General features: G+C 40.8%; 5 protein-coding genes across 8 annotated transcripts; 1 reads left to right on the top strand and 4 right to left on the bottom strand.

The window, feature by feature from the left end:
* Positions 1-75,553: 75,553 nt before the first annotated feature.
* Positions 75,554-234,020, bottom strand: fbxw7 (F-box and WD repeat domain containing 7). Of its 2 annotated transcripts, XM_030044094.1 has the most exons (14): positions 233,516-234,020; positions 195,507-195,583; positions 163,694-163,942; positions 162,746-163,285; positions 97,622-97,704; positions 96,012-96,153; positions 92,567-92,701; positions 90,419-90,542; positions 90,117-90,256; positions 89,275-89,388; positions 83,583-83,764; positions 81,557-81,782; positions 80,092-80,302; positions 75,554-78,375 (listed from the first exon to the last, which is right to left on the bottom strand). In XM_030044094.1, exons 3-14 carry the CDS (start codon positions 163,871-163,873, stop codon positions 78,107-78,109), a joined length of 2,346 nt encoding a protein of 781 aa, XP_029899954.1. In that variant the 5' UTR covers positions 163,874-163,942; positions 195,507-195,583; positions 233,516-234,020; the 3' UTR covers positions 75,554-78,106. The 2 variants fall into 2 exon arrangements, with proteins under 2 accessions (XP_029899954.1, XP_029900023.1); XM_030044163.1 differs by lacking the exons at positions 162,746-163,285; positions 163,694-163,942; positions 195,507-195,583; positions 233,516-234,020 and adding an exon at positions 102,426-102,820.
* Positions 234,021-237,398: 3,378 nt separating this feature from the next.
* tmem154 (transmembrane protein 154) lies at positions 237,399-245,102 on the bottom strand. 2 transcript variants are annotated; one of them, XM_030044284.1, is made up of 9 exons: positions 244,952-245,102; positions 243,946-244,140; positions 243,743-243,802; positions 243,376-243,450; positions 242,110-242,280; positions 241,413-241,464; positions 239,850-239,926; positions 239,443-239,485; positions 237,399-237,967 (listed from the first exon to the last, which is right to left on the bottom strand). In XM_030044284.1, exons 1-8 carry the CDS (start codon positions 245,040-245,042, stop codon positions 239,454-239,456), a joined length of 753 nt encoding a protein of 250 aa, XP_029900144.1. In that variant the 5' UTR covers positions 245,043-245,102; the 3' UTR covers positions 237,399-237,967; positions 239,443-239,453. The 2 variants fall into 2 exon arrangements, with proteins under 2 accessions (XP_029900144.1, XP_029900218.1); XM_030044358.1 differs by lacking the exon at positions 243,376-243,450.
* Positions 245,103-248,678: 3,576 nt separating this feature from the next.
* On the bottom strand, positions 248,679-254,368 carry LOC115364535 (uncharacterized). The gene is made up of 2 exons (XM_030059118.1): positions 252,317-254,368; positions 248,679-248,809 (listed from the first exon to the last, which is right to left on the bottom strand). Exon 1 carries the CDS (start codon positions 253,343-253,345, stop codon positions 252,422-252,424), a length of 924 nt encoding a protein of 307 aa, XP_029914978.1. The 5' UTR covers positions 253,346-254,368; the 3' UTR covers positions 248,679-248,809; positions 252,317-252,421.
* A 452-nt stretch (positions 254,369-254,820) lies between these two features.
* Positions 254,821-258,634, top strand: tma16 (translation machinery associated 16 homolog). The gene is made up of 8 exons (XM_030052365.1): positions 254,821-254,838; positions 255,023-255,148; positions 255,266-255,369; positions 256,024-256,061; positions 256,145-256,229; positions 257,502-257,650; positions 257,747-257,789; positions 257,952-258,634. Exons 2-8 carry the CDS (start codon positions 255,146-255,148, stop codon positions 258,115-258,117), a joined length of 588 nt encoding a protein of 195 aa, XP_029908225.1. The 5' UTR covers positions 254,821-254,838; positions 255,023-255,145; the 3' UTR covers positions 258,118-258,634.
* marchf1 (membrane-associated ring finger (C3HC4) 1) lies at positions 258,432-273,576 on the bottom strand. Of its 2 annotated transcripts, XM_030052346.1 has the most exons (8): positions 273,056-273,576; positions 264,752-264,802; positions 264,174-264,247; positions 262,713-263,534; positions 262,444-262,624; positions 262,143-262,287; positions 259,972-260,016; positions 258,432-259,863 (listed from the first exon to the last, which is right to left on the bottom strand). In XM_030052346.1, exons 1-8 carry the CDS (start codon positions 273,140-273,142, stop codon positions 259,541-259,543), a joined length of 1,728 nt encoding a protein of 575 aa, XP_029908206.1. In that variant the 5' UTR covers positions 273,143-273,576; the 3' UTR covers positions 258,432-259,540. The 2 variants fall into 2 exon arrangements, with proteins under 2 accessions (XP_029908206.1, XP_029908215.1); XM_030052355.1 differs by lacking the exon at positions 259,972-260,016.
* Positions 273,577-288,358: the final 14,782 nt, after the last annotated feature.

Genomic DNA, 288,358 nt, shown 5'->3' with positions numbered 1-288,358 from the left:
GTGTGTGTGTGTGTGTGTGTGTGTGTGTGTGTGTGCATGTCTGCGTGGGTGGGTCTAGGCTATATGGGTGTGGGGGAGCAGCGGGAGGCTCATAATCATCTTTCCTGGAGATAGGAAATGTTCATGTTTGAAATGATGATTCACTGTCTTAGGCCTATAAAATGAGTATGCAATACATTCAGCTTGGAGCCGCCAGCTGCTCTGTCTCCAACATGCTGCAATGAACAGAAGATGAAATGATTCATCACAACAGAGACAGCGTCCGCAGAATGAGACGGAATGAGAGCTAGAACGCTGTCATTTCACATCTCCCAAAGAAACACATAAAGAGGAAATGGATCATGGCTGCTGGAGGCTGATGGAACACCAAACATGGCAGGTTTAATAATGCTACAGTATTTATCTGCCAAATGTAATTAAAATAGCCGTGCTCCCTGATGCTGTCCTCTCTTGAGTGCTGTACACAGCCTTTGCCCTGCATGGACATGACAAAGGTCAGCGGGACAGGCCCAGATGAGAGATGATCTAGATCTTAGCAGGTCACCCTGTCCCATGTGTGCTGCCCCATATCTCAGTATAAGCCAACTGAGCTCTAGTCCAATCTGGCAGTCACTTTTTATGTTTATTTTTTTAATCTTTGGAGCTTTTTAGTGATGAAAGACTGGCTGCAGCAATAATGAAACCAGATGATACAGTACAAACACACATGACAAAGATAGATAGATAGATAGATAGATAGATAGATAGATAGATAGATAGATAGATATGTGCATAATTATTACACTAAAGCTACAATTGGCATTTTATCTTTTGTTCAGTTGTGTTTCTGAAATGTTTCACAGGCTAAAGCTCCAGGCATAAACAACACATCAGACTGGTGTTCATGGCTTTACAGTGTTTGTTATCGATCTATTTGTGACTAATGAACCAATATCAGAAAATGAACAAGGCTGTCATAATGACTTGAGTGAGGGCTGTTATGTTTTGTTTTCATAATGTACTGCAGGAACAGGAGATAAATTTCACATGAATCAGACTGGATTGTAGAAGGTGCCCTCTGGTCTACTCCATTCACCAAGGCATTCTTAAAATCTTTAATTTCCATGCATGTCTTTGAGAGGATTGTGGTTAGCTGCATTTATAAAGCTAAAGCCATAATAATTACTTTATTAATTTGCCGCGTTTGTGCTAAACTGATAAGACGCCCTCTTTCATGGGATTCAGAAGCTGCCATCAATAATGTGACTGCGCTTGGGGGAAAAGTGATTTAAAGCCCATTTCACACTTGGCTTCAAAAAGAGAGCGATGGCTGGGCATTCCCAAGCCCACACTGCTATCATCATGCCCGCATCTTGTCCACATGCCTCATACTTAATGCCAGGAAACAAACTTGAGTTTGAGGGAAAAGTTCTCTCTCCTCTTTTGTCTCTCTCTCTCTCTCTGTCTCTCTCTCTCTCTCTATGTTTGTGTGCATGTGAGACCACAATCAAAGATCTTCACTGCATATTTAGCATATATGGATCTACAACCCAGACTGACTCATAGATTAGAAATGAATGAATGAGCAACTTAATGAAAGAATGAATGAGTGAGTCAGTGAAGGAAACAACAAATATGTACAGGCGCTTGCTGCCTTTAACCAACAACCCAGAGGGTCACTGACTTCATTAAAAGCCTGATGGCGCTCAGTGGACCGCAGAGCAAAGACGATCAACACAGAGCTGCACTGATTAAAGTCGTATTCCCTTTGTATAAGAGCTAATTATCCAGATTGACATGCCACTATAGCTTCTCTGTGTAAGCTGAGCAGTCTGCACACGCTCCCTGTCTTCTCTCGTCATGCACACCAGGAGCACAAAATGGATTTTCACAATGCAGTCAGCGCATGAGCCAAAACAGTAGTTTGACTTCCATACTGTCATTTCAGATAACACGTTACATGGTTGTTTGGACAGCTCTGCGCTTTGTATGCCAAGTTACTAAACATTATGGCACTAGTCCCCACCAGCTAGAGTATAGGACTTCATGTGTGGGATGAATGAATGGTTCGTTAAAGAGGGTTACTAAAACATTTAACCATTGTGACTGCATTGGTTTATGATCTACTCTCCATAGGAAATGGGATCATTTCTCTCTCTGCTGGATCATGTTGGTCTCTCAGAAAGATTTGTGTCAAGATTGTGCAGAAAATAAGACCAAAAACCAATTAAAGAAATGCATAAAATCAATTATAGTTACTCGTGTCCTGTCATATTTAATTCCAGCAATTAATATTTCTGTCTGAATATTGAAATACCAAATTCACAGCTGATTGGGCAGCACAGAAAAAATTGCATACCCAATATCTTTATTTTCCTCCCAGAAGCTAGGAGTGTCAGTCAACGGCAGACATCAATGTGGGATGTTAATTGAATGACCTTATGAATACAGTATACCCAGCCCATTAGTGCCTGTGCTGCCTTAAGCTCCATCAAGTGAATATGATATGTCATCCTCTGGCTACAGTGTGTTGAATCCCACAGAAAACATGCTCTTATTTGCTGGATTTATCTTAATTGGAAAGCAGCAATAACTATAAAACTGTAGATACATAAATACAATGACTATCTATGCATGGATCATCTAAACAATCACGTAGACCTGTGAGGGAGAGATAAATAGAAAGATATGGTCCAAACACTGCCTTTGCTAAATTTGATCATGTTCACTTGGACTGATTAATTTGGACTCCTTGAGGTATTAGATTAGTCAAACCTCTAGGAGCTGAGATATATTATTGTGCTATTATCACAAACCGTGCAGCACTGTACGCTGCACAATGTGGTCAGTGTTTGTAGAGGCACAGTTTCCTAATAATAGAAAGTTTCTTTTCATTTCCTTGAACCTGAGTTTCCACCAATGGAAAATACGAGAGCCTTTGAAGGCATATATTTCATCAGACAATGAGATGAAAGGGCTTCAGGCTCAATAAAAGAATTGGGGAACTGATTTTCTCAGACATCTCTGAGTCTGTGGCAGAGAGAAAGGACACTGAGCTAGTTCATAATCAGATTAGACATCCATTACTCCCCAGCAGGGAGGTAGCATGAGGATAGAGCAGGAAATCATGTTGTTAAGACAACAAATGCAGCATTCAGTCCATATGTTGTCCTGGGAAGCATATACAGTGCATCCTGGTGCATCCTTACAGGCTGCAGCAATTAAAATATACACCTTAATGTTTTATCATTGTGGACGGCTCTGCTGCATGCATTTATAAATGATAAATTAGAAATAAAATGTTAAAACGTCTCTAGGTGGGGCAGTGGTGGGGTGAGTCTGCAGTCAGCCTTACCCTCCAGTTAAAACGATCACACTGACAGGTACAACAGCACTGAAGTTTATCCCTGCAAACTTATGTTTACCAAGCCAGCCAGGCATATCTAATAATATGCTTCTGAATATTAAAGCATCTTGTTATATATTTTAAATGTGCTATTGATTTGAAGCCATCATGCAGTGAGAAATAACAGATTTTTACTGCACCAAGAGAGATAACACGAACAACCTCACTACATATCAATGTCTGACATTAATTGAGAATTCAATATTAAATATGAATTGCATAGCTGCTATTTGTACTGCAGTTTGGACTTGGACTAGACTGCATTTCCCTCTCCAAACGCTACCATTTCTTGCCAATTCTCATTCATCTGCTCTGATAACTTCTCTGCTTTCTAAAATAATTCTCACAGTGAGAAATAACAATCATTTCCCCTTTGTTTATCATTTGTATTCCTTTACACTGATAATAAAAGATAATGCATGTGAGGAGATTGTGCATTTGTGGATGGCAGTGAGTTCCCCTAATGCACAAGCAGAAGAAGAGGGATCACCACATATCCAAAGAAGAAGGGTGTAACATTGGAAACCACCCCTCCCCTTTGCACTCAGCAGCACGGAAGTGATAATGCAATGAGACTTTTACTTCTACCAGCTGGCATGAACTCAAATCAACTTCTGCAGTGTGCTACAACTCATTAAAAAGAGCGGTCGCTGCCATGTCATTTTATCAGCAAGTGTTTGGAAAGGTGACTCATCACCATTAATAAATTATCTTCAAAATATACCTCAAGACAAATGAAGGGAAGAGAATAAAGGGGGAGCATAATGAATAGGAGGCATGATAACATATCATCTACATGACTGCAAGGGCATCTGCACCATTACACCGTTAATTCCAAAATATGTGAGCGAGAGAAAAACGTGACTGGAATTTCCCCTGCTGCTATTTGTTTTCTTGGCACCTCTTGTGTTAAGTGCTCCACTGATGAGGATGACGATGAACCCTAAGGTGTAAGAATTTGAATGCCAGTAAGTTTTAATTTGTAATTTTATATTCTCAGGCTGAAGTTTGCAACTGCCTGTAGCCAAACAAACATGGACGCTGTCACCTGTGAAATTACACCATGCATTTTCAGGCAACTTTGTATTCAACAAAAAGTATAAATAATGAGCAGAATGTGTCATGTAACGCATAATAGCTTTAGTTATGTGAGCCCAGTTCAGAGTGCATACCTTATTCTTGTTAATGGAAAGGGAATTTGCACTGAATTTTTCCTGTCACAGCACTTCCTTTCACAGCACTTTTCCAGTGATTTCTACCTCTCTTTGGTTGCTGCTTGCTGATTATGGTGCCTTACTCGAGTAAAGTGAAGGTTGATCATCATAATAAAACAGAGAAGCAATTTTCCTGACTCTCAAGGAGACCACAGTCTGCATGAAAATATCGTAATACATTTTGTTTATGTGTCCAAAGTGTGTGTCTGATAGAGTACTGTATATTTCCTTGGTAGCCTATGCAGAATAAATCATAGCATATGTAAAATTACATAAACAAAAATTTTGATTTTTGTTCCCAGTTTCAAACTTGGCATGACCTGTGCTGCACATCTTTGGGGCTGTTTCAAATGAAAAGGAACGTGTTGATTGCCTTGTCTTTTGCTCGTCTTATTTCCTTTGCCCTGTCAAACACTTTCCAGTCAAGAATGGCGCTCGTCACTTGCAGCAGTGGACGTTGACATATTCATCTGTAACAAGGTGTTCTATTCATAAAAATGAAAGAGCGGAAATAGATTTTTCCCTTTTCGTTGAATAGGAATGCTGTGTACCTGGAGGCCTCGACCCACCCTCCTTTTCATTATGGGCTGCTTTTTTACGAAGCCCTCTGTGATCCACCCAGGCCAACATGCTCAGTGAGGGGGGCAATACATCAGTGGAGCAGGACTGCCTCTGTGGCTGCTTGCTCCGCTCCACCGATCATAACACAGTGAAATACACTGGCTCCAAGCCCAAGGGCTCGGAGAATTTGTTACCCATGATCATATCATTTATTCACCTGACACTGGAGAGTGTGTTCTTGGCTCTTTTTGTCCTCCTCCAATCCCTCTCTATTTTCCTTGTTCATTTGTGAGGAAATGCTTCTTCATTTGCTTGTGTGATTGAGGAGAGAGACACAAGCAAGTAAGGCCGTGGGTATGAGAGGGAATCCAGTCACAGCTGGTGTGTCAGTCTCCCATAATGAGCAAGCGTGACAAAATGAAAATATGTTGTGTCTGCCATGTGCCATGGCACAGTGACGCACTTTGCCTTTTCTTTGAGGGATGAAAAATTTAAGGACATTTATGTAGCTCAGTATTCGTTGATGAACACGGATAGAATACCCATTTTTAACAGTGGTACTGCTTTCGCGTCTGTTAAGCTGAGACCATGGACAATTACACAATTGCCACTCTCTCCCAAGGCTCTATTATCACTGTCTCCTACGAGTCATATGGGATAATGATTCACAGGTTATTATCCAAGATGGCTGACAGTCTTGTCAGCGGACCAAAAACGGTCAGGGGTGCTGCCAAATTGTGTCTGAGAAAACAGGAACTGAACCAATTTCCACCTACTACAAGGAGGAGTGATGAGGCCTAAATCCTCCTATAGCGAAGGACAGAATAGCTTCCTTAGTTAAGTGCAGGAATCCTGCAGCAAACAAAAATGTTTTCTCTGGCCATAAGTAGTGGTGCTCACATGAACATGAAGCTCTGAATCAACTGATGTTGTATTATGTACACATGCAACATACATATAATACAGCACTAGTGCACTAGTTACCTTGATAATAATTTTGTATAGCCACACCTCTGACAGAGGTCTGAGAACATTTAATGAGTTAGTCTTTAAATGTTTTCAAACTAATAGTAGGGAACTTGCTGCTGATGGTTAAAAAAAAAAAAAAAAAAAAAAAAAAACTGACATGGTACTGGATGTGTGTGAGCTATAGCTGTACAGTAGCCTATTTTGGCTTAAAAATGAAGACTCATGTCTTAATCCCAGTTGTAGACAGTTACTTCTCCAACAGTGGGACTGCAACAATAACAATTTACTCGGGGAAGATGCTAGCGTATTTAAACAAGCGCTGGAAACTGCTACCCAGGCAGCGAGATGTGCTGCTTCCATCGCCATGTACAGAAATCCAGTTTGGGCCAGTCAATGCTCAATCAGTGCTGGCTTTGGCTGAACAAGGTCATATTGCATGGCTTTTTATGACAAGAATTTCTCCTCACTTGCATTGTTTGAGTTGTAAGTGTGGCTGTGCAAAATTAACTTGATAAAAGCATTTGTTGAGATGCATGGTTATATGTATATTTTTGAAAAACCACTCAAAAATGAGAAACTGAGAAAGCTGTTTTTTTGGCTATATGGTACCACAACAAGTAACATTAACATATCTTTCTTACAGCAAGCTGGCCACCATACTCCCATACAGGTGTGAGGACCATCTGCCTGCCTCAGGGCTAACTTTGCACAGCAACGCTGAAACTTTTGGACTGTGGCTATGTGAAACTTTTTGACATTTTATTGTGCGTAGTCTTCTGTGGCATTCAAAGATCTGTTTGTATTAAGTAATACAACGGGTGATTACAGCGGGTGGTTGACTGAGTCATTATTAGCTCTGTTGTTTGCTAATTTTAAATGACTGCTGAGGTGTGAAAAGCCTCCCGTCACTGCTCATTGTTGCTGTGACTTAATTTTTCACCATTTTCTGGATCTACTATGAAATTTTTGTTTGATACTTACAGTAGCAGTTCCCCTTTAAGTCATTTGCACTCTAATCTTCGCAAAGAATCTAGACTCTGAGATCAAAGTCCCTCTTTAACTTATAAATGGAAAAGACGGAAAATATAATTCCCAACACTCCCACGCATAGCTCTCCATGAAAGCGGCTAACAGCATGTGCTGAAATGGCCATTGGAGAAATAATTGCTCAATTAGATTTCTGAATGTGTAAATTGGAATGAGATAACTTTATGCAGTCATTCAACTTTTCTTTTCTTTTCTTTTTTTTTTTTTTAAATAAACTTCTCAAAATTTCTGTTCAACACTAACCCCAGACTTCCTCTGCTAAAATGATGAAGCCAGAAGCACAGACATACTTTAGTCAATTAAAACCGCATATCTGAGCTCCGCTGTCACAAAGCTGAAAAGTGACTGTAGATCTAAATAGCACTTTGACTCTTTCCCAGAAAATGTCGTCCAGTGGTTCAACAAGTCTAACAATGAAGTTCTGGACTCACTCAAAATCTTGGCCATCTGCTTTCATCTTGTAAATAACTGAAAACAAGATTGGGCCAAGATGCAATGCTTCTCTCCTCGTGACCAATTATGAGTCCCATCCTGACACGATCTTGAGTTTATTCTTACAAGTTCTGATTAAAACCCATCTGAAGCAGCAGTGCTGTTGCCATCTTGCTCTGTTTCTCTCTGAGGGTTTCTCTCATCTCTGCAGGGCGTTACAGAAACACCATTCCTTCTCATCTACTCAATTCAAACAACTTCAGAGATGGGACACCGTGGATGTTGTAGGATACTGCAGTGACGCTTGTAATTCCCACTCTACTCCCCTCCTAAACACAGAGAGAGAGAGAGAGAGAGAGAGAGAGAGAGAGAGAGAGAGAGAGAGAGAGAGAGAGAGAGAGAGAGAGAAGCCTGATTCTGCATTTTTCTATTCCAGTCACACCCATTTTCAAACATCTCCAAGGAAATTAAAGTGAAAATACAATATTGATATTTTTGTCCATCTGTTCATGTATCAGAGTCTCTGTTCAGCTTCGGCTCCCTCTCTATAAATCACCGGAGGAAAGTTGTCTAGCTCACCTGTCACTGTCATGTACAACATGAGGGTTAGGGTTCAGTCATCACTTCTAGTGCATTACAGAGCACAGTGGCTCATGTTCAGCACCCCACTCCTCTCAAAAAACAGGAAAAACGGCAAAATTGAATCTCTCAAGTGTGGTAATAATAAGACATTTACAGGCCCTAATATTCATCACACTACAAAGCAGCGTGCATCAGTCGAATAAACCATAATCCATCTTTGATTTCCTGCTTAAAAACTGTAATCAGAGGGTTAAGTAATTGCGTGGATCTTTCCTTTCACTCGATGATTTGTTAGTTATTTTTATTTATTTATTTATTTATTTATTTATTTTTTAGCATTCATGCCGCCACAATCTATTGAGGATTATATTAAAATAGCAATTTATTCCATTTTTCCACTTGTAATGTGAACAGTTTATAATCTATGGCCACTAATTCAATTTGTAGGATATTTGAGATTGTAAATAATGCAATCAAAATCCCTTTTTTCCCTTAGATTCTACTTGGAGTGATCCAAGTATTTTTCCAGTGAATGTGAAGCAGTAGAACTCTTTCACAAATAGTAACGATTTTGAGTTTTTCTTTTCAGATTACATTAGTATGGCTATTATAGACATTGATCCTGAACTTTGGCCAATTTATGGATGGAGCTTAAAGTGAAATGATTGGCAATTCAGCAAAGTTGCATTTGCTTTTGTTGCCTTGGAAACCACAACATCGTGTTCTGTGCAACACTTGGTCTTGTGGACTGGATGGATTGTCATGTGAAGGATGACCATGATCGATTGTCTGTGCTGACGTCAGTGGGACTCGCTTTCCTTCATGCAGAATGTATGCAGAATGTACAAAAAGGTCAAAAGGTTCCTGGTGGAAGTTCAACATCCTGGTTAGTAACAACACATCCAAACAGAAACTGTATTAGACGTCTGTACTGCATTGCAAACTGAAAAAGAATAAATCTGACGCACTGCAGATTTTCTGGTTACCTTATTAGGACTAGTTGAATTTGAGCATTACATTAGATTACACTCCCTGCCCCTCTTAGTTGAGGTTTAAGTATCATATTCCAACAAGTGTGTCAGTGGTTTTTCGGTGCTTGAGGGGGTGGAGCGGAGGGGGTGCGGGTGGGTGGAGGTGAAGAGGTGTACATGAGTGGAATGAGTGAAACCACACTGTTTTTTAAAAACCCCTGAAAGTGCTGTGGTAGCACAGTCCTGTTGTAACTCAGAGATTCCTGTGACTCCTCCAAATCCCTGAGGTCATCCGGCCGAGATCTTAGTCACTTTGCAAAGGTGACCGTGCTTTTGCAGACTCAGCCAAACTGAGGAATTCTCTCCGCATTTACACCAGGTCAGACTCCTCACCTATTTTTACAGATATGATAACACTTTTTGCTCTCATTTCTTTGTTTCTTTGTTTTGTCTTTACCCTTTTTCTTAATCTTATGTTTTACACTTTATGTTTGTTTGTCATACTGTCTCTGTACAGTTACAACTGTGTTTTTTTTAAGTGCTGCATTACAAAAATGGATTTGATTGATTAATTGATTAATTTATCTGTCAACACTGTATCCCTTTCCTGCACATGTGACACTCCTGGGATGGTTGAGGTGAAGAGTTGGGGTGGGACAGCTGGATGGATGGGTGGGGTTAGTCTGAATTGTAATCATTTTGCTTTCAGTGCAACTGTTTTACATTTGTATGTATTTTTCTACAAATAAATGTATATAGGGTGTAGTTTAAAATGAATGACAACTGTAAAAACTTTACTTGATGTGATGTAACCTCATTCCCAAAGCCTGGAAAAAGGTCCTCCATTATTGTGGTAAATGGGAGGGAGACAATAAGACCCACCCACTGTCCTCTCATTGGTCTCTCCAGTGGTCCGTCTGTGTTTCTGAATTTGAACACGAAGGTGCAACTTGTTAATGGTCCCAATAATTTGTACCAGTCTCTTCAATAACAAGACTGAATATTATATCTGAGAGCTCCATAATTCGCCAGTCACTTGTGTTTTGCCTTTATGGAATTCTTGGGGAAATAGATTCTGCTGGCCAGGTGGAGATAGAAACCCCCAAATCCTTTCCATCTCCATCAGGGGAGATTCATCAAGGCAAAATTTGGTTTATCATCTGATATGCCCTTTCTGATCCTCTGGTAAGAACTGTTCCTACAGCTCCAATAATGCACAGTTCAGGAGTTGAGCTCATTTGAACACAAATATTACAGTAAGAAACTATTTTTCCCCATCAAGATATGAATGTTTGTCTGCCCGTGAAGAAAGGGAATTTGACCATCCATGTACGTGTGTTCCTCTTCCCAGGGGCCCGTGGGATCTTATCTAGCTCCGTGTCTGTCGCTCAGATAGCAGCTCTCCCAGCGGTGTCCCCAGATAGCAGCTGTCAGAGAGCACGTGCCCTCGCAGACATGGAGCAACACCGGCATCACTGTGTGCGTTAGCTGTGGTTCAAGCTGGAAGGTACGAGGGAGATGAAAACACTACGGCAGTTTGTTCCATTGAACAGACTATAATGTGAACACTTGTTTCATATACGGCCACATATATAATTTATAGGATATGTATGCTTGTAATTCCACAATCCCTTTGTTGCCTTTGATGCTGAGTAATAAATAAAAGCATTTTATTTCAGTACCACTTTACAACAAGCCTACCCTTGTAAAGAATTTATGAGTGGTTTATTATTAGGTGGTTAATTTGGTTGTAAACACTTTATAAATCATTCATTAACAATTATTATCAAGTTAGATCATAGTTTTCATACATGGATGCAGGCTCACTATTTGGCAAGATAAAGTTATTGATCCTCTGCATCTAATCTCAGATCTTGCGAGTTGCATAGCTTACTTTGTCTTGTCCCTTGATCAGCCATCCTTGGTTGCCTGTATCAGCCTGTTGAGAAAATATACACATGCATGAAATTAAACACAAAGTTTGTCATATAAATATTGAACCCTGTGGTGTGAGAGTAAGCTTACATAAACTTTGGTCTGTAAGAGACAGTATTAGACAAAGGCCGACACAATGAATCAACATGGCTGATCAATTTTCCTCATAGTTCTCCTGCTGCAATTTCAAGGCTAGAGTTATTCTTTCCATTATATAAGGAGTGTATATTACATCAGTCCATCCAGTCATCTTCTGAAAGTGGCTTTCACCACTTTTTGGTGACAGCTTTCTTACTTGCAGCAGACAGAACTAACTCTAGTATATAATTAGCTGTCTTCAAATCCTTTCATTTTCAAAGTTAGGGCTCCCATATAGAAGACTGGAACTTCAAACACTTTTTTCATTACTTTGTGAACTTTTCACCAGTAAAATCTCAGTAGTGGGCAATTCCAAAATATGTGACAGTGCTTAGCTTCTGAAGACCCATACTGTGTCCAGCAATTAGAGACACTGTATGGTTCCTTCTTTGTATGGGAGTGTTGAAAAACCTCTAAGGTTTATCCATCCAAACTCTCTCCGTAATGCAACACTTGTTGCCTATAGACGTATGGGAGGAAATCACCAGTTTTGTGCTGCTGTGATGTGTGAAAGGTGAGATGAGTGTTGGTATCTGGTGTCTGTGCGATGTCCTTTAGTCCATGGCAGCCATTCTGCAGTTTACAGTGTATACAGTACATACAGTATAATGTGGGTCAAAAATGTTGCATTGACAGAAAACACCTATCTTGAAGTTATCAGTCTAAAACACACCAATAAAAATAGCATTTTGGGTCATTATCAGGCCAAACATAGTCTTGGCTTATTGCACGAAATCTAAACTGTTAACTATAATGAGTCCATTTTGTTTTTATTATGAAACTGCTGGATCAGCAGAGTCAGAGCTTGCTCCACTGGTCAGACACTAGCCAAGATTCACAATCACCCCTCTTGGTGATTCATCTGGGCAGAGGCCGGGCTCCAGAGCTGTGTCATCATTTCACTCTCAACGAACCTGACAGTGATTGGCAGGCAAGTCCAATTACTGCAGCAATTGGCTGACACAAACCCAGGTCCTCGAATTCCCATTTGGACTACCAGTTGTCAAATAGTCCCATTGATTCGTGGGCTGAGGTATCTATTGAAGGCTGACGAAGAACCGTTACTGTCTAGGTCAGGGAAGACAAGTCTGCATGGCTTCAATTAATGATGCATCAAGGGAGATTGACGTGGTTAGTTGTGGTAGAGAGGAAAGCTCTGCGGTTTTGTTATTGCACGCACGCACAAATCTACATGGGAAGTGCTCTGTGTGTGTGTGTGTGTGTGTGTGTCTGTGAGGAAAAGGATGGGGGGAAGAGAGAACAAGGGAGGGATAGAGAAACAGAGAGAATTCTGAGTCTTGATTTAATGCCATCTTATTTTTAGGTTTGTATTAAATATTTCAAACAAAAATGCATTAAGTTGTTGGCAATCTGAAATAAAATGTATATTTTTTTTGCAATGCAAGAAATGGAGTGCTATGGGCTATATGAATGCTATGCTATATGAATATTACTATGTTTATTGCCTCATCTAATCAGCCTTGATTACACAACATTCATTAAAACAGACGGATATTACTCATGGGCCTACGAAGAAATGAATACAATAATCCTGAAAATTCAGTTTGCCTAAATGGCCCGGTTGCTAGTGGAATGCCAGTGGTGATGATGGCCCAGCTGCACCAACTGCTTACATGCTACATCTACAGGACAACACGTGCAAACTTGCCAATACTGTGAACAATAATAATAATAATAATAAATATAACACAGGCAATTAAAATATATGGTAAATCCTAACATCTTTCCAAAAAGCATACAAATGTTCCTCCTAACCTATATTCATTAAGGAGAAAAATCACTGAAGCTAAGCTATTAACATTTTCATGAGGGAAGTGTTGTACCAAACCCCCAAAGGAGGACATCAAATCACTAGAAACTGTTCAGACAGTTAGTCAAATGAACCCAGGAATACCCAAAAGTACCAAAGTTTCCACTAGGTTTTGACTAACTCTCTGAGCACTTTGGAGTTCTTTGGGGTGTCACAATCGATCAAACTGCTTCCACCCACATAAGCCTAAATTCACTCTTTTTTCCCTTGACCCAATGGAGTTCTTATGGGAATACTATAGCACCTCCTCTAATAAATAAATAAATAAATAAAAATGCTCCCTCAAAAGCCATTGCATAATTCACACACTGATTACAAGACATACTACTAAGACACATAAAAACAGGATATAAAAACGTGAGCAGAGGTGAAATGTGCAGGGCTTAATAAAGTGCATTCACTGGAAGATTAAAATTATTCAGGCAGCAGGTTACTCCATTAACTGGGTGCAGTGGTAACACAAAAGAAAAACCAAAAAAAAAAAAAAAAAATTCTAAATTAATTTTGACATCATTTGGCACAGCTACCAAATGCAGCCTCAAGAAACACATACCAACACTAACCAACATTAAATGTTGTCTTTCCTCACCTGGGAGGGAATCAAATGAGCCTTGCGCTCAGCAAATTCATCCACGCTGCACCTCAGGCTCAGTTCCCTTGCTCTACAGTCTTTCCTGTCCCACCATGTTCCTAAGATGATCGATTTCAGCTTGCAGAACAACTGTGCAGCAGCTAGTTACATGGCAGCCTGGCTTACCACCAGGCTCTTATTACCTGCGGGACCAGGTGCACCACCTTGCCTACACCTTTGGGATTTCTGCCACGGGCCATGAGCCAGTTCTAGCCCCGTCCCACATGACCGGTCACAGGATGAGTCCCTTGGAGAGGGATATCCCAGCAACTGGATCACTTTCTCACTGGTCTTCATAGTGTGTTTATAGTGTGTTTGTCACCTGATCAAGAAGAATCTCAGTGTGCGTCCCAAGTGTACTGCAAACGTTCAGCGCATTTTGCAGCTGGCCAGCCGAACTCATCTTGTGTCTGCACCACCGGGGTTGGTATCAAAACCAGATAAAGTGAGAGCAGTTAGTTAAGTGCAGCCTCACTTTGTGGGCAGTTTTAACACTCCTGGCTATCTAAAAAACTTCTTTAAAAAACACTTCCCTCCATTGTAATTTCAGTCCTTTAGTGAGTGAAAATTTTTTTTAAGAAAAAGATTTTCAAATAAGCACATGCATAGTCTAAGGTTTTCTCTGAATTTTGGCCAATACAGCTTCACAGTACATTGACTTGATGAGGATTAACCCTTTGTTTCATGTTAATTGCTGATACGAGTGCTTTTTGCTAATCATATTTATTCTTCATTAGCTGCAGCCTCATCATAAAAACAATTAGTCAGACGTGTGTTCTGAAATCATCAGTGCAATTTTTCTGTCTGTGCGTGCGTGTGTGTGTGTGTGTGTGTGTGTGTGTGTGTGTGTGTGTGTGGCATATGTGGCTTTGCTTCATTAACTTGATACTCCCTGCTTTCCAGGTCTGCACAGCCTCGAAGAAGCAGTTGCTTTATCACCCTGATTTCAAGCTTAATGAAATTAATAACCCAATTTGATGTATTCCACAAAAAATAAGATTTGCAGGCTGTTTAATTTTGTGAAATTACAGTTTCTGAAATGATGGAAGCAACAAATGTTAACTCACTAGATTGGCATTGGTAAGGATTTTCAGTTTTCATTAACATCATCAATAAGATATTCAGAAAAATACATATTTTACTATTTGTGTTAATCATTTCTAAGTTCGAAAGCAACCTGCATCCAGTAATTAGCAGTGCCTCGTCAGCTCAAAATATGCTGATCATACAAGAAGTCGATCATCAGCTATACTTCAACATGAGGCACTAATATAAACGACTTAGTCAAAGTGTGTGTACTGCATAATACAGCCCAATAAAGCATACAGTATAGCTCAGTTAAGCTCAGTAAAGAGCTTCAGTAAATCATTGCAATCACAAGACACAAAACATCTGAAAGATTTTTAGATTTCAGGGGAGGGGGGAGTGCTCCGAGGTAAAGAACAATATAAAAGATGTACATGCAAAATAACAAAACAGAAAATGGGAATAAAAGGAGGGAATGAGACAACAAATTAAAAGGGGAACACTGATTTGGTGGTTGGGCATTTTCAAAGCTTTGGCACTCAGATGGCTGAAGCACAGTTAGCTTTAATAATTCATCGGGAGTCTGGAGGACAGGACAGACCTGCCTGAAGACCTCGGAGGCAGTGGAGCGGCCCATGAGGAGCTGGTGATGTAGCCGGGGGCTCGACCGATAAGCCTCAAAAACTATCAGCAGAATCTTAAATTCTAAAAAACTAACCAGATTAAAATAGAAGTAATAACGCCACTTTTTTAGCCTAACTGTTGCCTTTTGCACTCCCTGGAATCGGAAGAAAGCACCCAAGATTAGCCTTAGTTTATAGTTTACTGGAGCAAAAAGAACAGATGTGGATTTGTTTCGGGATATCCAGTTGTGTATATGTGACAGACAGGCCTTGACTCAGGTTAAGCTACTAGAGTTATTGATTTGATGATGTGTCTATACACGCAAGGTAAATAAATATAAGTTTTGCTACTCTGTATCACTTTTTGCTATCAGATAATAGTGATGTGATGTGGAGTGATGTCGATGTGACTCTTTCTTTTAGTATTGCTATTGTTTATTAGCTGCAGTCTACACTGAATAACATTATTAAACAAAAAAAAAACATAATTTACATAGCACTTTTTATACAGTAAATAAATAAATAAATAAATAAGGTGTTAAAATACAGCAACTGTGCATAGTTTCTACAATGCAGCGTCAGTATGATACATAGGTAAAAACAAAATACAAAATGGAAGAGGGCAAGGACTAAGCACAATATGAAAAATGGATAAAATGTATAAGAACTTGTAAAAACAAAAACAGTACTTAGAAAACAACACATGAAACTACTTGGCTCAACATTCGAGAAGTAAAAGGAAAACCCCAAGGGAAGAGGATGAGATTTAAAGTTGTTGTTTTTTTTTCCTTTGGTAAGCTAAGCAGACAGAAGTTGGTAAACAATTCTACAAGCTGGGAGTGAAAACCAAGAATGTGCAGTCTCCTCTTGAACGTTTAGTTTCGAAACAGGGAACAGCAGGAAAGCCTTGCTCAGTGGACCTGAGACACTGTGATGGGATACTGGGCCACTGTGATGGGCTTTGCATGGCCAGCCCTCCCTTCCAAAAGAGGGAGGACTGGCCATGCAAAGCCTTACAGGTTATTAAAAGTATCTTAAACTCAATTCTAAAGTTGACAGTTTACCAGTGCAGGGAGGCTGAAAGGGCATTAATGTAGACTGTCCTGAAGGTATAAGTCAGTAACCTTGCAGCAGTGCTCTGGACCATCTGCAACCAGGTAACACTAGTCTGACTGGGGCAAATAAAAACAGCACTTAAAATAATAAAGATAGGACAACATAAAAAATGTGACTTAGTTTTCCCAGATCCTTGAGAAAACACTGCTGACTGAGAGTAGGAAATACTGTATTGTTTGATGAAAGAATGAGGATTAGATCCCACAGGAGGCTCAATGGTCACACCCACTGTGAGTTTTAGCTGTCTCCACAGGTGTTTGTCACTGTTGTGTGGCCGAGAGTTGTTCAAACCCACATCAGTTTATTTTAAATTCTGGCGGAGATCCCAAGGTTTCCAAAGATACCAAATACGCCCTGCTGAATCACAGTGAAATGTGGATAAAATGATTCACAAGATCTAGATATTTTCTATCTGGTGTAGTGGAACAGTAGCCAGTTACGGACACTGTGTCTAGCCAAACAGACACTCACACAACTTACAGCTGTTTTTGTAAATTCATTTTCAGCGGTTGCAATTACAACTTTAGTAATGTTTAGTTACATTTATTTGAGACGATATATGGGTAATTCTTCAATTTGGGTAACTTTTCAGTCCCTGGCCTAAAATTTCATGAAAAAAATTAAAATCATATTAGGTTTTGTCACATTTGCTAAGTAGCAATAAAATTAACCCTGAACTTTTTTTATTGTCTCTTTGTCATGTATTTTTATACTTTTTTAAATGTGTTTTATGTCAAATTTTCAGTGCTTTGGCCATGTCCCCAGCCCAGAGTGTGGTACTTCAACTATGTTATAAAGTGAAAAAAAGTTTAAAAATAACTAAATTTTTACATTATACTTCTTCAAAACAAGTTGAATAAATAAATTTCACATAGATATTTCATTTTAATGTGCCATATGTGGGTTTTCTCAAACAAAATATGGCTGTCCCTAAGTACTGTGGTCATTACCATCACTTTGAACAAATCACAGAATAATAAAGTTTTTCCAAAATCAGTTCACTTCACTCATCTGCATATGTGAAGAGGCAGATGAGCACATGGCTGTCAAGAGGAAAGTTTGAGATTTTGATCATCAGAAATGTAAGTAAATTCAAGATTTATATAGGGTGACAGGAGAGTATGTTTATTACACGTCATTACCAAATAAGCTTCAATGTTGTTATTTTAGTGTAGTTTTATGAAAATTTGCTCTGTTTGTGTGTAACTAGAGTGCATTTTATGCTAGCTGTTGGGTTAGCCTTGCCAAGTCATACAATGAGCTATTTTTTACCAGGAAAGTAAGAAATGTCATTACCATCACACGTCATTACCACCACACAATAAGCTGTGATGGTAAAGACAAACTGTGGTGGTAATGACATTTCTTTTTTTTTCTTGCCTCATACTCAATGATTTTTCCTTATTTAATGGAGATAACTGAGTAAAGATAAAATTCACAGATATACAGTACAGGCCAAAAGTTTGGACACACCTCATTCAATGCGTTTTCTTTATTTTCATGACTATTTACATTGTAGATTCTCACTGAAGGAATCAAAACTATGAATGAACACGTGGAGTTATGTACTTAACAAAAAAAGGTGAAATAACTGAAAACATGTTTTATATTTTAGTTTCTTCAAAATAGCCACCCTTTGCTCTGATTACTGCTTTGCACACTCTTGGCATTCTCTCAATGAGCTTCAAGAGCTAGTCACCTGAAATGGTTCAATTTTGAATAAATCCCCAACAGTGTCACCAGCAAAACACCCCCACACCATCACACCTCCTCCTCCATGCTTCACAGTGGGAACCAGGCATGTGGAATCCATCCGTTCACCTTTTCTGCGTCTCACAAAGACACGGCGGTTGGAACCAAAGATCTCAAATTTGGACTCATCAGACCAAAACACAGATTTCCACTGGTCTAATGTCCATTCCTTGTGTTTCTTGGCCCAAACAAATCTCTTCTACTTGTTGCCTCTCCTTAGCAGTGGTTTCCTAGCAGCTATTTGACCATGAAGGCCTGATTGGCGCAGTCTCCTCTTAACAGTTGTTCTAGAGATGGGTCTGCTGCTAGAACTCTGTGTGGCATTTATCTGGTCTCTGATCTGAGCTGCTGTTAACTTGCGATTTCTGAGGCTGGTGACTCGGATGAACTTGTCCTCAGAAGCAGAGGTGACTCTTGCTCTTCCTTTCCTGGGTCGGTTCTCATGTGTGCCAGTTTCGTTGTAGCGCTTGATGGTTTTTGCGACTCCACTTGGGGACACATTTAAAGTTTTTGCAATTTTCCGGACTGACTGACCTTCATTTCTTAAAGTAATGATGGCCACTTGTTTTTCTTTAGTTAGCTGATTGGTTCTTGCCATAATATGAATTTTAACAGTTGTCCAATAGGGCTGTCGGCTCTGTAGCAACCTGACTTCTGCACAACACAACTGATGGTCCCAACCCGATTGATAAAGCAAGAAATTCCACTAATTAACCCTGATAAGGCACACCTGTGAAGTGAAAACCATTTCAGGTGACTACCTCTTGAAGCTCATCGAGAGAATGCCAAGAGTGCAAAGCAGTAGCCTAATCAGAGCAAAGGGTGGCTATTTTGAAGAAACTAGAATATAATACATGTTTTCAGTTATTTCACCTTTTTTTGTTAAGTACATAACTCCACATGTGTTCATTCATAGTTTTGATGCCTTCAGTTAGAATCTACAATGTAAATAGTCATGAAAATAAAGAAAACGCATTGAATGAGAAGGTGTGTCCAAACTTTTGGCCTGTACTGTATTATCAATGTCTAGTACACATTTTGACTATTTTGACACTGGGGTTTTAGATGCGGTCAATTTGGGCCCTGGCTTCTATAAAACATATGTGTCTGTCTTTGTGTGTGTGTGTGTGTGTGTGTGTGTGTGTGTGTGTGTGTGATTTTCTGGAGGTTTAACCCCAAGGATAATATGTGTTAACATTTTAAAATAACAGCTGTGTTAAATAACATTATTGAATAACATTTTTCTGCACCAATTCATAAATATTATGTCTGAATATTTTATAAAGGCCTCACGTGTCATTTAAAATAAATTCATACATTTTCTCTTAATAGGCTACAGTTAATTCAACATGGCACCAAAAACAACTGCGCAAAGGTCAAAAACATTAATGTTAACTGTTTTGTAACAAGGTAATAAACATTTTCTATTTCAAAAGATGGATTTGATTCATTTTTACATTAGCTGTTTGTATCAAATGTCATTACCAAAACATTTTGTCATTACCGCAACACACAGTCATTACCACCACAGCGCATATTTTTTGAGAAAAAACAAATTTATTAAATAATTTCTATATATTTATTTTGTATTTGTGAGAATTTAACATTTTTTCTTAACATTTTATCCAAAAAATACATAAATTATTAATGTTCTGAAAGCATAAATTTAATTGTCAGAGTAGCATCTAACATAATATTGAAATATCAGAACAAACAACTCCTATAAATATGTTTAAAATGAAATAAAAATCATTCTCAGCACAGCTTAGTCAAAATTAATGTTTGAAATTACATGCAATGTTTTAAAAACACCATATTTTCATGTTGTTTTGAAAAATAATTCATTATTTGATGATGTGATGGTAATGACGTTTTGTCCTGACATCTTGGAAAAACCTATAAATATATTCATATATCTGAAATAAATGGTCACAACCATCCACAAGAATGAATTCCTGAGAAAATAAAAGCAATATTCAGATGGATAAAAATATGTTTCTACAAGTTGTATTTTCTTACAATTTAAGAAGTCAAAAGTTCCCTCAATTGAAGAATTACCCATATACAAAGTTTTATTAAGATATACTGATATTTGGGCATATAGATCATTAGCTTATTACCTCAGGTAGGAAAAAGCTGCCAGACTCCAGGCACTTTCCACTTTGGGTGACGGTTATTTTATGTTCAGTTTCGCTCCTTTCTCTGTCGCCTGATCTCCAGTCAGTCTATAGTGTTGCCAGCTAAACTGCCCAGTGAAAAGCTAAAGCCATGCACTTCCTTGAGCAGTTGACACTGTGAAGTTACAGAAAGGGTTAATCTCAGCGCTGACATGACCCCTATTTCATGCTTCACGGTCCAGAATAGGATGTATCATTATTAATCCTGAAGCCAAAAAACAACGGCATCTTAGGTTTGAGTAGTTAAATCAATGTAGGTTTAATGTAGCCTCAATGAGGCATCGCAAACAGCAGATACAGAATATGTATGTGATGTTGTTGTACAGTGTGGAAAAAATGGTTGCATTCTTTCTTTCTTTTTTTTTTTTCCTCTTCTCTAGCTTTGAAGCTAGAGAAGGAGACCTCTAAGGGGCAATCAGAGTTCAAGGGATTAGTCTGGAGGTCCAAGTGGATCAAGACACTGAAACTTTGTTGAGTCTGTTTGGGTCAGTCCCAACAGTACACTGACATAAAGCTTATTAGGTGCATTTCTAAATATTAACATATGTTGCTATCATATTACTGTAAGCACTCAGTCTTTTCTCAGCATGAAATTTTTATTGGCTGAGTTTTTACCTACTTGTTGTAATAGACGTACAATAATGATAGATCATATAATTTCATTAAACGTCCTTGATATATTTATGTGTAAATATGGTCATATTTGACATGGTTGCTGTCAGTCACTGGCTTTAATTTTGCATTTTTTCATTATAGTCACTTCAGTGGGCAGTGGATCAGCCCACTCTTGTTTTGTCGAGGGTTTCAGAGCTGCTGTGAGGCCGCTGAGGTCAAAGCGCAGGTGAAAACACTACAGAGTCACTGCTGGTTGGGAAGTGCAGGGCAAAACACGAGCAATTACTGGTTCACACCAAAAATATCACCACAGGAAAAAATGAAGTAAAAAGAAAAGCTTCCTGTCTAAATACATTGGCTATTTAGACTCGGTCTAAAACATTGGCAAAGTGCTGTTTTATTGTCAGGTGCAAAACAAGTGGATATCACATTTAACCAATGTTTTCTGTACTGACATGAGCTGAGTTTCACTATGAACTTCACTCTGCTTTGACACCTGTACACATGCTTGCACTGCCACAGAAATATATGAATCATATCACAATCACCATGTTTGCACTGAGGCTGCTTTTCAGTCAATGCAGCTTGAAATGCGCAACAAATCTCAGAAATGTGAATTAGAAATTGTATTAGTACATTAGGCACGCTGATGTCCAAAATAAAGAGCCTCATGTACACAGTGCTGTATTTCGATACAGTAATCTCTGTCACCGAAATGAGTTTACCTTGCAATAGTGTATTGATGTTTCAGGAATATTTTCTCATTTCAACTGTGCACCAACAAGACCGGGAAAAGTTTAAACACAGCTCCTCGATGCTGATGGATGACTGCAATAAATAAGCTCATTTGAAATAATCACCTCTCTCTCTCTTGTCGCCTCCAACACCTCGTTGGACAGATAAATTGCTTGTTTGTTTGTCCTGTTCACCATGGCTCTTTATTTTCTGCTAATTATAGCAGCTATTCCTTTTATTTTTCCCTCCTCAGTGTCAGGGTGCTTGTTGAGAACATGGGCAGCGTTTTCCCAAAATACACCTTGTTCCTGTTAGAGTGGGGACTTAAAATTCTATTAGCTGTGTTTAAGAGTTAAAAGCACCTTGCCTGGAGAGTTACATGGACTACCTTGGTTCAGGCAGATACATTTTGTAAGACAGAAAACGAGAGAAGAGAGATTAAGAGATGTGCTCAAAAATACATTATACCAGCACTGCATGGGTTTGAATTCAAATTTATACTTTTGCAAATCTTTCTCATTTCATGTTTCTCCACAAACTGAACTATAAAAATGAAATGAAGCTCTTGGTTACTTTTCTGTTGGTTGGGCAAGCAACTGGATTTACATACTGATTAGCATTTTGCCCAAAGTTATTTTTGTGGAATATCCAACAAGGCAGGGATGGGCGGGGGAAGCAGAGAGAACGAGAGAGAGGTGAGGTAGAGAAGCAGACAACAATACTGGTCTACCATCTACATATTCCACCTTACACCACTTCAGAAGACCCCTCTCTCTCTCTCTCTCTCTCTCTCTCTCTCTCTTTCTCTGTGTGTGTGTGTGTGTGTGTTTGTTTGTGCGAAGCCCCTATTTTCGTGCAGATCAAGCGCAGTGACCTTGCTCCAGTGAAGCTGTAATTTCGTTGGCAACAAGCAGATTTTTCCCCACAGGTAATTTTGTGGCTTGCCACAACATCACATGCGCTCAATTGGCAGGGGAAGGCACCAGAGAGGCATGTCAATACAAACCAGGCAGCGCAGTGCAAGTCTGTGCTCTGCTTACTCAGACCACATCTCAGTGCTGGACCTCTGTAACTACTTTCATGGCTTTAGTTATCAAAGGTGCATCCACATAAACCTCTTGGAAATCAAGTGCCTCATTTATGTATGTTATGCATGCCTGTTTCACTGTGTGATTGTTATCATGGGGGCTGCCCCCTGAAAGCTGATGTAAGCTGAATCGTTGGCCATAGACCTCTGCTGTCAACTCAGAATATTATTTTTCACAGTCATGAGTCTTTTTTGTTTAGACAGTTACTGGCCATCACAATATCACAGTAAAACAAGACACATTCTCTTAAAAATGCACTGGGAGTTTTTCTAACCTTTTAGAACTGGTAGATGTGCAATTAATTGGATTAATTAACTGGAGAATTATGGCAGACAGCACTAAAGCTTTGCTGCCCATAATCAACATGAAAACATGCCACATGCAAGCCTGCGAAATCAAGATATGCCTACAGTACCAAACAAAAGCTGACGCTGCCCACTGAGCTGCTGGAGGAAAAATAAGGGCTGCTATCCATGGCTGGTGAAAGCAGCCAAACGGACACCGTGCACCGTCGGAGTGAGGAGGGCAAGGGATAGTCCATTTGTCGTATTGAATGGCCAGGTACAGCCCTCGTGATTATACTGTAATCAAGGTAATAATGTGAGTAAGGCAGTCTGTAGTGTACTGTACCAGATTAAAGTCACAACAGCATTTTGAAAGCCTCTTGCTTACTTAACTTGATGCATTCTCTGTTGAAACAGGTTGTAACACAGAGAGGCATCATTCAAAGGTGTGAACCAAAGGGTGATCAGTGAGGGAGAGAAAGGCAGTGTAATCACGGGAAGGGAGTGTTTGTTCAAAAAAAATATGTTTTCGTTGGTTAAAATAGCTGTTCATGGCGAGTGGTTCAGCGTGACATCACCACTGCAGATCGGCTACACTCTTTACCAAGCTGCAAAAGTAAGGGGATTTTTTATATTAAAAGTGCATTCATCAATGCATGAAATGTTGAATAAATAAAATGATGTATAGTGCAGATAGTGTACTGGAGTGTAACCTTACTATTTGCAAATTTCTGCCGTTCTCCCAGCACTTGTTATTCAGGTGAAGAATCATTGAATCATTTGCTGTATTCTGTTGGAAAAAAAAAAAAAAAAAAAAAAAAAAACGAATACCAAATACCAAAATGACTGGGTTTTTTTGTTAAACCGCCCAATATTCTGGCATGTAAAATAATAATTTAATTTCATTGTGACTTTAGTGGGTGATTATTACCAGTATTTCTCACAGCTGTTTGGGGATAGGCTAGGTTAGGGTTGAAGGAATCCCTATAGCCATATTAAGGCAGCAGCAGCAGCAGCAGTATGCATGGCTTCCATCTGCAGGCTGTAATTTGAGGGGTGTGGTGCACATTGTCAAAGCACAGGACAATTGTGCATGCCTCATCCAATCTGGGTAGCTCGTTTTGAGTCACCAGCATTGTATACTCTTGCAAAAAAGATACACAAACAAAATGTCATGGCCAAACAAACTGGCTGATTATAAGTGGTCTTCTGCACAGACTCCGTATTTATACAGTGCCATTGCTTCTGCCATCACCGGGGTGCAGGGGCATGGACAGCGACATCCTGGAGATACATTGGAAACAGCAGTTCACTCAGCTCATTTCTAAAGTTTTCTCTCTGCTCTACATCACTTGTCTCCCTTGGGACCACCTGTTCCCTGCAATCCTCTCTCGGTATCCTCATCCAAAAAATGCTGGGTCGTCTCCTTCTTTCCTACAGGTTTTTCAAAGTACAGCCTGAGGCATCGTATTGTGTAATTGCAACAGAGAAAGGCCTGTGGCTGCAATGATTATTAAATTTTAATAATGGCAAGCTGAGAAACAGCTTGTTTTCGAGCAAAAAAAAAAAAAAAAAAAAAAAACTATTTCCTCAGTTCAACAATTCATTGTTAAGTGCAATGAGATTTCGTTTATGAATTCATGTAAATTACTTAGTTGCAGTATTGGCAGTGGTGGCATTGTAGTGTACATGTAAACACAATAGCTAAGGTGCATTTTAAAGTTGAACATCAACTAAACATAATGTAAAGTGCAGATGTAAAAAAAAAATACAACAGTCCCTACACTGAGGCTTTCATACTTCCATTCTGATATGCATTTCACTGAATTTACGCATGCAAATATCCTCCTACGATCAACCAATCAGAGGGCAGGACCTCACACAGACTTAAGGTGAAGTTGAGATTCTGGACAGGAGCACAACGCCCACATCGAGACCCTTTTCCACCAGATATTTCAACCTCAGATAGTGTCAGTTTATGTGCAGATGCAGATGTTATTTTTTTTTCATTGTTTTCCTCTTTTTTAGAGGAGCCACTTTCACTGAAGTATAAAATACGCTTTATGGCTGCTACGAGCTTCAAGAGGTAGTCACCTGAAATGGTTTTCACTTCACAGGTGTGCCTTATCAGGGTTAATTAGTGGAATTTCTTGCTTTATCAATGGGGTTGGGACCATCAGTTGTGTTGTGCAGAAGTCAGGTTACTACACAGCCGACAGCCCTATTGGACAACTGTTAAAATTCATATTATGGCAAGAACCAATCAGCTAACTAATGAAAAACGAGTCGCAAAAACCATCAAGCGCTACAACAAAACTGGCACACATGAGGACCGACCCAGGAAAGGAAGACCAAGAGTCACCTCTGCTTCTGAGGACAAGTTCATCCGAGTCACCAGCCTCAGAAATCGCAAGTTAACAGCAGCTCAGATCAGAGACCAGATAAATGCCACACAGAGTTCTAGCAGCAGACCCATCTCTAGAACAACTGTTAAGAGGAGACTGCGCCAATCAGGCCTTCATGGTCAAATAGCTGCTAGGAAACCACTGCTAAGGAGAGGCAACAAGCAGAAGAGATTTGTTTGGGCCATGAAACACAAGGAATGGACATTAGACCAGTGGAAATCTGTGCTTTGGTCTGATGAGTCCAAATTTGAGATCTTTGGTTCCAGCCGCCGTGTCTTTGTGAGACGCAGAAAAGGTGAACGGATGGATTCCACATGCCTGGTTCCCACTGTGAAGCATGGAGGAGGAGGTGTGATGGTGTGGGGGTGTTTTGCTGGTGACACTGTTGGGGATTTATTCAAAATTGAAGGCACACTGAACCAGCATGGCTACCACAGCATCCTGCAGCGTCATGCCATCCCATCCTGTTTGCGTTTAGTTGGACCATCATTTATTTTTCAACAGGACAATGAACCTAAACACACCTCCATGCTGTGTAAGGGCTATTTGACCAAGAAGGAGAGTGATGGAGTGCTGCGGCAGATGACCTGGCCTCCACAGTCACCGGACCTGAACCCAATCGAGATGGTTTGGGGTGAGCTGGACCGCAGAGTGAAGGCAAAGGGGCCAACAAGTGCTAAACACCTTTGGGAACTCCTTCAAGACTGTTGGAAAACCATTTCAGGTGACTACCTCTTGAAGCTCATGGAGAGAATGCCAAGAGTGTGCAAAGCAGTAATCAGAGCAAAGGGTGGCTATTTTGAAGAAACTACAATATAAAACATGTTTTCAGCTATTTGACCTTTTTTTGTTAAGTACATAACTCCACATGTGTTCATTCATAGTTTTGATTCCTTCAGTTAGAATCTACAATGTAAATAGTCATGAAAATAAAGAAAACGCATTGAATGAGAGGGTGTGCCCAAACTTTTGGCCTGTACTGTATGTCACTGTGTGAATGATTGTCTTCCAGTCTAAAACTGTAGGTGCACAATATTATGCACAAGAAAACATCTCTCACAAAACTTGAATTCGGCTCTAAAACAGGCATTATCTACTCTTGGTGACATATTTGGGGTGCTACATATTTGTATGTGGGATGCTGCAAATCCACACCTTGTGATTCTGCACCTCCCAGACAAGGATATCAGTTTCTTCTTGGGAGATGAAACTGACTGGACTCCCTTCTTCATTACAAAACTGTCAGTTTGATTAAGTGTTGAGCACACGAATGAGAAGAGCTAATTTGATTGAGACTGATTGACACCATGCCACACCTATTGATAATTTAATCCCTCATAATTTAATCCCTTTTACAACTGCGTTTCAGGTGTGCCACCGCTGCGTCAGCACCTCTGGTCACTGAAGCTTTTGTCCAAGCTTGCGTCTTGATTCATGAGAGAAGCATCATCCAGTCTGTCTGCCTCCTCCTCAGTGGTATTTTATGCACACAGTCTCATTTCAGAGGCAACACTTGTCTGCCTGCCAAAGAAAAAAAAAAAAAAAAAAAACTTATTTGGGAATAGAATCCAAAAGTTTGAGGTGAACTTCTACACTGTTGAACAGTGCAGCCGCACAGGATCACAAAGGGTTATGAGACTTCCATCGTTATTCTTAGCTTCACCACAGAGCTTCATTCACTGTCGAAGCCATTCATTTTTCTGTCTGTGCACTGACCTACAAAACCACTCCGTTTGGTTGAAGGCTGCATTGCCTCTTGATACACCCATCTTAAAAGGCAAGAGATAACAGTAATTGAAATTGAGCGGTGTTGCCAGGCTCTCCTACCATAATTGACTCACTACACCTTACAGCAAACACTGCTCATTGAATTCGCAGCAGGCTTCCTGGATCACAGCTTAGAATCCATCTCATTCCCAAGCCACTCAGGAATCAAACCAGTCGAGTGTATTATGCTTATACTTACTGCATACGTAATTCTCTCCCTGGCTGTCTAGACTCTTCAGAGGTGAAAGAGAAAGAACCCTGCATGAAGGCTGTTATTAATAAGTTTACACTGTGGGGGGAAAATACATCAGCAACAACCTTTAGAGAGAATTACAAAATTATGTACCTAAAATTCTTGCCATTTATGTTATAGCCAAAGACTTAGATAAGCGTGTAATTTATGTTCATAATAGCCCATAAAAACATTCAAACAGTTATGCAAAGGCTCCCCTCATGTTCTCCATGACTGCCTCCCCAAGTATGATTTTCAAAAGACGCTTGGGCCCTTACCTTATCAGACATATTAAAAGTTAGCATTTAAAGTGTTTTGAGAGAAAAAAAAAAAAAGTAATTTAACTCGGTCAATTTACAGGCGGCTGTTCTGGAGATAGATCTTTTGAAAAAGAGCTGATTAAAACTTTTAAGTGGGAGTCACAATGACAAAAAAGTTGAGTGGATTTTTTTAGTGGCATCTGAATATGTTACACTTCAGTTATTAATAACAACTGTACCTTAATAACAAATGCTGACAATAGTCCATCATATATAATTAAAGCTATGGTTTATGAGAAAACTGATCCAATTAAAGAATCATATTCTAACTTCTTTAGGTGTTCAAATGTACCTTGGATTATCATCATTTTTACCATTAGTTAGTGTCTCCTGAATATTTCAACTGTATCTTGCTACACTGCATCTTATTAATTAACAGTTATATACGCCTACTGATGCTGTGGTTTGAAAATATAGTCCCTCTTTGCTTTTGTGTATTTTCATACTTCCCTGCCTCTGGTAAATGGCACATTTTCTGACACACACGCACATGATGGATGTATTGAAATCTGCTGATGACTTGCTTGCCAATCTAATTAGTGGTGGGTTGAAGTAGTTTGTCTTGGATTTGACAGCCTTCATTTTGCTTGCATAAGAGTCATTCCTCCAAATCAGGGCATTTCAAGTCCATGTAACATACTGTAGTGTGATTTGTGTAAAATATTTACCAACACTACATTCAAATTGCTCGATATAAGCTATTATATACACATTTCCTGTAATTAGGTACAGTTTGTAGTATGTGAGAGGTTTTGTTGTTTGCTATAGCCATTTTTTTTTACACAAAAGCACAGAAATGTCACATTAATCTACCACAAACTCGATGATGTGACAACAGCACAAATTTGACAATCCATTTTCACCTGTTCATCAAGTGAAAGATCTCCGCTGACAGTTCCGTTTATGCAAGCAGAAAAACTTTTGTGGTGGGAAAATGTGTTTCTTATATTTTTCATGCACAGAAAACACATTTGCATTTTAGGACTTTGTGCTCATTTCATGTAATTTCAGGATCCAAGCTGTTCATTGTGTCCAAAAGGCAAGTAATGACTCAAAAACCAACCACAGTGGTAGAGTGTACCAACCAATTGCTTTGACTTTTGATGAATTCTCACAGCACATGCTAGAAACAAAAAATAATAATGCTTTAATACCTTGAGAATAACCTTTCATTGGATTTCTGTCACTTCCTTGGAGGTGTTGGCTCTTGAGCTACATCTTTCACTTTTCTGTGTGCTCACCCGTACAGTATGTGTGTATGTGTGTGTGTGTGTGTGTGTGTGTGTGTGTGTGTGTGTGTGTGTGTGTGTACGTGCGTGCATATATATGTGTGTGTGTGTGCATGTGTGTGTACCTAATATGTGTACATAAAACTTGAAAGCATATTTAACACTATGTATAATTGGATTGTTTAATTCTGTAATTTGCTCAGAAAATGGGGACAAATCCATCGATATCTGATGATACAGATTTATTCTTTGCCATTTGGAGTGCTCTACTGTATAGAATTAAATAAACTGAATTAGTCATTTTACCAACTCTATTTCCTCCTTTTCCGTTTCAGGCCTATTATGTTGCCGATTTCCACTTCACCGGAGACCTCTAAATGAAATTTTATAAATGAATAATTACCAAAAGGGCTGAGTGAACTCAATCCCATGGCAGGACATCCCGTGCTCAGCTTGTGTACCTCAGACAGCTCTGGAATTGGCAAACTAAACATCAGAAAAATGAAATTAATCGGCACACAATGTAACAGCATGATAATGCATCATAATTTATATTTACATGCTCATACAGCTGTGCCCAGTTATGTTTAGTCACTCACATTTAGAGTGGGCTGAACAACCTTTAGTGTCCTTCCCCTCTACTGTCACCAGCAGAAGGTGCAAGGCATGCTGTTGTTGTGTCAGAGGCCTTAGAGACCACACAGACAAACATGCACACACGCACACACACACACACACACACACACACACACACACACACACACACACACACACACACACACACACACACACACACACACACACAGTGTGTGTGCAGCTAGAGAGAAACACTGATCTTCTGCATGAGCAGCAATGGTTATGCAATGGTCTCATCACAGCAGGTGCAGCACACTGACAGTGGCGTGTTGCGAGAAGCGAGGAGGGAGAGGCGGACAGCCAGGGCTATTTTTAAAGTCACTATCACAGCCATCACTAAGGTAGGCTTGGCTTCAGCATTATCCTGCCTGCCTGCTGACTTCTAGCTGGGTTCTCACCTTTTCTTTGTACCACGGTAGTGTCAGTGAAAAGTCTGGATTATAAAAATAAAATGCGTGAATATGAATATTTGAAAACACTTCCAATAACATGGACATGCAGGGCTGGTATAGCTGCCAGAGTACAAGGCCATGAGTAAAGTCTTTCAGTCCAGCTGGAAGTACAACAAGAAAACACTTTTAAGTTTCGAGCGGGGCTCTGAATAGAAGGACGAGATGAAATATGTGAACAAGTGAGAATAACAGCGGCATTATTTGCCAAAGACGACAAACATTAGGCAGTAATGGACATTTTTTCCCTGTCGTATTTTCCCCCCAGGCCTCCATCATTTAGATGCAGTGTATCAAGGCCATCTGCATCTGTGCTCGCTGCATTTATCCATCCTGTCTCACTTTAACCAAAGGCAATTCAAACATCCCACTGAGTTATGAGAATCAAACTTTCCTCTTGTACAACAGTGCAGATGATTTACCCCAGTATCTATGCAAACAGCTATTAGTGATGCTGAACATCCAGCATCTAATGACATCGTCAGTTACTCTGTGGGTGTATCCACGCACCACTGACTCCTCTATCTGGGCCCAGCTCTAGTTAATCTAACCTTGGTTGCCTCATGTACCGCGGGCAGGCAACTGTGGCTAAGGACCCTCTACTTTACACTCAGCACTGAATTCAATTAACTCCCCAACTGGAAAATGAGCATTTCAGAAAATAAAGCATAGAAGATGGAAGCAAAGAAAGGGAGGCGCTACCATAGATGGTGTGGTGTTGTACATTAGTTATGATTTGCTCAGGCAAACCAATGATGTAAGGAGTAGATGTTTTGTAGATGTATTGAATACATTGTGTTATGATGTGAGAACAGAGGAGAATGGATCTCAATGAGAGCCAAAAAAATACCTGATCTAATTACGGCATGAATACTAAAACATGTCCCAAATTACCAAATAAGAGGAGATGAAAACAAAGGGATGATAAAATATGTTTGTGTCTCCAGGCAACATTATTTTTTGTGAGGTTAAACTGCTTAATAAGATTGTTGCATCTCGTTAAGCTATTCCATCATGGAAAATTGTAAGAAAATTTAAAAAAAAAGAAAAGAAAAGAAAAGAAAAGAAAAGAAAAGAAAAGAAAAGAAAAAAACAGGTGAAGGATATTCTCAGTAAAGTAAATGAATGGGCAATTGAGCAATTTTGTAGCTACTTTTCCGATACGAGGTGCTTTATCTGGTATCTGCAGGGTTTGAAACTGTCCTGTAATTGTCCAGTTGTAAAAACTCCATTGAAGACAGTTATGGTCAGGGTTGTAAATACCCCCGGAGCAATTAATTAAACAACTGTGAGATACAGTATACTGGCTCTGTCCTGGCAGTGCACAGTGAAGATAATGTGCTTGTACTTCTGTAAGACAGCAGGAGTGAAGTGAATGCCTGCAGACTTGTTTCTTCTTTCAGCAGGTTGTGTCTTTTAGAGTTGTAGTCATGAAAGCAGGTTCTAATCTTTGGGACAAAATCTGTTATAAAAGACAACAACTAAACTGAAACTACAGTGTGATTGCTCTAAGTGTCCCGGCAGAACTCATTACAACTGAGGACAAACGGTAGTAAAGAACGCTGGCAAACAGGGATGGACTCACAAAAAAAAAATAAAACCCTTTTCCTTTCTCTCATCCAATCTTCTATGTTTTTTCCTCTTTTAACCCTCGGATTGTTGGAGGGGCAACCAACTGTGTGCTTTTCATTGCAACCTCATGAGACGATAATGCCTCTATTTCTTCTGGACACTTAAAAAAGACCCTCCCTCTCTCTCTCTCTCTCTCTCTCTCTCTCTCTCTCTCTCTCTCCCTCTCTCTCTCTTCTTATCTGTCCTATTGCTCTCATGACTGACCAAAAGAAAAACTCCCATTTCCAGAGGAACTGTCCTACTTTGTCCCAAAGCAATTACAAACCCTGTTATTTCACCCATACTGTGGTGAAATGCTCTGGGGAGCTTCCCAAAGACTTTGTGTCTCAAGCTAAGCCTCTCGAAGCCCTCCTTCTGATTGCAGTTTGAAATTAAGAGCCTATACTTGAAGCCGGTGTGGACAATAAAAGAAAGATCATATTGCACTAGGTGATGGGAAAGGTAATGGGATTACAGCGATTACTGTTTCACTGTTAAAATGTTGAGATATGTGGTGAAACATCAGTGACCCTGTTTATGACACACTTACTCTACCAGCTGCATACTGAAATTCAAATTCCAGTCAGCTGACACCACTCTTTCAGTTTCTCTGTGACTGAGTAAATCCACAAGCATTCCCTCTGTTTCTCGCTACCAGGTGCTAACTTGTTGTTCAGGGGAGACTTTTCCCCGGGGCGACTGGGTCAGACAGTGTGCCAAAGCTGAGAGTATGAAAATGGAGGTGACAGGATGTTGATGAGTAGGCCAGGAGCATTACTCCAACCGCTGTGCCCCAGAGCGCTCTACTCTGCCAGCTAGTAATGAACCTGTGAGGCTCCTCTCCACTCACCTGTCACCCAGTCACCCAGTCATTCTTTACAGACCGAATAATCACCCGACACTCTCCCTCTAGACAGGAGAGAGAGAAGGAGAGCGACAGACAGAGGGAGAGAGAGAAAAAAGAGACAGACAGAAAGGTAGAGAGAGAGAGAGAGAGAAAAGAGACAGACAGACAGACTTTTTTCACCACCTTTATTTAAGGATTTCCAAAGCTACAGGCTCGCCTGCTCGACTAACAAATATATGTAAAATAAAGAGAAAAATATTGCGCTTGTCTAGTCTATTGACCACACAAAGTGCTTTACAAGGTTTGCCTCAGACTCACCTACTTACACACACATTCTCATGTTAATGGAAGAGGCTACCATGCAAGGTGTGGAAACATAGGACCCCGAGAGAGCACATATGTAGAACTGGGGAACACAGGACCCTGGGAACATAGGACTTCGGGAACATAGTACCTTGGGAACATAAGACCCTGGGGACATAGGACCTCAGGAACATAGGACCCTGGGAACGTAGGACCCTAGAAACATAGGACCTTGTGAGTGAACATACATAGAACTGTGGAACATAGGACCCAGGAAACATAGGACTTTGTGAACAAGGACCCCTGGGAACATAGGACCGTAGGACCATAGGACCCTGGGAACATAAGACCCTGGGAACATAGGATGCTCAGAACAAAGGACCTTGGGGACATAGGATCCTGGGAGAGCACACATATAGAAATGGGGAACATAGGACCTTGGGAATACCTATATAGCACATATATAGAACTGTGGCGTGTACTAACCTTTGCCATGTTCCCATTACATGCCATATAAACCAGAGGACCTTGTGAGAAGACCCTGGGAACATAAGAATGACTCCAACTAAATTGCCATTATGCACACACATCACACTGCATAAGACAGCACACACCATGACATACACGGATACACAACATTACAGCTACACTCTGTGAATCACCCCCCCTCCACACACACACACACACGCACACAACAAATATAAACACGCATAAAAAATAATACCTACAAAAACAATACTACAGTTCTTCACAGCAGAACAGATTACCCCAGCCACAGGCAAATCTACAATTATCCATCCCAAAACATTCTGACAGCCACACATACACACCAAACACCTCCTTATTGTTTACAAAGCTGTAACGTTCATCTTCAGCCCTGAGGCAGACCAACCCATTTAACACTGACACTCTGTGCACCGTGCCCAGGCCCCAGGTTGCATAGACCAAAAAAAGAAAAGACCGCCTCCATTTTTCCACCGATCTCAGACAACAATGCAAACACGTCCATCCACATTCACTCAAATTGTTGTTGAATTGTCACAGCTAACTGCAATACAAATACTGAAGATAATGCTAGCCTAGTCATACAAACGAACTGAGTAAATGTGTATTAAAGTGTAGACAAGCTTATATAGACAGTCTAGGGACCTATAATGGGTTTTATGACTGATGCTGCTTCCATGCACTCTATGCCTTCTAAATCCTCTGTGTTGATGCCGTCGTGGGACAAAAGTGTGTGGAAGTAACAAGATATGAATTTCCAAGTGGTAAATATGACTTTGGAGAAGACGTGTCCACAAAGTTTGCTGGTGTTGTGGGCAATGTAGAGCTAATGTTTAAAACTGTTATGTTATGATGAGCATAAAGAGCTTAGATGTTTACTTGTTTTTATGATACAATATGGGAATGTTATGGGGAGCTTTGGCTTTGGGACACCTCAGAAAATGCCCTACTCCCTGGCATCATCACTCACAGAACAAGGGTGCTGTTTAAAACACATCCAATGAAAGAAGTGACTGTAGAAATTAAAGTATTTCTTTACATTATTACTTGTTCATTACTGAATCTGATCCATAATATGACTTGAGAATTATTTTACAGATTTTTTAATGATTGTTAACTTCCTCTACATTGTTCATTATACTTTGGCAATACTGTGTCTCACTATGGTCATGTCAATAAATCGTTGTTGAATTTGAATTTAAGAGAAGGAGAGATAGAGATGGTGAATATTCACTGTTAGCAATTAGACGCATTGCTTTTTTTTTCAACAAAATGAAGCAGCTTGGCACCCTGCTCATCTTGTCATACTGATACTGAAGCATGTGAATTTAATGCAGCAATGGGGAAATAAAGAACGAGGAAACAGGGCAAAGCAGAGGAGCTGAATGAGTGAGGAGTAAAGTGCAGAGAGGAGGCAATAAACAAGGCAGTAGAGAAAAAGGAGGCAGTGGAAAAGTCATAACAAACAGAAGTACAAGTAAGACTTAAGTTGGTAGAAGCAGATGAGGTGTGTGCGTGTGTGTGTGTGTGTGTGTGTGTGTGTGTGTGTGTGTGTGTGTGTGTGTGTGTGTGTGGGTGTGTGTGTGTGTGTGTGTGTTTGTGTGTGTGTGTGGGTGTGTGTTAGGTATTCTCTTCCATGTCACCACTCTGAGCTCCTGTGCCCAGTAGACTGGATCTCCCTCTCTCCTTCCTCAATCCCTCAAACCCACTGATGGAGAACACACCCTCGATATGTAAGCTGGCAGGGGATTTTCACCCTCTCTCCCCATCACTTCCTCCAAACTCTCTCGCTCTACACCTTTCCACTTTTTGGTAAGCCACATATCACAAACACCTTGAATAATGTGTTTCTTCCTTACTTCTCTATCCTTATGCCATAGATAAGGTATAATCAGTCAGCTAGATAGCTTAGATTGTAGAATATTTGTGATTCTGCAACTAACCTTTTCCATTTTCTGGCATAGTAAGGTCAGACTCTCAGATTGGTTACCTTTAGTGTCAAGGTCTGCTTGAGGCCACATTATTTTATCAATATATCTGTTACAGACAACACTGCAAGGGCGTATGGTAGAGGTTTCACTAGTCAAACAGTGTTTCATGAAGGATCGTGCACAGGAGGCAACTTTTGGCTTCAGCGGAAATATTTGCTGAGCTATAAAACATTTTGTCCAGACCAAGTGAAATGGAATATAAATTAATGACCATTCCAAAATGCAAATATGACTGGAAGGTGATTTAGTTCAGTCTCAAGCACAGTCCAATTAAACTTCTTCGTGATTTACCACAGCACTATACCCGCACTTCATCATGCTGGGATAATTGAAACATATTTTTATTAAAACATTAGCCATCAATCAAAGGCAATGCAGCCAACAGAAAAAAAACTGATAAAATGCCATTGTGGTACATTAGTGCCTTTCACTGCAGTAAATTTACTTTTGAGTTGCATATTGTAAAAACACTATTTGGACAAAAAATTAAAACTACCTACCCAAAAGCACATATATGGCATGATAATGGAACAGGCTGGACTCTGCAGTACAAAGGTGCTGTCATGAATGACTTCTTTATTAATCATAAATGCAACAGCTCTTGCAGCAGCATGCATTGACAGGGACTCCAGGTCAGGGCCAGTATGTCTCCCTATGGCAATATCTGGCAGCATAATGGAAAACAATACATGAATTGGGAACCATGCCAGGCACTGGTCTCTGCTGAACCAATAGCCGTTGTCTTTCAATAAATCAGCAGAGGCAATAGCAGGGATAATTGTATAGGCTTGTGGCCACAGCAGAGCTATTACTTATCCCCCTGTCACTGTCGTACGTCCAGTTATTGTGCTAAGGCCGGCAGCGGGTCACATATAGAGCAGCAAGAGTCGAGCCAATCAGAAACAAACACATGCACACACACGCACACAGCACACACACACACACACACACACACACACACACACACACACACACACACAGTATAGACGCATATATGTGCAAGTGTGCATCCACATATGCACATGCATGCTCACGTATAAGCCCAAATGCTGTAAAACTGCCTCTGTTTATCATATGAATGTGCACTTGTCACTGTGTGAATGCGTGTCTGAAATTTGCTGCAGTTCCTCCTACCCTTATATGGTGGGAGCTAATCTGCAGTCGGCTTGTAATGCCATTAGCTCTTTCATTTGTCACTCTCCTATTAGGCAGACCAGTCAATTAAACCTACCCCAACAATCTCTTCGATGACTGTCCAACAATGGTGTGCAGTAGGTGGCTTGCAATCATAATGCCATCATGAGGCTGTGTGAGCATGATTTCATTTTAATAATCCATCAGAGGTCACAGCTGCAATTTAAGAAGCTCTCCAAGAAGCTGTTTTAAAATGTTCACAGGTTAAAGAAGACTTCTTTTGCACAGAAATAAGTGTGGAGATAATGTTGCCTCACCATAGTGCCACTACTTTATATATATATATATATATATATATATATATATATATATATATATATATATATATATATATATACATACATATATACATATATATACATATATATAAAAACAGGAAAAAACAAACAGGAAGTCGGGAACTCACAAGAGAGGAGTAGCTGATGAAGGGGGAGACATAGAAAAGACAGGGTTTTAACCTACAAATAAGGCAGTTGTCTTCCACCATCTTGGCTGCCCATTTTCCTGCCCACTCTGTGTAAATTGCCCTTCAGAAGGATGTGCACCATGTGGCTATGAAGCCACAGTCATATATACTAGGCTACATCAGAGTGATTCAGGACCAATAAAACCAAACACCCAAGTGCTTTAGTGCCACACTGAGAGGGAAAACATCCCACCTGCTGCTTTTCAAGCCCATTCAAAGCCCATTGGACACTAGAAACACAATAGACAATAGCACTTTACTGCTGGCATCCAGGATCTGCACTCACTGTCACACACTCAGCTCCGTTTGGCCGCATAGTCATATATATATACCAATTAAGGACCCAGTGCAATATTGTCCAGACCTGCATACAGGCTACTTCTGTTTATTGTTGTTTATTTTTCTCTATTAAGGGAGCCTGTTTATTAGTTGAAGCTCAAGAGTGGAGAACATGAAAACGAGGTTCCCTGAGCTGCCAAGCACTTGCCAGCTCACCTGTGCTCAGTTACCTTGATCACCTACGCACAGCAAAAGCCTGGCTAACCAGCAGCCTTTATTTCACAGCAGATGCTTTGCCTTGCTATTTGCCGTGCTCTGTCTCTTTTCCATTTTCAGGGTCAGCACAGATTTCCCAGAGGCCAGTCGTCTCGACATGGGTATTCCCACAGAGACTGGTTTCATCCAGACTCTGAGCCAAATATCCAGTCTGCTCTGGTATCCTAACCCCCTTCATCCCACTATCTCTCTTTTTTTTTATTATATATAAACTTCTATTAAAATCCCTGCAGTGTTTTCAGCCTCACAAAGTCAGAATGCAACAGAGAACCATGAGTACACTGTATAGATATCAGAGATAGTCTATACTGGGACATACTCCACCTACAAGAATATCTGAGGTCACCTCTACAGGGTGATGCAGAGCTCCAGAAGTGGGCTAAAAAGAGGAGAATGACCAGCAGTCAGGGGACTTTTCCAGAAAATCAGCTCTCTAAATTATAATTATTTCTTTATTGTGCACTGATGAAAATTACCAGACGATGGTTAAGAAGATTCACATTTCAATGTGCTTGGATGAATGAAATCTGAAACCCTTTCACAAATACAATGTTTTTTTCTCTCTGGTTATGAAACCAGTCAACTTCACAGAGCTGCTTTATATTCTACTCTGTTTTGCAAGTGCTCAGCAGTGCCCCCGATGCCCAGAAGATTGTACTGCACTCTTTTTTTTTTCCCGAAAGGCTCAAAGGCTTGGTTTTCTCTCTCTACAGTCTTTGTGGATACTGTAAGAGTCCCATAAGTTGTTTCTGGCTATTAGGTGCTCAGCAGGTGCACCTCTTTGAGAGCTGCTTTCTCAGTGTGTCCCCATGTTCTGTGTTAAATATTTTAGCTACAACAAAACTGTGCTACCACAGCAGAGTTTTAACAGGTGAAGTTTTGCAGTCAACATAACATCGCTCTCTCCAGTCATTCATAACCAATGGAGCATGTAAAAAGCATTAGCGCATTTGTATTTCTTATACTTATTCATTAATTTCATCTTATATTTGCCTCAAAAAGAGACATATTGCCTAATTTCAACATTTTATACACTCCTTAATCATTTTAAATTGTTTGATGTTCAGTGTGGCATATAAGACCACACTGTGCCACCAAATCCAGCCCCTTAAATGTGCAATTTGTTTGGCCAGTAAAACTGACACAGATGTCAAATGCAAAGATACACATGTTAGTTCTTAACATTTTAACATGTATGACAAATACGCCTCATGGTGAAAATACAATGGATTTAATGACTGAGGACGGCAATACTAAATATGTGATTTCCTGATCCAAGCTAATACAAAAATGAATGCAGCAACAGATTCGTATAAATGACCAATTTATCTTGATTCTGGATGAACATCTGACTTTGAAACAGGATGTTACACCAGTCACATGATGTCCTGTTGCAGCTGTTTTGGGGTTTAAAAGAGATACAAACTGTAATACTGCTCACTATCCTGTAGGTTTACTCACTCACCGTTGGGCATCATAAACTGTCACTCTGTATTGCTATTTGTGGTGATATAGAGTGAGAATGCTATGACACCAGTGTGAGATGCTTCATCTTTGGAATAGACTTGTAAATATGCCCAGCAGCAGTGTCCGTAAAGGAATTCTCCACTGGGAAATTTCTAATAACCATCAACCAGTGAAGCTACGGTCTGCCTCTGTTCTTTGTGAGTGCTGAATGAATCATTTAGAGTGTGTGTGATGTTATCAGCAGCAAATAGTTGTTTATTATTATTTCAACAGGAAAAAATGCATGATTGTATTTGTATATAGCTAAATCAAAATCTTTTGTCAAATTACAATAAAAACAGCAATAGCCAGAGTTGTATGTCACATTAAACTTTCTGTGTGGCATGTTACTATTATTATAAACGCAGATAATTTTGTCAGTCTCTTCAGGAGAGGACTGACTTTGGGAGAAACTGAAAGTGAAAATATTTCATGTTTTATTCATTTATTTGATGAGGTAAAATACACTTTATATCAGAGGTGCACAAATTGTTTCCAATAAAGGGCCAAAAATTTATCTGGATGGGGGAAATTACATTACATTGAAATATATTACAATCTGTAAAGAAAAAATATCAGATTATGTTCTTTTAGCTGCACAAAACTAACATTTTGCAGTTGTTAGAGTTAAGAAAATAAGAGGAGAATAAGCCTCACCTCGTGAAATGCCATGGCGGGCCAAAACAAAGGGAGCGGGGGCCAAATGTTGCCCGTGGGCCCCAACTTGGGCCACTGTGCTTTATTTTAATAGGACTTCTATTCCAGCTTATTTGCTGTGATTAGATGATTATGAAAGGCGTGACTTACACTTGAAGAAAGGTGAGGCACTGTATGTGGTGCAGTTCATCTGCAATTCTTTGGGAACGACCGATGCAGTTTGTGTGATATCTGAGGTTATTTAGGAGCATGATTTTATTAACAAGCACAAATTAAAATGTGACTTATGCCTATGTGGGATGGGCGCATATAGTGCATCACACTGAAATCAAACCAAACATTTAGTGACATATTTTTGAGAAGCACAGTGACACTGATATTCATTGTGATGGTGAGTCATGTATACACACAGGTTTTCTGTGAATGATCACACAAAAATTGGGCAAATTTCAAATCACTGCCTTTCTGAAACTAACTCAGAGTCACCCACGGCTGAACCATAACACATTTCATAAAATCAAAAAGGAAATCTTTATCTTTAATTCCAGTGTAGAGGATACATTGTACTATAGTGGAAAGCTGAGATTCATCAAGTACCTAAACACGCTCCTTTTTACCTGACAAGCTATGGGTTGAAATAGAGGTCATTTTTTGAAACTGAGGTGCAGTGAGTGGTGAATTAACATTCAAAAACGGGGGCAGAATGACTTCTACTGTGCTCAATGACAAACCAGGATCGCCCTTTCTTCTCCGACTATTGAGTGAATCTTTCCTATCTCAAGCAGCTCTCTCAGGGGACACAGGATTGAACTGCGAGCACTGGCATGCTTTACCTCTGCTGTCAGAGGCAGTTCTAAGATACAGGCTCCGTGGTCTGTGGTGCGTTCCCTTCCCACACAAGGCATCAGCGCCTCACCTTGACTTTTAAAGCGGGCATTTCAGTGCCAGCCTTGACAGCAGACAGTCGTCAGGCCTTGACTGCAGTGAGTACTGAGATCAATGATGAGATTAATGATGCTGCAAAAGATGCACCATGCTGTGTATTGACCAGCTCTTTGAAATGTTCTGTATGAGACATTCCCATTTGTTTTTAACACAGTTTCACTTGTTTGAAGAGTTTTTCTGGGAATAAGTATCAACACGCAATACGAGTATAACAAGGCAGAAATATGGTGCCCACAGACTACAAGATTTTAGCAGTCGTATTCATTGCAAGCCACACTGCATAATAATGAACTTGGGTGCAACATCAAGTTTGATTGACGTCGATTGTACGGTGATCACACCAACTAAATGTCATAGGCCACAACGCAGGACAATACACAAGAAAACATCATCAGCATGTGTCATTTGTCTGTGCCACTGGTAAACAATGAAGCTAAGCAAGAGTGGAGCCGTTGCAATTGTGGTGTTAACGTGTCCGGACAAAACATCCAATCCATTTCATTTTGCTCATTTTACCTTCATCATTGGGTTTGTGCCAGTGTCATATTGATCAGTGTGTCATTTTATGCTGTGTTCCCATTGGTTGGTTAGGAGACATAGGGGCCTTAGCTGCAGTCACATTGTGAGATGGTTCTCCTTAATTTCTGACACTGTATCTTTGGTTGCAAGACCGTAACAGCACTTCAATTATCCCACTGGCACATTATTTCACTTATTTTTTTATTTTTTTTATTTTTTTAAAAGATTTTAATACTGAATAGGAAACTTGTTAAATAGAGATTTTTTGTTGTTTGCTGTGTAACAATGTAACAATGATTTGAACACTTCTTGAATACTTCTAAAAGTGTAAAAAAAAAAAAAAAAGAAAGAAAGAAAGAAAGAAAGAAAGAAAGAAAGAAAGAAAGAAAGAAAGAAAGAAAGAAAAAGAAAAACTGAAACCAGTTTTTCTTTTCTGTGTGGGGCTGTAGAAGGCCAGCTACGTTTTGCCTCCAGAAGACTTGACCCCACCACATCATTCAAGCTGTTCTGCAATGAGGAGGTGAGGATTGACAAACAAGACAGACATGCTGTTGCATGCTCACCCACCCACACATCCACAGACAGTCACATATAGACAGACAGGTGAGATCAAAGCTGCAGCAGCTGGTGGTCTCCCTCCACTGGAGGCAGACAGATGGCATGCCATTAATTAAGCAGAAACCACAGTGGACTCAGCCCACCTGAGATTGCCCGTCTCCCTGCCATCCTTAAATAGAGACTTCTGGGAGGAAACTCTTGCGGTGTCACTCTCGCTGTCACATGGAAACACCCACCCACCTACCCACACACATACACAAACACACACACTCTCTCACTTCCAGGACACATAAGAAAACAGGGCACCCGAGAGCACAAAACAGCATTAAGTGTTATAAATGAATGTTTTATCCAATTGCACAGCACATTAGCCACTTACAATTCAGACAGCATTACTGAAAATAATGCTAGAAAATTCCAACACCCTTGCCAAGAATGAATTAAATGACATCACTTTTGTTAATGCTGTGACACAGTTTAAGTGTGAAATATTAAATATGCTTGATTGCAATCCAAGCCCCAAAGTAATGATTATTTTGGAATCTAAGTGAATGTTCCAGTATCCATCTTAGAAATTATGTGCACTTAAAATTTTATAGTCAACACCCACACAGTGTATAATGTTCTGTTTTACCCAATGAGGTGTGAATAGTAGTGTGTTAATTTATTGGATGAATGTATTTCCAGTCACTGGTAGTAAGAGAAAACTGAGGGGTAAAATGTCACTGTTAGTGTGAACTTCCAAATAATTTTAATTTTAAGCATAAAAACTGATATAAGGCATACTGGGTTGTTGCATGCAAATATTTCAAAAGCCGTGCTGTTGACTCAGTTGACTGTAATTCATTTCTTATTGCCATTAAGCAGAAATTAAAACGGCAGGGAGCTTCACAGGTTGGCAGCAAGAGATAACTTTTTGAATTTTGAGGATTTCAATACCCACAAATTATGTAACGTCAGCAAACTGCACACTCCTCAGATATAAATTTTCTTCGTCTTGGCTTCTTGTGGGGGTGGTGGTGGTGAAGAAAGTCTTTTCACAGCAGATTCAGCCATTGTTGGCGAGTCCAGCTTCCTGTAGACAGAGAACTTGCACGCTGCTGTTTAGTTTGTATTTCAGGGTGCTGCAGCCCCGCTTCATGATTTAGGCTGATAAAAACAGGTTTACATAAAAATCTTGCCTAGAGCAGCTTAATGCATGGCAGCTGTGATGTCACTCCACTTAAAGCCCCCCTCCAGTGGTTTGATGACTCTCCTCCTCAGTCCACACTTCACTCATCTCAGTCAAAATGAGTCTCACCTGTGCAACAGGTGTAGCCACGCCCATTCTAATGGAAATAACACTTAATTACAGATAGTGCCAGACCTCTGCACTCGTGAGGCTGTCCACATGTACACAGGAATTTTTAAAAATGTAGCTTTTTCTGTGTGTTTTGGCCTTTATTTTAGGTCACCAAAACCAAACTTTTTGGAAAACTCCTTCCAGGGTGAAGATTTTCAGAAACTCCATATGCAGTGTCGATGTGTGGACAGGACAAAACTGAGCATTGTTATCTCCTTTGTTTACATGGTGGACATGGCCAAAATAGTGCTTGTTGTAATATATTGAGGAGCAGGTTCCAGAATGCACTATGGAGGTCACTGCTGCATAATCCAACAGTCCCAGGACACGGAGGTCCATTGTAACTAGGTTTCTCGAGACCCAGTCGGACCTCTAGTTGGTGGGAATGAAGTGTTGCTGCTGCAGGATGGAGAGAACGTCCATATGTCAAGGGCATCACTGCTGTCTTTGAGTGAGCTGCTTCACCGGGACATTAAAATTTTTCGCATTTCGCATTTTCATAAGGATAGACAGTTTTTTTTTAACAAACTGCTTTTGTGAATGGTATTTTTTTTTTTTTTTTTTTTTTTTGAAACCAAAGGAAAAAAAAACTCTTTTCAAAAATTCCCATATTTGAGGACTAGGCCTGAGAGTCACTGTGATTGGTGGAATAATGATACATCACATTCGGAGATTAACTGTTTCAGGAAGTTTGAAAATGGTTTGAAATCAGAGCTGGAAAAGGAAGTGAGATGGCTGATTGATTTTTGGGGAAAAAAAAAAAAAAAAAAAAAGACACCTCAGCACCAAAATTTTATTGGGTTGAACATTTATTTTTGCTACCAATAAAAGTCCATGAGGCTTATTTATGCGAGCAATATTTTTGAAACCCGCATCTCAGCAACCCTGCCATTCTGTTCATTTTTTTAGAAAACAATTTTAAATATCTTTCTGGGCGTGATTTGGTGACGTAGGTCTGTTGTGTGTGAATGGTCAAGTTATAAAACATCTTAGTGTAAAACCGTCCTCTGTGTCATGTGAAAGGGATGGATTTTCTTGTCATAACAACAGTGTACAGTGTGTAACAATTCAACAAGCTGAATTTATATGAGATAAGAGAGCTTTGCCCTCACTATGAATAGCCATCATTAGCTTCATACATGGTTCACTATGGGCAGCAGCAAACTTGTGAAGGATGTCGTCTCTCATTCGAGTTACACCTCCTCCCTCTGAATCATCTGAAGAAAGCCCTAGAGGTCGGCTTTAATACTTACACACACCACTTTAAGTTATTTGAGGGAAAGAGGGTCAAAACGGGAGTATCCTCGGCATTATTAAGTTGACCAGTGATTGACCCATCTCAGTCGCAGGGATCCATTGTAATCATGTTTGCTGAAGTACCACAAAAGTAATAAATCCAGTAATACTTTGCTCCCTCCACAGAAAGTTTTCCTGTGATGAAATGATACTTTGAAAGGAAACAAATTAGTTTTTGAAGTAACAGTTGGCCAGATGCACCTACATTCTCTTACATTTCTCTTATATTTTCTGTTATTTTTTTGTTAGGAGAAAAAATAAGAGAAGTCAACTTGAGATTCACCAAATCTGTCCTTACCCAGGTGTGCAGAATGATGAATACCACCTGTTCAGAAACTGGAGGAGTGTGTTGGGGCATTTGTTACTGGGATGAAGTAACACCCCCTAAGTCCTATGTAAAGGTTGTTGTGCCATGTGCAAAATACTCTGGCACATGCACAAGAATTGGAGGTGCCATCAAACAACAAAGACGTAAGAGGAAGAAGAACCTCAGCAGCCGAAATTAGAGTTGAATGTGCTGTGGTTTGTGAGTACTAAGCCAGGTCAAATTTCCCTTCTTGGGACAGTAAAGGTCTGAACTGAACTTAAGTACTATTAAATGAACTTTAAAAAAAAAAGAAAAAAGAAAAGAAAAAAGAAAAAGAAAAAAATGTGATTTTCCAGAGCATCAGTACTGGTATTACAAGTCTGTGATACCATGAATAAAGTGAAAATGGTTCAGTATTACAATGCAGACTCAAAAACGCATTGTCTTACATTACGACGACTGCAGGAGGACAGGACAGTCTCTGAAGCTGCAACACCAACAGAGACGCAGTTCCTCTGTATAAACAAATTAATTTATGCATGTAACAATTTTTCCTAGCTGTCGAAGTCTATAGTCTTTTTTTTTCCCTGTTATTTCAACAAATTCTCAAACGTCTGGATTCAGATATGCTTATTTTAATCTAATCCGTAGGCTATTTACTCTAAAACATGTAATAATGTAAATTACTGATTTCTTATGTTCTTCAGTTTTAAAATGCATGTTTCCAGCTGATTGTGGACTGTGACAATGAGAAAGCTTTTTCTTATCTTGATAAATGTGCTCTGACAACTCATGTGTTGACTAAAATTAAAATGTTTCTTCCCTAAGAGGAAAGCAAAAAAAAGAAAACCCTGGTGAATCCCAGAAATCTGTGGCTATTAACAAAATAAGAACGAACCGTGGACACAAACACAAATAGGAAGAAATTTGTTTGTACATCTCTTCCTGCACCTGGCCCGGTGCGAGGCTGGGTCATATTTTTCAAGGCTCTGCTATATTTGGTGTCCTGTGACTACCACTTACCACTGGCCTGCATCTTGCGTCAGTGTGTGTTGCAATCCATCAGCTGCCCTGCTGGACCAGAGTGTTGCAGAAAGCCCCCTACCTGGCTGGGAGCTCCTGCTGAGGATTCCCCACAGACCAAACCAATCAATGCCCCATCATCTGCCCGCCTAGATCAGCCTGTCCCCCGGCGTCGTGTCAGAGCTGTGCTGCCCAGCTTGAAGGCTTCACCCCTGGATCCTCAGTACCTGGAGGGCTGTGTGAGCACATCTATCAGCTTGGTTTACAGCCTCCTGTCAGGCACAAAAAAATAATGCCATGTGGCAGCAGTGGTGGAGAGAATTTGGATACTCTTTGTGGATACATGTTGTGATGAGACCAAAGCCCCTGACTTAAATTGTCAACTATATTGTCATATTTGAATAACTGAAATAGCTATTATATATCAAAGTAACTTATTCTTTATATTGTTGGTCGAACACACCGAGGAATCATTTAAAAATACTGATAATGATAATAATAAACATGTTATTAAGTGCTGTAAAAAAAAAACAGAAACATAGATATAAAACAGTATTCAATCACGTATTACTTACAAAATGGCCAAATCACAGCACACTGTTAAATACCCAGTAAGCAACCTCTAACCAAATGTGAATTTTCAAAAAAGTTGAGACTTGTTTTTGCCCATGTAAAGACCCTTCTCACCGCTTTAAACTTAACCTGCTGTATAACCGCCAATTACTACCAGTCTGTCGTTTGCCCCGGCTCGACTTCCCTCTCTGGATCACATCAAGTCATGCCAATAATTTGAGATGTCTGGTAGCGCTTTGATTTCCCACACTAAATGAAACATTACAAAATAACTGGCACTCCTCAATGAGCCGACACGGGGAAGAGAAATACAGGAGCGTCCCAGAAGCAAATGAACTTCTAAAACGAACAGTAATTAGTTCTGCTGAACTAGACATCCTATGGCCTCGGCGGGGCCAGCCGCAGACATTGATTCTGTCAGAAGATGTGGCGAGGGCTCCCACAGGCTGCATAACTCTGAACGCCACACTTCTTGTCATCACCGTCACATCACAAGTGTCCCCGTAGTCCCCGTCCAATTAGAGGCCATTGTGGCCCAGGACCTTGATAACTGTTGGTGTTGTGGAAGCGGGAACTGAAGAGATTAAAGATAGTTTAGACGGGAAAATATTTTATTTATAGGAACAATTTCTTAAGCCACACATGTCTAGGACACAATCAGGGATTAAATTAGCATTGATAATCATATAAACTTTGAGTCCCAATTTAAAAAAAAAAAAAAAAAATGCACAACTGCACATGGTGACTCAAGGGGTAGAAGATCAATCAGACATAGCAAGAGGGATCCAAAATAATCCCCAGCTGTATTCTGAACACAAATACAAAAGTGTAGACATAAGTCAGATCTAGTGGGCAAACTCTCCCGCATGGCATGACCTTTCAGATTAAGACTCAGTCATTCACATTCTGGTGCTAAATGTCACCAAATGTCACATCAAGGCCTCAGTGTTACATCTAGCCAAGTCACAGGCAAAGATGTACGGCATGATTAAAAAAAAATGGTCCCATATAATGTCGTCTGTCTCTTTGTAGTAGAAAACGGTCAGGACATTTTTTTTTTTTTTTAACCTTTATTTAGCCAGGGTCGTACGCTGAGCACGTATGACCCTTTCCAGCGGCGCCGTGCTCGTTCACACCTGGGAGCTGCCCAGTACAACCACACGCTGCCCTGCTGGCCGCTGAGCTGCTCCATCGGGGTTGGTTTGGGGTTAAGTGCCTTGCTCAAGGGCACAACAGCTGTGGGGACAGAGGGAGGGGAGAGCGCTGTTCATCCACTCCCCCCACTCATATACTGTACATCCCAGTCACAAGCCTGTTTCTCTAATCTGTAGGCCATGGCTGCCCTGTAAATGCCCCGTTGATTGTGCTTACCTAAAACTGCGGTTTAGCCAATTAGGGCTCTGCTGCACTGAGAACTGTGGGGAGATATTTAAAGAATCAATAGCTAGCTAATTTTATGCTGGGCACAGAGCACTGAGCTAAGCTTGGTGTTTACGTCTGAGAACACAGAGGTAAATAAGAGTGTTTACCCATGTATTTTTACATCTCAAACACCAAATTCCTGGCTAAGAATACAGTCACGTACACCCTAATTTAAAGACTTGACAAATAGGCCATTCGCATTCACAGTCTTTGCATTGATTTAGAAACACCACTTTATATAGAAACCACGAAACCAAAAAAAAAAAAGAGAAAGAAAGAAAAAAAAAAAAAGAAGTCTTCAGTTGAGAGAGAGTGACAGGCTTGTGGTCCATTCACAGTCAGGTCAGGTTTGCTGTTCAGTCTCTCGATGAGACGTTGGCTTCAGAGTCTCAGAAGTTTTCACACTCTCACACCAGCCAGGAATCTCAAGTGGTCATGAAAAACAATTTGACTGAAGTTCTTTTGTCACTCCATCACTTTGCTTTTAAATCTCAAGACAAGGAGGAGAAACATGCCGGGGTGGCTGAAAAGAACCTGGGTGTTGACATGTAGGACAAGCACTTTCTAAAGAGTACAAATGGTGAGAGAGTGACAGGAATAACACAGAAGGCCATCACTTCATTGCTCTTTAACACTGTCAAGCAGTTGCAAATGAACCTGCCACAAATCCCTCACTCTTCATCAATGTTAACCAAAGGACATGCCAAGACATAAAAAAAGTTTCATGTGTTCATACTCCCAGTAGAAGTACACCCTTAGTTAAAGAAGTTGACTAATAAGTGAATATTTTTTGTTCCATTTTCCAAGGAGAAACACTGGATTGACTAAATAAAAGAAGCACCAAAGTAACTAAACTAAGTAAATTAGAAAGGCAGCTACACAGGTGAGTCATGCTGAGTTAAATGCCCATTAGCTGTTTGTCGGCTTTAAAAGAGGCCCGACAGTCATCACTTTAGCTCTCAAAGCAACACGGAGCAACAAACAAGCTCCAAACAGGACACATATATGCAAATCAACTGGAGTTGCATGTGTCACGAAAACTGATTGCAAAACTACTGAAAAAGGCAAGGAGCACATTGTTGAAGAAGAACAACAGCATATGGCAGGCACAAACAAACTGTACTGGCAAAGGGTAACAGTGCTCACGAGTCAAAGTTTGCTGTCAGGAATAGACAGATAACGTAACAGGATAGGTGCCAAATACCGCAAAACCTTGGCCTCAAAACTTTTCACAGAATTCAATCAAAACTGCTCCAGCACAGTCACAACAGAAACTGCTGTAAGCCTCATAAACCGGTATTATGGCAGGGCTGTCATTCAGAAACTGATTGTGTTCAAGGCCAGTGCACAATGACAAGACCTGCAACACACAGACCCCTGGAGGGAAAAAAAAGGGTCTTTTTTTGTATCTGGGCAGAGTTTTGTTTGGAGAAAACCAAAGCATGCCTTCAGTGCACAATGTAAAAGCCAGCAGTTAAACATTGTGGCTGATCTGTAATGATATAGGCAGCCATCTAAGGAGTCATCAAGTCCACAGAAGACTGCGTTTGTTTAGCTGTGTTGCGTAACGATCGAGCAACAAGGTGCATCTGGACTGGAGGGGAAGGGGTGTTTCCATAAGGCTGGATCCCAGTCGGGTTCTGTCACTTGGTCTCATGGTTTCACGCTAACTCTGAACCTCCCTTGTTTATAGTTTTATATTGCTTGCTGCTATTTATTATCTGTTTATACTGTAAATTTTCTTCATATTTTGCTATCCACTTTGCTGCTGTAATGCTTGAAATTTCCCCACTGTGGGACTTGATTTGACCAGGACTCCGTGGAAGAAGAGACATTGTGTCTCAATGGGACCTTCCTGGTAAAATAAAGGATAAATAAAAGAGGAATATCTTATTTTATCTTATCTTATCTTAAACACGTGCGTTTCCTCACGTGCTCCACATGTCAGTGCAACCAAACACACTGCTAAACAAATTCAAGAACAGTTTCATGAACAACAGGATGAAGTCAAAGTGCAAACAACCGGAGTCTCTCCTTCTTGTAGGATGGTCCAGTGTCCCACCACATATTTCTTGTATGAACTTGTATGTTCACATTCGAATGACTGAAGCTGGACAAAGAATTCAACAACTTCTACTGTCTAACATCGAGGACAGTGTTTATTATTGCATGTTTGATATCCAATTATCTTTTGGTGTTCTTGTTATTTTGTCCATCTCCCACATCTACAACAATACCCACACAATAACGCTTTTGATAAACATATTATCTAAAGAGGTCACATTGCACAAATTTACTCATGTGTGGGATAACAATACAGTGTGAGAAAAACAGACTTGTTGATTGAATGGATTATTCAGCCAGATAATAATGAGCTGACAAAGAACTTTTTTCTTTACATTTCTAAAGCAATAAACCTGAGGCAAAACAATGCCACTGACTGATATTACCTTAAACTGTGTCTTGATAAACCCTCAACTAATCTGTATTATAATTCTCCATTTGCTGCATGTCATCCTCTCTCTCTCCCCTGACTTTCCTGTCTCTCTCTACTGTGACTGTCAAATAAAGCAGAAATACTAAAAAAAAAAAAAAAAGTTCTGTCACCAGTACAATGTCAATAAAATGCAATATTGAAACATTTAGTAAATACTAATACAGTATAATAATCATCTGCTCTGGTAGACAATCAGGCATTATCGTATTCATCTTCGTACCTACCCACTAGGGTACCTACCCTTGTTGTACTGATGAAATCATTAATATGCATCAGCTCACTCACTGCTTTTAATTGCTGCCCCGAGCATCTCTATAATAAAAGTGTTTCGGAGATTGAAGTGTTAACTTGGGAAGGTGAATTCATTTTTTGTGTTCTTTTTTTCATGCTCCATCCTTGCTCAGCCTCGAATGGTCATGGCCGTGTGTGTTCAAGAAGCTTCGACCACGAGGAAAATCAAATCCGGCTGTAATTATGAAAAATGACAGCGGGTGCATACTCATCTCTGAAAAGAGGTGCCATCACAGGCTTGAGTCTGTAAGACAGAGCCACAGCCACAGAGCGAGAGAGAGAGAGAGAGAGAGAGAGAGAGAGGTAAGTGTGTATGTATTATATGGAGAGTGTGGAATAAGCTGCTGTGGCATAAGCACACCGCCATTATGTGTGTAACCACCTGGGAAATATAGAGCTAAACATGACCAGAATGGAACTGCAATACATGCTGCCGTGCTTACAACACAAACTGGTGTAGAAGACATACAATGAGCAAAAACAGAAGCTGCTGTTTTCCGCCCTCAGCATCCTTTCTTCACCACCAGAAAGTGATGAACAGGTGGAAGATTTGTGGGATGAAAAGAGCTACCAGAGTAGACAGAGTTTCACCAGGGTCATCAGTCTTGTGGGAGAAAGTCTCACTGGTGCGTTCTGAATGCTGAATTGGTTTGATTGCCTCTGTACATCAGCACAGTCGGTTCAAGTTTTACCTTTGTCTAGTTTTATGGGTCTGACCGCACCCAGGAAACTTAATGAATATTACTTGTGCAATTTAAAGAAAGGCAGAAACAGTGGGAGAGAGAGAAGGAATGTCATATCATGGAGTGCCTGGGGCAAATGGGGCAAAATAATCAGAGGCGAGGCAGTAGAAATGAGAACCAGTTTAAATTTAGGTCTGCCTTTGATGTTACAGACCAATCAACATGCAGAAATGCATCCCCATCCATTTCAGATATCACTACTTCATTTGCCACCTGCCAAAGAAAACTGCTCTCATATTATTAGCCCGCCATCAGTTTCTCTTTTAGGAAAATTTGTCATATTGAATTTATGCTCATTTTTCAATGTGCCTATTATTTTCTTAATACCTAATTAGATTAATAACTTCCCATTAACCAGGGAGAATGAATCACCCGGGGGGAACTGCCACATGCAAGAGATTTGTCAAGTACGGAAACGCTGCAGACCCCAGGTATCCCTCCTAAAGTTTGAGATCAAATATGTACAAAAGTGTGCATGTACATGAAGCCCCACTGAATCTATTTGAATCACAAATAACATCATAAATTTGCAGAGCACCAGGAAGCCAGGGATACACAATGAACCATTGACTGGGAAGTAAAATCCCCGTGGTTACATTTGCATCTCAATAAAAATCCCTTATGTTGCAGGTTAGGACCTCTTTCTGTCTCAATATGCAAGACTGCAAACGATAACAAATTGTAGACAAATAATTTGTTGACTACCACTGTAATCTTCTTGACACAATTATAGAAACGTATGTTAATATATGCAACACATTTAATGCTGTGAGACATTGCTTTAGTTTTAATGTGACTTTACTTTTGACTTTGGGAAACATTCGGGCATCAAGAATCTATTTGGACTAAAAGGGCATTCTTGGCTTTTTGGCATTAGAATAAAACCAAGAAGATAGAAAATATAACCTTGATAATATTAGCATATTCGGATCAACTTGAGATTACAAGGAATGGAGAGGAACAGAGAACCCATCCAGCCTTTGACCAATCAGATCTCCCACCATCAGTCCAGCCAATGAAACTCAGACATGATTGATCATAAAGAAACCCCACTAGGTTTGATCACACTTTGGCTCATAGCAACAATATTTTCTCATAACCACAGTGTGCTGATGGTAAAATATTAATGTGTGGAGAGGAATAGCAGCCTCTTCCTGCGCTCTTGAAGGAAACTGTGAGCACATGCTGCAGGGGCTTCATTTCAACGCCTGCCACAGCCATTGATTTAAGGCCCGGTGTCAGCAGAGGCCTCATTTAGGAAAGTCATCCGTCTCGCTTGCCTAGACCCTCTAAAAGGTTATTTAGCTGCCCGGTGCTTAGGTAGCAATAGATAGAGGCTACGCAAGAACACTGTTGTTATGTGTTTGTCTTGGCTATTGATTGCTCAGGCTTGTTTGTGCAGAGCCATTTTGCCTGTGCGTCCACTTGTGGTGTCAGGAGGGGACCGGGACGCAAGCTGAGATGGCACAGCCTGATTGGATGATCAACACTTGATGGTAAACACAGCGATGATAGCGGCCATTTGCAGGGATCACTTCTTGATGAGGACCGCTGTGAAAACACAGCATTCTTGTGGAAGCTTGTTACCATTGCAATCTACAGGCCAGCTCCATTATTTAAAATGCAAGCGGAGGAGCATCGTGGGCCACTGAGAGAATCATATCGAATTCAGCAGGAAGTAGCTACTACAGAGAATCCAGAGCCAAAACAAAGCCACATAAGTGTTATGGTAGTACTAGGAGTCCATTTTTCTCTCTGCTAACGAAGAAGTGTGTGCTGGCTGTGCGTACTGCGTGCTTAATGGATTAAGTGAGAAGTTTTTAAGTCCATAAAAATATATATTCTCTCAAAAGGCCAAAATGCGAGAGGAAAACATCCACCCATTTATCCCTCAGTGATTACAGCTTCAGTTTGCAATGTTTTGATTACCAAGTTAAAAGACAAAATTGATAAACACTTTAAACATTAAGCAGGCGATGGTAAGTGAGTGATTTCTGCTGCTGTTTGTTTATGGTTGATTTTACATTAACAAAAAATAAAAAATATTTTGGATGTGGGTGTATCAGTGATTTGATTTTGTGAAGTCTTCCAAGCTGCAGCAGAGAGATGTCACCCCTTTCTGCAAATTAAAGTAACAATAAAGCTGGGTGGTGATTATAAAACCTCTTAACTGTGGTTTTCCATTCGGTGCTGCACACACCCATTTTTTGAGTCATTCAATATCTGTTCAGTTCAATAAAAGATGGATCACAGATAGCAGACATTTTAACTTGAACTCTCTCCACAAGCCTGTAGGAATACTTTCTCAGTACCTCACAGGAATATGATAGAGATCAGTTTATGCTCCATTAAAGAATATATGTGTGCTATGAGATTTTTCTGCAAATTAAAAAATATTTTGTTATTTTGATTAGTGGTATGATATACCATATAAGCTCTTAACCGCCATCAGTTCTTTGAAAGTGTCTGGCAGCCTGTATCAGGTTCAAAGTCTCTGAAGGAACCCGAGCTCTGCAAAATAATTGCTGGAGCCACTTATATTACCACAGCAAAGCTTTGCCAAAAGTATAGGCACTTAGATACAAAGTACCTCTTTTAATGTAATAGCTATTTTGAAGAGGTATGATTGGCTGTTTTGAAGAGTTATGATTCAGAGAGCTGTCTGTGGCACGGAGCAGAACAACTAGCATTAGTTTAATTAGTGGCAGTGTTAAATAACTGGTGCTCTTTCTTTTGTCCCATTTTTACAGTAAGAGAGGTCTTTTGCTAAATCTGAAATGGAAATATGGATGTGTTTTCTCTTATCGGAAACTTACTGCACATGTTCAACACATAACAGATGATTTGGACACATGGTCTGTTTTTCTTGCATATAAATGGAATAAAACTATCTTGGAAGGTTGGAATAAATGAATGTATGACTGTATGGATATGCATATTCAGCAACGCCATGTTGGTCTTTTGACTGTAACACTATCACTTAATTGAGGCATATTTATAAACCTGCAAGACATTTGAAAAAATCATGAACAGTTCGTCTTTCTAATTAGTCAGGTAAACATAACAGTGTGAACACCGCAACTTTGTTTAAAACAGAATAGGAAGTCCATACAAACAAAACAAAATAATTTTGTCATCCATGAGAACAAGAGCGAGCAAACACAACAAGAGTCACAGAGACTAATTAGATTCCCATGAGTCAATAATAATCAGTCAGTCAATTATTGTTAGCCTTGGATCTTAACAATAATTATACCCACACTGTGCATTCCCATCACAAATAAAAAAGTGAGGTTTTTGTTTCTGTGAGCAATTTTTCAATTACAGCTAATTACTTGTTGGTTCATTTTTAGTTATTACATTCACTGGACTTTAAACGGTGTTTAAAAGGCAGTAATGGTAGGAGACAAGTTTCGGCTGTACATTAAAATATTTCATAAAAAGTCTCCCTGTTATTTTAGATATTTGGTATCAAGACGTGGGCTATATGCTCACGCTGTGCAGAGCTGTTTGAGCATCCTGTGGTAAAAACCTTTTTTGCTGTGTCCCATCAACTATAGAATCTAATCAAGGACTAATCCTTTCCCTAGCATCCTGAAGGAGCAGGTGTACATTAATCTGCTGGTGAAATTAAGCCCCTTGTTAAACCCATGGCAGCACATGCCGTGTTTATCTTTTAATTAAAACCTGGTTGATAGTTCACTACATTAATATCACACATACAATACATGCATGATTTGATTACTGAACCTGCTTGCCCTTGTTTAATAAGGATAAAAGGTGTTCCATTATGGCTCAGTTCCCACGAAGCCGGGCAGCAACAGGCCTCCTCTCGGTGCCAGGGTCCCTGTTTGTGAAAACTCAACGTGTTTGCATGTGATGTGTAACAGACGCTTTTTCTTAGTGTCTCAATTTGGCAAGATTACTGCCTGACTGCTGCGCATAAATATACAGTAAATGTTGATATACAGAAGGCACAACACTCTCTAGATGGGAAACAATGCTAAAACGTTTGATCAGATTGTCACTTAAAGGAACAGTTCACAAAAAATCGCCCCCAAAATACACAAGCAATCTGTATTAATCTGCCTCGAACAGTGGTGGACAGATACAGTTTTCCGGTGTTCTTTGGCAGGAAATAGTTCCCAACTAAACCTTCCACCCCTGAGGGCGGTGGATTACATCAGGTGTCTGTGTCAGTGTTTTTGGAAGGAACTGTTGCTCTTGAATTTTTCATGTATAAAATTTTTGCCCAGATAGTACTCATCCTGCCCCATGCCACTGTGATGGGGGGAGAAACCTCACCACATCACAACTCAACTTTATCTGGATGTATCGATTATGCTAGGGGTAAGCACGAAAATATCTCTTTTTTGTATTTTGGTTGAGCTGTTCTGTTATCTTTACCATGGCAAAAAGACAAATAGGAACAAACATGCCGTAATGCATAAATGCAGCTTAAGCGAGGACTGTGAATACCACCGGCAACAAACCTATTACCTGATTTCCAAAACGTCAGGGAAATGATCAAATGAAGCTTGACTACATTTCAAACCCTCCGAAAAATATGCTTCATATTTACATTTAATCCCATTTCATGCTGAGCACGACACAGCAGAGGGAGGCTGACTTTGTTTTATTGCGGCTCGGCTATGGAAGTGGATGTGGTTTGTGGTGGATGAAACATGATTCGAGACTGGGTCCTCCACTGATGGATCACAGGACGATGGTTTAATGCGGAGTAAACCGGCAGTTATGGGGTTAGGATGAGAGCGATGAGAGAGAGCAGGAAGTGACAGTTCTGGGCTGAGGGCTTTGATTGGTGGGTGGAGGCTGGTATTCCAGGGGTGGACTTAAAGCAGTGGGAGACGAGGTTGGATGACAAGTGATGAAGAACTGTCTATGACTCTTGTTTTTGTGTGTGTGTGTGTGTGTATGTGTGTGTTCCCCCCTCAAAATCTGGAAGCTATAAATCAACTTGTAGGTTCTATATTAAATCACTTACAATGCCAAAAACCTCCCAGTGTCAATCACAGCGCCACACTGGCTCATCCTTTTTATACGGGGTTATACAAGGATATAAGTCTGGCCCAGGCTCATTAGTTTATAGAGTCACAATGTTTTACAAATCTATGAATGTTTTATACTCACAGTGATTGCTCCGTAACACAAAGTGTAAATTGAACATCTCTAATTAAGGCTATGTATTGAAGTACACTGAGAGCGTGGAGTTCAGAGCCGCACACAGTAAACTTTTAAAGGAAATGGTGCCTCTACTCTGACGATATTAGACGATATGAGATTTACAGTTGCTCCAGAAATAGTTCACAATTAAAGTACTGAGGGAATAAATGAATTGGGCATGAAATTGTTCCGCAGTATATCAAGAGAATCGCTTTCAACTTGGAAGGAAGCCTTGATTTTTTTTTTTTTTTTTTTATTAGATATACTCCCAGAAATGAAATAGTGGCATTTTTTTTTTTTTAGCTGCAACAGGGAGGAAGTGGAGAGAGAGAGAGAGAGAGGAGGGAGGAGGAATGAGTACAAAGAAAAGAGTGAAGGGAATAAGGGAGGGGAAGTTTACGGTTAAGGGAGAGAGGGCGTCTTCTGTGCACCATACGGAGCAGGGGAGGAAGGAGAAAGCATTTGGAAGAAAAGGTGTTTTCGTCATTAAAAACTGATGCATGTCCATATTAGAAATGGCTTGGCCGTCTTTATGAATTGCTGGACAGATTTTTCTCTTGCTCACTCTCTCTTCTGAGGAACGCTTAGCATCAGCCATCTGCTGCTACAACACAGAACACTTCCTCCTGCAAACAAAGATGTGTGGAGATGTGTGTGTGTGTGTGTGTGTGCTTGTCCCTGTACAACATGCATACAAGTGTGCATGCATGCGTGTGTGTGTTTCTGTGTGTGAGTGAGAGGTGGCTGGGGGACGGCGTTACACATGCACACATGTTACGTGGCGTGTGTCTGTGCTCGCCTCTACATACTTAATGAAATTAGTGTATGCTGGACCTCATACCAGGACCTCATGTCTGTGCAACGGCCACCACTGCGCCGGTGGAAATGGGCTTTTGTCACCAGATGGTTCAAGGAGGGGCGCAGAGGGATTCAATTGTGTCCCTGAACAAAGTTGTCATCATCACCTGCCACAGTAGTGACACCAGACCCCATTAGCGAAGTTTAGCAGGAGACTGAACTTGAACTCCTACAGCAAAATGACTGAAAGAACACCCATCTGTTCAGCTTTGCCTTTGCCTTTCAATGTGCCTATCCATCCGTCCTTTCATCCATCCACCCTACCATCCATTATTTACGAGACATTAGTTCAGTATGTAATTAATTGGTGCTGTTAATAGCGAATACATCAAGTTAATGATTTTTAATTAAGGCGATGTTTTGTGTTGTTGATTAGGCCTACAGGGCACATATCAGCTGTGGTTTATGTAAACTGTCAAGTCCTGTTCTGTCTCCATTTAATGAGCTCAGACATGGTTTGGGGTGCCATAGGTAATGCGGCATGAGGGTTGAAGGCTGTACAAGCTGGCAGCAACAGTTTGTGTTTGTGTGAGAGAGAGAGAGAGGGAGAGAGAGTGAAAGAGAGAGAGTTAGACACAGAGATAGATGGCAGATAAATGAATATGGACACATGGACTAGGACGATGACAATTCACTTTTGGTCACACTTCTATCAAGCAAATAAAACAAACCATTAATGCAGCTGTTAATTTGACCAAGATGTTAGGAGCCCTGTGATCACTTGCTGTGGCGTACGTCTCTATTTCGGTACAGCTCAGCAGGAACACCCTGACCTTTAGCAACAGACAACCAAATAAAGGCTTGCAGAAACAACTCACAATGAGTGAATTTCTCTTTCTTGCATCTCGAGGGATAAATTCTCATTCTTTTGTCACAGATCAAAGACCGCTGTCAAATACCATCACATCCGGAGATGATCCTTTTAACCTTTGAAAACCATCGCACGAGCAGATATAAAACAATACAAGGACAGACTTAAATCACTACCGGCAGTAAAGCATCAATTAGGCAGGTTTACATCAGATTAGCCGTTTCACATCCGAAGGTCTTTTTAGTGTGGAGTGCAGCTCTGCTGTGTTTTCCTAAGGCTCAACAGAGAACCTCGATTATAGAGCTTGCTGGGCTTTTCATCTCTGTGTCTCTATGTAGTAGCTCTGTGCATTCCTTTTCTCTCCAATGCAGCAGAAAGCAGCAGCCTATATGAGGACATTTGGTGCATATCAATCAGGAGCAGGGTGCTTTCTGATGAAGCACACGTCCATCTATCCCTTGCTGTCCTCTACACAAGCAGTTGCAGTAGCGTATTGTTGCCAGTTGCACTCGATTTTACAAACGGAATGAACAGCAGCATGTGTGATGTTTGAAATAATAGCGCTGTCAGCATGTGTGGGAGTAGGCATTAAGGTTTAGCTGGTGTAAAAAGGCACCGTCTTGTTGGTAAAGTGATGGATCTGGCAGTGTGGTTTAGGTCTGGAGCAGACAGTCAGCAATTTCCAGATCGTTCTGTGGTGTTGGTTTTGTGGAAACGGATGCCTTGGCTCTCACCACACCCTGATGTGTCTCCATGTCTGCAGGACACACCACTGAGAAACAAGGAGAGGGAAGGGAAGCTCGCAGTCGCCTATTTATCTCAACATCAGATTGAAATAAAATGGGCAAGTGTTCAACATACTGCAGCTCTGTTTATCTTTTTAGTGGCTAGCATTTGTGGAGCATCAATGTTTAACTCATAATGGGACTCAGCTCACCAAAACACTCTCTCTCTCTCTCTCTCTCTCTCTCTCTCTCTCTCTCTCTCTCTCTCTCTCTCTCCCTCTCTCTCTCTCTCTCAGCACTGCTGAACACTTGCATGTATTCCTGAATTATGCACCCAAGCTGATCTGGTTTGGTTACTCTAAAATAACAGCTTACTTCCATCTACATGCCCCTAGGACTGAGTCCAGCAGTAGATTTTAGGGAGAGGTGCAGACGTCATACATGTGGTCCAGTCCATGACTCAGCCATGTTGCCAGCATGATGGGGACTGTGTATGCCCAAGTGGCGGTCGCGGTGGAAAACCGTTCCACTGCTTTTGTGTCTACGTGCGTCATTCAAGGCCCTGCATCATTTATGCTGCACCTCAAATGAGAGCCTTCTGAGGCTAAATAAAGGCTACTGGGTGTTGCGTAACTCCAACTGTGCAATAACAGTGTGCCGAGGAGAAAGAAAAGACACAACTTGTTCATATGGCTCTGAAAATATCACAAGGGAAGTACCCAGTGAAGTTCCACGGTGGCGATTTCATGTCACCCCTGACAATCTGACAGCAAAACCTCTCTTGTCTTGATATATTTACTGCTTGTAGATGTACACCCTGACCAAAAATATATATAAAATTCATAGTATAAAATAGAAATCTTGTGGTAAACTGGATGACACTGCAGTCTGCAGTGCAAATTTGGCCATTTTGACTATTTCTTAACTGAGTAAAGTATAAACTTTATGCCATTTTTTCTAGTTTGTTTCCTCTTTTATTCAGGATCTGTGTCTCAATTAGAGCTGGGAAGCTAGTGTTAAGTAGGGAGCTAATGAACCTTTGAACAGCAAATGTAGCTGCAGGATGCTGTTTTAATGTGTTAATTCTGTGAATGAGACAAATGAGGGGTAGCGGTCAACAGGGGACAGCCAACAAAAACCTAACCGAGTCTCCTGGATCACAGACAGAAAACTTATGCCAGTCAGCTCAGCAGAACGCCAGGAAGCAGACGCTGATGAGAAACAGGGCCTGTTTGGGTTTTTCAAATCAGGACATCAAGGATATTAAGGCTTCTTTCTGTCTAAATTTCTGATCACTTTGTGTCATGTGTTTGAGGAAAGAAAAACTCGTAACTCAGTTCCTTTCCAGCACAGTTTTACATTGTATACTGGCTAAAATCACATTGAAATGAAGAAATTAATACTTTTTCACTGTGTTTGCTAATTCTCCAGATAATATTGGTCATCTCTTTAATGATAAATGTCATACATATATGTGCTCTCAGGTTTTTATATCAAAATTTTTATAACTGTTACTTCCTGGGGAGGAAAAAAAACACTTTAGTGGTGGTTTCATGGCGTGCCAGTCGCTGCACATAAAATTCCAACCAATAAAACCTTCACAGATTTTTTTTTAATGTACCCCCTCTCCCCTTTCTTTGTGCCTTTAAACTGTCAGTTTTATTCAGTCTCATTGCTGAGATGCTTTGACTACCAGCTTTGTTTCATCGTCCTTCTCTTTCCTGCATAAACTCATATGCCACTTCAATCTAAGTAGCTACTTGGCTGTCTGTCTGTAATAACAGCGGTTAAGACAGAAAACAAGCTCTGCCTTTCAGTCACAGTATCAAAGATGGCTGGCGAGCGCTGACAATGTCGACTGAACCAACAGCACCAGTCTGTCAGTGTCTGGTGCTGCCGCACAAGAAGAAGAGGAGCGGACCAAAGGAGGAGAAGTACCCAGCTCCGCGCACCATAAACATCTGTGGCAGTGATTTGGCCTGATGACCTCTCAACTTTTGGAATGGGTTGCTGTCGCCTAGCTGGTAATTACCTGCCAATCTGAACATGAGATGGACCTGGCAAGAAAAGAGGAGGGTGGGAGGCAGTCAAAGAGCAGTCACTGGGTGTTTGAGGGAGAGAGAGAAGCAGAGAGAGCGAGAGAGAGAGAGAGAGAGAGAGAAAGAGAGAGAAAGAGAGAGATGAGACAGAGAGGCACTTAATGAGGTCTCTGAAACAGACACAGCTGTCAATGCAGTGGAGGGAGGCTGAGCCAGTCGGGCACGAAACAGAGACCCTTGTTTCTCATTTATGCTTACCAATTTGGGGGCTTTTAGCTGGGAATGCCATTGTGCTCCATTTACGAGCTCTGATACTGTACACTTGCCATTGTGCAGGACAAATTGCACGGGATGCAACAGCGCTCGCTATTGTCGAGCCGAGTGATTAGAAAGGAAAAGAGAACATGATGATGACTGCTGGACAAAGGCAAGAGAAAAACTGGGCTAAGTCCTACAACTGATTATGTTTTGTCATTAGATTAAGACTTTGCTGAATCAAATCTCTCACTTGCGTGGGAAAAAAAGCTCCTATGTAAAGAAATGGAAATGGGACAACATTAAAAAATTTGTACAGAGGAAAGAATAAATTATTTGAAATTGAACAAATACTCGTTTTGTTTCTACCATCTACCTGTTTCCAACCCATCAGTTTCCCTTTTTCAGTTTTTACCCAACATCTGACAGTTCATTTACTAAATTAGGGTCAGCAGGTCATTGGCTGCTACAGTTTTAATTCCAGCTTGCCACCTTTGCTATTCTTTAATAATTTGCTTATATGAGGCAGCACCACATTCTGTTGTTGTGTTGGATTCATTATTTACATCCAACCATTAATATTGCATTGCGTGTAGTTCCTGGAGTGTTGCTCCTGACAGCTACACGTCAACTTGACTTTCAGACACTGTAGCTGGGTTTGTGCTGCCTTCATGCTGCAGAAAACGGGAGTTCTCTGCAGAATATTTTAAAATCAAGTTTTATTTGTTTTGTGAGTGTGGCTACAGGCAATGAATTCAAATGTCAATATGCCATTGAAAGAAAGAATGCGAACCTGAGCGTTGCATTTTACAAACTAAAGAATATATAAACAGAAATACCAACCAGAGCTTCCGGGCTCCAAATATCAATTGTTACTCTGTGGATTTCCCTATACAAGTCAAACAAAGAGAACGAGGAGGAGCAGCCATCCGTCTTCCACATCCAACATGTTATGAAATTAGCAGGCGCTGGCCTTGCTCTGTCCCTGTCCTGTCTCCTGTGACAGACTGCTCTCTGTTCCTTAGGGCACGGTGGACTGCAGATTTGGGGAAGGGAGGGGCGGCCGTTGCCCTCTGACCTCCCAGCCTGGCAGAATGAGCAGCTCCCTGTTTGTCGCCGTGAAAGGGGACAGATTTGTTGCTGAACCCTGGGACCAGGTGGACAGACTGAGGATCTGCGACCTGCAGCGGACTGTGGGTCCACCTGCTGAAGCCGCAGGCAAAACAGACTGCACCACTTACTAATCTACAGACTAGGAATACAACGATAATCAGTTTTACTACAAACTGTGGTAACATACCTAATGATTAGTTACCCTTTAAGATTCCAATCATCACAATTTTTGATTATTGCGTTTTTAAAAAGTCAAATGTCAGCCAAACTAGGCATCTACCAGTCAGTTCATCTTATTAATGCACTATAATTTCCTATGGTTTTTATGATATAACTACTGTTTTACTACAGTATCTCATGGTAACTATGATTACTGTACTTCTAAGCAAGGTAGGCAGCTACCATGGCTTTATTATGGTACTTTATGGGAACAATGTTTTTTCTTTTTAAGGTATTTTGTGGCACCTATGCTAACTATGTGAAGTGGTAGTTCAATTTAAAAAAAAAAAAAAAAAAAAAAAAAAAAAAAAAACATACTAAAAACATGGCTAGGAAACCATGGTTTTACTTTCAGCCAAAAACTGTAGTGACCCGTTTTCTTGCCATAGTAAAATAATTGTTAATTTTTGTGAGCTTTATGTAAACAGAAGCATTTTGTAAATACTGCCTGTGTGTCAATATGCTTTATGTGATTGATCTCACATGACACCATCACAAAAACAATGGGGACTAATTACGTGTCACGACCACAGCTTAAAATTACATGCCACCTGTAATGAACGTTAGCAAGCTAATGGATTTAGATTTAGGCACCATAACTACGTGGTTATGGTTAGGAAAAGGTCATGGTTGACATTAGTAAGCTGATGTTGTAAACAAAAACTTGATATACTGACCTTGCCTCAAACTGGATTTGAGCCCCGACTGTCTAGGTGTCGTGTTGTATTTCTCTAAGACCAGGCGGACATTTTTAATCACCCACCAAATGTATCTCCTACATTTAAATCCACTTGTCATCAGAGTAGCTGCTCCAGTTGGACAAAAAGTACTGGTATCGCACACTGGCTTTTCAATATGACCCATCTGTGTTCATGTAAATCTACACTTGTATAATTCAGATGTTAACATAATTATGGCATTGCTGGTGTTATTAATTCAGCACCAACCATTCATAGTGCTGATAAATTGTGATTTTCAATCCAAAGCACAGTGAATTGATTTGATTGCATATTAGAAATTAACTTTCTCAGTCTCAGTGATCATTTACAGTTACAGTAATCATGACTTTAAATTTCCACATCATCCCATCTCTGCTACAGACAAAGCTAAAGACTAGACTCAGTATATTGTCCAAGCCAAAAAAGAGGGGAGATGAGATGAGATATATCTGATTTCTGTGTAATAACCATTATGCCCGAAGCATATTGAAAGTTTCATTTTATTCCAGTGCTACAAAGGAATCATTTCCATCCAGTGTTACAAAACCCAAAGGCAATAACATGGTTGGTTCAGTACTCTGGAGAAAATTAACTACGACGACGAGGTACATCACTAACATGCTGCAGTTAATCACTCATCATTTCAAATCCATCCATGTTTGGTTCAGTTACTTTAATTATATAATTAGTAAAACAAGTGTCAGTAATCTTTTTGGGATTTAATATCTTTACTAATCTAATGATTAAGTGCCCTGCCCATGTTTAATTCATACTTCTCTGTAAATTATGTACACTGCAGAGCTCAGTATTGCTGTGGACAAAGACATCCTTGCAATGATAGATTCCTGGACATTTTGTCTGAGTGTAGCTCGGTGGCGGCTCTAGGAGGTGGCAGCTTCCCTCAAAAAAGGCCTTGCCACCACAGCTGCCACAACAGTTTTTGGCAGTCTAGTTTTCTTTCTTTCTTTTTTTTTAAATGTTGTTGCTGGTTGGAAATTCACAACACCAAAACTGTGATGTCCGAGTTCAAGTGAACGCCACATGGTGTGTGGAAACCAGTCAGTCCACAGACATGAACTGGTACATTGTACATGCACTGAAACAGTTCATGTCTGCTCTGAGCTCCATTCTAATGATACAATGCAAAGCCTTTGCACAGAGAAACCCCGACCGAGGCCAGCGACTGCTGTAAGACAGAAAAAAAGAGTGCAGGATGGTCTTTTGGGCATTAGGGCTTTAAGCAGAGTAGACTATTTGTCCATCAGTGGGGCTAAATGCTGTAAAATCATCACTACATTTGAGTAACTGGACTATTACTGTTATTGTTACACAGCCCGATATTTATAATGAGGACATAATTATACGCTGATGTGAAATTAATGGTTGTTAAATTATGGTAGTTCCAGAGGATTTCCATGAGCATTAAGGATATGTGTTGTTGACCAGTCATGACCGCAGGAAAAAAGGTATATTTTAAATTTTTTTTCTCCGACTGGTGCAGCTCCCTCAGATACACTCACAATTTCTCACCAAAGCCCATGCTTGTGAGAAATGATGGCACTTCATTTCAGGCCCATTCAGGCTGTTTAAATTTTCTCCAACGAGAGCGGCCGCTCTCACCACCTTACTTCATCAATGCTGTCCCTCCGTCCCCTCATTCCTTATCACATATCTTATTATGGTGGCCGCTCTTCCTCTCTTTTTCTGCTCGGCTTGCCAGCTGACAAGTTAAGTGTAATGGAGATGGGTAGGACAGAAGGCCATACTCTAGCTGTGAGCAGGGACCCAGAGCCCAAAGATATGAAAAAAAAAAAAAGAAAAGCAGTGAGAATTCTGGTCATGGATTCATTTGGACACGTGATAGTTTGGATGAGAATTTGCTGCTTCTGTGTGATTTTTTCCTCCCTCTTTGGGCGCACGCCAACAGGATATTGGAGATGGGTTGCTCTGGAAATCAGCAATGGACAACACTGACTCACCACAATTTGGAAGCGGTACAAGAAAACATTATGAATACATTTTGCCAGCATTCTGGGGCGCTCTCTTTGTTAAAAAAAGAAAAAGAAAAAAGAAAAAAAAGAAAGACCAGAGAGCTAATGGGCACTGAAGCATGAAATAATATTTTAACTATTCATCTAAGGTGAATACACCGTAATGGGTTTTACAGCTGAGGTTACATACACACAGAACATGTTGCAGGTGTCAAAGAAGTGTGTGTATTGATCACACAGCGGGACTGTCACTCACAATCCTCTTCAAGATTGACTGGTGCTCTTATCAGGCCCTTCACATTTTGGCACTCCTCTGATATTTACCCTCCTTATGTCTCCTTTGTCCAAGAAAAGTTGTTCTCGGTCTCTGCGTACGTGCACTCACTCACACACACACACACACGCATGCGTGAACATGCACGCACACAAACTCACAGTCAATCCAACACACAGAGCTCTCTCTCTCTCCTTGTTTTTCCCCCATCAGCCCTTTCCCCCTCACTCTTTCTCCCTCAGCGCCCAGGGGTGCTCATTTTTCAACAAGCTATAGTTTGTTGTGGCCAGCTTGTGGGTCTTTCTGTCTGTCTCTCTCTCTCTCACACACACACACACACACACACACACAAGCACATACACATGTGCATACCCCACATACACACACGTGCACAGCCACACACACGTGCACAGCCACACACACACACACACACACACAGTGCTTGCAAAGTGTTTGCGTTATAGATCTTCAGAGGAAAAACAGCAGTGCCGGATACCTGGAGGTAATCATTGGGAAATTAATTTGAGGCGATACAGGCGAGTGGCGATTGATTGTCTGCCTCCTGTCGGTGTGATGCCCACAGGAAGGCAGTCAGCCTTAATTTGAAGCACCTCTACAATAAAAACATAGATCCACACACACACATATACCTCCGAGCCAAAGCACTGAGATGGGACATATGATGAATACTAATGTTGCCACGCTGGGGCCTTAGGTGGAAAAACTGCAGGCAACTGGACATGCTACTCTCATTACATCAGGTATAATTCAACTCATGCTTTGTATTCCAGTGTGGACGCAAAATGGCAGATACAGTGAGGGAGTGGCTACTCTTCATTTGCAGTTTTTTAATCACTAATGGGTAATTTCACACTCCCATTCTGGGTTTGCATCACTGTCTCTACTCTGTAGAAATACGTTACTCATTACAAGTGTCCATAGCTTAAAATAAGCATTAGATAAACAGAATGAGCTATGTTTATCCTGCTTATGGATCTTTGATTAATGATGCTCCTCCCCAGCCTTCTGTTGCCTAATGCAATATTTATGCATTGTTTTTCTCTATTTCCTCTGTGACTCTGAATGGATGGCAACTAATTACACACACGGCAAAATGAAAAATATAAACTGCTTTCGCACATTGAATTTCCATCAAATCTGGCTTAATGTCACTTCATTGTGAGCTTGATAAAAATCCATAAAAAAAGGGCCTCTTGTAAGGATCTCTCGATGTGGGTTGTTTGGGAGGAAATTTGAATGGCTGCTGCATTTCCTTTGTTCGAGAGACAAGTCAAAATGGGAAGTGGAGTCGGGGTCTAGTTCTTTAGCCGAGCTCTGCTGAACCTCATTATAACCTTTCAATTAGGTGCTGATTGAAGTCTCGGGCAACAGCAGAATGAACTATCCAACCAATCACAGCCTTTTTAATCATTCACTTTGGTTCAAAGGGAAACTGTGAATGAGGAGAGAGTAATGAATGACCCCGTGAACTGCGGTGCCCACTGGAGCTGGTGCACCGATGAAGGATTTGAAATTTGGTGACAAATGGAAATTATCCATGTTTGAAGCAGCAACAGATGAAACAGTGCCATTTACACCTACATAGAAAACTCTCTCTCCCTCCCTGTGGATGTCGGGAATAGTGGTAACACATGCTGCTCTCTATTAGTTTGGGAGACGCCTCCAGCAGCATCTATACACTTCATTCCATCTGCTCGGCGCCTGTCTCATCTCTGTCAAAATAATTTGACAAAGGGTTGGACAAAGTTCAGTCTCAAACAAAGGATGTAAGTGTTTGTGTGTGTGTGTAAGAGAGAGAGAGAGAGAGAGAGAGAGAGAGAGAGAGAGAGAGAGGGATAAAGACAGAGAGGGAGAGAGAGGCACAGAAAAAGTGCCAAAACCAGGACACTGTTATGTTTCTTCTCTGATATAGACAAGATACAGTATGTTTGGCGATGTCAACCCATCTCATCTGCTGGCAGATCGTCTCATCCCACTCGCTGTCTGACTGACTGACACCCTCTATAGTGTTTCCTGTCTCTTTGGTAGCAGACCACTTGGGGAAATACACCACATTTTAGGGCCGAATGTGTGGCGTTATATGTGGGTGTTTTCTGCCTTTCTTCCTTTCTTTCTTCCTTTCTCTCATATGTACGCACGCACACACGCACAGACCCTCCTCCACTATCTCTCATCCTCCCCTGTCTGAAAGAGCTCCTCTTCCAATGCAGTTGGTGTAAGAGCCCAGCTCAGACAACGCAAGCCTGCCAACAGTCTGCTGCAGATTCTCCAATCCCTCTTCACAGTCTTATCCCAGGCCTCATTATCCCAAGGCACTGGCAGTCACCAGCTCGAGTCTGCGATCCTCAGCGAACTTCCACTGAATCCTCTCTGAACAGGCCCAGAGCGTCTTCATTATGTGTTGAGCAAACTGATAGTATATATCACGGTCCACAGGGGAGGCCCTTATGCATGCCTTTCTTCGGCGGGGTTTGAGGGAGTCTTCCCCGGGAGAAAGGAATCTATTTCTGTAATATGTTTGATATGTATTCATTTGCCCATCTGCTGTTTCTATGGTGAAATGAGCTTCATTCTTGGAGAGAGTGAGGTGCTTGTCGGCGTCCAGACTCTCTCTCTCTCTCTCTCTCTCTCTCTCTCTCTCTCTCACTCTCTCTCTCTCTCTCACGTTTGTGCCATTTCAAATATTAATCGTCACTCTTCATATTGAGACCCTTTGATCAGATTTGCGCAGCACACATTATCATGCAAGTCATTTTACACAGCCGGAGGCTACCGTCATTATTATCAATCATATGTAGTCCAGGGCTTGGCTGATAAGGTGTGGTTGCAGATTGTCCGGCCACAGCTGTAATTACACATCACAAACACACACAAGGTCTCGCAGCTTCAAAGCTTTTAGCGCCCAGGTTCTGGCCGGTGCCCCTTATTTTGCGAGTGTACTTGAGCGCCCAGGTGTTTCCTTGACAGTGTGTAAGTGCAGGAGTCCTTTCTCCTTTCTGTTTCAATGTAAATCCTGAGTCTTTATGTTCTGCCTCCTCAGACGCCCTCAGACTGCTCTCTGTTCTGACATGTTATGCCGCTTGTGTTTGCCATCTTTCTCCCCTCTCTCTCTCTCTCTCTCCTTTGAAGTCAGGCTTTTCAACAGTCTGAGTTCCTACACTTGTCATTAAGAGCAGCACACCCCACCCCCCAAACCCACCTCCCTTCTCCCCTGCCTCATCTCACCAAGGGGTTTAAAGCCTCTCTCACCAACTCACTGATCAAATCCCTGGGGGTAAAAAGTGAGATACTGATGTGACGCAAGCCTCCAGTGACACTGTGGTGGAATGAAAGCATTGCAGTCTTCCTCATTAGTGCCTAATTACATCTTCTGTTATAAAGTGAGACTGCTCCTTTGATTCAACACTAATTAATTGAGATTTCAAAAAAAAAAAAAAAAAAAAAAAAAAAAGAAGAAGAAGAAGAAGAAGAAACCCTGATCTAGCTTTGGAGTGGGATTACCAAAACCATCAGTATTGTAATTATCTGCTCTTTAAAGTAGAGCATTTTAAGGTGGGCAGGCTCCCTGAAAAAAATGAGAATGAGAAGAATCAATAGCGATTACACAACATTTCAGGGTAAATTGCTTGTCTTGGGAGATTTATAACAGTGTTGGAGGGAAATATCACATGTTACAGAATGACAGAAAGCCATTTCGTAACAGGGATAATGTGGCATGGCCCTAGACTGTAATGACTGAAAGCGACAATGGGGTTCAAGAGAAGGTCAAGCTAATTTATTGTTCTGGTGAAGCTCCTCTCTCATCCTTGATCGTCGCTTTTAGTCCTCAGGTGTCGTCATTCCCTGCCCTGAGATCAGCTGTTATCAAGTTATATAAATCCTGCTATAAAGCCTGATTAAATCTTTGATAACCTGTGCCACGATGGTTTAATTTTAGCCTGCCTACTCTCTGCCAATTGCCTTGGAGGGGTGTTCTTCCATATCACATTTGTGTAATTAAAAGCACCAGTGTGATCACTCACTCCTTTACCAATATTTCACATTGTAATTCATCTGCATGTGTGTGCAAGAGTCCAGATTGGGGACAGAGGGACTGACAATAGAAGGTTATCACAATGTTGTTACACTACATTTGCACAAAACTAATTCAATGATAGTGTCACCTCAAATAGAATAACAATCATACCGTTACAGTGGCACACTTGACAGGAGTCACTGCAATTTTGCACCGAACCCAAGTTGGATAGTTTTTTTTCCCCCCAGGGAATGGTATGATCATAATGAAAGCATAATAACATAGCAGTCTTGGGAATGACTGTGAAATATTTTGCAGATGGTGGGTATAATTAGTGTCCTGGTATTACAGGCGCTTCTTCTGATAATTGCTGCAATGCCTCCTCTCTCAGACAGCAATATTTAGCCTTTATAAGGTAAAACATTTTTCAATTATTTCATTTATACACTTGAATGATTTTTGAATCATTCTTCATAGGAGGTGGAATTGTGAACTATCCCCTTCGGTTTTGTTGGCAAGATTTGTCGACTTAAAAGGGCTGAGAGAAAAATTTCTTTGAATGCACCACAAAGTTTGAAAGGAATGGAGGAGGTCAAGGCATTAGGCATACAAGCGATGTCTCTCTCTTGGCTCTGTTGAGTCATAAGCGTGCTCCAGAAGGGTTTGTTATGTCGCAGCTCTGCCTGCGGCACTCCCCTGCTCAGGAGCTGTCAGCGTCAGTGTCTCCCTGCCAAGCCACAGCGGGCAAAGGCAGGCACATGAACGTACCAGCAACAACCACCCAGCCACCCACCCACGCAAACACACACACGTACACACAAACAAGACAGCAAACAACTGCTTTGCCATGAAAAGGTGTAAATACACCTGCAATGGCCTAGAAACACTCCCATAAAAACTTCAGCTTTATATTCATCTATACACCCTCTTCTCTATCAAATGCAGGCGCACACAGGCCTCTTAGTTACAGAGTATTGACTGCATAATTAAAACTTGACAAGGGTGACAATGCAGACAAATTTGCTTGCTCAGCTCCTGCACAAATAAATGAGCACACACACACATTCTCTTGCACACCTAATGTTCATCAGTTACCCAAGTGAGACAGGTGGTGCTGGATAGTCGGTGTGTGTGCCCTCTCCATAGCGGTATGTTCTGGCATTCTCCCCTGCCATACTTTGCCGCCTACGCACAGTAGTGTTGCAGATGGGCTCTGTTGTAGCGTGCAGTTCTACACACTCAGAGAACACACATCCACTTCACGCCCTTTTCCACCCTCAAATCCTTCACTCCCAAGGTCACTGAGGCAAAGGGAAGGGGGGCGGGGCCGCCACGGTACACTATGCTCAATTGAGGCATCAGCGTAAAGCGGTGCAGTTGACCTTGGTAAGGTACTGGATCTACATACATCTAAATTTAACCATACAGAAACTCACAATGACATGATCAGAGACTCACACACCTTTGACCGGCATTACAAGAACAAGAAACATATATATACAGCATATTATGCACAATCAACATCAAACAATCAAATTTCATGCTTATTTTGTCTGGTCAGCTGACTTCGCAGCAACTTTGCATAATGCACCTTTAATGGCATGCAAGCTTTCATTCGTTACTTCTGGCTATGCCCTTTTGTTATATATGTATCTGTGTATTGTCTTGTTCTTGTTATGATCATTTCACCTTAGATTATCCTATTTTACATACTGCACTGCCAGAATTTATTCATGTGTGCAAGAGATGTCATGCTCATATACAAACTTAGACAATGGATCTGACAACAGAAGTAGGTAACCAAATGAAGGCCCTGGAGCAGTGTGTGTTTATTTAAAAAGCATGCCACTATGAAAGAGACTGCCTCATGGCTGCGTGTCATCCATTCACCCCCTCTCTTGCTCCGAGTGCTACATCACTGGAGGGAGTTTGGATGATGCCACTACAATGATAAATCCCATTTTACCCTCTTCAGCCAAGGGTTGTCGGGTTCTTGATGCTAAAGAGGTGCCCTCGTGTGCGGCTCTGAGGCCTGAATCCCATCAGATCAATCAAAGATAATCAGCCGAGCTGGAGATGGGTAAGTCTGCCGTGATTACTGCCTGATATTCATTTGGGTGTGATTAACAATACCTGCCATAAAGAGTGTTGTGAACGGCAGTGGGAGGGTGAGGATTATGGTTTTTAGCTTTCAGGTAGCGTTTATTGAGCTCTGGAATGGCCCTGACGTGTTTCATTGTGAAATCTTCAATCAGATGTGACATGGTGCTCTATTTTGCTGCGATCAAATCCAAGAACTCATTCAAATAGCCAATTTGGGCAATGACAGCCTGGCATTTCACTTGGTTTCCAATAACTGTGGCTCTGTGGTGGAGAAAAAGGTCAGGCTTGTCAAATTCGGACTCTCTCACACCACACCGCACACTTTCAGGCCACAAGGGGGGAGTGAGGTGATCCCGCTAACCTCACAGCCTTAAATGTATGTGCTTAGCCACGGGGTAACCTTGAAGATAAATGGCCAACATCAGCATCGGCTCCCAAAGGAAACAAAGCCATTAAGACCTACCTACAGAATGTTTGTGCATGCTACAATACTGTATCTCCATTTAGCATCACCCAATCTACAGCAAGTTGTATCCATTAGGGTCTACTTTGCCAATTTTTGGGCTACAACAAAGGCCCAAAATAGGATTATGCTGAGATGTGGAACGCTAGCCCTGCTAATGCTGCAGCCCTTTGAGAATCTCCTAGCAATGACAAGAGCTACATCGCTCCAAGGCAGGATTACTGAACAAAGAGGTATAGGGATATGGAAAGAGGTGTGGGAGTCCCCCCCCCTTTATCTTGCCATCCAAACCCTTCAACATTAATCCCTTCATCCTTCCCCTCCACCCCCTGAACAAAGGTTCCCCATCTCATCAAATGGTGTTTTCATCGTTGGTGAACAAGCAATATCCCTTCTCTCTCTCACCATTTAGCCCTTCCACCTCTCGTGGCTGTGGTTTGTTTGTGACTGGTTGACTTTGGCGCTGAGGGCAACAGCAGACTTGGTTCGTTTGAGCGGGGGGATAGGGACATTTATCATGAGGAACCGCAATGCAATCGAGGCAGTAAGTGTAAGGTAGATAAATGGCTAATAACCTCAAGGAAGAGGATGATTCATCACCTCCTAAAATTAAGTTCATTAAAAGGCTGCCTATAGACATATATCAGTGTCTTTTCCTCAAGTTGTCTTTGTTTGCTACAGTATATGCTCCACTCAAGACTGGAATGCCATAACCTTTGGTTCTACCAAGAAAATAGCGTAATAGGAAGATTTGTTGTTTATTTATGTATATTTAGAGGTTTGTTCCTCTACTGGAGTTGGTTCAATCACATGGGAGGTAACCCATATAAGCACAGAGGGTTGTTTCTATGATGGGTTACAATTCATCTTATAAATTTAGAGGTTTGTTCCTATACTTGTCAAAAGGAATATTCCAGTGTTTTGGGCAAAATTCCCCTTTTCGGACTCACCCAGACTGAGACAAGATGTTGGATACCATTTTCACCTCTGTACGTCCAGTGGTTCGGTTCCTATGGGTAGCATTTTCTGTTAGCTTAGCATAAAGACTTGAAGTCTTTGGGGGTCGTTAGCGTAGTTCAGTCAAAGTGAAAAAGTAAACCGTACAGCAACTCTGAAGCTGCCTTATTTACACAATGTATCGTGTGTATTTGCAATGTCTTGGAGTTGTTTTTCTGAAAAACTTGAGATGTTTAGAAGTATATAAGTGTTGAACATCCCTCCATAGTGCAGTAAAGGCAGACTGTTCAAAAGGCCATTTTTCCCAAAACATTGGAATAATTATTTTTTCTCTGGTGCTCTGTTTTGTAAAATTTTATAAACTGTAAATGACACTGCATTGCATTTGACTGTTTAATATGCACTATATCAACAGTATGACTGACCATTATTTATGTATCACACCCAATAACGTCCTGGCATTTTTTTGTCGGTCGATAATGAGGCGTTCCTTGTTGTGAAATCACGATCGTCTCTTTTTACTAATCTCCTGTTGCCGCTACAACAAAATATGATGTGAATCACTAACGCTCGTTCTTCCACGACCGGTCTGACAGGCAGAGCTGCTGCTGGGAGCCTGGGAACAAACAGGCGTAGAGAGTAACCTTGCCAACCAAAGTGGAAACTCCCCAATGCGTCCATTCATGTAAGGATGTACAGCCTTCACTGCTTCTTCACAATACTATTATAGTGTGCACATTCTGTTCTGTCTGGGCGCGAGAGCAGCCATCGCTAGGCAACAGGCAGGAGAGAATCCAGAGCACAGTAGCCGCTGTGTTTGTGGATGTTACAGCCTCTGCAGTACGCTGCACACGGAGAGGTTCACCACAGATAAAGGTCTGGATATAATCAACCCGTTAGAAACACAGGGTCACAGTCAAATTACTGCCTAACAGCCTTAACAGCTCTTAAGATACAGGTGTAACTGGCTAATTACATCCTCGGCTATAAAGTGAGTGCAACGACGTCTCTGTCAGGGTGAAACTGTATAAACTGCTAGACTACACCTCAAACGAAAGGCAATATATGAAGGTCTGGTCAAAACGGCAAAGCAGCACTTGTTAATGTTTTTCATTGTGTAACAATATTTGACGGTACTTAATTTTTCAAGGAAAATTAGAGAAAAGTATACCACATAGTGCTCTAAGTCACAAAAGGTTCTCTCCAAGAGGCAAAGTGTTAGTGTTTACGAGACAGGTATGGCTCAATAAGGCCTGCACTTTGTCATCGGTCCGTCTGTCGTATGATTTTATGATTTTTAGTGTTTAAGCTCAATGGAAAAAAAACAAAAACAAACTGGTTTTGCAACTGCAGAAAAATTCCAGTTGGAATAAAATGTGAGTACTCGGCTGATTAGAAATGTTTGTTGCTGCAAGCTCCACCCCTTAAGTCCCTGTACGTTTGGTACGCTCTACGCCCCGAGCAGGGTATTTTTATGGGGGTAAGAGGAAAAAAAAAAAAAAGTCCCCAGAACTTCCTTTAGACCCTAGTCCTTGCGGTGGAAACATGACTTATTTCAGACCTCTTAATGCAGTTATCACCCCTAAAACAGTGAATAAACTGTTAATTTCAAGCACAAAATGCAACTGATCTCTAAAAACCATGGAGGACATGTCTCCATTGATCTGAATTAGTGCATTGAAACACCTGATGCTGTTATGTGTTGAGTGGAGTGTCTGGTCAGGTATTACAAACTGAGGCAGAAAGGAAACACTGTGTTTATTCTGCACTTTGGTTGACTGTATAAAATGTGATTAGGAAATCTGCCTATTTTACTTACTTGCAAAACAAGACAGGAGCTGTTGTTTTACAATGTGCTACAAGGAGACTCATAAAAATAAAGGCGTTTTACACAATAGAAATATGGCAGAAAATGCTTCAGTTTTTTACTTTTTCATGTGACATTTACGCTTAGTCTCTTTTATTAACACTTTTTATACTTAGCACACTGCTGTCACCTTTACATTTGTATATTGGATTTTTTGGAAAACTGCAAAAATGTAAATTTAAGTTTTGAAGACAGTGTAAAGTTCCACAAAGTGGCAGATATGCACAGTTTTGCTGGTTTTGATTTTGAGAGAATTGTATTTGTAGATTTGGAAAATTTTGCACACTGAATGCATTGAAAGCAATAAAAAAAAGTCATTCACTTTTGGAAACTGTTGTGTTAACTGCATGGAGTGCTTTGAAAAACTGAGTTCTGTATTAAGAAAGGCTTTTAAGTATTTGTGAAAAATGACAGCGGTACTGTAAAAATTCATGCTTATTACTAGTTCTTCACCTGGCTCAAACTGGATCGCATAATGTTTCTGTGAAATGGTGGATACGCACCTCAACACAGAAAACAAAACCTGACAGCAGTGATGGTTTCAGCTCAGCCTGGAGGTGAATCGATGGTGTGGCTGTGCAAAGCTTGGCCTTGACAACTTGTACCGGGAGATAAATGTTCAAAGTATTCCCTCATGGATGTAATAAACCAAATAATTAGCTTTATTGAACATAAGATGCCTTCACACAGGTAACAAAAACAGACAACTGAAATGCTTGAAATGAAAAAAGAAAAACCCACATTTTATTGCACTTAAGTTATAAGAAAATAAAAATTCTAAGTGAATCAAACAAATACACAATCCCTTTAAGGTTTTTTCTGTCTGTTTTCTTTTTGCCAGGCAGTTTACATGAACTGAAAAAATAAAACACCTGCAACATATCTGATTTCTCAAACCAGATCATAAATTAAAACAGAGGGAGAAAACAACGAGAGAGGAGATAGAGCAAGATTGTTTTCTTTTTTCTTTTTTTAATATACAGTGTTATACCACTTTCACAGTTCAGCTTGAGTTGTGACTCTTGGAGATTGAGACGATTCATTTGGCTACAATGTTTCTGTTCACTTTGTTGCCTTGTGTAGATATTTTTCCCATTCACAATCTAGGAGACCGCTACTGCCGAGGGTAGCCGCCCCAGTGATTTTAACTGCAACACATGTAATACTCATAACACTAAGACTCCTGGCAGTCTACCTGTCAGTTTATGCTTGTGATGGTGTCCACTGTTGCTTCAGACATCTTTGAATGGAACAACAATCACACATGGATATGGACAGTTCTTTCATTCACTTGTTAAAATCAATACATTTGCTAGTTTTTCCTTTTTTTCTTTGCCAGTCCACACAGCATTTGTACATTTCCCCAAAGAACAGGCTGAAAGAGCTTTGTCCCAAGGAATGTGTTTACAATTTGCCCATTAACACGCTAACACACGCACTCATGCACGCACACACGCACACCAACAGTGTACATCCCCTTGTTTTCCTTTCTGCAGGCAAACCCGTCAGTATCTGTCGGACACTCTCCCTCCTCTCAGCCTCGTAGAGGCACGTTTGGCTCAAGTTTCAGTGGCAAAAACAAACAAACAAAACAAAACAAAAAAAAACAAAAAACAAAAAACAAAAAAACAAAAACGTTGGATGTTATCTTTTGTCATGTTTTGTCATGTGTTGTTTTTCTGTGTGTCTTTTAAAAAGTCCAAACTTATTGAGTTCAATTTGGAATTTCGTCTGGGACTAAAACGTCACAGCAAGTAAAAGTTCCATCTGTTTTTTTTTTCTTTTTTCTTTTTTTTTTCCATTCATCTAGCAGCATAAATACAGTTTGGCCACTGGGGAAAACAGTACTGGGGAAGGAGCAGGGGAGGGGCGGGGGGGCAGGGGCCTTATTCCACAGCGCTTAGAGCAAAGAGCGTTTACTTCCTCTCATCACAGCACCGTCATTGAGGAACCGCCCCAACCGGACTCTGAAAAATTCTGGACAGCATTTACGTTTATGAGGAGGCAGTGCTCCAAACCCAGTTATGTAGAAAACAGAAAGGAAAAATAAACAGCTCAAAAAAAAAAAAAAAAAAAAAACCCTTTGTGGTAAGATAATGACAGCAAACCTAAACAGAGCAGGTTCTAATACTGGGATTTGTTGCTGCTGGCAACAGTGATGAAAAAAAAAAAAAAAAAAAAAAGAACAGCATCAACAACAAAAAAAGCAAAAAAAAAAAAAAAAAAAAACCCTTCCTTATGATAAACTGAACGTTCAAAAGGAACTGAAATTCACAGTTGTGTTTGTGTGTGATAGAGTGAAGAAATCAAACTACAGAAACCAAGTTTGGATAAGAACAATAAGAACGGAACTGGAGTGACAAGAACAAGAGCCTGATTATAGGCTGAAGCCTCCCGGTTTGGAAGCCAATCGTCTTTCCCCATTTCCTCTCCTCTACATCAAGCAGCTCTTTGTCTAGGTAAAACTATGTGTGTGGAAATTCACCTTTAACATCTCTCCATTTTACTCATATAACGTCCCTCCCCTCAATCTTTTCCTTACGTACTATGGTCAACGTTCTCCATTTAACGGTTGGCCATTTGAGTGACTGTGTGTGTGTATGTGTGTGTGTCTGTGTGTGTATGTGTGTGCAAGGGTTGAGGAGGGTGGGTTTAAAAAATAATATCTCTCTATACATCTCAACATCTGACTGTCAGGCTTGACTGAACAAGTCTCTGTGCGAAGCTGCCCCTAACTGCGAGGGTAGAGAGTCACTTCAAAAGAGTTCAGTCTTCTCTTTTGCGGATGAGTCGGAGCTTCCACTCTTTCTCCTCTTCCTTCTCCCAGCGGATCGAGGGGCAGACCAGTCATGCCCCACAACGACAACACTCCCACCCATATTTTCAGCCCTTCCTTAACCGGCTCCACCTCATCTAGGGAGGGCAGGGTCAAAAGCAGGGGCTGAACAGATGCGTGGACCTGTGGCTTTGTCAGTAACATTTGCCCAAAGGGGACGGGGGAAGGATACTGATGGTAGAGGACGGGATAGCCCGTTGTAGCGGTGGTGGTTTTAGGGTATTGGCGAAAGGAGCTCTTGTTGGTGTTTGGGTGAAGAGTTCTGGGCCTCGGCCCTCTGGTTCCTCGGTGCCTCATCTCCCATTTCCCTCTTCGTTCCTTCCTCTCCGCTGCTTGCTCTCTCATGTCTCCGCCTCTCACTTCATGTCCACGTCAAAGTCCAACACCAGCAGCTTGGTCTCCTCCGTGCCGTTGCGGCTGCCCACCGCGCACACTAGTTTGGTGTTGGAGGCCCGGATGCGCCACACGACGCCGCCGCTGCCGCCGCTCTCCAGAGTCACCAGGTTGCGGATGAACTCACCCGTCTTCAGGTCCCACAGTTTGACTGTGCCGTCATCCGAGCTGGTGATGACAAAGTTCTTGTTGAATTGCAGGCACGTCACGGCGCTCTGGTGCTTGTGGGGACCTGGAGGTGACAAACAGGGGAGTCAGTGGGATTTCATGTGAGGGGTATATAGGTGTGTCTATGTCTTTTCTCTCAGATATAAAAGAGGTTGTTCTCCAACTCATTTTTAAAAAGATTTTAAATATTTTTTTGCGGTATCTCATGTTTTTTATTTTGCATTTACAGCATTCTCTTGGTTCATTTTGTCGATTCAAACAGTTTTCTTCCCACAAACACTTTGTTTATTTCCTAAAGGTATGAGATATATTGAGCGAGGTAGAGGGCAGAAACGTGTGTGTGAATTCTGAGCTGAAGAAGAGCAGTGGCAAGATGGGAGGGTAGCACGTAGAAATCAAAAACAAAAAGAAAAGCCGTGAGTTTGTGAGATGAGATGGCAAAGCCTCGCTCTGTTAGCTCTGGAGAAATTGAGACTGTATGTTTTTAAAGCTCGTCTGCTATAGGAAAGCTTGCGGTGGGTGGCAGTGAGATGCTAGGGCTAAGGCCTGTCACTGTCACTGTGGCAAAGTAGTGACAGTAGACCTCCGGCTGGCACCGCGGAGGTGTGTTGGTGTTTTTGTATGTGTGCTGGCAACTGACAGAAGCCTGCGTTTAGAGCGGAGACAGCGGCCGTTACTGCCTTCACTGAGATGCCTTTATTTGTAACTGTATGTGTGGAGTGACTAAAGATTTCCCTAAGGGCATGAAAATGATATCTTAATTAAATCAATTAGGCCTATGCAAACACAAACAAGCACAGAATCAAGTGCTGGTAAATGAACTGCTTTTACTAAGGTTGCTATAGCAGCTATTTTACTCAGACTTATTTAATTTCTTTGCACTTTTACGATCCATTTGCAGAGAAAGATTGGCTTTTTGCTGGAATCTTAACATCAGTGTTCAAACAAGCTTTCATGTCTTCGCCGTCTCTCGCTCTGGTTAGTTCAAAGGCTATGCATTTCCACAAGCATATAACACTGTGCTGCACCAACCCCCAACATATCCACAACTCTCCTCCCTCCCCTCCCTCCTTCCTCCCTGCATTTCCACAACAAAGCAGTCTGCTCCATCATTACCTATACGCTGAGTACCTCAGCTGACAGTGAGGGCCCTGTTGTTGGCCTATTGTCTTATCAAAACACACTAATGACTGGCAGAAATTGCCCACTGACCTCATTATCTGACCTACAAAATATCCCAACCCTCATCCCTTCACTGTGCACCAGCCATACCCCCTAGTCATACCCCCTCTTCAAAAGACAGACACACCACCCTCCCCCCAATCTGATCCCTCCCTTTCCATCCTCCACCTCCCTCCCTTTCTGTCTTCATGCTCTCGCTGGGGCATCCCTTTGTTCCACTGGGTGTGTGTTGTGATTGTAGAACCAGCACACAGGGTTGTAGTTTGCTAATGAGGGTATTTTGGGGAGGGGCATTAGGGGCTGCTGTTGCTGCTGGTTTTCAGCATTGGATTTCCACTTTCCTATGATGCACCAGACTTGCTAATGGAGTTAAACACAGACAAAGGAAATGAGACCTTCTGTACTGGTCGGCCAGCAAGGTGTTAGCTCCACTTTGCCACGAAGATCATTAAGACATTTTGCTTGCGTGTTTCCAGTGGACCATTTCAAATGTTTTGTTGCCAGTTTTCATGCCATCTGATGACGCTGCCCTTTTATATACCGTTATTCTATTTTTGAGCCCGTATTTTCAACTGGGGATGCGGTTTGGTGGACTCACCTTGCAGTGTCTGCAGGCACTGGCCCGTCTTGATGTCCCAAATCTTGACGGTGGAGTCGGCATTGCCCGAGACCAGGATGTTGTCCTTGAGCTCCATGCCACTGGTGAGCGACTGATGCCCCGTTAGCGTGTGGATGCAGTTGCCCGTTTCCACGTCCCAGACCCTTATAGACGTGTCCAGAGAACCACTCACCACATGAATCCCATCAAACTACAGAGAGCAGAGAGCGCAGAGAGTTCAGACCATGAGCCTCTTTTTTTCCATTCAGTTTCTAAATGAACTGAATACTGTTGAAATAGATCTCTATTGACCAGTTGTAAAGCAAGTTGCTGACTGATGATGATAGCAAATCTTGGCTTATTTCAGACTTGTACATTGGATGCTTCGAATGCTGTCATTTTTATCCACACAGCACAATGCAATCATATTGTTTCTATTCATAGGCTTTAGCCTGAACTCATTGAAAATAATGAATTTTATTGATCTGTGAAACCATTTTCCCATATCCATGTCCATGTCCAATATGGGAACACCAATACTTAAAAAGCCTCACTGTGCAATACTGCAATACAGAACTCATCTATCTGTGCAGCAAACAGTCTCCTCGCTGAGGATGATGGCACTTGCTAAAGTGCACTGTCATCACAGCGTGGGTGAGGGGACATCTTAAAGGACACACAGCAATTCATTAATTCCTTTGCTCCTTGATTTTATACGCACATAAAACACAAAACATATGTCTGTCTGTACGATAGGACACTGCTATATACATACAAGACGATATAAAAACAGAAAAAACAAACACCTTAGTCCAATCAGTGTAGATTGACTTGTTTATGGCATTTTGCCCATGAGGTTGGCAAGGCAACAGCCTCCGCACAAGGAGTGGCATTTCAAGTCACAAAGCGAGAATGCTTTAATAGCTGTTCATGTCCAAGAGAGCTCACTTTCCTAGATTTACAGGCACACTATACTGTACAGAATTGAGACTCTTGCTGTACAAAATAATGCAGACTGTAAGTACTCTTCCATTTTTCCAGTATTTTTGTCTAAATTAATGTAAGCAAACGGATGTCCTGCAGTGTGGACAATGTTAGTGTCCATAAGGGTCTGAAGCCAGTGGTGCAGGGTAAGCTAGGCCACGTAGGATAAGTTGACTTGCTATGTCGTTCTAGAAGTTGCCATAGTTCAACTTGTGCTGTGTTTTGCTTCTTTGTATTACTATTTCATATTTCTATTCTATAATCAATTACTGATTAAACAGACCCAGTTAAGCGCATTCTTTTGTGGGGGTCTTTTGAGAAATGCTTGTGATAAAAGGCTATATAAATAAATGAAGCTGAACAACAGATCCAGCCTTTAATTTAATCTTGTCGGGCCCTGTTGGGGTTCATTAGTAAATCACCAGATAGACTCAGTGGGTGTACAAATGCAGAATCCAATATCCAGCATGAAATTACTCACCTGTAATGAGTAGACTCTGTTGGTGTGGCCCTGCAGCGTGTGGAGGCAGGTCTCTGTCTCAGGGTCCCAGACTTTTACCATGAAGTCGTAGGCACCGCTGACCACCCGTCGTCCATCGTACTGGACACAGCGCACTGCGGCCACATGGCCCATGAGGACATGTAAACACTGGCCTGTCTCAATGTCCCACACACGCAGTGTGGCATCACGAGAGCCACTGACCACCCTGACAGAGACAAAAAACAAACAAACAAACAAATAAACAAACAAACAAAAAACAACACAGACAGAGAGTCAGGAGCCTCTACTTGAGCCCTGTGATAGCTGAGTGTATGATGCTGGGTGTGGCACTTGACATAATTATATTTACTGAGGCAGATGGTTCAAACGATTGTCACAAAGCTCAACAGAACTCTTATGTGCAGGAATACTTTCCCATGAAAGAATGTCTCCCTCAAGGCATCCATTTCAAAAGATTAAATTCAACAGTCTGCACTAACTCTCATTCATACTATGACAGCTGCAATGAAAGAATAATAAGGCAGGTATAAACATACGTTACCGCCTGTCTTTGACAGTGAGTATCCTACAGTGTCAGATTCATTCTAGAATGAAGAAAAACTCTGGGAAACAGAGCACCTCTATTCCTTAACCTGTGGCCCTCGAGCAGTGTCTTCAACCAGAAATGTTGTGAGAAGTCATATATACATATCTCTTAAAAAAATAAAGAGAAAAAAGGACAAACTCTTTATTTATGAAATGCCTTGTGGCACTACACAGATAGAAACCATCAGCATGTTATTCACCGTCAGTCTGCAGCTCGTTGTGTTTCCACTGAGTGAGTAATCAAATGCTACACAAAACCTTGGTGGGCCCTAAGGCGAAAAGAGCACTAGAGTCTCCAGAGTGTAGTACTGAGTGAATGAGTGAGCAGCGGTTCACTTAAGTCTGGCTCACAGGGTCTATTCAGTCACTGTAAGGCCATATGCACACTTCATAAGAGCTGCTCTTTTGCTTGTTAGGATCACCCTGAAGCCAGGTGTTATGATTCTAATAATAGTACAGAACATGGAACATGAAGATGTTAGCATTTCTGCAAGAACTCCCTTTGATCAGCTTCATGCTGTGCTATGTAATTGTTGGTGGCAGTTTCACCTGTGTGTGTCCACTAGCTTGCAAACGCTCATACAGGGTTCCTACACATTTTCCATTTCAAAATTCCTGACAGTGGATTGTTTCAGGAAATGTTTAACACCTCAGACTACTGTTGGCTACATGTTTGTCATGCATGTAAATACTCCAACTGTTGCATGTGCTGGTGGCTTGAACACTCATCAGCCTCGCGTTGGTGGACTGAGATGAGACACTGGGCGCTGACGATGCTCTCACAAAAATCACCATGCTTTTTTCCCTTTCATATGACTAGTGGCAGCTGCCCTGCCCATGTTATGGATGCCATATTATTTAAAAAACACAGTTTGCACCATGTTCTTTTCAACGTTTTAGCATCTTTTACAAAGCATTTTTTTTTTTATATATATATATTTTGGATGGATAAGCCATTCTCAAAAAACATGCATTTTTCCATCTTTGAGCCTTGGATGGAATGGTGCAGCAAATGCCTCCATTGATTTGTGAGTTGTAACATGGACAGAGTGTTTGACTCACTCGAGCCTGTCGTCTGACTGGAAAATATATTCAGCTGTTTGCTCTAAATGTGAACAAAATCAAAACACACTGCTGGTATGATTAATTTATTCCAGCAATTTTTGCATTACAATTCTGAGAAACTTTTAAACACGAGCAATAGTCTGGAAACGCAAATACTTTACTTTTCCCCTACTTATCCAGACCTGGAAATCATCAAAATCATGTTTCATACTTCTTCATGCTTCTCCAGACAGTGTAGGAACCCAGGAACTGGCTCGGTATGCATGTTGAGTGGATGATACTAGCTTTCCATCAGGCCAAAAGCACCATGATTTACTCAGCCCTCCAAAACAAATGTGATGAGACTTCCCCATACCTTTTCTCGTGTAGGTGCATGCAGCGCACTGTTGAGGTATGCCCATAGAGGGTGTGGATACATTCTCCCGTCTCTGCGTTCCAGACCTTGAGTGTGCGGTCAGTGGAGCCGCTGATGATAATGTTGTCCCGCATCTGGGATGACCACACGCCCCCTGTGTGGCCCACCAACGTCCGCAGACACTGCCAAAGTGACAAGAAAGCAGTTTTTCATCAGTATGTACCCCACAATGTGATATGAATGTTATTGAAAACTGCTTAATTAGTGTCGAAGACATCTGGAGTGATGTTATTCATACATCTCGAAATGGAGTTGAAAAAACAAAACTGAAAAGAGTGTGGCAGCTTTACTGCATGACCTCCTGTTCACCTCAGGAAAAAAAAAAGACAAAATTAAATTGATGTGACCTTTTGGGAGAAGGAATACTCAGTCAATCCATACCCTCTGCTGCTGTACGAGGACAAAATATCTTTCTGACCTTTCCGCGGCTTTTATTATTGTTTTTACTTATCTGTGGAAAAAGAGTGGCTTATTCATTCTGTTTGCAAAGAGGGCGGGCAACTGTCCTCAATAAAGAAACCGACCCATTCCTCCTCATTAGGCATGGTAGATTAGGTATTGATCACTGCAGTTATGGAAATCGTTCTGATCAATTGAATTTGCACCACCGCAGTTTGTCTCATTTGTCTGTCAATTTAATTATCCTTAACACATTGAATTAATTTTTTTTTTGGCCTGGGGGCAAATTGGGCAAGTGGCTTGTGGTGACTGCAGCGGGGATGTTGGGTTCAGAATGGAGCGTGTTGCCGAGGTGTTCAACATGTGACCCCCTGACTGCAGCTGATAAGCCGTTGAGCGGTGAACGGCAGAACAGGGCAAGAGGCTTTATTGTGGCGAGTGAGTAAGGAGGATAAAGCTGCTGCCTCTCTTCCCCCTTTCTCTCCTGTGATAACGAGAATAACTTCATTAAACGTGGGCCAATGTGACATGACCTTACTGTCAACCTCACTGCAGCGTTGAAGTGTTGTTTGTTTTATCAGGCTGCTCCTTTTTCACAGCTTTGTTACAGTTGTATTAAGAATGGGAAACATCATGCGACAGCTTGGCTATAGCATCACATTAAATTGTACATTTGCTCAATACACATGGAACGACCCAGTCTCAAAATATGGCCCAAAAAATTATTTGTTCGGTGGACGGGTGGAATAACATGTTATATCAACATTTTAAAGATGTTTTCTGACACTGTCAAACATATATTTTCATTCACAATATATCACTATAAATATTTGTCACACTTGCATACTGCTCAGATACAGACATGCAGCATTACTGTAATCTTATTCTTAGGATGCAAGATTTTTCCAGTGAAGCGAGGCCAGTGGTTTATGTTCCAAGAATGAGAATAACAGTATGTGATTAGAGCCTACTCTAACATTGCGTGGGAGGAGAGAATATCTGAAATGAAGGGCTTAGGAGTCTTTATCTGTCTGTGAAACAAATATAAAATGAGGCCGTCCTTCGCACTGAAAGAAGATTAGCCTTCTTCCATGGACCTGTGAAGGACTTTTTCCCCCCCAAACACATGAGGGTTTGATATGACGCTTTATATTTTCATTATATTTTTCTGTTTATTTGAAGATTTCATTTAAAATGTGTGGACACTACTAGTCATGGTGCCGTACTAGCCCCGGAGCTGTACACCATGAAAGGAGGTATTACCACATTCTTGGAGTCACAATGCATGATTACAAAGTGGACAATTACAAGTTGGCTACCTTAGATATCATTAGTCAGATGTAAACCAGACTGCATGACTCTGAGCCTTGATTATCCAGCCTACACTCCCATCTACATTAGGCATGCATAAGAGAGTGCTCAAGCAACTGTGGAAAAAAAAAAGGGGGTGACATGTAGTAGAGCTCCTAAGCCAGATATGATATGACCTCTGAATGTAGATAAACAATAGGTACCTTGACAACTCAGCCACCAGTTGTTATTTTATAAGAATGTTTTTTTTCTGCAATTTGAAAAGTTGGAAATTAGCCAAGGTCTCTGCACGGCAAATAAACAAAAAGTTGCATCTCAAGGTGGAATAAGAGAGATAAATTAAATTAGGTAAGGCTAAACATATCTCTAACTCCATTCAAGTTACTGACCCATGACAGCAGAATGTTAATGTGTTTGCCCTCTTCCCCTCCTGATGTCTCAGGGCTTGTCATATTACTATATATGCACAAATACCTACCCAATGCAAGCATCCACACCACAGTAAAAGGGATCACAATAGAAATACAATAATTCAGCCACGAGTGGATAAAGATCTAAACAAATGAGCATGTACATCCACCCACACACAAATAACAGCACAGCAATTAGCATTTATCTACTAACAATTAGGATAATATCTCATCAACATCATCAACATAATTTCTCTGATAGCCACTCTCTGATCAGCTGGCCAATATTCATTTTCTGTTGACTATTCCATGAGTAAGCTCTGATGCCCAGAGCTCCCCAAAGCCAAAAAGAGAAGGTGAACTTGATATCCATGCAGCTAAAGCATCTGGCAGAGGACACCCTTCTCTAGATGTGACAGCAGGAGTCCACAGTCCTGCCATCTTAGATCTGTCTGACAGCCGAGATGACTGTTGACTGGCACCACCAAGGACATGTACTGCTCTGTTAAGCAGCAGGCAGTTGCCTTGGATGCATGAGTTGAATGTGTGTGTGTGTATGTGTGTGGAAGCTTGACATCCTTCACTGAAGCTGGGGGGCATGTAAAGACAAAGGTCCACCAGATAAAGACAGAGCTGGGAAGTATGCGCCAAGCAACAGCTGCTGCAGCAGGAAAACTAACCCCGTGGAATTTCTCCAATCTGAACTCTGCAGAGGGGCTTCAACAGACGGTCTTATGTCACTTTCATTTCAAACTTTTCAGTGTCTCCTCAACCTCTAACACAGCAATTTTTAATACAATCCAATTCCCGATATCTTTGTTCAAAAGTCAAAGTCCAGCTCTTTGGCGGTAGGTGAATGTAGCATTTACAAATCATGTGACCACACAATCATCAATTGTGTCAAAGCAATGGTTCAATTCATCATACGTTTGTATAACAAAGTAATAAGCAAGTACAGAGGAGAAACGAATGATAAACTGGTAGCACAAGTGGAAAAATAACGATACCCTGTTGTAGCATTTGCTGAACTGAGTGTGCAAACACTGGGCTGTAGTCTAAGGCTTAATATCTTAATGATATGACAAATGAAAACAGGCCTAAAAATCCAGATATGCCTTTGTTGACATAATGGACTATTTTGTTCTCAGGGATAAAAATGCCCAATGATTCTGAAAAATGTATCACTCCAACAAATCCTCTTAGACAGAAAAAGGGAAATTGGACAGATTCATAAAACATTTCATACAAACAACATCTGTTATGTTCTTGTTAGCATAATCATTTTAGCACCATTTAGAAACGCTTGCTTTGGGTGGGGGATAATCAAGTGAGAACATCACTAAACTGCATAGTGACACTTGACTCAGTCTACACTGCCTCAGTGGGTGACAATATCGTTGAATGCTGCAAATTGAGGAGGCTGAACACTCGGTTTCTGAGGGAGGAGAGAACATGTGGGCTAGCACAAGTTCCTAACTACTCCCTTTGGCACAATCTGTCTGCTCTGTGACCATTCTCCATTTCAGTCCCAACCATTTCATCATTTCATTCTTCAACCTGTAGTGCAAGCAAACCAAACAGCATTTCAAATCTTTCCTCTGCACAGAGGAACAAAATTAACTGCTGATTAAGAGCATGAGCTGGAATAAAAGATGGACTATGAGCTAATCTCCCCTAGTATTATCTTTTCTCAACTCATTACTGAAGTACTTCTTTGTTCCATGACTGAGAAATGACCCAAATCCAAACAGACAATGTTTTCAGACATTGCGGGTAATGGAGGACAGACAAAGGAAAACCAAAACATCACAGTTCTGGGGGGAGAGGAAGATGAAAAATGACAAAATATTGTTCTTTTGTTACTGTGTAAAGCCCTTTGGTCAACCACTGGTTGTTTTTAAACTGGGCTATAGAAATAAAATGACTTAAATGTTAGGGTTAACGTCAGAAACATGTATCCAAGGGTCATTAGAAAATATTTGTGTGATTACCACTGTAACCGTTTACCACACAGATGAGCAGCAAGAAAGGAAAAGGTAGTAATCAAGTCCCCTACTTCGGTGAAAACTATGAAGAATGTTGACAGCAAAGAGGAAAAATAAATGCCGCCGTTGGTAATCCAATTGTATTCTGCTTTACAGCTGTACTGGAATCAACAGCCACTTCAAACGAAATGGTCGACTAGACTTAATTGGCAATTCCTCTCCAGTGAGGAATTCTCTCTAGTGTTCAGAGCTAAGGGAGCACAGAGCGAGATGTGATCCATGGAGGGATGTGCTCTGAATAAAGTCCTCATACAGAAACTGATTTAGGCTCATCTCTTCCCCCAGTCAAGACTTCACCTATTTGTAAACAAACAGTTTTATAGCAGATTTAGTGCTGTGGAAGGTATACATACACTATGTCTCTGTGATGCCAGCCTCAACGCAGCATGGCAGCTGAACAGCAGTTCAGCCTGCTGGTGATGTGACTCATCACAGATGTTCTGACCTACACAACCCAATATGGAGCCACTGCAGCTTTAACTCAACGACTTGTCATCCAGATATTAGCCTTACCGTGAAGGAGAGCCAATCCGTGTTCCATGCCTATCAGATGACCTTGGCAAGATCTGTTCAGATCAGCAAAGGCTGTGACTGATATGCGTGTAATCACCACTTGGCTGTATGCCAGCTTTACTATCTATAAGGGGGGGCTTTGCAGCAATGAAAAGCAAGCTCATCTATTCTGTCTTTAGTCTATCATGTTCAATAGAAACAGAAACTTACTGATGCGTGATCATAAATTTCTCTCAGGGTTTTTCTTTCAATCTATACTTACTTTTGCCAAATGAAGAAGCATGATCATAGCTGTGTTGCAAGAACTGTGCTAAAAAATTTTCAGTAAGTGCTCCAGTGAAAATGTAGTCCAACACAGAGGCAAACAGTGATTTACGAGGATGTGTGAAGCTCTCTTGAACACCACACAACAACCAACACCTTACTTTCCAACACACACTACAAAGCTGCAGCTAAAGCTTTGTGTCACTGCATCAGCCTCAGCTATGAATACTAACAGTGCTTGTGGACCTGCGCTGTGTAGCAAGTCATGGCACTGCGAAATGGCTAAATGTGGGGTTAAGAATAAAGGACAAAATGGAGTCTTGGGACGATGGTTTTATGCAGCAGGGCTAATATCAGCAATCAATAACCTTCAGGTCAGGAGGTCTGAACAGTTAGGTGCTGGGAGGCAGCTGTGCCTCATGTCTGTATATATTCATGAATGCAATATGCTACAAATTTCAATCAATGGAATACTTTAGAACAAATCTAGGCTACTGCAAAGCATACAGTAATCTGGACAACAACTTCTTAATTTCCTGATCAACGAGACTGAAAAATTCATGAAGTTTAATGAACCTCTTACAAATTGAACAGTGTGCCTGACTGTACTGCAACTCCATAGCTGTGATGGCAACATGAGACATTAAGGCTAAGGGAGAAAGCAGTGGTTATAAAACAGTTAGCACTTACCTTTCCTGTGACGGCTGACCAGACCTTGAGCGTGTTGTCGTCAGAGCCGCTGACAATGCGGTTGCCACAGAATTGGAGGCAGGTGATCACATGGTCATCATGACCTTTCAGCACCTTTGAGAGGGGACACATAAAGAGATGCCGTAAGACGAACACAGACCAGGGGGAAATAGAAAGGTAGATGACGAATGACAAAATAAATGTCAAGAACTGAGGTGGACAATGAGTCTGCACTGCTTTATACATGAAAGCAAAAAGGGAGATGAGAGGCAAATGTCATCAAGTGCTGCAGGTGTGCATAGATCTTTCAACAGAGCTGTATGTGTGTGAGGGTGTGTGTTTAATCTCTGCTGCTTAATACTGGGCCACAGCACTGCTAACTCAGCAAATGAGGGCTCGCGCAGCATGTGCAAAGGCATATAAGGAGCACAGTAACCAAATTTACATCTGTGGTAGTCCAGATGGACCGGTGGACGTTTTAAAATGAGCAAAGGCGTACAAGGCCCATTAAGAATTCACTCTGCCATGCTAGTCATGCTTCATGGAAAAGTTTTCAACTGTGTGTTCAAGGAGGAAGACAGATGGAGTCCTCATTTAAAAAGAGCAAGGGAGAGGTTGTCCTGTGCTCCAGCTCCTGAATGATTCCAAAACCACACTGAGGAGCATGAAACTGACCCATTGCTAGCTTCACTTAAATGCCATTTCAGCCTTTCTCCATTTAAGTGCCATTTGATATCAAATCTATAATAGCTTACTGGTAAGTGGGCTGATGACATGTATTGTGGTCTACGTGTATTGAGGCCTACTTAATGGGCTTAATTGAAGTCTGAGGACAAGCCTACCTTGGGTGATTTGAGGTCCCCTCTCCTCCAGTTAGTGTCTATTCGGTGTTGCCTGATGTAGGCACTCTTCCAGGGGCTGTGAGTGAAGCCAGGCTTGAAGCCGGGCTTCTTCCTCTTGGCAGGTAGAGGCTCATCGATGCCTGTTGACGGAAGGAAGATGATATGTTGGGGACAGCACACGTCGACAATATATTGAGAATGTCCTTATTCTAAAAGTGTATTGTAAAACTGGTTTAATCATCACTGTATGCAAAGTATTGAGCAGAGTGGTAGTTCATCTGCTGCAGGGGCTTAGGACTCACCCTCTTCCCTGCATTTCTCCCTCCACAGCAGGTTGTCTTCTGCTAGGATGCGCCAGTAGCGACACGTCTGGGCTGCTTGGAGGAGGTCCTTCGGTTCCAGGAATGACAGCACATACAAAGCCAGCTGGTGAAAGACAAGGAACAAGAATGCAAATGATGTAAATGCTGAATATAAGGGAATGAGACTTCTTTATTCACTACAGGAGGTGGACAAAATAACAGAAATACCACATGAAAAAAAGGACTAATTTTGAAGTGACAAAGCTTTGAAAGTATAACAGCATTTTCTAAGCACAGACAAAATTCACAGGCAAAGAGAAGTGTTCATAAGTTAAATTTCACTGACAAAGATAGATGAACATTTAACTAGACTTTTATATTACATTGACATGGCTTAAAAGGTTTCCAATGAACTGAATCAACACATCTGTGATACTATTTAAAAAAAAAAAAAACAAAAAAAAAACAAACAAAAAAAAAAAAACATTCATTTGTGAGCCTGTAAAAGCTGGTATTCATTGCAGGGTTGCCACTTGGAAACCCAAAATCAGAACAAAGACGAATAACCTGGTGTAAGGAGCACAAAACCTGGAACCCTGAGCAATGTAATATGGTCCCCGAGTTGTTTTTTTCTTTATCGTTTTTCTTATATGTGGGCAGAGAAAGCCAAAAGATCTCTAATGGTATGACCAACCATCACAGAGGAGTTTTTAGGTCTGGTGGTTGCCATGCGTCACTGTGCAATGGAGGATTATGAGGCCATATTACAGGACAAGGTGCATCCTATGGCGCAAATGGTGTTCCTTTATAATAGTCTTTTAATCCCAGATTATAATGTCCTATTACACACTACTTAAATTCAAGAGTGGTTTCATGGACACCAGGAGGAATGGTTAAACTCCTTCGAAGGCCTCCTTAGTCACCAAATCTAAAAAAAAAAATTTAAAAAAATCATTGAACCTTAGTGGGAATTTCTGGAGCACTGACTGAAAAGTAAATTTCCACCTCCTCCATACCTCAAACACCTGGAGGCTTTTTCTTGTCCAATATCCATTTTACACAGTTGAGGACTTGTATGACAGCATTCCAAGGAGCTGAAGCTGTTTTGAGGACTAAAGGTGGGCCTACCGCTTTTTAGGTAGTTCATGGGCATATTTACGTTTTTGCATTATATTGTCCACCTAGTTTATGTTTATATGCTTTATTGGTTGGTTTAAGTTGTATTACAATTCACGCCCTATATAAGACCCATCTCAAACCCTGACACTTTTCAATAAAAAGGAAGCCTGTCTGAGCTAGTGATCATTAGTGGGACTGTGTGGACATTTCAGGAGTTTTGTAAATGAACCAGAGTCAATGAGTCAGAGACAGCTACACAACCTAGTGCACAATCTCTTCGGGAGTCGGCATTTCAACCATATCTGTACTATGGCCCTGAGGATTGTATTGTTGAAATTACTTTACCCCAGCAACCCCTACCAATATATCTCCAGGAGCTCAGTTAAAAATGGAGGAGGTGGGATTATCAAAAGAAAGAAGGCAGGCCGAACAAAACAGAAAAAGGAAAAAATAGCAAAGGCAAAACAAAATGAAAGAAGAGAGCTTAGGCTTCTCTCATATCCTAGTCTGAACTCACATTATCTCAAATGTTATAGGGATTTGGCACTGGAGCAAGCGGTGCTACTGACACCATTAAATCTCACAACTAAGCGCATAACTTGCCCCCTCCACGCCTGTCTACGTCCTCTTGTCCTCACATCACCCAGAGGCAAGATGTTAAGAGATTAAGAATTTGATCAGATGGTGTTACGGTGGATCGAGGCTGTTTTGGAAGAATACCACACGTGATGTTACTGAATTGTTGTGGCACACCGACACCACTGAATATATTTGCAGGGGAAAAAAAACACACCTGGTAAAGATGTTTTTTTCCTCTGAATGCTGTGTGGACTGACAGGGACAGGAATAAAGCTGGAGAGAACACCAAGCCTCTATGGGCCATGTTCATTCAGAAACAAAACCAACCATGAGGATTTGCTCCCATGGGACTTTAGGGTGGAGGAAGAAGAAAAGTATGAAGGACGAAGAGGAGAAGGTAGAGAGAGGAGAGGGTGTTTGGAAAAAAGAAAAGGGGATTCACAAACTCACCTCTTTGGGCAGCAGGGAGATAAAGTCTCGCTGAAACTGTGGCTCGATCACCTGCATCATGTGCTTGACTTGTGTGGGCTCGCAGCTGTCAATCAACTCGTCCAGTGCCAGCAGCTTCTCTGGGCCACTCCAGCTCTGCAACACACAGGACAGAGGGAAGGTTAAGAAGAAGTAGTGCAGAACTTTAAGTGTGCTTGTGTAAGCTTTTTTTTTTTGTCAAGTTTGATCTATACACAAGCTTTGATGGAGTGCCTTGGAAAGATACTGCTTTGAATTCTAACATGCAAAGCGGGTGTCACTGCATCTGTAGCAAGTTAATGTGCCTGTGTGCGTGTACTATGTTCCTTCCACAGCAGTGAGTTGCCTCAGGCACCTGCCCTTCTCTGGCAGCCAACACATTAAAGGGTCATTTACACATCAAGAAACAGCCTCTATCAAGTATGTTACTACAGTTCTGTAGGAGGATTTCTTCTGGATGAATATTCTGTTGCTGCTTAAAACAGGCTGTGGGATGACGCTTGATGTTGGACCAAGCAGCATGGCCAGAGTTGTTTTGCTCTGGAGGAGCACTGAAATCTAACAATGATTACAGGCTGTGAGGCTGGATGGAAAATGTGGCGCATACAAGCCACCTGTAATTTGGCAGCTAAAAGCTCTTGCCAGAAGTGCTGGCTCTGGAGGTAATCAGGGGGTGCAAAGAACTCCCTGCTCCCTACCATAACTAGGATCAGTAAATAACTACGTATGTGTTGCATTATGGTATGCGCACTTTGTATCTGCACCTTGATTCAAACAACAAAACAAGAATGACAGGTTAACAACAGCCAATCAGGAGTGGGATTGTTTATTTGATTACATTACTAGTTTCTAGCTGGCCAGTCTGATAAACTAAACATGAATAGTTGCCAATTCTAGATATTTGAAATGTCTTTCTGTCCTCTCTCTCTCTCATTTCGGACAGGTTTACAGTGTTTATAGCATTTGTTGTGCTGATGCATGGACAACATGCTGAATTACTGATGTACAATTGTTACACTGCTGTGCCTCTAAACATTATGATAGGCTGTTGATTTTTGCTTGGCAAACATGCTAATTCAAACATTCACAGAAAAGGGTGAGCTCTATGTATGTAGCAACTGCAAAAAGGAAGTTGAATTGTATGCTTTTGAAAATGCATTTTCTCAGAATTCAAAAAGGCTAAGGCCCTGAACACATATCAGAGAAGTATTATAGTCAGACTGAAAAAAAAATCTGTCATAATGTATTCCTGCTCCGGAATCAAGTTACCTGCAACAAGTATAGTTAAGCTGAACAACAAAGCCACTGAGGAAGCAATGGCCAAATCCCTCAGTGGCTGTGCATCATACAGTGGGGGTTGACTGCCTCTTGCTTTGCTGTTTACTTCAGGCTTAGTGGTAAATATGTACTTTTAACTGCAAGTATGCATACATTCAAATCAATAAATGCATTCACATTGTAAGGCTCCATGATGGGCAAGGATTTCTTCCAGGACTGACGAGATTATCACTATTAACCATTTGGTAACCAGTGGCCTACAGTTAGGTCTGTGTACGGGTTCTCTATAGCCAGAGTAACAGGCTGTAAGTGCATCAGTGGTGATTGTTGAAATCCGAATCCCTGAATTCAAATCAGTCAAAACTTGGAGAGCTGTTGCAGACATGCTTCTTTGGAGCTGCTTTTACTTTTCAAATGCTTCAAGTCTATGCAAAAGCCTAAAGGCTACGACAGGATTGGGGAATGTATAGAATGTATGTTTGAGGTTTAGCTGCCTGTAGCCTGGGTTCTTGGATTAAAGACAGTAGGCTGTGGCATGTTAGAGTTTCAGCCTAGTTGAAAACTCTCATTCACAGTTGTTACAGGCAGACCCAGCTATTCCACGATAATGACTCTGGTCTCCTTAAAGCAATTAAATCACTGTGGCTACTTATTACGTAAGAAATCGACGGAAGCTGTAGAAACTAAGATGCGTCAGATGGCATGCAATCTCCATGAGCTGCTTCTACTGCTGCAACCATTTCAACCACATCCTTAAAACAAAGCCTTATTACTTTTTGTCATGACAGCAACTGTTCTTCTGATCATAAGCACCATAATTCCATAAGATCAGAAAGCCGCTTCATTCACCAAATTAGAGATGCAAAGAAATCTAGCCAGGCAAACAAGAGAAATCTTGCTGACTAAGCCCCTTGAGAAAGCTGCCAATGTAGAAACACCAGAGTCTTGACATTTTGTTGCATTTAAGAAGCTATTATCTTGTACACAATGCTTTTAAGCAAAAGAGCAAAGTAGTAATTTTTCCCCATTTATATTCCAAAAGATTACATTTATGACTGGTAAAAAGGCTGCAGACACAAAGCTCCAGATACACATACACAGCAAAAAAAAAAAAAAAAAAAAAAAACCCTGTATAAATATGGCATCTTTAGAACAGAGTGGACAGACTCAGTTAAAAACAACTCTTTCCTTAAGACTGAAAAGGATTTACTTAAGAACATGGAATTCTCAATTTCATGACAGATCCAGGTCTTTAAATGCCACACACTCAGACAAACATAAGTGGCTTTTTTGCCTCATCACAACTCACTACAGAAAACTTTTTGGGTTCAAGATGAACACTTTTTGGAACATAGGTAAGATTCTGAATTATATACATTATAACATAGATTATTGTACAGACAGGATATCACTCATGGGTTCAGTTAATGGACCATCATTCTGGTTTTTACTACTCAAAACATTCAAGACCTCTTTGTTCTTGTGATGTAAGACCTTAAGTTTGATATCTAGGCTTGAACCAATGGTCACTGAAGTGGTTTGCTTGTAGCCTATACTGAGCTAATGAGAACTTCCCAAAATATTACATGAGGATCAAAGTAATGACGATGCCTTGTAAAAGCGACTGGACTGTGTCAGTTCCAATTATGCATGGTCCTTTCCAAAACACTTAACACACCAGAAGCATTGCTATTCTCAGACAATGCATTAAAAATACAAAGCAGAGTGGAGCTCGGCATCTAGTATAGGCTTAAATCATACTGCAGCACCTTTTGATGTGAAAAACAACTGTTGTCATAAACTTTCTACTTAAAAACTCTACTAGGTTTTAGAGGATCACAGAGGACAACATCTGTTCGACTAAAGCCTACAGAATATAGTCCACAAGGCTGTGGTAGAAAAATGCAATCTGGTAACTCTACTTTACAGTCTGAACAGGTAGGGCTAATTTCAATTCCATGCTACGGTGCTTATGGTAATGTGGTGGGCCAGAACAACAAGGCAGCAATTATCTCTGAGACTAAGTGAACATTGATTGGGCACAACATCTGCTTTTTGATGAGCTTTTGCTTGAGGGCTCAGAGCTGCCCATGGGAGAAGGGAGATGGACAGTGTAGGAAGAAACACCGCTGTGTTGTGGAGAACTCACCTGAAATGTTCGGAGCCATTCTTGGAGACCAGTGGGTGGCTGAATTGAGGTGATGCGCCGTCTCTGTTGCCCCTGACCATTGGCTGTTCTGATGTGACCAAATGTGGTGGGTGTGGCTGGGCATGGAACAATTCCTGTTGGGCTGCAATTTATAGGGGAAAAGACATATAAGACACAACAGGGGCATTATAACAGCAAAGGAAATTACACAACATCTGGCTTGCAGAGTCATAGGAAATGCAAATCCTGCTAACCTGGATAATTAAAGCTGAACTTGTTTGATACCAGACTTTTCTCTAAAACTTGAAGCATTTTTAGCCCATTACTCATTCAACAGTAAGCACTCCAGCTGAAGGCAAATTTATTCTGTGAAGCAAATTAAAACACAATTACTGGTGTTTTTAAATTTCTGGGTCATCTTCATCTTCGCCTCTATTTTTTTCATTGGACACAGGCTATGTCCAATTATATGGTAATATTGTTATAATTTAGGCCAAGATCCCTTTAATTCAGATAATCAAAGTTATGTCTTGCTATCAGCTCAAACAGCATCTACGTTGTTCTTACTTCATTCAAAAACCTATGTTCTGTGGACTTACCCTTTACAGCCTAATGAAACAAGGCATGTAATGATTACAAATAGGACAGAAATTAATAGAAATTTAATTTTTCATTGATGTATTGTGGCTTCTGGCTGACAAGGATATCTTTTACTGTCATATTTAAGGCTGAAACTGACTGGCATCTTGTGAGTAGGAAGAGGAAGAGCGAATTTGAATTATATATCAAGATGTGTGGTACACACTGAAATGACAGAGATAAGGGGGAAAAAAGCTCCACAACAGATATTTCCTTTAGGGTGGTCTCAAATGTAGGCTTTTCACTCAGAGACTTCAAAGTACGCAAAATGCCAAGGATCTCTGTTCAGTTTCAATCACTCCTGTTGCAAGAAACAGGATCTTAAAGGCAGCACAGGGCTTCAAAGGGCACCTGTGTGCCCTTGTAATGTAGTGGCAGCAAGAAAAAACATCCAGTGGGCAATCTCAGTATTACTTATTCTGCTTGTTGACAGCAGAATGGGGAGCTGGGGTCTATTTCATAATGGATTCATCTTTAATGGGATAGGAAGCTGAGACAGGGCCAATTACACGCCACCACTGCCCGTGAAGTGTGTGTGTTCAGCCTGAATCTCTGGGAATATTTTCATGTGTGTTCATGGGAGCGTGAGTTTTCATGTGAATACATGCATTAAATATTCAGGGCCTGAAAAACATCTGGGACTGCTGACTGGGTGGTGCTGATATAATACCATAGTGTGCAGAATCATTACTATTCTGTTTTATTTTTTGTCTGAAAATCGCAGATATAGCATCTTTGTTCATACACCTTGATTTCCTTTTTTGATACGCTCATCCATATGAATAATCCAATTACAGCAAGGAAATACATCTCTTTAAAGGTAAATTTCAAAATTACTCAATTCTGGCCCTACAGGAAAAAAGGTGGACATTGCAGAACAGGCAAAATGAAGATTTGTAAGTAGGCATGTCTTCTTTGTGCAGTTGGAGGATCCAATGGGTGGAGTTTTTTTTTTTTTTTTTTTTTTTTACCTTGGATACTCTGGGCCTTTGCAGGGCTTTTTTCCAGAAGGGAAAGATCGGACCTCGGGGCCATGGTCCAACTTTCTCTTCATCTGCAAGTCAAAGGGAGAGGAGACAAAAGAGAAAACATTAAAGACCATCACAGCAAAACCCTACAGAAAACCAAATTTAGACCCAGCACAGAGCTCTTACTGTTATTCCGCATCCCTCTGAAAAGTAAATACAAGCGTGCAGATGTATGACACGCAGAATTTGGTTACAGATGGCACTTCTGGCATTTGCTTTATTCGTCAGAACTCATTGTATTTCCTAACTCTTACCTGATTGCTTTCCTTCAGAAACAGTGAACATGATTCACTTCACTCTTTAGTGAAAAACCAGCCCCTGAGAAGCAAATCAGGCAGTCTACCAGTTTGAAAATGCGCATAGGAACGGAGCTTTTCAAATGAGCACCTTAAATCTTTAAAGTATTTGACAACAAACCAATCATGTACCACCGCTGTGACATTACTATGAAATATATATTGTGGCATAAGAATTTTTAGATCAAGGTCTTTAAAATATAAGAAATATAAATTATGGTCTCTTTAGCTTCCATAGCTTTTTTATATTTTAGGCGATGCTTGCCTAATGTACAAGATAACTCATAAATTTGCCAGAGCAGAGTTTGATTTACAATGATGCTTGAAGAGGAACAACGGAGCAACTCCATTCGTCACTGTTCTCTCTTCCACCCCCTTCAACATTGATGCAAAGCCAGAGCCATGTTACTGACTACCCAATTGTGTAAACAAAGGACTCTGTGTAGGGGTCTATGCGAGCCGGATTTCTTCATCCCATGCCTGCTAATCTGGCCAGAGTTCTTCCTGCACATGCAAGTGATCATCATCACCAGTCCCTCATGGGTAAAAAGGCTGACTTACCCCTGATTTAAAGTGTCAGGTCCAAAAAAAAAACCATATATGGCAGTCTGGCCTTTTTTTCTCTGGTTAAATGAAATATGCTTTACATGAAACTGAAAACTAAACTAGACTTGATAGTGGTCACGTAGTTTTGGTCTGAAGTGAGGCTGCTGAATATACACACAGAGACAGCCTGTCCGCTCAGTGCTCCATCTGTGCCTCACTCCAAAACAGCTGCAGGAACATCGCTAGTACAAATATTAACCCCAGAAAAAAATCTGAAATGGAGGGGTGTTATTTGATACCCTGCAGTAGGGATTTGTCTCCAGTCAAATGCCCTGTTTCACTGGTAAATATTGATGAGCTGCCAACAAGAAACAAAAGACCAGACCAAGGCAGTACGCTCCTGAAGTACAGGCTAGGCTGTTTTGATAAACAACTAGATGTTATTATGCACTGTGCACACTGATGATTCATTCATACACTCTAGCATTTATCAAACTTTCTGCAGGGCTATTTTGTGTTAATTCTAGCACAGACCAATCAAAATCCACCCTTCAACACTTCTTACTTCAAGATCTTTGCCCAAACTGCCTGGCAGCCCTTCCACAACCTGCTGTGGCATCAGACAAACTGTATTAGAAATCTCAGGCAGGACTGGCTTCTGTGCCACTAAGATGGTCTGTTAATGCCTTGCCCCTAAGGTCCCCAAACCACATTTAATTGAAACCCTTTCTGACACCAAAAAATATACAGTAATGCACTTACTGAATTGTGTAAGCAGGGGGATAAGTACTGGCGACATAACTCTGAAGGTCATTTTATTTTGCATTTACTGTGTGGTTCATGTCTCTCCTCAAGATATATGTTTATTGCTGTGTTTTGTTGTACATGGATGGCCTCAGCATCATATTTGTCCTCTCCGTATTTTTGTCCTCAAGACCACATAGGGTGTCCAAAATAGCATTCAATGTGGCAAGCCAATTCTGGCCCAAGAACAATAGCTCAGATTGTGAAATGTTTTATTTTGTTGCCAGCTACCGAAAACCTAAATGATGAATGCAATGTTAGGTCAACTGCAACTAGATCTGTGATAGCAAATAAAGGCCACCTGCCACTTAATCTAACATGGACAAGAAAAATCAATGTACTGAACAACTGGCTGAGTAAGAATCAAAGCTTACTTGATGCACGTGTGTTAACATGCCTGTGCTGCGGGCTTATCAGAGTGTTTAAGTTATGCCCTAGACATTATACTGTAATATGACAAAGGACTCATCTATGCCAGAGAAATGAATGAAACCATGTCAGCTCTGCACAGGACTTGCAATGGTACATGCAGAGAGCTTCATCAGAAGAGGCCAGATCATGAAAAACCTTGAATGAATCAGCATTAGAGATGAGAAATCCAACACACAAAGCCAGAGTTGTGTAAATGTCGTCAAAATGTTATCAAGAGCTGCACAAACATGTAGTGTATACTCCATCAAGTCTAAATCTAAAACACTGGGGTGACAGAGCTTTGTAGATTGATAAAGGAGATGCGGGTATACAGGATATTCCAGCTTGTTGAAATCCCATTCTTCAACCAGCTTCCCTTGTTCTCAAAGCAATGATCTCACTGCAATGGCAGTTCAATAGCCAAGGAGAGTCTGGGTGTGTGTGCATGAATGTATGGGTGTGTGTGCATTTGTGTGTATCTAAGAGAGAGAGAGGGGGAGAGAGAGACAGAGACAGAGGCAGAGTGAGAGAGAAGAAAAAGAGTGGGAGTGCTCTCTGTGAGTGTGTGCCTGAATGTGTGTTTAAGCGGCAGAGAGGAAACCTCCAACTAAGCACAGGCGTCAAAAAACAGAGTGCCACCAGCCTCTTGTGCTTAAGCCTGGGAAAAGGTAACCAAAGACAAAAGGAGAATATTGTCTTTGTAAGCCACTACCTATCAGTCAAACTGTGTCCAACTTCTTCTGGTTTCCCTATCTGGCTGAGAAGAGAGGGCAGATGGATGCAGAGAGTTAATGATATTTTAAAGGCAGCAATCACTCCAACGTAATGTGTGGACTCACTGAAATAGAGAGTACATCCTTCAGCATCAGTCATTTCAACAGTGTTGCTAATCGTGGTCCCATTATTCAAATAATGCATCAAGGAAGTAAGGAATAATTGCCATTATACTAATCAGCATTTCTAATGAGGCGGAAGGCAGCTGAATTAAAACACTGGGTGTTGTGTAGAATAAGAGTTAACCAGATATTAAATTCACAGGATGATAGGAACCCTACCCTTAATTTCAGAAATTAAACATGTAAAATGGATTATAATGTGGATTTGAAATCATGATGGGTTTTCAATTTCTGCCTGTATAAGCTAAGAGTAGCACAAAAAAAATAAAAATCCCAAAAATATAAGCTCTGGGGGCTGATTTCAAAAGATAGAGATGCTACTGTATGAGTACAAACCCAAAATGGTCAGAGAGCGCAAATAAGGGCCAATTTAACTCCCTAGACAAAATAAACATTAACCAAGGGCAACATTTTCACTCAGGGAATAGTGACTGCTTGAATAAGGTCTAACACTACAGAGGCTACTATCCAATACACATAGCATATCAAAACTTCACCTGAGGGTATGGAATTTTTTTCCCATGCAAGGTTTTGTTTATTCTATCAGATGCAGGAAAATGAATACCGAGTGATTAATCTGTTTACATTTTGTGCTCCATGTAATGGATTTCCTTTCACACGTCCGTTTGTAAATACCGGAATTGAAATTGTACAACTGTGGACATGGGAGGGGAAAGCTCACCATCGCAGACTTTAATTGAAATTTCTAGTGGGATACTTAGATGATAAACCATTCATCCAACTTGCTTCAGCCAGATGATTCACCCCTTCTAATTTGATCCATCTGCACAGATAAAAAATCTTTCTCAAAAATGCCAATTCAGGTTTTCTCGGTCTACTCCGTACCATTAATTTCTGGCTGGCATTCGACATTATACATCCAACATCCTTGAGGATATTCTACCTCACACAGTCTGACACAGTGACCCATTATCTGTGGTTCAAGCCTCAGGCAACTGCGCAATGTCAGGAATAGGCTACTCCAACAGGCAATGCACAAGATCACATACATGAATCTTAGCAGCCACTTGGTCAGTACAAGATAACCACTGCATAATGTAGGAGCATAATAGCGCTGCAAACTGAGAGAGATTGCAGGGGACGTGCTGTTCTTGCCCTTAGTTATGTAGAATAGTGAAGTCTGCATTAATATTAACATTATGACCCGCCTTTAGTGATCTGAAATCAATCTATATGTGTACTTATAATGATATAAAGCCGGTATAGCGTCAACTAGCAGGTTATGTCAATGGGAGGACCGCACTGATCGTTTTGATGTACAGGTGCACTGGGCACATCGAGCCAAAGCTGAGTCAGAATGGGATGTTAACATGAAAAATTCACAAACCCAGCGCCAAAATATAAACACAGTACAAAATCAAATGGCAGCACAACTGTCACGGCAGAGCTTCTGTTTTGTAGTAAGGTGGTGTAACCCATTTAAAAAATATATAATAAATCAAAATTCACTGATAAGACTTGAAACCTGGCGGTCGGATTTATTTCCACCGCTAAAGTTACTGCGAAAGAAAGGACGGCAAATCACGTCCTGACATTGTAACATCTAACACAGAACTAACATAAAGGCCTAGGCAATTAAATCCGCATCTCTAGGGGTCTGCTACACGGCTGTTCATCCTCTGCAGTGGCCGTACAATCTGCTGTGAGAGAGGCGCGTCAAAAATAATGAGGGCGGCAGAACGAGTAAAAACATTAAATAAAAAAGGCACGGCTGTGTTTGCGGTGACAAGGCGCTGTCGATAACGGGCGTATTACAGCAGAAATCCTACTCACTTTATAGAAAATCATCTTTAAAGTGCCGTAGAACCCCATCCTTGTAATCCGGTGTGTTTTTTTCCTCTTCAGTGAAAATCGGTGAAGTCCAAATCTCTCTGCGTGCTGGGGAGATTTCTCTGACAGCGCGAGGGCAGTGTACACTCAGGTAAATCCGACGCTATCTCTGATGTGAACATGCTCGGGCACGTCACCGGACTGCTGTGCACGTAGTAGATTCCCCCAGTTAAAGGAGAGCTCCGTCGTGTCACGCTGACTTGAATGGGGCTCGGTGAACAATGCCGATGCAACGAATCCTGGAGGGCTTGTGTGTGTGGCACCCGACCAGCCTCGCCGAGCGGGGAGGAATAGATGCGGGAGAAGGAAGGGGGACAGCAGCAGTGGCACTCGGGAGAAAGGGGGAGGAGTGGAGAGGAGCGTCAGAGCGCAGAGCCGTGCCCTCTTCCTCTTCAGAGGCAGCACGACGGCTTCTCTACACGGGATCGGATTACAGTCTCCCCGATGGAGAGGAAGGGAATGGTGCAGTCCAGCATTCAACACTATGAGCAGCGCATCTTATATGAGCAGGGTACCGGGGGAACATATGCAAAGCAGACGAGCAGGGGAGAGAGGGAAGGAGACAGAGCGGGATGGGTGCGCACTCGTCTCTCTCTCTCTCTCTCTCTCTCTCTCTCTCTCTCTCTCTCTCTCTCTCTCTCTCTCTCTCTCTCTCTCTCTCTCTCTCTCGTGTGTGTTTTGAGTGTGTACACAAGTGGACCCCCCACTTGTTGCGGAACCCAAACACCACCACCACCATCGACCCCGCCTCGTGCACGCGCCCCGCCCTGGGACTACACCACCTCTCATTATTTCTCCACAGATGGCACCTTCATTTATAAACTGCTTGTGCATTGGGCAGTAATTGCAGCCTGGGTAACTATAGATGACTGGTGTAATTCAAAGCATGGGAAATTCTGTTCCTTATATGTTTTGGAGAAAAAACAAAAAGGTTGGAAACATAATGCACCTAAGCAATACAATGAACAATTTTAGCATTCAAGACAAAACACTTAATGACGCAAGAAAGTAGTCTGCCATTATGATCTATTTGGCAACAGTGTAAAGAATCCATGTCTGGTGCACCTGCTTATTTACAGAAACTGAACAAGCCACTATTTACATTTCAACATGGCAGGCAATTACACATGCACTGCCGATGGCATAACAACTGGAAGTTATTTTGCAGCTGCTAACAAATCACAACTTAAAAATGGTCCATTCAGTAAAACAAATTTCATAAATCAATACAAAGTGCAGGTGAATGGAAGTTAGTCAGTGAAAGGCATTGTTTGAACTGTTAAAATTTCTGTCACAGCTGCAGAAACTGCCACTCAAAGCAACATACAGCCATCAGATAAATAAACCAGGTGGTGGGAGGTTATGGGGATATGACTGCAGCAGAATTATTTGCAAATGTGTGTGGAGAGTTGTGTAACTGTATCTCAATCCATGTGTCTTTAAATGTGTGCTGGAATTTGTTAATGTGTTCAAAAGTCTGCAAATGTGTACTAGGAATACATGTGTGCATAATTGGCTTTGTAAATGTGTAAGAGAATTTCCAAATCTAAGTGTAGAGATTTGTTAATGTGTAGACAAACTGACGCATGAATTAACAAAATCTCTCCGTCATAAAATCTTACGCCAACATCAGCACTTAATGTCATTTTCATTCTTGGGATACACTTAAATATATAGTTAGTACTGTCATTTTTGCTGCAATTTTATCCCTTTTAATTCACAATTCAATTATTATCTGCTGATCAGCAGATAATAATTGAACATTAGCTGTCAGTCATTAAGGATCAATCCTTAATGACTGACATCAATATCAGTATTGGAGACTGTGCAGAACGCATGGTGGGGAAATCTGGAGATGTAGAGGCACGGACATCTCTTCCCATAACTTTCCAGAAATTTCTGGGGCATGTACACTCATTTTTGTTTTCCCCTGCCAGAGGTGCCATAATCTGCTCCTCTCATTACAACTACAGGTTTAGCTGCAATAATTAATATTATAAATACTATGAGAAGTCACATGATAACCATCTACGACACACTAACAATTATAAACTAAATTTGCCAACTAAAATGACTGGTGAACAAGCAAGCTAGCCTCCAAAAACACACGCAATGTTAGGCTAACATTAACTTAACATATTTCTGTACACATTAACAGGCACAATCTCAAATTTCCACATCCCCATCAGTCCATTTACCTTTGGAAAGTAGTTCAAAGAACAGTCCTTAGTTGAGGAACGAGCCAGCTAGAGTGAGGAGGGCTAAAATCAAGGTCAAGAGTTGCTTTGTGGATCCTAGCTACTGTCTCTTGAAATGACGTTACGCAGTTGTCAATCATCCCCGCCTGCATATATTTTTTTCATAGGCGAGTGTGAGGCAAGTGGAACGAATCTGATGTTGTGATTGGTAAACCTCTTCTTTTTCTTTTTGGCAGGCTAGACACTCGCTGTTGCCTTTTGCTGTTAGACCTCAGTACTGCACAATTGGTCAAACTCACAAGGTGTTCCCTTGCTTACTTTAGAGTGACAAATTGTGCCAACATACTTTGATGTCAAAATGTGTAGCTGCTACACAAAGCTATGTACAGGTTGGCAGGTCCACACACACTTGCAAATACCTTTTCTACAATAATATCCTCATATGAGGTCACTAAGCTTTTCCTTTTTAGCAGGCCATGTAAAAAATACAATAGGAGTTTTTTTTTTTTAAATAATCGACGAACAGAACAGAAAATATTGAAGGTGTCCTGCACAACGGTATTATGCCACAGTGCTGAAATACATTTCTCAATAAAATTCACCTGCTACTATTTTTAATTTGTTATTTAGTGTAATGTATAATGTATGTTAAACGCTGAATGTGCGGTTTCTGGCAGCCAGACATGTCATGGTGTTAATCTCTACAACATCAATTTGGATGATGTTATTAATTTCAACAGGTCCTCAACATTTACCAGTGTTGACCTCACAGGGAATCCTGAATTAGCAAATGGAGGTTCTCCAAACCAAAACAGGGGATGCAATGAAGCCTCAGGTCATAGGACAGCTACGTCCTTGCAGACACCCTGAACCTATGGCACTCAGGAGAAAGCCCCTTTCGTCCCTACACCTGCACTTATTAAATCAAGAGTGAAGAGACAAACCGATGGCTGTTAGAGCTAAACAAAACAGAAATAAAACACTTGGCAAAAGAGCACTGGCACATCTGCCTCACTTCTGAAACAAAATTGTGTGCTGGACAAAACAGAGAACTAATGATGTCCTGTGAACTGCAGGGATTATCTCCATGTCAGTTTACCTGAGCAAATAAAATCACAAAGACAGGGACATGGCTTTTGCTGCTTTATGAAAAGACCTCTGGATGAATGCAGCTAATGAAACCAATCATGATCATTCAGTGAGAGTCCACATGCTTGTCGTGCACATTCATTTGAGAAGACAGCAGGTGTAGAGGGACATGGGTAATCTGGACATTGCGGACACACAGGGATTCTCTCCTTTGTTACTATGCTAACACCAAAGAAAGCATTCAAAGCAAGGGAGGCGGGGTGTGTCAGACAGGTTGGTTTGAGTTTTGTCTGTGTGATCGAGGCGGCACTCAGGAGAAAGCCCCTCTGGTCCCTCACTGCTGGCCCAACCTTTACACAGCACATTGGAATGCTTGGCATGCAAGAGGGGTTGCACTGTGGCCTTTGAATAGGCCGTAGCCTCCTTTGTCGTTCCCCTCCTGCCACTTTGTAAAGCATTAACACGCCTCCCCCCGATACTGACCTTCTGCTTATCAAAACCAAAATCCTGCTAGCCAGACACAAAGCTTCACAAAACAGGTGTCGGTGAGAGCAAACTCATTTAGACTCTATTTTGTCACCTCGTTGTCATCCAAACAAAATTACTTCAAGTGATGGGGATACACTATTTAATAATAATATCAAATAGTAGCCTACTATTTGGAACAGTAGCAAATGTATGAAGATGGATAAAAAAATCTCTCATTGCATTGCAGTGCAGTTTGCAGCTAGTGGGAAAATGCTAGTACTCATTTGACACTGCATAAACAAAAGGCAAAATGGATATTCAAGTCAAGTTTATTTATATAGTCAGTCATCACAAGCGCGCCTACCTAGATCTAGGCTAAGTGATGAATCAAATACAAATCAAAATATGTAACACAGAAAGCAAGAAATAAAACACGAGGAGATAAAAAAAAAAATGGAGCGATGCAACGTGACCTAACCTGATGTGCTGTTGCCAGTGTTTCAATAGGTGACTCAACAGATACTGCACTACTATACAGGCATAAAGTTTAGTTGAGCATTTTGCGAAAGCTGAAGAGGCAGTGAGGGAAAGGAGGGGGTGATAATGAGCGAAATACAGATTTAACATCTATCTAATAAGACTGGATGGACTCAACTGTGACAAAACTTTCTATAGGCGAATAGGTCCTTCTTGAGCAAATGTTTAATGTGAGGTGCTGAACTTGAAGGAGGCAAATACTTCTTGGGCAGTGATGCATCACTAAACAGAGCCATGTCATTGTGTGATTGTCCTCCCTCTGACAAAATGAGGGACTAGGGGGTCTCTTCTCAATGGATTTTCAGCAATGGTGACGTGTGAGCCACATTCCAGATTGGACAGATGCAACGCATGCGGGGGAGGCTTGATGAATAAGGAAACCATGGATCATGGCACACAGCAAAGCACAATATCATCATCAATAATAGCATGGGGTTGAATTAATTTATCCTTTAGCCTCCCACATGACTAAAACAGGTTTAAAGGGGTTGGGTCAAGAGTAAAAATCAATCAATCAACAGGCACTGGTATCTTGTTTGTGAAATCAATGAGGTCCATGCGAAATAAATGGAGAACAGAGATCAGTATTTGCAACTACCAGCAATTTTAAAATGTGTATGATCATCTAAAGTCTAGTAGACATGGAAGCGGAGTGTAGTAATACTTTTAGCACTGATGAAAATGAGCTGAAATCCAAGACAGACATTGTCCCGTGTTGTTGCCATGCAATAATACATGCATGTGCTCTGAAAGGCCACAGACATCGAGAGAGTGGGGTTGCGGGTTGTATAGTAATGCCATAAATTACTGGGGAACACTAATATTGAATTTTATTTGTTGCTTATCACACTGCAGAATCTAAATGGGAGTTTTCTGCAATTGAAAAGCAGTGAAGGTCACATTTTATGACAACACAACAATACATTTGGAGCTGGATTATATGCCTCCCTGGTGTGGTGAAAGGAAAATAAAGCCTAATGTAAAGTGGTTAACAAAAACCCTTTTTTTCTTTTTCGCTGAGGGGAAAAAGCCTAACAATGTTTTCATTTTATTGGCATTTATCTCAAAACACAAACAAACAAAAAATTCTATTTCATTTCTCACAAGACAGAATATTTTAGGGAGAAAAATATTCTGGAGAAAACAGTAAGCAGGAAAAAACACAATATTGAAGCAATGCAGAAAATTGTGACAATTTGTTGTATGTACAGCTCCAAAGTTTCAAAGAAATTGAAGAGGCTAGGCCTGTTGAAATTAGATTTATAACTGTTATTGAAGTCTTATCTACCCCACATTGCTGCTGAAACCTGTGACTTTTAAGATTTGAAATGTTTATCTAAATCGACATAACAAAAAAAAAAAAAAAAAACAACTCTGTAAATCAAACAACTGACACGTTGCTTGAACTTAAGAAAATATTGGCTTGCCATACAATTCCATTCTACCATGAAAGCTGCAGAACGGCTTGCTCTACAATATGGAACTTGTATTTGGGCTACATATAGCTTCTCACCAAACAACAAGCCTAAGAATGACAACCATCTTGTCTCATATTTTATTAATGACTACTGCTAAAGCTGATCACTGATCTAGGACCTGGGTGATAGGATAAACGACCAAGAAGCGGAAGCTGTTGATCTCCCCAGGGAGAATGAATGAATCAGTGCAGCACGAGTGCTGAGGGAAAATGATATTAACCCTTTGGCCTCAGGATCTACAATGAACCAAGGAAAAAAGGATCTGACTTTTTACACAGAAAACCAAACATTTGCTTCACTTGTCTAAACCCTTGTGCTGTCCAATGAATTAACAGTACAATGTGCAGAATTTAAACTGAGTTGAAGACAGAAATAGTTGTGTATGATTTTTATTTAGTGGTCTATTCTGTGGGACATAAAATATGACAAGGATATATTTTATCTCTGAGTAATGATAATACCATGGGGATCTTGCCGAAATGAAAAGTTGTTGAAAAAGGTTTTGTTTCTTTGATGCAAAATTCGTCATCTTGACTGTGTCAGCTACTGCAAAAAACATTTCCCATATTGATGTTCAAAAATCTCGAATAGTTACAAACAGTAAGTTTAGATGTATGTGCATCAAAAACAATATGCTAGCATTACATCAATATGTGGATACGCAAGGGTATCATACTACCACAACTAACACTAATATTTTGATCTTATGCGTAAGTTGTGATGTAGCATTGTGCGGTCCAAATAACTTAACAATAATAATCCTGATCCTTTAATGCATTCTTCAAAGTAAAGCTGCTCTTTGGCCATGTGTAATTCATATCAACTCTATACAGCTATAATGAAGAACTGCAACAAGGAAACAGATTTCCATTCTCACATATAAATAAAACATTAATGACTGCCTACAGTTTTAAAAGTGGCTTTTTCTTCATCTTTCAGTGTTGTAAAGGAATTATAGTGAAATAAACTGAGTTTCAGTAAGTCGAAAACCTCTTGTAAAAATCCCCTATCCCGTTCTAATACGCAATCAATACCTCAAAAGGACATCACATACTCGTAATGCTGAATTCTGCAGGCAAAATTTCACCATAGGTGTGTTAACATTTTCCTCCACTTCCAATCCTCTACCCATTATAAGCCTATCTGTTTTTGCATTTGGATGCACACTGAGCTGTCATATCTCATTCAGAAATGAAAGAGGGTTATGGAAATGTGTGTGATGAGCCAGGTGAAACTTGGCTGGTGCTGGCATAAACATTTACACAGAAACGGATAAACCCCTTTAATCATCCAGAATTACCACTCCACATCCCAGATGAAGCAGAGCGAGCCAAATTGTACCTGCTGGGTGTTGGCTGTCATCTGTAGGCGCCTGAGTTTGCTTGAGAAGTTGCGGAAAACCGTTAAGGATATTCTGTATGTCGCATTTGATGGCCTGACCTGAACTATTAAATAATTTCACACGTCACACAGCCTTTGGTATTCTGCACTTATTGTGTCCTTCTCAAACTACCATCCATTTCTAGGACAGGGCAGTAATTTGCATATTTGCTGCTCCACCAAATGGTATCAAGAGGAAATAGGTCTAACCTCTCATGGGAGATTTTAGCTTCCTCTAATTGGATCAGATTGTGCTATTCAATCTGTAAATGAAAGATATTGAGGAAAAAATAAACTTCATTGCACACAGTGTGTTGTAGACACCGCAATAAGCAAAAACACTGGTCATACACCCTTCAGTTAAGTATTCATCTGATTCTTAAAGATTTTTTTATGCTGACATTTAAAAAAATACAGAAAATGCAACAGTAAAATACAGCTATGGATGTTCTGGATATCTTCATGTTCAAAAAGAACAAAAGTGATAAATGAACAATAATACAGAATAGTGTTTGTTTAGCATTTTGCTGAGATAAGAGTTCACGGATTTATGTAGGCTTCTCTGCTGTGCTGTATACTGAAAAATGGTCAACCTCAAACAAGTGCACACACACCCAGAGGAGCATGATGCACACATGCAAGACACAACACGCATGCACACACACACAACACCACATTTTTCCTCTACCCAAGCTTGTGTTGTGATGGGAGAGAAACTCTACATTTAAAAATAGCTCCAATTTACAGGCCAAGCTCTCTGCTGATAATGCTAATATGAATTTTCACTGAGGCTGTACTGGAAAGGTTGAGGAAGTGGAGGAAAGTTACAAGAGAAACGGTGCCATAGCCTTGACGGTGTTCATCAAAAAGTTTCCCTGAAGTACAGAACACCAAATTGATCTATTATAAACCACACTGCAAAACTGCAGTAGGCTAGACTTCATCACAGGACAAACTGTAGCATCTTCCTCAATATGACAAAGAAGAGTTGGACTGCAGGGGAACATAAAGTTGTACCAACTTCTGTGGTAAGATAAATAGCAGGGTAGTTTAACAACTTACAGAACAATGAACTGCAGGAAAGAGAAGAAAAGAAGAAAATCAGAAGAAAATAAGCAGATAAGGCTGGTAAAGCAATTTGGTATTGAGTATGAGATAGCCATGGTATCTCTTTTGCTGTTTTCTGAAGATTAAACAGAGATGAATCATATCGACAGGTACGCCTGAACAATGAGGTTATGTGGAAAGAATGCGGGTGGAACATCTTCACCACTGCTGAGCTGAAACTTCAAATCAGAGGTCTTGTTTTGTTTCCCTAGTCTTGACTGCCAAGCTGAGTAGAAAAGTGGCACAAAAAAGTGACAAGAAAACAACCCAAAACATTTGGTAATGATAAAGTGAAACACGTGACTCCCATCTTGGATCACAATCCAATTTCCAGAAAGTGAAGGGCACATTTGATCTTGTTTGCATGTGTCCAATGGCAATGCCTTTGAAAGCCCAGGCTCTTGTCTAAAGTGTCTACTGGGGATTATTGTTATCTGTGATGGGCCACCAGCGAGAGTGTGATAGCAACCTTTTTAGTGACTCAACTAGTCTGCTATCAACAGCCATGTCTGCCTGCACAGAGTGAGTCTTAAATGATGGCTGTATTTTGAAGAGAGATCAAAGAGGCAGAACATGAAAGCATATAAGTCTTTGTTTTGGTGGTTTTCTTGGGAAATATGACTGATCTGATGCATCAGTGATGTAAATCTGCATGCATACTGGAAGTGAGCAAATTTCTCCTAAAGCAAGTTTTATCTTGACGACTGGTCATGATAATAAAATAGGATATAAGTGATGGTTTAAGTGTATATCTATGTCTTATGGTGAAATAATGGCTGGCTATGCATCAGTGGCATAGAAAGGTGCAGCAGAGAATGGGCGAGGTTTGAAAATGAAGACTTGCCACTGTCCCGGGGCCAGTAAGATGTCACTGGCCCAACTGAATCAGTGCCTTGAGGGGATTTTTGGGTTTACTTATTATTATGACCAAGTGATTGCCTCTGCTTTGCCAAAGCCCACTTTGTTTTGCGTTTAATGATGAATTTCTTTGGACATGGACATTGCAAAAGGTATTTTCAATCATAACGAGTGAAGAAAAAGTCTCTTTGCTTCAGAAACCCCACAACACTTCACTGTACAGTTACAAAATAGCTGTTTGATTGCTTCATCGAACAGAAGCTTCAGTTTACATTCATATTAAAACTGAATTATGAAATTACTACAAGAATAACAGTGTTGAAGAGCTCTGTATGAGATTTCTGTATCTTAATTTGTAGCTGCATGCTTGGATTGATCTTGGCACATTGCCACTCTATACCATTTTTTTTTCATAAAAATGGTAGAAAACTGGTAGGATATCACAGGAATAACATTGATAAAGAGTCCTGTATAATATTTCTTGCACTTAATTTGTTATCGCATACTTACTTGGATTGATCCTGGCAAAGTGCCATTTTATAAACGATTTACTTCTCCAAATGAAATTGTACAGCAACTTACACTATGAAAAATGAAAGAAATCAGACTAGAGAATCTTAGTGATCAATTTACTTTAGTGGGAGTTTAAGCAACTTCTTTCTCAGTTCATTTTCTTTCTCTTCCCCTTGAGCTCAACTAACACTTTTTTTTTTTTACACAATACAATCACTCTCATATTCTAGTTTGCAGAGTCTTGGACTGTTGCGTACTTCATTAGCTGACTTTTATGGGTTGGGGTGTTGCCTGGTTGGACTTAGAATTGGCATTAACATTCTCTAGCATGTCGTATCATTCAGATGGATGAAGCAGTCTTATTTCAAAAAGCAACTACATCTACCACAAAGCAAACATGTAAAATTTTCATAGCAACAGCTGGCAGCACCTAGCCAGTATGTTGGCAAAGCAGGCAGCTGGAAATCCCTCATGTGGTCTGATTAAAATATTGGCAAGACAAATGAAAAGGGGGACCAAAAGCCCCATAACTCTCCCCTCTTGCTTTTTTATTTCTATTTGTGGTTACAAATGATGGTTACATTTAAAGAAAAGCTTCTGTCAGTGGGTTGAGAAGAGCTCATTCATGAACACAATGATTATTAATTTATTTGGGCCAATTGCTACTTTTGAATTTTGTAGTCATCGATGATTTAGTATTTTTGCAAATTGCCCTTTGGGTTATTGCTTTAGCAGCACAGCCTCTAAGATATAATCAAGCTCAGCAGTTTTTAGGACCACTACAAAAGCTGATAATTTGGGAAAACATTACCACGGTGACTTTTTTGTATAATTGTGTGGAGAACAAATTTAGTTAACTTCAGCTCCTAAGCCTAATTGAGATGAATGGGGGTGGTGGCTGGCAAAACTTGGAAGAATGATGTATTTGACCACTGTTTTACAGTATTTCCACCTAAGACTATACTTACAGGTCAACACAAAGTGATTTAACGGTTACCAACTGGCCCAGAGGGTGATTTCACCATTAGTCTGTAGCCCTAACTGTTTGAGATATATGCAAAGCACTCCATCAGTGTGAAAATGTCACTGGCAAATACTTGTTCGACAATTTATACTACTTCCCAAAATCAAATCAAAACTGCCTTCTTTAAGCTTTTTCTTTTTTGCCAACTAAGCCAATGGCATGTCCCAATAATACAGGGGTTAGAGTTAGCTAACTTTAACTTGTATTGTGCAGATTCTGAATTTCGTGGAGGAGTGGGGGTGGGTGGCACCATTGACCACTTTGTCCTCAGGTTGACAATTTACTTGTGGCAGTGGTTGCTGTCTTTGCTGTCTTTAACAGTTAGAGCAGTGGGTCCATTGTAAAACAACTGCAGGGTAAATACTGCTGTCGTGACGTGGGACTCATGTTAACTGAGTGTTCAGCAGTTTTACACATCTTAAATAGGGTCAAAATTCTGTGGATGTGTAGAATTTTAAGTTTCACTTTCATTTTTTACAAGAGGCTCTGTCAGATTGAGTGGAATGCTACTGTCTACTTTTCTGTGCATTGCTAAGTAACACATAATATGATGTGCACATTAGGCACAGTATTAGGCACCCAGATGAGACAATAAACAAGAAACACTGCTGCATGAACCAAGAATGTACAAGCACATGATCATAAGCAATGCACTGTATCAAACATATCAGTGAAGTTGATATGGTTCATTAAATGTGGCACAGGACGTTAACATGTTTAACCTTTGACACTGAAGTAGAAGTGAGCATCAAGTAGCCATTTTGCTGATTAAATACGAGTACATAAGTAATTGTACACTATGGGGAAAATGGTTGCGCCTTTACTGTCTGAAAAATCTGGTGCTACAACAAACAAATGAAATACTACTCAATGAACTGAGCTACATTACCTGCTGGGTGGGTGAGACTGATGCTTGGAAAAATGTCTCTCTTAGGATTTTAAGTGCTTGATGTAATGGCAAGGGTCAGGGATCATAAACGTTTAATTTCAGAAAGGGCAAAGGAGTGGTGAACCCTGCAGCGCTCGAAAGCATGTTTGTTTCTCCATCTCTTTTCTCTCACTCACACACCTCACCTGCACTCACACATACACACACCTAATAATATTGCCAGCAGTAGTACCAGACAGACGAGAAGTATGAATTAATGGAGAGGGGACATCCACAACAGGTGAAAATAGAGCATGGGCCTCATATACTCTCTCCAACAGCACATCCTGATTTGATGACAAAAAAAAAAAAAGAAAAAGAAAAAGGAAACACAGCCACTTCAGCAAAGAGAAAGTTCAAACTTGGGTGGGGCTAACATGAGGACTATTTACTAAATATAAGAAGTCACCACAGATACAGAGGTACAGCCCTTACAATTGTATATAGCAAAATCGTTGTCCTCTACACATCATGGAGTAAGTATCTTTTTCAGAACTGTAACAGTAGTCGTCGTACCAATTAAAGGGTCAGTAATAATACTTGGGTTAGGCTGTCTGAGGTGCTTGTCATATGTGCTCAGTATCCTATGGCTGAAATCAGTCAGGCTGAGATGGTTGGCGGCATGGGGTCTCTGATGAGCTCTGTCCCATGCTGCGGACCAGGAGACAGAGGCAGTACAGAGGAAGACCCCAGCTGCTGTTAAAAGGAAAAATCTCAAATGCCTCGGTGCGGTCTGAAATTAAGATCTCTGGTTTATGTAAAGAGGGCAGTAATATGGTATACCTTGCCTGTCTTGTGATCCTCAAGCTTGCCTTTGCCAAGACAGCATTCAGACCTCTACCTTAAGTTTCCCTGATATATCTACTGCTATTGAGAATTACTTTTAACACAGCTCATTGATTTGCTGGAATGTCTCTTAGAGGTCAAACTTTGATAAATGTCAGTATGAAAAGAAATTGACCACAGTTAGATCATGGTCCCATTGGTGACGGTGGTGGGGTACGGTCTGAAGGATTTTATCGAAGCAGGGTGCAGACAGCTAAAACGCAGAAAGCCCCATTATACATGTCAGCAATCTGCTGTTTTTGCTAATATATGGGGGTGGACAGATATGGAAAGTTAAGTGCTCATGTGTTCAAGAGAACAGGGGGTAAAAAGTATAAAGAGTAGAAAGACCTCAATCATTCTCCAAATGGGCATCCTCTGGGGGGCTTGGTGATGTACCGCCGTTACCATGCATGGTTTGATTCTGGCATTGCAGTTCCCTTTACCTGCTCCCTGCCTCCAACTCACACTGCTTCTGTCACACACTGCTCTTAGATGACTGTGGAGGGTAAGAGCACTCCTACACACTCTACAACACAGAAAACACTACACTCCTTTCTGTTTTGAAGAGAAGGGAGAGGGAGAGAAGAGCTTATTAGGTGCTTGGGAGGAGCACCCCTATAAACACCAGGCTCTGTTGTGAGTGTGTGTGTGTGTGTGTGTGTGTGTGTTTGTGTGTTTAGATCATTATTTGTTCATGTGCAATGCTTTTTGCCAGGTGCAGTGTTTATAAGAATTATGGTATGCACCATTTAGGCAGCGTCGAGTCCAGCTTGAAGAGCTGTGTGGTAGATGCAGTATGGTAGAAGTCTAAAGAATTGGCTGGGTCCTTGCCGCAGCCTACCAGGATGTGATGGCTGAGTCCAGGCATGAATTAAATATTTTGCTCAGCGATTACTTTCATTACAACGCTGTGCTACTACAGCACTGTGGTGATAACAGGTGCAGCATTTTCAGCCAGCTCTGTTTCAAACACCGTACTCGTGCATTACCCTCAAGCACCTAAAAACCACAAGTGTATTTGTTTAAAACATCACCTGATACACACACCCCTGACGTTCTTTCAAAAAGGTTGCTTAGCTTTTCTTTTCATTCTCTGACACGTTTTAACGCTATAATAAAACAAACAAACAAAAAATAGCTTGATTCTAAATTATGTATAAAGCCACAGACAGCACATTCCCCACCCAAATTCAACATTTTAATCTGTTATTCTGAAAGAAACTGCTACATGATGATGATGTTTACAGTAAAACGTGGCCATTAATGTGGTTGGTTAAAGAATTCATTCAAGGAAAGCTGACCAACTCTGAGACATACAGTAGGTGTGACAGCCTGTCTAGTTTCAGAAGGAATTACCCTGTAGTGATCAGTGTGAACACCAAAACACTGACAATATGAGTCATCCCTCCAAATTTCATCTGAATTTAAGTCGTGATGTCTGAGATATTACGTTTGAGTTTAAAAGTTTTAACAAATGTTGACTTTTAATTACAACACGCCATTTTGGAAAATTAATGTAATTTTTATATGCTGGAAAACTGCAAACTACATCTGTCAAAGTTTCAAACTAAAAAAAGTGGTGTCTGAGATAACACCTGAGATATATGTGGCTAATGGATAACTGGACACAGTCCAATTTTGGCTTTTTTCCCCCCTTCCTATTAGAGAGCTTTCCCCTCTCAAAAAATGCCACTTGAATTTATCCCGTCAACATTGTGGGTGGTTATAAATCAATTCCAATTTAGAATCAATCTAAAAAACTGACTATAATTTGACAGTTTGTTCTCATAAGTAGACTGCAACATAAACTTTTCACCTGCTTTTGGGGAGGTATAGATGGAAGGTTGTCACTTCTACCATTTATGCAGTGCCACTTTACAAGGCTCACTGACAGTAATCCCCCTTCTCTTTCCAAACTTTCCCAACAAAGGAAGTGTAAGATCACTCTGCACCTCAGCAGCTAGATACTCAGTCTGTGAAATGAGCATAAGAGCACTGGAAAATGGAAGTGAGGTTGGAACAACTTCCCAAAAATAGACTTTCCTCAGCAGACACAGTGTCTTGCTCTCATACCGCAACAGCATTCTTCATGGAAGGATTTAGATGTTTTCCGCTAAGAAACCATTCTGCCTTCTTTAGGGGATCTTGGGCTGCATTTCAAAAGTGGTGCAACACGCCTTGGGGGTCAGTTCTTCTCAGGTAGAGGGAAGAACAGTGAACAGAACCAGCACAGCTACCAGTGTATTGTATCTCACTCTGGACTTTCCTCCTGTCTTTTGTTTCTATACATCTCTATACAGTGCTTGAACTCCGTTCTGGAACAGACATTTGAGTGGGCATTAACAAGACTTTAACTCCACAAATGTCAGGGTTCACTCTCTGCATTAATGTGTGGACACATTTTCATGTCAGAGGGTGTGATCCTGTAATTCTGTGGGAGTGACTGTGTCTGGTTATTGTTATTTTGTCAATAAGAAAGAGATTACCTGTCTAACTGCTCAACACCTACATAAGTAGCATATGTCACACATCAAAGACATTTCTTTTGCTTTGCTTGTCTCTGACAGTAAACTGAAATTTCACTGAAAGCCTTATGTAGAGTGTGTGGGATGGCCTGCTGACTGCAAGGAAAAAATAATATTCCATTCTCAATATTTCTAAATTAATTTTCTTCAGAATAGCAAAAACTTCTATTTTGTGAAAGTCATTGTAACAAATTTGTTACAATTACAATTAATTATCAGTTCACCATGAATCAACGCTTAATGCTATTTTTGGGGTGCACTGAGCTTTTAAAAACCCTCACTAATCTCAGACAGAGCGCGATGAAGTCACCAGGTATCATCAGAATCATTTTACATTTACTTTGGCATGTTTTTTGACCTTTACGTCAAATACCGTCCCATAATTAAATACTGCAAAAGTCAATTGTTTCATGGAGCAGTCTTTATGGTTTGCTCCCCAATTCATCAACATTTTCTCTATGGGATGGTATCACATGATGGAAGATGCTTGCGCTGCTTCTCACTCACCAGTTCTGCAGTTGATAGCTAAACTATTTCCATATGATTAAGATTGTGTGACCATATTCATGGTTGCTGTCACTGCTGTTTTTCCTCCCTTGCCTGTTCATTTTTACATCTTGCTAATGTAGATCCACTGATCACCAGTTATCTTCTCCATAACTCAACAAGCCTTGTCACTATGTCCTGTCAACTTGAGTGGGTGTGTGTGCCTCAGTAATGTGAAAACTTATTTTTGCCTTGCCTTTGACGAGCTGTCGGTGTTATGTTACCCCAGGATATTTCTGCTAACTGATTGGCTGTCGCTGTTGTTTATCTATGCCCCAAGCCTGTCTCTGTTGAGTGACTGGTTGATTTAAAAAAAAAAAAAAAAAAAAAAAAAAAAAAAAAAAAGATGCTGTAAATTATTTTATCATTTTGTCAACCAGCTTTACTATTGACCCAAAAGACTGACAACAGGCACCAAGTGCATTCCATCATCTTACTGTCAGAACACAGGTTCAATATTTTCCCACTCCACATTAAAAAACTCAAACCAGCAGACCCACCAACTGTGCGATTCATATACTCCAAGCCCTCAACACTCAGTGTGTAGGCTCAGATACTACTGTTGCAGTTACAGATAACATTCCTCCTGCCAGTCTAACGTCATCAAATAACACACAACAGTGACTGAAAGCTTTTACAGTTGCTGCTCTAAACACCCAGTGTCAGGTAGTTCTTTCCTGGGGAAAGACACGTGCTGCACAGTACGTGTTTTATGTTTCCTGCAAGCAGCAAACAGAAGTTTGTTTGTTTGTCACCATGGCTGAACACAAAAGAAAAGACCGGCGCTTACAGAAAGTCATACATCACCCACAAAAAAAAAAAAAAAAAAAGAAACAGATTAGTCACTTTAGAGTAGGAAGGAAAGTGCTCTAAACAGAGAAGTGACCATCTTGAAGACAAAAGGAAAGTCAACATTGGAATTGCCTTCCAAAGATGAAAAGCATTTCAGTATGACTTCAGTGTACGTGACTGGGATATAGAGATGAAGGAGAAATGTATTTTATGTCTCTTGTTTTTGTTCCAAACTAAGATACATTGCAATAATGAACTGTTTAGTCAGTACTGGCGATGTTGTTGCCTTTGTTTAATCTCCCACCCTCTACTTCTTGGATGCATGCAGACATGATCTTCTGCAGTGGCTGGTGCCTGATGCCTCATGAGCAGGGACCTTTATGCTTTCAAGTGATGCCAACAAAAAAACTTCCATGAAAACCTCAATAATCAAAGCACTCAAAAATGAGAAGAGTTAGTGAAGAACAATATAGATATGCCTCTTTTTCATGGGATGGTTTGCTAGAGTCTGCTAATTTGGGTCTGTACCTATACGGAGTGCACAACACAAAGGGAATGAATGCTTATCACTCAAACTGTCAAACTCAACAAACAGTAACAGCTACAATACTAGATGTTAGGTTCTCTGGCTTTCAAAAAAAAAAAAAAAAAAAAAAGACTAGGTACTGAGTATTTCAGTATTTCAGTATAGAGCAAAGGGTGTAGAACAACAAAATCAAAAATACTCAATCATTCATTCTGGAGTGCAAAAGCATCTGTGAAAGTCCTTTGTGAAAGGTGTTTTGGGCATGGCTACGTAAGGGTCTGGCACCATATAGTGTCTCTCTCTCTTTTTTTAATCTGTGCACCCTGATGTTTACATGTTTACTGAGCAGCACTGGATGTGTGAACTACTTAAATTCTTCTGCCACTGGATGCTGCTTTCATACCAACTGGATAAGAGAGATTTTCAGAGATTTTCAAATCCCTTGTAAAACATCTGCTCAGCCATAGGAATCCATAGGATTTTTTTAAAAAACACTGAGACATACAGTAACTTCAGCTTGAAGGGGAAATCTTTCAGTTATTCATCATGAGCAACCGGGGTGGGGGTGGGGGTGGATACAGTGTCTTAGTACATAACTATAACACATAGTAGCTTAACCAAAAAGAAACAATTACAAGTAAGCTATGCTATCTGCTCAAGTGTGCAGACACTGCTGGCTTCTGACAAATCTTTTTTTCTCTCTATTTAAGCTCTATAATTTAATACTGTTGGCCTGCTAACTTTTATTCTGGAGGACACCGTCAAATTAAAGTTTCCTTTTGCTGGAAATAAAGCTGCCATACTTTTGTTTTACATTAATCATAAAGCATTAAATCAAACCCCATATAACATCAATACAGCTGATGAAATAGAATATTGCAGTATTCACCCATGTGCTCCTGCAGAGCAAGTCTATAACTAGCACTCTGATAGCTTTCACTTGTTTCTTTTTAACCACACATTGTCTGCAGATCAATATTCTTGACAAGTCCAAGAGCTATCATTAGCCACAGCTCAGCCTACTCGGTCCAGGAATGGCAGGCAGGTTCACTGCTCCAATTCAGTCTCGACCCTATACCTCCTGCAGATGACCTTTTAATTCACAATAGGCAGCCCACAATGGCCGCCATGTGCCTAATGGTTTTAGCCCCACAGCCCATCTGCTGTGGCTGCAGCCTGTGAGTTGGTTCTAGGAGAGAAGAGGGAGTACCCTGCCTCCCTCTGAAGCTCATGGGTCTCTATCTCACTACATCCTCTGGGACAGCTGTATGTTAATGAGCACTAGAGGCTGGGGACAGGGAGTAGTCACAAGGATTGCCAGGCAGCTATAGAACAAGGACCCCCTTCTCAGTGGCTACCCAAAGGCACGAACTTGGCAGATTAGACATTCAGGAAACAAATAAGGCCCCAGCACAGACGGGCGACCCAAATCAACAAAAACAACCTAATGCGCAGTGCTGGAGACAAGAAAAAGCCTGGAAAGAAACGGCTTCTTTTTCTAAAACTGATTATGTGATGGGAGTGAAAAACTCTCTGCCTGCCACCTTGTGGTTCTCCCTCCTCTCACACAGAATATGTGCTGTAGCTATAGTAGATAACAACCGGCACAGACATCTTTGTGAAGTTAGCTGATCAGAAAAAAGAAGTCTGATTAACACACATGCACAAAAAGCCATAACTACACAAAATATGAAACTGTTAGGTTTCTTAGGACTAAAATCAAGAGGAATGAATGTTTTCACATAAGTTTAAGTGCCATTGTTGTGAAAGTTCCATTTTGTCACTATTCAAAAAGGGTAGAATAGAGGTCAATAATAGATTAAATCAAGACATCTCATGTATGGCCAATAAACAGCAAAATGTTTGTGCCTGAGCAATATCAAATCAACAATTCAAGGCCAGGCAAGTGGCAGGTTTAATCCTGATGTGACTATGACGAAGGACAGGCAGGGGCGTGGGCGGCAATGGAGGACCCTGCTGCTAGCCCTCCCTCTATCTGTAAACCGTTGCCTGGCAACAAGAATTGCTCTCGCTGGCCTCCAGGCTGCAGTGTGCTGCCTCTGGCCTCATCTAGGGATAAGGCTCTTGTTTGCTATTAGAGTCAACCAATCCTGGCGATGGATGCAGGGCCTGCCATTCAGTAATGAATTCTGCAGAGGTCGCTAATGAAGGCTTCCATTTCAGGTGCATAAGAACTATTTTATTTCAAAATGTACAACGAAAAAGTAAAGCAGGAAAGGATATGCTCCAGCAATTTGAGTGAGTGAGCTACATTATTGCCATGCGTATAACAACCCATCATTCATTTCCCCAGCTAACAATGTCAAGAACATCCCGCCATAGGCCCAACAGCCTAGAAATGATCATCTTTAAAGGCAACAACCAAACCTCTAGAGTTTCTCTTTTTCCCTCCTGTAATGGGCATGCCATCTGTCTCTGATTCAGCTAGTGGCTTAATTGTTATGCAGGGGAGACATGCTTACAACAATTGGATTGTTACCAAGCATTCAGCTAGCCTCTGAAGTAGCCACATCATCTGCCTCGGTTATGTATTTTGCTCATGGTCCTACAAAGTGCATCAGCATGTTGAATGGATCCAGCGCAGTACCAAATGGTAAATATACCCTGGGTGGTTAAAGAGAAGACTCTGCAACACTGATTGATAGGTTAGTGCTAGAAGGAGGGGCTGAAACACATAATGGCAGTATAAAGGGAGAAAGGAGGAGTGGTCAGGATATCAAGGAAATGCATCCTTATTACAGTTAAGAGACAGGTGACCTCTTGTCAGGAATTTCTCTTTGGAACATGCAGCAATCTGTGGGCAGAGGAGCTACATTTCAGGATATATGAGTGGCAGGTTGCCTTCACAAACTACAATTCTACATCACAAATCCCTTGACATGTGGTCCACAGGGCATCAAAAACACAAAAAGCACAGGCTGTTTTAATAAAATAGTGCCCTATTTTTACTACAATGCCAGAAAAACTGAAAGCTTTATGTTGAATCATTTGGGATATCACCTATTCCCATTTGTGTTGCAGGAAGGTTCGTTTTGCAGCAAGTGTATTCATATTGCGCCAAAAATGGCACCATGTGAATACACTTGGTATAACTACACCAAATTAACTAAGGAGTGAAGGTTTTTTTGTGGTAGAAACAGCTTTGAGCCAGCATTTGCCTTGACCAGTTACTAATGAGTTTTAGAGGAAGAGATGTGCACTTTCTCTCAATAAGGGGAAGCCAAGAGTTTTCCCAGAAGCCTGAACAATTCCAAAGCATTTTAATGGATGAGCTGGGAGGTCTCTGGAGGACATATATGGAAACCCCACTTTTAATTAAAACACACTCCATAATCTTCAGCATTGTCAGCTAACACTTTCATGTACCAAACTCCTCTCTGAAGAGCTATATATTAATTAGTCTTTAAACCATTTCAAGGGGGCACTTTAGTCTAGACCCCGTTATGACCCATTGGTTTGGCACACCTGTACTTCTCACCTCTCCTAAAATTTATGAAGACCATACTGACAAAGGGGGCCCTTTTCATGAGCAGAGTCAACTTAAGGCTGCATGCTACAGCAGTGTAGTGTGTTGACATTTAAACCAGAAATTGTTGATGCTGAGGGACACTTACAATGTTCAGTAAGCAAGTTAACAAAGTTAACAAAGGTCTTGTTTATAAACATGTCATCATTAATCAAATGCTTGCAACTCAGAAATTCTAATGGGTATCAGTGAAACAGAACAGAGAACAGTAAGGTCTTTGTATCCGATGACTTCTTAGTGTAAGTCATCATCTTCAGGGTCCAGGGTACTGATAGTTTTCCGTTCAAACAACTAGTTTGTTACAATCACTTTGTATCGGTCCTTGATTAAATGGTGAGAGTGAAAACTAGCAGAGCTCTGGGCCTCAATGATCACCACTGAGAACCACTCGCTTAGCTCAAGGTCTTCATTGTTCTGATGAGCAGATGCTGTTTTTCTGTTACTGTACTGAGTATGTCTCAAGCATCAGAAACAAAAGTAGTTCACCACCAAAGAGTAAGAGCTGGGAGGTTCTCCCTGGGCATGCCCTGTAACTCCAAAATAATGTAACAATACCCGGATAAGTTTGTTAAAAACAAACAGACCATGTGCATTTGTGCAGTGACAATAGGTGGAAGGAGACTCACATTAACCCAGGGGTGGATGGAAGTTTTTGATTAAGAACATTTTAATTAAAAAAAAAAGGCCATTTTAGCATCAAAGTGGCAAAAACTGGAAATAATTTAAAATCAACGGGAAGGATGATTTCACCTAAAGCGCTCAAAGAAGACTTTTCCTACTCCTCGTATGACCTGCACTTAGTGTCCTATACAATGCATCATGTGTATGTAAAAAAAAAAAAGACACAGTTGACTTGTTCTGCCAGTGGTAAATTTTAAGCTTATGAATTGTACTTTGCCTAGCAGTGTTGACCTGAAGAACGGGCGCTGACTTGGCAGGTGCGCTCTACAGCTGGCTAGGGGGACTGAGCTGCAGCACAACCTGGCCTCAAGGCTCTCCGGCAGCCCCCTGGGGTCCCACTCTCCCACGCTCATCACAAATTAAAGAGGCCAGTCAGACCACATCAGCACTTTTGCTCATCTTCGGTAGCAAGCTGATGTTGCAGGGAGGTGTATGAGAGGGCCTGAGAAAATCTGGGGAGATGAAGCATGAAGTGCACATGCGGGTAGTGTGAGCCTTAAGCAGTTCTACAACATCCAGGATGACTTCATCTCTACCAACTTTGCTCTCAGTGGAGAACGAAAAGTCACCTATAGGGCTGAAGATATAATTAATTTAATAGTGCTCTAGTAACTGATTTGCAATCCTGTCACTCCTCAGCTTTGTTTACACCCTTTTAAGTAATCCTTAGGAAACACAGGAGGCGAAATTAAGTTTAAGAGGCAAAATTGAATTTGGCAAATCCCCCTGAAGGAATAAGTGTCGTTCCTTATCAGACCTTGTAACTGCTAGATAGCCAAAGTCCAGGAACCTTTGGATGGGGCATCATGTTCACAAGTCGGGGAGGAAATTAGAAGGATAATTTTCATTTCAAAAGTAAGTTTAAATCACACAGTCAATAATATATGTGGTTTCTACTAATTCTAAATTAAATCCACACTGTCCTTTTCAGATGAAATGTAAACACACTATAATATATAAATATCAAGTATTTAAAAAGGAGTAGGACCACCCTTTGACATTATAATGGCTTTAATCCTCCTTGGAATACTGTCATCCAAGATGTGCGCCATGTTTTGTGGGACACTGGACCTTTACTCAAGAGGGCAGTGTTCCAGTTCTTTGAGGGATGAAGCAGGTGGGAATCTAATTCACACACTCCGCTCAATAACATCCTATAAATATTCCATGATTTACATCTAGTGATCGAGGAGGCCATGGAAGACATTTGACTTCTTCCTGATGTCCTAGAAACCACTAGAAAAGCAGTATGCATGGGGATATCATCTTGGAGTATTGGCTCTTCATGTGCAGGCAGTAATAGAGGGCATATATGGACCTGTAAAATAATGTCACATTTGTTGGCCCTTATACTACCAAAGAGAAATAACTGGCCCTTTGGATTAACATGACATGGCTGCCCTTATCATTACAAATCTACTGCAATCTTTAACAGCTGGCGACAGAGATGGCGGCTTGAAGTCATCCTTGGCTTGAGCACTTTACACCACTGGCCTTGCATTGGCTTTGGATAAAAAATACCGCTAAAAATGGTTAAAATACCAAACTTTCTACACTTTCTTGAGATTAGTTTAGCTTAACAACTCTTCCTGTCTGCTATCTTTGACTTTCAACTGAACTAATATTTGTAGTGATACCATTTCACTTTTATTTTATTTTGTGTAGTAGTAGTAGTAGTAGTAGTAGTAGTAGTAGTACCTAACATTGACTACTGGCTCAGTCTTCCGTCAGTGCAAATGCTGTTCTTAATCTAGGCGGGGACCTCATCCACATTGTACATGACAAGAAAACCTAACTGGGGTATTTAGAATCAGTAATGAAGTACGAGTGGTAGAGATCCTAGTAACAATGTAGTGGTAACTATGTTAGTAATACTATTAACAGAATAACAGTACCATTAGTACTAATGTGCTACATGGTTGCTAGGAAGCGGCTAAGTATACACAAAGTATACAGAGTGAGAAGCAATAGAAGTGGTCGGGGAGAGGCTTAATAAACTGAAAATACATTTCAACCAAAATCTGAAGTACTGATTATGCTTTTAAATGCCAGTTAAGAGTAAACAGTAAAATTAGCATAGTAATGAGAAAGAAAATTACAGAAAGGGAGTTAAAAAAAGAAACTAAACACATGAGCTGAACACTCATCCTGACCAAAACCAAAAAACAAATGCCAAACTTCCAAGTGTTAGATCTGTTACCAAGACTTTTACACAGGAGCTAGTGTTTCCTGACTGAGTGAGGCTTGTTGTATGGACCTATTATCTGGGGTGTGTGATGGGGTAATACTGCTGAAACTCCATGAGCCAATCAAATGCAGATCCTGTGAAGGTGACAGCCAGTAGGAGAGAGTGATTGTCCTACACTATTGCTGATAAAAGCCTGTTCATGTTTAGTATATACTGGTGTGACTATAGAAACTCTTGTGTCTTGCTAATGTAAATAATTTTGCAGTTTTTGTGCAACACAAGCACCATCTATTGGGCTTCTCTGGAACTTGGTTAGTTCTCTCATGTTGCGTTAGAAGGTCACATTTCATTGTGTTGACTATCAGACCTCTTTCAGGCATTCATACAGCAAGAAACCTAAATGTTGCTTTGCTCTGAGTGTATCTATGTAGTGCTTTCATGCAGCTGCAGTTATGAAACATGTATTTTGTGACTGCGTTGCATTAATTTAACAATTTAACATTACTAGCTGGCAAGTGCTAATTAAGTAGCATTAATCAAATAAATAAATTAACAAACAAAGTTACTTTCAGGCTGACTGCTGATGGATGCAACTTCTCCGAGCTTTGTTTTGGAGCCTGAAGCCTTTCAAATAAAAATTGCAGAGAGCTGTGAAGCTGTGAATGGTCATAATAAATTTCTCACTCATTTTGCATCTGCTAGGCAAAAGTATTCAGAACAAAATCACACTGTTGTGAAGACAAAGAAGCCTACATGATGAATTTTAATGGATGATGAAAAAAAAAAAACAGCTATGGTCAACAACCTAATTGTCCATGTACTGGATGAATTTCCCTGGTCCCTGGTCAGCTCCAAAAGAAATGAAAGTTCTACTGCTGACTTGCTGACTAAGTTGCTTGCAGTCTGAACATGCAGTTAAAAGGTGACATACAATTGCTCTTGGTATTCTGATTATGATTTAGTTACTTACTGTAACTTACTTACTGTTTGCACTACTTGTTGCACGGGCATCTTATGCCCTCCTAAGCTGTTACCTTACAGTTCCCACACGATCATGCCAGCTGATCAGCCTTTCAGTGGACCAATTAAGCAGTGCCTACCTCTTCTCTCTGCTGTACTTTGTTTGACTAATTAGGTTCAACAACACCTCAGAGTTATAGGGCTGTACGGAGTAGACGTGGCAGCAATTACTTCAACCTACAATGCAAACAGTAAAAGGCTGTTTCTTTTGGTTTCGAATCAATAGGTTCCATGGGTAGAAAATGTTGAATTAATCTTGTACAGTCTGTACAACAGTCTGTCAGTGATTTCCAATTAAGGTGGATTGAGCTGGCTTATGTTTCTGAAAGCACCAACCCTTGCCACAAACACAGACACACAATACCTGTGTCAAGAGCAGGCAACACAGTCTACAGTCTTAGGAACTGTCAATACCACGCTTCATAGCAACAGATTACTTAAATGTATGAACAAGTGTTTATTTTCATTTTTGTCCGCAGGGTGAGTGAAAATTAACTAACATTTACCTTTTGCAATGAGCACAGACTACATATGAGTTCTGCAGGAATGTTTTCTTCAGATCTTTCCAGTGTGATGCAAAACCCATGCCATTAGCCCTTCTCTCTCTGATCTCTCCTCTCACTCAAACCACTTGGTACATCAAAACTGATGGAGGACACATCCAAATGTATGCTGCGCAGCCTAATAATAAAACAGCAATTCCCCCAGGACTTTCAGACAGCCTACTTAGGCAATAGTTTGGATTCATTGTAACATAATCATTCAGATGCTCTTGCACTGAAGAAATTGGAGTGAAGATTCTTTTCCTTGCTTGCTGTACTGCCATTTAGGAAGGCGTGACCAAAGACTTGTGTGCATAACAATTCGGTGAAAATCCGAACCACAACACTGCTGCTTTTAGTCTGCATCATAGCCTGAAATGCTAAAAGACAACTTTGAGTGCAACTGAGGAGCGACTTCACCTTGGCTAAATTTGAAATCTGTCCTGAACATTGTTGTCTTTTTTCTGCTAGACTAATGGTAAATAAGTGGGAGGGGTAATGAGCGGAGTAATGAGGCCTGGCTAATCACATCAGGGTTCTGTTTAACTGGAAAGTCTTTGGAGATTGCTGCCAGGCTAGCAGGCGAGGCAAGGAAATCTAATGTAGCCATGGAATCCCTCTCTTTGTCATCCATCACAGTAACACAATACAACGTGCTACTGACACCACCATGCGGTGTGACTCCCTCATATTGAGAGCAATGCCACCCGTCACCAGGCTATGTGCAGCTGAGAGGAAAAACAAGAGCAGAGATTCACCCAGTCTGTGTTTGTGTACATGCTTGCGTGCGTGCGCGTGTGAGGAGGCGATGATTGATTTTCCATTTTGTATTAGTAAACTGATCACTACAACATGCTCCCTTTATCCTCATCAGAGGAGAGGATATTGATTGCTTTGTTATGCTGCTTTAAGGAGGCCATGATTGGCTAATCAAAATCAAAATTCTGCAGGGAATTGTGTCAGCATAAATATTCAACACAGGGCTAAAGTTGGGGACTAGAGCAGAATGTGGTAGAATCAAAACCAGTGACCTTGCATTTTGTTTGGGTTTATTCAGAACTATCAAGGAATGGCAGGATGATTTTTCAAAGGCATAATGTAGACAAATACATGCCATAAACCTTACTCTGAGGTTAAGGTCTGTCTTGATATTTTAGATGCCGTCACAAAAAAATGACTTTTTTCCCCAAAACTGAATTTTAAAATCATGATACAGTCCCTGGATGCTCAAACAAAACAAGGTCTTGTATTGTTTCATATTTCAGTGTCTCTCAGCTGCTTTGTCTCATGTTTTAATGATCAGTGATGAACACCATGTGCTGAATGTGAATATGAATAGGCTTTTTGCCCCAGTTCAGTCAGGTAACTTCACTACATTAAGGAAGTCCATACACTTTATTGGAAACTGCACAACAGAAGGCATGGAATAAAAAAAAAGTTACAAGTGCAACTTAACTGCCAAATTGAGAAGGCCTGTGAGAAGGATAAAGAGCAGCTAATGAAAACCTCCTGCGACTGTGTGGGTTATGAGTCCAGGAGCAATAGATTTAGAGTCAAACCAGGACACAATGGAAAGAACTTTGCCACAGCTGGAGATGGTAAACACGACCAAAATATAATTTTCTTATGTCTGATTTCAAAAAGATAATCCAAGTATTTTTTCCCCACATTGCAAATTACACTGTGATATGATTCTGTTTTCATCTTTTTTGCCAGCGTGAGAAAAATCAGTCCATAAATTTTATTTTCCATCTAATTCTTATCACAAATTACTGAAAAAAATTACATGAAATACTGAAATGGCCATCATTTGTAACTAGTATGAACTTAAGAAAAGTCATGCAAATGGCGCTGGTGTACATACACACAATAAAGTAAGGTTGGAAATTGGTATAAAGTTAGCATTCTTTGACTGTTGTCTTTGTTAAAATTATAAGTGACACGCTTTGTCTGGTTTGTCACTTTCTACCTTAGATGTCATCTTTGAATGTCTATGCACTCTCAGATCGTGATAACACCCTAGGGAAAACGGGAACGTTTGAAGTGCTGCCGTCTGTTTCCCCAGTGGAACAGCATTCCTGCATTTCTCCCCCTCAGCTACAAAATAATTTTCCTTCACGTTGAGAACAAGTGTGCATACTCTAATGTCGCTCTTAACAATTGTCTGAATATAAGCCCCGAAACAAGACAGTAAACTAAAATTATTACTTTTTTTTGGTGCTCCACTGAAACTGAGGCCAAAGCTGTCTTAAGCAATAATAATAAATGTGGAGATAAACATCACATGAAGGTGGTGAAGGATCTGTGGTAAGCCTCAGGAGGACACCTGTGCACAACTGGAGGGAGCCTGATGTGACAACAGCGTTTCAAGCATTACCCTGGCTCATGCTCTCTCTGTGCCTCGATTTGAGCTCCACCAAAAGACTAGTCATTTGCAATATAACTACGTTATTTAGTGCACAACACCGCATTTCATTCTGCATGAAGCATGACTGTGGCTTGAGTCTGTTTGAAGGCTGACTGCACACTAAAAGCAGACAAACATCATAGAGTGGTCTTCAGAGAAAAAACAAGTGCTGGCGTCTGCAGTAGCCTTGACCATATGTTTCATCAAATTTTATCAAAAAGAGTGAACAAGAGACAGAATATGCTGTTAACTTACTTAAAGCGTCACTTATTTTTTTTTACTGTTTAATAAAGTACGTTTTGCTGCTAGAGCCTCAGATGCTCTGGTGTAACCAGCTTTCTTGCACAAGACTACAGTTTCTCCGCACATCCAAAATGATGCGAAATACATAGCAGACATACCAAGAGTACAAGTTATTGATTCATTCACAAGAATGTCAGAAAAAGATGCAGCTACCTCATCCACTAAGCCTGCAAATATTCGCTCTGCAGAAAGTCTGAAGGTAAAAACGGGAAGCGGCACATGTAAAACTGCGCAACACTTGGTTAACGAATGACTCTGAAAAGGAGTGCAGTACAAATTCAAGCTTATTATCATTTTGAGCCATTTGCTTCCACTAGACACACTGCTGTCACTGTAGATAGGGACAATTAATTAATTCATAGCCACGATGGGCATGATACTGACAACAGTAATTGAAAGTTGACCGCTCACAGCCAACAAGCACTACTACTTTCACTCACACTTCCTGTACTTAACTCATGTAACAATCCGTTCAGCAATCCGTTGCTGACTACTAACTAACCTCAAAACTCAAACCTACATAAAGCCTTACATCTAATGGTAAAAGGCATGATACTGGAATTGCGATCTGTTATAAATTGATCTTTGGTGCCAGGTGATGCTGCATTCTATTGAGTACAACAGGCAACATCACTCTCAGTGAACATGGACAGTGCTCTTCTAGTCTTAACAAAGCTGCTTTTTCCTAGCTACACCAAATACATCTCTATAGTGATGATGCCCTCAAGCTAATCAAAAGTGCACAAAAGTCGCATACAGTACTTCTTGGTGACAGAAACCCTAAAGCTGTCTGCAAATGTGCTGCTTAATTTCTCAGTTAAAATAACCTTAATATAAATTGTTTAATTGTCCTTGTCACAGGAGTAATTAACCATTGTTTGCTTGTCTTATCAGTGCGGTCCTGAGCACAATTTAATTTATATAACCACGTCTAAAATATCTTCAAAACTGAGGCTGAGGCTCAGCACTGGCGAAATGCTTGACTCTGCTCCAGAATCATCTCCTTCCCAGAAAATAAGCCACAACATAAAAAGCACTGCAGCTTTTAAAAAGTTTACAAAGCCATTTAATTTGGCTGTGGTTGATCAGAGTCTATTTAGACGACGCTTTAAACAAGGTGTTCTCATCTTGTACTAATCTCCATGGAAACAGAGGTAAGTACTGTTTGAATGACCTCTGTGTAATAGAGGGGGCCTGTAACCCACCGGCAGTCTGCTCAGTGACAAGACATGGATTGCCTGCAGTGAGTCAGAAGCACAGACTAAACAGAGATGTGGCTCTGGACCTTGTGTTGCCATGGAAAGCTCATAGTGCACTGATGCTGTGCCAGGATCTCTCTCCCCTTGCCAGCCCATGCTGTGCCCAGTTGTGATGCTGGCAGTCACTCTGCGTCCGGTGACTTGTGCCCCGTCAAACTCCTCCTACCACACCCAGGGCTGAAATTACCATATCCTCTGTCTGTCTGTCTACAATATATTTTAACTGTGGCTGACCAATTTAATTATATGACCACTTCCCAACCCAGCTCTGTAATTGAAAGGTGTATGTAAAGGTAACATTTCATCAACAACAGAAAGCCAAGCCCTTGTGGGAAAATACTGCTATTGGTTTGCACGATTGAAATCCACTATGGGGTATAGCACTGCCAACCACTTTACAGTGACTAAAGTTGTTAAATGGGCTAGTTGTGTTGCAAATGTAATGAGTCAACAGGGCTCAGCTAGTGGTCTTTTCCTTCACACCTTATGATAAATACACTGAATGACTTAAGTTTTGGCAGTCATATAAATGCAAGCTAATTTATCCTTTCTGGTTATTCTTTGAAGAAATATTACAAAAATTCTATAAAAAACTGATAGTAGTTATTAAAATATTTCCCAAATATCAGTTCCAAATACATATTTAATTCATATGTCAATGTTGCTGCATTTATTTTTTCATTTATTTTGTCCTCTCCCTCTCCAAAAGGAGCTTTCACAAAAATCTATTCATCTGATAGGACTGACCTTCATGGAAACAGCCTCCCAAGAATTTTCTGTACATTTACCATCCCATTAAACCAACAGAGTGAGAGCTTATCTAAACTCTTAATGCAGTATTGAGTGCTGCACTCATAGTCGTCATAACAACCTGAATATTCACCAACGCTCTTAGCAGGGAGTGCCTGTGTCTGTGGAAAAAGAGTTAAGATGAACAAGAGTTGGTGGTTGAAAGACAATGAATGTGTGTGTTGGAGATGGACAAGAATAGCCTGCACATGCAATTTACCAGTAAAATGGAAAGAGCGATAGCTGGTAAAGAGCAAGAGTGATACAGTGTGAGGGCACAAAAGTGGTTGTTGGAAAGGGTCCATGACTTGACAAAACTAAGCTATGACCAGAAAGGCCTCCTTAAGGCCATTGCTGACCTAATCCCCTCAACTGCAGCCAACTAATCAACTTGCAGGATTCTTATCAGACTCCGCTTAAAAGGTAGAGACAAAGCACCTCTTATTGTGAATGTCAGTGAATTGAGCAAGGAAAGCTAATTATGCACATAGCTAATACAGAACAGGCTGAAATGCAGAAAGGTGAGTAGCAGTGCATTGCCATGGGGAAAGTCTGGACTGACACCAGGCCTTCAAAGGCCAGATTCACAGTGCACATGTAACTTTTAGTTTATGTTGCCACCTAGAGGTATAAAAACGCCACTTCATTTGAGTTCTTCACACACAGCACTGCAAGATCGCAGGATAGCACTACGGCATGGTGATGATATGAAATGATTCATGAGTGATTCAAAAATAATCTTGCAAAACATGAACATGTCAAAATTTAAGTGATACACAGCAAAAATATAAAGTTTTGCTTACCTGTGTGTTCAGAGGATCCCAATGTAGAGAAGCACATCATTGGAGAAAAATTGGAGAAAAAGAACAAAAAATCATTAGTGAGAAGCTCTTATAAAAGGCAAATTACATAAGCAAATAAGTTTTTAATAGGCAGATTCAGCAGGCTACAGAGTACTGCATTCACTCTCCTTTCCTGAGTAGGATAAAAAGAACATAATATTATCATCCATGAAATCTAATCCAATCCAATCAAATCTAAGGCAGTAGTAACTAAAAACAAATATGTAAAAATATGTGAAAGAAAAGAAGTGTTTCATTTTTTGTGTTACTTTGTCATCCAAAAGGCCTGGTATTCAACAGTTGTGCTACCACTTTCTGGTTGTTTATTGGATCATAGAGGGAGTTGCACATAATTGAACTGACTTTGAAAACTCCACTCCGACTCTGTTAACACCAAAGAGCTGGTTGCACAGTCACGCTTTAACCAAGAGAAAGTTTCAACAAGACTCACAGTATTTGTTATGAAGGGTTCTTGCACCCCTGTGTGCTCAACATTACAACATGTATTCCAAAAACAGTGAGCACAACAAAAAGCAGTGTTTCTGCTGTATTCATTTAGCAGTGGTGTGACACCGCGACAAGGATATTACCACCACTGTGAGAGAAAATGTGAAATTAAAACAAACATTTAGCCTTGCTATTTTCTAAAACTAAAGTGCAGTCAGACTTTTTTTGAAAAGGAATGATTATATTGTGATTAAAAAAAAAAAAAAATTTAGCACCAGAACCTCAGGTTTAAACCTAACTTATTACGCAAACAGTAACAGACATGGGACAAAACTCAAATAATCGCCCAAAGCTCCCCAGCTGCATAAAATTACAGAGGAAACACTGACAATACAGTGGAAACACTGGCAAAAAGTATTTTGCACAAACAAGCCAACAAACACACAGCTATCACACAGCAGCAAAACCAGAAATATTTACATTGGTAACAACTAGGTTTAACAATATACCCCAAAATTCTAATGAATGAATATTAACACAATATTTCTTGTACAGAACTATGCGACTGCTGTTGTTTCAAAATATTTCTTGTGTTCCATCCACTGTGGAGAGACTGCATGTAAATGATGAAGGATGAGAAAGGGCAGGAAATCAACAGGGTAGATACCGATAAACAAGAGCAAGTTCTTTCCATACTAATTACCAAATTTGAATGCATGGAGGGACGCACAAATGTGCCTGTGTCTAGCAGACACTGAGAGAAAGCAAGCCCTCTTGAGCATGAGCACTCAAGGATATGTTGAAAGCACTGTGACTAACAGAGAGAGACCTAAACATGAGGCTTTGAATATACTAGAAGGTGTGAAGTATGAGAAGATTTGGCTCTTGAACACATTCACTGGAGCTTGCCCATTACAAAAGAAATAAAACAAAAGCATTTTTGTTTCATTCAACATAAAATATGCACAATTCTGGAGGGGGTACTAGGAAGGTCATTTTCAATATCAAGCTCCAAACACTCCACACACTGTAGTGCTCAAGCCATTGAAGAGTCACACTGGTAGATACAGCTGCTACACAGTTTACATTAGGATTGTCATAATACTTAAATATTGCCCCATAATACTGCACCAAACCGACATATCATGACGCCAGGCATTTTCACAGTAGCACACTGAATAGCCCACAAGCAGGCATTTCTGAAAATTAACTGACTAGCTCTCCTAAAACTGCCACACTGGGACAAAGTTTGTCATACTAATACACTCAAAACAATGTAGTATCACATACATAAAACACTACAACACTTGAAAAATGTTTGATATCACTGGTATCAATATGCTTTGGCATCTCAATGCTACAATAAAATGGCCTTTTTATAGCCCCATGGATGTTTCTGGCTAAATCAGGAAAAATGTACTGAACTACTGATAGATCAGTCACTGGAAATATTATGTACAAGAATAGTAATACTGATCATGTTAATCAAGAATACTTCTACCATAATCAAATCCTGTTGAGCTATAGAAATGTGTAGAGATATGCCCAAGAGGTTTGACACAGGAAGCTCTAAGGACCAGCGGGTTACCTGTAAGGACTGGCCATGCTGTTGCTAAGTGGCAACTTATCTGCTTAGCGAGTTCTGGCAAGAACAGCAGAATCCAATGACCTTGTAAACTGATCTTTCAAATTTCTGCAACTGTCTGTGTAACTTAGAGGATAAAAAGAACACTGACAAAGGAATAACATGGTGCATGGTATCGGTATAGAAACAGAAAAGGATGTTACTTCAATTATAATAAAAAAAAGAAGAATTATGACTGATTGTTTGGGCCACTGTGAGGTGGACTTCAAAGAGCACAACAAGGCAGAAAGTTCAGCAAGAAGTATTGATAGTGGGTTGGGATGAATCAGTTTCACTTTTTTCAAAGCCAATAATGATACAGAGATGAAACTTTAACTTTGACTGATACCAAGTAAAAAACCATTACCTTCACTGAACAGTGTAGGCTTGGATAATGTCTTTGGGCTCAGTGGACAAAATGATTGATGGAGAAATAGAGACTTCTTGCTTTTTTCTGACATGTTACTTGGGGTTTCTGGTATCAGATGTCAGCCTTGGGTAGAACCTCTGCTATGGAAACTCCATTTTAGCCCGGTACAGACGCATCCTTAGTGATGGATGACTACATGATTTAATCTCTGGATGGTGACAAAGTGGTGATGAAGAAATCTTCTTTTGGGACTTATGTCTCAAATTCAGTTCTTTACATACTCTACAGGCTCTACAGACCAGAGTCCTAAAGACTAAGCCGTAATTTAGTCTTAATGCAGGACTGTCTATACACTCAGTTGGAAAGTACTTCAGAGTTTAAAGGCGCAAACCAGAGCTAAAGCAGAGAAGACACTAGAGACAACATGCAGTGGTTAATGTGAAAGCACAGTTAATCTATGCTCTTAGGAGAGCTATGTGAAAGCTACAGCCCTTACGAATTAGGTTAAGTCACAAACAACAAAACAGATAGAGCATGCACATCCACTATAGATAATCAGGGGCATTCATTCATCAGGATAGACTCTATCCTCATGAAGATCCTTAAGGGCCTGAAATGATCAGTTTCACTTTAAATTTTTGGAGTAATTTATAATTCAGTAAGCTAGAGAATTCCTCTTGCTTTGTGGAGACAGATGCATCTAGCCATGGGAATCAAACTGTGCTGTAAACTACGTAATTGCTGTTCATTTTTACACTCTATGAATTGGCCACAGGCTCAGACCCAAATGTCCCATTATAAACAGAAAATATGTGCTCCAATCAGTCCCAACAGTTTTTCAAAGGCAGCTGTCAGAATGGTTTCTTTAAGTCGCTCATCAGGGGCACTATTATTGACAGCAACTTCATCTTGAACTAGGCACGGGAAGATATGAAAATTTCATGTCACGATTACACTGGACAAAATAGCTGTCATTCACAATATTATCAAACTCTTAAACTCTTAAACTGGCTCTAAAACATAGCGAACTTGCTTTACCTTACATTTTGTTAAGAAACAAATATTTTTATTGTATCACAGGTTGGACACATGGTGGTGAACATCCTTTTTAGTGAAAAACAAACAAGGTCATATCTTTTATCATTTTTTATCGTGATCTGTGATGAGATGCTATATAGTCCAATCTCTATCACCGACTTGCAGTGACAGTAAAAATCTATGACAGTATTTTAATTTGAGTGAATGACATTTTTTAATTTGGGTATTTTGTTGCTTATGTCAGCAGTCCAAGCTTTTGTTTTTTTTGATAAGACTGAGATTTCATGAGCCTTTTGTGTAGTGGTAAATAAATAAATGCCTGAATTATTTCTCTGCTAGTCATCCATGAAAATCCGCAAACATAATTTGAGCAACTGCTTTTGCTGTTCTGTAACATAGCAGGCCTTACTGTGTTTTGAGTTTTCAAACTGACTGCCTTCAAACACATAGCCTACATGTAATGTATACATGACTACATGCATATTCTGTTACTTTGTCACTTATTTCTTCAAGCTAAAGGCCAATTTATTTTAAATCAAGTTTTTTGGAACACCAAATGGACAATTTCACTTATGACACTTGCACAAAGCTACTGAGACTATTGATTTTTTTTTTTTAGAAAAAAAATAAAGAAGTAGCAGACATCAATTAAAATAGCTTGCATTATCACCTCTAAAGGAAGACAAAATGTTATTTACTCTTTTACATACTTTTATTCAAACAGTTCTGACAAAAAGTAGGCTAGGCAATTCGGGGCTCATCTATACTGCACAGGCGAGCATTTACATGCTCCCATCATTCAAGTTTTAGCTCTGACATTCCTCAGTAACAATGAAGGAACCATGTCAGTCTTAATCATCATCAGTACAGAGCAGTAAAATTAAAAGTACTTTTGGGTGTGTGTCAGTATTAATGATTTTAATGTCTTATCTTTTCGCTATGAAAATCAAAACTCCACTGAAGTTCACGTCTGAGCTAAAATTATGGCTTGGAGTGATAGTCATTCAGAGGAAGTCAATGTCATCTACACTGAGACTGAATGAGTCCATTTAGGTGGGATAATAACAAGCCCATCCACTCCACAGGAAGTGTGAGGAGGGGGGGTGTTGATTCTGCTCGTTGGAGATAAGACCAGAGTCACCCATCCAGACAGAAAGAAAAATTGAATCAGTGAATTGAGAGTGAGGTAAAAGGGTGAGAAGATTAAAAAAAAAAAAAAATAGGGTAGAGAGAGTTGGAACTTTTGAACATCAACTCGGTACTTTGTTCGGTATGTACCCTTCCTCCCTCTGTTCTATGTCCACAGGGGCCAACTGAAAGGGAGCTATATTTTCCATGTCACTGTAGTGTTCTCATAATGCTAATGACACAAAGGAAATGGCATGTCCTTCCAGCTGGTGATGTGAAAGAACAGAACAATTGATATTACGGTGTAGCAGAGAGGGGGTGCTTTCTAATCCTACTGTCTTGATGGAGATGAAATTCTTGGAAAAACTGTGTGAGCTCTGCAAGAAAGGCGGCTTAAACAATTTGAGCTACTGCAGCAAGTTTTTCAGCAAGCAAATTCACCTAGAATTAATTAGAATATGAAGTAGTATTAGGTATGGCAGAGAGTATTAGGTACGATGCTGGTGAGGCAGTCATTCATATAGCGTTCTTAGATTCTTGCATCCTTTCTCTGGCATCCCGGTAAAAGCTGAGATATCCTTTGGTCATGTATATTTTGGTCTGGAGCTTGTCTCCTGACTCTGAAGAGGATGATATTGTACTGTATCCCAGCACAGGGAGACCTGAGGGGGCTCAGCAACTGTCATGACACTATTAATAGCTGTCTGAGTCACCGCAGCTACAGCGTTAGTGCTGCTACATGGCCAATGCATCCATCTCCTTCCTGCCTCAACGCCTTGATGTTTTGCATAATAAAATTCACATAGTCAGGAGGGTACACAGGACACCACTTTAACTGGGCAGTGTACTTAAGCAACAGTCTTTAAGGTGTGCTGGGTGGTCATGAGTAACAAGTTCCGGGTGTTAAAAAGTGATGCAGCAATTTGGAGATGATGTGTTTTACTGAAGATGTTTTCCTAACGATGGAGGGCGTTTGGTTTCCCTTTGAGACGTGGAGGTGGACAACAGCCCCAGGTCATTTATAAACTGTGCAGTTTTAATTAGGGGAAAGTTGAGGCCTAAAGTTGGCATTCAATGCTCAATTCTCCCGTGATACATGACACAAAAGGATACAAAAACTTAATATTTTTCCATTCCCTATTGCAATATATTCCCAGTGCAGTTTTAAGAGAAATATGTCTTATTTTATTATAATATTGCAACACCCAGCAACATCTAAAAAAACAAACAGAAAAACAAGACTCTTCAACTCAAGGTTCTGAGTTGACTAAGGAGGCCTATGGCTGATGATTCGACTCGCTGATTTCCAGAGGGCAGCCCTACTTAACATGGTATGTGGATACATATGTACACAGAGACACAGACACATAACAAACTATAGCCGGAAAAAAGATTGAAAACCTTCCTCTCCTCTTTCTGGCTGCGGCTGTGATGAAGTGGTACTTGATACTGCATCATCTGCTAATGAAAATTGAGGGGAGACAAGCTCAAGGTTTCTTGTGTTCACACGCCTCAGTATTGAAAACTTAAGGGTATATAACGCATATCAATAGAATAAAAAAGCTATGAAGTCAAACCTAACCTTTTGTTTTCTATTTGATAAAGGCAATCTGACTGGGAAGCTGTTCAACATGGATCTCTTCCGTCAAAAAAGACAGGAACCCCAGTCTTCTGCAATATATGGTTAAGGTTTTGTGGTTCCAAGGACAGGTAAGGCCGAAAAGTGGGTGCCAAGTTACACAACATTTTTCAAATGACCTTGTGTACTTTAAAGATTAGTAAGGTGCAACATGAGAGAAGAATGAAACCAAGGCCTCTGGACAAATTCAGTTTTATGCATAAAGATAAGCAGTATTGTTAATGGTTAGCCTATCAAAGGTTTGACTGTTAGGTTAGTTTAACTGTTTAAAGGTTTTGGCAACACTTGCACTGTGTTAATTTGTAATCAACCACTACAGTATCACCCAAAGTATCAAAAATCTGATTAAATTAGATGTGTCCATCTGCTAAAAGGTGTTTAGTAACCAGAAAGAAACATTTATATTTTATAGCACAAGCCAACTATCACCTTTTAAAACATGCATTCTGGCTTTGAATAGTCAGTTAAAAGGATTTTACTGAGCGTAAGTAACCTCTATTCACACTTTGGGCCTGCATTCAGCTGTGCACTTTTGTCTCACACAGGATGTTCATACAAGAGAAGGCTAGCACTGGAGAGTAGTTTAAAGTGTCCTATGCGCCTTACAGTATTTTGAATCCAAATGCTTGTCTCTTTAACCTTCCCTGAAATGAACATCACAGGTGCAGGAGGCCCAGCACACATCAGAGGCCGAAAGTCCACACACTGGGACTGAGACAGCGGAGTTCAAGCACAGATTAGACAAACTATGCAGACAGCAGCATTAATTACAGCCAGTCAACTATCCATTCACTGTCTGCCTTCACCGATGACCCGATTATGGTAAGGCAAACAGGACCTTGTGAAAGGCAGAGGTGGTTTATTGAAAGCGAGCTGCAACTAATACTAAGATAGGAGAATAGCACTAGACCCAGTGTTAAAGCAGCTCATATTTCTAGAGAGGGGCAAAGCCAAGTCAGGTGAAGCGGCTCCATGTGCAGGCATAATTACTCCAATGAGCATCAACATTGAAAGTCAATTTGCTCAATCTAAATAAATAAATAAAGTTGTTGCAAGGTTTGTGACCATCAAAATCTGGGTACTTCTGGTCAATATGCATTGTGCATGACAGAGCTGTATAATTTCAACATGAAGAGTTCAGTAGGCAGTAAAATGTGTCTTAAATTGAGTCTTAAAAAGTGCACTGGTTCCCTGGAAGCCATTGATTTATAAATAAATGATCCTTTTTGGGGGACTGAAATGACAAGCAGCTTAGTAGCTCATGGTTATCAAGCTGGCAGCTTAGAGACTCCTTCAAACCCAACACAGAATACCACAAACCTGTCAGAGCAGCTCAGACAAAGTGTGGCCACTGACACAGGTGGGTTTGCACTTTGCAATTAAAGAATGCTGCTTGGGTTTTTACGAAGAGTAAGTGTAGGAGGTAAGAAATAAACAAGTCGACCAACAAACATGATTATTCAAGTGTACTCACAAGTGTCCAATGGTGATGATTAATACAGGCAAACGTGTGTGCCTTAAATCACAACTGAGAGGAATAATTTAACTGAAGAGCAATATAGGCATAATATAGGTGTGTGTATGTGAGAGAAAAGCTTAGAGTGTTCAAGGGGTTTCATACTGCTGCCCATCTTCATTTACATGGCGATGTTTAGGAGCTGTGACACATTCCTGAGGGAGGAGAGTGTTCTCAGTCCCCATCAAGCAGTGTGGGAAATGTCAGGGTCTTCAAGCAGCCCTGTGGCAGGTGGGGTGGCCCTGAGCCCATCGCTATTGAGCATGCTCTGTCCGCAATGCACCACACCAGTACACGATTATGCTGTACACCCCACACGTAGAATCAAACAGTGTTTAGATGCAAGGACTGCTGGGTCATCAATTACATGGCGACATACATGTCGACATTATTTACCACTTGAGTGAAAAGAGTGAAACTATAAAGCCAGGAGGAACACATGTTGCACATAATGTCTATATTCAAAAAGCTGATCTAATTTAATTTAACTGGATTTCAACCACAAAAGTGTCTTTTTTAGTGTATATATAATAAGAACATACGATAAAGCAACAATCCCAGGCTTGGCCGCCACAGGTCTGTGTCTGCATTTAAATAGGGGGTTTAGAGAAGAGCTTGGCTGATCTCAATGCTGGCTAGCTAGCTGACTGGATCTGTATGCCGCTCCCTGGAATGGGCGTGCTTCTCAGAATAGCCAGTGGCAGATGCCTTCCTCTCCGCTTGTTATTTGGAGCCCAAGGGCAATGGAATCCCACCTCACTCAGCGTAGTGTGGGGTGGTTCTTCGCTTCAGGACAGGAGGAGGGGTAGGAAGTTGGACAGACTAAATCAGCTGTCCCTCAATCACTAAGTCATGGTTGTGACAACTTGGCAGTCTGTCCGTCCATGACAGATGCAGTCAAATACATCAAGTGTGACTGTGTGGGATGGTCTGCTGTTTCAAGCCCAGAAGGTGGGAAAAAAGCTCATATTGTAGTAAATATAAGCTGATTGTTTACAAAACCATCTCTATGGAGTATGGAAATAAGTTAGGGTTAGGTGAAAAATCACTAACTTCAGCTTGTCTGGCCAAACCATGACCATGACAGCCTGTAAACTCCAATCTCTGTGATTATTTAAAGAAATTAAGTAAAAACAAGTGCTCTTTACTGTTAAAACCCACATGACGATTTTACATATTTCCTGTTACAACAAGACATCGGGGTGGGACATGAAGTGCGGAGGCATTGCTCAATAGTTTATACCAAAAGGATATCAGTAAGGGAGAGCAAGAGCTTGATGGGATAGATGGAAGAGCAGGATTGTAGAATTTTTTATTGATTGGTTGAAATTTATATTTACTCCCACTTGTACAGCATGTGGTCACCCTTAATGATACACTGTTTTCCAGGAAGTAAAAGTAATAGGAGTTAATTTCATAGGAATTTGAATGGCTCTACAATGAAATGATTATTTGTTTATGGACCAGCAGACTGTTATTTTACTTTGTCTGGGAGAACACTACCAGAAAGAAAAAGACAATGCAAATTTTACACGAAACAAAATATAGCCAAATAAAAACAACAAAGCCAAAGGGTTTCATAAGAAGACTGATGCATGCAACTTCACTCCAGTGTGTTACAATGTATTGCATCAGTAAGGAGAGGAGACAAAAAATAAAAAAATAAAACATTCACAGAGTCATTAGAGAGCATCTTGTCCTCCCTTAGACACCTCACCGTCAACCACGATATTGTGCGTTAGGCAGCCAAAGCAGGAGGGAACTGTTTCAAGGCCTCAGTGACGGTGGAGTCTAGCAAAGCTTCACTTCTTTAGCACATTTATCTGCAAATTAGTGGAGGGTGCTGCTCCTCCAGCCCAAGCCATCTTATCTAAGGTGATATGCTGCATGCTACTTTATACTATGCTGGCAGAAGGCAGGCAGAAGCAGCAAAATTGTGTGTAGCACATAATAAGGTTTAAGAAATAATCCACTGTACTGACTGCAGACGGTAAGGAGATTAAGTTAGGTTACTTGAATTCACTCTTGTGTAATGATTTTAATTCTTGCCAGAAGGGCAAGCATCTAACATTGCTGATGTTGCTAAGAGACCAGGGTCTTCATTCGGTCAATGCTGAACTGCACATATATGTATGTGGTCAGTAGATGGCTAGTAAGTTACTTCTTCAGTACAATTACACTGTAAGATCGCTTTTCTATTTCACATATATAATATACCTATAATTTTAATTGCTAATTGAAGGATTTTGCCAGCTAGAAGAATACTGATTAGTTAAGTTGTGTCATCTTGCAGCATGTAAGGACAGTATAGGAGGATAGTAAGTCCTCCTAAATATTAGCAGCTAATTAGTGGAGAAGTAACTTGGAGAAATTTGGAGAAGTCGTGATGTGTTTTCTGTGCTTGTATTTGTAAAGGTTACGCATTGTTACTATTAATTATAACTTGTCGCTACTGCCAGCCGCCTTGGCTTGGCTGTAATTTAGATTGCTTAATATTCACCCAGACACTCACAGCCAACAAGTAAGGTACATGTGGCAAAAGCTAGATCAGGGCTTTGAAGGCGGCCAAAACCTCATGACCTTGAAATTAAATATGGGTGTGCCAAAAATAAGCAAATAAATTCTATAAATAAACTATAAATAACTGTTTTGGTGCAAGTTTGTTTCTAGTCGCTTCTTTGGGGTAAACATGGCAACCGCTCTCCTTTTACCTGTTCCAGTCAATCCAATGTCACTTTGACACCTACTTGAAAGTTGTTGTTGTTTTTTTTTTCCCCATTGGCTAAAATGAAGTCGCATGTCAGACAGATAGCTGACACTTTTGCACCCACTTTTTTTCTAAATGGTATTTTTGCTTTTAATATAGGTAATGCCTCTAAATCCAACACAGCGTCCTTATGAAAATGTGAAATTTATGATTGTGAGCACCATAGTACTTGGGTGTATTGCTCGACAATAACCTGATAATAATGCAAACATGGGTGCAATGACACTGACGGACACAAGCATGTCCCCACTTGCCAGTTTGATTCAACTCAATAATTTCTATAATAGTCAGGTTGTGGATGTGTGACATTTAGAGGGTGGACAGCATGTAAACTTAGTCATAAACAGACAACATTTTTAGGTTTAACATTTTAAAGTATAACCTTCCTGGAGATGTAAGCTCAGGGCCTTTGCAATGCTCACAACCACAGAGCAGCAAATACTCAGAATGATGAATAATAACAATAGTACAGATTTTAAAAAAAGGCTTAACAGTCACCATTAACAGAGCCAACATAATCTTTGTGGTAGAACTTTTCTCTACTTATGATAATTTGATTTTTTTTTTGTTTGTTTTAAACTGTGAACCATCTAATTCAGAATTCATAACACTCTAATTCACTAAAATTCAATAAACTTCTTCTTATGGGTATGAGCACTTATCCATGAATAATCTAAAAATCACTGCTACAAAATGAAATTAAATACTGGAATCTTAAAATAAGCTGTATTTTTTCAAGTACATTTAAAAACCACAGAAGTTGGCCAAAGTGCTGTGACCACATTAGATGATGACTGAGCTCTACATTATAAGCAGTTTTGCCCAACCTTGGCTTAAATGATCCTGTGTCCGATTGTGATTAAAAAAATATATATCTTTATTTTGTGTTTTACTTATTATTACATAGCGCTATCATAATGCCACATAAGACCAGCGGGTAGGTGTGACCTGTCAAAATGCAGGTGGGGAAATTAAATAAGACAGGACAGCCTCTGCATTTATCTGTGTATTTGTTCCCATACCAACATGTGGAGCCACTCTCTTTCCATTTTGGCTTCTCTTTGTAATGCCGGACAAGCTGAATGAACACAGGGATACTTCATTCTAAACTAATATATTTGAGCATAATTAATTAGTTGGTTTAAAGAAAATCATTACAATATTTTAGAGATTAATAAAGAGACATATGTACTGACAAACAGTACAGGCTGGGGATGGAACCAAAATTCTTACACTGATTTTAACACAAAAATTCAAAGCTGGAGAAACAAAGGTAAGGCCATATGGATTCAACGAATGATGGCAGGCCTTTTAAAGCTTTTCTCCACAAAAAAAGATGACAGCTAATAATTCTATACAGCTTAACCAAAAGTGCAAATGGAGATCAAACAAGAAATGTCCCGTGGTTGTGTGAGTCTACTTAATGTGTATGTGGACATACAACACCAGGCAGCCTGAGGCTGTACACAAGGAATGGGTGTCAGTCTCACCAATCAAAGTTGCAACATACCCGAGCCAACTGTTCAAGCAGCAAATGCATCTTGCTGATAGTGGCTGATACAGACATAGCTGCTTTGGGCAAGTCCAGATCACCTTACTCAAGGGGCATGGCAGTGTGGGGTGCGGTGGGTGAGAAAAGTAATACCACAACTAAAATGCCCTGCTGTTAATGTTCTTTATCTTTATAGCTATCTACTGCAACAGCTGGATGCCCATTCTGGTTCTGGGAAATAGGGTGGTCTCTCCTGGGTACCTTTTAATTGGAAATTTAACCCATGTCTCATGGCTATATGTGTGTGTGTGTGTGTGTGTGTATATATATATATATATATATATATTTATATATTTTATCAGTACAGCGCAAGCTAAGGAGTGTGGATCTCAAAGTGTCCCACAAGATATTAAGATACAAGACAGGGGACTCACTCATGAAAGGACCCCGTGTTCCCACAGTCAAGTGAACACTTTTTCAGATAAGTAGAAAAACAGAAAATGTTAGAGGTATGATAAAAGTCGTTAAATTCACAGTAGCTCATGTGACAGTCTCAAAAAACGAAATCATCCCAACAAGGATTTTAAACTATGGGGCAACTACAAGCATAGAAAAAAAATGTATGTTAATGCCTCATCTGTTCTTTCTGAAGCAATGGTTCCAGGAGACTTAAGTTGCACTGTACGGCAAAGACCCTGAGACATTCCAGATATGCCATTCACTGGAGACAGCTGCCAAAGCCATGACAGAGCCCACGTGGCAGAGCAGAAGGAGCAACAACTCCATGAACTGGCCATGTGAGACCCTCCAATCTCCACTCTGCATAAAAAGGCCTTGTAAACACCAAAGCTAAAGATTCTTTAGCTCAGCTGGGAGCCGTGTCGCTCGTTTGTCTTTTCGCTACGTTAAAGCAAATACTCAAAATACAGAAAAAACCTTGCCACAGGTTGCCATAAGAAGACCATAAATCATTCCATGCAACGGTAATCTTACCCAGGGGGTTTGCGCATCTTGCTAATTGATGGACGTTTTGACATTTCAGTCAGGGTGTGAAAGCTAGAGGATGACGTCCCTCCACATGGTGCGGATGCTAGCATAGACATGAGTGAGTTTGATATTTTTGCTCCAAGAAGTTGGGGATTAGAGCCTGCCTGGCCACCACAGCATGCTCCTAAATGTGTGCGAGTGCCCTCTCCGCCCCCAAACAGTCAAACCAAATGCCATCTTGCGGCTGGCAGAAAGAGGCTAATCCAACCATCTCTCTGTTTCTGATGCCAAGAGTACACAGTTTGATGCAACTCTTGAGACCCAGGTCTGGAACCCACCAGGGCATTTGAAATTTCATTCAAGATATGAAAACCTTATTAGGGTCTCAGCTACTGTATGTTCACCTTCAAAATCACAAGTATTATTAAATCCTGAAACACAAGAGGAATAAGCTTGACATTGTATAATATCAAAATATAAAAAGCATATGCCAGAGAGACACATTTTAAAGTCATAATCCATAACGCAAAATTTGAAGGTCTACAGCAACGAAACAGTACAACTACAATGGCAAATTAACACCAACTAAATCTAAATTTTACCTTTTCTTTCACTGAGCATTGCATCTCTTATATGTTTGCAAGGCAAGACAAATAACAGATCAAAAGCTGACTAATACTTCAGCGCCTCAGCAATTTTGAAGCCTGTGGCTTGGTAGACGAAAAGAATGGCAATTAGCCCTCCACCCCCTGCTGCAATCCATCTCATCCTAGCCTTTGAACCTCTAACTAGTGTATAAACAGCACCAATTAAGACTAAATTATCATTCTGATCCCAAACTCTTGAAGCTGGTCAAAACAGTATATAGCTTTGATCTGAAAAAAGGCCTAGAGACAAGGAAAACAAAAGCAGGCAGGCGCACCCTGGTTGGTCAAGCATTAGGCTCTTAATGCACAAAGTTCACCAATGAAGCACCTAACAGATCAACAGAGAGCTTGACCGAGTGTCCCAACACTGGGTAAACAATTTGAGATCTTAAAAAAGAAACCTGTAAAAAAAAAAAAAAAAAAAAAAAAACTGGAACGCCAATTTGTTTACAGTCTCATTCAGTTGTCCTGGACATCAGACCTTGATCACTTTTCATTAGACTGAATATCTAATAAAAAGTAATTTTACTGTCCAACAAAAAAAGTTATCTACAGTAAAACAAGATTAACAAGAATCTTTCCAACATGATCGATTTTAACTTAACTGAAATTTAGCTTCACTGAATAAAAGGATATGGATTTGTAAATTCTGAACAAAAAAAAAAAAAAAAAACAGTGAGAATTTACACAAAGAATTATTTGGACTATAATGAACAAACATACAAGGAGTGAAATGTGATAATATATAAATATATGTACTCCAGTCAATGTGAAAGCAAACATTTGCACTAGGTGCCACAGGTTAAATGTTTGCATCAGCGATTAATTCAACTTATTTCAACATAATTCAACTCAGCCACCGATTAAAATTTAGTACCAGTTTCAATGTACCCACCACCTACGCGCTGTAGGTACACGCCACTGCACACGCCACATCTTGTGATACAAACAGATGAAGATTATTCATTTAATCTGTCTTTATATTTAATTATGAATATAACAACACAGATTTGTGATAGCATGTCTTTGCTTAGCTGTTTTTCGCTTCCAATCAATGAATTTATGCCTCTATTTCAAAATCTTGACCTAAAAATAGGCTCATCGCTGACAGCCTTTTTAAGGTCACAGGTTGAGGTCCATGGTCCGCCATGGGCGGAGGAACCGAAAGCAAAGTTTGTATCTATGCGTGTGTGGACAAAAATATCTGTTTTCAACAAAGTGTAGCCCAGGTTATGAGAAGATATTATGAAATAACCAATTAATTATACATCATACACTGAATGTATTCTTGGAAAGATTATTCAACCACTGACTGCTGAAAAAAAAAGAAGTTTAAATTTAATTTAAATCAATAAATTTACAAAAAAAATAATAATATAAGCAATGCAAGTTCCAATAAGTGTTCATAGTATGTGAAATGTTCTATGAAAAATATTTTAACAGAATAGACTCTAACAATCAAAAACCAGTTGCTTGGGGCTTTAATTTTTCAATAATAATCAACTGATTTTTTAACCACAACAGAATAAGAACAACGTGATTTTTGTGCTGAGGCAAGGAAAGTAAAATTTGGTAAAAATCTAGTGAGAAGGGGAGAAAACTGGGAAAAAATGACCAAAACAGAGGTTATTGTCACATTAACTCCGGCCTCAAAGATTCTTCAAGTTGACTTAAAAAAAGGACAAACAACAAATTGTGGGCAAATGAGGAACGTATTTACTGGAACAGAAGTCAAAGATGCTAAGTAGATCAAAAAATATTTCATTTGGTATTTTAATAAAGCAGCATTAAGACAAAGCCCAGAGAAAATGTAAAAATGTGACGGTTAAAGTAACAGAACTAATTTTAAAATTGTTATCACTACTGAAGCGCAAACACCAACAACAACCAAGGTGAGCAGGGGTGAGAGAGTGGGGAATGACCTTTGACATTTTCAACCCATGTCTGGCCTAATAGGTACAATACTTACCCGCCTGCGACAGAAAGGCAAACCCTGAGTAATGATGTTGATGCTAAATATCTTGAGTACTTTCTGAGGGGGAAAGGGTTCCTTGGCAACATCCTTTGGGTCTACCAGGTTGAGAGCTTGGCACTCCAGTGGGACTTGAGGGGTCTTCTCCTTTCCAGAGGCAACCTTCGGCATCTTCTTCCGAGCACCAGCAGACGAGAAACGGGGGATAGGGCAATGCCGCAGCATTGCAAGTGAGACCATCTAGTTGATCATATCTCAGAAGGAGTTCAGAATGCTGGTGAATTACTGTCGCAAGCAGATGATCGTTCTTTCCTACATCAATTTTATATCTTCCCTGGACCTAAGTACCACTACATACACTGGTCAATACAGCACTTGCTCATACTCTCCACTTATCCACTCAGAACTCGCTCCCTTGCTGACTGGCACCCTTTAAAATATCTCTGGGGTGTGAGGTCACTGTTGTGATCCTGCCAGGCGGAGCAGCTGCAGTCAGGGCCTGAAAAGAGGATGGACCTGCCCAGTCTCTCCCCCCTCAGCCAGGAGCTGTGGAATCTGCTCTCGTGACCCCATGGTGGTGGAATGTATACCACCAGCCATCCCATATGACACATGTCCATGGAGCTTCCTCGTTGCGGTCATTCTTTGGCCCTGGTCCTTCCAACTTGTCCAAGAAAATGCCAATTGTACACAGTGGCCAACAACATCATCAGAAAGCCTGAAGTAAACGTTTTCCCTGAAAACTATCAGCAGAACACACACATTGAAATATACGATCACCACTAGCCCAACTATGATTTGTTTGATGCAAACCTTCTCCAGCTCTTCCGTGCACCAATGTGAGACGGAATCTCAATAACCTTTTCTATGTCAGCAAAGCGGCTGAGGATATTTCAGGAGACCAATCGCACAGTTGCCAAATGTGAGTATGTGCGACACATGCATTTCAGCAAGGCTTTACTTGACCATTTGTCAAGGATAGACTTTTATAATTTACAAAGAGGAACTGTGAGGTTGAACCTCTTTGAACCTTTCTACCCATCTGTGCTTAAGAAAGTTTAGAGTATGGGAATGGCAATCGATATAACTATGCACTTCTTTCCTCCAGAACAATGCCTTTGAAAGGTCTTTCAAATTCACACTGTCAAGAGTTTCAAAGTCACACAGGGACAGGTAGAGCTAAGAGTATTTCCTTACAACTCTCTATCTGTCTGACTACAGGCAGTGTTGATTATCCCAGCACATTGCCCTTTCACATTCATTCAACTAAGCCTGCAACAACTAATCAACAAATTCAATAAAAATCAACAATTAACTTAGCTGGAAACAAACTCGGATTAATTGGGATTGGGACTGTGGAATTTTAGCAAATGTGTACACAAGGTAGTGTTGGCATGATCATGATAAGGACTTAATAAATTAAAATTTAACAAAAAATAATTTATCAATTAAACTTGTAAATTCATTGCTCTATTTTTAAAGTAGAACAAACTGCATGACCGAGCAGTGCCATAACGCATGATTTTATTGAGAGATGCAATTAAATCTTAAATGACATTCGTCGCTTTTATTAATTTCATTTGTATGTTTTAGCTGTAGGCATATTTGTATTTTGAATGTAAATAATATTGTCTTTCTGATATAACTAAAAGGCAGGACCTCATAGATAGTGCAGCCATCTGTTCAATGTTAAAAAAAAAAAAAATTCTAAGGTAATGAGGAAAGCACTCTTACAGTTAAACAAATGCATTGTCTGTTAGCCTCAAATGACTAATGAAACTAATAAATAAAAAAGACACAAACAGTGTGATTTTTAACCTGGAAATGAAGATAGTCTTTGATTTTCTGTGTATGTTAGAAGTGCAGCAGGTCTACTCTTTTAATGACACAGTCTAGTCATTTTCTGTTAAAAAATGTGCTGGCAATTCTTTGTTTTTGAACAAAATGACCTGTTTGTTGTAGAAAATAGCTTTAAACCCTTTTAACCTTTTTTTTTTTTAATGCTTTTTATCAGATTACTTGAAAAACTACATCCAACATTTAAGGTAAAACAAGGCCCTATTAAAGAAAAGGTTTATTTCTTTTTTTTCCCCCTTCTCAAACAAGCAAAGATTTGACTAATTTATCTGAACGGCTTAGTTATCTAAACTATGGACAATATCATTTTCCCTTACAATTGACGAACTGAGCAAAGCATGAATGATCATCTTCCACATATGAGAAGCAACCAAAGGGACACCTGTGAGGGCGTGCTTGTTTTCCACATGTCCGAGACCTTCATAAAGCTCCCGTTTCTACGTAGAGGTTATATGAGCTTTCAAGCTAATCTCAGGCTACCAAGCTATGTGACACAGACACACTGCTGTGCTCCAGTCTGCTACAACATGATCACCCAAAGGTAATTAGTAGAATTCCAGGCACGCAAGCAGATTCAACCTTGGGTCTTCTGAAACACTTGCCCCCGCTCTGTACGAGGGAACCTTTGCTCAACCTCAACCTTTGCCACCTATTCTCATGTACTTCCGTTATAAGGCTCTAGTTTTGTGAGCAACTTAGATATGGCACTATAAAATTTGTTTTATTTTTTCCAAAACTCCATTTTTTTTCCATTTTTATTTTTTGGGGACTTGAATTGTATGCATTTTACCCATTTTTAATGCAGCTTAATTTTGTGTATCAAGCACAATGATAAAAACATTAGCAAAATGGAATTTTCAAATAGCAACATGTACATATACATATACGTACACACACACACACACACACACACATACACACACTCAGTGGCCACTTTATTAGGTCCACCCATACAATGTAATGCAGTTCAGTGCAACAGCTCTGCCATAAATTCTACCTTTTGAGAAACTTTAGGATGTTCAGTTTTTGTTGACAACGTAGAAACTTTGTAAATTTTATTATTTGTTAAGAGCACACGACAGCATTTGGTTGATGAATAGTTCCCCATGATTAGCAAATAGCAGTTTTGCCTGAAATGCCCATCCCTAGTTTTGAAATTCCTTTAATCACTGCTTTGAAAAGAGCAGCTTAGAAATAGTGCATGAAGTAAAGTGCAGATAAACAATAAATGAGAAGTAGAACTATAAGTGCAATTTCAAAAATAATTCACAGTATTCAAATCCTTAAAAATTGCAGTATACATTATTTTTGACAGCTATGCTTCTGAATTTTCAATTTCTTAAAAAGACTGCAATAAGAACAGCTCACTTTATGTTTGCTGGCTTACTTAACTTCTGAGATGCATTTTGGATTTGACATGGTCGATGCACGTATCTTTACATGTCGAGTAATGTTGACAGTACAGGAGCAAAAAAGAGTAAAAAAATCAATAGGAAACTGTTCTACTCCAAAGTCAGCTGGTAGTGCTGGGTTTATAAGCTTTATCTTTCTGTATTTCTAGGTTGTATGTAGGCGTAAAGGATTGACAATGACCTGATGTTCAGATTACCATATGTTTGAATTTTACCTTTTTTTCTGGATCTGTGAAGACTGCGAGGATAAAAAGGTGAACACAGGGTCATACTGTTGAGCCTGACCATTAACAAAGACCCAAAAGAGGGAGGAATAACTATTTCAGATGCCAGATGACACCACTGTCTCATCCCTGTAATTTAAACTTCTTTTTCATCCTCACATCAATTTTTATTGCACTACCCAAGATGTGTTTGATATTATGCTCAAAAAACACATCAGCAAAACTCCAGCAGGAGCAAATCATTTTTATGCATGATTTCATCTAATACTGTTTCCTATTATTACTGGCAGGTTGACGTTGGGTCACTGGTGAGAAACGTCAAAGCTGTGTCCCAATGCAGGAGCTGCCTCTTTTGAAAGTTGCATTTCCACGCCACATACATCACACTCGCTCATCAAGGCTGTCCCAATCCAAAGTGTCCCTCCCAAACATGGCCCAAGTATGCAACCCTCTTTTTGCAGACCTCAGAAGACACCTTTGCCATCCTCCATATCCCATAATCCATTTTGCACAGGTGTCATCTTTAAACTACTGTAGCAGCAAGTAAAATGGAAAGTGAAAACTACAAATGTAAGTTATTACACATGTAAGTGCAAATACAATAAAGACAAAATTTTAAAAATTAATTACAACCTGTCCTTCTTTTCATTAGTCACCTAGGTTAATTGGTATAACTAAGAGTAAATTAGTGATTTAAAATGAGGATTAAAAGCTTTGCAATTTTGGTTAGATACATTTTTTGAATGTCAACATACTTTCTCTTGGAGTAATGTTTAACATGTAATGAGTAACAGCTGCTGAGGCTATGCTAAGGGAAACCTCGATGACACAGGGGAATCCTCAGCAGACCATCCCAATTAGCAACTGTTAGCTAGCAAGAAGGTCTTAGCCTTCACTCGTCTAAACACCACACCTTCATAGACCATGTCCTGCGAAGGAGGCCGCCCCTGAAATCAGACTGACAGCAAAACTACTGAGGTGCCAGAGGTCAAACATATTTGAATCTCAGTTTCTTAGTCTGACTGAGACTGACAGGGTATGACTGGACATGTAAACCCTGTGTAGTACATGGTAATCAAGAGAAAAGAAAAAAAAAAGAAACATGAGAGAAATCTAACCACAAACAGCCCAAGAAACAAAGCTATTACTGTACAAATTGGGAGTGTGACAAGCACAAACGTGCGGTATTGTGGTGAAGATGATAATGATGATGGTGATAGTGTGTGGGGCCCTGTCTATGACTAAAATACAGCCTCTTTGTTTCTTGTACCTTACTTGATGTCACACCTACCTAAAAACACTGGCAGCTTGCTGTATTGCCATACGCATGCAAACGCTGACAGCACATGAAAACCTTAGCAAATCAGTGGTCAAATCCACCACTGTACTGGCCACAAACCATGACATAGGCCTACAGACTCTAAATAATAGATGATAACATGAGGGCTCAGTTCCACTGTGTATGCAACCAGAAAATTAGCATGCCATTGGGGCACAACAGGTTTAGATAGATAGATAGATTTACTTTATTGATCCCAAACAGGGTTTGATCAATTACCTGTAATCTGGAAGTACTTCTGAAGAAAAATGTGCCTGGCTATAAACCAGGTCTACATATTTTATAAACTGTTCAATTAAACATTGTTTGAGAACTAATCTCTGTTTTTAATGCAGGTTTTCAATCAACATTAGAATGAAAGGGACTATAAATGAGGGCTAAGGCAGCACATTTGTTCACATGGGTTGAATGTCACGTCTAACTACAATAATAAACCTGTGCTCCAGGCTTTGAAGATTCATTTGCAATGCCTACTTAAAAACACAATGACTTTATTCATGTTTTCACCAAGTAGGGCTATTCTGGAGACAGGAATTTTTGCTCAAAAATCACATGTGTTTGACACCCTCTGGCCAGCCTTAAATATATTTAAGCATGTAGCACCAGAGAGTTCAATGAGAGTGCCTTATAATAATAGTGCCCAACATCTTTGACACCTTCTATTTGCACTCATTCAAATATTGGAGGAAGAGTACAGTGACAGAGAGCTATCCCAGCTTAATCCCTGTGGAGCTGTGCCAGGATGAGCAGGGTGAAATGCAGGCTTTACCACAGGGTAAGGAAAACATTTTGTTCAAAAACATACAGGAAATGCCAACGTTAACGTGCATGCGTGTTTGTGTTATGTGAGATTGTAAAGCTGAAGAAGAATGTTTATCATTTGTCAATCAACCCAACCCAGGATTACTTGAAAATTTGTTTGAGCTAACACTTGAGAAAAGGGTGAGGCATGGCAATGACTGATCACATCTGAACCTTTGACTGATTAAAATATTCTATATAAGTCTTAATTAGGTGTTCAAGTAAGACATATAACACTTAAGTAAGTTTATGGCCCCAAAACTTGCTTAAGATAAAGACAATGAACTACTAAGGTTACTCTGTAAATTACTTGCTTGACAGGAACAAAAAGGGTAGCTATTTAGCATTTAAAATTGTTCATCCTTATTACGTTCAAAAACGATACATATGATGCAATATTCTATATTCGGAGAGTCACGGTTATCAGTTGAAACAACAGTATCTCATTGTCATCCAATCCATCCTCACCCTGTCGCTACATAATCCATCACAGAGGCTACAAAACCTCTGCCAGACACAAGAAGCATTACAGAGTAAAACCCCCAAGCAAACACATGCATGCTCATCCACTTGCACAGGGCTAGACAGCCAAGCCTGTGATGTAGTCTGGGCACAGCTGCAAAAAGCAGCCTGTGAGCCATATATTACAAACATCACTTTAAGACCACTGCCTCCCTCTGCTGTCCACGACTGGAACAGTTCTGCACCGCAAATGTCTTAAGTACATTATCAGTCAGAGCCTGGTTTCAATCCTGTTGTTATATAACACTGTTACATGTGATAGAACCTAAACATTTCTCTGATGCTGTTTTTCTTATCAATTTGCGACAAAACAGAGAAGAGGGAGACAAAGAAAGAGATATATGCCATGGGGGCTGTTACCTACAAATACAATTATCCTTAAAAAGACAAACCTTTCAAAACAGCCAATCACCAACGCAGTAAGGAAGTGGAGGTTTATCAGTTTGTATCTGATGCAAACTGATTCACCTGAAGTGATATGCAACCATTTTGTTAAGGTGTTCATTCTCAAAGCCTACTGTTTATTACCTGGAAGTCCAGCTGAGTTTAAATTTCAATAAAAACAAGTTTTCAGTACGTGGTGGTAGTGAGTCAAACTGCCTTCCTGTGGGTGGATGTGAAACAGTGGTCCTTTGTGGCTAAGCTCTGCCATATCTCCTATGTGGCAAGGCCAGTGTGTGGGAGATGCCACCTACAATAAGCAGGCTGCCTCTTGTTTGGAAGCAGCTTTAATTAGTGGTAATGACTGGTAATGCGTATGTGCAGACGCACTCAGAATGACTGGAGCAATGGCTGTACCTCAAACTGCCCTTATATTTAATTGTCCTCTTATCGCAGCTCACAAAATGAAAGCCATATTCACCTGGGTGTTTTGGACAGAGATATCCAACTCCGACAGATGGCCAAAAGGGGAGAAACAACAAGTGAGGGTGTCTGAGTGACTCATGGCTGGAAAGAAAGATCACAGAAAGAGACACACTTGCACTGCAGACTCAATACTACTCAAACTTCAGGTGTTTCCACATATACTTCAAATTAATGACATCCATTCCTTTTAAAGTAAAGTTAACCAGCAGCGAATAACCCCCTTTGTGTCCACATCTGTAAGTGGACTTCAGAGATGACCCAGTTCTGTGTTCTGCTCTACAAGTGCATGAGATCTCAGACCATTTGTTCACACCAGAACTAGACTCAAACTAATGAAATAAATTAGTATTCAGACCCATACCAGGGTTCCTCATTTTTTTTTATCAGTTTGTTGAAAATAAAAGAAAGGGAAAATGACATTTAACTGAATTGACACAAATGTGTGAAAAACTGAACACAGCAATCTCTTAAAGTCCACAGGACCCTTTGCTCTCCACAGTATGTACGGTATTTTTTTGTATTTTTTTTTTTTTCTTGTGTGGTTACCGCTTACCGTGGTCATAGTATGTGTTCACAATGAATTAATAAATCGCAGCTCGAGACAAAATATAAATTAACCATAATCAGACTACTTCCCTGGTCTCAGTATGGTTGACTTTTTGGCAGGTTGAGGTCTGAGCAAACTTGAGAGGCTGGATTGAACCAAGAGTGAAAACATCCATACTGACCAGCAAACACATCTAAGCAAACATTACGTGACAATCTTCCCATCCAAATGGCTGCAGTGTATGGAAACTCAAAGGTGTGCCTCAGAATCAAAGTCTATAGTGTAGCTACTCAAACTGTATAGAATCTGGCCTAGGCAGGATATCAACAGGCAAGACAGAGCCTCATTAGCCAATCGACAACCCTACTTAGCCTTAAAGACAGGGAGCTAGGCTCAGGAGAATAGTAGAACATCTTCCAGAAAGGGCATACATAAATAGGCAGGGATGAAATATTCATGCCCATGTCTATGATAGCTCTAGGGATGGAGTTACCAGATGGGACAGGGAGTTGATGTCGTGTTCTCAGGATGGTCCGAGAAAGGCTAAAAGACCAGGATGGTGGAGGATAAGAACCTTGTCTCTCAACAAGTAGTCTTATCTGAGCATAAGCAATTAGCTGACATCAAAATATTTTTAAGATCATGCTATACTTAGCCTCATGCCGGCTGAAACATTCAAGCTGGAGAAGCCCCAAGTCTCCTTTAGCTATTGCTTCACCAAGCTGACTAAATCTAAATCATATTTCTGCAGCCTTCTCACAATGTAATCAGCTGCAGCAATATTCTGACAACCAGGGTGTGAAAAGTCAGGACTCATCACTATGAAATTACATGATACCATTATCAGGTAGTCTACATGTTGCAGCAACTTAATAGGGCAGCTCGTCTAAAGATAAATTAAAAAATCATATTCATTGATGAATTTTGCATATTTCATTAATTTCAAGACCTTAAATTACAGTACATTTTTTAACTGAATACGTGCTGTAACTGCCAATTCAATAACTGATAAATACTTAAAATGATTTGCACCATAAGTTATATTATCATCAAATGCCTACTGGCTAAGATAAGGTATGTTAAAGTTTTGTCATTCACCAGTGGTAACAGGTAGATGCATCCCTAAACAGAGGTCTACTAGACAAGTAGCTGCGTGCAAATAATGGCCTATTAACAGGCCTTGGAAAAGAGAGATACCTATAAATGATAGTCATGGGAGAGTAATGGTCTCACACATAAGATTTGTTTCCAACTTAAGGTTGCTGTGACTCAGACTTGTCACATTCTTGTCAATGCTTAATAGCAGTCAGCCTTAACAGTTCTTTGACAACAACTGGATGTCTAGCTAAACTCTACCCCTTAACAACAATGTGCTGTGGTAGAACTGTTACACTGTTACTGAGAATCACTAAGCCTAATATTAAATCTATATGTGGATATCTTCAGCATTGCCTGAAAAATTCTTGAATTCTTGAATACCATTCTACCAGGTATATAACTACAAATGCACACTGCATAGACAGGACTCCAAAAGCTCTGTGAAGTCTAAACTAATACATCGTGCACAACAAAATTTTGTACACCCAAGACCAAGCAAATCAGTTAACTTTTACAGCTGGCTCTTATGGGCCAGGGACACACCAAGTCAGCCTAAAAGACCTAGCAACCAAGGCCGATGGTCAGATTGCTTTGTGTTGCCTCACTACAACACACCTTGCCTCCTTAAAGTTGTTTCTGAACACAACACCAACAACAACACCAAGACCCCGACTGACACGACAGCATGCATTTTCAGTGCCTGAGTGAGAGGAAAATCATTTTCCATAGGAAGTGGCAGTAGTTTTTATTTGCAATTCAAAAAAAGTAAAACAGAAGCCTCAGGACTGGAAGACAGAGAAATGAACTAGTGTCAGCCCATCATTTCCACACCACTCTGAATCTGAACGGTTTCATTATACTAATTGAGTGTGGTTGGAACAAACAAAATCTGCAAACAAAGTGAAGCTGAAAACTGCAGTGCCTTCGCTGTGTGCCATGAACAGTGTTGTTTGCTGTCTTTGCTCATTTCCATTTACCTTTTCAAGCCAAGATTTGCTTAGACTAAACAGCCAATCAGAAAGATCTCTCTCACTAACAGCCCCATCACTGGTTCGACAGGCTGAAATGGCCAGGTGTCTGGCCGCTGATATGGGCAGATGAATATGACACGAAAGTGACACTGCAAATAGTATGGGAGATCACTGGTCACAGGCGTTCAATGATGGCCCAACAAAAGCCAACTGCTGTGTCAGGGTACACTGAGGTGCTCCTGAGCACCTTAAAAAACCTGCCTTACCGCTATAGGATAGTCTCTCTCTATCTAACAGCAGATCAAATGATGCGGTGTGGTTTATCATAAAAGTCAATGGAGCAAAAAGGTCTATGCGGAAGCCTTAGAATGCGAGGAGGGCATTTAAGGACACAGTACTGTGAGTACAGTCACATGCTGATATGATAATAGATCAGATTGCGCAGAGAAGCAAATATGGCATTTATTTTATTTCTTAGTAGCTTTATCATGATGTTCTGTTATCGTGTTTCAAATGTGTTGCGACTGTGACAATCTATTTTCCCTCTGAGTGTCTTTCTACCTCATACACACAGCCCACACCATATCCAAGCACTATTTCAAACTAAGGTTGCCAGATCTCGGTTGCTGGCTACAGCCCAGCTTCTTTTCATCCCACTAAGTCAAAGCTTTATCCAGCCGGTGGTGGTGTCAATGTAACACCCATGCAGTCTGCCCTCTCACTGCTCTCCCTCTCTGCCTTATCATAACTCTGCAGCTCCGTCTGCCACCAAAGGCCTATGCCTCCGATGATTCACAGTGACGTATTTAATTATGCTTTCATTCATATGACCCACTCAAAGACAGAGAAGCTGTCCCACTGAGACCGGTAGTATATTCACTCTCTAATTCAATGTTAACCTTTACTGTACTTTCAGTCTCTGACGTCCTTAGGTCTACAGCTGCATCCAGTAAGTTCATGGAGTAATGTATCAACATGCTGTGCCAAGCTGACTGACATAAACAGGAGCCAGCCCATCTAAATCAGGAGGCACCCTGCTGCCAGAGAGAACTTTGCACTGATGACCAGTAACATTGTGTGAAGCGCACCCATGTTCAAAATGGACCTAAAAAATGCTGGGGGCATGCTAATCATATCACAAACATACCCACCCACCCATATACAAATACCCTTACTCGCCATAAACACACTGCTCCTCTCATATACAGCAGAGGCGGGCTGACAAAGACAAAAAGAGTTTGCACAATACACTCTATTAACCATTTATGCACTAATGCTGTTCAGACATGTTTCCAATAGTGAAATACATATTCTAAACATTTAGCAAATTCCCCACAGGCTATATATTTATTTATAGGAATATTGACAACAAAACTAGGCTAAAGAGCAAATAAACACAGAGAAAGATAGACTAATATCCTAAAAACACCAGGCACAATAAATACATGAATGAATGTAGTAAGTAGTTTATGTATTCCTATAGTTCAATTATAGGTATTTGGCTTATCTATGGTACTTAATAGTCAGTTTATAGTAAGTGGGTATCATTCATTCATTGGTTTTAGTTGAGAAACTTTGGCACAATAAATAAACAGATCATATATTATTTTCCTATTGTTTTACTGTGTATAGACACAACTACAAAAACACTCACAGGGCAAAACTCATAATTTTAAATTCTTTAAATAACTGGAAAAGCAAACATTACATACCTCTAAATAGATAGCTACCTGATATTATTTAGCACTATCAGGGTCAAGATGCCTAGGAAGTCGCATTCCTGCAGCAATAACGTTCAATGATTTGTTTCATTCATGTATGGAATGAAAATGCTGTCCTAAATACCACTTCTTCTCCAATGGGTCTCATTTTAACAACTAGTCCAAAAAGTATTTTCCAGGATTTGCTGAAAGGATGAAACTGTTTACAAAGTAAACAAATCAAGTTTTGTTTTAAGTGACAATAACCAGTGCAGGCCCCAACACATAAAAATATTAATCAAAATATGTATCATATGCTTGATGTTGAACTAATCTTTCGGCACCACTCCTAATTCTGCCTTCTTAGTGCAGCTGCACAGAATGTGTACATTCAACATCAAAGGCAGCTGGCCTGCAATGGTGCCGGTCTGAAACCTTAACAATCTATTGGGCAGCTGGTGAGAGGCACAGAAAGGCATGTTGCTATATTTAGGTTAGTGTTCATAAGGGCAATATCTGAATCAAAAGAATCAAAAGCTCACTAGATACAGAGACAACAGACATGGCACACTCAATTACATGAACATTAATGTGTCAATTAGCATACAAAGAACACACAAGGTACACCAAAGGCAATGCACGCTTCCTCATACTGTGAAGTTTCCCATTGTCAGAGGGGTTTGAAGACAGTCATGACTACAGAGCAATCATGATGGCTGTGAAGAGTACTGGTCATCAAACGCCGCTGCTGATGACATCCTTGTCACAGCTCCAGCACTCAGTGACTGTTGAGATGGGCACAGTATCTAACCATATGCCCTCTGTCACTTCCTCTGGTGGTTTAAAAAACCTCAGTCAAAAGGCTGCTTCTACCCACTAACAAAAAATTTAGTGAGACGGCCACAAAGAAAACAAGTGGCACATTTCAACACCAGAGGCCATTATAGGAAAAGCCACATGGCTCAGCATAGAAGACATTCCATGACCGCCTGTATGGGGACACCAGACAGGCCGACTATACCAAAGTCCAGTCAAAAGGACACCAAAGCCTGTTCAATAATACAATGTCAAGAGTCAGATAATACATACGACACTCGTCACAAGTGCTAACTGAAAATGCTCACTTCTTTCTGTGTCAAAAACTCCAAAGAAACAATAACTGGCTTGTGAATCAGCATATGAATATATACAGTATGTGATTATATTCTGAATTTTTCTTATAATCAGTGAAACTGCACAGTCAAAGTGTTTTCTGTTGTTACTGGACTAACTATTGGAAAGACTATTCTTGTTACTACTGCTATTTCTGCTACCACTCAGTATCACTTTTTTTTGCACACAAGTCAAAATGAGGATATTAAAAGTACAGCAATGGCATTATCAAGGCCTTCTCTGCCCATCTGGCAATGATTTTCATTCAAGACACAACTATCTAGTTCCATCTACTGCCTTGGTGCAAATTTTGAATAGAAATGGACTTATATAATAGACTGCAGTGCCTACAATATGCATTATAATCTCCCTCAAAAGAGATAACCTTTCATCTGCATAGGTTATCTGCTATTGTTACAAGCTAGGCTGAATATTCCCTTGGAATGTTTTTTCTTGTAAAAGTAATTCAGAGAGATGGGTAAAACTCAAAAATTTAATATGAGGCTTTTAAAAATTTTTAACAAGGAAATGTGGCAAGTGAAGGCATCTTAAACTGTAAAAATGCATGATTTTATGTAAGCCATGAGGCAAAAGGTATAGAAAATATATGTCCCCAAACTTGGGACATAAACATTTTGGCCAACTTTCACACACCGGTGGTGTGGAGGTCACTGGAACATACTCATTAGACCTGTGTCGTCAGTCATAAGTGACACAAGACACCAGCATTAAAATGACAGAAGTAGTAACAGAAATCAGTGTCTTTAGAACCCAGCATATTTGTGCAATTACTAATGCACCCTGTTACAGGTGTCTTTTGAATGTCACATACACTAGATAGTTGTCACAATTTCTAGCCACAGTTGTCACTCATAATGTCAACACTCCAACTGAAAGGCATGAATATGCTTTGATATCTCAGATCCTACACAATGTACATATAATCTAAAGATAAGATAAGATAAGAATCCACTAGAGGCCTGCTAAGCTCACTCCTGTATTAAAAAGTAGTCAAACACTGCATGACAAATGGCTCTGGAACACAGGAGATATTGCTGGTAAAAAAAAAAAAAGAAAGAAAATGTGCAGAGCAACACCATATTATTATATAATTACATAATTCTCCAACAATTCTGCAGTTGTGACCAAACACTGCTGGTGCTTTACTAAAAGCAGAGAAAAATGCTGCATCAAACACCGGTCCACAACCCCTTGCTCTGGTGATGGAGACAGCCACATAATATGCTTTCTGTAATTTCCCTGCTTATCAAACCGTTCAGTTAGCACTGGTGCCCTATGGATGGAGACGCTGTTCTCTAAGAAGAGACAAATCGCATTTAAACAATCAAAATTGCCCCCATATGTCTTTTCATATTGGCCTATGAGGGCTTTAGTGAAGCCACCCTAAGACAGGAAAAGGCACCCTGCAAAATTCGAATCCAGCCACTAGGTGGGATTGATTACTGTATTATTTTAAAAAGGTGCACAGGATGAAATCACAGTGTGGTTACATATTTTTGTCAAAAGAGGGCACTATGGACTTAAATATGCAGCACACCAGGTTAGCGCCAACAATAACCCCTTTATCTCCAAACCACATGTATTTTCTGGGAAATTTACAGTGATTTGACAATAACCAAGACAATACTGCTTGTGAGTGAGACGCCTCTGAATCATCTGCACCTGCTGTGAGAGGATTTGATTATCATTTATTTATCTTATAAAACATCAGAGAAAAAGAGTACACACAGCTGAGCTCATGGGTGCTTACCTTCTTGTTGGATGAGCTTTGGTGTGTGCAACCAGAGTCCAGGTTGTTATTGGGGGCAGACACATTGTTCCTGAGAGAGGGAGACCGCAGCCCTTCCTCCCCCTCTGCTTCCTCTTCCTCCTCCTCTTCCTCCCTCCCGCTCTCCACTGAATGTTCAAAGTCATCACTGTCCTGGTCCATCTCTTCCTCATCCTCATCCTCCTCTTCTTCATCTTCACCCTCTTCCCTCTCCTCATCCTCCCTCCTCTGCTCCTCCCCACCCTCTGTCCTCTCCTCCCCCTCCTCCTCCTCTTGCTGGCTGCTGCTGTTGTTGTTCTCCTCCTCCTCCTCCTCTTCCTCCTCTCCCAGCTGCTGGCCTCGTAACCGCCTCTGCTCGGCCCCCCACATCCATCGGGCCCCCTTCTCTCCCCCGTTCACTTCGTTTGGTTGGCCCTCCTCTTCTTCTTCCACTTCCTCTTCTCCCCGAGGGCCATTGCTGGCTCCCGACTCACTAGGCGCCCATGGTTGTTCTCTCTCACCGTCGACCTGTGCCGCCTCGGGCTGAGAAGAGCCAGACAAAATACACAATGCCTCTAAGGTATACTCTAATGAAAACATCCATCTGTAGAGCTCTTACTGGCCTAAAATTTCCTGCTTGGTTAAGATCATTAGGGAAAGGCAAACTCTGGCACAGTGTACAGCTTTTCAAAAACATTTTTTTTACAAATTAGCATTTAGTGTCTAATTAGTATCTAATTAATAAAATATATTTTCACAATTACAGCGCTTTTCACCCAACCTGTAACTCTTTGCCCCTTAGTTGTGAGTTTTAATTCCCACAATCCTTTTAACATATTCAGAAAGGACTTATTTCATTGCCACAAATGTACTGTGGGGATGTACAAAGTTTGCTCTTGTTTATATTCTCTCATGTGAATATCATGCATGTTGTTCAACTGGTGGAATTACCCTGTGCTGCAGCTGCTCTTCCTCCTCGACAACCCGGTTCCTGTGCTCATCTTCATCACCCTCCTCAGCTGCCTGCTGGGGTGTCCGGGCTGTGGAGGAGGCGTTACCTCGCGCTGCCGGCCCCCCCGGCCCCCGCCTCCGCCTGCTGCTGCTGCCCCCCGACAGCAGATCCTGGTTCATTTCCAAAAGCCAGCTTGCTACCTCCTGGACCTTCGCTAGGCTGTCTGAGGAGGAGAAGGGCTTGACATGCTGGAGAGACACATAGGAGTGAGAGAGGGGGAAAAAGGAGAAAACAAATATATATCAGTGGTCTATATTAATGGAAAAACAACACTTTTAATAAAGATAAAGAATTTAGCTATTAATGCTATTTGAGTTTTTTCTTTTTTTTTGTTATATAGACAGAAACAAACCTCAGTTGCTAACCTGCTGAAAAAACAAAGTGGGACTAACCTTCATCTTTTATTCAAGCCTCAGAACTAAAACAATGGACATTAGCATTTGCTGTAGGAGCCACATAATTGCTTTTCAGCGAAGCAGACACGCGAAGGTAGGAGTGAGTGTTTGGCTTCAGATCACACAGCCTTGGATGCCCTACCTCAAATGCAGGCAGGCAGGCTAGCCTTGACTGCTACTGGTGTTCCAGGTCCTAGTATAGACAATAAACAAAGACTAATCTGTCTAATACAAAGGCAAAAATATGGCTCATCAGAATCCATTTCAGCCAACGTTATTAAGTTACGTGTAGTCTAAAAGCTTTGGAAAATAAAAGATCTGGAGCTGTTTTTGCTTTCTATTAAGATCAGTTGTTTATCTTCCAGATCCACTGTGCTGCTGATGATGCATTTGCTGGCTTATCACAGCAAACCCACTAAATACACGAGCTACTAAATGGCTTGCTTCTGAAAAATCTCTCAGAATTATCTGCAGAAATCAAACCAGCCCAAGAGAATTATCTACAATGAGTCAGCTTCTCCCTCTGATGCAGTCACACACACATTTGTGCAGATATGCATCTAATTCAAACAACAGCATCTGTCTTTCTTACAATAACAAATCACAAATTCTAATAAAGCTATTATAATTGATGATTTTATGACTGGAGCTTGTTCCAACTCCGTATGTGCTTAGGCTTACAGGCACTGAACAGTATAAGTGCATATGGCTGCAGAGCATTAATAGATAGTTAAACCATTACAAGTAGTGGGTGATGGCCAAGGGTTGACAAAGAAGGGCAGCAGTGAAGGAAGAGCAGACTGAAGATCAGAGAAGCTGGACTATAACATTCAGCCTTTCTAATCTGCAGTGTATTCACTGCAACAAACTACACTTAACTGCACACAGACTAGACTGTGCAGTTTGCTTTGCTTACACAAAAGTTTCATGCACATTTCCATTTCAAAAATTGGCTATTTACCCAACCTGAATTCCTGTCTAGATTTAAATGATCACTGCTCACAATCTTGTATGCTAAAAGTGTTACTATGAGTCTCTACTAGGCTACAGCACAATGGCTGAAAATTACTCTTCACAACATCAAATTTCACAATATGTAAAGCAACGGTGGTTTTACAACTACATGTTCAATCATATCCTAGTTTGCATCAGCGATGCAAACACATCAGAGGTCAAAAAGGTGACAAAAACACAGAGAGGCGGCCAATACTTGCTCCCTCAGAAAACCAAAATAAAACAAGCACATCATTTGTGATGAGCTGCAACCAACTCCGCATTTGGGGAAGCCAGCATGCATGAATAAAAGTGGTGGGGCCTGACTGACTCACTGAGGATTAGAAACCAGGATCCCTGGTGTGGCAAAGCAATGCATTACCCATCTGAGCTCAACTCACAGTGATGTAGCAATTGGCTCCAAGTCTTAAAAGTTGATGGTCGTGGCTAAAAAGCAGTGGTTTAAAGTATATTTGTAGTCAAGTTATGATTCATACAGGGCATGAGGTAGACATAGCCAAAGTTAGGCAGGACAAAAGGAGCCTTTGTCTGGGCCGTGTCGAATGTGCTGCAAAGAAAACAAAAACAAAACAATGGTAAACTGAATATTGCTGGTCGGTGTTTGAGGAGTCAGCTTTAACAGAGTTACTGCTGATCATCCACTTTCTTCCTGTCTCAGGACTCTGTGCTTACACCTTGAATTTGCTCTTTTCCCAGTCTCTAACAAGATGCAATGTCTGTCTGGAGCTTGGTAATGTGGAGAAAACTACAACCATTTATAACTACGGCCCTTGTAATTCCACCCCTTAGAATGTAGCTTCTTATACAACACTATGCTGAGTCAGCTGTATTTTTATTGACCACGGACACTTCATTTAAGAGAACACTGGATTGACTGATGGCAAAATAGTCTCAATTTCAGTTTTATTTATCAGGTAGAGGCCACCTCTGGGGAGGACACTGGCAACTTGGCTTGACTCGCTGTACCCCTCCATCATCTCCATTGAGCCCAGAACAGTGTGCCCTATGCAGCTGCAACAGCTTCATCAAAATACTGTCACTAGTGCTCCCTTTCAGATGTTTAAAAGAAAGATCCACACTAAAACACTCCAACATTGTTTAAAAAAAAGCAAATGTGGTGTATTTCTTAACAGTCTTATGGATAACTGGTCAAACGTAAATGATGTGATGTCACATTGAGATATTAGAAGAACAGCTAAACTACAATGGAGTTTGACAGCAGGAAATTTGTCATCTATCTAAAAAGATCAAATCAAACGAGTAAAGATCAGGTTTGGTGTCGCGCCCCTAGAAACAAAGAGCAAAGACTTTTGTCTAGACACAACATTTTGCACCAAAATAACAATTAGCCTTTTCCAGTACAGATTGATCGTACTGGAAAGCAGAGGGAAATTTCTCCACTAAGAGAAACCTCAATAGACCAGAATACAATGCAATGCAGGCAATGCTGGCTGAGGGGAAGCGACTTAGTTTTTCTTCACCAGAAAAACTCATGCACTCTATTTTATTATGTTATTGCTTTCTTCAACTACACATACAAGACACGCGCAGCAGAAGTTCATGTACATTCTCCTGGGACAGTCGACAAACATTCAATGCAGGAAATCATGAACCGAAGTAGAAGACAACAGGTAAATTGAGGGGAAGTGGGTGAATCAAACAAATTAAAACACTTCATCACACAACTCCTGGAACGCAGTGAACCTCACACACTGATGATGATACATAAAACGTTCAAAAGCCTCATCTGCACCAGAGATGTTTGTCATCCATCTCAGACAACAGTAATCAGTGCTGTTGTATACCCTGGGTCCACATGTTTCACAACATCATTGCAACCTGCTTTTAACTCTTCAGGGTTTTTTTCTATCTTTGTACATCAATATAGTTAAATTTAACCCACGGCACATGTTTTAATCGATTCCAATATTAATATTTTAGTATGTCTTTTGCTATTAATACTAGGAAGGTCAACTGCTAACATAACAAACTTCTCTAACACTGGAAATGCTATAGTCTCTACCCCACAATGAATTTTACCAGTGTTTTGGTCTTGTCAGAATTAAGTAATTTAAATAAAGTTTCCGCAGTCTTCACCCCACAACATATTCTCACCTTCACCAGAACAACAAGCTACAGGATGTGGGACAGCAGTATGACTGGCACAATTTTGCTTTGCAAGTGAGCACCATCAAAATTTCATAGAAACAAATACGATTACTTAAATACTGTTCGTACAACAGTGTGGTGAGGCACACAGAGTGCCCCCTTTCACTGACATAGCCCACAAACATGGGTTATGTCAGCAAAATGGATGCTGAAAGCACTCATCGCACTCCTGTATTTCCTTACGATAATGGATATTGACAATGACTGGTCTAAAACATTGAACCGGCTTTTTCTTGCCAGGCAGACAAAATGCCAAGGAACTGCTTATTACAATGCTGCCTGTAGACTGGAGTAGAGGAGATAAGAGAGTGTGTGTGAATACATGCACACCGCATCTTATCCATACTGCCTATTTCCTGTTATATACTATAAACTACTCTAAGGTACAAAAAATGTGTGTGTGTGTGTGTGTGTGTGTGTGTGTGTGAGTGCGTGCCTGTAAAAGTGCATTCCAAGAATTAAATGCAGTAAACTCAAGATGACTGAAGAAATCTGCCATGTTTTTTAATACTTTACACTTCATTGCCGTTCATCATTTAACTACTTAGTTCTTTTTGGCATTTTGCTTACTCAAGCACTTCTGGAAATGTGCCTGTGCGTCTTATATAATCAAGTAATGGCTCTGCCTCCATTTTCCCCTCTGTATGGATTGTTATATTTTAGAGATAAATGTGCAGACACTGATTCAGTTCTGTTGTTTATATTCCAAAGATGAAGTTTAATAGTAGGACATTTTATTTCCTTTGTGCATTAGGTTATTAGATTGCTGTGCATGCAGACCTAAGCTGTAATGCTGTGCCGTTTAGTGGCGTCATTTCTTGGCTGAAGAGAGGTTCAAAAGTCCATAGCTGAAATTGATCCCATCTCTCCATGGTTGCCATCTGAAAAATTGCTTCTTTCCCTATTCCTTTTGTTGTCAGTTAGAAACATCCATCATGGCCTGATGAGTGAAGATCCCTATTATGTTTGTTTTTTCATGTTTAATTACAATTAAACATGAAAAAACTTATTTGAAAACAACAACAACAACAACAACAGTAAAATAGTGATTCCCTAATGAATGAATGGCATGAAACTATGTGAATTGTTGATGTGATTTTTGTTAAGTAAGCTATTCAATGATATTAGTGTCAGACATTATGATATTTGATGGGACGAAGGTTTACACTAGACACAACTACCCATATCACAAATACATTTAGGTTTCTGCCTAGGCTTTGTGCTATATTTCACACTTTTGAATGTATGTTGTTCACCTAAAATAAAACCACTGAACAGAACTGTAAGTTTGCATAAACACCCGAGTATTTAAGTGATGATTTGCAAATTTTTAAGCTGTTTAAGTAGAGTATCAGATTAAAAAGCTACACTGTAAACTGTATTTTTATTTGAGTAATGACGTGCTTTTCTTTAAATGCTAAAGTCTAATGTCTACAGATTGCTGACTCATCTTATGGCCCTTTTCCATTAGTATCTAGTCGGCTCGACTCGGCTCGACTCTACTCGCCTCGACACGGTTTAGGTGGTTTTCCATTACAATTGAGTAACACCTCGCCGTGGGTGGAGTCGTCATAGCAAGGCGGCGCACCGTCCAGCTCACTCTGGATTCTTTGGGCCGCCACCAAGCTCAGAAAAGTCTCCACGTCTTTATTTGACCGCGGTAGCGGTTTGCTTGCCATTTTCCGACTTTGACAACTTCACTGACGATCAATGCGCACGGCCGCTGTTGCCGTTTTTTTTTTTTTTTTTTTTTTTTTAAATGTCGGGTTTTGTTTTCGTGCGGGAGTCGCTCTCGTCACTCCCTGTCCAATCAGTTGCCTGCACGGCGTTTACGTCACATTTTCAGCTCGACTCAGCTCGACTCAGCTCGCTTGGAACCCCGGCTGAGTAGGTGGTAGTACCTGCTACCAGGTACTACCACCTAATGGAAAAGCTCTTAAACCGAGTAGAGTCGAGCCGAGTCGAGCTAAGTAGGTACTAGTGGAAAAGGGGCATTATAATGATTCTCACGGGTTCATTATTAATTGTCAAATGTCTGACCCTGTGCCGTGAGTTGTACACTCAGGTAGGCTGTCCTGCTCTCACCATCGACAGGCCTTTCCTGTATCTCACTGGACAATGCTGTCTGTGGGTTCGTAAGACGTCTCACTGCTCTCTCTCTCTTAGTCATTATACAAAGTTGGGAAAAGCACCATAATTTGCTCTGCACCACCTAACCCTCACACACAATACTGGGTTACATCAAGGTGTTTGTTTCAGGCTATGCAGAGCAGGAGTACCTCACCATATTAAAAAAAAAAAAAAAAATGCAGAAAATTACTTTAGTTTTCCCTGCAAAGAGATTGTTGACTTTTTTTTTTTAGGGCTGATTAATTGATCTACACAGGTAGCTAGATGCTAAGGTCTCTGAGAGTCAACAACAAAAAAAATGTCACTGATTGATTAATTAGGTCTCTGAATGGGTTTGTTCCGAATTTCATTAAAAAGGAAGTTGCAATGTGGCTGAAAAGGCACAAACCTATATTAAGTTGTTTCAGGTCGGGAAATGTTAGATAAAAGCCACAGCCAGTCACAATCAGCTGATGATGTGACAGCTGAACTAACAGATGGACACTACCTGGCTGCTCTTCCCGCTGCTGCAGTGACAATGGAAGTGCCACTTAATGGAAGAGTACTTGAAGCTCATCCAAGATGCATGTTATTGCCAGGTGTAAACAGGCTATGCGGCCTCTCGTGACCCCCAGCACTCCAAGATGCTTCTGATCTTGAGTGAGTGACGGAAACACTGGTTGGCTGGTTTGACTTGTTAGTGAACTGCTGTACCACTGCCAATAGATTAGTTTCAGCTCTTTGGATGCTGCAATGAGCGGCAAAACATAGATTTATTCTTTCCATTTAGATTAAAATTTAGATTTATTCAATTTAGATTTACTGACAGCACCAGCTTGTGAAGTACACTGAGACAGTATTATTTGGGTGCTGGATTTTTCCATAATAAAAGTGGCTCTTTGTCAATGAATGTCTGAACCACTGACTCTTTGTTGAGTGGTTAATTTAAAAATAAAAGGAAAACTGATTAGGTGTATTCCTTCATATGATGTTAAATGTTAATTTGTTCTTAGAGGGAAAAAAAAAGAGCAAAAAATTGTAAAATTGATCTTTGGTGATCAAAAGTCTCAGTGGTGGGGGGGTGTTTACAGAAAGCCTGAATGCATAAACTTAACCTGAATATACACTATATTACCAAAAGTATTCGCTCACCTGCCTTTACTCATACTATGAACTGAAGTGCCATCCCATTCCTAACCCATAGAGTTCAATATGATGTCGGTCCACCTTTTGCAGCTATTACAGCTTCAACTCTTCTGGGAAGACTGTCCACAAGGTTGAGGAGAGTGTTTATAGGAATTTTTGACCATTCTTCCAAAAGCGCATTGGTGAGGTCACACACTGATGTTGGTCGAGAAGGCCTGGCTCTCAGTCTCCGCTCTAATTCATCCCAAAGGTGTTCTATCGGGTTCAGGTCAGGACTCTGTGCAGGCCAGTCAAGTTCATCCACACCAGACTCTGTCATCCATGTCTTTATGGACCTTGCTTTGTGCACTGGTGCACAGTCATGTTGGAAGAGGAAGGGGCCCGCTCCAAACTGTTCCCACAAGGTTGGGAGCATGGAATTGTCCAAAATGTTTTGGTATCCTGAAGCATTCAAAGTTCCTTTCACTGGAACTAAGGGGCCAAGCCCAGCTCCTGAAAAACAACCCCACACCATAATTCCTCCTCCACCAAATTTCACAGTCGGCACAATGCAGTCTGAAATGTACCGTCCTCCTGGCAACCTCCAAACCCAGACTCGTCCATCAGATTGCCAGATGGAAAAGCGTGATTCATCACTCCAGAGAACGCGTCTCCACTGCTCTAGAGGCCAGTGGCGGCGTGCTTTACACCATTGCATCCGACGCTTTGCATTGCACTTGGTGATGTGTGGCTTGGCTGCAGCTGCTCGGCCATGGAAACCCATTCCATGAAGCTCTCTGTGTACTGTACTTGGGCTAATCTGAAGGTCACATGAAGTTTGTAGCTCTGTAGCAATTGACTGTGCAGAAAGTCGGCGACCTCTTTGCACTATGCGCTTCAGCATCTGCTGACCCCTCTCCGTCACTTTACGTGGCCTACCACTTCGTGACTGAGTTGCTGTTGTTCCCAAACGCTTCCATTTTGTTATAATAGAGCTGACAGTTGACTGTGGAATATTTAGGAGCGAGGAAATTTCACGACTGGATTTGTTGCACAGGTGGCATCCTATGACAGTTCCACGCTGGAATTCACTGAGCTCCTGAGAGCGGCCCATTCTTTCACAAATGTCTTGTTTCACAGTCTGCATGCCTGAGTGCTTGATTTTATACACCCGTGGCCAGGCCAAGTGATTAGGACACCTGATTCTGATCATTTGAATGGGTGAGCGAATACTTTTGGTAATATAGTGTAGCTGCTGACTATAAAAAAACATATCTATATATATATCTATATATCTCTATCTATCTATCTATATCTAGATATCTATATATCTATAGATATATAGATATCTATATCTATAGATATATATCTTTATATCTATATATATATATCTATCTATAGATATAGATATAGATATATATATATATATATATATATATATATATATATAAAAAATTTTTTTTACATGAGTTTTATTACAAACTAATACGGAAAATGTTAGAATCTATCATTTTAATTAATAACTGTTTATTAATGTATTAGTATAGTGGTGTGTATCTGAGAGACAACCACACCACCACTTAACACACATACGTACATAACTACATTTCTGGGGGGATATGCACACAGTGTGCATAAAATATGCATAGTATGAGTAAAAAAATTTAAACTGAATATTAAACTGTTGATCATAACTATTGGTTTGACAATTGTCAGCTAAAATAGCCCTAGACAGCAAAATTTAATTTAGACAAACAGAGCAAACCAACAGCATATCAGTTCCTGAGGATGTGATCCTTTTCTCTAGTGCAGATCCATTCCTGTAATTTAGGCTGAAATGAAGGGTATATATTTACATGGAAATCTTAAGCAAAGAACTCCACTCATCAAGTGAAATAAAAAGGCCAAAAACATTTTGAAAAATCCTTTATCGTGAGCCCCACAGGGAAAGACGATTTAGTATCGACATTGCGGCCTCATTTACCATCATTCATCAGTCTACAACATTTAAGAATTCCGTTTCAGCCTTTTTTCTCTTGGTGTCCAGATTGCTCAAATAAAGTAGTTCACTACTGGCCATGTGCAGTCAGTAACGAGGACCTGGGCACTCAGGGTTGGGCGATACTGACAAAATCAAATATCACAATATTTTTGACCAAATACCTTGATATCGATATTGTCATGGCTATTGGTGCTTTCATAAGATACTTACACAAAAGATATTTTTGCTAAACAATTATTAGTAATGTGGGTATGATGATCAAGCAAGTAGAGACAAATAATGAAACAGCTAGAAGTCTAATAAGTTCAGAAAATTGCATTTCTTTACTATAACAGAGCCTCAAAAGACCAGGAAAAGACATCAATTATGTCATGATAATATCACAATATCTGAAATCCCAGTCCATATCTAGTTTCATTTAATGGTAGATAAGATATTAATATATTGCCCATCACTAAGTGCATTATTTATTTTTGCTTAGTGAATGGTACATAATCTTGCTCAGCATAGCTTAATAATGACAATGGTCTCTTCCTTGCACACACAAGGTCTCTACTTAATCTTAACCGTGACAAATTAATCATTATCTGTGCATTTTTTAGACTGCAGCTCCTAACACTAGATACCAGACAGACAACTGGGTAAACATTTTTTGGAGCTGGCGTGCCCAGTTTGGGTCTGTTTCAGTCAAAGCCTATCGTTTTGACCTTGAGGAAAATGTTGCTGGCCCCTGTGTAAGGCTTCTCCCAGCCGCTGCTCTATAGTCCCGGCACTGTGGTGGGAAGCATTATCCCTATCTCAGATTGCACAGCCCCCCTCGGGACTGGTAGTTCATTGCTGTGAGCTCAACAGAGGAAGGCTATGAATAGCAAAAGTTGTCCTGCCTTTTACTGGAACAACCAAGGTTCCGTAATTAGTTTCCTAAACACAGCATGAAATGTGCATTTGTTGTTTTTGTTGTTCAAACAACTGTGCACAGTACACACACAGGGTGGGCGAATGCACAATAAAAACACAATGCTGATCACGTGGGGAGAGAGGCAAATAAATTCTGGTCCATGAAGTGGCCACAAGTTTAGCCAATATGTGCAGCTTGCTTAATCAACCTTACCTTTCAATCATAATGCTTAAGTATTGAAACATCTGAAGCACTCCTTTGATATACTCATGCTAATTTCAAATATATGACAAACAGGAAGATTCAAGGACTCTAGGGAGAAAAAAAAAACTTCTTTAAACCCATATCTGAGGCTCGTCTGGTTTTGATTTACATGTTAATTTGATTCACAACTCAATAAAACAGCATGGTCCCAGGAATAAATTACTTCTTGAAATGGCAAGCAGCAAATTTCAGAGAGACGGGATGCACATTTGTGTAAGCCGCTTTAATGTTAAGACTTGTGAGGTGATTGAAATGGTATTTTGGCACAACTTCATCCACTAACAACGTGCATAGACTGTGCATGGGTATGTAACACAAGGAAAGAGGAAATTCCAGCATCAGAACAAAGATTTACTCATAAAACTGACACACTGTAGTACATGGCCTTCGTTAGCAGCGCTGAAATGTGTTGTATTACTAAATCTTTATTCTCAATACTGTTAGAGCTACTAAACAGCCAGAGGAGGGATAGACAAAAAAAAAAAAAAAAAAGTTTTTGGGCAGCTGTGTAGGGCACGTGTCAATTTGTGTTTCCTGAGGCAAACAGGTGACACAGGTGCCCAGGGGAATTCAAACCACAAACAGGAATGAGATCATAATTTCTATTTAGTTATGGTATCATGAGCACTAAAGGTGTGTGTGATTCACAGAGTCAAGTAATTGCTCATTCTTAAAAGGAAGATGCTACCACTATCTATCCGAGCAGCATAAGCATCCTTTCCTGGAGTGGAGCTATTCCCCCATCCCTTGCTTTCCTTATCAGACTAATTGGAAGACGCAAGCAGAAAACTGTGAAACATGTTGCCTTAGTCAGCAGTAAAGTAACTGTTGTCTGGTGCATCTCAAGTTCCTCTGGCATGTGATACGAAGCAATCACACAAATGTTGAGGGATAATTAGCCAGACACCAAACTTCTGTGTGACTGAGCTGACTGGAAGCTCAACCTACAGGCCAACGTTGTGTGGCATTAACCACTTGGTGCCCTGCCAAGTAAGATAGTGTATCTCTTTAATTGCACCTTGAAATCTGTTGCCTTAGATGCTCATTGACCACAAGCTTGTTTCTTTTCTGAGAGAAATGAATGATATGTAGCTAGTTTGTTATAGTCAGTGCCCAGAACTGTGGCAGTGTGGACCGAGGCAGCACTCACTGCAGCTGCTGATAGGGAAGGTTTGGGACTTCTTCAGTGTATGGTGCCAAGTTGGCACTCCACAGATAAACCCACAGCTGTGACGCACACAGGAATTACTTTTACCTTGTGTATAGCTTAAATTCAGGACATTTTAGCTTGAGCATGCTTCTCCTGGGTGTATTTAGGTCTGGTTCTCTTTGGATTGTGATGGATGGCTGACTGGAACACAGTAACTTTCAACTGACAGGATGTGACCACAGACTAATTAGCATGTTCCACTATGTCAACTTAGTAATAAATTGATTAGAAGTCATTTTCATTCAATTTTATAACTAGTATTGCATTCTATTCAGTTTGAGGCTATTGATATACATTTTGTCTGGACAGCATTGGGCTTGTCAGATAAATGTATTAGCATGCTGTTAGCATACATCTAGCTAAAGTTACAAGACAGTTGATTGAGAATTTAACTGAAAAATACTTGACTGAATGGCTGGGCAAAATGGACATAATCTAATATCACAATACTGCTTTCACAAGATATTCACACATAACATATTTGATAAACAGGCACTGGCAATGTGAATGATGACCAAGCAGGCAGAGGCAAACAACAGAACAGCTAGAACAGTCTATTTAATTCTGAAAATTACATCCCTTTACTGTAACACAGCTTTTAAAACCCAGAAAAGACAACCTTTAAGCCATATCACTATATTATGATAGCCTAAATTTCAATCTAGTGTGATATCAATATATCACCTGACTCTACTTCACAAAATACAATTCACATTTCACCTTTCAATAGTCTTGTCAGTTTGCATTAATATGTGTCCTTAAGTCCACTGCACCTCAAGTGGTGCCAAATGGCTGACATACTCAAGCATTTGTATCTCTCACAGTGCACAGTATTGGTGAAAGTCAGCACTCCTTTGACTCACACTCAGTCAATTGCCCACACAAACCGAATCAAGAGGCAAAGGTTGAAATATAGCTAAATAATGGTCTTGATATCTGGTGCTGGAGGTAGCCTACTGCAATTAGGTGTATATTTTATTTGCTTCATAATGTTCTGCGCAGAGTGGAGTCCTTCTTAGATTTAATAGCTCATGTTTAGAGGGTAAAGGGTAATTTAATTATTTATATTTCAAAATGCAAATGAGGACATCCATATCAATGAGATACTCACGACTGGAAAAAATATCGCTGCTGGTGCAAACGTAAATGTCACTGCGGAACACTGTTGAAAGTATTAGCCAAGCTAAGACCATTTTACATTCTTCTTTAAAAATCATGAATGTCAGAAAGCAATTATTTTTCAAAACAGATGCATCACGTTTGGCTTCCAGATAACTCAAATAGAGCATGTATGCATACAAAGCAGCCCATGAGAGGTGGTACAAACTCGCTTATTAATTGAAACTGAAGCAATCAGCTCACAAATTACCTGCTGATTCACCTGATGACTTATTCCTTTAGGGCAAGCATTCAACAGTAAATTGAAATAAACTGTTCAGTTGTTAATCAAATGGTCTAAGGGAGTTTGTATTTGAATAACAGAAATGTGTGGTATCTGCAAAATTGCTTTACTTGGAATTATTCAAGTGTTTGATAATCTGCTCACACGGCCTGTTTGACGTGGACAGAACTGGAAAAGTTTTTTAGAACCAGGAGGGCTTAAAATATCATCTGCTGTCTGATGACGAATCTCTCCTGACTTGAGAAAGATGAAACCTGACTTAAGGGATGCTATCTTTCCAAGGCTATGGCTTACAGCTGGCAGATATACCTTGTTGGGGAAAAAGAAAGAAAATTAGTAGACTGGGCAGAACATCCTCAAATGGCAGCAATAAATCACACCGATGTGACCTTAATAGAACAGTGGGAGAGAATGAGGAAAATATTAGCTGTTCACACAGCACATAGTGCACACTGTAACAATGGAAATAGGCTGTTCTGTGGCTCTATGATAGCTACAGTAATATTTCACAATGCTAACAGTGTGTCAAATCAAATTTGGTGTTTGAAAGCTAAAAGGGTGCATTTACTGCACCATATCTACTTCCTGAGTCTGTCAATACATTGTGTGTTGCAATAGGATACACAAAGCGGTAATCTTTGTAATCAAGAAATCTTTCAGAAAGCATGAACTGCAATGTCAGGGACTTTCCTCCATATCAGTAATCCTCTAAAAGCAGTGCTTTCGCGAGTACCTGTGTCTACATTTCTTTGCAGAGGCTATTAATCGATGGCTCTATTTAGAGCTGGTGCCCTGTGATGTCTCAGAGGAAGAAAGTGAAACCTTAATTCCTGAGTGGCTTGAAAGAGGGAAACAGTTTACCCCATTTATTTAGCCCTGAAACACTATGCTATGTTACAGAGCTATCTGCACTAAACCAGAGTGCAAAAACAAGAAACAATTACTTCTTCTATTTAGCATTATTGTACTGACATTTAAGTTTTGTCTACATGCACTACGCCTCCTCTCATCTGTCATTCATTATCTCCCTTTCATTTGAATAGTTGCCATGCAACAGCTCAACATTACCACAACATTTTCCTTTGTGGTATTCTATCACTATTCAGTGCATAAATCTTCCTTGAGACAAACATAATCAGTCTCCTATGGAGTGAAAGTGGCCTACAGCCAGAAGCACTCCGGAAGGAAAAGGATTCCTGTCAATAACAGCCAACTATTAAAACAGTCATGTGCACAACAAGAAACAAAACAGCAGGAACCCTAGAAGGTAAAACCATGAGCGAAAAGCCCATGTTAAACCTTAGCCACTCAGACACACACACACACACACACACACACACACACACAGGGACATGTGAACACAAGCACTCAGTCGCACACAATCTTGTTTGTCTGTGATTTGGTTCCATTCGAAAAAAGCTTTTTCTCCAATTGAGGAGGGGCAGGAATCATTGTAAACCACAGCCAGTCTGAAGGCATCCTTTTAAATGACTGCTTGCTGAAAGCAAAAGCAAGCCCACGGTTGTCGAGGCAGAAGACAGCCATTAAATCACCTGGTTCCATTAAAGAATCAATTATTGCAGTGCTCTCACATGGCACTACAGGTCTTATAACAGAACTGATTTCGGAAAACAAAAGCAGGGTCAAAGAAAAAACAATACAATCACAAGGACATTCTACCTCACTCTGTCCTGATACACAGGGCACACTGTAAACAAATGACATGGGCTGAACAGCACAACGCCATCCGATCAAAAGGGATGAAGACACCGATCTGGCTGAGTGGGTGGGCACTGAGGCATTGTTACCTTTGGTGGAGGTGGGCAGCCAGTGGCCAGTCGATGCAGCTGTTCTGAAGTGTGGCTGCAGGAGAGGAGGTCTGAGCAGCAGGCTGTACGGCCCAGCCTCTTCATCAGAGAGGAGATGATGCTGCAGCCACAGCCACACATCAACTTGCTCATTAGTAGCCTGGCTGTGCTGGGGGAAACAGATGTGGAAATGGGGAAGCAGCTAGCCACAGCCTCTTCCTGGTCCTTGCCGGCTTCCCTCAGTTATCCTCCAAGGTGATGCTGTTTCTATATTGTATCCCACATGGCAATGATCCACAGGTACTCTGGTTTTGTCTACAGTCCACATACTACAGATGCCGACACTCACCTCACTCCACACTAAGTGCACCTGAGTAAGGCAATACAGTTGCTCGTTCCATTTCCTCGCTTCCAAATTACTCCACTCGCTCCACTCTACTTTTATCTCTACAGAATATCTAGATACACACCTCTTGCTGCAGCTCCTTCTTTTGTCAAACTCACTCTTATACAGTAGACACCTACTCTTAATACTGCAAAAGATACTCAGGATGCAATGTCCGCCTCTACTCCCTCCTATCTCCCACAATTTCCATGCGTTTCTTTCCACTCCCTCTACTGCCTTCGACTGAAGCTGCAATGCAATGAGGATGCTGTCCCCGTCAATGCTGCTGCCACCACTGTACAATCCCCCCACCCCCCAAACACACACACACCTCCACACCACCACCACTACCGACTCCAGCGGTAAGCCAGTCAGACAAAGCTCCTCCAACTTGCCGATAAAAGTGTGCTTCTCTCATATGACATTCGAGCCCCTAGCTGTTCCACCAATTGAGGAAGCAGTGAACAAAATAATATAGAAATACAAGCCACTCTGCACACACCAGAGGGACTGACAGAAGGATACAAAAAAGGGTGCGATGGTAGAGGACTACTGGGTAAGAATTTAAGAAAAAGGAACTGAGCAGCAGACAGTATTATTATGGTAATTATCTGTCACTGTAGTAAGGATGCATGATAATGCTGTACAAATAATATATATCAAAGAAACACAAATGTGAGTTTAACTGCTAAAAAATCTTTATAATGCAACTGACTGATGAAGAATAAATGGCAGCACATTAACAAAACAAAAGCTTTATTATTACACTTAAAAAAAGCTTAATAATTCAATCACTTTAAATGTACAACTACGCAAAGTAAACTGAGAGAACACGAGATGGAACACAGCCTACACATCTGAGTCTGGTGGCAATTCAAGCATCTGCAATATGAGTGCATCCTTTCCTATTCCCTTTCCTCCCTTTACTTGCATCTCAACATCTGTCCCCGCCTCAGTGAGACTGCACTCACTGCTCACCTTATCACGGATGTTTAACCTGATGAGTCTAGTGATAGAACCTCCCCATGTGACTTGCAGCGAGAGAAATGAGACGACAAGCAAATCATTCAGCTCAGAGGCAAATGGTAATCAGGGTTGATGAAGCCAAGAGGCCTTGGGAGAGAGAGAGGGAGAGATAGCATGTGGGAGGGGCAGCGATGATGGCAGGGCAAAGCTCGGCTGAGAAAGAAGTGAGAGAATGGGCCTTGTATTAAAGGAACCGTTGCAGCTTGCTATTAATAGCCCAAGAATAATCAAGTTAAACGACAATTTGAGATCGTCATCTCCTTACTGTCACGTCCAATACGCGGAAAACAAAAAATAAGACAAGGATAATGGGTCTATTAATGCTGCAAAATACTGAAGTTAATGGAGTAGACTGAAAATACACCAACCAATGCTCTGAGAAGCAGCTGTCAATTCAGACAAGGATGAAAAACAACAGAGCATTATATAAAGCAAAGGGTGAAAAGTTCATATCATTCTTAAGTCCTTCTAAAGAGATCAACAAAGATCAGTACAGGTATCCACAGAGACTACAACAGCTAGTCTCCACCTGGGGCTTGTCCAGCCTGTTCAGTATTCAACGTAGTGGCTAGAATCAGTGAAGCAAAGAGATGCACTCCAAAATCGACTGCCATTAGTCTCTCTTCAGGTGGGTACTGCAAAACCCCAGACACACACATACACACACAGACAGCACACATTTGATTTCCGTGAAGTGTATCACCCTTCGGCTTGCAGTTGTGACCAATTGCTGATTCCATCCTACAAAAATGTTGGTGGACGGAGTAATAATGAAGCACCTAAAGCTGTCGCCTGTGCTCACTCACTGGCACGTCACTGTGTGGTTGACAAGACTGCTACTAAACAAAGGTGACAGCTCTCGATTGTGATTCATTGCAAATGAAATTTCCTACAACACCTTGTATCTTATAGATCCCTGAAACAGAGTGCATTGGCATAGTGCTAGGACACTGTAAACAAAGATGTGTATCCGCAACCATCACAAACTCAAAAAAGGCAACTGTCATCATCAATCATCAAAATGGAACTAGGCCAGAGCATTGCACTGAGCATGTCAAGGTCCATACCGAATATCCTAGCTGTCTGATCTTAGCAAAATTAATTTTACGATTTAAATTCCTGAAATGTGTATGCTATATGCAGGCAAAGACGACACTGAGTAATTTCAGAAAAGTCTGACCACTCATTTATCTTAATCTCAAATCTGAAAGCATTCCAAAAACAAAACAGGAAAACACACCTCAATTTCACTGTCTTGTTCTTTTCTTGGCAAGGGCTTGAAGACAGGACAGGGTGAAAGGGTGCCCTGTTCATTATTTATGAATATTGCTTTTCACTGTGTCAGCTCGCTGCTTCAGTATTGATCCATAAAATGGAGACTTACTGCACCATAGAAGGTTTCAGAGGAACCAGTATGGACGCACACCATACACAGGAAGAACTAAATTCCAGTGGGCTGCTGAGTGCATGGGAAGTTTGGACTGGCATATGATATGGCATGCACTGTGCATTGTTAGTGCTGTGCTGTTAAAGGATTTATTGGCTTATGTATAAATCATTGCATCCCTAGTGCAAATGGTTACAATGTGACCATCTAAGTGATACGCAACAGTGTACTGCCTTTACAAAGTCATTAATTAGTGCATCAGCACTTGACAACACATTGGCTGCTATTAGGTTAAAAACCTGTCCATCTTGACAGCTAGCTAAGGGATGTGACCATTTTCCAGCCCATGTGGCTTTGTTTTCTCTGGTCATCGTGGTCAGTGGTGCTTCAGGCAGCCTGATGGGTGTAGAAGTAGTGCCTTAATTGCATGATCTATAATTTCCCATCCTCTGTTACTGAGAAGGTGTTAAATCAGCCATTCCAGAACCCACCTGTCTCCATGCTAGGAACCACAGTTTTATGATGACTGCTCTAAGATAGAGAGCTGCATATACAAACACACACACAATACGTGATTTGTCTGTGGTCCTAAATTTCTGACTGTGCTCCTAAAAATTTTAAACTTAGGAGCACACGTGCTCCTAAATTTAAAAAAAGAAAAAAAAAAAAAAAAAAGATACCGTAGAGCTCTGTCATCATGGCTGACTCTACAAAAAAAAAAAAATTATAAAGGCAAAATATATGGACTTTCTACCTACTGCTGTTTTTTCATATTTCATCAAAGAGCTAGAACAACATGGTGCGCACTCTGCTGCAATAGCATAGACTGTACTCTATTCAATCCATCCTACTCGACTGCTCTACCTGTTTCTTTAATATGCTCTCAAACCAGGTCAAAGTCACACGCATAACCAACACCACTGCTGGGATAATTGGTCTCCCCACACCCAATCTCTCAGAGCTCAACAGTAAGGCTATCACACACAGTGTAAACACAATAGCACAGAATTTTACACACCCACTCAATCACCACTTCACCTTACTGTCCTCTGGGTGCAGGTACAAGTCCCTGAGGTGCAGAAGGGCTCGCTTTGGTAAAAGCCTGGTACCCACAGCGCTAAACAGCATGCCTCGCCAAATGGTCCATGAGACTTGATGTTTGCACCTGCTTGTCATTACTGTGTGCTACTGCATGTCAAATGTAATTGCTGTTGCATTGCTATATATTTATTTTCCAATGCTTTTGTGGCTGTACAGTGCTATGAAAATTCATACTACTAAGGAAGACATGGAGGTGGCTGCGTGCTCTAGTGCCATATGGCTTCTAAAGGCCTATATAACTAGATGATGAAGAAAAACATATTTCCACCAGTCTGAAAATGAAAAAGCACTGATTAGCACATTGTTGTCAAAGAAATAGGTGTACTGGACTAAAACACAAATACAGCCTTAGGTTTATGTTATAATACACAAATGTACATTGTTTTGTTGGTAAAATACTGAAACCTCCCTGTGGTGACAACTAAACATTGCTAAGGATGGAGGTCTGGCACACACACAATTATGCTCTGTAAGCTCTTTTGTTGTTTTTTGGAGTCACTGGGAAGAGTGTCAGTAGACCAAGTTGTGGATGAACGAGAGCCCAGCCAAGAGCCAAGGGCAGGGCGGCTAGAGTTGTGTCCAGTGCAGTGCAATGCACCATGCCAACACCAGCAATACATTTCAGTGCTACTAATACTGCCACAACCATGGTTTTCTAGTGCTATGGTTTTTATTATTTAACAGTTCCATAGTTCAGGAAACAAATATCGGAATATAAAGGAAAAATGAGTCATTACTCTTAAGCCATCTTTTTTCCCCCAAAAATGTAAATGCAAATTATGTAGTATGTATTTCAGAATAGCCGCTTGACAACAGATGGTATCAGCAGCTTCAAGAAGTTAAACCCTTGTTTTGACCGGAGACTTTTATCCACCGCATCTATTGTGTGTGCCCAGAAGCAAGGCCAAGTTATCAGTCTCCTGCAATCAAGAATGTGCTACCGTTCAACACCACACAATTACAGTACCATTGTGTGTCCAGACAAGCAGACAAAAGACAGTCTTTTCCTTCAGAGCAGTAAGTGAGTTGAGCCAAGGCTGTTTCTACAGGTAATGACACTGTATTCCAAGGTGTTTTTGTCTGGTGTCTAGTATAGCCTTGCTCTATGGTACATTAATGTAAAAGTGGTGGCAGAAGATGCATCAAGTCCGATTATCATAAACTTATCAAATAAAGTAAAAACTGGACTGCTATTTCTAGGTAATAATTGAATTTTATGATTAAATCTACATTGTAGTCATGTTGATGATTAGTAAATTACATAGTTATTTTTGGTAGGCCAAAATAAAAACAGCTTGCACTGAGGGTTGCAGGGGTTTTCTGATGTCCATATTTGGTCATCTGCTGCTAAAGGCTTTGGATCCCTGCTGAAAATAAACATTGCAATATCTACACTATTAAGCATCGATTCAAAAAATTTTGGTATTCCTCAAAACACTGTCAATATTCTCATATTTATGTCATTTCACACAACCTTGGATTCACCTCAGACTGGCACTATATTCTAAGAAAAAAAGCTTCACTTTCACAGTATTTCACAATGCTGACCCATTCGTCCATTCGTCTCAGGGTTACAGTAGCAACAGTGCAGGCAGAACAGCCCAGATGTCCTTTTTTCCTCAGCAACTTCCTCCTGTTTCTCCTGGGGGAACACCAGGTGTTCCTAGGCTAGCGTGGTGATCTAGTCCCTGCAGTGTGTCTACCCTGGGGTCTCAGTTGTTTGTGAAGCTCCAAAGAGAGGCACTTGGGGAGCCTCCTTTACAGATGCCCTAACTACCTGAACCAGCTCTGCTATCCTCACAGACCGCTGAGCTCCTAACTCAGAGTCCGGCCCGTCACACTGCACAGAAATCTTGTATTCTTATTTTGCATCTTGCTCCTTCTATCGGATTCTTTTGATCGGCATACAGAGTATGTGACCATAGCTGGGGAACACTGACCAGTAAATTTATTGATTTGCTTTGAGGTTCGGTCCTCTGGTTACTACCACAATCTGCAGCACCCGCATGAAACTACAAACTCACAATTTCTTTTACCCTCTCTTATTAAAAAAGACATCTGAACTGTGCACTTGGGGCAGCTATTTGACTTTCTTCCAGGCAAAGTCAGAGACAGAGTAATGTGTCATGGGAAACTGGTTCTCAATATGTGGACAAAACAAATACTTTGAGAAATTCGAAATGTGAAAAACACGGGTATAAGCCCAAGTTCTTGAAAGAGGTCACATCCAAGGTCAAAAATAAAAATTGATCCCCAAATTCTGAAGGCTTTGCATACTATTGGGATGCTGTCTCTAAATATCATGCGGCTATTGGATAAAGGGAGTACCAGACTTAATCACAACATTCAGTTTACACTAACAAACACAACAGCAATGTGCCGGGGGGAAACAACATTAAGATCAATATTTACTTTGAAAGTTACTATGGAAGTGGAAAAATTCAAGGTGAAAACAAAACAATGACTAAGGTCATAGGAAATGAATGCAGCCAGGCACTATAATCATGGTCGCTCCATTATACACTCCATTATACACTCCAACTGCAGCAGCACTTGAGTACCACCAACTCCACTTTGATTAGACATATGCATTTCAATTGGCTGTGTACAACAAAAAATAAGTGCAAAGTCCAAGACTGTTTTAATGTACTTCAAATCTAATTAAAACATCAAACCAAGTTAGCCTATCCTCTGCATGAAGATTATTGTGCTGAACTCACATCAGACAAGCAAAGTGCTCCACACAATAAGCTGTGTCATTGTCATCTCATCTTTCTCTCCACTGTCTCCTGAAAAGTGGCATCATTACACCACACTGGATCATATTAAACTGATGTATCTTGAAGATAATGTAGCTCGTCTGTACATTAATGACTCAGACTCAGCATCAAACGTGGACATCATTATGCGCATCACTTTACGGACTTTCAACTGGTGTACAATGTACTGCAATTTGAAAAGAACATGCTAACAGTTAGCAATGTACTCATTTAAGATTCACACAACCATACTGTTTGAGAATACATACTAAAACAAAAACCATGAAACAAACTTTCTCACTGTCAGGGGGGCTACCTTAACACAGCCATCCACGATGGGAAGGAAATTTGATAGGTGAAGGGCAGAGTCAGGACTAAGTGCAAACAGGGAGGCAGTCATATGGTGCCTTGAGTAGCATGCTGTCATTAAAGGCTGCTTATTGAGGAACATAAGCCAGCCTAACAGAGCGGTCTTTCTCAAACATAAACTGAGTCACTTATTCTTAGAGATGCAAACACAGAGACAAATGAACATGAGAACACTGGGATGTATCATCTGTCACTTGTCTGAATTTGACACACTAACACATTTTGGCATCTATGTGTTGCAGTTCAGACAGAAAACATCATGTTCTTCCATGTTACCTTCCACATTTAGGCAGGGTTGCCTCTGCATTAGGATGAGAGAAGGTTTCTGTTTATTACTGGCATGGTGTGAACAAGGGGTGTCACAAGACCTGACACTTTGGTAATACTTTGGATAATAATAAATTCGCAAAACCCAATATGCAAACACTGCCATCGAAGTTTCCAGACGAAAGGAGGAAACACATCCAACTTTGCAAAGCATCTCAAAGACATGGCATGTATTGTGAAATAGTTGTTTCTTTTTCTAATTATGTATCAGCCTGCTTATCATTTCCATTTTTTTCCCATGTCTCTGCTGGATACTGCAATTGAAATTCTGTGTAATCTAAAAAGTTATTATTTAATCAGCTGACTTAGTATTTGTTTTAAATACTTTAAGGCTTAAATACTTGACTGTTCAACAGATTTTAATAAAAGGAGTGTATGATGAAGTAAATGGGATTTTTTCTTTTCTTAGTTGGCTTAGTTGGTTTATAAGCAATCTTTATAAGCCCTAACATCCAGAAGCTATGCAGAGTTTGTTAACTTTAAAAGGACCATACCAGTGATTTTGCAAGTTCAGCCTAATATCTATATAATGTCTATACTTCACATTTATGCTAATCTTTTCCAAAAGCAACCAGTCGTATTTCAGAATGGCAATATAATTTTTTGCTGTAACTGATGGTTGTAATGTGTTGTCCACACTGATTTTCCTAAAAGCAGCAGCATTGTTGTGTTTTGATTACATGAAATTGAACAGAGTGGCTCATAAACATTGATGACTCTGTTCTACACACCCACTATCAGATCATTAAAATGTGCGTGTTTTGACCAAAAATTCAAATTTTAAAATTGAGGGAAATCTCTAGACCGCCTGCATGATTTCCAACATCGTTTGTGGAAATGTAGCCTAAAATGTGAGTAACCTAGTATAAATGGGCAAAATGTTCAAATTCACTGGCATGGTTCTTTGATGATGCAATTCATTAAAGTAGATCTGAAAATATTTTTTGACAAATTCAGGGTGGCACTTTTTATTATACTTACATATTAAATCCTGCAGAATACTGTCCTTCTGGCATATGGGTTGTACCTTTCAGTAACTTCAACCTTGTCTTAGTGATGCATATCATAAATAATTGTAATGTAATTAAAACCAAAAAATACTGTGCACCATGATGGCTCTATTATGGATTACGGAAGTGATTAGAGAGCCAACAAACAAGCTCTTCCTCTGTGAAATAAATGGGGTTCCCTGCCTCATTCTGTATCTCTGACAGAAATCTAGCTCTTCCGAGCATTAATCTAACTGTATTCTACGCCTAGTGGCTTACTGACAAATAATTTCCCCAGCTAATGTCTTTAAACAATCAGAGTTGCTATAGCTAAATGCTCTGGCAGATAATGTCACCAACAATCCTAAAACAAACATTTTCTGACACACTGGAGGAAGAACAGTGGTGAGTCAGGTACAGCATTCCAAGATACATCCTCACTGTTTCACTGATTTCAGTTTGCACACCGTAATATGAAAATCATATGTCCAGTGGTGTCAATGTGACAGATCTTAAATTATTAACAAGTAGCCTACATTATGGTATTGTGAATGTCATTAAAGAAATCCTTGATCAATAGGCCAGCTCTATGTCTGAGTTTGCAGAAAGGGCATTTTTGGTGAGTAGGCTGCACTCTAGTGGGCAAAAACTGAAACCTCAAGCACAACTACAAGATACATACAATCACTGAAAGACAGGCAAAGTTTTGGATTCTTTTTCACTACTTGACACTGTGGGACACAAAAACTGTTAGCCTAACATTTTTGAATCTACATTTTTGTCAGAACATGACTAAACGGGTCATTCTGACAATGGTGAGTCAGTATCAATCAGTGCCAATAAAAATAAATACGACTAAGAAAACAATGCATAATACCAAAAAATAACAACCAGAAAAACACTTAATCATGTAGTGATTTTGAGCATCATCTCAAAAATGTGCCGAGGGCAGGATTGGAAAGCAAAAAGCAGCCTAGTCAAGTCACAGCTTCCTGCCTCCCCAACTCAGGGACAAAGTGGGTACACAGCCAATGCATTTGGGATTTCCTGTTTTCAACAGCACTTCCGAAGCATGAATGACTTATTAAAAAAAAAAAAAAAAAAAGTGTTTCACCACCTTCCTCAAAGGATGACATGGCTCCTCCTACCAACAACTTTCTTTCTCAGTCACAAAGTGTAGGCTGGCACACCCCAGGAAGAGGGTCTTCATGTTCAAAGACAAAAAGTGGTCATTTAGATAAAAGACCCAATACTTGTAGTAACTAATACTCATCCTAACAGTTACCTATAGGCCTCAACCTAAACAAAATCACAATAGTGTAGGACTGTAGTTAAAAGATGAGAGCTCCTCTAATTCAGTTCATCTATTTCATCCAGGTAAAACTCTGAAAAGTTGACATAAGTGAAAAGTCAATAACTGCATTAAGAATCAACATAACACAAGACCCATTAAACCAAAGCAATGTCAGACTTAGGTTAGCAGGCCACTGCTTTAGCTAACTTTCCAGGAGCTCTCCATTTCAAATCACTGATGTTTTGCTAGGTAATTTAGATTACAACAATAACAATGTCTTTTTGGTAATGGAGAAGTACTTTAAAGAGCTTTATTTGAGAGTCTACAATTAAATAATTATTAAGCCGCATTCAGACTATGCAGAATCTGTCATTGCCCACATCCATCTCTCTAACAGAAGGATAACTCAAAAAGTAGTGGACAAATTGGCATGAAACCTGGTGGGAAGATTGGTCATGGGCCAGCAAACGAGTGAGTGACATTTCAGGCCAATCAGCCACAAAGGCAATTGGGCATAACTTAGCACCAACAAGACCACTGATTCCAAATGTATCCATGTAACATCACAAAATCCAGAGGGGAGTTTGGTCCCACACCGATGGGTCAAAAGAGGCTTGTCCTACACGAACTGCATTGCTAAGGGGTGGTGCTCAGCACAAACAGGGCCTTAACTTCTACCTGCAACCTTGTGCTTGTTTTCTTGTTGAATATGAAAATTATGTACTGCTATGTAGGACTAACATTCCTGCCTGGATTCAATAGTCATGGACACTTGAGTTAAGTTCATAAAATAATCTTCTCCAGGGACTGTTACCTGGCAGAAACATACTTTACTGTTTTAGATTGTTATGGAATCCTTGGCCTGAATCAGAGAGCAGATTAAGAGATGCTGCATAATGTAAATAACATTCATGGGCCAGGAAACTATTCATATTGGCCCCATGGACAAGATAGGAAGACGCAGGCAGACAGCATCACTGCCAACAGTGGAAATTTGTCAGTTAAGACAGAATGGCCTTTGGTCTAAGCTGTGCAGGCTCATGCTAAAACAAACAATATTCTAGGTTTCTTTTTTTTTTTTTTTTTTTCCCTCAGTATAAGCAGTGGTTTGTTACAGTCCCAGTTCAATTCTATTGAAATTCTATATACTATAATAATTCTTATACGCTTGAATAATTGTGCAGAAATTGAGGTAAACTGATCTCTAACACTGTGCCTAATAGTGCATAATGTGCATCACATTATGTGCATCACATTATGTTCTCTGTCATAGAGGAGATTAATTTCACAAGGCTGAGATGCTCACTCTGTTGTTTGTAAACACCACCCAACACAGTTTTTCCTCATTCACTTGTGTGAGACAGATATCACCTGATAGACTGACGGCTTGACAACGCAAAGTAATTAACTTTTTTTCTCCAATACTGAACTTGGCATGTTACTGTCCACTAAGTGATATTACCCCAGTCCATGTATTCAGCACGACATATTCATACACTAACAAATGGAAAAATAATTTTCTCCTGCACACTCAAAGTCTATTCAGTCAGATGAGCATTGTAAAGTACTGTATTGTAAATAACAGCTTCATGAGGAAGAAGAAAGCCAAAGGGCAAAATTCCTGTTGTGAAAATGAAAATGAACTTAAAGTTCTACAATTTGTTTCAAACTTGCATTGTGATATTTTGTAAACAGAGCTTTAACACTTTTTTTTTTTTTTAAATCAGATATGTAAAACTGCCCAACTCTCAAAGTTTCTATGAGGGCTGTAAAAAGACTTATGGTCCTCATTCACCTTAGGATTCTCACTGTATGTAAAGGTCGAGTGACCCACAACAGGCTACACAGAAATTAAGTCATCCTCCCTCCCCCATACCAAGAACCACCATTGCAGACTGCAAACTGTCAGCCTGTGGGAATCACTGTACTGTATGTAAATACAGAGCAGAGTTACTTAACAGCACACACGGAAGAGATAACATTATTGCCCGTCAGCTGTCATAGCTAAGTTCTATTTATAATCATCTGGTCTTTTTGGCAAAGGCCTTTCTATTGCACATCAATAAATACTGAAAACTTTGTTTCTTCGCAGCAAATGTATTCATGTTAATGTTAATAATCTATAGCCCATAAACATACTATTCCTACCTTGTTGACGGACTTGTTCTAAATTACCACAATCGATATTAGACGGTTAATTGAATGCATTTGTTTCACCCAGCACAGGGCATAGACAGTGCTGTTTATACAACAGGTGCAGGCCTGTTTTTCTTTGAGTTATAGTCATCGTTTCACCTGCAGGGAGAGCCATTTTACATAAATCTTAACCTAGTGTACCTTTAATTTTGCACCTGCTTTCTTCTTTCCACCTAATACACAACTGAAAACAATGCAAGATAATAGATTTGAAGAGAGGGGGGAGAAGGGGGTTTGTTCCCAAGAGGAGCAGGGTGAGGTTTTCAGGGGCATGTGCATGCACTGACTGGTTGAGATGTTAGCCCTTAAACATAGCTGCATTGCCAACTGCACACCCTGCTATTCATTTTAACCACTGGAGGGCAAACTGAGCCAGGTTTAGTGAATTACTTGTAGGAGGCATTGTACTCTGTAATTAGGTAGCACAAACTACAAGTTTCCAACTGAAATTTTTGGTATGGAGTTGCATTTTTTGTTGGGGGTGGGGAATCTAATTAAAGTGTGGATTACTTTTTTTCCCAGGGAGATATTGACTTCTATAGGTGGACTTTGGCTCTCAAACCAGGTTAGGGCTTAAAAGACTCAGTTTCTCTAAAGGCACAGCGGGCATTTGCACAGAAAAAAAAAAAAAGTCCAAATTGAAGTTGACAGCATGACTGACTTCAACAGGCAAAGTTGCTTAAAGGTTCAGGACGTAACAACTTAAAATTTGTATCCGCCACTATTTTTACTGTTCCCTGCTGTCTCCTGTTATCAATTGTGTGTTCCCCCTTCTCTAGAGCAGGCAAAAGGGTGCTATGAATTATTTACAGAGTATGAGTGGGTGAGAGCTGTGGGACTGATTAGAGAATGACACGGAGGATGGCTAAATCTCGGTCCTTCTCAGCGATCTGCTTCAGTGGCAGTTTCCAATTCACATGTAAAAAACCTCAGTATATAATAGTGCACTGTTTCATCCTGGAATTCTGCAAAACACCCTCATCTTTGCAGTAAAAATGATCCTTACATTACTTATGTCTCATCTAAGGACACCAAATCTGAAGGACGGTAAGGTGTACAAGCATGCACAGTTCACTATTATGGAAGCTATGACATGACCTCTGGGTGAAAGTTGAGCCTTGATTTTTCAGTAAGAAAGCCGCTGTCTCATCTCAATAAGACAATCCATTTCCTGCACTGATGGCAAAATATTACATTTGATGTTTAAGGAGCACATGTGGACACTAAGACAGTCTTTCCACAATAATCAACAAAAATACTCTTCTCCAAGTCATCCTTTTGATGGGCAAATTTATTTGCTGTCCATCAAGAACCAGAAGTACTATATTACCATTTCACTGTCTGTATACACAGACCAATAACAGCAAACCTGTGACAGACAGTGAGTGTATTAAGCCAACACTCCCACTGACACAGCAAACACATTATCACTCTGGCAATGAACAAGTGTTTGGCAACATCCCTGTACTTATCCCAACTCCTGAAACTTTTGCTGCACTATGTAACACATTTTGATGCTGAGCACGCCTGAAAAGGAAATGCACAAGCACCAGTATAGCAGAATGCACTACTTGGAGAGCAGAATGAGCTTGGAAGGCAATGGCATCTGCTGTTTCATGCCTTGCTTCTCACCTATACTCTTCTGACAGAGGTAAATAACAAATACAAATAACCAAATCATCACACATGGTCAGTTTGCCTAATGACAGCCAGGGAGTATCAAGCCCTCCAGTCTCAAAGTTCCCTCCAGTGCAGGGAAATTGCACTGGGATGAAAATTCAATCTCAAACCATTACTTTGAATTATTCAAACTCTAGATCAAATTTCTGAGAGAGGACCTTTATCCGGTCCCTGGGACCAAGGTAACAGTTTTAGGTGAAGACAATGTTAACAATTTGACATTTGAGTGCCAGTCCGCACTTTAAAAATGCAGCACAGAGCAAAGCAAGGCGCTGCTATGTGCTATCACTTTACCTTTAATTCACCAGCGCGTGCCGAAGATGAATAATTCAAGACTTGCATCAACCTCTTGGCTTTGAAGAAGAATCCCCCCCCTTATAGCACACACTGAATTCACAGCAAACACATTCTTAGAAATGAACTGTCTGCCTTTCTGCCACAGAGGCGGTTAATACCAAGGAGCACAATGTTCAAAATCTGACCAAATGAAAATATGGGTTACTGTGCCTGAGAGGTAGTCTAGTGATTAGCCTACATATTTTATAAAACCCACATACTTTCCTTGAATACTTAGACATATTTGGCATTAGATATCAGGTGTGATCTACTTTTCCTCCGCACACTATAATGCTAGCCATCCAAAAGGTAAAACTATAAAACTAGTTAAAGATTGTCCTAGCTAGAGGATGTATGGAAGGACCCACCCTCCGCTTTGTCCTGACAAAGGTCCAAATGGCAAACCCAAAGCTGGAATACAAATAAACCTCGTTACAGTCCTCATAGTGCACATTAGCAATCCACTCTTCATCTCCCAGATAATCGCTCTCTTTTCGCCCTCCCTGCTTCCACACACTCCCACAAATGAGCAACAGACAGTCAAGATGCCTGCCGTTAATAAACCTCCTGTTTCTTCATAACAACTCAAACAACTCCCATTGTGTCTCATGTGGAAGTGTGAAAGTCCATATCCTGCCTGCGATGCTGACAATGAAGCAGAGGGTGGGTCCGTCCATACATCCTCTAGGACAATCTTTTTCTCACCCTTCGTGCTCTCCTTGGCACCCGTTTTCATTACAGCAGATGACACATGGCTTGCACATCCTGAGGGACGGAGCTAACCCACAACAAACATTTCTCCAAATGTGACACACTGCACTCAACCAAGTTTTCTATTGCCATATCACATTTTTGGCCAAAGTGCTTTTTCTTTTGACCAGCTCAGTCTGCCAGAAAATAAAACATCAACATTTAAAACCGTGAAAATGTTGAGCAGCACATCATGCAAGAAGGATAGAGAGGGAAGAGGAATGAAGATGACATAGAAACCAATATATTTTTTATGATTATATGATGATGCTGCTGTGTCACAGAGGGCCTGCATAAATTCACTGCAAAAATATGAAGAAACTGTATCTCTCATGCAAAATGTAGGTGGTAGTGGCACAAAGGTAAAGCATGGCTCTACAAAGTATGTATTTCATAAAACACACACACACACACACACACACACACACACACACACACACACACACATTTAATCTACACTGACATATGAATGTGCACTGTAGATGGCATAAAAATTTAACACCGGTATAATTTTTTAATACATCACAGATTTTGTACACACAGCAGCAGAGACTTTAATCGTGAGTACAAATACAATAATCTGCAAAAACGTTTTGTTTTTTTTTTTTTTATTGCCATGCTAACCCTGACACAATTCTTTGAGTTATATGTCCATACTTGGGACATTTTTATTTTATTCAAGATGAAAAAAATGTGACCGTGCAGCCTATAATGTAATAGATAGTGGTTTGGCCCATTCAAACAAACATTTGCTTCCCAGCTGCTCGCTTAGCATCATAGGAATCAAGCCTTAAACTGTTCAAGAACTTATGCTGCTGTATGCAAACTATGCCACAGAACTCAAGTATTGTGGTTATATGACCAACATGCGAGCCCCAATTCCCCATATCATATTAACATTACTCAGGAAAAAACACCACACAATTTTTGTTTTGCTGGCTGGTTTCTATCATCAGAGCCTGCAATAAATGTTAAAAATGTCAAAAGCAAATTTGACTGACATGTTCATGATAACTGTCTTGGGAATTATGACTCAGCCATTTTCCATGATGAAGTGTTTGAAAATGAAACCCAAAATCACACTGTGTTGTAGTATCAAATAGCTATACTTACAGAATCACAATAATTACAGGAACACGATAAATGAATCAGCAAGTATTATGAATTGTATCATAGGATCCCGGCTAATTGCCATCCCTACAATCTACTGTAAATATAGCCAAAACAAGAATTAAAGTGACAGTTAACCCTAAAACAAACAAGACTATAGGTTGCGAAGACAGTTTTTAACCACCAAGGTCCATGTAAAAACCATGTAATCCACAGAACAGGAATCTTCAGAATGTATCATGTCATTTGGCGCGGCAAATTCCAGGAAGTGTTTTAAGGCAAAAAAGCTTCTTGTACTTTCTGGCAGAACACGCATCCATTAACCAGTCAACCTTAGGTGTGGCAGAGGTTGGAGATGGATGGAGTTGACCAATGTGTGTAGTGCAAGGCAATATAATAATTTGAGTGTTTATGATTCTGCAACCATAAAACCCGGACGTATGACCAAAATCTTACAAAGTAATTAAATAAGATTAATTTCCCCCTTTTTGTAAATTTTATTGTAAAGTCACGAAAAGTAAGCAAGTTGTGAGTTCACAAAGCCATAGGCTTACCATGTACTTTAAGCTAAAGACATGAGCATAAACAGGGGACAAGTCTTCAGTTAGGCAGCCTGGCCCGTTAGCGGGCGGTGCTGCCATGGGCCAGCTGTAGGTTCACAGAACAGGGTTTGATGACAGATTATTGTGTCTCTTTTGACTGATATCCAATGCTGGTGCAAATCTAATTGGCAAAAGCAAAGGCTATCAGTCTATAATTGTTTTTCCCCACTGTGAGAGCCTCAGAGGAATGAAAAGCCCACATGTTAACACATTTCATTATGAAAACTGTAGTAGGGCCATGTTGTTGTCCAATAAACTCTTCTCTGAACCTTTTCAATAGTAGTGGACTGGGAAACTGTGACACCTGAATGTCACACAAAAACAGCATGGTCCAGAGCAGGTCTACAGTACATGAACTAGATTGTAAACAAGTCATCAGGTGGGATGAAGGACTGCTTTAGCTATCAAAGGAGGAAAAAATAGGACCCTCATTCTAGGCAACTGTTTCACAACCTAGTTTCTGTTGAATCTGCTTCAGGGTTTTAACTCCTCATATATTTTATAAATGTTTTTATTCCTTCCTATGCTAAAGTGATGAATTGCTAATTATTCATAAAATGTGTCAGTGTCAGTAACAAAAGAGGTAATTCCTATTTAGAGTCAACAAGCAAACACTTTTCATGAGTGGACAAATTGTCCCAAGAGAAATGAAACAGCAGAGAATGGAGAACACACAGGACAAGAGATGATATGCGGCCCACCATTACAAGGGTGTAGAAGTGGGTCAAAGAAAGACTGAGAGAGGAGCCTAATAAGCTGACTGTTGAAAATCTGATTTCCTGGAGGCACCACTGCATGTTTTGGTCCCCACATGCAAACAAAGACCCAGGCTACCCTGTGATACACCAAGGAGTGGTGGGGTGGTTAAAATTGCTCCTTTTGTCATCCATGAACAATACATATTTACTGTCTTCCATCCACGCAACCACAATTTTCAATACTCCTGTGTAAGATATGCAGCAAGCATTGCACTGAACACAAGCTACATATATACAAAAACCTCCCTGACCGCTGAGGAGTCAAAGTAAGTGCAGTGTTTACTTACGATTCTCTCTGTGTGTCTCTGTTCAGGCCAAACTGGGTTTTCTCCACTCCAGGCCCTAGTGTAAGGGCTGATTCTTCCTGTAGAAAAAGAGAGCAAGAACAGGCTGTCAGTACAAGCATTAAGCAATCTCAGAGGTTATTAAGGAGTTAACATGCCATGGGGCAGTCAGGAATAGGAGAGGAAAAAGCAGGGCGACCAGAGTGTTGAGATCAGAATGTGAGGATCTCACAGTTTATCCTCTAAAACCCAGACAGAACACACCAACTCTCCCACAGATCTGCCAAAGGAATTACATAAGCTAGGCTAAACTCAACCTAGCACATCACATAAAGCAGACACACATTGTAGGTCTGAGGACCAGGTTTCAGTCAAAAACACACAAACCACTGGGTGAAAATCAAACACATGCTGAACATAAAGGAAGATACTGAGAGGCTCATGAAGGTGACAGCAGGGGTGCAGTCCAGTGCTGAAGATGCCAAGTTTTGTTTGAAAGAGCATAGATTCAAAACGGTTTCCACCAGAAAATACATACTAATCACCTGTGTGTACTGTATGGTCACCCCACAGGCCAGATCGTATTTTTCTGGATAAAAAGGAAGACAATTAAATAACCCAGCAACAGACACAATGCCTGAATCAGCATGTAACAGTGAGTCACCACCCCAGCTGTGTGATTTCTTCCTCTCTTATCTGTGGAGGACTGAACAAGGGGCAGCTGCTGGCACTCCAGTGCACAATCCACAGCTTTACCATGACGCCACATCCTTGCAACATCAAGTAAGAAGCTCCGGTCATTTCTGGGTAAAAGATTTGTTTTAAAACAGATGTGAAAAACTTTATACCAGCAGAGCTTCACTGCACCCCTGCAGCGTGCCAAGACAAGGACATGCCATTTAAAAACTGTAAGTGAGGAACCAAAAACCCTCTGTGAAACCTCTCAGAGCCCCTATAATCCTTCTAACTCAATCCATATGTGTAAGGGTTTAATTTCTTAAGCTTAAAAGAATGCAGCAAAAATCATTCAATTCTGCTAAGCTTGTTCCACCAAGTTAGTATCTCTCGCCTGACAGCAGGTCAAAACACATATAAAAGGTGCATTAAAAAGGGAAACAGAGCTACACCCTGCTGGTTCTGAGCAGCCTGCCTACAAAAATAATTAGGCCCACTAGATATTCCAGCAGCATCAAGAAGCTGGCTGGTATGGAGAGGAAAGGATTTCCTAAGTTGATGTAAACAACAGAACTGGATATGGACACTGAGTCCTGGGAAAATGAATAGATGCTGAGACAGACTAGCCAGCTGTTGGACATTTGATAACCGTGAGACAGAAGGATGGTTGAGAGACAGAAAGCCTCATAATTTATGATTGTGAGGCATATGGACTTCATTTGCAATGAAGTCGAGGACAGAAGTCGCAAAGAGGCTCTTCGTTCATTATGTAATATGGTAGCACAAGGCAGCTGGGATGTTTTCAGATAACATGAGGGTTTCCAGACAGCCAGAGAAAGATCATCATTGATACCAAGCAGCGTAATGATCAAACTTTTCCTTGTATAAAGAGTGCTTGGGAAATTACGCTTCGACTGAGGGATATGACAATGAACAATCAGTGCAAGATATTTAACAACTTGCCAGAAACAATAACATGTCAAAAAAACAGATTTCTTTTGGGAAAGGTATATTGTGTGGGGCACCCTGTCATACATGGGGAACACACTGATTTAGTGTATTCATATGATATCTGAGTTTGTTCTGGAATATGATATGTGTACCTAACTGCAACAATATGTATGGGTATGCCTTGTACACTCATCTGGTCTGGGCACCTGGAGTGTAAAATGACTATCATTTCCCTTGCAAACAGGCTATAACCTGATATAGTCAGGATCAAATATATGTAAGGTCTGCTACAAAAAATCTTGGCAGAGGTCATGTGGTGCATCTATCAGTTAGCTTCTCTGCAGACACTGATATTAATATCAAAGAAGACAGCGCACCAGGGTGACTCCTTTCCATTGTTGGTTCAGTGAGTAGGCAGTGATACGATGAACACTATGGAAGTGTGATGTCAAAAAGCCATGATAAATAGTAAGGTGTTAGAGCGCAGAAGCAGTGAGAACAGTTAGTCCACCGGAGTCTTAAGAAACATATTCCCTTACAAATCACAAAAAAGGCTAAATATTTGATGAACGTCATCTATAACGCCCCTCTGGTGAAAGAAAGTGTTAAAGAAAGTGTTGCTATGACTTGCATGCATAGGAACAAGCTGCTATGTGTGCTTGGCTGCAACCGAGTCACGCATGCAAAAAAGCAGAACACGTCATGGCCACAATATTTTGGCACTTGGGAAAGAGATCATTATGACATGGCCATAACATTGAAAATGTACAACAAAATGTATTTTATTGTACCAATAAAATCAATCAAAAGCTACAACGACTGTACTTGAGATTCAGGGAACATTCCTACGCCAGTGTTAGTTATCGGCCAAAGTTTAAAAACAAAAAGTAGAGAAAAGTGTGTTTTATGATGGAAATAGTAGCTTTAACTCTCACAAGGCTCCCATTGGGTTATTTGGATTAGTGTCTCTGAGCTTCAAATTGAAGATGCTGGCAGACTCATCTGCAAGGTAGGTTCTCACTTTTTCTGACTTTTTGTTTATTGGGGGATAGGTTAAGCGACTTTAACTTGGCTACTCAAAGCATGAGTTGCTTACCTGAACAACAAATCTAACATCAAATAATCAATTCCATACATGTGGTTAGTTTGCTATGATAATATTATTCCAGACTAAGTGAACAAGTCGGGGCCTTCAACAGCTTGAAATGTGTCTTAGCCTTCTAACATCAGACTCACTGCCAAACAAAGCCAGCATCAGCCTGGCTATGTGTGTGTGTTGAGGAGCAGGGGGAAAGGGATTTACACCGGAACAGATCAAAGCGCTTGGACCAGCTTGGCTATTTTTAGAGCCTGAAATCTAAGCAGCCTTGATGGTAACAGTGCAGTAACTGGTATAAATAACACCTGTGAACCCCCGCGCTGCATTATGATCATTTTCACATTTGCTATATGCAAATTATTACATTTTGCACCTAATTCTGAGCGGCACAGCTTGCACTACATTCACCTACCTCAAATTATTAATACAATAGGCTAGCAATCAATGCAACAAGGAAGTACACTGCATGGATAAGTTAGTATTCTCACAAAGAAATGCTCTCTTCCCCCTTTTTTTCTACATACTGCGACCCTGCCAAGCTCGGCACCCAAAAACAAAATAAGCCAACCTTCTGACTTCTGTATCAGGGGGACAACCAAGAGCTTTCTAGGAAAAGTTCTGTAAGTTTCCAAGAGGCTTTGGTGTGAGTCAAGAGCAAAGGTAATGGATGCCTGCCACTTCAGTCTGGGTCAGCTGTGTCTGGATCTGCCAAATAAAATGAGTCTGCAGAGAGGAATGCAACCACAATGTTGGCTGGCCGTGGCTCATTTTGAGGAGATCTGCTAAATCACAGAGGGAGAAACAAGTTATGAAACGACCCATGAGCAATATCGCTGTAAATAACAATTATTCTTTCTCTTTTAATGTGCAAGAAAATGATGCAGAACAATGCAAGTTGTATCATTTTGTCAATCTGCCTCAATATCCACATTACTTTAGAGGAGGAATGCTGAATATTGCATTTAGCCCCTCTGGAAAAGATGCATCCGCCTGAAGGCAATATGAGGCAGGCTAGACACTGGGGTTACTTCTAGATGGAAGGGTATGAAGTCAAGATGAACCCACACAGAATTACAAACAAATGTTAAAAAGGGACATTTGTCCTGTAAAAAAGTGTTTCAAAGAAAAGAAAGACATTGCAAATACAATAAAAGCAGTCAAGTATTTTAAGCATATTTATTTATATTTTTTTACATTACATTTGCATTTGCACTATATATCTTTTCTTCGAAACACTTTTTTGCAGGAGAAATGTCCTTATCTTTGCAATAGTTTTTCTTGGTATTTCACTTTGTGGCCTCTTTTTGGGGGGTGGGGTTAGAGGATCCAAAGAGGATCAGACAGAGTTTGGAGGTCATTCCCATGTCACACCATCAGCCTCAGCCAAGGACCGCACTCAAATACGAGCATGACAGATCGGATGCACAGTGCTGTTACTGCAGGACCAGGAACTATTACTCACAAGATTATTGACAACCACAGCTCAGAAAAGACTTGTTTTAGGCATTTTCATCTAAGGATCCACTCCAGATCAACAACAGTGTGTGTTGTCAAATGAATAAGACATAATAAAAAACAAGTGTGTGCATAAAAGCACATTCCATGAATGATTTAATGGTCAGACCTCATAATATCTGTGAATTCCCATCCATACAGGTTATAGATAATTATTTCATAGTAGCTACGATACTGCAAGTTATATGAGGAAACTGAAATGCAAGTATTGTGTAAAAGAGCATTCCAACAATTCCATGCAATAGATGACTGATGAAATCTGACTTTAATAGCCTACCTTATAGTTCACTGCTGCTCAATATCTAGCTCTTTTTGCTATTTTGATTACTCAAGCATTTTTTGCGACATGTCTGTATTGTTTCACGATTAAGTAATGGCAACGCCTCCATTTCCTCCCTACAAACTGTAAATTGTTGTAGTTTGGAAATAAAAAATGCAGCCGCTTTGGTTATGCTCTTTTTTTGTCTGTTTGTTTTATTCCAAAAAGAAATTTTAGACGATGACGCTTTTTTTTGTTTTGTTTTTTTTGGTTGTTTTTCTATGTGTATTTGATGTGAAATACTATGTAGTCTATTAGTGACTTTTGTTAACTGGCATACCTTTTCTGCCACACACCAAAACTGAGAATGATGCCATTTAGCACTGGCCAGTTTATACCAAATACCGGTGTTATTTATTTATTTTTTTATGATATGAATTTTTCAGATACCCCAATACCGGTGTGTGTGTGTGTGTGTGTGTGTGTTGCGTACATAACGTTGGGAACAGCACGCGGAACATAGTGCCGCGGGACATCATTGGAGGGGGGACTGTTTTTGCAGTTGCACTCAGTAAGCAGCGGGGACTCCAGTACAGCTACAAAATGGACCAAGGCAGTGTCAGTGACTTTGGAGAACAAGCAGAAAATGAAGTGAAGAACTTTTACCAAAAAGAGGAGCTGTGTCAGCTGTTTGGAAGTTGTTTGGCTTCAAAAAATCCGACACAGATCAAACGACGATCTTTTGCAAATGTTGTTGGGCTAAGGTTGTAGCCGCTGGAGGCAACACAAGCAATTTGCTTCACCACCTCAGCCGCAAACATGTCATAGAATATGAAGAATGCAGATCTGCGTCCTCCACGTCTGCAGGTAATGTTGGCAGTGGCACGAAAAAAGAAAAGACGAGTCAGATGTCCCTCAAAGACACGTTTGCAAGAGGGACTGCTTACAAGAAAAAAGCCAAACGGTGGATCAAAATTACAAACGCTATCACCATCCACTTAATGCAAGTTGCATACCTTTAGTTTACAATTTATTTGTTTGAATGTGATACCTACCTAAACAACTTGAAGCAAAGTCCATATTAATACAAATGGCCTTAAATTCGCATAATAAAAAGGTTCTGTATTTTGACTGCAACTGTCATGCATTTTGATTCCTTCACTTCATTAGAATCATGAGTGCCACCTCTGCATCATTTTGTGTTGCCATGTAAACCTGTATTAATACTAGGGTGGACAATGTCCAGACAACTGGACATTAATGTCCAGTATTCATTCCTCATGACAGTAAAATAGGTCATTCTAAGTTAATTTACTGCAGTAATTCTTCTCTAAATCATTAGAAAATGTGGTTAACACCCAGTCGTGCATGAAAAAAGAAAATACCGTCACATACCGTGAAACTTATATAATTTTGAAAAATACCGTCATATACACTTTTGGTCATACTGCCCAGCACTACTGCCATCTCTCCAGTCTAACCTTCTGAGAAGTGGTTCCTTCACATGTGCAGCTAAAACACAACCAAACTAACCAGTATGAACAAAAACAGAACTCATGCATGTTGCTGACGAGACCAACGTAGTTTTGTGCAAAGCTATCAAACTGGAAGCAGATGTGGCAATATATTGCTGGAGTTAAGAGGCCAGCAGATACAAATATGAGAGGTGATGCACTGCAGCAAGCAATGAAGGAAACATTAAGCCAAAGGGGAAAAAAAGATCTTTCAATAATTCAAGTGGCAACTTGAAGATGCTCAACTGGCTGATTTTGAAACCATCTTGGCAAATTACACAACTGTATCCCAATCAGTAAACCATACAACCAGTAATTTACAGTCAATAATGGTAATTCTGTACTGGTTCCACTGACGTTTCTTATTGAAATTTCTCATAAATTACCAGCAATCTTTCGATATTTTCCTGTTTTGACAGCAAATATCACTCATAATTTTTTTACAGTTGGTGCAAATGGATCATGGCAAGCTACAAAACACCAGCTTGTGCACACTTAATTCTGTTCACGTCAGCTTCAGTATTAACCTGTCCAAACCTGCCCAATGCCACAGACAGCTGTAGGATTTCCCATTTCCCATTCCCATATAATATGTGCACCTAGTGGATCTCTTAACCATGGATATTTTTTCCCCATAACAATACCTTCACATAAACTGTAGATATATACACTATATTACCAAAAGTATTCGCTCACCCATTCAAATGATCAGAATCAGGTGTCCTAATCACTTGGCCTGGCCACAGGTGTATAAAATCAAGCACTCAGGCATGCAGACTGTGAAACAAGACATTTGTGAAAGAATGGGCCGCTCTCAGGAGCTCAGTGAATTCCAGCGTGGAACTGTCATAGGATGCCACCTGTGCAACAAATCCAGTCGTGAAATTTCCTCGCTCCTAAATATTCCACAGTCAACTGTCAGCTCTATTATAACAAAATGGAAGCGTTTGGGAACAACAGCAACTCAGCCACGAAGTGGTAGGCCACGTAAAGTGACGGAGAGGGGTCAGCGGATGCTGAAGCGCATAGTGCAAAGAGGTCGCCGACTTTCTGCACAGTCAATTGCTACAGAGCTACAAACTTCATGTGACCTTCAGATTAGCCCAAGTACAGTACGCAGAGAGCTTCATGGAATGGGTTTCCATGGCCGAGCAGCTGCAGCCAAGCCACACATCACCAAGTGCAATGCAAAGCGTCGGATGCAATGGTGTAAAGCACGCCGCCACTGGCCTCTAGAGCAGTGGAGACGCGTTCTCTGGCGTGATGAATCACGCTTTTCCATCTGGCAATCTGATGGACGAGTCTGGGTTTGGAGGTTGCCAGGAGAACGGTACATTTCAGACTGCATTGTGCCGACTGTGAAATTTGGTGGAGGAGGAATTATGGTGTGGGGTTGTTTTTCAGGAGCTGGGCTTGGCCCCTTAGTTCCAGTGAAAGGAACTTTGAATGCTTCAGGATACCAAAACATTTTGGACAATTCCATGCTCCCAACCTTGTGGGAACAGTTTGGAGCGGGCCCCTTCCTCTTCCAACATGACTGCGTACCAGTGCACAAAGCAAGGTCCATAAAGACATGGATGACAGAGTCTGGTGTGGATGAACTTGACTGGCCTGCACAGAGTCCTGACCTGAACCCGATAGAACACCTTTGGGATGAATTAGAGCGGAGACTGAGAGCCAGGCCTTCTCGACCAACATCAGTGTGTGACCTCACCAATGCGCTTTTGGAAGAATGATCAAAAATTCCTATAAACACTCTCCTCAACCTTGTGGACAGTCTTCCCAGAAGAGTTGAAGCTGTAATAGCTGCAAAAGGTGGACCGACATCATATTGAACTCTATGGGTTAGGAATGGGATGGCACTTCAGTTCATAGTATGAGTAAAGGCAGGTGAGCGAATACTTTTGGTAATATAGTGTATATATATACTCTACTCACAAAAAGTTAGGGATATTCGGCTTTCGGGTGAAATTCAGGATGAACCTAAAATGTATTATAACCTTTACAGGTGAACTTAATGTGACCTTCTGTAAACTTTTGAATGCACATGTCCAACTGTTCAATGTTTCAGTACTTTTTGCACAAGTTGCTGTTCTCTACCAAGGAGTTTAACGGCAAAATTCACAACAGGTGTTTGATCCATGAATCGACCAATAAATTTCCTGGTTCAATTAGAATTGGTATTTAAATAGTCCTCCTCACTATGCTGTTCACATTTTGACATCATGAGACCAAGACGACACCTAACAATTGATCAGCAGCACCTTGCCATTGCGAGGCTTCAAAGCTTCAAACAGGATGTTCTCAGACGGAAGTGGCCACTGAGCTTAGAGTGTCACAGAGTGTCATCAGCAGGTTGCAACAGAGATACAGAGAGACTGGAAGAGTCACAGAAAGGCATAGAAGTGGACATCCTTTGGCCACATCCCACACTGATGACCGCTTCATTGTGAACAGTGCCCTGCGGAACCGGATGATGAATGCCACTCAACTCCAGGCACATTTAAGGGAGGTGAGAGGCACCCAAGTGTCACGTCAGACCATTCGAAACCGTTTACATCAGCATGGTCTGCATGCTAGACGACCTGCAAGGGTACCTGACCACACCACCAGGCACAGGTGTCATCGTCTTGCATGGGCCAGGGAGCATTTACGCTGGACGAGGGACCAGTGGGCCTCAGTGCTGTTCTCTGATGAAAGCCGATTCATGTTGAGCAGAAATGATGGCCGCCAACGATGTTGGAGACGTCAAGGAGAGCGCTATGCATCAGCCACTGTTGTCACCAGATGAGCCTTTGGTGGTGGTGGTGTTACTGTGTGGGCAGGTGTGTCTAGTCAGTACAGAACTGCCCTACACTTTGTGAATGGTACAGTGACAAGCCCATACTACCTGAATAACATCATTAATCCAGTCATTGTGCCCCTGCATGAACAACACAGGCCTAATTTCATCTTCATGGACGACAATGCTCCAGCTCATCGAGGTCGCATCATTAGGGAACGGCTGCTGGAGACTGGGGTACCTCAAATGGAGTGGCCTGCACTTTCTCCAGACCTGAATCCCATAGAAAACCTATGGGATCAGCTGAGTCGCCGTGTAGAGGCTCGGAGCTCTGTACCCCAGAACCTCAATGTCCTGAGGGCCGCCCTTCAAGATGAGTGGGATGCCATGCCTCAGCAGACAATAACTCGACTTGTGAACAGCATGAGACGTCGTTGTCAAGCTATAATTGATGCTCAAGGGCACATGACAAGTTATTGAGACATTGACATTTTTTGTTGTGGTATATCCACCACTGTTGTTGGCTTTTGTTTCAATAAATTGTTTGAGATGAGGAAATCACCAGTGTATGCTTCTACTTAAATGCCCTACTTTCATGATATATCACTGTAGCGTGAACTTTTTATATTTTCCATAAATTTCACCCAAAAGTCAAATATCCCTAACTTTTTCTGAGTAGTGTATATTTAAATATAGAAATGCACACACACACATATATATATACACACATATATTTACATATATAGACAGACACACATATATACATACACACATATAGACAGACAGACAGACAGACAGACAGACAGATAGATAGACAGATAGATAGACAGATAGATAGATAGATAGAGTGGTTAGTGTAGAGTGGTTAGTGGTTACTGGATCAAAGAGTTCATTTCCCATCATGCAGTTGGCTTTGAGAGGTATCAGACACCCGTCTTCAGTTCCAGTTGGGGATGTGAACTCTGAGGCTTACCATTGCCTATGGTAGACATGTTCTTACAAAGCAGTGTTGCCCAAAGCTGATGGAAGGTAAGAGTCTGTCACATATTAATAATGAAAGAGGCCTTGTCTGGTTACATGAGACACAAGCTTAAGAAGTGACTCATTCTGTAGTTTGTCAGCATCTTACTAATCCCAAGCCCTGTGGTCCATATAGAGCTTTCCATAAGCGCCAGGTGCTGGCCAAACAGTCGACTACTTTATTTCTATTTCTTTTTTATTCTAATAAAATAGTTTTGATTAACAAGTTGTGATTTGCTGTGCGTGTATATTTACGACCACTAGCTTCTGCTTCAATACAGTGCGACCATGATGAGTAGCAGGACTACTAGTCTGTCTGTATCAATCCTGTCGCCACATGGTCTTTCTGACTGTGTGTGTGCGCGCTCAGCTGAGAGGCTGTGTCTTGCTGAGTAGAGCGCAGTTGTCTTCAGTGTTTGACAAATATTAGCAAAATAATTGATGACAAACATTAAGATTTGCATTGATTGCACAGACAGGGGACATCTTCTTAGATGGCCTACTTTGTAAAACACCAGAAAACTCCGGTGGCAGAAACTTGACAATTGTGCAGTAAGTATTAAAACATCCACTGAAAGCACTACATTTTCCATATATGCGACAAAAATTTATGAGTGAACAAATGAATGAATTTATTTAGATGCTTGCAGCAACGCCATCTCTAAGACACACTGCAGACACACATTAAAGCCTGTAATGTTGTCAAAGTAACAGGCCTATGTCATATGAGGAAAATGTAGGCGATGCCTCAGCCTCACACTGTAATGTTACATTTCAAAATGTCCAAGAATGCGGTGTTATTTGCCATTGACCAATCATGCAAACTACTGTCATAAAATAACCATGTTTATTTTCACTGAATAAGAGTGCATTTATGTTTCTAGTGCAAAAATATATTAACTATCATTGAGGCGTATCTTGATAAATCTTACAGTAAAGGTGTCAGTAAATAAATCAAAAATAAAGAATAAGGTCTAATGATTCATAATTGCAAAAAGTTCTGACCAGTGAGGAATAGGTGTGGTTTTAAATATTAATAGCTATTTACAGCCTGTGTGGGCTAAAATACACAAGAAGCCTAATCTCCTCTACAATAATTCACTGCGTTTTCTAGAACTTAAATATGCACCAGTTATACTTAAACTGTGCCATATTTAAGTTCAGCGTATATGAGTAGTAGCATTAGAATGTGCCAGAGGGCTTTTGTGGCCAAATTTTGTCTCCAGAGGAGCATGTCTCGGACTCCCTAGCTGGCCACTTTTTCCCACTGGTTGGCTACTCCACATCCTTGTAGAGAGTCCTGCCATGGGAGAGATCAACTCAAGATATTTCCTTGGTGACTGAAAACCACAGTCTAGTCACTGAGGATGCCAGAGAGCATACAGTTAAGTAATCTTCATTCAGCACATACAACTATACAGGTCAAGATGAAAATGACAAACGATAAGAAAATGGAGACTTACAACAAATCACAAGTGTCTGAAATACAATTTCACATTTGCAATATTTGTGCAATTATCCTCTTTATGGTCACCTCAATTAAATATCTGTAACAGAGCCACAAGGCACTAAGGGTGATCAAAGAGCAACCAATTAGAGAACAGCTTTCAGAGGTTGTGACTGAGATAGACCCAGCTCTACTGAAGTCAGAGGTCTGTCTGAACCAGCTGCAAACTAGCACGCAGTTCAGAGAGAAAGAGGGAAAGACACTTCATTAATCACAGTTGGAATGCAGCCTCATTTCCTCTCCAACTCCACCTTCTCAACAGCCTCTTCCTCCAAGTTCAGGAGCTTTCACACCAAGCAACTGAGACTTGAACTTCTCAATTATCAATGACACAATTTTCAGCTATGACAGTCAGCCATAAAAAAAAAAAAAAAAAAAAAAAAAATTGGTAGAGATGAAATTCTGTGAGAGCAGCTTAACACAAATATATCATGGTGGAAATGAAAACTACAATTTGCAATGGATTCAGCTTGAGCCATGGAATATGTGTGGAAAAACATGATTGTAGATATTACAGTGCCAACGCAAAGTTGTTATAGCATCAGCGTCTGTCCAAATGTAATTTTTGTTGCCCTAAATTTCTGGCTGAATTTATGTTGTTGCCCTAAAGAAGCAAAGGTGTTCATTACAGTTAAAATATTCAATATTTATTTTCAGAACCAACTGGTTAAAATATAGTATACAGTATTTATCTCTATTCTAACGACAACAACAAACCACTATAAGCGAACATGTAACACAGGCTCCATATATTAATCAACCCAAAGATGCATGTTAGTATGGAGAAAATATGGAGGAAACAAGCCTCTAAAGCGTGACATAAATAGGGCTAGTCATTTTATTCATCTGGATCATGGAGTCATGATACACAATGTCAACTGGCAGTATTACCATGGCTGGAGTCAATCTCCATGTGCCACGTTGAGTGGGCGTGTACCTCAAGAATATTTCAAAGCGTATTTCTGCCATCTGATTGACTGTTGGTGTTAAATCTGTCTGCACTCTGGGGCCTACTTCCTCTGTGTGATTGTATGTTAAGGTTGTTCGTCTGTTCCAAGCCTATTTTTAATGTGTGACTCCTTTTAATGTGTGACTGTGTGTGAAATTTTGTATTACAAGTTTCTGTGCAGGTTAAGAGAAACAGACACCAAAGATCATTTCATCAAAACAAAATCACAAAACTTAACCATCATCTTGGCCTATTCCACTGTGGTAATTATCAACATCATTTTATCACCGTAATCTACTTCCAGCTCCACTTGTTAATCTCTTGATAGGCTGCTATTTAATTATATTAGGAGGAATAAGTCTAATGAATCGATGAATCCAAATGTAAGCAATTAGAAATTAAGTGAAAGTATCACAGCAAATTTTTGGAATAATGTCACTTCAAAATACATTTGTAATATAAATGTAAAATACAGCTTCTATAACACGGAGCCGAAACAATTTACAGTGAATTGTTATGATTTAACAGGGATACTGATTAAGTCAGTGTGTAATCACTTCTGTGATCCACTCTTCATGTGGGTGACAGCCATCCTTGTTCTGTCACACAGTGTAAACAGTTGCCAGACCAAATGATTAGTCTAGAACAAGCTAAATCTGAACGGCCTTGTAGTCTGATCTCCGTTAGGCATGTCACTTTGGATGATAGCATCAGCTAAATACCAAAATGTATAATTAATACAGCTTTGGTCATTTTCATTTATTCTGTCTGAACTGGTAACCATGGTATACACATTTAAAGATTGGTGACCCATGCCTGGCTATCTTATGTATAACACTAGCTATATACTGTTGGTATGGAGAAAGCATGACAGTTTACTGATAAGGCTGCACAGGTTGAACAACTACATTGTAAATCCAGCAGTCAAAGAAAGATTGTGAAGACTTTTTCCATAGCCATTTCTGCCCCCATCAACATTTAAAGAGCTCTTCTACAGAGACGCACAAACAGTTCCAAGAACCCAACCCATAATTGATATGTAAAATAAGCATGTGTTCATAGCAGTGTAGTTTAACTGTATGAAAGGGCTCTATGTTGGTACTGACCAGTGTACTACTGCGAAAGCACCAGTGGCCATTCTTCCAGAGAGGCTGCACAACTCTCTCCCAGGTAAGGTCAGGCCTTGTCAAAGGCCATGTCTGCCATGCTGGTCACTGAGGATTCTGTTCCCCCAGAGCTACTGGGGGCCAAAGGCCTAGAATTCAGTGGTTACTATAAAAACCAGTCTCTCACCTCTTATATAAAAGGTCAGGTCAAAAGGACATGTGATAAATCAATGTCTAGAAAAGCACTGGTGAGGAGTATTCTCCTCACCTTGCTGTGATACTTTCACTTAATTTCTAATTGCTTACATTTGGATTCATCGATTCATTAGACTTATTCCTCCTAATATAATTAAATAGCAGCCTATCAAGAGATTAACAAGTGGAGCTGGAAGTAGATTACGGTGATAAAATGATGTTGATAATTACCACAGTGGAATAGGCCAAGATGATGGTTAAGTTTTGTGATTTTGTTTTGATGAAATGATCTTTGGTGTCTGTTTCTCTTAACCTGCACAGAAACTTGTAATACAAAATTTCACACACAGTCACACATTAAAAGGAGTCACACATTAAAAATAGGCTTGGAACAGACGAACAACCTTAACATACAATCACACAGAGGAAGTAGGCCCCAGAGTGCAGACAGATTTAACACCAACAGTCAATCAGATGGCAGAAATACGCTTTGAAATATTCTTGAGGTACACGCCCACTCAACGTGGCACATGGAGATTCTCCTTTCTCCTTTCTTATTGTCCTGACACTGACAGATTGCTCACTGGATGTCAGACCAATGACTTTATTACAGTAATGTCTTACTACTATAATTCAAGAGCAGCATGCTCTGTTTGTCTGTTTGGGCAGACAAGGGCACAACATTCCTCCAACCTGATTCATACAGGTATCAAACGATTCATAATAACTTTGGCATTAAACAGGGGCAATTATACCCATCTCCAGCTCTATATCTTATCCTGGGACTTCACTGCAGTAGCTCTGCATGATTCACAGTTCAAAAAAATCCTTATTTATCATATACTGGTCCTTTACGCAGCTTTTTAGCTTAGCTCCCTTCATGCAATACCCCCTGGAGTGTCTAGAGCGGTGCTCCAGGCTGCTCTTCATTTGGGTTTGGTAGTGGTTTATATTACAGCCACCAAAAAAAAAGAAAAAACAAATTTGTGTCTCATCTTTTCCACATGTGCAACTTGAGCTAACCTACTTTCAGGGGATGGATCAGGGGGAGGCTTGGGGTAAAAAGCAGAGTGCCAGTGACTAAAGGTAGACACACCCAAAGGGCACTGTGCCCTGTACAACACAGGATGTTACCATTTACCATCCTTTAAAAGGACCATACTTTATCACTATTTCACTGACTTCCATGCCTCCTCTGTCCATTTGTGCTGTGTTTGGAACATTCCTGGGTAATAACCTTTTTCTGTGTTGGAGTTGTGATACATTCACAAATAGGAAACTTCACACCTTAAAGCACTCAAGTGGTTGAGGTGAGAACAATATGGATGCTCAAAACAAAGCTGCATTTGTTTGACTGCTATCAGAGCAGCAAAACATTTGGTCTAGCTGTTGTATGTCTTGCAAAAGCACATGGAGACAAAATACGTAGTATCTAACGTGAGCATTTATTTTGTTATTTTACTTTTGAAATCAAGTCTTACATATGTTTGACAAACGTCAAAGTCTTTTAAAAGGTTAAACTAATTTTTGTGTTCTTAGCATACACTGAACATCATGCTATGCTGATTTACATGTATCGATGTCACAGAGCTACATGTCTGGGAACTGGAGTATCAGACAAGACAGACAGGGCTCATTCAAAAACAAGAGTCAACTCAGATGTAGCTTTTCACCACTGGTAAGATTTATGGGATTGGAGGGAATGGCAAGCAATGCAGAGCTGGTCTGTATTGTGCTGGGCAGGTATGGTAACCAAACGGCTAGTTAGATTTGGCTGTTGTTACATCTATACTTACATCTACATATATTTATATGTTTGGTAACATTTTTTTGTAAGCATGATTAAGTCTTCGTTGCAGTCCAGATCCTGATTAATATCTTTTTCTCAGCATCATATTTAGGAAGAAAAAAATCAGAAACAGACAGAAACTTATGCTGTGCATTCTACCTGCTTGGTATGCGGCCTACCCAGAGACACAAAAATCTGAGACTGACTAGCTGAATAACATTTCTATAGTCTATTCATAGACCTGCTTACTTGTGACTAGGCCACAGGCTACAGAAGGTAGTGAGCAAAATGGTGGAAAATACCATGCATGAACAGTTTTGGTAAGAGGGGGTCAAATTCATCAACACATTCCCATTTTGTTGTCTTGTATGTTCAACTATTAATCCAACAAATCATGATACTACAGACTTCATTTTTATATACAACTGCCCCTGGAGCCCATACCCTATCTATTATTGTGCCGGAATTTAGAGAAATCTGGAGGCCCTGCTTCACCAAATTGTGTCAGTTATGGAAAGGACTACTGAGCCAGCTTCGGGAAATCTAAAGCATCACAAACATCCAGGGGCATTCTGGATTTAAAAGTAAGCAGCAAGATGAAGCCGATAAAACTATTAATTAATCGGTATTGCTGTGGTAACATGGCACATTTAGACACACACCTTACTAAACACCAACCAAATAATTTCTAAAAGTCTACAGTTAAACCTGGCAAAATCTGAACCTGTTCATTAGTGTCCAAGTTGTTTATGTTAACATGCTGTTCCAAGTTATTTCAATGCACTACAGCACACAGAGGTGTGTATAGTTTGAACTGTTGAAGAGGTGATATGATAAAACATTGTTTGAATTTAAAATGTGATTTGATGCCTCATACGATATGGTCAGTGCTTCACCTTCACACAAATCTATGAAAATAAATACCTTTAAAAAATGAAGTTTTACAAAAAAGTAAAGCAAAACCTGATATAAAAACCTGGTATAAAAAGTAGAATAGTAACAAACTAAAAAACATTACTGAGTTTGAAGATACTGTACCAGTACCAGCTGGTTTTACTGATGAGGGACTAGGGATCGACATTTGTTGTGCTTTGACTGAGGTTATCTGAGGCGCAAGCCTGAACTACGTCTGATAAAAGCGACTGCACAGCTAAGGTCTTGTCAAGAGGCAACCCCCATCAAAGGATGCATGTAATATTCATCACATAAACCCTGAAATCATAATCAAGCAGAAAATATGTAGTAATCAATATAATGCACCTTTGCAAAATAAACACCAGCAAACCCTCAAGCAAAATAAGCACAACAAACAAGAAACTCTCACTCGCAAGTAATTTGTCAAAATCAGAAATCATAGGTGTTCAGTTAATTTACCCCACAAAAAATCCCCCTCAGGTTTCCCAGTAACTGGATGCAAAATCAAAAGAAGGAAGCAAACTAACCAATCACAGTTCAATCAGGCTCAGTCTTCTCAAAGTTCTGTTTGCTATCAACACGAATGAATAATCTCCACCAATGCTGAGTTTGTAAAATAATAATATGTATAGTAAATAGTACTTACAGTTACCACAGTAAAAAACAAACAAACAAAAAAGGTCAGCCATCAAGCAAGTCTACGGCGGAGCTGATCCATCAAACAGAGCTGAGCACAACTTATCCAAACAGAGCATTATCCGTGGTTAAATGTGGTGATTCCAAGCAATCAAGGAAACAGAAGGCACGGTATATCAACCCGACACCAGAGAGGCAGGCAGACGGCAACTAGAGATTTAAAGCGTTGTCGCTGCGGCCAAAACACACTTACTGGACAGGAAGAATACCATGGACTATTCACTCTGCCAGTGTGTGTCTGCATGATAGTTTTTTGCGTCCCAATAATAGAGAAGCGTAGCAGGGCCATTTTATACTAAAGTGTGCAAGAATAGGCAAGATTATAGACCTTGAATGATTGTGACGGCTGGTGATATACACTCCGAATTCGCCACAAATGTCAGTCAGTATTGATGTCTACATGCAAATGTTTTCGCCATAGCTTCTTGGATAGGTTTGGCTGCCCTATGTGCTTTTAAAAATTCAATACAAATCGGTTCTTACACAATAAACTGATTTAAAAACAATACTGAATATCTTAAATAACTGCAGTCCTCTTGTTTCTCACTGCATGTGTATTGTTATTTTTAAATCACAGCAAGGGATGAATAATTGCGCCCTTATGTATACTGTATGAAATTAGCAACTGTTTTAAGTACAATACTGAATTGTATTGGGCCTCATGGGGCTGAATTCTAATCATATTGCGCCCAGCTTTATCACACACTGCAATACCTCACTTCACCGTTTAAGAGCCAACGTGAAAAAAACAAATGGAATAATCAATAGAGGAACTAAAATCAACATTGTCACAGGATAACTCGTATATAGAAACCTTACCAAGGAGATATCTATAACATGAAGCATTTCATAAGGCCCAGTCTATTTGGAATAGTTGTGGTTATGCTCTTTACGCTATTTGAGGGGTTTGAGAATAACCCTTGTAGAGGACAGCCCAAGAAAAATGTAGTATCTTTCTGTGCCTTCCTCAACTAAACATTTCAATGTACAAATGAAACACATCTGCATCAATGAAAGCCAACTAAAGAAAGTCTCTCATGGAATGAATGGAAACAAATGGCTGGATAAAAAGTAGGAAAAAAACACAACTGCTTGCTTGGGAAAAGACTAGCACAAATTTGAAGTATACAGACTACATTTTGTACATACTAAACCAAACATGCAAAAAATCACTGGTATGGTCCTGAAGAAATCTGACTCAAAACAGAGCCAGTTACTGTACATATCTATAACAGAGCAAGCTAATGGATCAAATGTCTACAGAAGCAAAGCTGTGACTCTAATTCAATTTATAAAGTACTGAAGACGATATGAGTTTCTCCGTTCTGGCAGCTGACAGTAAAAGGGTAGGGCATGTAAAACTGACTTTCAGAAAAAGAAATCCCTGGTTCAAAATGTTGGCCTCATTTTCTATTTTCTATCATTACCAAAAACTATCCCCATGTGTACAGAGGGACTCTAACTTGAGGTTGAAGAGACCTGCTTCCCACAGAGGTTTTTTTTTCTTCAAGATTTGTATTTTTCCCAGATGCAATTATGTTATTATTATGGTAAAGATTGAACATTTCACATAACTGCACAGATATATTAACAGAAGGTGCCGAGGAAATGCAAAGGCAAAAAGAATGTTCTGGGAGCACAAAATATACCCTGCAGAGGTGTTATGTCCCAGTAGAAATTGTGGTTAATGTTAAGCAGCAACGAACTGCTACCATGGCAACGCTGATGAGTCAACAAGTGCCATCACTTGAAGGCAACTTGGTCATCCCTCTCTTGATTCGGTGAAACAAACTTTCAACTAGCAATATCCGTGCATATCCACAGCCCAGTGAACAAATGCAGGGACTGATCACACACAACATCAAGACATTATCAGTTGCAAAGCATCTGTGAGCTCAAGTGAAAGTCTCTCGTTCACTCACTCACAGGATCACAGTTATAGGTGTGCTCTATTTGGACATGCCGGCTTACCACTTCTTACACAGCAGCAAGGGCAGAGCAAGCCATTTAAAAGGAGTGTGGGCAGAGCTGTAGTAGCTACTGACTATTACGCAAATTGTATAACCGTAGCTGTGAAACCAAATAAGAAATATTTTTGGATCTTCATCTAAGCCCAACTTAAAAATCATCTTGTGTCTTTGAAAGAATTGTGATGATAATCGAATGACAATTTCACCATGATTTATCTACAGTGTGTTGCATCGGGTCAGGTCAGCATAACCAGGTCTTGAGTTTTAAAGGTTTTAAAGCACACCTAAATCATTCAGGAAGCAAGTTAAATCCAACGTGCATCTAAAATACAGCTAAAACTGTGCAATTAAATTGGCCATATGCACAATTATCAGTCATTTATTCAGTTAGTTACTTATCCCTCTGCTCATTTAACGGACATTGTTTTAATTGCAAACTGTATTACACTGGACGTTCCACCAATACATCATGCCTGTTAATCCGCCTCCCAGTGCACATTTTCCTGCAGACACCAGCATCGGTGTTCCCTGGAGATGTGTCATGACTCACCATAATAAACAGAGGCTGCATTTTCTTAAATTTACTTTTCAGAACATGGGTTCAAACAAACAATAGCGCGTTGCATCTGTGACACAAGGGTGAGCAATCATGCCATGGAAGACCATTAGTATGCACGTTTTCATTCCAATTTATGACTATTACAGATTAGTTTCTCCTGTCCTATTGAAACTGAAACTGTGAAATCACCTGGTAGAGTACTTCGTTGGATGAAAACCTGCCTACACTGACTACTGAGCCAGCTTCGGGAAATCTAAAGCATCACAAACATCCAGGGGCATTCTGGATTTAAAAGTAAGCAGCAAGATGAAGCCGATAAAACTATTAATTAATCGGTATTGCTGTGGTAACATGGCACATTTAGACACACACCTTACTAAACACCAACCAAATAATTTCTAAAAGTCTACAGTTAAACCTGGCAAAATCTGAACCTGTTCATTAGTGTCCAAGTTGTTTATGTTAACATGCTGTTCCAAGTTATTTCAATGCACTACAGCACACAGAGGTGTGTATAGTTTGAACTGTTGAAGAGGTGATATGATAAAACATTGTTTGAATTTAAAATGTGATTTGATGCCTCATACGATATGGTCAGTGCTTCACCTTCACACAAATCTATGAAAATAAATACCTTTAAAAAATGAAGTTTTACAAAAAAGTAAAGCAAAACCTGATATAAAAACCTGGTATAAAAAGTAGAATAGTAACAAACTAAAAAACATTACTGAGTTTGAAGATACTGTACCAGTACCAGCTGGTTTTACTGATGAGGGACTAGGGATCGACATTTGTTGTGCTTTGACTGAGGTTATCTGAGGCGCAAGCCTGAACTACGTCTGATAAAAGCGACTGCACAGCTAAGGTCTTGTCAAGAGGCAACCCCCATCAAAGGATGCATGTAATATTCATCACATAAACCCTGAAATCATAATCAAGCAGAAAATATGTAGTAATCAATATAATGCACCTTTGCAAAATAAACACCAGCAAACCCTCAAGCAAAATAAGCACAACAAACAAGAAACTCTCACTCGCAAGTAATTTGTCAAAATCAGAAATCATAGGTGTTCAGTTAATTTACCCCACAAAAAATCCCCCTCAGGTTTCCCAGTAACTGGATGCAAAATCAAAAGAAGGAAGCAAACTAACCAATCACAGTTCAATCAGGCTCAGTCTTCTCAAAGTTCTGTTTGCTATCAACACGAATGAATAATCTCCACCAATGCTGAGTTTGTAAAATAATAATATGTATAGTAAATAGTACTTACAGTTACCACAGTAAAAAACAAACAAACAAAAAAGGTCAGCCATCAAGCAAGTCTACGGCGGAGCTGATCCATCAAACAGAGCTGAGCACAACTTATCCAAACAGAGCATTATCCGTGGTTAAATGTGGTGATTCCAAGCAATCAAGGAAACAGAAGGCACGGTATATCAACCCGACACCAGAGAGGCAGGCAGACGGCAACTAGAGATTTAAAGCGTTGTCGCTGCGGCCAAAACACACTTACTGGACAGGAAGAATACCATGGACTATTCACTCTGCCAGTGTGTGTCTGCATGATAGTTTTTTGCGTCCCAATAATAGAGAAGCGTAGCAGGGCCATTTTATACTAAAGTGTGCAAGAATAGGCAAGATTATAGACCTTGAATGATTGTGACGGCTGGTGATATACACTCCGAATTCGCCACAAATGTCAGTCAGTATTGATGTCTACATGCAAATGTTTTCGCCATAGCTTCTTGGATAGGTTTGGCTGCCCTATGTGCTTTTAAAAATTCAATACAAATCGGTTCTTACACAATAAACTGATTTAAAAACAATACTGAATATCTTAAATAACTGCAGTCCTCTTGTTTCTCACTGCATGTGTATTGTTATTTTTAAATCACAGCAAGGGATGAATAATTGCGCCCTTATGTATACTGTATGAAATTAGCAACTGTTTTAAGTACAATACTGAATTGTATTGGGCCTCATGGGGCTGAATTCTAATCATATTGCGCCCAGCTTTATCACACACTGCAATACCTCACTTCACCGTTTAAGAGCCAACGTGAAAAAAACAAATGGAATAATCAATAGAGGAACTAAAATCAACATTGTCACAGGATAACTCGTATATAGAAACCTTACCAAGGAGATATCTATAACATGAAGCATTTCATAAGGCCCAGTCTATTTGGAATAGTTGTGGTTATGCTCTTTACGCTATTTGAGGGGTTTGAGAATAACCCTTGTAGAGGACAGCCCAAGAAAAATGTAGTATCTTTCTGTGCCTTCCTCAACTAAACATTTCAATGTACAAATGAAACACATCTGCATCAATGAAAGCCAACTAAAGAAAGTCTCTCATGGAATGAATGGAAACAAATGGCTGGATAAAAAGTAGGAAAAAAACACAACTGCTTGCTTGGGAAAAGACTAGCACAAATTTGAAGTATACAGACTACATTTTGTACATACTAAACCAAACATGCAAAAAATCACTGGTATGGTCCTGAAGAAATCTGACTCAAAACAGAGCCAGTTACTGTACATATCTATAACAGAGCAAGCTAATGGATCAAATGTCTACAGAAGCAAAGCTGTGACTCTAATTCAATTTATAAAGTACTGAAGACGATATGAGTTTCTCCGTTCTGGCAGCTGACAGTAAAAGGGTAGGGCATGTAAAACTGACTTTCAGAAAAAGAAATCCCTGGTTCAAAATGTTGGCCTCATTTTCTATTTTCTATCATTACCAAAAACTATCCCCATGTGTACAGAGGGACTCTAACTTGAGGTTGAAGAGACCTGCTTCCCACAGAGGTTTTTTTTTCTTCAAGATTTGTATTTTTCCCAGATGCAATTATGTTATTATTATGGTAAAGATTGAACATTTCACATAACTGCACAGATATATTAACAGAAGGTGCCGAGGAAATGCAAAGGCAAAAAGAATGTTCTGGGAGCACAAAATATACCCTGCAGAGGTGTTATGTCCCAGTAGAAATTGTGGTTAATGTTAAGCAGCAACGAACTGCTACCATGGCAACGCTGATGAGTCAACAAGTGCCATCACTTGAAGGCAACTTGGTCATCCCTCTCTTGATTCGGTGAAACAAACTTTCAACTAGCAATATCCGTGCATATCCACAGCCCAGTGAACAAATGCAGGGACTGATCACACACAACATCAAGACATTATCAGTTGCAAAGCATCTGTGAGCTCAAGTGAAAGTCTCTCGTTCACTCACTCACAGGATCACAGTTATAGGTGTGCTCTATTTGGACATGCCGGCTTACCACTTCTTACACAGCAGCAAGGGCAGAGCAAGCCATTTAAAAGGAGTGTGGGCAGAGCTGTAGTAGCTACTGACTATTACGCAAATTGTATAACCGTAGCTGTGAAACCAAATAAGAAATATTTTTGGATCTTCATCTAAGCCCAACTTAAAAATCATCTTGTGTCTTTGAAAGAATTGTGATGATAATCGAATGACAATTTCACCATGATTTATCTACAGTGTGTTGCATCGGGTCAGGTCAGCATAACCAGGTCTTGAGTTTTAAAGGTTTTAAAGCACACCTAAATCATTCAGGAAGCAAGTTAAATCCAACGTGCATCTAAAATACAGCTAAAACTGTGCAATTAAATTGGCCATATGCACAATTATCAGTCATTTATTCAGTTAGTTACTTATCCCTCTGCTCATTTAACGGACATTGTTTTAATTGCAAACTGTATTACACTGGACGTTCCACCAATACATCATGCCTGTTAATCCGCCTCCCAGTGCACATTTTCCTGCAGACACCAGCATCGGTGTTCCCTGGAGATGTGTCATGACTCACCATAATAAACAGAGGCTGCATTTTCTTAAATTTACTTTTCAGAACATGGGTTCAAACAAACAATAGCGCGTTGCATCTGTGACACAAGGGTGAGCAATCATGCCATGGAAGACCATTAGTATGCACGTTTTCATTCCAATTTATGACTATTACAGATTAGTTTCTCCTGTCCTATTGAAACTGAAACTGTGAAATCACCTGGTAGAGTACTTCGTTGGATGAAAACCTGCCTACACTTAGGCTTCCATGGCATGAACCCCTTGATGTAGGGAACATAAACATGTCAAGGGATATAAACAATATTCCACATCATTCCTTATACCATAAAATCTACTAACTACACTTTACATCAAGTTTCTTCAAGTACTGTTGCCTCATACAGTTACGGTGTTGGGACAGTGTAATCTATGTTTACATTTCAACCTGGTGGCTCTCAAGAACAATGAAATTCACAGTCAATGGAGCACAAGAGGAAAACAGCAAAGAAACAGGGTTTTCCGCTAGACAGAGTAGGGCCAAAACCTGTCAGCCATTGGACTGCGTAGGGGCTCTGGAAAAGCTTAGCAATGCCTGGGGGTGCAGCATGTTATCTTCAGCGTCGCAGACCTCCCCCTTTGAAGTACTGAGCCACAGACTGAGCCAGGGGCAGTGAAGGTGGAGGGTGGGAGACTAGAGAAAACGTAGACAAAGCGACAAAGTGGAGAAAACAGAGGTAGAAAAGAAAAAAAGAAAATTTGAAAAGCAGGAGGAAAAAAACACAAAACATGCCTGATAGCTTGTGTTTTACCTGTATCCTTAATGGCAACAAATGTATTAATGTTTGCTTTGTTCAGTCTTCATAGCCCGCTTACAGCAAACACCTTGGGGACACAGTTAAAAGAATCAAGTTGCAGACTGTTTTAAGTTCATACACATGTAGTTTGGGTGAAAAAAAACTTAGCTACCGGATTGTTTAGGAGGCCATCTTTCCTTTTTGGGAGTAACCTGGAAAGCAGATGGTTGCCATGTGTTGGAGAAAGTTTGGCTGCACCACGATGGGGTGAGAGTGGGGGTGGAGGGGGGCACAATTGGATAGCAAGAGTGAGGAAGTGAATTGACAGACTGTTTTGCTTGCTCCTTCTGTCCACTGCAGAACTCTCCCTGGAGGATTATCCTCTCTAATAGACTTTAAGGCACTTTATCTGAGCTGCCAGCTGCCCATGTCCTGAGCAGACAGGCACCCAGGTCATATCCGAAGGAGGATAACCTACCATGATACTGCGACACATTCTAGTAGTGCATAGTTATTTTATGACACTAAACCATTTTCCTCAAGGCAATTAATAAAATTTCATACAAACAGAGAGACGGCACAGAACGATATATTAACATTGAAATAAAGAATATCAAACAACCTTCATTTACTGAAAGTATGAGGCAGTATCCGAATAAACAACCTGAAAAAGTACAGAGCACATTAAAGCTCTTTGCTCAAAGTGTGAAAGTAAAGAGTAAGGCCACTAAGCCTCCATACTGCTGTAAGGATATATATACATATATGTAGAGAGGGAGAGAGAGAGAGGGAGAGAGAGGTGTGTGTGTGTGTGTGTGTGTGTGTGTGTATAGGTAGATTTTATTTTAAGTCACAAATCACAGACACTTACTGAAGTGTTCTCGCAACTTGCCTTAGGTCGCACTCACATTAGGTCCATTTGGCCCATATCGTGCTAAAGCCAAAATTCCTCCCTCCCCAGTCCCCGGTTGGCCTGCACCTAAAGCCCAAACGCGCCCAAGCGCGATTGCCCCCGGGATGCACGTCATCACGTTGAAATTTGATACAAGCATGGCCCGACGACATTATAAATTGATGTAGTTCAAATACATTCATCATGTCTTCCTTTTAACTAAAAGACGTTTTTGTTCCTTTTAATCAGACAAGGGATGTTTATTTACCTTGACAGTTTCGGAGGTAACTTCCTCCTTCTTCAGAATGGTCCAACTGACAGCCGGAGCTGCACCTGTCAGATCCGGCAGACCAGACCTGACCAGGTGCCGCGACCCACACCAGGTCTGATGGATCTCTGCGCACACAGACTGCTGTACTTTCATTATAAACCGACTTCTGTTTATGTGCGGTTGCAGCAGCACAACGGACAATGACACAGACAACATGGTTGATTATTGATTGCGCAATGCGGCCATTCGCCGGTAATTGCACTGCGCGCATTAAACAATTTTGCAGAGGCAGGAGGAAAGTTGCATGATTTACGTCCATGCACTGCGTGCATGACCGTGCATGTGCTCATGTATGTGCCCGTACCATGCTGAAGCACACCCCCTCCAACCGTGCCGGAGCGAGGGAAGTGTACTGTATTCAAGCACGGAACAGAGCGATCACACTGGTCAAATAATCCAGATTTTAGGGGCAAACGTGCTTGGGCGCAGAAGAAACTTTCCAATGTGAGTGGGCCCTTAGTTAAGGGTAAGGGAGCTTCCTATGTAGCTCTGTCATTTACTGCAAGATGCCAGCTCACTCAGAGCATTTACTATCAGGCTGATCTGATACCCTCTGTACTTGAGTTTTGATAAACAGTAAATAATTCAGTGCCTGGGAGGAGAAGAATGTGGGCCAAGGCACTGTAATTTTAACAACTTTTAAAGAAAGAGCAGCTTTTACAATGAATTTCTATTGGGGATGCAAGAAATCATTATTTCCCGAATCAAATACGTGTTACAATTCCTCAACAAGTAGGGCTACTGCTGCTACAGTTCTGTAAGCATTTTAGGGGGCTGTTTTTTTTTTCCTCAATACATTCATTATAGTCTCTGACACAAAACTCTGGAAGGGTTACAGGTTTCATGACAGACTGGAAAACACAAGATATTTTCATCAGTCTGTTTGTGGTAGTACTGTGTTGGGTCAAATGTAGTGCAATACAGGACAGTTTATGCTTTGTGACTAATATTACCTCTTCACAGTGCACAGAGCTTCCAACCACAAGACGTTATTGCATGGTTAAAGGTGTAGGAAACTGGATTTAAATAAGGCTATAAACCCCAGATGTGATAAATGCTAGACAGAGGAAAAAGACAGGTAATCTTTGACAGAGCTACTTGCTTTTTTTAGGCTCCTTTCATACAGGTTTCATCCTACACTACTGCTGCAGTCTTACAAAAGAGGTGGTGGCCTTTTTGATGGAGAGGGTTTGGCAAGGCAGTTGTACCTGGGCAGGACATGACAACTCTAAGCTGAAAACACCAGCGCTTCTGCAGACACTGACAGCAAATCAGACCATAGCGGTGAAGGTCATCAGAAAGTCCCTCCAAAGCTGTGTTGGGACTTATGGCATACAACATAGCTCTGTGCACAAACTGCACAGATCACTCAAACACTAGACTCAGTGTCAAGTTTTCTATCAACACTGCACCAATCAATCACAGATAAAAATGTCAGAAATTATGTTTACAGTATCTGAAACTGGAAGTCCAATTGGAGGTGTCCAAGCACATGTTTTAAGATATTTTTCACCATGAATTTAATGACGTCTTGCAGTCTGTATTAGTTGATGATGAGTTGATGATGACAACTACAAATGAACATCTGAAAATATTTGCAAAAATACTCAACTGGTCTCTTTTCCACCAGCTCCATGTTGTCTCCATCATCAGTGGATATCAATCGCTAAATATGGCAGAAGGAAAAATCAGTCCAGTGGACCAATCAGTTCTTGCAGTCTTGCTTTGCCCTACACAAGGTTACATTTTTGGAGAGGTGCACGAAAGGAGGCAATGGCAGCCTCTGCGAGACACCATCAGCGTATCTACGGAGGCATTTAGATGCAGAAGTATAAACTGACCTTTAGAGGTGCTGGTAGCTCAAATACCCTGAGCACATAGGACATCCCAAATATCCAGAGAAGGTGACAAAAAGGGATGGAAGATCCTTGCTCCTGATTGGTAAGATTGAACAACTAAATGTTCTCAGCAGAGATAAAGAATAAGGGGACAGTATAGTTCTTTTGTATGAAAAATGTTCAATACCAGGGCAAAGACAAATAAAGAAACTGCCACTGTGAGCCACCACAGAGGTAGGATTTCCCTGTCTCTCAGTCACAGACTAAAAGGTCTCCTCCAGCATTCCTTTGGGAGCATTCTAATATTCCTGGTCTTGGTTTATTCTCCCGAACTGCCCCTTCCTCCATTCCCTGCACTATGTCACACAGTGTTCACACCATAGCACACATCAAAGCAGTATTCTTAGGAGATTCCTCCCTGTTTTCATTACCCAATCCGCCGCTACACAGCACTGAATTATTAACGTCGTCCTCACAGATACACAGCCTATATAAGGCCCTTTACAATGGGACAGGAACACGACTGAACTCCGCTGTAGGTACTTCTACACCTCCAGTAAACCCTTCAAGTGAAATCGAAGTTATTTATAAAAGACGTTCCAAACAAAGTGCTCTACTGACAAATGACACAATCAGATAATGGAAAACATTACAAGGAAATGGGATAATAAAAAAAAACGCAATGTAACAAGCACAGTATAAATCCTAAGATACATGACCCAAGTTTTAAGAGAGAGAGTGTGTCTATGTGTGAGAGGGAAAGATAAGGGAAGACATAAATAGAAACGTGATATGAGAGCACAGTGCATTCCAAAAGAGAAGTAAATGACAGGCTGCAGACAAGTTATCAAAGGGATATGAATGTCTTGTAAGGTGTGAGTTAAGATAGATTGCAAGCTATAGTAACATGGCTTGAAATGAGATTTACTGTAAATACTAAATCAAAGTGTGGTTCCCTAACACTGGCAAGGCACTGCATTTCAAAACAGAGTTTAAAGTGAAGTGCACACCTCTGTCGAAGCTGTATGATTCTCCAACTTGCTGTTAAACCCAAGGCATCACTCCTATCATTTCAGTTCCAACTTGAATTGATTTCTTGACCCTGTAATTATGCCCTTAGGATTTCAAATCAGCGCTATCTCTAATGGCAGATATAACAGATTCAGATCAACACCAAAATGTTATTAATTGTTCATTGGCCTTAGGCCTATCTGTCTGCCAAATTTCATGGAAATCTGTTCATAACTTTTCATTATGACCCTGCTGACAGATAAACAGGCAAAAACATAACCTCCTTGGCAGAAGAAAAAAAATTAGGTTAAAAGTGAGGAATAAAAATAAATTGGTCATACTCATGTGCCTGGCCTGAAATTATATTGTGAAAAGCAGGTCACCTCAACAGGACACTTTTGCGGCTGCTGCTTTTCAAGGAATAAGAAGTTAGGACAGCCAGGGGTTCCTCTAGTATTAATCATGATCCAGCACTGCAATGGAAAGATTATAAATAGTTTATCAAAGTCTATGTTTACCCGTCACAAAATTTGTTTTTAAATTGAACACTATTATATTGATGGCATTGATGACCGCTTTCCCATCATGTCCTGCTCGCTTCCCCAAGACAGCGGCAGCGCTCAGGCTGAATTATCGATATCTTGTTTGTTAAATTGTATACACATGGGATTCAGGGAGGGAAGATGCTTTATTCTCCTCAAATACAAATAAGGGCAGACACCTCCTTGTTTGTTCAACTTGCTGGCCTTTTTTTTTGGAGTCATGGACATGGAGTCGTGTCTTTGTCCATGGAAATTATTCAGCAACCTGTGAAATAGTCTTCACAGCATGGCACACCATGCTAAGTTCTTACAGTCAAAAGGGGTAGACCATTTGGACCCATCATCGTGGCCAATCCACTGATATGCTGACAACACTCTGCTCCACTTTTCTTTCCTAGCTTCAAATTTTCAGATTAACAACAGACAACAAACTGTATAACCTGCGAGACCTACACTGAAGCCACAGCCACACATAACTAAAATGGGATTATCTAAATGCAGTCAGAACAGCAGAAAAAAAACATTTTCCACTGTAGATTCATACCTCTCATAACTCTTCAAGAAGAACCTTACATTGATTCTTGTTCTGTCTTTCTTTCTAGCTTTGATACTATTTTTTTTTTCTCACACTCACATGTGCATGATTATTCCATGATCACAGAAATACTGTTAGGGTACTGAGGTCAGCACTTTGCACATCTTATTTACTGTTGATCAAGGATTTGATGCTTATTCTACTGACACACTCACAAAAGCTGCTCAGACTCAACGCTTCAGCTTAATGCTAAAAGATCATGTAAAACATACAATATACCCATCATACAGAAACGTAACATAGCACTCTCTCATTTTCACGCCCTAAATGCTTTGGCAGTATCACCCTCAAAGCCAGGAAATCTCACTGTCCACATGAGAATGCTTTTAGCAGGCCCTAGGGTCAATAACACCCAGTAATAAACATGAGTGTAGCAATGTGACACTTGGCGCAATCACTGATACCCCTCATCTCTCAATCTTAAAAGCCTTATTTGTATAGCAACTACCTCTACCACAAAAAAAATCAAGTGCTTATCACAAACCCAAAGACCTTTTCAACAGTTATCAATCATACTGATGTGTGTGAGGTGAAAATGTCTTACATGTTTTCACCTTGCATGACATTCCTGTCTCAGAATTTAACTTTATTGCCTCTCATTCTTTCACCTCACCTCTTCACATTGCTATTGCCAAGCAGATTCAGAAATGCACATGTAGACACTAGACACATAAGAATATTCTCCGATTTTTTAAGTCTCACATGCCTTCTACTTCCTGCAAAACAGAGTATCTGAAACAGTGACACTAGTGTACTAGTGGGTTTAAATTTAAAGTTCACCCAATAAAACTTTCACAAATCCTTTAAACAGCCTCTCTCATCCACCTATCCCTTCAAATAAAATTGTGTTTCTCTCCCAAACTGATCCCATTGGGTTAGGGTTCTTCTGTCCTACTGGTTTACACGTGTGAAAGATCCTTCCCTGTACTGTGTAAAAGCACCCTGTTTCAACAGGAAATACATTAAATCAAGAAAGTAGGAGTCCATTTAATGGCGCTTTAATGGTCACTTATTTCCTTTACTTTCACCCACCAACTTGACAAATGCAGGTACACCAGCAACTGCAAGGTCCATGATCTCAGAAAAACAAACTTCCTCATTGATATTCAGGTCCAGCACCTAAACATCGTTATTACAGTAAGTAGGCCTACTACGTCTGACAAACTAAAGCCACATTAGAAGTGGCTTAATAAACAAAACTAAGGGAATTAAGGGATATAGGGAATGTTTTCTCAATCACTCCTAATATGTGATTGTCAGATGGTGTGATATAATCAGGGATGCAAACACATGTATGTTGAAAAAAGAGAGTGCTACCCAAAGTCCTATTTTTTTAACAGCGTAATATATAACCATGTGACAAAGGACTGTACTTTGTGCTTAAATAAATAAGAAATTCTATTTAATATGCTTAGATCAATTAGAGACAGACAGATGTTAAGTAGTAAATTAAGTGCTTCATGCTTTATTTTCAGAATCAGAACAATAAGCACGATTTCAGACTACTGCTAATGTTAGAAGCAGGGCTGGGTATCGCCACTGATTTACAGAATCTAGCTATTCAATTCCAATTCACAAGGTCCCAATTTGATTCAATATGGATTCGGTTTGGGATACTTCATTACAATTACAATTTTACTTGGATATGAAAGAGATTCTCAGAGAACTGATGCTGTAAATTCTATAAGGAACCCTCGAACCTGGTGCATTATTAAAGATATTAATGCTTACATTAAGAATTGACCCAAAGCAGTTGCATAATGTACTTTTTATTTAACATGACCAACACACAATATAATGCGAGCTGTACAACTCTATAGACTGTACATTCAGTGAGAGTGACAAATAAGTGCTTTCTTTAGACAACAACTTTAGATTTTAAATCAAATCACCAAGCAGCCGTTGTAAATGAGCTGGCTACAAACATACCTAATTTAAACACCATACCCCAGGAAAACATACACTTTGCTGTGATTAGGCCTATCTCACAAAGCCTTTGTGCGATTTGCATTAGAAACAACATCTGGCTCCATGATGGAGCAGACTGTGCACAAATAACATCTACATGACAACCAGGCAAGAAAAACAAAGATAACTGGGAAAAGTTTGTTGTGGTGTGACTGTACATCCATTCAGTCTCATTCTCAGTAAAACTGAATAGTGTGATAAGGTGGATTCATTTCCAAATGTAGGTTACTGTGACACAGTTAACTGTCTGGTCTTTAGCCCTCGCCTCTACTCAGATGTGTTAACAACAGACAGTGATGGTTAGCTGACCAGATACTAAGCTTGGTTAGCTAACAAGCCAACATTAATTAATAAAGATCATGCCACTATCATTTCATGAAAAAATGGACTTTCGGCTCCGTGAACGCCTGCAAACGTCAATGTTAAGTCCGTGTTTGCCCGGGGGAGACTTATACTGAGCCCTGGTTACAACAACTAACATTAGATCACAAGGGCTAGCATAACTCATCCAAAGTCGTTGGCCTGACTAGCCAAGTCAATATGATGAAATTTCATATTTATTTTCATGAAGTTTAGTGATCTCCAACCTTTCCATCCAAATAGCAAACTAAATAAATGCAACCCGTCAATTTCATTTTACGAGTGGAAATCTAGTGTAAGAGGACAGAGCTAATGATGTCAAAAGTCAAAACAATATAGTCAGCCAACAGAAAAAAGTGAATGTCCTTATCAGATGATTCCACCATTCGCTGCTCAAAATGATCTGCTGTTATGCTGTGTCAACCACAATCCAGCAACAACAACAGCAAATAAAAAAAGTCTTCGGATCTGAACAATTCACACAAGTCACCAAACTTGAAATGAAAAAAGCAGCAGGCGCCAAAATGTGCCTTGCTTGCAACCCTGTACAATCCTTCGATGCAAGAACATTCTTTTTTTTTTTTGGTTGTTTGTTTTTGGTTCATAACTTAACCGGAATATAGGGATGGACACAACTGTTAAATTACACAACTTCAGACTGCAGTGTTTCCCAACAAAAGGTCAGCTCTTTGCTGTGAGCATACCAGAGTGTTTTAAGAGTGCTTTGAGAATTGTCAGAATTGGCTTAACCAGATTCAAGTTGCAGCTTCACCCCATCAGAAGACAACATAACCAGACCAAAACCAAAAGCTAAATTTCATGCAGCCTCTCCTATTCCCAATAGTTAGTTGCAAACTGGCATCGATAACCAGAGAAACACTGCAATACCCTACAGTTCTTTCTTCATAGCTCTTGTACTTATTATTACAGTGTCGGTACACTGCATTAAATATTAATCAAATACGTTTCATCAGCTACAGAAATGTTCTATGATACCTCATTCATTATCTTCAGCAAGACTGTTAACATTTTTAAGGGAAAACTGTAACCTTAGATACTCTGATCCTGTCAAATATTATCAGTCTGATGTTCATTGCATTCCAGGAGTTAGCCTATCTTCTGAATTCTTGTAATTACTTATTGAGGTAACCAGTTTCCAGTTTCCACCAACCTGCCTGGTCTACATCTACTTCAGTTAATGATTTCCAAAACTTCCAGAAATTACTTTCGGCACCCTTTCACAGAATACACTTAAATTTGATGTGTTTAGCTGTGGGTTTGACTTGTAAGTGGAAAGCACAATAGTCATAGCATGTTAAGACCAAAAGTTTTTCCAGTCAAAAATTTAAAAAAATAGAGCAATGAACTTCAATACGCAATGTGTTTTATGAATGCATTGCATTATTGTCTACCGAGGCTACTGCCGGTAAAGATAAATTGGTATTTTTGCTGCTTATACAATGGATTTTTCGATTCATGATTAATGAACCCTGATGAAGAATGAAGCTCTTGTTCTTTGGGGCTGAGACTAGGGCTTGGCAAAGCGGCCAAAAATATTATCAGAGTCTATTTTTTTCATAATGCTCCATTTAATGTTAAAAGAGTATTCTGCTCAGGACTTAACCCTGAAGAAACCAGAAACTTCATTAGTTAAAATATCATATTAGTTATCATCACACTGGTTAACACATTAAAACATTACTAACATAGCTTTACCTTCTAACTGACAGGACTATACTGCTGAGGAGCAGGGTTATACAAGGAGCCAAATGATATTTTTTAAAGTTTTAAAGAGATGCAAAAAACATGTTAATTAAAATAAGTAACAAACTTCAATGGACAGCTACCATTAAAATTGCTTATTTCCAGGTCATGGCAGAATTTTGTCCCACATCCGGGAGGGGGCGAGTGAGTGAGTACTTACAGCTGTCCACTTGTCATCGAATCACCCAAGACATATTTTAATGCCAGCCTTGAACAAGGCCTCATCTCAATATTAAAATACCTCCCCGCACCCAACACATTGCCACTAAGTCTAACAATTTATCTGCGGGAAAACTGGCAATTGCTCCATTGTTATCACCTCTACCACTCAAAGCAAAGGAGATTTTCAGAAACACCATGGCTTTTGTATCCTACCTATTCATGCATACATGCTTACCCCAAAGTGAACTGTGAAGGCATACCATTCGTCTAGTGAAGAGAGAGCCTCTGCCTATGGCAAAAAAAAACAGCCTAAGTTGCCACACCACCTTCATGTTGATGAGAGGAAGGCCCTGAGGCAGTTTGGCCAAATTCACAAACAAGGATGGCAAACGGAAAGCCGATGCCATATGGTGTGCATCCAACCACATCACAGCCTCAACCTGGTGGAAAGCATGGTGTGGCTCTGAAGTATCATCAGCCCAATGCTGCTGCTGCTGCTGCTGCTATCCTTCAGATCAGCAGCAACAGAGTCCACCTGGTCTCTCTTCAGGAACACCCACACAAAGATACACAAAAGACCCACAAATGCAAAAGAGAAAACATCAGTGGCAAATCACTCCAACCTTAAACTCATTTGAGTCACTGAAGACAAATTTAAAACAACTAAGTGAGTCAGAAGATGTAGGGTAACTCATATGGATGTTTCCTCATCAAAGAGAGAGAGCTGGCCAAAAGGTTTTTATTTTTATGTTGCTAATTTTCTGAACCGGCAGGAGGACAAAAGAAACATAAAGCAAGTATCAAAAAGGTATCAAGCCTAAGGCATAAACCTGAAACCTGACAAAAAACAGGCTCTTTTCTGCTGGCTTTCAAGCAAACACACACAAAATACTTTCCAGTGTGTGACTGATAGATCATCCTGAGTACATCTCTTCTGTAATTCCATTATCTATTCTAAGCAGATATGTATTGCACATTATCTGGGAAACAGCTAGGTCAACGCACTCCCATACCACGTATCGCATGTCATACATCTACAATGGATGTAGGAGATTCCTCACGGTATCTCATTCACATCATCAATATCTGTGGGCATCACGAAAATAGGTGGCCTGTTTCAAAGAGAGAAAAAAATGACATAAAATGGCATTCATTATAAAGATATCCCTTTTATGCTCACAAACCTAATCTGGTCAAGTAAATATAAACAGTCTGTCTATTAACAGTGTGTAAACAGTTGGATACTCATACATTGTATGACCACTATTCAAACAGGAACACCCCGTAGCACTGCAAACAACATGGCAGTCATTCAAATATGAAAGCACCTTCACAGAAGCTGCATTTCTATAATCCATGTGATTGAACTTTTTCACCTAATTTTGATTACCAAGTATGTTGTGTACAAGACAGAATGAGCTGACAAGCCACTCCCATACTCTTCAAAAAGTGACCCAAGTAAACAAATAATAACAACAGATTGGGGGTTGCGGAATTTGTAATTTTTCCTTGTGTAGATTTCTTATCGCAGCTTTCAACGGTGCATCAACAAAACCACTGTAAAATATTCACAGGATTATTTTTTCAAAGTTTCTGTCCCATGTATGAGACAGTAGAATTATCTCTCTTACAGATCGTACAGACATGCCTGTTTCACTTGTCGTCTAAAGGCTGAATTATGCTTCAGCGTTAGAAGAGCGTACGGAGGTTGTGCGAAGCACGCATTTCCTACGCAGCGCGTGTGTGTCCAACATACCTCTGCGAAACACACTGAGCAATTCTCCTCCCACCAACGTCGCTGCTCTTCTGTACGTCTTTGTAATGGCGAGAGGACGAGTCGTATAGGTGCGGGTACTTGCGCACCTCCTCGGCCAGGCGTTCTTCCGCGAGATCCAGCATTCTCCAAAGTTTTCAAACACAACCGACGAATCGAGACACAACAGTTGTTTTAAAAACAGCACTGCCGGCCGGCACAACAACAGGATGTTGTGATGCCGGTTGCAACGAAATGCCGGAAATGTTGTACTTCGGCGGACCAATCACAGCTCTTGTGGGGCTGCATAGGGTCCGCGTAGTTACAATTTTTGGGAGGCGTGCGGCAAGGCTCTGCGGCGGTCGCACAACCCCCGTAAGCTTCGCACAACCTCCGTACGCTCTTCCTACGCGGAAGCATAATTCAGCCTTAATGCAGCCTTTAAGGAGTTGTCAAGGATCTGATTCCTATACTGTGAGGCAGAGAAAAGTACAATCTTACTTTGTGTTTGTCCAATATAACTGTGACAATCAACATCACCATCACTATTATCACCTCATTATCTGTATCATTCAATAAGTGATGAATCACAAACAGGGGAGCCAACAATGCAGAAATACTTGTGAACACTGAGAGCCATGACGCCAAAGAATGCCATTTAGATTCTCCCTCTTCCCATGGAAAATTGAAAATTGCACTATTTTAGTGATTTAAATCACTCATTTTCACTGTTCAGTTTCTTGTTGACCATAAGTGTCATTTGTGGCAGCAGTGATGAATGGGTTGGCACAGATGACTTAGCCACTGCATGTCTGAGTTCATTGTTGCCTGAGGACTGAGTTCATTCAGTCCTCATATGCGGTGATTCTCAAGCCCAGTTCTCAGGTGCTGTGCTGGTTTTAATTCTATTCATATATTTACGGACTGAATTTGGGCACACAACACTGATACAATTAAATGGCTCATAGGACAGAAAACAAGCAGTTCTTTGGGTCCCAAGGACCAGGTCTATAAACAATATTCTAGATCATTCCTGATTCAACAGCTGCAAAGAGTTGCTTTAACTGAGTGGACCAGTGTACACAGGATAACAAGGTCCAGTTAACACACTGCCAACTCCAGTCCTGACCCTAGTAACTTAGAAACGTCTTCTCGGAGCTAATTTTTAGTCTATGCAATCTACTATTGCTATTTTGCCATGCAAAATACCAACGTTAGTATGACAAATAAATAAATACTGTCATGTTAGCCACGGTGCAATGAAAATTTATTTTGAACAATTATCATCAACATTCTCCAAACAGCGATGTCTATCAGCAGGGCCCAATGAAATCCTTCCCCCGAAGATAAGGTACCTCCCTGGTACATCAGCACTAATGTTATATTAGGATGACTGGACGTCCCTAAAAAATTCAGGACAGTTGTGAGCAATTGTCCCGAATCCCAACTTCTGCCTCCCGTGTCCCACAGATTAGACTAATCCCAAGTTTTGATTAGTTGAAGCCTAATAAAACATTAAACACTGATCGCAGAGAAATATTGTTTTGGTGTTGCCCACAGATGGGCTCTGTTATGATCGTAGCCTACATGAATTATAGCTATTGAAGACAGCAAAACCTGCAGTGACAAGGACAGGGAAGGTGTAGCTGCAAGTAGGCATGGACAAGGAGTGATCTGACCTGGCATCGCAGACAGGCATAGCATTGATAAAATCAATAAAATAAAATTAATTGAATATAACAGATAATGATTTACACCGTTATATACGACATAGTCATTGTGTTTGTTTCCCAATGACAGACAGCTGACTTCATGTTTATGAACAAAAATAATATATTTTAGTGCTGACTTTTTACCTTAACATGTTTACAGTTATGGTTAGTGTACACTGAACGTTTGTGAAGCCACGCCCATCACGTCCACATGACCATGATCACTCTCCTGTCCCGAATTTCACCCCCTCTTCTCTGATCAGCCTGAGTTACAGACAGGTAAAATCAACCACCACATCTATGGGAGAAAGGCAGCTTGTTGTGAAGCGGCAGAAATAAAGCATATCGACTGGACAGTGTGTCAAAAGGCGAGTTTTGATGCTACAGTTGGTCACTGTAATAGAGAGAGCTCAACATAACAAGACAAGAGCAGCTGCCAATCAGTCAGATCCCTTACCTCGTATATCAACGTTATTTACAAACATGCTGTCCATACAGTCTGACAAAGACCAACATAATTATTCCCTAATCTGAACTGATGTTCTCCTCGCGTGCATCGCGTGTTAACAAGCGGATTCAACTCCTTAGTCCCATCTTATAAACTCACTTTGAGAGGAATTTGTTTCAAAACACTGGGAGCAAACAAGCGAGGCGAGCTAATAAAACTTCACAGCTCGTTCACAATGTGCTTATTTCATGTGTCCAACTTTACACTGCAGCGTAAACAGTTGGAATGAGTCGAAATCCCCCCTAGAACTATATCTTACGGCTAACATTAGCCAACAAGCTAACCATCAAAAGTAGTATGTTAAGTTGGCTAGCGTTAGCTAAGCTAACTTGGCTAACTAACGAGCTGTAGCAAACATTAGCTAGCCACCGCTAGCCCCGGCCCTCTTCCATCCGTCTTGTATTGCAGTAGCGTTACTACAGAGTGATTATCTAACGCTGTATAATCGCACATTTTCTTTACCTCAGAAATGTGGAGCCTTGCCGGCGATTCCTTTTTAGCCTGGTGTCCTGGGCGAGATCCTCGGAGCTCGGAGAAGCTAGCGGCGGCGGCTCCGCCGAGGTCCAAGCCTCTTCGTTATGCTTTCCCACCAACAGTAACTTAGTGCTAGCCGCTACCCAACACAAGCTAGCACATTAGCAACACTACCTTCAAAGCAGGCGACTAGCTAGCCAAGTTGCTCTTGCGTGCAACGGTAGCTACAAATATGTTGCGTTAGCCAGCTAGTGAAACAAGGCTAACGTTAGTTGCTCTGTCAAGTTGACGACTGTGTTAATCAGCCATTTAACACCGTTCCCTCAAAGGGCAACATATATTGGCCACCGATCATTACAAGAGGGAAAAGTGATCAGCTAAGACTGATTAGCGTGTCTGTTGTGAGTGGTTTGCCTTTCATAGCCACCTCAACAAGCGCCAGGTTTGTTCGTCTCCTGTCTCCACCGACTGGAGAGAATAGGTGTCGCAAGATGATGATGGCACTTTTTTTCCGCTGTTGAACGCTGAGATATGACGTCAGAGGCTGACTGCTGATTCTTGAGGGGAAAAGCAGCACGGGTCCGCCAGCGCTGGATTAGAAATAGGCCTAATTCAATCCAGCACATTGAGGCAGAGGGGGTATCTGTCACAGAGCCGTCTGTGCTGTTCAACCCGCCACGCTCTGGCTTTGTCTTATGGTCATTTTTATGCCCCGTATCTTAATCCTCCAGGGAGAGTCTGAAACCCTGAGATATCACCACGGATTAAAAATGTGATTCTGAGAGGCATGTCATTCACACTGGCGTTTGGTCAATGACGACTGGAAAAGCACAGCCTACCTCTTAGTGAAAACAAAAGATTTAATTCTAGACAGACACGTGAACTCAAAGTATCTTTGCATAAATACCCTCAAACAGGGATTACATTTCATTTTTATTTATTTATTTATTGAAAACTTGCCATGTCCTCCAAGGAACGCTCCATGTAAAGCTTTATTAAAAAAAAAAAAAAAAAAAAAAAAATCCAAACTATTGGCATAACTCTTTTCAATGTGTGTCTTGCTACTATTTGACAGCATTTCAGTTTCATCAGTGAAATCCATAACTGTGCAATAAAACCAGGCAATCGAGTGAAAAATAACCAACAACAGGCAGCAAAAAAAAATGTCAATTTGATATGTAAAAGATGGAGATAAAACAAAGGAATCCTTAGAAGCAGTAAAAAAAAAATGTAAAAACAAAGGATGACAAAACAATAAAGTATGTAAAAGAACATGAATATAGGAATAAAAGGGTGACAGGCTGCATCTTTTATAGCTGTGGGTGGGGAACTCCATAATTTCAGTGTATAATTAAAAAAGGCTGGACTCCCATTTTTCGTATTTATGTGATAGTAGATCACAAGATGCTCATCAAGGCATAGGGTGGTTTCACAGGGCCTTCACTGTGGGTCACAACTCTAAAACTGATGTGTGTAATGTCGTGTATAGGCTTCTTGGTTTACACTCTAAAAAATTCCCAAGCATGATAGCATGCAGTGATAGCAGTGGACAGATAAAAAGATGAAGGAGTGAGGGCTGGTGCAAACATCACATCACTCTTGAGGGAAAACAAACACGGCCATTGGCACAGCTGTGAAATGGAACTGATTGAGTGTGACAGCGGCAGTGCCTGATGGGTAAACAGTGATACAGTCATCCATAGATGTTCAGAGCCGTACAAATCAACAGAGAGAGGACGCTGGTGAGTGACACTGTGGCTGCGCTGTCCACATCTCATTCTGATTCAAGGTGACTGAACACCTTCTCAGGCATGCTTTCAGTCAAATGCATCACTGTTGTCATGTGAAAAGCATGCAACTTTCATTTTGATTCTTTTCATTTTTCTCATCTCAGTGGAAGGATTAAATAGATTTCTCCTTGGGTAAAAAAAATTCTTGGTCAAGCTAAACACAAAGCTGTTTTTTCTTAACTCCATCTTTGAGATCCACTGTTTTGGATCCTCAACGTGCCTCTGGTAGGGGAATCCTTTTCCATTTGATATTCAGCTGACAGAGTTTCATGCTATAGGCTCATCTTCCCCAGTCCTTTTATTTTATCAAGGTATGTATATCCTTAGCCGTAGTGTTTCTCACAGACATATTTGGCTGGAGGCATCTCTGGTTTACACACATATAAACCAGTCTGGTGAGAGTCTGGCACCGTGTGAACAGCTCAGTTTGCATGCAACATTGCCAGTATATCCACAACAATCTGTAAAATCATGCTGGACGTAATGCAATCTATTTGAAAAGTTATATTTAATCGAGTGTAGAGGTCTCAGCTTGAATGGATTCATCTGCACAAGGTCAGTAAGGAAATACTATTTCAGTAGCAATGGGCTTACAGCATGAGTGGTGCTGCAGAACCCAGGTTAATGAAAAGCTTCCAGACGTTCTTAATGTTGTGGTGGCAGTGTTTCTGACCCGCAGCAATGTATGGTAGTGTTATGTGCAGTTAGTAGAGATGGAGAGAGAGAGAGAGAGAGAGAGAGAGAGAGAGAGAGAGAGAGAGAGAGAGCGTGAGAGAGTCATTTGCATGCATGGGTTTGCATGGATTGTGTGCCCTTGAATTTCCTCTGAAATGATTTCCATTACCTCTCAGTAAGTGTCCATCAGATGCAGGCCGACAAAGGGAGAAGAGGGGGGTTAGGCTCGTCAGTGCAGTCACAGTGGCAGACATCACGTCCTCTGCATGTGCACACGATGTACAGGGACACATCAGGAGGACGTACCACGCTTCAAAGTTGGTGATTTATAATCTACTTTTTAACACTGCTGTGGTGCATTTATGGTCAATGTTACTTCTTTTTCAAGTTATCAAGTTACATTTGAACTTGCACTAAATGCACATTTACATTGCTACATTGCAGTACCTTTTATACCTTTTTTCTTTGCTAAAACAGAGTGCATAAAAATCACATAAATAGTATGCCACAATGACAAGTCCAGTCAGCAAGCATATCATTTTGACAAATACACAAAAGTAATAGAGCATGAGTCAAATATGCAGTCAAAAGCCAGTTTATTTGCAAATAATGGCATGATTACATAGTTATTACCATTAAAAAAAAAAAAAGAAAGAAAGAAACATCTATGGCAATTTTAGCAAATGTTATTAATATTCCAAGGAAGCTTCTTCCAGGCTCACTTAATAAAGTCAATTGAGCCAATATTTACATACTTATTTATTAAAAAATATTTTGTATTATTTTTGAAAAACGTATTCTCTTATTTACAGTGCAAGATACTGCAAAATACTGACTGTCACTCACAGGAAGTTGAGTTTGCATTTACATCAGTGTAACGACTACTTAGACTAATAAGTCTCAGGCTAAAACTGTAACAGCTAACAGTGTCATGATGAGATGAAAATTTGATACGGGCATATAAATAAAAACAAGTTTTTAGCAAGCTGTGTCTGAGGAGACATGTAATAATTTATCAAGAGATGACACTGATTTCTCACTCAAACTTCTAAAAATCACTTGAGTTCTTTTTTTTTTTTTTTATCCTAACCTGCTACTGTATATCATGCATGGAAAGCCCTTTCAATGCTGCTCTGTTTGTCTTGCATGCGAATCAGCAGGATGCTACCCCATTTAAATCTGCCGTTGGACAGACGAGCATAGTGTAATGCAACAAAAAAAGACAATGAGAAGCCAGCCTCAGAAACGTTTGACAAAGCAGGTCATATCTGTGGTGGGACTGGGTTGTAAACGGCTATTGGTTGAAGTGTGGGCTTAATTCCGGCAACAGACCATAAACCAAAATATGAATCTGTGGAAAGAAGAATGTGGCGAAAGTAGGTGGATACAAGTCTATGGCACAGTGATTTTTCTTTGTCTTAGAGTTACAGTATGCACATCCTTTTTTCTCACACAGATTCCCAGAGACATAGAAAATGCATTCACTCAGCGTAGCTAATTACCATTTGAAACATTGAAAACAAAAGGCAATAAAAACAGCCAAAGCATGAACAAAACAATAAATGAAAAGCACAATACTGAGTAGATGGCAATGCAATAGCCATTCATTATCGTTAAAGTTAAACAACAGAACCAGCAGTGAACCAGTTTAAGTCCGGTTGTCACATACTGCTTTACATAAAAGTCTTCAGGGAGGAATTAACCGGCGAGAGTTTTATGGAGTTGCATTGAAAAAAGTTTATCTGTGACAATTACTGTTCCTGCTGTGGTTTGCAAAGGATAGGAGTCTGTATTTCCTTTTGAGTGTCTCTTGTTGTGATGTTGTTTGCTGCCAAACAAAGTAGTGCCTGTAGTCAATAATGTTGCCTTAATGCTGTGAAAATGCTGGAAAATAGTCAGAGTTGGCCACCATGCGTTACAGTGCTGCTTGGTGACCATTTGTCCTTGCATGCAGGGGGAGTTTTTCCTTTGTTACCTGCAAAAAAAGAGAAGGAGAGGTGACAGCGTCCATGATTTTTTTATCATTAGGATGTAGAGCAGACAGTCAGAGGGGGAGAGAAAGGTCAGATAATTTGTATCATTCTTGTCACTGAGTGCACACACAGAGGAATTAAGCGTCATGTCAAGGAGTTCACAAACAGATGTTGTGTTTTTTAAAAATCAGACAACCTTAAGTACTGTAAAACATATTAATGCATCTAGGCCAAAGAGGTCTTGGTTTAAAATGATCTGGAAAAGCAAAGTACAGCAGCACATAGAAGATAAAATACAATAGATGACACCACATTGTGCAACTGCACCCATCAGTAACATAATACTTCTGTTTTGAGCTCTCTTTTGCAACTCAATGTCTACAGAGAACCTCCCTGTGAACTGAAAGTAGCCACTAACCCTTGCACAGCTTTGCAAATAAAATCCTGGGAAAAAGCCGTGTGTGAATGACATTGGTCAACAGTAAGCGGAATGGACCTTGACCCGCCCTCGCGAGCGCTACAAGTGAGGAGACCATCCCTGGCGAAGTTGCGCCACACTTCCATGAATGCCTGTTGTAATCACTAACAGATGTGAGGAGTGTTTGTGCTTTAAAGCATTACCATGTGTAATGACTCAAGGGTCACAGTTCATCGATCACAGCTATTCTAAACCTGGCTGGTGCATCACAACAAAGAAAAAAAAAACTCGTTGGCAAAGACTTGTTATTACCCGAGGTAAACTGTTGAACTGTGGTGGCTTCACTGTGTAACAAAAACTGTATGAAGGTAATTGGTAATGCTTGGCTACTAGGAAACATGGGGTCTTTTCTAATGAATGTGACAATGATGATGATGATGATAATGATGATGATGATGTTGTATTTGCATATTGTTATTTATATTGCTTATGGGTTTTTTTTTTTTTTGTTACCTGCCTCGGGACTACGCATATAAATTAGTATTCTTGCTAACTCCGACATGTTTACATCTTTTATTCTATACTGATGTTCATTAATGTGCTCTGTAAATAAACATTAAATAAATAAATAAGATAGAAGTTTTTAGCCTTAACACCTGTTGAGACATGTCACCAGGCTTTTCTCCTGGTTTGATATACAGATATATTTGTCTATGCTCCTCTAATAGTCCTGACACACTGTTTGTCTGTTTTTTTTTTATATATATATATCCTGTTATACTGCCACACAAACTCTACAAGTTCCTGTAATAGTCAGAAAGCAAATATTATCTACAGCAGGAGCCAAATGTTTGTGTAAGATTCACTTTGGACTCCACCGAAACCTGCTTTGATATCCAAAAACAACGTTTATATTACTTAATGGGAAGTGGCACACTCAAGAATTAAATATGAGATTTCATAGATTTCCTGCCAACTTTATCCAAGAAACTGAATATACATTGGTTGTTATCACAAGAAATGCAAAAAGTGCAATGACAAGTGTGGAAATCTGCTCACCATAAATATAATTATGCATGTTCTGAGTCCTTGGCAGCCTCACCTAAAACAGGCAACAAAACAAACAAACAAACAGGACAATCACTTTCACCATACCTGCAAACTGTCTTTATCCATATCATAGACAGGCCACACGTTAATTTTCCACAAACCATGAATACTTATACCAAAGGGCTTTTCTGGTAAACCAGCTGGCATCAGACTACACAAACACAAGGCAGTGCTCAGTGTTAGACAGAGCATTAGTGACATCTGCTGGACTAAATTATTACTACTTTGCAGAGAGGAAGTCTCATTTGGCAGACATATTTTTGAACTGATCTCCTTATTTACTCACTTTTTTTTTTATTGTATTCCATTTATTTATTTATTTTCTCCATTGCATAGTTTAATCTATAGAAACCCACCGTCTTTGCTCATCCACTGGTCCAGTTCCTCCATCTCTAGCTCCAACACTGAGGGCACGTCCTCCTCAAACATGGGCCTGGAGTGCACAGAGTGATGTTACTGGAATACCTTGCACATGTATATCAGGAACCAGACATATATGGGCATTTAATGCACCAAATCTGTAAAAGTGAACTAATAATCATTTGTGAGAACTGACACCTATGGAAGAAATAAAGTAAGTAAGAAGGAAAGCTTTCCTCCGATTGAGCTGAACTTTACTGATACACAATAATTTTTGGAGACGTTGTCATCAAACATACAGGGTCCTTGAGAGGGACCCAGGTAAACACACAATGAGTCTGACACACAATGAGCTCACTCTCGAGATCAGGGGTGTCCCACCATGTGCCATGTAGGGCCGAGAGGCTGCAGGATTTCATTCCAGCAGGTGATTTCACTGATCATCTCATCCTCTGCTTGAAGGTGAGCTGATCAATGAAATCACCTGCTGGAGTTTTTGATTGGAATGAAAACCTGCAGCGTCTCAGCCCTCCATGCCACATGGCTGGACACCCCTGCTCTAGATGTTAGTGTAATGAGAAAGAGTACAAGACAGCTGATTTGATCAGATATTCTTAACTGAGATCACCATGCAGTATAACAGCTCGATAATACTATTCTTCTCACATCTAAAAAAATAATAAAATAAAATCTCAGGTCAGGGTAGCTCAGGTAAAATCTGCATCTGTCTGGATGACCTTTGGATGAAAAAGTTGGGGACAGCTCTACCCAGAAGCTTGTGCTTCTCTCCTTTATGTGTGGTTAAAGCTTCGGTCTGTTTTGCATTTTCCCTTTATTTCTCTTGAAAGCAGTTACAGTGAGGCGGGCAAAGTTCTGTCCAATTCAACTTTTTTTTCCCTGTTTTCTCTGTTACATGCTCTGTTGGAAAACTATTTCCTCTTTCCATAGATACATGTGTATCATATTTTCAAATTACAATTGAAGAAGCTGATTTTGAAAGCATTTTTTTACCTTAAGCTCATAAACTCTAGCAGGCGACCATCGTTAGAGCATTTAAACCAGCTTGTGGTGAGAACATTTGGTTAGTAAAAAAAAAAAAAAAAGAAAAAAGAAAAAATGAACAGTCAATAAAAGAAAGAATTTGCTGAAAACAAAACTTCATCTGCAGGCCTGTTCAAGGGCTTAAAGCTGTGCAGGCACACAGAATGTTTTAAGCTCTTTCTGGGAATCATTTTCTGTGCCCGGTCAAAACCAGTTTGCCTTTTGACAGATGTTTTAATATCTGCTATTGACAACATACACATACTAAATCAAACTGCCTCACACACTGCAAAAATCTGTGTATGTAGATCAGCGTGTCATAGCAACAAGGTCAACTTTATGAACACACACACACACACGCACACACAGGCACAAAGAAACTCACTTCATTTGCACATACACACTGTTCAAAAAGTAAGTATCACTATCATCATCATGATTTATTTCAAATTAAACCTTCAAATTACAACAACAGAATAATATATTATGTTATATTATTATATTTTCTCTGTACTTACATTGGTACTTTGTCTGTGCTGCATCCATCCAAATATGAATCCTTTCTTTGATCTACAACAACAGGGAACATCATTTCTAACATCTGATAAAATTGCACGTATTAATCAGTAAACATTTGCTCTCCCCTGAAAAACACAAAGCAAGTAAGATAGAGATCATTAACAAGCACAAGTTTTAACAAAATAAAAGTCTGCTCTCCTATCAAAGGTAGCTGATAGTTGAATTTATTTAAAACCTAACACCATCATATGGCTGCAACGATTAGGTGAAATTTTGATTAGTAGTAATTAATCGCCAACTATTTTGATAATTGATTAATTGTTTTGAGTCATTTTTAAGGAGAAAATTTCCAAATTCTCTGATTCCAGCCTCTCAAATGTGAATATTTTCATTTTTTGTTATTGTTATTGTTTTTTTTTTTTTTTTTTTTTTGTCTTCTGTGACCATAAACTAACTACAGTAGTTTGGGACAAAATGACATTTGAGGATGTCACTTTGGGCTGTGGGACCTGGTCATCAACATTTTTCACAATTTTCCTGATGAAACAACTAACTGATTCATCAATAAATAACTGAGAGATTAATCTATGATAAAAAAAAAAAAATCATTAGTTGCAACTCTACATAGGACACAGAGGTGAAGTCAGGCTCTGGTTGCTCATCATGTGAGAGGTGTTCCTGTTGTGATGAACGTACCGGTAGCTCTCATTTTTTGGTTCCATCTGCGGTTCACCATGATACCGCACACGATCATGGCGATTATCACGACCACCAACCCCACAGGGATCAGGATCATGGTGGGATCTATCTCACCGGCTCCTGGTAAAGAGGTTGGGTCACTAACAGAGTCCATGTCCCCTGGAGCAGCTGTAGGTGGGTTTGCAAAAAAAAGGGAAAAAAAGTCATTAGTCCAGTCAGGCTCACTTCAAAGGTTGATAAAATAGTCATTAGTATAATGAGCCAATTATACTGCCCTACACAGGCAAACAGCAGTAACTTCACTTCTGGTTGAAAATTAGTTATTGTCATTTTTGAGTTAAGACCTTTCTTTCTTTTTTTCCATTTTTTTTTTTTTTTTTTTTTTTTGAGGGGTTGGGGTAGTAACAGTGCAAATCAATATAATAAAAACAGTAACTTCAACTAACTGTACTGTGCCTTTGTTTTCCATTGCATAAAAATTAAGTTATGGTTTACCCACACCACTCCACTTCTTTTGAAATTTGAATTAAGCAAGATGAATCCGATTTTAAGGCTAATTGTGTGTGTGTGTGTGTGTGTGTGTGTGTGTGTGTGTTTTCATGTCATCATCATAATACGGTATATATTGTGTGTGATTATCACACCAAGTCTTAGATACATCATTAACAACAGCATGAAATTTTACTGGACAACATTTACCGGTATTTATGACCCTATGGCATTGTTATTTCTTTTTGGCCTTGAATGTACATTGAAACAATATCTTATCATCACTCAGTACCTTTTATGTTAAAACTAACAACCAAATTTGAGAGATCAGGTGGAAGTTGCTGCATTTTTGTCAGTTCCTGCTGGTGTGCAAAGGCAGAATAAGTAACTTCAGAAAAAGTGTCAGATGTCTAGCCTGATTTAAATTCAAAATTAAAATAAGGTTTACAAAATTACAATAAGCTTTAGAAGGAAAGAATGAAAAAAAATGGCTACAGTTCCAATAGCCTGCCTAAAACACTTTTGTCTGGACAACAGAAAAAGTGATTTTTCTCAGCTCTACCCTCTGGGAAGTTACTGCTTTTTGCTTTTGTAGGGCACACTAATTCTCCATTTGTATCAGCAGCCACAGATCATAGCTTAGCTTCATGGAGTTATCACTCCGCAGTTAGTTATCTAGATGATTAGTCATGCATAAAAAATACTAATAACAATTATTTAAGCACACAAATGAGGGCTGTGGTGGTATGTTAGGCCATAGCTGGTCTGACATACCCCCAACTTCGTAGTTCTTGTTGAACTCTATTTTATCATCTCCAGAGCCATGTCCTCCCTCTATGTACTCTTCAACTGAAAACAACAGCAACAGTAAGAGAGAGCATTAGACTTTATTTACTAAAACTGTCCTAAATGTGACATGAGGTTTAAAATACTGAGCAATGCCATGGGTGCCTTTGCTGTTTGCAAAAGCACCCATGGCATGCTTTTGGTGGCAGGAAAACAAAGCAATACATACTGAAATGTAACTCTACTCAACATTTAAATTTCTTCTAATGGCTCTTTAATGAGGGTGGGGGTAGAGGATGTCCCAAACCTGTTGTGAATACAGCATTGTGTAGAACAAACACTGATGTGGACTCACCTGTAGTTGAAGGGCTCTCTTCCAATGATGATGAAGTGTCATCGGAAACAGGTGGAGGCTCTAGAGACCCACAGGATAGCACGTAATCATTATGCCAAAATGAACACAAGCAGAACTGCTGAGCTCTGAAGTAAAACAAATGATGCTCTGAACTGGTCTCACCAAACTGGGAGAATGCAGAGGCCGAGATAATAAAATCTAACCTGTGGTCCCTGTATCATGAGGGGTTGTTGTTTCCAGGTCCTCTGTTCCAGCTTCCTCTGGAGGGGCCTCTTCTGACGGGGCCTCCTCTGGTGGAGCCTCCTCTGGTGGGGGCTCCTCTGGTGGAGCATCCTCTGATCCAGCTTCCTCTGGCGGAGCCTCCTCAGCCACATCCTCTTCCACTTCATCACACAACACTGCAATTCAACACCTGTCATTACTTTATATCATTCACTCTGTCGTATCAATGAAACGGATAATCATCCCTGCAGGAGCTGTAGAAATTACAGCATTTATTTTAAACTGTAAAACACACAATATTGTGACGTGAATACAGAACTGGCAGAGCTGTAGGGATTTTGTACAATATTTCCCAACGAAATATCTCAAAAACACGATAGAAAGTCAAACTCCATTAGTAAGCCACATATATGAAAAAGTAGAGGGTCTATAGTCAGACCATACAGGAACTTTGACTTCCCTTTGTGATTGCAATCTGTTGTTGCAAAAACCAAAAGTGTGGCGAAAACTAGCTATGACATAGGCGGAGACCTTCGGTTGGTTGTGCAATATTTTTTTAACATTAGTGCTTTGTCATGGATGGAAAGGTTTTCGCTTTTCTCACTTAAGACAAAAAGTAACATTTCAAATGAAACACAAATGCCAGAAAAACTAACCCATACAGTAGGAGTAACATTGTTGAACGCTAAAACCCAACTACATCTACATCTACATCTACAACTACACGTCTAGGAAAAACCTGTGGTAGAGCAGATGTTATCTTTACAAAATCTTGCACAGAAAATGGATTCCTAAGTAGCATTAGAGAGATTTAGTTGCTGAACTTGACACAACTTTGACAAATCGCTGACTGGGGTAAGAAATAACTACACAGAAAACAATTCTCAAAGAGTGCTTGGCCTCTGTAATCCGTTGGGTGTGTAATCCATTGTATGGTGAGATTTTGTTGTGATTCAGTCAGAAGGAAAATAATCTTGCTGTTCCTACCTGTCCCAGCCAGGCTGGTCAGCAGCAGCAGCAGCAGCAGAGGGGTCATTTCCCTGGGGCCTCTCATGTTACCAGGCCTGAAGGCGGACATAGTGCCATTGTGTGCCCGCTTCCTTCTCTACTATCACGGCATCCTACTTCCTGATCTGACTTTGACTCACCTACACATTAAAAACGAGAGAGGAGGAGAAAAAACGCTCCACTAGACACACACCCACAGAGTGAGGCAGATAACTCTCGGATGTGATGCAATCAACTGTGTGCTTGTAGCCACAAGCCTGGCAGCTCCTCAGCTGCACTAGAATCACATTCCTGCTGGTTAGGTATGCAGCCTTACAGAGCGGGGGGAAACCTGAACAAACTGAGGGCAAAGAAAAACATTTGCTTGTACTCTGTGAGAACCAGCTGGCTCTCAAAGAGGATCTCTCTGAAAATTGTTTATTGTGAATCATCAGCATTTATCTGGTCACATTAAATATTTCAGTTTCCGTTGCTTTAAACTGGTTGTGTTGTTGTTTGTTGATCTGTTAAGTGATATAAACCTATTCAGAACACTAATTTAGTCTTTCAGCTAAAACACTGATCAATAATTTCATGGTTTTATTCTCTTGATCATCCCTGGGTAATGGCTGTCGGCCTTTGTTTCAAAGAGTCTACAATCTTCAGCAATCCTCTGGAGCAAAGCTGTGGCCGTGGCAGGTTTCAACATGAACAACATGAAGAATTTGCCGTTTATTAGCATTTGTACTGGTCATTTCACGGTAATGTTGTCAACAAATGGTCTGTGAATGTTATCAAAAAAAAATAATAATCTGTGACGCATCTTGCAAAGACAAGAAATCAGTTCTCGGAACTGCTGACAAATGAGGGTTAGGCAACACTCGCATGATTCACACATGAGAAACATGGTCTTTGTCTGGGGTAACCCACGGCAACACAGCTCCCTGAATAATGCCATCATAACAGGTGACAACTTTGTTCTCATAAGGCAAAATGTGTTTGTTTGTTTGTTTGTTTTTAAGATTATTTTCTGGGCATTTCTGCTTTTCCTTTGGCAAGAAGCCCTTGATTGATAAACTTGATACTGACAAATAAAATTATGTTAAAATCAACCTTATTTTGAAATTTTGATCGGACTTTATCTTTAATCTTAAACTTGTCAGAAAAGAAAATTTGTCTTTCTCGCTAGCTTTGATGCTGTTTGATAAACTTAATGTTGAGTTGACTGGCCTCTGAAAAACACAGTTGCAAGATTTCCTAAAAACAAACAAAAAAAGTTTATATTCACATGATGTCATGCTTATAATAAAGTAAGATAAAGTTATATAGCAGGTGTTTCTTTCCTTTTATGAATTCATGGTGACGAGCTGCTGGCCTCCTTCTGTTTTTTTTTTTTGTTTGTTTGTTTGTTTGTTTGTTTTTTCGCTCCTCAAAATGTTTTCTCTCAGGGTGCTCACACTGGCAGAAAAAAAAATTAAATTAAAAAATAATAATGTCCTGCACTAGATTGCCATGCTTTAAAATACAATGACTTCCCTTCGTTTGAATAACAATTACAGGGGAGTCGACAGCTGAATGCTCACATAACTACATTTTCTGAAGCGAGAGCCTGGAAATAAGATAGCACCAGCCTGGAGAAACTTGAGGAACGAGTACGGGGGCTTCTGAAGTCAGCGCACAAGGACAGCAAACTTTAACAAGGATAGTTTTAATCTGTAAAAAAAAAAAAAAAAGAAAAGCTTTGGGTTCTGTGGAAAACCCCAAACCAAATACTGTTTTTGCAGGAAATTTTTCCATTAGACTGGCTGTGTGTGAGAGTGATTTCAGTATCAGTAATGTGCTTTCCTCACACTCACAAAGCAGTTCATTAATTTTATTCAGCCTTCTGTTCAGGATCAGTCAGCTACACTTGATTTGGCTCTCTTAGCTGGAATTACTGCAAATGACGAGGCTTTTAGAGGATGTGTGTTCATTCAACTATAGGGCCATAATTTTTCAGATTTTTTTTTTTTTTTTTTTTTTTTTTATAAGTCTGTGCCCACATTTACAAGCCATTTTAATCTATCAGTCCTCACATCCTCAACCTTTTATCTGCCACTGAATTCTGCGAAGCCCTCACCGCTTCCTCCTGCTGCCCGTCAGCTGCTCACTGACAAACTCTCAGACGATTTGAAGAGAGTCTGCTCGGCCTTTTAGACACAGTGGGTCCCTTTAAAGACAGACAGGCCATGCCCTGGCCAAATAACCACCTGTGAGCATTCAGCACGGAATGTGGAAAAGCCAAACATTAATAGGGAACGAATAACTTGTAATTTAATTTTCGAAATTCAAAGTGATTTGCTTAATATATCAAGGGATCAGAAGGTAGTCGAGGATGCGAGGGTGGCACACTTCTCTGAAAAAATATTACCACGCCACCACAAGTTAGTAAGCTATTGTAATGAATTCGGGTTTGGGCCAAGGATGGTTAAAAGGCGACCAAAACCAGGAATCACGTGGGACAAATGTCGGAAACCCCAGAGTAAACACACAGCCACACAGAGTAACAAATAAAATGACAATCTTTATTTAAATTCCGTCATTCATGAACGGGGCACCTGGAGTTAAAGCAAGGCGGGGGAGCTACCACTCTTCAGGGTCACCCAAACTGGCTGCACAATAAAAATGTGCACACCATCAATGAAATACACACCACATCAGAGCACACACTACAAACTTCTGGAGATGCATGAAAACCCGTCACACTACAAACTGCTGGAGATGCATGAAAACCCGTCACACTACAAACTAGGCAACTGCACTTCTAAATGACGTGAATAAGAGTGCATCCAATTACGGGACCCCGACCCAGAACTAGCTCAACCCCCCCAAAACTCCTTTCCAATCCCCACACTAATAAAACACACATACATTACAAATACAAGTTAAAATGAGTAGGCTACTCAGCTTCGTGGCCGACGAGACCCCCCCCCGGGGTCTAGGCTTGTGGCACCGTCCAACTCCCCGGGGGACCACGGCTTCGTCAGACGGCGCAACTGGTGACCGGCAGGGTCCGCCAACAGCGGCGTGCTGGAGGCGGCAGCGAAGCTGGAGAGCGACGGCGGCTGCGCTCCTATAGCCCCAGCCCTAACTAACTACAGGAGGCAGCAGGCCTCCCCTCCTAACGCTGGAACGGTCTAACCCCGCTACCGTATCTGTCTTCGTCGCCGGCCGCCCTAAACAGCTGCGAACGACACCCACCCGCTCCCGGAGTGAACGCAGCCACACCGCACACAACACGCTCCCCAGACCCACACACAATGCCCAGCTCTCCGCTTTTCAGTCCCAGAGTCCCACCGGCTGTGCAATCAGCCGCAGCTGATGTTCATCAGTTCATTAGGCTCCCCGTCAGCCCAACAGTGGGCAAGTTCAACAGTTCAGCCCACTATTCACATCACACTTCCCCCTCTCCTAATGAAAAAGACTCGTCCCCGAGTCACTGTAATGACATCTGATAGTCTCGAGACCAAGCAGGTGGCTTCCGATGTCGCACGGGACGTCCGCTGCTTGACACTAACCCCTCCTCTTGAGAGGAGCAGGCCACAGATGCATCCTCGGGAGGAGAACTCAAGGATGCAAGGGGGTCGGAGCAATCTAAAGACAAAACCCCCTCCACTCCTTCAGCTCCTGAAGACATGGGGGCCTGGGCCACACAGCCCCCCGGAGGTAAACTGTCCCCTGGTGATGTCCCCAGATCGGCTGGACGGCGATGATGGACCCAACCTGCGCCAAACTGGAACCCCGAATGCTGTCGTCGGGAAGGTCTGGGTGGCCGAGAGTCGGGTTGATCAGCCCTCCTGGACACTGGATTGGTCGTCACTGCCAAAGAAGAGGTAAAGGGCTTAAGTCGGTTGAAGTGCACAACACACTCAGGACCTCCCTCCACAGACATGAGCCTATAAAGCACATCTGTCACTCTTTCAACCACCCTGAAAGGGCCCTTATACCTTCTCTGCAACTTAGGGCAAAGCCCCCGCTTCCTGGCCTTATTCTGCACCCAGACTAATTCCCCCTCAGAGTAGTACTGAAAATTGGCCCTAAAATCATATGAGCTTTTCTGCTGCTCTGAAGCCCGGGCCTGGTGCCCTTTCACTGCTTCCACAACTGTAGACAATGTCTCACTAAGCCTGGAAACATAATCATTAACAGAAGAAAACTGCTCCTGAGTATCTAGGTTCAACATGATATCAATAGGCAGAACAATTTCCCGCCCAAACAAGACTTTATAAGGAGTGAATGCAGTGCTAGCATGAACACTACTCCGGTAGGCCAACATCACATAAGGCAACAAAGTATCCCAGTTTAATTGGTTGTCCTCTACAAAGAGCGACAACATGGACAACAGAGTACGGTTAAAGCGCTCTATAAGGCCATCTGACTGGGCGTGGTAAGGCGATGTACGAGTCTTGTGCATATGCAAAAGCCTACACAACTCCCTAAACAAAGTAGACTCAAAATTTCGCCCCTGATCTGAATGAATACTACGGGGAACTCCAAAACGACACACCCACTCTTCCGTCAGCACTTTAGCAATAGTACTAGCTTCCTGGTTAGGAAGGGGAAAAGCCTCAGTCCACTTTGAGAAATAATCACCTACAACCAGGATATACCTGTTCCTATTAGGGGTCTCTGGAAGAGGGCCTAGTATATCTAGTGCCACTCGTTCAAAGGGTCTAGATGTAACTGACGGCTGCAGAGGAGCACAAGGAGGCTTACCCTGGGTCTTACGAGAAGAACAGTCAACACACTCCTTCACCCACTGTTTGACATCTCCAAACCATCCTGGCCAATAGAAACGGTCTTTTACCTTCCCCTGCAACTTCTGCACCCCCAAATGTCCCCCCGTAGTATCGCCATGCAGCTGTGCCAAGACCTTGGGCACCAAAGACCGAGGGAGAACCACCTGTACTTTAGATGCAGCATCAGAATGGGCAGGAGGGATTCTCACCAACCTAGACCCTTGCACATGTAGCTGATTCCAGACAGGGGCGTACTTCTGAAATTCAGGGCCATCGGGCATGTGACACTCCTCTGCTTGCTTTTTACAATCCAGAATTTGCTGTAGCTCACTATCATCCATTTGGGCTTGAGCTAGCTCATCTACCTCCCCCCCTTCGCTGGAGGGGACCTGAGGGGTTTCCTGTACAGCACACACTTTAAGGATGTCCTTGCCTAGCTTTTTACTTGCTGGTGACTTCTGACCCAGCCCCCTCCCATCACAAAAAGCAGGCAACCTTGAAAGAGCATCAGCATTTGCGTGTAGCTTGCCTGGCCTATGTACAATCTCATACTGGAAGTTAGCAAGCTGTTCAACCCACCGAGCCAACTGCCCCTCCAGTCCTTGAAAATTATGCAGCCACCGCAAAGAGTTATGATCAGTACGTAGCACAAACTCTTTACCCAACAGATAGTGTTTGAAATGCTTTGTAAAGGTCACCATGCTCAACAGCTCCTTTTTTGTGGTAGCATATTTACGCTCTTGCTTAGTAAGTGCCCTACTGGCATATGCTACAACACGTTCATGCCCTCCCTCTTCCTGAGACAGAACTGCCCCAATTCCCACATCACTGGCATCAGTATCTAAGATGAATGTTTTACTTGGGTCTGGATAGGCCAACACAGGAGCAGTAATAAGACTGGCTTTTAGTCGATCAAATGCTCGCTGACAATCATCAGTCCACTGAAAACGCTTCCCTTTCTCCACAAGCTGGTGTAAGGGACGAGCGATGTCTGCAAAACCTTTCACAAAACGCCTGTAGTACGAGGCTAGCCCCACAAAACTCTGGACCTCAGTCTGATTCTGCGGGACAGGCCACTCTCTTACTGCAGCCACCTTAGCAGGGTCTGCCATCACCCCCTCAGCAGAGATGACATGGCCTAGATAGTGGACCTGAGTAGAGAACAGATTACATTTAGATGGCTTGATTTTCAAATTCGCCTGCTGAAGTTTTGACAGCACCTCATCAAGACGAGCCAGTTGTTCCTGAAATGTGCGCCCAAACACAATAATATCATCTAGATACACCAGGCAGGTTGTCCACTGCAAATCTGCAAGTATCAAATCCATAAGTCTTTGAAAGGTGCTGGGCGCGTTGCAAAGACCAAAGCTCAAAACATTGAATTCAAACAGCCCCTGGCGTGTTATGAAAGCAGTTTTGCAACGATCCTTAGGGTCGACCTCCACCTGCCAGTAACCACTGGCTAAATCAAGCGTGGAAAACCAGCAGGCGTTGCTTAAGCTGTCCAAAGCATCATCTATTCTTGGAAGAGGATATGCATCCTTACAGGTGACATCATTCAGTTTTCTGTAGTCAACACAAAAACGGAGCCCGCCGCCTTTTTTCCGCACCAAAACTACAGGGGCCGCCCAGGGGCTACAAGAAGGCCGAATGATGCCATTGTCAAGCATTTGTTTCAGATTATCAGCTACTTCCTGCTGCAAATGGAGGGGGACCCTTCTTGGGGGTAACTTGATAGGCTTAGCGTCACCTGTATCAATTTCATGCATGGTCAGATGTGTCCTACCCAAGTCAGTCTCACTCTGGCTAAAGACAGAGAGATTCCGGTGCAATAGCTGTTTCACTGCCTCAATTTGTTCAGCGGAGAGACCCTTATCCCTCACCCCAAATAAACTCATGAGACTATCAACAGTCCAGGGCTGTAAAGTGTCATCCCCTTCCTTGATACACTCTCCCACCTCATCAACCTCGATATCAGTAAAGAGAGTACCCACTTTCATGCCCTTTTTCAGTGTTAAAGCATCATTAGTCACATTAATGACCCGAACTGGTAGTGCCCCCTTCTCTACTCTACAAACCACACGGGCAACCAGCAAGTCACAATGTTTAGACAAGACTGAGGATGGTTCCAGCATTGCCTCTGCGTAGTCCCCCCATGCACTCTGTACCATGCCTGAAATTATAGCTTCACTCCGCGGTGGAACTACTGTGTCTGATTGAACAACAACAATTTGAGGCTGTAATGTTGGGTTAAGATCCACAAGGGGGAGTGTTTTCCCCATTATTTGGCAAGTCTTCTCACCTAAATCAACCACAGCCTCATACCTGGACAAAAAGTCAAAACCAAGCAGGATTTCCTCAGACGGTATGTCCGACACCAAAAAATCAGCAACCAGGGCTAAAGAATCAAACTGACACACGGTCTGCCAGCCCCCAAGAATCTGCATTGCCCCACCATTTGCTGCTCTTGCATCCCCAATATATTCTTGCAAGTCAGACCCCCCCTTAGTAATAGAGAGCCAAACCTGTTTAGGTATAATGGAGTGTGATGCCCCAGTATCAACCAACACATGACAACTAGACCCACCTATCTTGGCTGCAAGATAGCCGGAACCTCCTTCCGCCTTCTCAAGGGCCCTAGTGGATACAGCTGGAAGGGGGGCGGGCATTGGGCCCTCTGTGCACGCCCCCTCTAGTTTCCCTGCAAATAGGGACAGTTACGGCGTATGTGCCTGTTACACCCACACTCCCAACACCCCCCTCTCTGTTCCATAGCCTCACGTTTAACTGTAACATTGCCAGGTGTGCCGACCGCTTGAGGGGGAGGGGGAGGTGCAGCTGCCTGAACAGGGACAGGGTGTACGAGATTTGATTTAAAAGCATGCACAGCAGTCTGTAAGACCTTAACCTCTTGCCTCAATCCTTCCACCACCCCCAATAAAACTTCCATCTGCTCATCACTCTTAGACTTCGGTTCAGAGACCCCCCGGACCTTAGCATCCTGAGTTAAATGGCTATTTTCTAGACCTCTGATGAGCTCAAGTTCTGAAGCCAGATTTATTGCAGCTTCCAGTGTTGCAGGTTTGGCACTACGAAGACTGATGCGCAAATCCCCACTGCCCACATGCGTAATAAAGTGGTCCCTTGCCAATAGGTCCTGTGTGTTAAGGTCCGCGGAAGGATAGGCTCTCGCAACCAGCCGGCGCAAAGCAATACCAAACTCGCGGACTGTCTCATTATGAAGCCTCCTCCGTGAGGAGAAGCTAGCCCTGTTCCAATCGTCACTGTCACAGGGATCAAGACACCTCCCCATAGCATCTTTCAACAGGGTATAATTCGTTTTAGCTGCTGCTGATAACCCACTATAGACCTCACGGGCTCGACCTGCCAATAGGAGACCCATAAATTTCAGCCTGAGTGATTCATCCCAGTTATTTACATCAGCGGCCATCTCAAACTGCTCAGCCCAATCAGACCATTCTCTCCCCGCACCAGTAAAGGTCTCTGGCATGAAGACTGGACGGGGAGTTGCACCATTAATAGTTGAAACAGGGGGAGCATCTTGATTTGGGGCAAACTCAGCAGGTTGTGGTGGATTATTCTCCGGTTCCGACATTCTTGCAGTAAAGATCCCACCGCTGCCACCAGTGTAATGAATTCGGGTTTGGGCCAAGGATGGTTAAAAGGCGACCAAAACCAGGAATCACGTGGGACAAATGTCGGAAACCCCAGAGTAAACACACAGCCACACAGAGTAACAAATAAAATGACAATCTTTATTTAAATTCCGTCATTCATGAACGGGGCACCTGGAGTTAAAGCAAGGCGGGGGAGCTACCACTCTTCAGGGTCACCCAAACTGGCTGCACAATAAAAATGTGCACACCATCAATGAAATACACACCACATCAGAGCACACACTACAAACTTCTGGAGATGCATGAAAACCCGTCACACTACAAACTGCTGGAGATGCATGAAAACCCGTCACACTACAAACTAGGCAACTGCACTTCTAAATGACGTGAATAAGAGTGCATCCAATTACGGGACCCCGACCCAGAACTAGCTCAACCCCCCCAAAACTCCTTTCCAATCCCCACACTAATAAAACACACATACATTACAAATACAAGTTAAAATGAGTAGGCTACTCAGCTTCGTGGCCGACGAGACCCCCCCCCGGGGTCTAGGCTTGTGGCACCGTCCAACTCCCCGGGGGACCACGGCTTCGTCAGACGGCGCAACTGGTGACCGGCAGGGTCCGCCAACAGCGGCGTGCTGGAGGCGGCAGCGAAGCTGGAGAGCGACGGCGGCTGCGCTCCTATAGCCCCAGCCCTAACTAACTACAGGAGGCAGCAGGCCTCCCCTCCTAACGCTGGAACGGTCTAACCCCGCTACCGTATCTGTCTTCGTCGCCGGCCGCCCTAAACAGCTGCGAACGACACCCACCCGCTCCCGGAGTGAACGCAGCCACACCGCACACAACACGCTCCCCAGACCCACACACAATGCCCAGCTCTCCGCTTTTCAGTCCCAGAGTCCCACCGGCTGTGCAATCAGCCGCAGCTGATGTTCATCAGTTCATTAGGCTCCCCGTCAGCCCAACAGTGGGCAAGTTCAACAGTTCAGCCCACTATTCACATCACACTATTGTAACATGCAAAATACTACAATCACAAAATTATGAATAGTTTACCTACACATCAACATTTATTTACACAGTTTATTTATTATCGATGGGGTGTCTTTGCCCTGCAGAATCAAAATGTTTTATATTATGATTGATGAATGAAAATGTGATGGAAAAAGCAAATTGACCCACGTATATAGCCTAATTAAATCACGGTCAAATTTCAAATTCAGTTATGAATTATAAGTCACAGTTGTAGTTTATTTCATTTATCATGTTGGTGGTTATCAGAATTGCAACTAAGAATAGGTAAATGGGGCAACACAGTAAATCAGTAGCCTACAGTTTGCGAGATGCCGGAGATTCCCGTGAGCACGTGAACGTACCACACTTTTGATATCATCGCGCGTACGCAGGTGAATAATTACGCAATCAGGTAAAGACAGATCATCCTACCTGCCTCGAGCAAGTTTCAGGTCTGCAGGTTGAATCTCATAACAATCAGATACATGTCATGTGCCTTGAACGCTCATTGCTTAATACTCAAAATGATTTGTGTACTGTTTGTTGTTTTATTTTATTTTATTTTATTTTTTTATTTTCTCGGTGGTGGTGATATTAATTAATGTAATGTACTTTAAACTTCAAATCTGCACGCAGAGGATTGCGGAACCATGTTGCTGCATCCGATCAACTTCAGACATGTTTTAGTGACGGACCAATCCGCTTCCGGTCCAGTTGTCAACAGAGGACCACGCGTGTCTCCAGCTGCCTCCAGTCAAAATGGTAAAGTCTGAGCGCCGCATATCACGTTTGTTTGTAACACAACAAACAAACAACATAAGCATCAATACGAATATAATAATTTAGAAACAAGCGTCAGAGTGTGTGTCTGTGTTTCAGCCCAAGGCGCAGAGAGGAAAAGCCGCGGAGAAAGTGGTTCACCCGTACAGCCGGAAAGCTGCGTACCTCGCCCGGGAGGAAATACGCCAGGGCAGGAAAGAGAGGTGTGTGTGTGTGTGCGATGTGATGTCACACAGCATAGGGTGTGCTGGGAGAAGTTATAGTGGCATTTCCCAGTCGCGTAAATTTAATATTCCCTTCATAACCTGGTTCCTTCACACAGCATTTTCTCCCATGCCCTCTCCCATGTTTCTGTTTGAGCTAAATGTCTGAATCTGCTTGGTGTTGTGTGTACAGCGTGAGCTGACCTCTACTTACCTTTGTCCATCATAGTAAACCATGAGCTTTTGCACTGAAAAATTGTAAGATGATCATAATCTTGTTTTGTGAAAGTAACCTGAAGCAGTGTGGTTTGGCAACCCAGTCCATGTGCTTTTATTCCCTACGACACTATTTAAATGTGATAGTTGTAGTAACCATAGCTCTAACGTGCATGGTAAGATGACTATAGTGTTTTTATCAGTGCAAAATACTGAAAATATATAGCATGACAAAGTAATTACAGAGATGAATACTAACCTGTAAGATTACTGGAGATAACTAGGTTAGAATCAGGGAAATATAGTATAGTGAAATGCAAAACTGACCACTAAAGGGGAAAAAAACATGTTACTAGTTATTAGTTAGTCATCCATACATCGTGGTTGAAAAGGAAATGCCTCCTTGTTGTAACTCCACTGGTTTCTCTGGTCCTACAGGCAGAAAAATGACAAAGCCATACGTCTGAGCAACATTGGTAAGTTGGTTTGTCTTCCGTGTTTTTAGTGTGTTTGTGTGTTTGTAAGTTGCCCTCTACTGAAACTCGGTCCCGTCTCTCAGGTGAGAAACTCTTGTGGTTCCAGCAGCAGTTGGATCCTGAAAAGCCGGCGTACACAAAAGAAGACGCCTGTGTCATCATTGAAAGGTCAGAGATGTGGGCTCGATTACTAGTCACATTTTCAGCTTGGATTTCATTATTTGTGGTGTTGCCAATCGCTTTCAGACATGCAAGTGTAAGTTTCTGTCTTAAAGCTGCTTTCCTCCAGCTTTTATCATAAAGATCAATCAGAGTGAAATGAGATCAGATTGAGGAGACAGCATGTGCACACCGTTAGGAAAATTACTAACAAAACATTTAGTGGTGATGTCACTGCAGTTGGATTGAATTATAACAGGATTAATTACTAGTACTTCCCAACAGTGAGAGAGCAGTATGTCCTCTGATTAACAGGGGCAGTATTCCAGTCTTTGTATGGCACTTATGTTAACTCTCCGAGTGCTGAGCAGTTTTACACCAACATGTCTCACATCAAGGATAACAGTCCAGCACAATGCTTCAGTTTCAGTCTGTGTTCATCAGTGTGGCTTGACACTCTGATCAAATAAATCTGTATGTGTTTGCAAAAGCGTTGTGCAGGACTGTTATCCGTAATGTGACCTTTTATGCTCTGACACTCACGCTGAGAATGGAACTCTGGATGTGTGAGTTTCCTACTTGATACGCTATTAAGTGTCAAAAAGTAACACATGTGAGTTTGGAGCAAATTGTAGACTAGTGCTGCACACATTAGGTGCCACAGATGATCCTCTGCATGGGAAACACTGGCAGAAACACTCAGCTGGAATGAAATGCATTTACTTCTGTAATAGAATGACATGAGGCAATTACAAGCATCTATGTAAATGTGTTGCTGTTATGGATGGCAAAATTGGAAAATATTTTTAATCGGTTAACTGACACCATTAATCGGTTAATTGTCGCTTAACTGATAACCTTAAAAAGGCCATAAAGTTACGCAAATCCTGCCTATACAGGGGCAAATTGAAATAGGTCGACTGACGCACTAATCCAGGAGAGCCACTAGAGTGAGTTATAGCATCTAGGTAATCCAATGTCCAATAAAGTTACTCTAAGCATGATACAAAACATTTTGAAATGGTCTAAAAAGTAGTAGCATTTCTGAAGAGAGGCATTTATTTAAAGCTTCAGATGAAACATTGGTACATGTGTAAATGGGCACACAAACATTTTTAACTGACAGGATTAATCGGTTAATGTTGAAACGGTCGATTATCAGTTAAACTACTATTGGTTAACATCCCTAGTTGCTGTCCAGGCTGCCTTCAGTTGTTGTTTTCTATGTCTGCTTTGACATTTTCATGTGTAACGTGCCTGTGTTTCCATGCCCACATGTAGGTACCTGAAAAGGTTTGACTCTGAACTGGAGCAGATTGAGCTGATGAACAGCATCAAGGGTCGGCAGGGCCGGCAGCACGGCGCCCGAGAGGCCGTCATCAAACAGACCATAGAGCGAGAGCGAGCGCAGTATGAAGGCAATGGATTTGGTGAGTCCCTTTCTTTACACACACACACACACACACACACACACACACACACACACAGAGTACTGTTTGACAATAAACAATGTGTCCTCTTCACAGAAATCCCAGACATCATTAATTCAAAACATCTGAAAACATTCAGGTAAGACAATGTGAATCTCTAGTTCATTACAGTGTATTTGTACTGAGTTGGGGCCCTAATTATTTAACAAATAATGACAGAATTAAGATAATGTCCGATAACGTGAGCTATCATTATGTCATATAAGCTATCATTTTGTTGTCTGTGTTACTGGTTTGGCAGAGAGTGGACTGGCGATCTGAAGAAACTTCCAAACATTAAACTGCGAAAAGTGTCTAACAAAGGAGTCGATAGAAAGGACAGTCAGGAAGACAACAATGAGGCAGAGGAGGATAACGAGGAAGATGACCTGGAGGATGATGCAGCACTGATGTCAGATTCAAATTGAGGCCCGTGTCGTTGGAACTGACTTCATGCCAAAGCTGCAATCAGCCATGCAGGACAGCAGCTTGTAGAGCTGTGTTTTACTTGTGGACCTGAGCAACAGCAAATCAGGCCTAAGGGTGTGTTTTTTACACTGTAAAAAAGTGAGCTGACGTGTGTGCGTGTTCATGTGCCTCCCTGCTGCAGCTGAAGCTCGATGCGCCTCCTGTGTTGCCCACAAGGTGGCGACAAAACATCAGAGACAAATGCAAAGTAAGCAACCCGCTCTCCTTGCTCTCATGTCTGTTATTGCTCAGTAACTTCACACCAACATAGTGAGGGGATCTACATTCATTGTTTATTGCACAAAAAATGCATTTAATCTCATTTTAATTCTCAGGTTCATCCAATCAGAAATAGAAAAAAGTTGTGATATAGAAATCAAGTGCTTGAATGTTGTGGTGGATATACATCAAAAGTTGGATTTTATGTGAAGGGACAATGGTAACTGGTAAAAAACCAAATTAAACCTGTAAAAAAGAGGAAGTGTAAACAACTGGTGCCATTTGTAGATCCAATGGTCAGTTACACACACACACACACACACACACACACATACATGTGTCAGTCCAAATAACTCTAATGTGTAAAACACTGATGATATGAATGGGCATCTACCAAGTGGTGACATAAATAATATAAATATGAGTACCTCACAGAGCATAGCATATAAAGCTGCATAATGTCAAAAAATGTAACAACTGGGCTACTTGGAATTTACTTTTTTTTTTTTTAAATAAAATATTCGACACGGCCCCTAGACTGTAAATTAATTAAACATTTTCAACACAGAGTTTTACAGATGGGTCGGACTGACCTACTGATACTGCTTCAAGAACGTCATCTAAAAAGTTTCTGGTTATTTCTGACTCTTTGGTATCTGAAGACCTGATTGTCCAGATGGAAATAGCTAGTATCAGCATCCACAGGTTGACCCACTTCAGTGCAATTTCAGAAAATGCATACAGTAATAAAACAACCTGAACATTACCACAAGACTACAGCCTTAACAAACTATGCCTCCTCTCTCGGATAGATAGTTCTCTGTCCTTGCCTCTTTCTTCCACATCCTGGCCTGCATGGTGGCCCGGGCTGCACCTTCACCACTATCCTTCCTCCGCTCTTCCATTCCTTTCATCTCTGAAGGAGTGGATAGGCTGTTGCATTTCGATTCATATCAGCTGTGTCTCACAAAATCAGTTACCACAGGAGGCAAGACGACGTACACAACAAAACACTACTGTAACACCCAGTGAGTATTCATCACACCCTACACACACCAGCTCGTGGTCAAAAGTATTTCACTATCTAGGTAACGTATGAGCCGGGTGTGATTTTTTTTTTTTTTTTTTTTTTTTAGGACTGCAGTTATCTGAGAGGGAGGAGAGTCACACAGGGTTTTGTGGAGGTGCCACAGCCGCCTCTACCGACAGGTCTGAGTCTGTCTGTGCCTCCGGAGCCGGGACGGGGGCAGAGCTCATAGGAACTTCCACAGTTTCGTGTTTGCCATTGGTGAGGGGGGCGGGTCGGGTCTGAGAGGGGCGCGGGCCTTTCTCGGGGCAGTTCCGCACTGTGATGATGCGGTTGAAGGCCTTGAGGCGGCGCCACAGCTGCAGGTAAACTTTACACTGGATGTACATGAAAATGAGGCCGCCCGTGAAGCCTATGGCCACCACGATCAGCTTGGTCCAGAACGGCCACTCCAGGACACCTGCGGACACACACACACACACACATACACACACACACAGCGGTTGCAGAACGGCCTGCTGGATGTGTCAGGAACCATGATGGCTGGTGTGTACAGTGCTGTGCTTACCCTCTGGCTTATAGTACTTCAGAAGAGAAATTCTCCACAACTCGTCTGAAATCAAGAGTTAGTGTAATTTTCTCTTTATTTCGAGGATCTCTGCAGAAGCTTACTTTATTATGTGTTGTATTAATATTTATTTAAAAATATAACATGATTCTATCAGGCTGCATCTATAATTTTGCCTCTATCATTAGTTCCTACAATATGAGGAAGACGATACGAACACGCCACCATCACAGCACAGCACAACACAACACCACCAGAACAATACAGTAGGCTGTATTAATGGAAGTAGCTACAGCATTGCAAGGAGAATGAATTCAAAGCAGTGAGAGGTCTATTTACACCAAGTTACGCTCATTTTAACACTAATTTTTCAAATACAGGAATTGAGGCATTGGTTTGCAATTGTTTAATCCACAGGTATGATGCGACCTGTCAAAGTATCTTTCAGTAAGGCACCTCTGCCCACTCACTCATACAAACATGGTAAAGTCAATATCAAAATGCCTACATTTTTTTTAATGTATACATGTCACAATGTTATAATACTACATGATATAGTATACTAAAATTATAGTACTATACTGCTCAATATGTTTGTATAATGTCACTGACACAGCTGTTTTAAGTTATTTCCAAAGCTAGTTTACTGCCCCTTTAAAAAGGAAAAATATATCTAACTCTATTAAATATATCAAATTCCCAGATATATTCACTGAGATTCACTGAGTGTTGGTGGATAACATCTGTTATACTACCAAATGTATCAAATACAGCTGAATTAGGCTTCCGTGGTTGAGTTTTTCCTCCTGTATGAGAAGTGTTTAAAATGTCTTGCCTCAAGAGTTAGACCTCCCACATGCCGAGGGACTTTACCATCACAATCTGTTTATGAATTAGTAGATTTGACTTAGAGATAGCATAGGACACAAACACAGACACACACTTTTAACTAGATTAACCCCTTGAACTCTGATTTCCCTTCAGTTTTCCCCTTTGTGACTTTAAAGTTGGGAAAAATTTCCATATTGCACAACAATGTCACATGCATATTCTGTATTTGCTGGTTGCAACATTTCATTACAGCCGCATCATAGATGAAATATTCAAATATTCTTTTTTTTACAATCTCTGATTCAAACCTGTGAGATGCTGTTGTTTTATGGTTGCACCATTGTATTAAATAGCAAATATGTCTTATGCATCATTTTCTACAGATTTCCCTGTAATTCATCAGCACATATTGGGTATTGGGTATTTACTTTGGAAACCTTGGGCTCACCACTAGAATTTAAAATAAAGCTCTGAACAAAGTCTGGCCGTGCAGCAACGAGAAACCCACCCATGGGTAGAGTTGAAGAGGTTAAGTGAATGCATGAATATGATGCCTGATTATACAGGAAATGCTACATGTGTTTTTAAAGTCACATAACCAGAGTCAGACAGGCACAGAGATCATTACACTAAGTCACTCCAGTCATCAGTGCTGTTTTACTAATATTATTACAGTAATAATAATCCTGTATTTGCTTTTCCATAAATTTAGGTTGAATTTCAGATCAACATCTAGGTATTCTTCAGAATAATATGCACAAATGTGTGCAAAAATCAGCAGGTGACAAGTTACCATTAGATGATAAAATCAAGCATGTTATTTCTAACGCAGATGCCCCGCTGGGCCTGCTGGTGGTGCCAGAGGGTAGGTCAACCAAAATTAGCAGGTTTTGTCCTCCAGCCAACATGAATGTTGTCACAAAATTTACCACTGCTATAACAAATTTGGCCTGCTGGTGGTGCTAAAGGAAAAGTCCTGGAAATGCTGAGGTAATTTTTGAGAGATTAGTGTGCAAGATAAGATAGGTGCTGGTGGTGCTAGAGAGATCATGGGGTCACCAAAATTGGCAGGTTTCATCCTCCAGGCCACATGAATGTTGTCAGCAAATGTCATGGTGATCCACCACACAGATTTGGAGATACGCCCCTCTGGACCTAACTGTTGACACTGACACGGCAATGTATATGTCCCCATTGCCCAGCAGGGTAATTATTTGGTTATTATCAATTATATGAACATCTAATTAATTTTCACCACTTGCGCATTGTCAAAGGCTAAGTTTCAAATGTTGCGCTGCATGACACTGGTATGTGAGAAGGGGCAGAGGGGAAGTACTGACCGTTCCTGCCAAGCCTGATCTCCTCAGCAGTTCTCTTGACCAGAACGTAGACTGACCACAACACACAAACTATTGCTATCAGGTGAAACAACACTGAACAGAAGATCTTTCTCCTCTCCGACTTGGACATCTGTAGCTTCTCCCACTGGAAGAGAGAGGGATGGAGAAGGGATGGGAAGTAAGAAGCATGAGATAAGACACTTGGAGAGGAAAGAGAGGGTGAAGACAGAGAGAGAATTAGTGTTCATTATCGCATCCTGACACCTGCAAGTGTGCAGCAGCACAGGTTTCAGCAATGTACCTTGCGTAAGGGTTTGAGCTGTGTCTCCATGATGAAGTCAAATTTGCAGAGCTCGCAGCAGCGCGTGTCTGAGGATTTGATCCACTGGTTGAGACAAGCCTGGTGGACAAATCGCAGGCTGCCTGTGCACCGGCATGGCGTTATCAGCGGGTACTCATCATCCCCCTCACAGTGGCAGATCCTACACACATGTACACGCAGAACATAGACATGCATCATGAAAAGTAAAGCATACTGATAGAGACAGGTGCACATAGATACCCACTGACCTGCAGACCTCCAGCTCAGAGTCATCAGAGCAGGGATGTGCTGCGTCACCATTGACACTACAGTGTTTCCGCGGTGTGGGCACAGCCATGTCCCCACTCCCACACCCCTTTTCCTGGTATCGCTTTGTGATAAGCTCCTCCCCTTCCTCTTCCAGTGAGGAGCTCCCCTTTGGGCTGCATGACCTGTAGCTTCCATATCTTCTCTCCATATCCTTGCTCTGGGACTCTTCTCCCACTGAACTTGGGCCCACATTCTTCACCGAGCCCTTACCGCTTCGTCGTTTCTTCAGGCCTCCATTCTCTGGCAGCACCTGATTCTCCTTCTCTTCTTCTGAGCCCACTGACTGGAGCTCCATGATCTCTCTTTTGTTTGTCCCTCCCTTGCCCGCATTTACCCCTTCCCTCTCACGGCTGCTCCCGCTGCGGCGCCGCCCTCTACGGGCTTTTTCCTTGCTCCAGCTGCGGGCCTCACGCCATCCCTCATCCTCAGACGTGGAATCTAACTGAGGCGGAGCGCAGCTGCGGAGGCGTGGGGGCAGCTCCTTCCTGGTCTTGGGGGCCCGCTCCCTTTTCTCCCCCCTCTCACTGCGGTCGGTGCCTGGGCTACAGTCACTGCGGTCAGTCGCCTCCTGTTTGGTATTGGTGTCCACACAGTTGAAGGCGGTGCAGCTGTCCCTCTTGCGGCGGTGTCGGCGCTTCACCTGCTTCTTCTGGGTCTGGGCTGACACACCCAGAGTCGTGCTGCTGACAGTCATCACAGCGGTGTTTGTGTGTTTCTGTGAGTCAGAACCATCCTCCTCCAAGCGCGTCAGCTGGCCAGAACTGAGCACACAGCCACATGCAAACACACAGACAGATGAAGACATGGAAAAGTGAGATGAAATGAGATGAAAGAGATGAGATGAACTAAACAAATGTGCTGAAATCTGACTGTATGAACCATTGGCAAGTATCTCTCCACATAATAACGTGCCATGGTGTCTACAGCTGCTAAGGCATCTGGGGGATATGGGATGTTTTGAGTGTGGCAAATGAGAAATGGAGATACATGCACACACATATATACAGTGCACATATGATGGCTGTTTTTTTATGCTAGCAAAAACTCCTTCAGTGAGTCATTCCAGCTCTGCCTTGATACCGCAAAGCCTGAGCTTGATGAGCAGACCGCCGATGGCAGCCTGCAGCCTTGAATCAACTGAGGGATCAAATTCCTGTAATCAGCCATTTTCCTCCACAGTAAACACACATTCACACAGAAATAATGTCACAGGTTGTGCGATGAGAAAACTATTGAATTTCAGCATACGGTATTTTGTGAATTTTTTTAAGCCATGCAAGTTGACATGTTCGTTCACACACATACACACACACACACACACACACACAGATATGTGTGTACAGATAGATAGATAGATAATTGAAGTTCTAGTCATCCATCAGTGAAGGACACTGTCTTACCTGCATATATCTTGAGAGGATGGGCTGATCGATGTCCTTGAGGCTGCACCCGGTCCTGTTGTAGAATTGCTGGCCTGAAAAAAACAGTGGACACAATTTAGCTCTCTTATTGCCATACAAGTACAGTGATCATTCACAGCTTAGAAAATTAATGTATATCAATAATAATTTTTTTTTCCTGAAATCAGAACATCTTTGTAAACCCCAGTTTCCAGATAATAGTATGCATAATTGGGTAATTAGGCAGTTTATTCAAAATTCTCAAATATGCATTTTAACAAATGCATATTTGTGTTATCTTGAGCTGCATCAAGTGTTACATTAGTTACAATGTGGAGTAGTCAGAGTTCAATTAATTAAATTAACATAATGACACTGCTATACAAGCCAACAGGCAGTGACCGGTGAGAAGGGAGTTTATAAAAATGAAGAGATCAACATCAAAGCGAATGCAGCACAGGAGTGGCAGTTGCACATCTGAGCACATCAGATTCTGCTTTGTTTGGCGATGCTACCATACAGTATGAACTGTGACCCTGCCACTGGCCTTTTAAACTCTCTGACATTCAAGTGGTTACCTTGGAGATGTTGCTGGATCGACTCCCTGACCGCCCGGGGGCCTTCCTCCCCTGCAGGGAGAGAGAACGAGGGAGAAGGAGAGAGGAAAACCATCAGAGCGCGTCCAAGGAAATAGGAAATATGACGCTTTCATGGTAGGCCTGCTGGACTGTCTGAGGTATTTTACTGGCACATTCTCAGTCCACACAGCACTCACAGACTCAAGCTAATAGCTGACAATATGATGAAATAACATGATATTATAACAATATTTCACTTTCAGAACACACACACATCCATGAGTCCTAAACTAGTCAATAAATCTCTGCATAATCTCTACATGTGTCGTTAATTTTTGTGCAAGTATGACCTGTACTTGTTTTTCCAAGTGTTTGGGAAGTTTTCAGATACTAACATTAAAGAGCCATACCAGTGTTTTTACATGTATCAGCCCATTTACTAAATGAATACATATTACTACTGACCATTTTCAAAACACACCACACTATTTAAGGTATCTGAATGCATTTTCAACTCTACCTCCCTAGCAGCCATTTATTTCCATTTGTTTGTGCGGTAGGAAATCAGCTCACACAGACTTGAAACCTCCTTAAGGTAGAAAATTCATCACATCCTGCCCAGGTTTACATTTGTGACATATTTTATCATTATTTGGTAATTTACATCATTGCCTGTAATTATTTGAGAAGTCTACACATCTGTTGGCATATTCATCTGCTGACAGGAACCTCTGACATTCAGAAAGTAATAAGGAAGTTGAGCAAATATTTAAAAAGTGGTAGGTTTTGATAAATGGTCAACAGTAATGTAAAGCATGCATGCAGTGTAGTAAATGAGCTAGAACATGTAAGAGCACCAGTATGATCCTATAAGCACTCTTTAAGAGGATTGTGCACTAAAAAAGTCAAGTAATCACTTGTGTGAGCATCTATCAGGTGTTTATGTTGCTAAAGGAACTGCAGATTTACAAAAATGGAATGAGCCTATTACTTTAATAAAACATTACAAACAAAAATGCACATATTGACCAACACAAGGTTTAATGCTGCCCACATGTGACACGATATATAGTGCTGTCTCAGGCGGTCGTGTATTTGATTGGTTAAAATCAAGAGTCAGGAGTCAGGCTTGGCCACGTGTCTATTAAGTTCAATCTGACCCGAGGTAAAGCCAACCAATCCTATTACCTCGTCGCCCTGCTGAGTGTGGAGGATGCTGCTCTGCAATGTGCTTCTATTTACAGAAGAATTAAACAGCTTTTGCCAGAACTTTCCAGAACATAGACTGTCTAAGCTCGAACAAGAGACCATCAGCCACTGACATCAGCACGTAATTCACTGCCTGCAGGACTAAAAACATTTTAGCTGCTGGTAGACAGTACATGTAGGCGTGACAAAATGCTCCCCTCGGATGCTAAGGTGCTCTGGTAAACCATCAGAATAAACCAAGGGAATCATGTATAGAGGCTCTTTCACACTATACACTATTTTCTCCTGTCTTTATCTTTACTCTTGCCTGCAAGTTGTTTTACATACAGTGAAATGTAGCAGCCAAGTCGAAAAGAATAATAATAATTAAAAAAAAAAAAAAAAAAACACAAAAAACACAAGCAATGTTTATGTATGTAAATATGCCTAAAATTATTTTCCCTTTAAAATCCCCCAAATGAACTGCAGGTGTCTGAATTGCATTACTGATATCTGGACAGCATTTTCACAGAGGATGATGTCCACTTGGAACCAACTAATCACACTGATTCTCAGGAACAGTGTTAAGAAGATATGGCATAAATGTAAAAATCCAAGACCTTACTGGCTCTAAAAACCTGTTGCTTTAGTCTTTCTTGGCAGTTGCCTGAACAGAGTGAGTGGAAGTCTTAACACTCATTGTAGGGATGAGGAAAAGCTATTCAATGTTCACCACAATTAGAAATTAGTATTTTTTATGTATACCCATGCTAGCATGTGATCACAGCCTGAAATCTTAGTTGTTATGCCCTTTGCTCTCCTGTCTTTTCCAAAAAATTAACTTTCCACATGTCATTTTCTGACCACTTCCAATTGCCCCATATAGGGTAGCATTATCTAGTAATATATAGTAGCTTTACATAGTCCCATGTGCTCTTATTGGCAGATCACTCCCAGCCAGGTGCACTATGGTGGTAGTTTATACCTTTTTGGTGTCAAGGACCCCCAAATTGATACGTATCAGGCCATGGACCCATATCTGATATGATGTCATCTCTGGGACCCCCATCTGATAACTGAACAGTCAGTGGGCTAGCTTCTAGTCAATGAAATAATAGTGAAACTGCTCCACTATGGGATTAAACATGCCTTGTCCCAAAAACGCACTGCTTTAACATTACCCACCAACACGTAAACACACACACACACACACACACACACACACACACACACTCATTTTTGAGTAGTGACTACACAGTCTATTTAGTGAGTAAACTACTGTTGTTTTGCAAAAGTCACTAAAGACACTAAAGCTTGACAGAAATTAGATGCAAGAGACATATAACAGCACAGCACATCACTGTACTCATAGAACAGCAGCCTGTGAGGATGAGACCCAGTGTGCAAGTAAACAACTATTACATAAAGCCCTCCACAGCTCTGATTACCCTCAACTGTACTTCATATGAAGCCACTATTTATGTCCTGCAGTCATCCATGGTAGATGGACACAGGGGTTAGTACATTACTGTCACTGGTTACATGTAAGCAAATATATAAAAAACATCCAAATTTATTGTAATCTATTGAACCAAAATGAACAACAGTAGTCTGTACATGTTCCCTTCCGGGTATTATAGATTTGTGCTAAGTACATCCACATAAGAAGATCACATAAGGTCTGCCTTTGTGTGTGTTAGGTATATATTATATATATCACAGCATGAGAATGGCCACTTCCATTATATGAAACTTATCAGCTAAATAGAATGTATAATACTGACATATGATTCTTAAAAGATTTTGTAAAGACCTGTATAGCTGAATTATGATTTCCTAGATATGGAAATGACCAGTTGCATACAGTAAGGAACATGTGTTTATTTTAATGCTGGACATATAAAGGCAGAACAGAACATGCATGCTCACACCCACATACAGCCGCTCTCTGTGCAAAGTATGAGTGCAATAAATAAGAGACACATTCACATTTAGAATGCAGCTGCATCTAATCTGATCAAGAGATTTGCTGACGGACAGTTTTAAATCAGTAGTCCTCTGTCCAGTCAAAGCAAACACCTTGCAGCCTCTTACTGTGTTACGGCACATGGACACACGCACTGCAGCCACGTTATGGCCTGAGGCATGTGTGGAATATTTTAACAGCCTAACCTAACAAAACAACATGCCGACACAGAAGATCAAATCATTTTGCATCATGAAGTGTATAACAAACTGCCATTTAATCACAGTATTTATATTATGATTGTTTAAAATGTACAGCATAATGTGCAAAAATAGACACTGGCCTCTTGTTGCATGTGCTCCTTTGTCTTTGTGGTGTGTTTGAGCAAAAGCAGCCAACTGCAAAATCACAGTTCCAGTACTGTTCAGAAAGTGTAGCAGAAAATAAAAACACAACATGTTTTCACATAAATGGGCCAACTTTAGAATTTTACACTAAGCTGGCAAGAATTTCCAGTTAAAAACTGTTATATTTATGAAAAGAAAAAAAAACATGCAGTGTCTTCAGTAGTACACTGGCTCCTTTTCAATCACTGTCAGGGAATAGTATACGTTTTTGCAACTATGTATAGGGAGTTTTCATCTCCTCTGTCGGTGCAATCTCTGCAGTGAATGATCCAGTGTGCACGAAAGCAAAAGCCTTAGTAGGTCTGTATTATAGTACAACAAAGCACCTGCAATATTATCCAAAACAGAGTCACACAGGAGCAGCACATGCGAACACTTGTAACTATAAAAGACACACAGAACTCCTTGTCGGATCCATAAGCAACAGAAATCATAGATTCTTCGCTGCAAAGATGTCTCTCCCAAAAGAGTAAACCCCCCAGCCTTTTGCTTTACAGGTCTAAATCTACAGCTCAGTCAGTGCCTGCCTCTGTCAGGCTTGTCTCATACAGCATAAACCAAGGCAGCGTATTATTACTGTGCCAGGAAAACATTTCATTGCCACTCACCTGTCCACCTGTGCTCCTGCAGAGACTCTGACAGAGTGATGCAGATGTCCGGCAGAGTGTTTGGTGAGTTTGTGTGTGGACATGTGCATGTTTCTGCAGAGGGGATTAAGATGTACCATGGACCTGGGCTATATTTCGGTTTGTACTCTGGCTTGGGATCAAACACTCCTGCTGCCAAACTTAGACAACCAACCAAGCATAAAGCTGTAGGTGTTGAGTTGATATCTGGTCATGATATGTTTTAGAAAGCCACAGAGTCCTTAACAGTACACTGAAAACCTGAGGACCTGTTTGGCATATTTTCATCAATCCCAACTCTTGCAAATCGGCTGTGCTTTCATATTTACATATTGCAGGAACATAAAAAACACATATAAAGTAAAATTCATGCTCAGCTGTTAAAATTAGCGTGGAATCAGCATAATCCAACAGCATCATGCTTTGACATTCTATGGAATGACTAGACATTTAAGTCTTTGGCTTAAAAAAAGAAAAGAAATAATAAAATAAACAATTAAATGAAATTATACAGACAGACAGGTTGTGTTGACCATTAAATAAGACCTTCTTCATTTACTATGCACATTTAGTAGCAGTTTTGCCAGTTATCTATACAGTTGGACTGACTACAGTCTCCTACAGTCAGACTACAGTCAGACCATTATTATCACAACAGCACCATATGAGCAGCTATAGCCAGTGGTGGAAGAACAAATCCTTTTCTTTATCCAAATCTTTTTTCCCTTCTTTTTATTCAGCTCCTTGCAAAAGTCAGTATTTTGATGAATATCTTGGTGAAAGCAAACAGTCACTCAAAGGGCCACTCAACAATTTTCTCCCTTACTGCTGTGTATTTGTCATAGCAGGACACGTTTTTTATAGACCAGTACTCTTGTCAGCACCTCTGTGCTCTCTGCGTGTCGTAGGCGGGTCTGTTTTCTCCACCAAGTCTCACATCTTTATTCTTTATTCTTTATTTGGATCCCCATTAGATTCCACAAGGGGTGGCTGGCTCATCTTCTTGGGGTCAACACAGAAAACACAAACAATAGAAAATTTGCAAAGACGCCTGATGATGCAGTCACAGGACGGGCAGCAGCAAGAAAAGACTACAGCTTTAGTTTTCCTGGTTTAAAAGCCTCAGTTTTAGGGATTTGAAGCCGACATGAGTCTCTCTTGCTCCTACTCAGCTGTTGCTTGCATCATGAAGAGTAGGATTTGGGAGGATGAACAGAACCTTACTATGAGATAGAAAGAGTGCTGAAATTTTTTAATGTTATACTAATACAAGTACATAGAAATGTGATTGAAAAAAATGCAATGTGGTCAAAGTACTAGAAATGGAATGCATTTAAGTAACATTTACAGTAAACTTAATTATTATTTAAGTGGGTCTGTGTTGTGGAGTGTTAAGTTTTGCAGATGAGTAGCTGGCGGTTTGTCTTTCAATTGGGTGACGTTTTCCTTTATAATGTATGAAGTATATGCAAAACCTTATTCTGCAAGGTAACCAGCAACTTCATATGTCAGTCAAGTGTAGCAGGTATAAAAATGTACAATAATTCAACTTGAGATGTCTCATTACATTGAAATAGTTGAGTAAAAGTGCAAATTTCTAGTGAAATGTAATACTTGAGCAAATGTTTTTCATATAGTTTGCATGAACTGTGCAAGTATGATCTCAGGCACACTGACACTGTGCATCACTGCATAGTTACCCAGCAAATCTATTACATTATATAAGCAAAAATATCCTGGGCTGCAAGACTGGAAAATGATTATGATCTCGTCTAGGCACAGAATAAAACTCCATTACATTGTAGTGGTGGTTAAAGGAGGATACCGCTCACCCAAAAATTCATATTCAATTTGTAAGTCACTGGACTGTTCAATAAGGATTATTAAACATGAAAACTCACTCCAGAAGCTTATAACTGGGCAGTCAAGACTCTAAGATGCAGAGCTTGGCACTGCTGCATTGGCAGTGTGAATGTGTAACTGGCTTTAACATTGAGATAAACAATAACTGGCTGAAATCTTGTGCAAAAATAAGTGATAAGAGCAATATCATAATATTGCATTCATCTCCTTAACGGCATCATGGAGATGTTCAGATTCCCAGTCTTGCCACCTGATTCAACTGGGGATATTATAAGCACAATTTTTATAAATTCTTATAAAGTAATTAAATATGGTTAAAATGTTTTCCTTATTTGTTTTTGGCAGTGCGACACTGAATGTTCATAAATACTTCCTGGCGTATTATTATTATTGGCAGGTCTGCATTTCGCTCCCTCTGTCTCCCACTCATCCCTGTTGCTAACGCCACAGTGAAATGCTTTGAAACACATACACACCTTATAGGCCTCTGTATGTGCTGTTAAGGTGTAAAGTAAATGGAGCAGAAAGAGAAGGAGCAGTGATAAAACGCTGGTGTGTGTGTGAGTTAGTGAGTGAGCGAGTAAACGTGCGAGTGAGTGAGTGAGTGAGTGAGTGAGTGAGTGAGTGAGTGAGTGAGTGAATGAGCGAGTGAGGGAGAGGGAGTGAGTGGAAGAAGTGGAGATAGACAGATTGAACATCTTGAGGTTTAACAACAAAATACTATCTACTATTTTAAATACTATATTACTATCTGGACTCACTCACACACACACACACGCACACACACACACACACACACACACACACACACACACACACATACACAAACTCACACATATTTATGTGTATTCATATTTAATATTCATATTTATTATATGATGATTAGGTATATGTTACCTGAGTGTGTGTGTGTGTGTGTGTGTGTGTGTGTGTGTGTGTGCGCGCGTAGGGAGAGGGGGGCAATGGATGTCACTTGTAATGACAATTGTAACTGTACGGGACAAGGACCTCAAAGGGGCAATGTATGAAATTTGATTTATCAAAGAGAATATGAGGATGTAATTTGTTGGAATATAAATGTCATGCATTTGGACCATCACGCAATGAAAAAACTGAAAAAATATATCTATTCATATTTAGAAGACTGAGAATGTTTGCATGGATGAACGAGTTCACAGGACTGGCTTCTGTGTTTTTCAGCTACATCACTGCACATCAGCTGCTGGTTGTCAGGGTTAGGGTTCTGTTCCCATCCATACACACCCATCTGGACTCATCTGCATAATAAATAGAGTCAACTCTTACTGTTTCCAGCAAGACCCGCTGCTACTAGCTGTTGCTCTCTTCAGGAATTATCTAACCCGAGTTTGAACTTGAGCAGATTACGGACTAAAATGAGGAGTGACAACCATATTTAGCTCTTCTGTGAACGAGGCCAGAGAACACATAAAAATAGACACTGGGACAGGAAACACTGAGCAGCAGAATGGGAGGGGGGCGGGGTAGTGTGTGTGTGTTTGTGTGTGTGTGTGTGTGTGTGTGTGTGTGGAGAGGGTGGGGGGTGTCAGGTGGGACGGTGGTGGCGGTGAGGTTGCTAAAGGTGCACAAGCTTTTAGAGGAAAAACTTGGAGACTGTCAGGCCTGCATTGTACAACACACACACACACACACACACACACACACACACACACAGCTCACATGCTGAGAAGCTGCCATCTGATAATGGGTGCCCACTGCCAGTGTGCACCTTGTTGGGATTACAGGCTTCAGGCATGCATGCACTCGTGTGTGTGCCTCACACACACACACACACACACACACACACACACACACACACACACACACACACACACACACACGTGCAACCAGGGGTGCCGTATATGGGGGAAAGGTTAGGACAATTCCAAGGGCCCTTGCCTGACAGCGGCCCCCAAAAAAGGTAAAAACTAATATAAAATTATTAAACCATCATCGAGTAAATACATTTTTTTTCATGGGGCCCAAAATTCCTGTCAGCGCCCCTGGGTGCAACCCCCTCACCACATAGATAAGTGTTCAAGATCCGACCAGGTGACTTCTACCTTCTGACAAAAGGAAAAGTCCTCTGGAATCTTAAATCGCTGTAATCTAGGCAATAGCAGTTTCCCCCCCAAAAGTTTAAAAAATTAAAAAAAAAAAAAAAAAAAAAAACCTAAACAGCCTTCTCTCCAACTTCAACATGTAGGGGGTCAGAGATTGGGGGTCCGACACTCACCTCGTTCTTGTCTTTGGAGCGAGGGGCGCTCTTGCCGTTGCTGGCCGTCTCCCGCACTGGAACCACTGATATTTGTTGTATCGGCATGCTCCTGTCTCCAAGCAATGCTCCGGTGTTAATCCCACAGCATTCCCAGCACGCCGCACCTGCCTGTCCTCGCAGCCGAGTCCCAGTGTGTGATTCACTGTCCCGTCCACGCCCGCCGCTCACAGGGAATAAGACGGAGCTATCGGTCCATCCCGGATCATGAAAAGCAGAGGGAATGGAACAGGATCAGGTCACCGTGGTAACGGGAAGACAGCCCTGGAGATGATGGGGTGTGAGGTCGTCATGACGATAGGGAAACTACTCAACAACGCCCCCCCCTCCACACTCACCCCTCCTGCAGAGAGAGAGAGAGAGAGAGAGAGAGAGAGAGAGAGTTGAAATGAAGCGGTAAACATGCAGCTCAGGCATCCAGGTGAAAACGGTGCGCGGCGGTGACGTGTTTGTGTAGGAGGGGCAGTGCCATCCAGTGTTGTCGTGCTTGCTGGGTAACAAGCATACGGTGTACGAGGATTAGGGCTTAAACTAACCTCAATCCCCTCTACCGACCAGTGGTATTGCTAATAAGCTTACACTCCTTGTGTACATGCACTGCACACACACACACACACACACACACACACACACACACACACACACACACACACACACACACACACACAGAGCCAGGAATGGTTTACCTCACCGGCCCCCCGCTGAGAAACAGTGGTTTGATGGAGGCTATAAAAAGCCACCTCATTCCTGGCAGCGTCTTTAATGAGTGAGGACACGTTCCTGTCTGACTGGCAACAAAATTATAAGCCAGCCTTATTATGCACAGTCACATCAGCATGTAGGAGTGTGTGTGGGAAGGCGGCGGGGGCTGTAATCCTGTCTCAAACTGTCTCAGGTCATCGGGATTATGGTTGATATAACTGGAAAATGGGTGACTTAATGTGGTCACTGAACAGCGATGGCCTACTGAGGTGGAGAAGGGAAATGTACCAGGTAGTGAGGAATAGACTCCGATGCTTACGACGGTGAGGAGGCACAATCCATGTAGAATGTGGAAATGGCAGCACTCCCAGAGAAAAATAAAAATCAGAAACAAGACTTCACCCCGGTTTTACCATGTTTATTTATGGCCATATCAGGCTGATGCATTTTGGCAAGAGCTGATTAACTTGGCTGTTGTTGTCGACAGAGCAAACATTCCCAGATCCTGGTTGGTTGGCTGGTTGAGTAACAGCTTCAAAGTTGAAATTAAAGAGCTTCGTTTTCAACATTTATCATCCCTCTGTCAAAACACAAGGATGGGTGTTTAAAAGCCTTTCATCCACAGCAAGGACACAGCAACAATTTAATGTTGTGGGGATGAAAAAATTGTCCGTCTTTTGTGAATCAGTGTAGTTCAGCTCTTACAGTTTCCAGCATGAACCATATTGTCCATCCAAAACAATCAATTTCTTGGTGTCAGTAAGTACATAGTCCGGATAGGTTCAGATGTTATTTGGCCTTCACCATGAAATGTCCTGATTATAAGTTGAGCTTGTTCTGTCCTTATACTTTCTTTTTGACTTGGATGGAACTGTACATGTGCCATAGCTGAATTAAACTCATTTTGACCAGCTGTATTCACATCCTCATACCTGACATCTCTGAAAAGGATCAACACTGACATTATATCATGCAGTCAAAACATTTTTGAAGCTGCATGAAAACTTGTGACTGTTACTGAAACACAATATTGCTGCATATTGAGTACAGTTTTTGTATCACTGGAAGCTGAAGGACGGCCGTGTTGGTCCGTCCGTCTGTTCATCTGTTCAACATTTAACTCCAAGGCTAAATATCTCAAAATCTATTGGGCAAATCTGGTCAGCAAGTCAGAGCTGGCCCTGGGCATAGACCACCAATCAGAGGACACCAAGGAAGAACATGGGGAGGGTTAATAAAAAAAATGTTAAGGTTGTGCAACAGTGAGATAAAATCTCAGATAAAATCAGATTTAATAAATCCTCATTTAATTCTTGGCAAAAACCAGGTGAGGCACCTTCCCTGCCTGCACCCTCGCCCTGCCTCCCGCTGCTCTGCCCACCGTCGCCTTGGCTACTGTCAGTGAGCAGCAACCTGCTCTTTCCTGCAGTTTGAAAAACCTGCAGACTCCCCAGTAAACAGCAGAGAAATTTTACACTCAGCAGTATTTTATCATGAAAAGGTTCAAAAGTATCTGGGGCACAGGGAAGAAGCAGAGAAAGAAAGAGGACACGCAAGGAGCGCAGTTCATCTCATTATTGACATGAGGCAAGCTAGCTTTCTTTCAGTAACACTTTTTGCACTGGTCCTATGAAATTGTAGTTGTATTTCAACAACATAGATACTAATAACATTACTATAACAGGAACACGTGGGTCGAGCGAGCTTGATTCAAAGGAACACTCCAACATTTGTTTGTTTTCTACAGTATGCCAAAGCAAAGTGTTCAGAGGATACATCAATCAGGAGAGGCTTTATTTGAATGAAAGAGAATGAGAAATTTGAAATAAGATGAAATTTATTGTGAACAAGAGAAATATGAGGTAGATTAAATTTTTTTATTGTGAATGGGGGAAATAGTATTTGGTGCTTAGACCCCAGCAGGAGGTACATCACCATGGGAAGTGATCACATGGGAAACAAGCTCGATGATGGGATGTCGTCATGACAGGGAACCTCTGATCGGATTAGAGTGGATTTGATTGCAGAGGGATCCGGCATCCACACAGATGAGGTGATGACGAAACGCCACAGTGCTGAGATGACAGCTAAATTAACAACAGAGGGAGAGAGAGCACCTTTAAGGTTTGACAGCTTACAAGTGATTGGCTAAAGGTAAACGTGTCAAGTTGCGATCGGGTGAAAACAGGAATGAGCTGGTGGAGCTCAGAGCAGAAAACTGTCTTTATGGTGTTCCTGACTGAACTTTCTCTGAGCTTCATTTTAATGAGGAGAGACTTATTCCAGGATTGAAATCGAATGAAAAATCTGAAGTAAGATGAAATTTATTGTGAAAAAGAGAAATAGTCTTTGCCACTTGGACCCCAGCAGGAAGTGGATCGCCATGGGAAGTGATCCCATAAAATAGGAGCTTCCATATGTGAAGGAATTTCCCCCTCAAAATAAAAGGTATACCATACCTGTTCAATGCAGCACTTAATAACAAAAAATAAAGCACGGAAAAGGAATTATCATCATTTTTATTTTACAGTATAACCAGCAGAGGGAGGAGGAGAGCAGAAAATGATATGTCAGCATTCATGAAGCATAGAGATGAGAATACGGATTGAATAGTGATGCCAGGGAATGAGGGCAGCCATGAGGGATGAGGCATGGAGTATAAGCCAGTGATGAAGGGAATATAGCCAAAAAGAAGAGATGGAGGAGAGTCTGAGGCAAATATACTTTACCACGGCTCTAAAAAGACAAAAAGAGGAATCAAAAATAGAACAAGCGCCATTCGCCTTGAAATGCTTAATGAATAAACTACAGTTACTACTACACTACTAAAGTTAGCAAAAATACACTGACAAGAAGTCCATCAACATAAGGGAAGAATAGAGAAAATGTATCATCTTGTGCAAAACAGAAAGCGTAATTGGGTGTCTATTATTATCAGGGACAGAAGGGAAACTTTTAGAAATTCCTCTCAGTAACAATTTTATCGCTAGATTAGAGAAAAGGCTTGGCAAGAGGGATCAAAACATCTAACATTAAATTAAACATTAAGCACTATAGTGAGGCTTAAAATACCACACATCAATACAATAGCAAATAGGAGAACAGTTTCAATGAGAGCAGGTTTTAGAGGAATATTCAGTGAAACACAAAACATTGCAAAAGTAACTCAAGCAAAATCATGTAACTTTAGAGTGGAAGCAGCTAAGACGGTCCTCATGTAAAACCTGGCTGATTGATATTTTTGGACCCGACCCCACGCTTAATACAGAGCTAGTTCTTTGAGAGGAGGGACATGAACAGGATTTGGTCTGGGGTTTGAACAAAAGACTCCAGAAGACCTGAAAACTGAAACTATTGGTGGAGTCAGCAGTGGTGTTGAAATGACCAAGCACATGGCGGGCAGCAATGATGAAATTATTTGTAACAGTTAGTCAAGTGATATGTGTCATAAAAGGCATGATAACGGTCGATGAGGAGCACCCTATATTTATGATACACTATATTACCAAAAGTATTCGCTCACCTGCCTTTACTCATACTATGAACTGAAGTGCCATCCCATTCCTAACCCATAGAGTTCAATATGATGTCGGTCCACCTTTTGCAGCTATTACAGCTTCAACTCTTCTGGGAAGACTGTCCACAAGGTTGAGGAGAGTGTTTATAGGAATTTTTGACCATTCTTCCAAAAGCGCATTGGTGAGGTCACACACTGATGTTGGTCGAGAAGGCCTGGCTGTCAGTCTCCGCTCTAATTCATCCCAAAGGTGTTCTATCGGGTTCAGGTCAGGACTCTGTGCAGGCCAGTCAAGTTCATCCACACCAGACTCTGTCATCCATGTCTTTATGGACCTTGCTTTGTGCACTGGTGCACAGTCATGTTGGAAGAGGAAGGGGCCCGCTCCAAACTGTTCCCACAAGGTTGGGAGCATGGAATTGTCCAAAATGTTTTGGTATCCTGAAGCATTCAAAGTTCCTTTCACTGGAACTAAGGGGCCAAGCCCAGCTCCTGAAAAACAACCCCACACCATAATTCCTCCTCCACCAAATTTCACAGTCGGCACAATGCAGTCTGAAATGTACCGTTCTCCTGGCAACCTCCAAACCCAGACTCGTCCATCAGATTGCCAGATGGAAAAGCGTGATTCATCACTCCAGAGAACGCGTCTCCACTGCTCTAGAGGCCAGTGGCGGCGTGCTTTACACCATTGCATCCGGCGCTTTGCATTGCACTTGGTGATGTGTGGCTTGGCTGCAGCTGCTCGGCCATGGAAACCCATTCCATGAAGCTCTCTGCGTACTGTACTTGGGCTAATCTGAAGGTCACATGAAGTTTGTAGCTCTGTAGCAATTGACTGTGCAGAAAGTCGGCGACCTCTTTGCACTATGCGCTTCAGCATCCGCTGACCCCTCTCCGTCACTTTACGTGGCCTACCACTTCGTGGCTGAGTTGCTGTTGTTCCCAAACGCTTCCATTTTGTTATAATAGAGCTGACAGTTGACTGTGGAATATTTAGGAGCGAGGAAATTTCACGACTGGATTTGTTGCACAGGTGGCATCCTATGACAGTTCCACGCTGGAATTCACTGAGCTCCTGAGAGCGGCCCATTCTTTCACAAATGTCTTGTTTCACAGTCTGCATGCCTGAGTGCTTGATTTTATACACCTGTGGCCAGGCCAAGTGATTAGGACACCTGATTCTGATCATTTGAATGGGTGAGCGAATACTTTTGGTAATATAGTGTATCAATGACAGCTTTGTTGCCACATAACACAGCTATTCTTTTGTGTGGCCAAAAATAATCCCAAACTTTGACAGGCGACTGCAGTGGGATAAATCTCATACAAAGCAGATGAAGCACATTTGAAAAAACTTCCCAAAACCTCCCAAAACCCACGGATAGAGCTGCATTCATGAAAAACTGGATGGAATCAGAGCAATATATAATATATACCTACCGACAGTGGCTAGAATTTTAGATCAGAGAGGCAAATGTCATCCAGTAAAATCTGGTTGTGTAAATTTGGAACAGAAGATTCCAGGTCAAGCAGCCTAGAAATGAAGAAGTGACCTTGGGGGATTTTTCCACATGACAAAATCTAGGTGGCCTAAGAGGGAGAGTAATTATTGCTTTGTAATAGTTTCAGCTAATGAGAAAGATTGAGCGATTTGACCGATTTTCTGCAGTTTTTCAGCAGGGAGAGATGCCTTGATTACAGCAGTGTCGAGAGTGATGCCTATAAAACTCTAGATTTGTTGCAGGGCCAACAGTTTTACAGGAGTACAGGAGTTTTAACTTTGACAGAGAGGAAACGGAGCTGTTGTTTGGTGGGTCAATTAGAGGCACAAAATTGTTGAGAAGATGCAAAGATAAATGTGTGCCTACTCCTACAGCCAAAAGTTGGCATGGCAGAGAAATATAACTTGGAATCCCATGTTATGCCAAAAAGATGCCACTGAGAAGGATGGATGGGGACAATTTTGAAAGCATCTGTGATATCTGCTTTTGATCGCCATACACCTTGTCCTGCTAGTCTTATCAATCTGATTGCATTATCCACTGTAGCGTAATGAAGGGAAAATGGAACAGGAGGGATAACACTGTTGGCATGAGCAACAGGGCCAGAGTGAGGAGCTGACAAATCAAAAATCAAGCTTTTTTTTTTCTTAGCATTTCCTGGAAGCAATGCCTACAGGACTAGCACAAAGACCAGAAATGGGGATGAGTCCAAGGTGCTGATTAAATAGCCTTTATTGAGCTCTTACCCCAGTAACTGGGACACAGCCTCTGGACCACATAAGTAACGTTAGAGGCCAGGCATGAGACAGCCCCCACCCGGATATGCTGAGAGAGGCCGGTGAGCAGGTGATTCACAAATGGGGGTAGGCCAGACTGACAAGAATTAGCCAGTGGGGGCATCACGGATCTGGGATGAACATCCTTGCAAGCGCTGCAGGTGAGAAGGAAAATGCAACCCGGGTAAGTACAGATGTTTTCATTAAAATTATTAGAAACGGGCATGTGAAAATCCACCTTTCAGTTGTGGCTGTGGAGGAGGAGGGAGGGTTTAAAGGTGCTTTGGTGCTGGCGGTAGAAATGGCAGCTGAGAGCCGAGGGAGTCAGAGTGGCCTACAGTACTGCAAGCTGAACAAGAGATAGCTCAGGAAGCCCTCACGAGCGTTATGAGCATTTCTGTGTTAGATACTGATCAGTTCATGCGGATGTTGGATGCCACATGTAGAGAGAGACAGTGTTCAAAAACACTCCTCTATCTGAGATTTAGGTCGCTGATCAGTGCTAATAAGCATCAAGTTACAACAGGAAACACATAACAGATAACATGTAATGATAGCAGTTACATTATTGCTGGTGGAAATTTTCATATCACATTCAGGGAAGGGGTGAATGAGACTGACAAGAGTGATAACTTTGCCTTGTAGAGTTTTTGAAGTCAAGCAGAGTGAAATGTTTACAGCTGAAGGAATATAAGGCCTAGCTCGCAGAGGTGTGGGGTTTGCGGAGGCGGGAGAATGCTAAGGGGCGTCTGGAGCACTTCCAGCACTGAAGATGGGACATTTTCAGGTGAATCACTCACTGCAATATGTTTTTTTGGCTCATCAAGCTGACTTGACCTTTGACTGTGGTGACTTTATGACTTTTTATGATCCCTCCTCTAGCACCCCGCTCAGGCCAAACATTTGAGTGTACTCAGCTAAATGTGGTGTATTTGGGTATCACCTCCGCCTTTCTTCTACTGCCAAATTTGATATTTCACAATTTATCAGGCAGATTGCTGAGTGTATGTTTTGGTAATTTGATTTTCATTTAAGAAATGGGTTTTAAAAAACAACATCTACAAGGCAAGCGCGCCAAATGTAGGCCAGTCTGCCAGTGTTACTTTAGCCCAGGCTAAAATGTCTTTGGAGGCCTGATTGGATATGATTTTATCCAAAGAGGTCTCTGCATGCATATCACACTGGCTATTTGTGTGTGTGTGTGTGTGTGTGTGTGTGTGTGTGTGTGTGTGTGTGTGTGTGTGTGTGTGTGTGTGTGATACCATTTTTCAAAATGGCTGCCACCTGCTGTGATTTTACCTGTAACTCAGGTTCTAGACCACCTAGGATCTTGATCCCGGTGGCTAATCCTACTTTTTCAAGGATGCGGAATACAGTGGTACTATTTACAGCGTGCTAGCAACTACCTAACTACACATTTCTGGCATTCAGTTAATTAAATAATAGTAAAAACCATCAAAATATGTATTTCGGTAGAGTATACTCAACATGTTTTCTAAGATGTTGACAGATGTGCCATGAAATGTATGTGTGTTCTGGCAATGACCAAAGAGGAACTATACAGCAGTACAGAGACAGGATACCATTTAGCCTAAAGGCATTTTTAATAAAGCCAAAGCAGAAAAAAAGTGTGACAACACAAAGATACGTATGATGACACGGTCCACCACAGTAGCAAAGGGCAGTGCAATGAAGTGCTGCCTTGGCACATTTGCATCTTCCACAGCACCCCTTTTTGCAACCACAGCGGAGGAGGTCGCGACATGCCAGGCTTGCTTCTGGTAGTGTGGTCCAGTGAACTTCCCATCCACCTGTCAGAATCAGAATCAACTTTGTTGTCACATGACACATTTTACAGGTGTAAAAAAGTGGGTTAAATTATTCATTCATTCATTCATTCATTCTGTGTCCTTCCTCTTCCACCTCCAGTCACCTGGGGAGGGGAGTTCAGGGACTGCAACCATGGCCTGTCCCCAGCAGTGACCAGCTTGGTAGGCTGCCCTCTTATGTAGTGCTGCTTGTGTTGAGGGGGAGTCCACCAATCGTTCTACCTTTTTGGGTGAACAGCTGCTTCCGTGATTCCTGGCTGCTAGTGTGGTCATTCAGGAATACCACAAATCACTCAAGAGGCTCCATCCAGTTATCTATGGTGTCTGGTGTGGTAGCCAAGGCACAGAAGGCACGAGTCACATCACTGAAGTTCTTCTGTGTATCCCATGTCGTCTTCTTGCCCCTGCCTCCAAATGATGACACAGTGTCAAAACCAGTAAAGGCAAGCAGCATGATGAGTGCTGATTACCTCTTTCCCAGTAGCAAGGGATGTAACACAAGTTGCCAGGAAGGAGAACAGCTCAGCTTTGTTCTCATCAATACGTAGATACTCCGGCTAGTTCCTAGGAATGGCACTGGATGGCTCAACATGTCAACAAATTCCCTTCCCTCTCTTGCTGCATGTTTCAGCCTTCAGCCTTTCAGGGAGGTATTCATGTCTGTGCATAATCTGAAAATGTTTTTGCAGCACCAGGTCGCAGCATGTTCATGATAGCAGCCCCATCAGGAATGATGACCTGGACAGTGGGAATGGATGCATTTTCATGTGAAGGAACCAGGTCCATCAAACAGCCCATCAAGTCCAACTTGGTAACAGTTCTCAGGTTGCCCATTTGTGACAGTGCTGGTGGACATGCCTGGTTTTCATGCTCAAAGAATTCATCCAGATTTCCATCGCATGTTTGTGATTCAATGTAGAGCCTTGAGAACAAGGAAGTCATTCTTCAGGGATGATATTTTCTTGTTGAGACTTGTGGGGTATTGTCTGGTTAACCAGAAACGCTGAAGACTGAAACATGCAACAAGAGTGGAAGGAAATTCGTTGACGCATTGAGCCTTCCAGTGCCATTCCTAGGAACTGGCTGGAGTATCTACATATTGATGAGAACAAAGCTGAGCTGTTCTCCTTCCTGGCAACTTGTGTTACATTCCTTGCTACTGAGAAAGAGGTAATCAGCACTCATCATGCTGCTTGCCTTTACTGGTTTTGACACTGTGTCATCATTTGGAGGCAGGGGCAAGAAGACGACATGGGATACATGGAAGAACTTCAGTGATGTGACTCGTGCCTTCTGTGCCTTGGCTACCACACCAGACACCATAGATGACTGGATGGAGCCTCTTGAGTGATTTGTGGTATTCCTGAATGACCACACTAGCAGCCAGGAATCACGGAAGCAGCTGTCCACCCAAAAAGGTAGAACGATTGGTGGACTCCCCCTCAACACAAGCAGCACTACATAAGAGGGCAGCCTCCCAAGCTGGTCACTGCTGGGGACAGGCCATGGTTGCAGTCCCTGAACTCCCCTCCCCAGGTGACTGGAGGTGGAAGAGGAAGGGCACAGAATGAATGAATGAATGAATGAATAATTTAACCCACTTTTTTACACCTGTAAAATGTGTCATGTGACAACAAAGTTGATTCTGATTCTGACAGGTGGATGGGAAGTTCACTGGACCACACTACCAGAAGCAAGCCTGGCATGTCGCGACCTCCTCCACTGTGGTTGCAAAAAGGGGTGCTGTGGAAGATGCAAATGTGCCAAGGCAGCACTTCAGTGCACTGCCCTTTGCTACTGTGGTGGACTGTGTCATCATACGTATCTTTGTGTTGTCACACTTTTTTTCTGCTTTGGCTTTATTAAAAATGCCTTTAGGCTAAATGGTATCCTGTCTCTGTACTGCTGTATAGTTCCTCTTTGGTCATTGCCAGAACACACATACATTTCATGGCACATCTGTCAACATCTTAGAAAACATGTTGAGTATACTCTACCGAAATACATATTTTGATGGTTTTTACTATTATTTAATTAACTGAATGCCAGAAATGTGTAGTTAGGTAGTTGCTAGCACGCTGTAAATAGTACCACTGTATTCCGCATCCTTGAAAAAGTGGGATTAGCCACCAGGATCAAGATCCTAGGTGGTCTAGAACCTGAGTTACAGGTAAAATCACAGCAGGTGGCAGCCATTTTGAAAAATGGTTGCCACGGTTACCACGGGACAAATCTGCGATGGCCCTATAGCCAAAAATGATCCTTAGGGCATGCTCTAACAGTGTGCCAAATTTCATGCTTGTATTGTAAAGTGCACGATTCCATCAAAATATTGTGTGTAGCCGCTTGACTATATGGTCACTTAAGTAAGGCAGCGATGGGCTCAGGGTGACAGAGCTCTCGCAGGATCTCGGTCAGAAAGAGCTGCGGTATTAGGAAATGACCAAGTTGATTTTGCTTTGGGGCCCCCAGATTTTTTGAGACGGCCCTGAGAAGGATGATGAAGGGGGATCATGCTGCGGAAACACGAATTAAATTTAATTAAATTAGTCTTTTTTGGTTTCTGTTTTCTAATGAGTTTGTTTTTTGTTATTTGAAATAGAGAATGAAAAATAAAACCATTTTTTAGATTTCACTCATCCCTTGTTGGCCATGAAAAAGGAAAAGGCCTTGAATTTCAATGTTAATTGTTGTATTTTAAAACAAAAATCAAATAACCACTCGTCTTCTTGTTTTTAAAGGCCATTTCTGAAAGGAAAATTGAATGACTGAAGACACACAGACCCAGATTGCCCTGACAGCACATCACACCCATGCTCCCCAAAGGATGACTCCTGTCACTTTTGGTGGCCTCATAGCCTCCTTCTTGCATCACTGTGGCAGAAATGTCTAAAAGCCCCAACTCTCAGGATGATAACCAGCCATTCAGGAAGGTGTAGAGCACCAGGAACCAAGGAAGAACAGTACAAAATCTTGGTTCAGACATCTGTTTTTACTATCTTCTTGCAAGGCTGTTTGCAGTGGAGTGCATGTTTAAAATGAACAGCAGCAATTCACAAGTGGTTTTTGCCACCTTGGCCACAGCCACGCTGAAAAAAACCCCACCAACTTTAAATATAGCATGTGCTAAACCATCAGTTAACAGCAAGGTTGTCACAATATATTGCTCTAAATTAGTAAATTAAAGGTCTTTATCTAGGCTTTCCTGTGCAATAACTTTACAATGAAATGTCCAGGCTTTTACAGATAATTTTACAGACAGGCTGTTTGCAAAACACAAAAAATAAACCAAATACAAAGAAAAATCATGCAGTGTTTTCAGCTTCCAGTTGAAAATACCAACACCTGGTGAAGTAGGGGGCATTCATGTGCACGCGTAAATGACAGCACCATCCTCAACTAGGAGAAGGCCAGATATTAATAAACCAGAAAATATTTTGACTAAGTTACCAGGAAGCCAATATATGAATCAACTAAACTGGATCTAAAATTTAGAAGATAAATCCACAAGAAAAATATCAGAAATCCAAAATAAGCCAATAAACTTAACTTTTCACCTGACAGCGAGGAAGGGAATACAGCTTCCTCACAGTCACCCTCAGGTCAAAATGTAGAAATCACTTTCCCCAACTGTTTGCATCCTTCTGCTCACATTTACACAACTTTCAAAACAGAGGGAGAAATACAAAAAGTACATGCAGCTGAAAGAAGAAGCCATGATCAAACTAGATGTGGGAGTCATCACACCCATCCAACCAACAGACTCTCACACACATATCAATGCACAGGCACACGCAGACTCTCTTTCACACACTCACACATACACACACCTCCTTTAACCACAGTAAGGGCTTAGTTGCACATAGAAACTCAATTTAGCAGTTATTCATAATGGATGTGGGTTTCAGCACCCAGACAAATGAATTTATTCCAAATCTGCTGGAGTTCTGGTCAGATCCCACTGTTTCCTTACAGGAGACACACTATTTTTCAGCTTTTCATCGTTGTCCTCTTCCTTCTCAGATTTCCAGCCATGACAGGAGGATCTGTTTAACTGTGCCCAGACATCAATAGTAGCTAAAACAAACATTATGCCTAACACTGACCCTATCCAGCAGCCATTAATATGCTTTCCAGGGGTCGAGAGATTCTTTCATTGCTGCCACATACACAGGATGCATTAATAATTACCGCTAACATGAGCTTGCATGAACTTGAGAGGGGAGGTGTGAAGTCAGTTCTTGTAAGTGTGCGTGTGTGTGTGTATGTTTCTGTGTGGGAGAGAGAGAGACAGAGAGAGAGATAGAGTGATTGCAGACGTTAGATATCTGTGAGGCTGTGTGGAGCACTGGTATCCACTTCCACTTCCACACACACACACTCACGCACACAAATAAGTTTTGTCTTCCTGAAAAGTCAAAGCCCATGGAGCAACTTTCTGATGATCACCAGCTGAATGAATGCTAACACACTCTGGGTAAGTGCTAGCCTTTACTTTGATCCAGCATGTGATAAGAAGTTATATCAACTTTTAAAAGAATCATATTTCACAAAAAAAAAAAAAAAAAAACACGTTTGCTTCCAGGATGAAGCAGAGGAGTGGCCAAGATAGCACATAATGAAATGCAATAACAAACGACACTGTTTCGAGCTCGCCTTCTCAGGTTTCTGTGAACGTGGATACATGCGGCCTCTTTATTGTCATCTCAGGTGTGAAACTCTTACTGCCACTGGTGAGTCCTGTGTGTTGAAAATGTGTGTTTCTTGTTGAATCATGGTGCTCTTTTTTTTTCCTGTCCTAACCTTCACTTACTGAATGTCTTAACCACTACTAACTACAGTATATTGATGAAATTCTTGCAACATATTGCGAAAATAACAGAAGAAGAATTTGTGTGTGTGTGTAGATGGCATCTCCATTTACTGAGATGGAGGCGGGGGTGATCATGTTCTCTCTCTTGGTCTTCGCCCTCTGCACCCTGACTGGAATCATCAATGAGAGATGTGCACACTCACATGGTAAGAAACACACACACATATGCACACTTTGCAGCATCTGTGCCCTGAGGTTTATTATGCAGCAATTTTGTGGCAAATTGTGTGCGTCTTTTGTAAGTTGACAGACTCTATGCAGTCTTTTCTCCTCTACTCATTGTACATTGCAAACAATTGTTTCATATTGCCTGTAAATAAAATAAGCCCCAAAAAGTGCCACTTGTGTTGCACAGTAAAAAAAAAACAAAATACACCTTTCTCCTATGGAGGTAGAACAAGGTTCTGATTCAAGGTGACTGATGTGCCAATTACTTGTTGATTCCTCTCAGACACTCACAGCCAAACGCAGACGGAGGAGCTGGTTATCGTCTGAGTCCGGGCACAAAGTTGTCACAGCCTGATGTCACGGAGAGGAATGGCAAACTTCTGGATCTGCAGCTGATTGGCCCCATTCTGTCTCCCCTCCTGCTCGGTGCCTTCAGAGCTGAGGGCTTGTCAGCCACAGCCTTGGTGACTGGTGTGTGTTATCAGCCACTGGTGCAAAGTCTGAAACGTGACCTGTGGACGTTTCCCTGCCAAGAAATGGAAGCTGTGACAATGTGGTCGTTTAGCAGACTGTTCATGTGTGTTTACGTAGGTGTGTGTGTCTGTGTGTACTCAGTTAAAGGATCAAGCATGGTTTGCTTCCAGGATGAAGCAGAGGAGTGGCCAAGATAGCACATAATGAAATGCAATAACAAACGACACTGTTTCGAGCTCGCCTTCTCGGGTTTCTGTGAACGTGGATACATGCGGCCTCTTTATTGTTATCTCAGGTGTGAAACTCTTACTGCCACTGGTGAGTCCTGTGTGTTGAAAATGTGTGTTTCTTTTGAATCATGGTGCTCTTTTTTTTCCTGTCCTAACCTTCACTTACTGAATCACTCTCTTTCACTTCCCCCTTTTGGATCAATGGGGAACAAGTTCCATCTTCATTTCAGTTTTAATGTGAATCTGAAGCTGTAGAGAGATTTTTCAAAATCTGGCTCAGGAGCTAGAGAGAGGCCATGAATGTTAGAGGGGACTTTTCAAATTATTTAAGAGGAAGTGGATCACTCAGTGTGGGATCAGCAGTTGAAGCTTGTGTGACTTGGCAATTCTGCATTAGAGTGAAAAATATGTCCAGCTTTTTTTTTTTTTTTTTTGGCCATCCTGAATCTATCAACTGCTCAGTGGTAATGAAAACACAATGTTGCTATTTTCCATAATGTTAGAAACAAATTGTTAAAAGTGTATTTTTTCTTCCTATCTAGTCTGGATATTGTTTCATACTCTGGTCAAGTGTTTAATATTGAGGCCATCAGGTCAGCTAGCTGTGTTTTCAGCACGGGTGTAACAAGGTAATGGAGTGAAATCTATATATTTATATACGGTTGAACGGTTGGAAATAATTTAATATAATGGTTAAACACAAAGCTCAACATCATGCTTTATTTATGTTCAGATTATTATTCATTCACATATTATTAAATGTTAAGGTTCACATATTTATTTCTCAACACACTTGGTTCATATTACACCTTAACACAGCCAGCTGCAGTGGGCTGAAACTGCTTATTTTGGTTAAAGTTGGGCAACTAGAATAATTTAGTTGGGTTAGTGTGAGGTTTTAGCCAGGGCTGTAGTGACAACAGATGAGGTCAGTGTGCCACTAAGCAGCTGAAGTGGGTGTACTCGCCTACATGTTTCAGCAGCTATTTGGCTGATCGGTGGGCCATAACAGCCAGGCGTTAACAGCCAGGAAAGGAGGTGCGTACACCTGCACATCCCCTCCACCTCAGCGCTGCTGTTAGCTAGAGTTAAACAAGAGAAAATTGTTGAAAGTGAAAACTTCACTCACAGCAGAAAACTTGTGTGAGAATTAGTCCAGTAATTTTAGGCCAAAATTGGGGTCAACCTAG

Source organism: Myripristis murdjan, chromosome 1 (assembly GCF_902150065.1).
Source record: "Myripristis murdjan chromosome 1, fMyrMur1.1, whole genome shotgun sequence".
In the NCBI taxonomy this organism is placed as follows: domain Eukaryota; kingdom Metazoa; phylum Chordata; class Actinopteri; order Holocentriformes; family Holocentridae; genus Myripristis; species Myripristis murdjan.
The sequence above is the reverse complement of the archived record's forward strand: the minus strand, read 5'-3'. Positions and strand labels throughout refer to the sequence as shown.

Coding starts and splice junctions, on each gene's coding strand:
- fbxw7 (XM_030044094.1), bottom strand. CDS start 163,873: ATGAACCAGGATCTGCTGTCGGGGGGCAGCAGCAGCAGGCGGAGGCGG. Junction 97,705..162,745: donor AAAGCTCATCCAACAAGAAG/GTAAGCACCCAT, acceptor TTTGACTTGCAG/ATGAAGAGAAAGTTGGACCA. Junction 89,389..90,116: donor GGGACCTCAAATCACCCAAG/GTAGGCTTGTCC, acceptor CCCCTCTCAAAG/GTGCTGAAAGGTCATGATGA.
- tmem154 (XM_030044284.1), bottom strand. CDS start 245,042: ATGTCCGCCTTCAGGCCTGGTAACATGAGAGGCCCCAGGGAAATGACC. Junction 244,141..244,951: donor GACCAGCCTGGCTGGGACAG/GTAGGAACAGCA, acceptor GTTGAATTGCAG/TGTTGTGTGATGAAGTGGAA. Junction 239,486..239,849: donor CCAGTGGATGAGCAAAGACG/GTGGGTTTCTAT, acceptor TGCCTGTTTTAG/GTGAGGCTGCCAAGGACTCA.
- LOC115364535 (XM_030059118.1), bottom strand. CDS start 253,345: ATGTCGGAACCGGAGAATAATCCACCACAACCTGCTGAGTTTGCCCCA.
- tma16 (XM_030052365.1), top strand. Junction 256,062..256,144: donor CATACGTCTGAGCAACATTG/GTAAGTTGGTTT, acceptor CCCGTCTCTCAG/GTGAGAAACTCTTGTGGTTC. Junction 257,790..257,951: donor AAACATCTGAAAACATTCAG/GTAAGACAATGT, acceptor CTGGTTTGGCAG/AGAGTGGACTGGCGATCTGA.
- marchf1 (XM_030052346.1), bottom strand. CDS start 273,142: ATGCCGATACAACAAATATCAGTGGTTCCAGTGCGGGAGACGGCCAGC. Junction 264,803..273,055: donor GCTCCAAAGACAAGAACGAG/GTGAGTGTCGGA, acceptor CTCTCCCTGCAG/GGGAGGAAGGCCCCCGGGCG. Junction 260,017..262,142: donor GATCAGGCTTGGCAGGAACG/GTCAGTACTTCC, acceptor TCTTGATTTCAG/ACGAGTTGTGGAGAATTTCT.